This window comes from Myiozetetes cayanensis, unplaced genomic scaffold (genome assembly GCF_022539395.1).
Source record: "Myiozetetes cayanensis isolate MyiCay16 unplaced genomic scaffold, myiCay2020 scf9, whole genome shotgun sequence".
Classification (NCBI taxonomy): Eukaryota; Metazoa; Chordata; class Aves; order Passeriformes; family Tyrannidae; genus Myiozetetes; species Myiozetetes cayanensis.
In genome coordinates, this window is record NW_026088185.1 from 13,720,050 (window position 1) to 13,937,248 (window position 217,199).

Genomic DNA, 217,199 nt, shown 5'->3' on the forward strand with positions numbered 1-217,199 from the left:
GTTAAGCTCTTAATAACCAGTTGTTGCTGTTTGTGGAGACAAAACATTCATGGATTTATAACCAGGGCCTGGAAAGCAGGTTCTCAAATACATATGCATTGCAAGAAGTCTTTGCAGGAATTTTCTGTTTCAAAGATAATATTGGATTATATTGCAATGCCTATAATCCAGAATTTCTCGCAGTTTGCCCCTCAATGCACTTACTTTGTTTGAAATTATGTCAAAAAGTCTTATGGTTCACTCTCTGAACTTGCTCTCATTTATGTAGGTGAAACCTATCATAAGTTCTAGCTGTTTCTGCTTCAGACGGTGTTAAACTGACATAGAAGTACATAGGCTCGTCGTTGAGAGGAAATTGATTCTTTTTGTGTTTGTTTCTTGGTCTTGGCTACCAAAATAAACATTTCCATTGTGAAATATTTGGGAAAAAACCTCTATTTAGTCAACAAATACAAAACTGTACTGAAGTATAGTATACCAGAGAAATTAGTTTATAATTTTCATGTTATTACAAACTTCCAGAAACAAAACATCTGTTGAACTAATGATGAAAAACATATTTGCTGAAAGAGATTTCCTTCCTAATGACTATGTGAACAAAATAGGTTCATGGATGGTAGCTTGGTTTCTAATTTTCAGTTTTCAGAATTTAAATGAGACTGCATATAGAAGGACTGGCTTTTTGTTGCAACATTTGTTTCTCTGTGCATATTCAGTGACTTGGAGTCTTTCACATGGGGTGGGGATACTGTCTTGCAAGTGTTAAGAGTTCATTTAGCACATGATGATACATAAAGTCTCTCAGGGGTATTAAGAAAAGAATTCATATTAACATATGAAATGTGTCAGTCTGAAGTTAGTTTAGTGTAACTAACTGCCAAGGGTGTCTTCCTTTTTCTCTGTGTTTCACTCAGAGGAATATAAATAACTGGTAGGTAAATGAAATCAGTTCTCTGAACTCGCAGCAGTGAACCATATGTTGTGAAATGGGTAAAAGCTCTGCTGTTTAGCTAGAGGAATACAAGAATAGGTATTTTACTCATGATTAAAACTCTAATAGTAACTTAAACTTAATTTAAATTAGTGTCATATTTTTGAAAACAGTGCATGCCTGAATATATTCACTCAAATATTTGCTTTAATTCCTAGTGGTAGTGAATTCCATGAGTCATTCTGCTGTTCTTTTTGTCAGTGGCTTTGAATGCCTAATTTGAGCATTAAAAGAGATGGTGAGCAGATACTTTTGTTTAGTCTTAAGGATTCTGATAATTTTAACAGCTCCCTATCCTAGTTTTATCCTATTACTGCATTTTTTTTCAAGTTGATATTCTGATAATAATCAATAAAATGTTCAATACAATGCTTCATTTTTTTGTTGTTCATTTGTTGTTGTGGGGTTTTTGGCAACTGCTATTTTTTCTCAAATTACATGTGTGCATGTCTAGATGGGAAAAAAAGGGTTACCTGTCTTTGTACACTGTACTGGTTGTATATGAAAAATTGTGCTGTGACAGAGCTGCATTTCACCAATTAAGGAATATCTATGAGTGTTTTGGTTTTCTTCCCTGCTCATTGATGTGGGCTTGTGTCGGGTCAGGAGAAGCAGGTGAGAGGCTTCAAAGGTTTGTGAAATTCTGAGCTGCAAAGTGCTGAACAAGAGCCTAGAAAGAACCAGAAAAAGCTGCTATAGTTTAAAATGTCAACGTGCCCTAAAACTGGAGCCTTTAGTTTACGTGGAGGATGAAATGACTCGTGTCCCTAATGACTTCAAAGGACTCACGAGTCACTTAATTCGCACCTCACTCTGCGATAGCCATTTGTCAGCTGCTTACGTAAGGATTGTATTGAAGTGCCACTGAGCAGGGCCATTTGTGCACACAATACATTACCTTTTGTCGCCAATCTGAACTATTAGCCCCGAGAACTGAATGAGGTTCTTTCTAATCTAAGGTTGTCTTTAGTAGTCACACAGTTAAACAAGGCCCTGGCTCAGTGATTATTTTGTTGTTTTGTCTGTTTCTTCCTTCTACTATATTTGTTTTGAATTAGCTTTAGAAAAGTTATGCCAGGAGTTTAAAATAATGGTGAAACCCTTCCTTTTGCTGGAATTACCACATGAAATTTGTACTTGATAAAGATTTTATGGAAACGTTTTGCACTACGCTCAGCCTCTTCTTTTAATCCCTTTTTTTCTTCCAGCTGTGTGATTGTGGCTCTGTAGAACTACGTAACTTGATTTTATTTTCCCCTCGGGAACTTGGAGTCAGCATACCTTTTCCTAGTCATCTTTCTTTTATGAAGTGCTTTCTAAGCAATTTTGTTAAACCTTCTTCATCATTATCTCAAATCTTTCACACTCATCACTAGTTGTGTCTTACGACTACATGTCTTACTATCATAGTAGCATCCATACCTGTATCTTGTTTGGAGTTGGTTTTAAGGTTTTCATAAAATAATTTCACCTTATTTTTCATGTTTTGCTATCTGGTTGTTTTTGTTTGCTTGTTTGTTTGGTTGGTTTGTTTTTTTTTTTTTTTTTTTTTTTTTTTGTGAAGGGAATGAAAAGGGAAAATCTAAAACACTGGCTTTTAAATTAGGACTATTTAAAAGAAGAAAGAACCCAGTAGAATTATGAAAAAACATTAGTATTATCATGAAGAAGAAATAGGAAAGAAGTGGACAATTAGATTTTTCACATGTATTAGAAGCTAGGTTAGTAAGTTAGTATTGGATATGAATATATTAATTATCTAGTTAATACAGTGCACACATAAAATTAGTTTATAATTTAAATTTAGAAAGCCAATAGGAAAGAATGTCATCAAATACCATTTTACAGAATATATAAAATGCTTAATTAAGCAGTAAAGCTATGTAAACCATCTGCTTCTGTTTAAATAGTCAAGATGTTAGAGAGCCATTTCTTGTAATTTAAAACATCTATGCATTTTTGATTGCTTTAAAATTAGCATTCAGCTTTCCCAAGGACTTGCTTATTTTTCTCCTGCAGTGAAATATGCAATGATTGTTAATGAAGAGGGCTTTGAACGGAAATTCTGTTCATTTGAGCACATTTTGAACTTTAACATATCGATTTTTGTCCTTTAAGTTTTTATTCTTGCTAGCAGTTTAAAGAAGATCAAAAGCTTAAGTAGACCTGCTGCAGTTTGAAGCTTTCTGTACGATGGTGGGTAATTTAGGAGGAATTGGGTCTTATTTTATTCCATTTGTCAGTGGGGCCTTTTTCTGCAAACTATTTCATTGATGCTTAGTAGCTGAAAGTGTCATGGGATACAGCTTTTTCAGGCCATGGTGTCTGCAAACTAATCGCTGCTGCAGGCTGCTGGAGAATCCACGTGAACTCGTGAGAATCACATAACTCCTGGTATGTGGAGCTGGCAGGAGAAGGCGTGTGAGCAGAAGGAATATGTCTCTTCAGTCATTCCCAGTGGCAGAATTCCTGGGGAACCCTTGCACAAATGAAAGCCACCTGCCAAATCCAAATTAAACCCTAAGCATTCAGAGGAGCTCACCAGGAATTCCATAGCCTTATTAGCAGACTTTCAAAATCTCCTGTAAGTGGAGTGTGGTGTGTTGAACAGGCAGACCTGTATTTGTCTGGAACTTCCAGGTTTATTTGGAGATTCTCTGATGCAATTGAGGAGCTGTTTGCAAGGTGCTTGGCACACGGGCAGTTTCTGATGGTTTCAAAAAGATGAGGAGATATAAATGAGGTACAACTGTGGGGGCAGAAGTTTCCTGTAATGTATACTTCCCAGTCTAGGCATTTCTTTACAGATCTTGAACACAAAAATGTGCTTTCTATCTGACTTGGTCTTCTACTGGGTAATCTTTTGAATTTCCTGATTATGTTTTTATAAAGTGTTTTCTCCCTTGTACGTTGCAGGGACTTGTGCCTCTCAGAAATCTTTATAACTGTTTTGAGGTACAGTTTAATATCTACAGGCATTGTAATAAGAACTTTAATGTGTTAACACCGATGTGTTTGTAAGTCTGAATAGGATAAACTGTTTTGTACAAATAAGCTTTGAGATCCAATATTTTGTAGGATTTGCAGATATTTTACGTGAAGTTCAGAGATGGCTTTCCTATAGTCCACTAAAAGGTTAAAAATTTGGGCAGATTTGATTCCAAATCTCCTGTCTTCCTTTACTCTTTCATGGTTTAACAGTTTTTCCTAATTCAGTAATAATTTAAGGATGGATGTGACTAATTTGTATACAAGGCATCTGTAAACTGGACTGGGTCTTAAAAAGCTCCACATCTCCTGCAGTGAAACTTCACATAGGGGGCATGCAAACCACAGCAGGGTACCAGCTGATGGAGGTGTCTGAGTGTCCTTGAAGGAGTTTTTATTAAAGAAAACAGAAAAATAGCAGAAGTGCAGCTCTTCAGAAAGTCTAAAACCAAAGTACAAATTTGAAAAATGATGATGAATGTGTCACTTTGGAGAGAATAGCAGTGGAAGTCTTCTATCAATGTACCAAAAAAGAAAGGCAAATAAATGGAGGCTGTTCTTAACATTCACCATATTTAGTCAATATGATGTAAGGTGAGCTTGCTTCTTCTCACTTATCATTTAAAATTTCTTTTGGGCGTTTCAGATTTTTAGCAGCCTGCTCTAGTTCTGCTGACTTCCTACCACTTTGCATGCTGCACTGTTCCCTTCTCAGCAATTGTGAGCTGTCTAGCCCTGTTTGCAAGCAAAACAAAGCATTCTTAGTGCACTTCTGAGATTTCCCATATTCACAAATGACGTGCTATGGCCTGTAAACAGCAAATTCAACGAATTCCTTCAATGAATCTCTACATATTCTGATGCACAGTAGGAGCAAACTGTGTGACAGCTGGTTTGCAAGCTAGAAACACAACTGCTCTGTTGTCACTGAGAATTAAAATCATCCTCCCTTTGGACACATAGGTCATTTGTTTGGTTTTATTTAGTATTTTACTATTGAAGAATAATGAAATAGATGTTTGATAGATATTTGATAGTTGATACTACCCCTTGCACTTGGTGAGTAAATATTTATTCATTATGGACATGTTCTAGAACAAATGAATATAAAATTGCATGCACTTATGTTCTGTATTAACATGACTTCTACCTATATTGTAGCTATATTAAAGTACGGTGGGGTTTTTTTGTTAGGCATCATGTGTAATTTGGTTTCTGAAGGCAGCTTTGTGAGAAAAAACATTAATTTCCACTGGTATGTCATATATCATTGTTTATATATCTAACTGTACAGGATGCTGCAGTTTAAGCCTATGAGATAGTACAGAGAATTTAAAACTTATTTATTTGCATTGTTCATTTATTTACATTGTGTTTATAACTTCTGAGGAAAAGGAAATGTTTAAAACCCCCAATGGATAAACCAAATATATTATTTTAAATTTCTTGTGATTCACATTTAGATATCTTTAATGAGCCTGAGGAGTGATCGCCAGCTAAACTGAGCTCATTAAATTAAAACTGATGTTAATGACATTATTTTTATCTGTATTCCTTTTTTCCTTTTAAAATTGTTCCCTGTGCTCCTGTTAAATTCATGATCCATAAATAGATTCTAATTCATGCTCTGAATCATCATACAGTTATAACTTCAATGGTGAGATTGTAATGAAGATTTCTAATAAACACTGGCTTTTTAAAGCATCTATCAATTCAGTCAGCACTTGAGACTCTTGCATAAATGTATATGCTAAAGTCAAAAAACCAGAGTGTTCTAAATGTCCGGTTTGCTTGCTTTCCTTGTGGTGTGAACTGGTGTAGTTTTACTGAACTCCTGGGAACTGTCATAACTTCTTTACTAGTGTTACTTGAATTAAGGGAAAAAAATGCTTGTGTTTGATTTTTAACTCTGTCCTCAATTTATGTTTAATGTGAAAGGTTGTAATAAAATATGTGGTTTCATATAAGCAAATTATAAGGATATTAGTGGTGCTATTATGAAAGAAATACTATTGAAAGTAAGAGGAAACTGTTCAGCACACATGGTCTCAGTTTTGTAGGCACTTTGCATTCGTGTGTATTTATTTTAAAAAACCCCAAACCTATGATTGCACTGAATGGCTTTATACTTAAAAAAAAAGTTTGTGTGTGTGAATGTTTGCAGAACTTAAGTCTGTACAATCAAGGTCATAGATTTAACAGCTACAGAAATGCCATAAAGCATTTGCTTGATCCAAGAATTTATCAGAATATTGTGGAAGCCAGTTACTGTGATTCATTTTTGTTATGTAAACTATCATTCATGCATTGCAAATCAACATGCTTCAATCCTGACTGCCTTTGATATTTATTGTAAATATGTAAGCAATTTTTAGCTGCTTGGCATTTGTTCAAAAGTGCCATATTTACTAAGAGCTTTGTAGTTGCCTTTAGAGTAAATAACTTTACAATCAGTGTTCAACCACTGCTGTAGTTTAAGCTGGCTATGCTGGGGCATAGCAGGTGTGGGCTTACACTCAGCAGCAATGGCCTGCCCTGAAACAAGAGCAGAGGTGAGATGTGTGCGGATCCCAGTTTTGTTGGAGAAGGGCACTGCCAGTGTATGTGGCTTTCCAGGGAAAGCTGGGCCCACTGGTGTGTGGCCTGAGTCTCACCATAGGCTCAGGTCCCACCTGGACCTGCTTCCCTACTCCAGTTGGGGCTGCCACTGTGGCAGGGATGTGAGATTGCAGACCTTGTCTGAGATGGATTGCAGCCCAGAGAAGCTACAATTCACTACTCAATGATGGAAGGGGGAAGTGGTAGTAGAGTTATGAGGAGTGATGGATCAGAAGGTATCAGGTTCAGTTGAAAAGGATGTTGCTTCCTAAGGAGGGAGGAAATGTGGTGCTCATCTCAGACAGGATGCAGAAATTTAATGCTCAGATCCCTCTACTTTGACTCTATCCCATCTACCTTATAAATCAGAGCTCCCAGAAGTGTGCTGCCTCGGTTTGGGTTAGGAATATTAGCTGTGGCTCAGCCCCACGCCAAACAGTCAGCTGGACTAGCTGCAATAAGAGCTTGGAGCTGCAAAGTTACCCTGCTGGAAGTAGGGTAGAGAGATGCCTGCTGATTTCCTAAGGAACTCAGTAGACAAGTGGTTTAGAATCATAGAATTGGTTAGTTTGGAAAAGACCGCTAAGATCATTAAGTCCAACTGCAAATTTTTCCTAATATCCAACTATAAATCTCCTGTGGTGCAACTTAAGGCCATTTCTTCTTGTCCTCTCACTTGTTACTTGGGGGAAGAGACTGACCCCTGCCTCTCTGCCACCTCCTTTCAGGTAGTAGTGTAGAGTGATGAGGTAGGTGTCCCCTGAGCCTCCTTTTCACCAGGCTGAACTATTCCAGTTCCATCAGTCACTCCTCAGAAGACTCATGCTTTAGACTCTTCACCAGCTTCATTGCCCTTCTCTGCACACATGCTTTAGAGTAACTACCTAATTTATTCATGTTTGAACTTATTTTTTAAAGGATGTTTTTATAAAATTATTTTAGTCACAGGACTAAATTTTACTGTGCTTTCTGCTGGTGTCTTGTGGGGTACAGTGTTTTCAGATTTGGTGATGAACATTGACTGAACACCTTTTACATAAGATACTGAGCTACCAAAACTTGATAGTGATTCATTCCTTTGGTTATTTTTCAAAACTTTACCTTCCAAGCATTCTAAAAAAAAAACCCCAAAAAACCCATAAAAAAACCCAAACAAACAAAAAACCACAAAACAAACAACAAAACAACAAAAAAAAAACCCCAAACCCAAATCCCATCTTTTACCCAGCTTGTGGGAAGCTGTAGGACCTGTGAAAGACATAAGGAAGGAAATATGAATTCAAAGCAAAGTGAGTTTTGGAGAATGTCTTGAATTAATTTTGTGTTTAAAAACTTAGGTGATGTTGTATTTGACAATCCTTTCCAACCCATAATAATGGATACTAGCTTGTTTTACTAATAGCTAAAACTAAAAGGAAGTCTTAACTGCATTAGTAATGGAAATCTGTGTGATGTAATTACACATGTAATTTTGTGCTGAAGAATCAAGAAAGGAAAATATGATGAAATGCATTTATTTCCATTTGTCTTGGTTCTTACTCACTAATACAAGGTAATCTAAAAAAATGAGAAACTTCATTAGAATACAGTTGCTCTCTAAGCCGGGAGTCCTGTTAGCTCACTGAGCTCTGGAATATACATACCAAAAGCCCAAGGGGACTGCATGATGCCATTCAACATACTCTTCTTTTAAGCAGTGCTCCTGTTTAAGAGACTGTACAGATAGTTTTCTGTGCTCAGACGGTGAATTTAAGGAAGACTGAGATAGTTAAGGCATCAGACTCTACTCGTTGTACCTTTTCCCTGTATGGGCCATTCATTTAAGAGTTGGACTTGGTGATCCTTGTGGGTCCCTTCCAACTCAAAATACTCTGTGATTATGTGTGATTCTGTGACTTTGCAGAGGATGACTATGGTACCAGCCCTAGAGATGCAACGCACTTAGCACATTGCAAAGGAAAGACGTAAGTTAACTGATAATCTGCAGCGGGGAAGAAAAAAAAAAATTCTTAACTGTTTTGAAGAAAACTGAATAGCCCTCTTAATCAGGAAGTGTGCTAGATGATTTGTTTTGTATTAGTTTAGTTTTTTTTTAAAGTACAGTGTGAGACTTTCATCGAGAACTGTAGAGCAAAACAAGGGTGTGAATCCTAGCATTAGGAAGTGAGGGAAGCATTTATGATTTTTTCTGTCTTTGTCAATGGGAGATTCTAATCTGCGTGTTTATTTTGGTTATAATATATCTGCAGCTCTGTTAGTTGTGTACATGTAATGGTCAGGTTTATGAAGAGGTAATGTTCTCTTTGTTCTAGAAGAGGCAGTCACATTTACAATGTAATATATTTTTTCTGCAGGCAAAGTCTTGTGTTTTCTTTCCCAATGAGTGGGAAACAAAAGAATATAAAAACACAAGGCTGGGAAGGTACTAGATTTACAGTGAGATTTTATAAATTTAAAATTTTTGGTGTTTGTTTGTTTTTCCCCCAGTTTGTTTCTTTTGTTTTAGCAGTTTATAGAAAATGTGATGAAGCAGTTAGCTTATTGTTGTAAAATTCTTGTGTGCCTTGTCTCTAGGATTTAACACTGCTGCTTGTATGAGGTGGAAGAAGAGGTACTAAATATTTGCATGGAGCTGCTCATGACACTGTGTCAGGGATTGATTGTATCCTGAGGTTCTCAATATGGTTTCCTTTTGCTTAGGGAAGAAAAACAAACAATGCAATTCTTTTTCTTACTTCAGCCTACTCCCTCCTGTCTGCTGCTTCAGCTCTGCTTCTCTGCTGTATTTGGTAGGAGAAAGAAGACAGCTCAGTCTTCCGGGTGGAAGATGAGACTGTGTCTTCCATTAGTATGAGCTGTCCATCCACAATTTTGATGCCCTGCTCTAGTTACTGTGGAGTTAATAATCTGCTTGCATGTTTTCATACTTGTATCAGTGGGAAAGCATCCACTGACCTGAATCAAACAAGGTCAAACTCCAGGTTGCTGTGAGTTCTACTTGAATTACTGAAGCAATTTAAAGAGGTGTTCAAGGGGAAAGGGATATTTTTATGTATACATAAGGCATTTGTTTGAAGATTTATTGGTTTTTATGCAGATAGAGGATTCTGTTTCTAAGCTTAGCTTCAGGGTTTTGAAACATCTCAAAATGAAGATGATGTCTCTTTTTCTTTATGTTTCAGTGCAAAATTACATATGTAATTACATATTTGGAACTTGTGATAGTTATATGGAACAGCAAAATTTACTACACTTATTAAGAATTTAATTGACCTGTACAAATACATAAACCTATTTAACTGGGAATGTGGGATTTTGGACTTTTTTTTTTTTTTTGAAAGTAACTAAGAAGTTGACACATATAAATGTATAAATGACCTATGTAATCTTACAATTCCAGGTTTGTGTCAGAGGTAAGACTCTAGAGGGAGCCCATATCACAGTTTTCTGTATTGAGAGAAATGGCTCCACAAAGATAATAGAAGTATTTCTACTAATCAGTAATTTAAAGTCAAATTTCTTCTGGCTTTGCTACAAAAGAAAATATCACAGGACTGTGGGACACTTATTTGCAAACATTTTTAGAAATTTCTCAATTCGTATAGTCAGTTCTACCTTACATTATCTGCCTTTTTTGAATACTACGGAAGGAGTACAATAGAGGAATCTTTATTCTGGTGCTTACATAATAGAAAACAATTTATTTATGACAGTTCTCTTTTAAGACCCTGTGAGTGCAGTAATGCAGAGGAAAGGTTTAAGTACATGTGTGTTGTGGTGTTCTACTTGTTCAGGAAATATGGAGACATGAGATTTTTGAGAATCTATTAGAATTTTGCATTTGTTTGTGGATGTCTGTATATTGCATATAACTTCCTGCCACGTGTCAGTGAGAACATAAAATATGGTTCATGCAGAAATAACTTTTTTAGTCATGGTTTCTAAGCAGCTGGCTGTGTGTCAGTAGACACTGGGCAAAAGACCTTGGGTAATGTTAGAGCAGCTTATGGGCTGTAGTAACTACATAATTGTTATTCTTAACCTGTTACCTTTTTTCCTCACTAAATAAAGAGGCTTTAGAATTTAGCCAGGTTTTTGTCCAAGACAGATTGCTTAAGGCTGCACCTGCAGTGCATGACGTTGTTTCCGCCCTGTGTGACTGTTCTTCCAAGTGATAGTGCCCACCCAGTCTCCTCCTCCTGTTATATAGTCAAAATGAACACTCAAGTCCACAGGATGGGAAGCATTCCCAGTTTCACTCTGGATGCAGCTGAGCTTACCTAAGGTGAGAAAGTCTGAATGAGAGTTGAAAGCAGTCTTTAATTTCAACTGCCCAACCTTATATTCACTGTGCTGAATATCTTCATTTCAAGAAACTGGCTGATGTAATGTTTCCAAAATTTGTATTAATGGAGAATACTGAAGAAAAACCCGTTGTTTTTACAAAATACTAAAATACAGTATTTATTAATTTTGAGAACAGCTTCCATATTTCATGTAGCAGTTTGCAAGGAATTCAGTATTGAAGACATTCAGTATCCCAATTGCACTTTATGTTTAGTCTCTAGGTTGATAAACTTTAGAGCTAAATCCATCAAAATCTGTTTACAAAGGCAGCATTCAGTATTAACTGCTCTTTGCTTGCATTCAGATCCCTTTGTCATGCTTCTAGCTAACAGCAAGCATTTTTTTCAACACTTCACATTAGCAAGAGATTATGTAAGTGTGTACTGCAACTTATTCACAGGGTAACTAGTATCAACATGGTATTTACAATTCAAATAGGAGCAGAGGTGTATGCAATTTATCAGGACACACTCTCTCTATCCATCTGTTACACTGTGCTCCTAAAAATGCTCTGTAACAGAAAATACTAACCCAAACATGTTTCCTCAGTGTATATACCATTTGTCACTATGCACTATACTTGTGCTTTGCTCCAGACTGTTTTTCCCAGACTATTGTGGTTTTGTCCGTATAATCACAAAGAACTTGACTGAAGTGGCTGTGCAAAGATTAGTAAGAAACTATTCCTAATAGTTAAAAATCTCAATCTCTTGTGCAGTCTTTTAAAATTAACAGCTGTTATGGATGTTTATGTTTTAATATATCAAAATATATTAATTGAAAGATTGTATACATGTAGTGCAAAGCTATTATTAATATTGTTTTCATGGTTTGAAGTGTATTCAGTTTTTTTTCTATAGCTCTCTGTCCACAGCACAGAGTGAACACAGAACTGGTTAATTTTATAGGTCTTTGTGGTGCTTGTTGTTTTGGGGGATTTGGCTCTAAAAGGCACTTGGTATGACTGTTCACATAGCTGTTTGTTAGATGTGCAGCATAACAAGCTTAAACGGGAGAAGGTCTCTCCCTAAAGGACTGGCTGGAGGCAACCTTCTATTTTTCAGACAACAGTTGACCTGGCTGGGATTGATGTATGAAATAGTCTGCAGGTGTTGGTGGAAGGCTGTACTTGGCAGATTTCAGAAATTCAAGCTCAGATGTGTCTGGAGAAGTACACAGATTTCTAAGAAGTTTCCTTGTAGCTGGAAATGAAGATTTCTAGATGAGAGTGAGAGAAAGGACCTTTGACAGAGGTAACAACTCACAAATCATGAGGGACTGTGGTTAAGTAGCTGTGAAAATCTTCTCAAAGCATAATTTGGAGGAAAAAACCTATTTACTTGTTTGAACGATTGACAAGTCAATCAGTAGCAATTTCATTTCAATTAGACTAAGCGAAGTTTATATGCTAGTCCTGCATCATAATAATGCATTTAGAAAATAACTAGTTTTCTAAAATTTCTTACATGAATAACAAGCTTGAAAGAAAATAACTGAAAATTAATTGCTGACTCTGCTACCAGTCATGTATAAAATTGTATTTCAAGATAAAAATTTTGATGTGCTGTTCAAACAAAATTGTCTTACATCTTTGAATTAAAGCTGATTGCGAACCTTCAGAAGTAAACCTAGCAGGGTTTTTCCACTTTCTACAAAGGGGTGGTGGTGTGTGTCAAGTCCCAAGCACTTGCCAGCTTGTTCCATGTACTTTCCAGTCTATTCTTATGTAAAGAAGAAAACTCATAATATGGCATTTCTTTTGTATTTACAATAACTCTGAGGAATATTTTGTTTGCATTCCCTCTCTTTGCTTTGTGAAATAGGTGGAAGTGTGGAGCTGCAGCAGAAGTAAGAGATCTCTTGGTAGGGCCTTGTATTATTTTGACTAGTTATCTTGACCTGAAGGTGTGGAAAGAGAAATAATACACTAGTTGAAATCTGTATTTGACCATAGCTATGGGAACATGTGAGCTGGAAATAGCATGTCCTGTGCTCTGTACTGCCCCATGTAATAACTGGAAACTTTTTGAGTGCTTGAATTTGTTTGGATGGACTCTGATGAAGGATTTTGAGTGGGTTCTTTTTTTTTTTTACTGCTGTGAGTAAACACATCTTCTCAAGAATTGGCTGTGTTTAAAGAAGAGCAGCAAACTGGCCAGCAGTGGCTGAGATATTGGATACACAGATGATGAGCTTTGATCCAGTGTCTGTTTTATTCTAGATGATTCATAAATTTAGATACAAGATTTGGTAAAGGATTTTGTTTAATTCAGGTGATAGGGACATATGTTTCTACAATAAAATGTCCAGGGCCTGCATTTCAGAGGCTGAGTGAATATAGACTGATATTTTCACTCTGTGTCTATAATAAAAGATTAATTCCATAATAATATACCTGTTTTAACTAATTATTTACACTACAGCAATTGTTTATTATTCTTTTGGGGGCAATATTTTTGAGAGACTCAACTGTTTTTGTTAGTGATGTCCATGTAATCGTGAAGATGTATGACAAAGTAAATATTATATTTGAGAGGTACGCAAAGTAAATTTCAATGAAATATGGCTCTATGAGGATTAATTCATATTTTATTGAGAAAAAAGAAAGCAAATAGATCTGAGTTACACATCTGAGCCATCCTAAGGAATTTACAAGGTAATTGTGCTTTCCTTTTCTTTTGATTCCTTAACCTGATGTGGTCTCTTTTACCTTTTTGTACACTGTTATGCTTCACTGAACAGTACTTAATTTCTTACTGTACAAAGACAAAATTCTATGGTCTAAGCTGAATGAAAAGGAGTACTATCATCAAAACTGAAGTTATTTTAAGCTAGAGGGTGATGGATTTGTGGAAGAGATATATGACAAGGTAGGGCTGCCTGTGAAGTTAGAAACTTGCAAAAATAACATTTTTGTGACTGTCTTGAAAATTAGACTATGTCTTGGTAACTTAAAATATTTGCTTTCCTATCTAAGAAACAGAGGCCCAATCCTGCTAAACAATGATCAGCTTCTGTTTTTTTAATAACTTTTCATGCCTCATGTTGTGAGGAATATTTGAGTGAACTCTTTTGAAAGGCAACTTCAGCTTTCTGTAAGCATGAGCTACTGCGTACTGCATAACAGTAACAGCAAGCTGAGGTAATATTATTAGCAAATACTCTGAATCTCTGAGAACATCAGTATGACTCATGAGGTCAAAAAGATTGTTAATTTTATTCCCTCATGTGGAATCTTGATTCCACTAAAGCAAGTCTCCTATTTACACAAAATTACCCCAAAATGTCAAACCTTAACATTCTGTAGTGAGTTGTGTTTTATATACTTCATCACATGTCCCCAGTGCTAGTGCTGGCAAATGGATTCTCTGTTGTCACATGTAGGAAATACCCTATCACTACTTAGGCAACCAAAATTTATAATGTTTTTTTCCAAATCTTTGTTTGCTGTGTGCATTTTATGTATTCATTTATTTTCTAGCATGTGCTTGTGGAGCACTGCAAAAATTCTAGCTGATTGTGTTAGAGTCTTAGAAAAATAGATCTCTTTGCCGAGGTTGAGCGTTAATTGATTAACTGTTCACTTTAGGAAAGGTCATGTTACGTATGTCTGATTTTTTAAAAATTCTCTCAGAATCTGTGTATCCAAAGATGAGTAAGAGCTATGCCTAGCATTACTTTTGACATAGTTTTTCCTTTATATAATTGTAATTCCATAAGCTAATTAATTATTTCTGCAAATTAAGCAGGAAACGGGTACCAATAAATTATATTCCAGTGCTGATTAACAGTGTTGTCTAAGGTTATTTGATTAAATGTGTTATGTGTTTGTTTAGAAAAGGCAGATAGATTGTGTCACTTGCAGCATGAGCTATTGCTATTCACATCATCACAGCGAAATTGCTATTCACATCATTGTTCTATTTTTCAAAAAGCAACCATTAAAGATGCAACGTATTTGAAAGGTCAGGTTTTGAGTGAGATTAATGCACATACAGAAGTGGAGAAAGCACTTTCTTTAGAGACTGCAGCATTGTCTAGCAAGTATACATTAATGGGATGTACGTAAGTTCAGCCTCAAACTACAGATAACTTGATCTCTTTGCGTTGTTGTTGTCACTCTAAAAATAGAATCTATCTATTAAAAATTCTGGATGCAAGGAATCTATATCCTTTTGTTCATCTGTGGAATATGATGGAGAATCCCAGCTGAACTGGATATAAAAAATTGGAACGTGTAGCAATACATATACATACACACATATGTGTAAATATCTATATACACATATATAGCTGTATGTATGATGGACAGCAGAATTTTGTGTCCTCTGCTTTTTGTAGAATCATTGATACTTTTCTTCCAAAGGAGTTCCTATTTTTTAGCTATAGTTTCAATTTTCATATCATTTCAAACAGATATTTCTTCCTAAATATGCTTGATGGTAATAGGCACTGCAACACCATTTACAGACCTGTGACTTGGTGGTGTGCATCAAGGTTTGTTTAATAAGAGTAACCACAGTAACATGAGTGCGTGTCTCTGTAGATACAGAAATCACATGGAAGTTAACAGTGGTGCAGCAGAGAACAGTAAGAGTGCTTAAATGAGGAGAGAGGAGTGCTGCATTAGATGTTACAGGTGAAAGGAATCAGTGCCGAATTTGCTTCTTTTAGTTAAGTGCTGCAATGATAAAGGCTTTTTTACAATTTTAGAATTTTATAATTTTTTTTTTTACCTGTGGAAAGCAGCTGTGTTTCTATCATAGATTTGTGGGCATTAACATTTCACCTTTTCATTCATAACAGGATTATATCAGTCTGTTTAATTTTCTTATAGAAGTTCAATTTTGTATACCATACATAGTTCTATAACTCAGAAGACAAAAAGGGAATAAGTATCAAAAAAACATTCCACAAAAAGTGCCCTTTTGGTTAATACACAGGTTATATGTAGTTTTGCAAAGCATTTTTAGGTGTGCCTTTTTGCCCCTGGGGTCTGAGTTGAGAGAATATAGTTACCTTTAGTATCTTGTGTGTTGTAAAGTGAGACTATTAGAAACTTGCGTTTTTTGAAGTGGGAATTTTCTACAGTTAAAAACACCTTTGTACTGGGCTAGTGAGATTAAAATTATGGGAGAAACTAAGGCCACTTTTATTATGAACCCTTGAATCAGAATGAGTGGGGCAAAGATGGGGAGAAAACCTGTGTGTAGACTGGTAGGAGAAAACAGAAAACCATGCCCTTTTTGCTTTAAAGAACAAAATGCCAATAGTGTTTTATAATCTGGAAATAATATGTAAATATAGTGCTTTAGTTGCCAATTCTTTTGTCTATTGAGTGCTGGGTGGATGCTATAATGTTGGATATACCACTTTATAAAAGGAGAAACTTCCAGTTGCACGTGATGTCATTGTCAGAGAATGGGAGGAAATAGGGATATAGCTACCCAATAGTTTCAAACACGTGCATTTCCTTAAAGGTGTTCCCTTTCATTGTGCGGGCAGTGGCATTGCAGCAGTCCTGCATGAGTCAAGGCTGTGGAGCTCAGTAATGCCTGTACACACCTTCTGTGTTATTTTTGAAGGCAGGATGTTCTATAGCCAGGCATTTAGAAGAGTGGTTCTTCAGGTTTTCTTTCATGTCTCATGCTGAATATGGAACTGAACTTCCATTCAAGTCACAGAGAGCTGAAATGTAAGAAATTCTGGGATCAAAATTCAGTGTTATGAATATCTATAATGTCAAGTATTGGAAGGATTTAATTAAATCCTTATGCATAGCTGAATACCTCCTGAATTTCATTTCAATTGCAATCAAGCATCTACAAATGGAGTTGGTGTAATCGCAGGTTTTGTGACATTTGGTGAAGGATTTTTTAGCAGTCTAAATCAGCTGCAAGATTTGAGAATACTTCTTCATTGCAGTTTTACAAGTTCAGTAGAATAAGATGGGTTCTATTTAATGAGAAGTCTATTTGATAGGATGCTTTAAGAAAGGAAGCTGTTTAGGGAAAGAAGTCATTCAAGGAATAAAGATCCTAAAGTTATCATTCAGATATAATCAAAAAGTTAAGATATAATGCTTGAGGATTTTGTGCTTTTATGCAACTGCAAGGAATCAGACTCCCCATTTCCTCGGGGAACTGTGGGCTCGGAAGTGCTTGTATCTTTTAAACAAGCCACACATCTCCAAAAAAGGCAAAAATGTCATAAGAATGACATTTTAACATAAACTGTGTTTTTCTGCATTAAAGTTTCGTGTTGGAAGGCACAAGTTCCCTCACCCGCACCCCCTTACGGTAGAAATAGACACAGTTTTGCATAACTACTTCTGCATGATAAATTATCGTGTTGGTCTTGAATACACATAAAAATGTGACTACGTAAGAAATAGAATTGAAGAAATTAGATTGTGTTTTTTGGTCAGTAATGAAATTGAAAAGCTTTGCTTGCAGATATATCCAAATGATGTGAAACTAATGCAGTTCAGATGTGGTTAGTTTCCCTGAGGAGCCCTGAGCAATGGTGATGCCTCAGAGAGATAATATGAACGAGTGGCTGTACCATGGAAATATATTGAAGAGACAATGAAATTAGGGGATCTGCAATTTGAATTGTTACTTTCTCTGCTTTATGCATTGAGGTTTTTACACTGATTAATTCACTCCCCACCTATGATTCATTTAATAGCATACCCAGCCATTGCTTTCGTGTTTTGGAGCACTGACTGCAGAGCTACTATTTTGGTCTCCAAACAGGCTCTCCGTTTTGTGAAGTGTGCACCATTTATACAAAGTTTCATCTCTAGAAAAATAAGAACAGTGTTACTTCAGTAGATTGATGTACTTAAAGAAGATCATAAGCACTTCTCTATAGTCAAAGATGTGTTACTGAACCAAATATCTCTGGTTTTAATTACTAAGGAAATGGTGATCTATTTTACAGTACATCTTAATTGAGGATAGAAGATGTACAGTCCACGGCTACACTTCCCATTCAGATTGTTTAATTTATACCATGTCTCTGAAGTCACTGTTTTTAAGCCAGGCTTGTATTAAAAAAAGAGAGCCTGCCTTCCGTTTCATTCTCTGCCATGTGTTTTGCCCTGTCCTTTGGGTTGTTGCCTAGGGAGCACACAGCATACAGGAGCAAGGAGCTATACTGTTTGAAAGTGAACCAGATTTTATGGTTTTCTTTTTGCCTCTTAGTTCCATCCAAATCAGTTTTCTGATAAGCTCACCATGCAGCTGCACGAATGCTGGTGCTAACACAAGGGAAGCAGCAGTACAAAACTACTTAAGCGAAGGAGCTTAACCCTTTAGGTATCCAGGTGGTAATAGATCAGATTCATGTGGCCCACTGAAGGACATTCTTTGTTGTCTGGCATTAAAGAACTAGACTGAAGTGGTTGCACTCATGTGATGTTATCACTTATGTCTAGGGTCCTCCAAAGTGTTGGAAGTGTCTCTCACCTTTTCTAGTCTTGCTGCCCTGCTTCTCTCAGCAGGTCCCTTATGCCAGGACTGTATGGCTGATGCACAGTTAAGCACAGCAGTTGAAAACTTCTTCCTCCCATGAAAATAAAAATCTGCTGCTGTTGCTGTGTGAGGGAAAGAGTGGTCTTGCGTGCATGAGCAAGTTTTACCTTATGCCTGCAGCAGTAGTTAGTCACTAGCATAGTGATGCTGAGGAGCTTTAAATGAGAGAAAGAAAGCAAACTGGCTTCCAGGAGAGATAAGCTCTTCTATTAATAGTGTTAATGATGTTGTAGATACTATTTTTTTGTTTATCTCAGTAGTTCAGTCATTGGTTGCTGATACACAGATATCCTGTGTTAGACATCTTTCCTGCCTGTATAGTTACTACTCCTTGCCATCCTCAGAAAGATTTTCTTCTAAAAGTATCTAGGTCTTAAAGGAACCAATTTAATACCTGTTTTCTAGATGTGCAAGTTATCTTCCATGGTCTAAGATGCACTTTCAAGCCAGGGCTCTCAGTCCAACTGCCACTAGAGATTGTTGCTGCTGCTGCTCCTGCTTCAGAAGCATTTTATCCCAGCTTTGTGATTTTCTTAGTGGGATTTTAATTTTGTGTTGACATAGCACTAGCTTTTAGGAGTGACAAAGATAGATCCAAGAAAGATGTAGAGCTGGAGCCTCCTTATTTTTAAACCAGACTTGTTCCTTAGCCATTCCCAGCACTCAAACTGATACCCTCCAACCTGCTGAACATCTCCTTATGGAGAAGTGCCACAAGCAATCTGTGGCCACATGTGTGATGGAATGGAACCAGTCTGGGAGTGAAGAACAGCTGTCTTCTGCAGCAATGAGCTGTCACTACTTTTCTGCTGGTCTATGATAGCATCTACTTGCAGATGCTTACCTGTGGCAGGTGCAATGCCAGGCAGTTGCTTACTCGTTGCTTGGGCTGCTGATTTCTTAGGTGAAGCAGAAGAAGCAGAAAGTCATTAAAGTTAATGGCTGTTTCTGTTGACATTTTTTTGTTTGTTTGTGGTTTTTTTGTGTTTTTTTCTCCTTTTTATGTGAAAAGTTAATGTTTTATTAAAGTCTTTATCACTACATGACTGAATGTGGGGTGAATTGAGTTCCAAGTTAAGAAGAGGTAGAAAAGAAGCAAATCCTACATAAAGGGAAGTGTTTACTGTCTGTGTTCTATCAAAACATGTATGTTGCAAAAATATGTGACAGGCTCTTTTTCAACCAGCAATTTATTATTGTTTGCAAATCCTCTAAGACTTCCTGGTTCTTTGCCAGATCTATAATTCATTTGATTTTTGTATTTATTCTAATTATATGAGCTTGCTTAGACATAAAATAATTTCTTTTTCTTTTTGAGGGTGAGAGACTCATAACTATGTTTTGGTAAGTAGAATAATAGAGCCTTGGTTTAACCATAGCACCAATACAAAGCAACCTAGATAGGCTTGTGTTCAGGTAGCATTTTTAATGCAGTATTCCTTGTAACTTTTGATAATTCTTTCAAGTAAGAAATCCTTAATCCCATTTATGTGATAACAGTTTTACAAGGTATATAATTTATCACCAGTCTATGTGAAATACATGTTACTCTTTAATATTGCTATTGCTAGCTGGTATTTCTATTATTCTCATTTTTCAAACATATGAAAGGTTAGACACAACCAGATGAAAAGATATGTGATGAAATGCAAATATTCCGAACTCTCTTGGCAGCAAATCTTAGATTATGTCTTACACCAGGATGCTTTTCTCCTATTTTTTCCTTTATACTCTCTCCAATCTTTAGATATTATCAGCTTTTCCAATCTTGAGATTAATGTGAGCTTTGGATGTTTTTAAGGGGATGGGGAAGAAAGACAGACATTTTAGAAGATGAATTTTTGAATTTTATCACTGGAATTGTAGAATTTCTGTAATAGGAACAACAAGCAATGAAATGAGAGTAGAACAAAAGAGAAGGTGAGCAATGTCTTGATGATTAAATCCAGGTGGTTGAGAGACAATCAGTGCCAAAGCTGATAGTTTCTTAATTGCATGAAAGGAAAGGTCATTTGCATTCCATGCTCTCACACTTTACGAACCATTCTCTGGAACACGGATTTCAAAGTGCTGCTAAAAATGGATTTTTCCTGCTTGTTCAGACTTTTGAAGAGACAAATTAAGGTACGTTGACAAAGAATGAATGCTTTTTTTTTTTTAAACTTTAGTTTTTTTAAACTTTAATTCTTTTAAGTTTCAGTGGATGGCATTTTGAAGTCAAATGACCTGAAATGCACTAATGGATTATTCTTTCTTTGGCCATTTGTTTGATCCTTGTTTATATAATCAGTGAATGTATGAACTATTAATATAATTATATTTTGAGATAGTTGAGAAATTAACTGAATAGGCAGAGGATTAACAGAAGTACATGTAATAAAGAACAAAAGAAATGAAATTAATCAAATCACCCACTCATCGCTATTTTCTAATTTTTGACATTAAAATTGTAAGTTTTTTCAGGTAAACCTGGTTTCCAGAGCTAGCATCTGGAAACATTGCAGCGATCAGTCAGTGGTGTGTGTTGTGGTTTGGTTTGTTTTTTTTTGATTTGGGGGGGGATGGAGTGTGTGTTTTGTGTTTTATTTGGGGGTTTTTGGGTGTTTTGTTTGTTCATTTATTTTGAAAACTGTTTTGACTTTTCCTGCTCACTGATTTTTGCAAAATTTCAAATGCTACCTGATTTTTTCATACTCGGTTCTATTATAAGTTTTAGAACTTTCTGGAGGATTTTTACTAAATGCTTTTTCACTTGTTACTGTTTTGCTTACTTGATTCTCTCTAAATGTGAAATTGTTGTGATTAGTCTTCAGTAGGATATGGGTATATGTTAGGATTCCCAGATGTTATGCAATAGTTTTGTTTTACATCTCCAGAATAATCCTGCCAAAAGCAGAAGCACTTCTGACCCTGGACAGAACATCTCTGTCCCATTCCTGCTTTCTGCCCTGTGTTCCTATTGCACTGAATATGGTTTGGCCAAAAACATGATTTGGAAAAAGTTTACTAAAGCCATGATTCTGATTAACACCAGTGTGGCAGAAGAGTATCCATTTAAGAGCCTCTTTGGGTCAGACTGCACATCTGTTTGGAGCAAGAAACCTTAAAGTCTGTGCCTTCAAATCAAAGCCATATGAATTACATTATTGCTGCAATAAAATTTCTTCTTATGACAGAGGATGGAGTTCTCTAAAGCACAGAACTGGTATTTCAGATATGTCCCACAGAGTCCAGCATTGTGTACAGATTAATTGGGATTCATTCTCCCATGTTTATATGCTGTAGCAATAATCCAGGAAGATTCACTGTAATTCAGAAGTGCCTTGAATCCTGAGTTGTCTGCTAACCTCAGTGCCGTCATTTTCCGCGTATTTTTTCCAGTTTAGCAGTAGATTGTAAATCAGCTATACTCTTGTATCAACAGTTTCTCTGCTGATATACATGAACCTCAGAGGAGTCATTTGCAAATTTAATTTAGAAAAAATTAAACTGCATAAAGCTCTGAGCAACCTAATCAGAGCTGTCCCTGCTTTGAGCAGGAACTGAGACTAGAGACCTCTTGAAGCTGCCCCTCTCTCCTGTCCTTTTTTTTTGGCTCTATTGTTGATCTCTTTTTTTCCCCAGAATGGGACTGCAGGAATTCAGGTTTAGGAAATCCTTTCCTTTTGGATCATTCCAGCATCAAGAATACTGCAGAATACCAGAAACTGGAGTGGTCACATAGGTGGACCCGAGAACTGATTTCTATCCCCTTTGACAATTCAAGTATTTGTTTCACTGAATAGTGCAGTTGCCTTTTCCTTTGGTCTTTCATTGTGGCTTTTGATGTGAATAATCTTATCTTCAAATCACGGTCAGAAAAGTGGATCCTGGGTTACACACTGGCATTTTCTACATTGTCCTGTTTGCAGTATGAGTGTGGGGTTTTTGTGTGTGTGTGTGTTTTTTGTTTGTTTGTTTTTAGACAAAAGCAATGCATGTGTTTTATGCTCATTAAGTAACCACCCCTTGGGACCCAAAGGCAGGTAGTGATATCTCCTGTCATTCATTTTCTGTCTTCATCTCTTCTAGGGATATATATTTTGATCAGAGGTTTGTATGTATAGGTTGCAGATGCTTCCTTTATGTCTCCAGAAACCAGCATGTCAGAACTGACCTTCACTACTTTACAATGAAGAATCAGAATTTCCCCTTTGAAACTGTGTAGGCAAAGGTCTGACAGCAAAGGCATGTGTAGTTCATCTTACTTGAAAAATACCTTTTTTTTTCTTTGGCATTACTGTAATGATCAGTTCTTAATAAGAAGAGACAGTTTTGTAAGCACTTCTGTCATGAAGCTGGTGGTCACACACTGGCACAGGTTGCCCAGGTAGGTTATAGAGATAATAGATACAGATATTCAAATCCCATCTGGAGGTGATCTTTATCAACCTGCTGTAGGTGACCCTGCTTGAGCTGGGTGATGTTGGCTGGTCCTTTCTAACCTTGACTATTCTGTGATTCTGTGGAAGTGTCCTTTGAATAAGATAACTATAGTTCCTGTTTTGCACTGTGTTTATGCTGTCAATAATACTGTCTTGAATGATCTCAAGGTTTTTCTCACCATATACATCATCCCTAAGGCATTTAATCACAACATAATATCCTGCTATTGATTCTTCATTCCAAATTCCTGCTGACTCCAAGGGGAGTAATGGCAGAATATGGCTCTAGAGAGATCAATCAATATCATACTCAAGTCTCCTAACCCCCAATTTCCTACATGACTGATGCTCTGCACTTTTAAAATTTACTGCTTAGTGATATTTTTAAAGGGCCAATTTGATTTTATAAAACATCCCTGAGCAATCAGGGACTGACTACTTGGAAACAAATTACATTGTGCAACTGGGAGCTCTTGTTGTATGTATAGTGAAATATAAAGTGTTTTAGCATCTGGGTACAATAAATTAGTCAAAAATTATAACAGAAAAAACAAGGTATCTATTAAAATTTATTCCACTTGAATGGGGAAAAGGCAGCACTTTTGCCTAAAAATGTCTTTTGATCTTTGTAATACACTGCTGAGTCAGTTCACAACTGAAATTTGACAGCAATAACTGTGGGTATTATTTTAAGTTTCTATAGTGTAGTAATTCTATAGTTGATCTTCTCCCAGTATATAAAGTAATTATAGGAAATAACTACTAGGTAAAACACCTGAGGAAAGAACAAGGTATAAAAACAGGTTACAAAATGTATAAAAATAACCTGAATTGGTCCACAGGGTGAGGAGGAAGAAATCATCAATGCAGTATCACATTCCTTGAAAAAGAGAGGATTCTCCCCTTCCTCTCTGACATCACCTCACCACCACCATACTCCTTTCAGTGAAGACTTGGGACACTGAGATCTCACTGTTATGTTCCTGTAGACTGAAATATCTGACCCTAGGACTCAAAGGGGCAGTGAAAGGCTGAGTGTAACATCTGAGAAAAATGGGTGGATAGTAGAAAGCTTGTGTGTATCAATTTTGACTCAGTAAAATTTGAGCTATAATGTTGGTAACACATTTTAACTGGACAAATAATTATTTAATTAGACTTTTAAGGCTTTAATTAAATGAATGTAAATTGTAGCTTTGCATTTAAAGAGCATTCCCTCCCCCTTTTGCGTGCCAGATGTTGAGTACAGTGTGAGTCAGCATCAGGCACATGCACACAATCTGCTCCTTCCCCACCCAGTTCCACAATGCTGTAAGTATGTTCACATCCTGCATTTTGGGGCAGAGTGGAGGGAGGAGTTGATGTGTCCATCAGATACACAGCATAGAACTGAGTAGACTGTAATAGTTTATGCTATATTTTTCCATCCTTCTTTTTTTCTTGGGTGATTTGTGTATGAACAAAATCTTCGGAGACCAAAGATTCTGCTTATGACTATGCATCTGCTATCTCAAAGGGCTCAAGTGGGAACATTTGGCTCTTTGTGATTATAGTATTTTTCTCTGATAATTTCTGTAACATGCTAACTGGCCTCCTACATCAACTTCTGAATGGCAAGTGACAGCATTTTTTCTTCATGAAAAGAAAATTTTAATGGGCTGCACCATAAATAGCTGGAACTTGCAGTCTTATGTGAAAAATACAGGATATGAGTCATTGCCAACAGCAGGAGACCTTAGATCTCTGTAACTTTACGCATCTTCTGTGACCATATCAAGGCCTGCGTTTAATCCGAGCAGCACATGTTTGTTCCAGATAGCTATAGGAGGCACCCTGGCTCCCACTGTCTGGTTTTGTAGTATCTGCTCTCTAGTAAAACATCCTCCAGGCTTTAAAGAAACTCCAGTTCATGTTAGAGTCACTCACTTTCTGGTACCTAAAAGTAAGACTGAGGAAAATACAATAATTGATGGATTGTCTTTGGTACAAGAGAGAGGAACAGACTTACTCAGCCAGACTTCAGTTTTTTCCAGAGTTTCTGATGTCCCCTGTTCTGCCAGAGGCGTCACTTTTCTGAGGTGTACATTATGTCTTTCAATGAATCTTTGAAAATTTTAACTAGGTTAGTGTTTTGAGCAAAAAGAAATTAATTGTTATTATGACAATTTTTGTAAAATCTCTAATTATTTGTAGTATTTTTAAACATTCAGTTCAAATGCAGTGTTAACTCTTTTTCCTCATATTCCATTCCCAAGAGCTACATGGATTTGAAATTCTTGAATGCAGTTTTGAATTGTTTACAGTTCAGTCTCTCAGAGATAAAGAAGCCAAAGCACAGACATTACAACAACTTACTTTAATGCAGGGCTCAGGGGGAGAGTACAAAAGCAATACCTTTCAGATCTCTTGACCCCCAGGAGTGTACTTAAATCAAACACCATACTTCTGGATAATTTAGCAGTAGTCTGCTAAGCAAACTCCAATTCAGGTGAACTTACAGCTTGAATCAAAGGTTGAATAAACAGCTTTAGTGCTTCACATCTGGCAGGCTGATTCCCAAGTCTTTTAAGGTAAAAAGTTAAATGTTTGTTTAACACAAGATGAGACTAGTCCTGACCCAATGGTAATGGCTGAACAATCACATTTCGGGTGGTCAGGAACTATCAGGGTCCTTGAAGAGGAAGCAAGGTCTGCCTGAAATCTCTTCTCCACTTCTTAATATTTCAGCATGGTTTTTTATGTTATTGCAAAACACCAGAAGCAAATATTGGAACACAGGTGACAATGCAGTTTTCTGTGTCCTAGGACACTAGCCAGCTACTTGGCAATAAAGTTAGGCTGTTCTTGTGTACATTGTGTTTCTCCTTCTTTTATGCAAAGAAGGCAACATCTTTAAGAGAAGCACTGAATGAGTGCTTGGGGCCATTGGTCCCTCTTAGCCTGGTGGTGAAATAAACTTTTGACAAATATGATCCATGAAGATCATATTTCTATGTCCCTTTGTGGGTATCAGGCCAGAAAGACTCAGAATGAGAAGCTGAAATGAGCCCAATTACTGTAAAATGAAAAATTACCCAAAATATTCTCATTAAGGTTGCAGTGTTTGAGCACCATTACTATAGATGTTTCCTCCCATTAGATATTTCATATTACATTTTTAAAATTAACCTTCACAAGGAAATGCAGAACTAATTAATTGCAATTTAAGCTTCAGATTTGCAATTGTAACTATAGTGAAATCCCACTTTTCTTTTAAAGAAGTGGACAGAGAGAACTCTAGTACTAAAGCTCTTCTTTCAGAATGAAAGTGAATAATTCAGTCAGAATTATGTTTTTCTCAATAAAATTGCTCTTCTGGATGAAAGTCTCTATTTTCCTCCCCTACACACATGATGAATAAATACATTAAAAAAAATTTAAAAATTGAACTTAACTCAATTATTTCAAATATTTTGCATGGAAACCACTGGTTTGGATTTGTTCCCATGAAAGAAAGGAAAGAGAAGGCTCAGGAGTAGGGTTGGATCTCTGATAATAATACTAATGTGTTTTTTGGACCTCAATCATTATTTATTAAATGTAAGGTAGAAGCAATACTTCAAATGTTGATACAGAGTTTTTCCCCAAGGAGAATAATGTTATAGTTGGCAGTATTTAATATCTTATTTTAAATTCTCTTACACAAATTGCCTGTTAGGTGCTGGTGATTGCAGCCTGGTACTATGAGGGGTTTGTTTTCACATATTGAAACCCATTATCTGGTAGCTGTGATATTATACCTTCAAAGGGACCAATGCATACTAACACCAGTTTTCTGCATATGTTCCTGCTGAAGAAGAGGAAAATTAATGTAACAATGCTGACATTCCTTGGGAAGTAATTTGGATTGGTCAGAATATATGCAGTGCTACTTAGTGCCATGGATCAGCAAAAACTCTAATCTGAATTTTCTTTAGGTACTGCGAAAACATCTTCCATAGCTGAATTTATGTAATGCTAATACTTTTATCAGGAATTGCATAAGGTATTTCTGCAAATATTGTGAACTTTATGGTATATTGGGTCATATTGGAATACTGATCAAACTGATTTCTGTGTCTGTGACAAGTAATAATGTGGAGAAAATCAGTATCACACTTATAGTAGGGGAACTCTACCATGACTGGTATATAGAAGGACATACCCATCTATAGAGTAACCACAGCTGAGGTTTAAATTCTGGTCTAGAGTGGCACCTACCAAACCCTGATTTCCAAATGCTTGTCATCTTCAACTTGCAGTGCAAGTATATGAATACTGTTCTGCTAAAGCTGCAGAATAACAGTGCCAGGGAAGCTGCTGCAGTCACTCAGGTGCAAATCTGGGATGTTTGGACCATAAGAGTAAAGACAAAAAACTCACAGCTGTGTCTGGCTAAGCTCCCTATGACATTAGTAAGTAAATAAGTAGGGTAGGGCTGATGGGCCCTTGACTAACCTTGAATTGTCAGATATCAGGCCAGAAAAACAATGGGCAACTATAAGCTTTGTATTTTTAGATGTCAGCTTGAAGCTGATTTATATTAGCTTTCCAGTCTCAGAGCAAACTGCTTAGGGCTTCAAGGACTGGATTGGGTGTTATGGACTTTCCAGAATGTACACAGGCAGCTCAGAGAGGCTTTCAGCATGGAAAAAGGGAGGTCAAATTAAGGAATTTGAAATTCACTGTAAATCCACACTCTGAAGTTAGTCTTTCTGCTTTTTGAGATTGACAGTTCTGAAAGATGAAGTGTGTAATCATGAAATTTGGCAAGCACCAGTGTATTCTAAACACCTTTCATTTGTGAGAGGCTAAGGGGAATAGCCAGGAGGTAAAGGTAAGTATTGCTTCTGCATCCATCACTGTGTATGCTCCCTGTTCTGTGGCAGACAGTGAAGACAGCTAAGCAGTAGTGGCTCATGGTGTTCACTAAGTGGCTGTCCCAAATTTCATATATGCTTTCCTCCCATCTGGTAAGTGGGTGAGTCATTTATGACTCAATTTTCTCCACTCGGCTTAAGAATAATTCCTAATGACTCACATAGAATGTTTTCAGGGACTCTTGCTGTTGGAGAGCACTTCACTTCTACTGCTCTCGTCTTCTCATCTCTCCCACACTGTGGACTGCGGTTTCACTTCCAGAGCAAAATACTTGGAACTCAGTATTGGTGCAACTGCTGCTTTAGTGAGCCATTTCTTATTTAAGTATGACTTTTTAGCTTTGTCTGTAGTACTGCCACTTTGTGAGGTGGAGATCAGCCTCATGGATAATATGAATTAGGCAGTGTAGGTAAAGCCCAGGTACTGGACCTCCTGGAGGTGCCTGTGGGGCACACAATGCTCCTGAAGGGCACGCCGATACAGGGGCAGGATCTGCCCTTTCTGGTGGCTGTGTCCACCAATGTCAGTGGCTGAGCATGCTCAGAGCTGTCTAATCCAGAGCCTCAGCAGCATGGGTACAGCTGGAGGACATGCACAGGAACAATTAGGGTTATAAGTTTGCAATTCCTTCCCTTGTGCACAATGAATAGGGAGAGCTGGGCTGGCCTTTTGTACGAGATCTGTTTTAATTCTGGGCACGTGTTTGTATGTTGGCTCTGTGTTTGAAGTGCAAGTTCAATTTAAATCTGTGTTGTGGGTGACTGTACTCTAACCCAAGTATGCAACAACACTCTGCACTTGTGCAGAGAGCTTATGTAACACTTTTAAAGTTGCTAGTGAAGTCCAGCAGTGATGAAGAGCAGTTAAAGGGATGGCAGAGAATTTTTGGTGGACTTATGTCTATATGCACATTCTTAACATATCGCAGCTAAAAATGTATGTAAATGTACACCTCCCATAGAGAAAAATGCAGATAGTGCATCCATGAGATGCAAATAGCAACTCATGTCTCTTACAGTTTTCCCAACCATATGGCCAGTCTTATAGATGTGCCCCTTATGTAAGAGAGGCCCAGTTCTAAACTTCAGTGCTGCGTGACAGTTCACTGGAAAGGGAATTTAAGAACCGTTAATTGAAAGAAATGTCAAGTCTCTTCCATATATGAATTTTTAATTTTCAAAGCATTCCATTAATAATCAAAGGTCGTACACTTGATACTGAATCATTGTACTATAACTCCTTTTACATATCTTTCCATTTAATTAGAACTAAATAGCTGTTTCTGCTCAGCTCATTCTTTTGCCCCAAAGCAATTTCTTATATGTCCTCACTAATTACTAAAATTACATTTCAATAGCATTCATTCCTGATGGCTCTGTGATTGTTTAAGGGTTCATACCAGAAATAACATTTGCTTCACCATTTACATCTGAAATTAAATACCTAATAAAAATGTAATTTTCTGTTTGACTTTATCCTCTGTCAGCAGATATTTTCTAATTGGAGTTTAAAGATGATGTAGATATTGCCCCCAAACTTAAAGTAATACTTGGCTTCTTCCTTTATTAAGAATGCAGAGGCAAAAAAAGGATGGTTAACAGAAATAACTGCATGAAAATGAGAATTTCTTTATCTAGAAGGAAAACCAAAACATTTTAATATAATCACCTGAAAGGGATAAAATTATTTCCTCTCCAGATACCTGATAGCTATGGAAAGTGAAAGGGTTTTTTAATTTAATTTATTTGTCCAATTGATGTTTAAAATAACTGAAGCTGAAGAAAGGGAGAGAAATAGACAGACTGCAGACCCCTTTGTTATCAAAATAATAATAAAAAAATCCTCTTAAACACATTTTTGAAGGAAAGAACAATTAAGCAATCACATTTGGAGACAAACAGTTATGGAAAAGAGAGATAAAAATGGGCCAGGGCAAAGTAAAAACAGTCAGGGTGTAGTAAGTATTACTTATTAAGTATTACTCCCAAACATCAACCTATGGGCTTTGGTCTTACTAATAACCATTGCATAAAAAATAGGAAAGTGTTTTCAGTTTATTCATGCCCCAAAGTCAGGAGGTACAAAAGAGTGAGGGTGATCATAAACATACTGCATAAAAACAATTTTATGGCCTTGTGAAACAAAATAACAACAATAGGAAATTTAATATTGGGAAAGGTCAGGTTATGCTTCTATGGATTAACATTTCTATTAGAAACTGAAGGCCCATCAGTTGGGAGTGGTGCAGAAGATCAAGACTGTTGGTTGACTAAGAGGCACAGGAAGAAATAAAATCTTGAAAAAAGCAAATGTTCCCAGAAGCATTTTGGCTAAGGTCACTGCAGCAAAGATGGGTACCCAAAAATGTATTCAAAGCTATTGAACAAGGGGTTGGTTAATCCTTACGTGCTTCAGCACACTGAAGCCCTGCTCGTCGAGAGAAAAAAAAGTATGTTTAAATCAGCAAGCTAAACAATGTATATGGTTTACATGCTTCTGTGACTGTCACTCAATACCTGTAGCGAGCGTAGAGGTGGTTTTTGCATCACTGGAGATAATGCTACTCGTTGCAGATTTTATAGCTCGGAGAAGACTGTTCTCTAAAATGCAGTTTTCAGACTAAGTACTTCATCTACCTCTAAACAGATCTACATTTCATTATAGACTTTATTGGAATCGGGAAGGAACCCAAGAATATCCATATTGGTGTCTAGCATTTCGCAGATGCCTCTGGAAAATCTGGTTTGCAGAACTGATCAAGAATAGCTACTTCCCTCATGAAGTGGTAAGAGGAAAAGGTCTCTGAACTATGTCATTTTACTGTCATTTATTGCAATTTTACTTCAATTAGAAGAAAAGGTAGGACAGAACAGTTAATATCACACATACTGCATATCATTCTATATTCTTCACTTGTATTTTCAATAGCACAAGCTGCCAAGTAAAAGTCCATCTGCAAAGTAAGTGTTTGGAGAGTATCCAGGAACAGGCTATGCCAATGGATCCTCCTGGATTAATTTTTGAACTCTAAACAAAATATAATAGATGTTTAGACTCAATGTTGGTTTGGTTTGAAATGATTTATTACATGAATTTCTTATATTTGTTTTGCTGAAATAAATGATGCAATAAAGAAATGGGGCAGAAACTCTCATCACTTTTACATTGCAGCAGGTGATAACCAACTTATCTTGTCACCAATGAAACATGTATAGATTTACATCCCACATCATAACTAGTATCACTAATGAAATATGAACATCCTGGGTTTATCAGGTGAGATACTCCTGTTAGAGAGCTCCAACTGTTCAGGCAGGGACATCTGAGCTTCACATGGATATTTTGGGTAAAAATTAATACAGGTAATGTTGCAAGAGTAACTAGCAGCACTGGAGAGCTAAAATCCTCAAGGTGTTGAGGACAGAAGGCTTCTAATATGTGAGGGTTACATCTAGTTTAGGAGGTAATTCTTAAAACTATTGTAAGTGATCTAATTTTTGCTTTGAAAACTTAAGCAGCTGCATCTGCACTTGTCTTCACTTGATACTTGTGTGCTCACCTCTGCAGGAGCATAGTGCTAGGATCCTTCAGGGTATAACCCACTCACTGTTTCTAGCTGTATTAGGCTCAAAGAAATCCCTCCATGTTTAATGAGAAGTGTCAAGACAAGTTTCTGTATGATAGTTTGACCTGATGTGTCTTGTTTAAAGTTGTTTGTATGCCTGTATGTATAATTGCGTGTAAAAAAACCAACAAAACCCCAAAACTGTCTTCATTCGTTTTAATTTAGTCTTTAGCAGGTGCATATTCAAAGTAATCTTTTTTCTCAGTCATCTTTGTGACGTTATCTGTTCTTCCTTTCCTTTGACATTTAGCATTAAACTGGATGTTGTCAGTAAGGATTTCCTTTTGCATGTACAGGATCACTTTTCCAAGGTATTTATAGCATCTCTGTCCTCCTTCCAAACCTGTAAGCGTTTACTCAACTCACTATAGAGAAGACAGATGAAACAGGAAGTTCTTTGATAATAATTCATAGTTCACTGATTATTTCTTGCTTTAGAAGTTGTGTTTGAATTTATTGCTCTGTTGCTCCAAAAAGAAAGGATGAAGGTATTTTTTCTCCACAAAGCAAGCACATGGCAGGCAGCTGCAGCAGCATTAACTTGACCACACTCTTCTTGCAAGGCACTTCACTCCTCTGCAGGAGCCATCCCCTGTGTGAGATAAAGCACTTATTTCTGTAGCTGTCTTAGCACTTGTGATAGCCAAAGTGAAGGGCAGTTCTACTGACGATTTGCACTCCTCAAACTATGTTAAGAATTTTCTGCATCAGGAAAGTTGCTAAGATTTGTTTTATATAAACCACTGCAGGCCAAATTAAAATTATTGCAGGGATATGAACCAAAAGTGTTCTAAAGTAAAAGTAATTTTCAAAATTTTTGTTTTACAAATTTTTTAAAACTTCTGCAATATGTTTTTTTAACAAATTATGTGTGTTAAGAATTACACATCCTACATTTAAAAAGCCTACTAAACCAATTTTCTATTTTAGATTGAGTTTTGAAAAGGAAAAATGTAAGCCAGTTTTCTGTTTTATTCTTTTTTTTGCTCTGTATTGTAATTTTCATTTTTTTAATCACAAAAACGGCTTGTTTCCACATCGCTTTCTGGAATGCTCTTTTTTTGGTGTACCTAAATCCAGACAACATGACCTGTACTAAACTTAAGCAACATCAGCAGCTGATGGCATTGTGTTGCCTAACAGCTTCAGAGCAGTTTCTCCACTTGTGCTGAGTTGCCATAGTGATATCTGCCCACTGGTGGTGGACTTGGTTGAGAAGTCACAATAAAAACACTGTCAGACTAACATAATGACAGATACATCAGCCTCAGCTGCAGCAAGAAACTGGAAATTATCTCTGTCACAAGCATAAATGAAGCTTAACTAGGGATGATCCTAGGTGAGGTTATGTGTCTGTTTTGGGAGGTTCCTCATTCTGCTGTTTTGTTTGATAAATGTAACTATATGAGTGTATGAGATGGGCACAGAAGAGCCTGCAGAGTTACTTTTTATCCATGACGTCACTATCTCTCTCGATTAGAGTCAACTGAATTTGCACCTTGCTTTATACTGTGGCATATTTCAATATTGGACACTTAATATGAGGATCAAATACTTGTCTCATGAACACTGCTCAGGGAGGACCAGTTTTAAATACTGTGTTTCTACAACACACTTCCTTTTCCCTCTTTTTTTACAGAACCATGCTTTATTTTGTTTCTTCAACTTGCTGCAAATGTTCTTGGTATAATCTCATTCTTCTTTTTAAGAAGTTCAAATATTTGGAGAAGATAGAGGAGAGAGAGAATGTTTGTGGATATGGTTTTAAGTTATCTTTTTTATTTTAAAATATCTTTGAGTTCTGAATACCTCTGAGTTTTCCCATTTCTTCAGAGCCTTTCAGTTACTTTAATGAATATACTCAAGTTGCAAGGTGGAGATTTTACAGCCCTGGAAAACTAATGTAGCAACTTTAGTCCAGCAGTAATTATAGGCTCATCTGTTTTGCTCCACTGGCCTATTCAGGCAGAAAAACCCCAAAATCACTATTTGCAAAAGATGCTGGAGCCTTTCTTTGGATGCATGTTTCCAGATTTGTTTTGTTTAGCTCAATAGATTGAGAACACTGTTTTCCCTCTGCTATTTGGTATATCTGTTCAGCTTTCCTGGATTAACATTCAATTTAGTCAAATACTTGGATGGAATGATGCTTTAATTTGGTCTTCCTGACACAGATTTTTCCTCCCTGAAGCAGCAACTGATTGCTGTTCTGTGTGCTCTGTAACCGTGGTATTAACTGCTAACTGGCTTAAGGTTAACTTAAGGTTTCTGTCTTGAACCTAAGTATTAAAATCTCCATTTACAAAGCATCATGGTGTCCCATCTCACTTTGCCTTAATTGTCCAAAATTAAATGTGATCGGAGTGGGACCTTGTTTAAACAGACACAGCATGGAATGTTAACTGCTTGCTGATGATGTGTTTGCTTAGCAATTTGCAGGCTATCATTCTGATTAATAAAAAAAATCACTGTATCTATGGAAACAAAGTGTGGAAAATAGCTTTTACGTCTATGAGGAATGTTCAGGGAAAATGATTAGGTGGCCTTAAAAATTATAGCAGCTGCCTTCAGAGCAAAACTCAGGGCATTGCTCATGCAAAAAGGATTGTAGTAATATGAGGCCTGTAGAATCCTAACATTTCAACTGTATTTCAATCAAACATTGTTTTAGCAAATTATCTTTATGAAAATCACTGCATCTTTTGTTTCTTGCTGCTTTTTTGAATTGCCATGTCTTAATTAAGGAGAAGTCCCATAGAATATTGAAATCATATGTATTATTAATGACTTGCTACTACATTAGCTTTAAAAGAAATTAAAATTTCTACATGAAGATAATATACAGTAGTTGTGCCAAATTTACCACTGGTTTTGCTTACTTGGAAACCTCTATGTGGAATTTCTTTCCCATTTTATTTTTCCACCTAAAAGTGCAGTCTAACAAATGACAATTTTGGGAATGGTCCTAGCATTAAAAATTCTAGTCTTTAAGATGTCTTTTTCCCTCAGTTTATCGACTCCTAGAAGTTACTCTTTGATGTGCTCAAAACGTCTGTTTTCATATGCCATTGTCCCAGAGCAAACATAGGAAACTTCTGCATTCCTTTATAATAATATAATAATAATAATGGCCAGTCTTCACGAGCGAAGATCCGGGGAAGGTCTTTACACCTTCCAGCCTGCGCATTGGATTTTTTAGGTGAGACACAGTGTGCGCGGAACTGAGCCCACCCTTTAATCCTAAGGTTCATCTGCCGGGGCCAAGCGAGCATATAATAAAATTAATATTAAGACTTTCACCTTGTTTTTCTGATTATCCTGGCTTTTCCTTAGAAGAAAGAAAGGATCTGAGGGAGCAAGTGGAGTTTACATTTCACTACCTTCACTGTTTTATTAAGAATATTCCTTAGCAAATTACTGTGAATGAAAAGTCAGAATATTCAAATTTGTTAGTAATATATTAGTATAACATACTTTATAATTCAGGTCCTTTATTGTAAACTGTTTCTAATGTGGAGTTAGGCCAAAGCACTTGCCTGTTGACTTACTTAAAGGAAAGACTTACACCAGATGAGCTTTTGTTTACTTTAGAATTTATCTTACCTTGGTCTGCATTAAGCAGGACACAGATCTGATGTGTCCAAGGTAATTTCCAAAGATTTCAGGTAAGGATAAAAGAATGGAGCTTTTTAGAATGTACACTCTATGACCCAGTGGTCACTGGCAGACTTGGGTAGCATGAAATATTACCAAGGGGGAAAGTTTATTTAGGCTGAGGTGGGAGGGAGCCCAAAGTACAGTGGGTAATACTTGGTAACAAGAGCAGAAGGGAACAGTGTTTTTCCAATTTCTTTTTTTTTTTTTCTTTTCCAGTGAAATACTGTTCCTCAGGGGCCTGTGAAAACATTTGAGAATGATGCAAGTTGAAATGAGGTGCAAGAGCAGTGTGGTATTAGAGCCCCTCGTGCTCCTTGTGAAACCAGCCCTTGCTGGTGGCAGTAGAGAGGCTGCAGGAGCTCTTCTGTGACCATGTCCCTTTTAGACCTATTGCAAAATTTGGTTTTCATTTAAAACTCATATCTCTTGCCTGTACTCTGTGCTCTAGGGGAAAAGAATCTTCTAGAAGTAAAATACTACTGGTGGGAGTCAACCTTGGGAGCTTTTATTTGCGTCCATCTTGTAAGCAGAATCTGAATTTTTATTTAGAGTTTTGTGGTCCTTAATTTGACCCAGCCTAGACCTGCTTGTAACAGCAGGTGGATCAGGTAGTGAGGAACAAAAGACAGACAGAAAACAGGAAGAAAAAGAAAATATGATGTAACACAGAAAACTAAAATAAATGAACAGGCATGCAAAAATAAACCTTTAAGATGTGTCTGAAGATACATTTAAGATATAATTAAAACATTAATTGCCAAAATATAAATACCTGAACCCTTTAATGTTTTAATACTTTTTAAAGACCCATGTAAGGCATAAAACTTCAGATGTTTTAAAACTGCTATTATTGCATTGATGGACAATGAATGTTTATTTACTTGAAAAGAAACTGAGCTTAGTAAAGAATCCCACTATATTGAAACAGTTCTAGCTGAATTTACACCTTTTCACTTATGTCGAATGAGTTGTTTACACAGATTAAAATATTTTTGCTGTTAAATGTGATTTTAGAATTTACAGGCAGTTTGGAAGACATTCATGTAGAGGCAGTACAGAGTGATATAACATCATCTGCAAAAATCTTTGTGAAGGATACACTGTGTTTTATGTAACCATAAGGAACAAAGTGGTCCTTAGTGCATGATACGGCAGAGTTTTTCTTGAGAAAGACTTTTTTTTTGTTTTGTTTCCATTCACTTCCAGATATGATGAGAGTTGGCAGGAGAGTTTCCAGATCATCCTTGTGAGCTATATCATGCATGCAGTTTGGAAAGTCAAATGTCTACAAATGCGTCTGGATGTTCCAGACAATGATAGATTAGTTTTGCAGTGCGATTCTCTTGAAAGGACACAGACTGGATTATAATGAGTAGACAGAAACTTGGAAAAACTTGGTGAACAATCCTACCACACAGAGTCTTTAGATTTCTAGCACTGCAATTTAAAAAAACCCAACGCACAACTCCCCAAAGCAACCAAGAAACAAACCACACACTCATGCCCCAAAAAATCCCCACCACCCAAGAAACTGAAAAACTTCAACAACCCCCCCTCCAAATGTAATACCTGATAGGATCATAGAATCAGCTGGGTTGTAAAGGACGTCTGAGATCATCAAGTCCAACCCTTGATCCACTACCACCGTGGTTACTAGACTATAGCACTAAGTGCCACATCCAGTTTCATCTTAAAAACCTCCAGGGATGGAGATAGCTGTAAAAATGCCTTTTTTTGTTGTTGTTGTTTTAGCATCCTGCTTTCCCCTTTCCCTCTTAAAGAAACATGCCAAGAACTGGATGAAGAAGATATATATATATAACACCAGCAAACCTACGTCAGGGGATACATCCTTCATCTTCACTTACCAAAGGGAAGTCTGAGGTATGGGGAGATTAAGCAAGGTCACGTCACGTAAGGTAGTGCGGGACAAAAATGGATCCTCCTCCACATTCTCAGGTTGGTGTGCTTACACAACACTTTATTCCATTGCGTCCATATTAAAAAACTTATTTGAGAAGATAGTATCACTGGTAAAGTGCAAAAATTAAAATGATGAGTATTTGAGAAGACTTTTAAAAACCCTCCTAGTAAGCTGATGGTGTTTCTATAACAAATTTTGGTCAGAGGTGAGAGTATTACTTGGGTTCCAGGAAAAGTTACATCATTGTTATATAAACAAAAGCAACTGCAAATGAAATAGTACTTTATTTTAAATCCAGCAGATATGACCAATTTGCTGCAGTATAAGGCAGTATAATATTATAATAATTATATAATATATTCCTTTCAGAAAAATGAATCACAGTAATTCCAAGTTCAGGTCTCTGTATAAAAAAAAATAGTCAGAACATACTCTTAGGATATCACATCTATTCAACAAATTGTTTCAAAATCTCTTAACTGTGTGTATGAATCTATATCTGATTTAGAATAGTTTATAATAGTACAGTTAGTGTGATACTGGTAAATGGTACTGAATCTTCACCTGCCAAAGCCATACTTCAATGAAGACACATTGTTTTTTTCAGTGTTGCTCTAAGGGTAAAACTCTCTTCATTTGAACCTTATTTCCTTTTGTATTCATGTAATGCAGAACAAAATATATTATGTGATGTGTTTTATTTAAATGTTAGTTATAAATCTGTGAAGTTAATAAATCTTAGTTGTAATTTGGAAAGGAGAACACTGAAATTCTTTCAAAAAACATTCTTTTTATCAAGGGAAGATAGATACAGGAATATAAGAAGAGTTAGACTTCGAATTTTATTTGAACAGCAAGTGTCTATAGAGACACAAACAGTAAGGTTACAAAATCAGTTTTCTTACAAAATCATGTGACTTAAATATTACAAAAAGTTATTAAAAATGAAGTTGAATACTCTTTCATGTTCTCTCAAATATGAGTAGATACAGAAATTGTTTTACATTTTCCTTACAGGCTTAACATCTACATAGTTATCCTTACACCCAATTTCTCTGGGCCAGAATGAATTCTTAGTGAAGTATAAGAGCAGTTCAACCTATGTACTGTACATCACAATAAAAAATGTACTTTAAAAAAAAAAGGACTCAAGTAGAACATGCCTTAGTGTACAGTACAACAAAACCCAGGAAAATCACATTTTTGCTAATTACAAGTAGTCGTTGGAGTGATGGAGTCCAGGCAACTTGTAACAAGTTTGTATTTGCAGGAGCCAGGAGATAGACTTGATGATCCTTGAGTCCCTTCCAACTCAGGATATTCTATGATTCTAAGGCTGCATCTTGCACCAATTTAAATAGGTGATCATATAGAAAACAATGCATAAGCAAACCTCAAAACACTAGTGTCCTGTTATGTGAATGTCCTTTAAAATACTACATTAGCCATTTTGATCTCTGTTATACAGAGAGTTTTCTGCAAATAAGAGAGAATATGAAATATACAAATTACTTTAATCTAGGACATATTTTATTATTTGTGCTACCTTGCTGGTGAAGTTTTGCTGTGTGCAGCTGTTTATGATTTTAGAAATTATTTCATCTGTCAGACTGCCTTTCTTGCAAACTACTAAAATATTGCCAAATACTGTTGCTAGTAGAAGAAATATTTAATGGTTTGTTTGGAAGAGAGGTTCATCTTACAGAATCACAGAGTATGCTGAGTTGGAAGGGATCCACAAGAGTCGGTTGAGTTCAACTCCTGGCCCTGAACAGGACCATCACCAAGATTCACACCATTTGCCTCAGAGCATTTTCCAAATGCTTCCTGAACTCAGACAGGTTTGGTGCTGTGACAAGTTCTCTGGGGAGCCTGTTCCAGTGCCCAGCCACCATCTGGGTGAAGAACCTCTTTCTAATATCCAACCTAAACCTCCCCTGACACAACTCAGCTTTGCCTTGCAGTTGTAGCAGGGAGAGGGTAAGTGTTAGTTTAAGTTACATTTCCATATACTATGTATAAAAAAATAGCACATGGATGATTTTCTGTCCCTGTATATGCATCAGTTTGTTTGCTTTTCAATTGTCAAATGAGTACTAAATTTCTACTCTCGTTAAATCTCAAAACTGTGTTAACTAGTCAGAAGAACATTAGAACTTCAGTGTTCTCATTGTGATGAGTACATATATATTTAGTTGCAACTGCTGTGAAGTCTTTTAGGATTTTGGCCTGCACATTCATTAAACTTCCATGCTGTGTTTAAAGGAAAAAGAAGCTTCTTTGAGTTTTATCCAATGGAAATTACTTCTTTTAAGAGCTACTTATTTTAAGGCAAAATGAACAGTGTTCCAACACGTTGATTATTAAATAGCCTGCTCTGCAATAAAGTGTGAGCAAATGTTATTCCCATCTGTGGTCTTCACTGAAGACTAAATAAGGGAGAACTTACATCTAAGAACATTTTGAATATAATGCATTTGCTGTTGAAAAGGCCAAGTTTATGGAACTTTTGTATTGCAGTATTACTACTTTGAAAACATGGAGATTGTATTCAATCATGTAAATCAGACTGCAGATAAGGAAAGACTGACAACTCTACAGTTAAAATAAACTTGGATATCAGTATCCCATTGCTAGAATGTATTTAATTTAATAGCTTTGAATCCTAAAGGTTGTCTTTAGGATAAAGGTACATTGAATATATTTAATGCTTTACTGTAATTTCATTTTGAGGATTCTTCTCATCTGTATTCCTTCCCAGTTTAAAATTCTATGTGACAAAAAGATGATCTATTTCATATATATATATATATAAAAGCAGTAGTATAGGGCCCAATTTTAAAGGTTTTCAGAAGCATAAAGCATCTTCAGTGATACCTAAAATCAGTGAGAGTTAATCACACAATCAAAGGAATCAAAAGTAATTCCCACAGTCACAGGTTTTGCTAAGGACCCAGATTGTTATGGCTCATACTAAGATTTACATGTCAATTATCTTTTTCATAGGAATTTGAAAAAACAGAGTGTAGATGCTGCGCATTCCATGGAACAAAATTATAAAAAATATTTTTGTGTTCTATACTAGCTGAAGAAATTCAGGTCAGCTTCAGGTTCACTCCCTTGTACAATGTCTGTCAGAGAGCACCAAGCTTCAAATGAGTGCACTATGTAAATATGCACCCGTATTTCTGTGAAATCCTTGCAGCTGTCATTAGGTGCTTAATGATCAAGGAGAAACAGGTTCGTAAACGGGCACAAGAAGGACCTGACTTGTCCTATTGAAAATATAGCTCCTTCAGATTTAAAGACAACTCCAAAACCAGCAACTCTGAAGAATTTCTACTTTCTAGTTTTACAGCATAATAATTAGATGGTTAATAATAACACCAGTAATATTGTTACAATGATATTACAAAGAACAATCAGTAAAATCTGTTCACTAAGATCTAAAGAAATAAAAAGTTCTTTTAGTTCTTTTTTTTTTCCTTCTGTAGGAGTCAGCAGCTACACCTGACAACAAATGGCTCTGATTGCATTGTAGGTTGAGGCAGAAAGTAAAGATAACTCAGAGCTTCAGAAAATCCATCCGAAGTGCTGGCTGCCTTCAGCACGAAACATCAGCATGATGTGTCCAAGCCCACTTAGCAGTCACTGTGCATGTCCAGGCACCGGTAGATAATGGCCACTGGTGCCACAGCACCTGCTTGTAGCTCAATTAACAACTATCCTGAAACGTCCACTGCGGGCAAGGCTGTCTTGCTGGGTTAGCAGGTCTGCAGTTCAAACAATAAGCAGATGCTTCTCTGCGTGGGCATCTTCAAATGGACAGTAATGGATTTCAAAGCCTGCTCTGTCTTAAATGCTTTGAAGTAGGACCAAAAATGACACTTCTTATTATTTGCTTTTCTAAAATTGAGTGTGTAATTCATGCAAATTTCCAGGATGTTTTATTAGTGAATTAAAGATATATGAAAATATACTTTTTTCTAAATCCTTGGCTTAGGACCAAATAACTGTTTTCTGTATCATTAATTCCTAAATGTACTTATATGAGAAGGATAAAAATGAAATGAGTTGGAGGATAAAATGCAAAGATTTAATTTCTTTGAAGTGTCGGTTGTATAAATTCATTATTATTCTTGATGTTCTTGCTTTTTAAAAAGAGTGTCCCGTATGATTAGAAAGTCATTACTTAGAGAGCACAAATCCTTCATTGAAGAGCTCTTTTTAGATTTAAACCCCATGGTTTTCTGGGGATTTTAAAGAGAGGTTGATTTGTTGTTTTTGTTTTTTTTTTAAAGACAGTTTTTTGGCTAAAAAAATTTTTGTCAATTTGAGTAGAGTGATGAGTGTTTTGGTTTTGTCTCCTGTTGTTTGTTTTCTTTGCCATTGTCAGTTTATTTTCACTTTGTTTGTTTTCAATTGGAGCTTTCCAGCGTGTCTTTAAATATTTTGCAGCATCCTTTGGGGTGGCATGGGTTTACATGGATTTTGGATTAGGTCTACTTTTACCTAGACTGAATTTGCAGCAAGAATGTTGAACATAAACCTTGCAGAGTTTTTTCCCTATTGTTTTTAGTGCATTACAGAAGATCTTTCTAAGCTGCTCTCTTCACACAATTGGCTGAAACCTTGTACACAAAATGGAACAAAAAGCTGCTTTGGGAAATACACAGAGATTATGAGAAACTTGAGATACTGCATACCTTTTAATTTTTTAGCAAAAACATTTTGTTTAATCCACCAGATACTTGCTATTAAAAGTATGCAGAGAATAGGAAGACTTAAATTCTAGACTGAAAGGATTTTGCAGAACAAAATATTTGTTTCTTATAAAAGGCCTCATTTGTTTGAAATTTAGACCAGTGCCAAGCATAATTTTGTTTGTGCAGTCCTTGGTGCCTCGGCCTGGTGTTAGGTTACTCTGTAGGCCATACAGCTGCCCATCATCTCTTCTGCATTATTATATGCCAGAAGCAGCCCTTTTATCACATGCTGTAATCTGTTATGTTTTCCTGAGCTTTATGTAAACTGTGGGAGAACAAGTATTTCACATCATAAAGATTCAGATTAGAATAATAAGCCTTCACCTACAATAGATGTTATGAAAAAGTGTTAGAAAAGGGTTTAAAAGGATGTACTTATACTAACTCCTTGTCCTGAACTGTGTCTTATAGATGCACAAACAAGCAGTAAATTACAGATTGGGTGTTTATCTGTAATGCCCTTGGCTAACTTCTCCATTTATGGCCTACCATTGTGTCCCTGGGCAACTTTCCTGCCTTTTCTCATGTAAAAAACTGCTGTTCCATGTCTCCAGCTGCTGAGAAATCGATGTTTGGTAAACTTTTAAAAGGTGGGTGCTATAATCATTTAAAATCCTTACAACTCTAAATCCAGAACTTTTAAAGGAAATTGGTTGTTTCGTGCCTGACACGCCTGGGCTTTGATGTCTCGAAAAATAACTTGGAAGATGACTTTCTGGGGTTCATTTGCATTCAGTAAAGACTATAACCCACTTTAAAACAGTTCTGATCAAGTAGATCAGGCTTGCTTTCCAAACTTAATCTCAGCTATCATCTTCCTAACTTTCATTATTTCCCGAGGAAATCTAAAGCCATGTGTTTATCTTCTTTTTCTTCCTCTTTTAAAAATCCAATCCCTCTCCCTCCAAAAAAAACACCACCAAACAAGCAAAAACAAAACTTCCAACAAAAAGCAGCCAACAAACTCACAGAGAACCAGGCAAACAAAAAAACCCCACTTGCATTATTACTTTTGTTGTTAAGGTAACACAGAATAAAAAATTTATCAAAATAGAAGCCCCAGAGTCTTTAGGAATTTCTTGTAATGTGGGAAGAACTGCTTTTATCTGGTACTAATTGTGTGGGGCAATGCTGAGGGATTACTGCATTAGCTCAGTTGGTTAGAACATGGTGTTTATAACACTCTCTATGGGGCATTCATTTAAGAGCAGGATTCCATAATCCTTGTGGGTCCCTTCCAGCTCAGAATATTCTATGATTCTACACTGAATCTGTTAAAACAAATAAGAACTGTGTTTGCCTTCTCAGTACTAATTTTAATATATTCAACAACTTTGTTAACACAAGGCATATTCATAGTCCACGAAGGGAATGTATCTATTGTTGTTTCTTTCAAATATTTTTTTTCTAAAATACCATTTTGTAGTATATAGTCAATTCTTACAAACAGAAGTTTAATGTGGAGGTATTTATGGATCAGCAATGTAAAAGTAAGAAAACATGTAAATAGATTTTTCACTGTTGAGCACCTTATTTCAGTGATCAGCTCGAAGGCCACAAATGTGTTTGATGACCTGATGCTCTGAGTGAGGCAGCAAAGTTCTTTGGTTTTTTTTCCCCCATGTTCTCTAACCTTCTAGTCTAAGGAGTAGGAAACCATTTCCGAAAAAGTTCCTGGACATGGATTTTATCTTTAAAGTTTTATTTGGAGTGTATTTATTTCTTTAGCACTTGCTCCTATGAGAGGAAGGAGTTGAGGAACTGAAAACGATATGGAGAAGGATTTTAACATTATGTGCTTGGCATCTTTATGGGTGAGTTTTTAAATGCTGTAATTTTTAAAAAAAGAACATAATAGAGCATGTGTATGTTTCATTGGAACTGAAAAGTATTTACCCTCTCGGATTCTTACAAATAGATATCATAGGAACTATATAAATGCACACTAATGAGGATTAATGAGCTGTTATGTAAGTTGGTATTTAATTGATTTGGCTAAATATCAGTGTGTAGGAAGAAATGCAATTTTTTAATGCAAGTCATGGTTTTTGCATATGCAAATGTATATGATTGGAGCTCTGTCAATCCCCAACAAATTTCAATGTGGTCTTTTGTGAGATTATAGAAGCCTCTGCCAAGTGTACTTTCAAGTAATTTCTCTGAGTGAATTTGGAATCTAAGATTTCCCAAGAAAGCTTCAACTCATGCAATTTCCTGCCAATTTTGTGAAGTCAGTAACAGGGACAAACTAAGTACACTTTGATATCCACCATAAAAAGCAGTAGAATACTTTTTATATAGTAATACTTTTTTTGAAGACAGTTTTTTGTGTAAGAAGTCTCTATGCTAGAGTGATCAGAGTGATGAATCTACCTTTTACAATTGTCACAAATTTAAAATCTTGCTAAATGTCATGGAGGTAAGCCTATGTCAGAGATTTTCCCCAGCTTGGGTTTTCTTTCTCTGTACTTTGCTTATCATGTCATACATCTTCAGTAGTAAGTACATGTTCACCTTACCAATATATGAACAGTCATCAAATTGTGATGTGAAGCATGTGTCTTTGTAAACAAAAAAATGCATTCAAAAGAACTCTAAAGTCTATGCTGATATTTATTTTGAAGGATATAAACCATGCTAGTAGTAAGCAACATCCAATAGAATGTTGTCCCAAGCCAATTTAACCTGTATTTTGTCTATCCTTAATTTTAAGAACTATTTACAGAAACCATATTTGGTTAAGTTAGTTTTTATTGTCTTCAGTGAATAACTTCAGTCAGATGGGTCTGAATCTGCAGAAGGCATTACTTTTACTAAAGCTTCAACCGAAATTAAATCTGGAATTTGAATCAGTGCCCGGGAGTGATGTCAGCTATAGCAGATTAAATTTGCTAACATCTCTTCATTTTAAATGTGTTTTTAAAACAAAGCAGGTAATTCTTCCAGGCTTTTGCCTTTTAATGTTTTTAGCCTTTGTTTTGGCTGAATGAACCATTATATTTTGGGTTATTACATATTAGCTTTTAAATCTATTTTGTAGTACCTCTACATACAAAAACATGGATTTAGTAGACACATCTCAACAATTATTTGTAAGTAGTAAAATGTTCAATATTTTATCAGTATTTTGTATACCATCATAATTGTTCTTTTATATTTTGAAGGAATGGGTAAAGGGAAAGGCAGAGAAATAATTACTCATGTGCAGTATAGTTTGTTACTTATCCTGAAAAATCAAACAGACAAAATAATTCTTCAAGTCAAGTTGTTTAATATTAAAATCAGTATATAACATGCAGGAAATTGTTAAATAATTCAATTTTCCATCTCTGATAGTACTTTGTATTAGATATATCTGGACAGGATTTTGTACTATTACAAGGTAATTTTGCTTTTGTTCCATCTGGTGATATGCTTATGGTCTGACTAAAGCCTGAAATTTGCTAGCCTTTTTATTTGTGCCCTCTGTCACATTAATAATGGTTGTAATTATTTTTATACTTAATCTGCTAAAAATCTTAGTAACATAATTAAATCAAGTGCATCCTGCAGCAATGAATTCTGCAGGTAAATTGTATTGTCTATATCCTGCTTCTGGAAAAAACGTGAAGTGTTCAAATTTCAAGTACTTCTTTAAAAGAACTTTCAAGTAATTGGAAGTGATAAGTCCCAATTTACTGGAGTGCAAAGCACAGCTTTGCTCATACAGCTTTATCCATGGTGGCAGTACTTGATGTATGTTGGAATCCTGGAGCCCCAGTTTTAGCTGGAAGCAAACTCTGGAGGTCTTGTAGTCAAACATGACCAAGGTACTTGGGGACTTGTCCAGCTGAGCCTTGAACGCACCCTGGGATGGCAATTCCACAGTCCCTCTGTGCAACCTCTCTCATTACTTACCTACTCTCATGATAGAAATTCTCAAAATATTGCAACTTCTTGTGGTAATTTTCCCCCCATATGCCAGAATTTCTCATGTTTCTATTTGCCTATAATCTCCTATAAACGTGCACCTTCGAGAAGCATCTACCTCCATCTCCTCTCTATCCTTTGACTACGTAGTTGTAGCAGGGGAGCAATAAGGACTCCCATGAGCCATCTCTATTGTGAGCTCCCCAATTCCCTTGATATTTCATGGATGATAGAAAGCAGCCTCACAGGGACCCTGCCCAGCTCCTTCAGCACCTCTGGATGCCTCCGATCTGGTCTCATGGATTTGCTTATGTCCAAGTTGGTTAAATGATTCTTCCCTTAATCTCTCTCCGGTGCACACTGCTTCAGTCCCGCAGTGTCTTCTAGAAGGCTTAGGGACTTGGAAAACCTCAGGACAAGCCATTCCACAGAAAAATAAAATGCTCTTTTCTATTATTTTTACGTGCCTTCCGAGGAAGATACTTGGGAATCTTTACCATCCATTTTTTTCCTCTTTTCCATATTGTATCTTGACCTATGTGTGTGTGCACCTCTCTTTCACCAGAGCTAGTAACTGTCTCAGTACTGTGAGAATTTCTTGGCTGAGACCAGTCAGATAAGGCAGGGGGAACAGGTTTGCCATTCTTGCAGAAAAACTAATTGGCTACATTGCACCTATGTAGCTTTAGTATCTGTTGTTCTGTGGGATATTGATGCCTGAGGTGCACAATGCTGAAATAAGGAGGTACAAAGGTAGTCTTTACCCTCTTTCCAGACTTTCGCTTATACAAAAGTATTTTGCTGTCTCAGAAACGCAGAAACAATGTTGGTCTGACTTCTGAAGGCAAGTGTAAGGTGATATCTTTATGTCATGGTCAGTTGTTATTCTTGTGCTCCCACTTTTTTGTCTTGTATACTCATCATAGCACTTGGATAACTTACATTTCTGCTTGTTTGTCTATTTGCCTTCTGTTTGTCTCATAGTTTAGTATAACTTCCCACACCAGCACAAGTTATTTATGAAATTCAGAACGTCAGGTACAAAGTTCTTGTATAACTGCTGGCTGCCTTTTTGTACAAGGTGAGTATATGTTAAGACTGTATTAGAAATTATGTTATCCACTACTACTTAATTTCTCTGGCCTTTTTATCTAGTTTTTCAAAAGACAGAGAAAGATATATTAAAAAGAGCACACATCTTGTGACACATAAGAATTGTGCAAACCTGTGCTAATTTTAGCAATGCTCTTGAGCAATCAGCCTCTCTAGCCCGAAAAGCAATTTACTCTTTAGAATCATTAGTCACATAATTTGGTCAAATTTTAACTGATTTCCAAATATGCCATAGCACAGCTAAGTTAGGAAATTTTACTCTGACTACACTGTTTGCACAACACTTGAGAAGAGTTATATTACCACGTTTTTCAGCAGAAGCCCAAAACAGAACACCTAAGTTTACAGATTTATTAAAATCAGTATGGACTCACCAAAGATTTGCTTTATACAACAGGTAAATTAACTGCTTTTTGGTTGCTTTCAATTTTTGAGGAGATCTTGTTAATCCTCTCATGGTCTGCATTGAGAGATTTTGTAGCCTGAAATAAAAATGTATAATTTAAGATCTTATACCAGGTAAACAAATGCTATGTGTGAACTTCAAAAATTTTTTGCAAGTCTGTTGGAACCTACAATGGATCTTGATGTGTTAAAATATGACTTACTAAATGTACATGATGATTTTAACCTGGACTAGATGCCAGGTTCCCACCAAAGCCTCTCTATCTCTCCACTCCTCAGCTGGACAGGGAAGAGAAAATTTATTGAAAGGCTCATGGGTTGAGATAAGGGCAGAGAGATCGATCACTCAGTAATCACCATCATGGGCAAAACAGACTCAACCAAATCTTAAAAAAACTTCCTCCTATTCCTCCCTTCTTCCTAGGTTTAACTTTATTCCCAATTCTCTACATCCTCCCCCATACCCCTGCCCCCCAGTGGCACAGGGGAGTGGGAATGGAGGTTATGGTCAGTTCATCACAATTTTTTTCTGTCACTGCTTTCTCCCTGGGGAGCAGAGTCCATCTCCTGCTCCAGCATATGGTCCCTCTTATTGGAGGCAATCCACCATGAACTTCTCCAGCTTAAGTCATTCCCACGGGCTGCAGTTCTTCACTGACTGCTCCAGCATGGGACCCTTCCATGGGATACAGTCCTTTAGGAACCGGCTGCTCCAATGTGGGTCCCCCACAGGGTCGCAAGTCCTGCCAGCCAACCTGCTCCAGCGTGGGCTTCTCTCTCCATGGGTCCAGAGGTCCTGGCTGGACCCTGCTTCAGCACAGGCTTCCCACGGGGTCACAGTCTCCTCTGAGCATCCACCTGCTCTGTCGTGGGGTCCTTCAGGGGCTGCAGGTGGATATCTGCTCCACCATGGACCTCCATGAGCTGCAGGAGGACAGCCTGAGCCCACCATCATCTTTACCATGGGCTGCAGGGGAATCTCTGCTCAGAGGCTGGATCACCTCCTCCTGCTGCTTCTTCCCTGACCCTGGTGTCTGCAAGTTTTTTTCTCTCACATGTTCTCAGTCCTCTCTTCTCTGGCTGCAATTTTCTTCTGCTCAATAACTTTTTCCTCTTCTTAAACCTGTTGTTCCAGAGGCACCATCAGTGTTGCTTGGATTGGCCAGCGGCAGGTCTACCTTGGAGCCATCTGGCATTGACACTGTTGAACACAGAGAAAGCTTCTAGAAGCTTCTCAGAGAAGCCACGGCTGGAGCTCCCCTATTAACAAAAACTTGCTATGCAGACCCAATATGTCATATCTTTCTCCTGTCATTTTCCGTCACGATATAGTAAATATTTTTCATATCCTCATGTGCAGTCATCTTTTAAACGCAACAACAAAACCAGGTCACATTGCCAAGTGATGTTTGATAATACTAATTGTTAGATTACAATATAAACACTGCACCTCTTTTTTTGTATCTATATTGGTAATTATGTGTTTGACTTGAAAGATTCCCTGAATTTAGGATTTTTGAAATTTCAGAGATTATGCTGTTATTCCTTTATCACAGAAAAAAAAAAAAAAAAGAAAGCTAAGTTTGAGTTACAATTTCAGTTTTTCCTTTTCTACAATAGTAGTCAGATAACTGCCCTAATGGTCATCATTTTGGCATCAAATGTTGCCCTGAAATTGTTTAACAGTGTAAAGGTGCTTAAAATAGTTCTGAACTAACAATCAAACAGTAGTTCTCTGTTTTTTTTCTTACATGTTCACCCAGGCCATTTTGTAGCCTAAAATAAGAAGAACCTCTTTGTCTATCCTTTGCTCATCATTTATTAAAAGTCACATAAGTAATCTGATTGATGAACCCATCAATGTTGGAAGGTATCAAACAGACGATACATTTGCAGACCACTGGTTATTTAAAAAAAAATAATTGCATGAACTTAATCTTTCTGACTAAAAATTTAGTAACTTCACAGGAAACAGCTGTGGCAGCACAGAAAATAGAACTATTTGAGAGCTCAGCTGGGATACTCAGGCTAATTTCACAAAGGAGATTAGAACATGATCTGTAGAATGGACAAGAGGAAGCAATGTGTTGCAGAGAGGGTTTATAAGGCAAGAGATGAAAATGGAAAAAGATCCTATTACTGGAAGTTGGAGCTAAGCCAGTTGGAAATGAGGCACAAGTTGTTAGTAAAAAGAATAATTAAACACTAGAATGATTTAGAAACAGGTTTGGTTCTCTCCTGTTATCATCTATAACCTGTAAAATAAAAAGAAATAGTGTTTTGTAAAGATATACTTCAGTGATACCATTGCTTTTGAAAGCCATTTGGAATTGGTGAAACTAGTGGGCTAATCTGTGTTCAGCAATGCATGTGACTGCATGAAACAATGTACTTGTTAGCTCACAGAACATGCACATGCTGCTTTCCACAGCTACTTTCTGGAGAGTCAGAAATACTTTTATTTTGAGTGAAGTACCAGATACAACTTACTGTTTTGTACTATTAGCAATTAGTACATTAGGACTGCTCCATCACTAATGCATTTGGCATTAAGAAGTCAATTAAGAATTCAATTGCTCCTCTGGTCTCAGGTTTGAAACTGCAAATGTGGGTTTTTTTGCTGGCCTCCACTAACAGTCAGCCTTTCAGCATATGTTTAATGTTCAATTGCTCAAAGGTCAATAAAGTAAAAGTTAATAAGCTAGGTAATTAAATGATGCTTTTAGAATTTGTCATTCTAAGCAATATATTGTTTAAGAAAGAAGCAAACATGGTTTTTTAAAACTCGACATTTTGGGTTCTTCTATATTGGAATTCACATATTTCTCTTCTAATTTTTGTTTGAAAAATGACTGCATGGACATTGAGACCAAATCGTTTGAAAAATGATTTGAAAAACTTGACAGAGATATATTTTGCCAGCACAATTTAAACACTTAAACTTTACCTTTATACTTTGTTTGAACTTGCATGTTCCAGTAATATCAAACATGCTTAAGTGATACTAAACATCTGACTGTCAGCAGAGTTTTGTTCTTGTCATTAATCTTTTTCCATTCTAGACTGCTGAACTAATTTTAAAATGTGCTGCCAGTTTTTACCATCAGTTTAACACTCCACTCTACTGTTAAGATATTTAAAAGCCAAAAGCTGGAATACATCTTGCTGAAATTAAGATTAAAATGCAGAATATGTTAAGAAAAGGCCTTTTCAAGTGCACTTAGATTTTGAGTTCTGTAGCAGTTCCCCAAAGTTTGGAGGTTCTGAATAGAATAATTCTGAATCAGGTATTATTGTGCATATTGTAACAGGTACAGGAGAGCGACACCAAATGTGCAGTAGATACTCGGGGTTATGATCAGAAGGTCTCATGTCTCAAAGAGAGTGTCTTTGCCCTTCTCTCCTGAAAGCTCAGATTTGCAATTCAGGTTTGGAAGGAATCCTACAGGGGGTGTGATGATTTGATTCCACCTGTTTGGGTTCAGCTACTTGTTGAAAGCTTCTGTACAGTAAAACTAGCTATGGTCAGGGTAGGTTCCCGAGTTTACCTCTTTAATTTGAGATGAAGAGACTTTTTTTCTCTTCTGGTATCTGTTCTGTTATAGTCTTTCATAAATATCAAGAAACATTTTCTTGTTGCTGTGGTCCTTGTGTAAGTAACATTTATGAAAAGGGAATGATTTTCTTGTTTTCTTTGTGGAGTTGCTCAAAACGAATGCTCAAAACAACCTCTTTTAGACAATAATTAGCTGAAACAACTTTGCTCCATATTACTTTTGTCTATACATCTTGCCACCATGGACTAGTAATTTTCTTTACACGATGCAAGTCAGTAGAATACACTGGTAAATGCTTTGCCAAATCTAGATTTCCTATTTCCTATTGTTTCATATTCCTTGTTCTCACTTTCTTTCTCTAGTTATATGCAAATACCAATAAATTAGCAGTTACAATTTTTCACAGTTAACCACAGCTTTTGTGTTCAAATGACTTTTTACCACTACCTCTTCTGTGCATGATTATCAAAAGTATAATACCTCCTAAAAAAGGGATGAATACATCTGAAATGTGATAAAATAGGCAGTGGGCTCTGACAAAAGGAGCACAACTAGCCTGGAACATTTGTATTTATTCTACAACTGTTTATTCTTCACTGTGGGGGCAGTCTTGCCCTTTTTGACATTGTAAAGTAGCAATCTCATGTTGTTACAAAGTACACCATTATCCTTGTGATTTTCTGTGGCAATTTCAATTTATTATTTATTATTTCAATGCTGCTGCCAATTCTAGAACGGTTTCCGCTCATAGCAAAAAGTACCGTATTAGTTTCATTGCCAAACTGTTTCCTAAGAAGTCCCTAAAAGTTAGTGTTTGTTTCATGAATGTTCCCCCTCAGCTTCAACTGATGCTTTTCAAAACCAGTGCCAATGCATTCTAAATAAAGAAGTTAAAAGTCACCAAACCTTAAAAATCTGTAATCTCTATTTTCTTAGGTTGTGCTGGTTGCCCTGTGACCCTGTATGAGCTACGTGCAATTACTGTTTTCAGAAAATTGAATCCAATTTTTAGTTGTTTTCTATAGTCTCCTCCCTTTTTTTTTTCTTAAGTACTACAATGAAAAACTGAAAAGTTATGAAAGAGTCACTTTTAAGGGGAAGTATGACTGAAGAAACTCTGAGAACTATTTTGTATTTCCCATTCTTTTCTTCATTTACATCTGCTTTGTTCCCTGTGCCCTATGCATGAAAGTTACTGTTTAGCTTAAATTACCAGTGAATTTCTGCTGACCAATATAAACATACCTGGAGAAAGATGTAGCATGCAACTGCCAGCTGAGCATCTACCTTCCAAAGCATGGCAAGATGTTCCTTTAATGACCATACCTTTAACCATTCTTTTGCTTCATGTCATTTGCTGACAAGCAACACACTTTCTACTGAACATTTGATTTCTTTGTGATTGACTGCTCTCTGTTTTCAACATTTTTCAGACTTTGATTCTAAGGTTTCTTTCCAGGTCCAGCTGCTCCAAAACCACTCCCTTTATCTTCTCCTGTTTTTCTACTTATGATGCAGTAGCGAGTCTTCCTCTGCAGTTCTCTTTGTTTGGATTATTCATAGTGCACTTCTCATGCATTACACATCTCTACATTTATTCATTTTTTTCCTCTCTCTCCATCTCCTAGACTTTTTCAGGTTGTTTGGTTCATTGAATTAAGTGAACGATTCAATGATTCTAAATCGAGTGAAAGATCATATTCAAACTAAACTTGAAAATAGATGTGTCTAACAAGGCATCTGGACATCTAAACTGTGTGGACTGCAGTGAGGTCCTAGATAACATGAGTGCAGATTTGAGATGTCTGCTTTAATGAATCGAACTTGGCACAGAATTGGTCTGTGAACACTCACAGTCATGACAGATTTTTGGTGTTGGTGACCTCTAGTAAGCGGCAGTACTGAACAATCAAATGTGACAAGGTCTTAATATGTCATAACTAGGTGTGCAAATATATATATCTATTTGTACCCCGAGGTTTATCAGCTAATTTGTATGCAAGCTTTCATGAGTATTTTTTTTCACTTTTAGTTGCCTAAAAGCTTTGATAAACCTGACACCATGTTCATTACCAATATGATATGCTGTGCACATAGCAAAAATAGAAGGCATTTTTTTCCTCCCTGCTATACTTTAAGTTGGTACTTGCAGGACACATAAAGGAATATAAATTCCTTAGTGATTATTTGAACAAACCTCAAATGAAATAAAGCATATGTAGCAAAAAATACTAAAGTAAAAAAAAAAAAAAAAGAAAATGTTCCCTGTTGGGTCTCCTTATTTAGGTCATCTAAGCACTGTTACTGTATCAATCAACTCTTTTACCTACTTAATTGAGTCAATGCCAATGCACTGTGTAGACCATATGCATAGCTCTTTAAAGTTGCTATTCCTCAATTATGTAACTGTACTAATTTTATTAATATATTCTGAGGAGAATCTGAAAATGCAAAATTACTGTAACATCAGTATTTTGCCATCTGCAGATTGCTGGAGATCTATATATTTAAATAAAGTCCGTGAACTTCAGTAAGACCAGGTATTTTTTCTTCCTCTGCTGCACTTCTTATTGATTATTAATTCAGACATTTGGGCATTGCAAGCAAGCTGGAAACTCTGCTTCTGCAAAAGGAGATTGCATGTCACTTCCCAAATGCCAATTTAATAGACAATGAGGAGGGCAGAAGGAGGCAAGAGGACAACAAACCATTCCTTTTCTGCAACGGCAGAATTTGAGCGATGTCCTATCTCAGGTTCACAAAGCACAATGTAACTAACACTCGAGTGCACTGGCAGGTAGTTCTTCAGTGATTTACCTCTGTTATTTACAATGCTGTTGAACTCTGTCTTACCCAGCAAATAAATGCAATGCTGTACCTGCTAAAATTAAATGTGTGTTAGTGGTTGGTAGAGCAGGGCCAGGATATACAGTATACAAACCTAATACTTGCTGTCGCTATTTACAATAAATTTATCTTATCTTTTTTTAGGGTTTATTTTACTTTGGTTTTTTACTTATGTTTTCAAATTTTTTAATTGGTTCATGGACCTCCTGCAGCTTCACTGCAGGGAATTTGTGTTGTCAGGTTTGGAAGGATGAGTATTGGTTTGACAAGTCACTCTGCAGGTCTCCTGATACTTCCTTATTTTCCATGTGTCATGAGTTAGATGTTTTAGAGATTAATTTTAAACAAAGCAGCGTATTTAATTTCCCTTCAGGAGCAGAGAATTTATTTTTAAAAACCCTCCAGTTCTCCTCATCAAAACCTGCATGATCCCTTTCCTGTTTCTATAGCTAATTAACTGATCTAGCTGCAGGATTTTCCCAATTTCAAGGTAAGGTTTTTCATTGCAACTGTGTGATACAGTGTAACTGTAAAGGTCTCTCAATATTGAAAAGCCAACCTGCTTTCTTTACTGGTGTGTGTATTGTAAAATTATTCTTTTGCATTGCTATTACTACTGAAGGGAATTATTTTTAGATGAAAGAAATGGAGTGTAGTGTAAGTTTTCCTGTCTGAGGATTAAGTGGCACTGGGATAATTTTATGATTTCCATAACTAAGGGTGAATTTAATTATTTCTATTTTAATATATCTCCATATTGACTAATAGAGGCTTTCCTTTAGTGTTGACTTTAGCATGGAAATTTTAAGCTGAAATCTAAAAAATAGAAAAATCTGTGGTCAAAGGGCAAAAAAGATTACTGGGTTTTTTTAGGAGGAAGGTGGACTGTAACAATACCTTGCTGGGACTGCACAAACAATGGGTTAGGTAAGGCAAGAACAGAAAAGTGAAACAGGAACAGGAACTGCAAAGATGAAAACTATTAAGGAGAATTTATCATTTCAGGTTCTGTCTCTCTGGTTGGCTTGGCTTCCTAAAGTAGCTGCTCACTGTTCAGTATTCTGGATCTTCTTTAGATGTTGCTTGTAATGAACAGGCACAGATCTGTATTTCTGAGCAAGTCATGCTGTCTGTAATTCCTCCCCTGATCCCCTCATGGCTATGATCAGACTGTATGTCTGGTTGTTCTGTATTCCAGTGGCACAGGCCTGTGCTTTCTGCTCTGGATCCCCACTTGCAGCCAGGGGTGTGTAGGCATTGCTTTGGGTCCGTCATTCCCAGCCGCTGTGCCTGCCTCCTGCTGAGCTGGAGGAACGAGGTACGCTCAGCTGCTTCATTCTCCGAGTGTTATTCACAGAAACGAAGGGAAGGAAAGGTCCCTCCTTTCCCAGTGTCTCCATCAGGATTTTTTGTTTGTGTTTTCAAGATAACAGTATATCTAAAAGTTCTTGTTTTATTTGTTTTAGATGGTTTGTTTCTCTCTCCTTAAGGACATACAGGACAATTTCTCTGGCAACTTTCTTGACTTGCAAATGCCTTATCTATCTGTTTTTAAGTGTTTCCTGCTCTTTCTTTCATTTTCAGAGATAAGCTTTCATCCTTCAGTGTCATCTCTGATGGCTTGCTTTATTCATTCTCAGGATAAACCTTTGGGATGGAGGCTGCTTTCTTTGTCCTTTGCTTAGGCCATGCCAGGTGCTTTTGCTGTAGAAATTTTTATTATTGCAGTGGCAGGGTCCTTCAGGGAGTTTTTACAATTTTTTTTAGTGAAGTTCTGGTGACGTTAACAGGTGTGTCTTCATTTACAATGATGTTGTTTGGGCAATTTGCACTTTCCTTCCTTCCTGAAGGATATTACCTTCTCGTTATACTTTTCTCCACTAAATCAAAGCAATATGTTTTCAACACTGATTTCCTTGTGAGGGAGAGAGAACAGGTTGCAAATACCACTTGGTTGTGTTTTTTTTTTTTTTTTCAGTGTAGAATTGGACAACGAGAGCTGGAAATACTTTATGAGAAAAAAAGAGGTTCTCAGAATTTCCCTCTGTCCCTGGAGGTTTATGTGGTTTCTATAAATACTTAATTTCTTCATGTTGCTTCAAATATTCAGCACTTCAAAGTCAGGGAGAGGCCAGATTAGTGTGAGATGTTCTCATTAATTATTCCATGGAAGGATATTTATACTTTTTCTTACAAACTTTGTTTGGACTTCATGCATAACAGGATTGAAAAGTTTGGAAGCTTTTAAGTGGTTCAAAGATACTACTACTGCCTTTGACAAAATAACTGCTTTACAGTTTTAAAAAAAACCAAACTGTTTGTGTTTCTTCATTGTTGCCTTATGATGCTGTTTAAAAATTGTGATTTTGCTCTTCCAGTGACTGTTTTTCAGATATTGTTAGTGAATTTTACGGGACGGACTCTTGTGTGTCAGTGTCAGGAATAATGCAGTGAAAGTCCATTAATTAATAGCAATTTAAAAATATGTATGTGTTAAATCCACAGAAGTAGTGGGCATGTTTAATTATCCACCTGAAATCATGGTGCAAAAGATGCATCTCAAACTGGTTTGTAAATTTCATAGGGTGTATTTTATCTCTATAATGTATGTAAAAGATGTCCTAGAGAAAGACAATTGATTCGTAAATTCTGGAGTGTTAGGATTATTTCAAAGCAGTGATATTCTTTTTTATTTTATCTGTAAAAGCTTGAATACTTAGTAGTATTATCCATTTCTGCCAATTGCATCATATGGGAACCTCTCATCATCTCACATTGTTTGTAAAATTTAACACAGATAAAGCAGTTTAAATAAAGCCATACTGAGATATGCATCCCTTACCTTTAGGCTCATTCCAGTCCCACTCTGAGGATGCTCATCCTTACTTTTCCATCGTGGACCTAAAGCTCCTTTTCCCAACTGGCAGTGGCACCAGTAGCTGACAAAGCTCAGACATATTTACTCCCACTTGGCACACTCCTCTTTGCCTGGCTTCTTGTACAGCTCTTAGTCTGATTGAAACAAACATGATCACTGAGATAAGTCTGGATATATTTGATTATTTGGCTGCTGCTTCAGAAATGAAGATTGTTACTGACTCACCGAGCAAGACAGGTGCTATTTACAGAGTGGAGAAGCTGCTCTGCAAACCCAAGTCTGTGACTGAGAAAGCAGCAAGGAAATCCTCTCCTTTGCCCTCTCCAAACCCTGACTTTGGCTGTACAGCTAGGTTCTTAGGTTTGCATTTGAAAGGCAGAGAAAGCAATCTGCTGCAGATTGATGTACTGATTAGCCCTCAACCCTTTTGCTGTTTGCATGCACTGAATTGTTTTCCTGCTGGCAGACACACAGAGTTCAGCATCAGATTTTGACACACATGCTACTGTCCCAGAAGATTCACAGAGCGGGCTATGTTGCAGCTGCTGCATTTTCCACCAGTTAAATTGACAGTTACCTACTGTGTGGAGTTGCTAGGAGAAGGTGAACAGTCATCATTACAGCATATTCCTTCAATAACCTGTAGCGCTCTCTGATTTCTCTTCTGCAGGGATTTATATGTCTTTGCTGCAGACTGAGCATTTGTATAGTCATATTTTTTTTGAGAGGCTGGTAGATATTTATTCACTAAGAAACAATTCAGCATCAACTAAAGAGAGGAAAGCTCTGGCATTCGAACATATACTCTTTTTGTAGGGTGATGTGGCTGATACTGGCTTCTACCATCTGCTTTCCTATTGCAGCCTGTTTCTCCAACCTGCAGAGCACAAACCAGCCTTTCTTTTCTTCTGGATTGTTAAAGCCATTCACATTTATCCTGCATGGCAATGAATTATAGTCCGTTTTAAGGAATCTTTTGTGCTTCTGTGTGTATTCCTACAGCAGAAAAAGTGCATGAGAAAGGAGCTTGAGCAGCCAGTAGTATAGTAGCTGGCTCACCCGTATGGATTAGACTCGTGAGGTCAGAGGAGCTGTGTGTACTTGCTCTGTGCTTGGGGGGGAAGAGTGGATTTGTCTGTCAAAGTGAATAGCGATTCAGGCAGGATCGTCCCTCCGCTGTTGTAATTCTGATGTGTTTTGATATGACAGCAGCTACTGTCTAACATGCGTGGATCTTCTGAAATTTGTAGTGGACTAAAGACTGCTTTTACTTGCTGCTGAGCCTGACTGTAACTGTATCGCTGTAGGACAATAACGATGGGGGCTCGAGCGACTGAAACAACTCGGGAACTGGAAAGCGCCTCTGCAAAGTATCAAATAGGAGGACATGCAGAGAAAATGTGGCAACGGCTCAAAGGAATGTGAGTAGCTTCTCTCCCTGGCTTTTGTTCTATTCCTTGGGAAAGATAGTTTTCTTCTGTTTGTTAAAATGACTAATTAGCAAATGAGAGACCTTTTTTAAAGCTGTGAATACTATTTGCTCTCGTAATACAGTACATCACTCTCATTTATGATGGTACTTAGAATTAATGTCAGATTGTATAAGGTTCAGCCACTTCATTCAAAAGATGTATAACTAGTTATTGTCATTATCCAAATTAAAATGCAGGTAAGTCCTTTTCACTTCCATAGCTCTGATATGATTTTGTAAATGTTATCTTCAGAATCAGCATTTCTGGAGCTGTTTCATCATTTCTGTCGGTGTATACAGGTAAGTAAATTACTGCAATTCTATAGGAAGTATTGGTACTTTGCCTTTTGAATGTGCTAGTAAAGAAATCTCATATTAAAAGGTGGTTAGCTTAGTAGGTTGCTGTGTCTCTGTTTTTTTGTCAATTACTTTGATGTGCAATAATGCTAGAAACTGATTGAAGGACTATTTGAAGGGACCACTTATGCACCTGCTGCGTCTAATCCACTCCTCTCAAATGCAATTTTCACTGTAAACTTTTGGATCGGTAAATAAACATCTGCAGCCTGTTGGAGAGAAACTCTATCAAACTAGTGTGTCCTAAATCCCTCAAACTTCAACACCTTCTCTTAAGTATTTGCCTGGTTTTTGCTCTGAAAGCTGATGTTAGGATGTTACAAATAAATGCATGTTACATTTGTTGCTTTGGAAGCAAGGAAATGGCACTCTTGTTTTTGCTGGAGAGACTTGAAATACTGGGTTTCTAAAGGTATTCCACAGATGCTATATATGCCTCAGCTGCTGAAGGTAAACAGGTTATTTACAGTGCTGAGGATTATGATGCATTGGCTATGGCACTGCCCATTTCCCCTGTGCATTGGGTAGAAACTCAAACTGGCTGTGGGGAAGGGGGTTTCCACCATCTCCTTTCTTTCAAGAGAAATTGGTTTGCTTCATTGGAAAGTCACTTTTCAGCTATGGCCAGGGGTTTATCAGATCTTCTCTGTGATATGCTTTTGAATATTTTCTTACACTTTGGTAACAGTTTTTCTTCTAGAAACCCCAAAATGCACAGAACAGAGCAAATATTTTGCTCATTTGCTGATGCCACACATTTTGCCTCTGAGTTTCCCCTGCTGGAGACCTCCATCAGTTTGTGCAGATTTCCAGAGGGTCTGAGCTACTGCGTTTTTTGGTTCTACAAGTTCTCTGTTACCTTGGGTTGAAACATTTCGTTTCAGCTGCCTCTGAGATGGTACCGTTAAACTAATGTAATAACTAAACTATAATGTAAATAACTAAACGTTGATGACACTCAGCACAAGAGCTTCAGGTAATAAGGTTCATGCGTTAGGAGTAGTTAAAACAGTATTCGGAGTTTGTGGTGTATCAAAATCAAATGGAGCTTAAATGTTTGAAAACCATGCATCTTTCAGAGGTTAGTGCCAACCTTATGACTGTTGTGACAAGATAGTGCTAAAATACTTGTATTCTGAAAAAAAACCCAGGTTATATTAGGTATATTAGATACATACTCAGCTGATTGTTTTTATTCTCTAGTCAATTGGAAATCACTGTCTAGTCAATATTACAAATTTTATATGGGGAAATTTCAAGAGTTTAATTTTTTAGAGCTCACTTTGTAGTGTAAGCATCAATCATTAAGGAAAAGGATGCATTTTGCTGAGGCACAGATATCAAAGTAGAAGCATGTTTATATGTGGTAAAAGAGAGGGACAGATAAGTGGGACTGCCACAGTTAATCAGGCTTGGGAAGAATTCTTTTATAAATTGTCAGTCAGGAGAATTGTTTCGTCTTAGGGATAGGAACTGTTAGTGAAACTGAGTATGTATGATGGCAAAGTATGGGGTCTTTAAAGTAGTGTGCAGCAGTATATCTACACTGAAGTCAAGACTTTATGGTTTGAATTACGAAACTGAATCTGTTCTTGCTGATAGAGTACAGAGATCTACATAATTTTCATGTGATTTCAACACAGTTCTACTATATTTTGCCAGTCAAGAGTACTGATTACCTTTTTGCAAGTGGGTCATTATTTCTGAAAGAACATTGGATTTCATGGAGGTAGCTATCTGGATAGAAGCTGTATAGCCCTGACTTAAAATCAGCTTTTATTTTCTCTTAGCATTTCAGCTTTTCACATAATAGACTTTTAATTATGGACTTGGCAGCAGAATTCCATATACATTTAGCCTCAAATGTCTTGAGGTTATTGTTATTGGTTCATTTTTTTTTCATTCATTTTTGCGAAATAGAGACTGTTCTATAAGATACATGAGTTGAATACACTTAAAGCTAAATGAAAATCCTTATTTGAATGCCTTATAAAAAAATCTGGGTATTGTGGATGCTTGAATGAAAGGGATTTTTTTATAGATTTTCTACTCCATAGGCTTGCACAGACTTTGCTCACCTAAGTGCTGCAATATAGGCTAGGATGTTTTGAATAAAATTAAAATGATACCTAACTTTTATTGTATGCAGCCCTACAGCCAAAGTCTGTCTTCTGTATGGCAAGTAAAAATCCAACTCTATTTTCTTTATATTGCAATTGCAGCAGTGCTGCAACCAAGGACATTATCTGTCAGAGAAGATATTAATTTGAATTTCATAACTTGATCCCTAGCACTGGTGCTGATTTTATTGATACCTGAGTGGGTAAAACACAAGCTCACTGAAACAAGACTTAGTTGTGGAAATGGGTCGTGTATGTTTCTGTCTTGACTGTAGCTTCTGGTCTTTGAATTAAATATTGTCAGTATACAGACCGCAAGCTTCTAGTGTTTTGTACTTCATGGAGAAAGAAAAAACAAATAAAGAGGGACTGTTAAATAACTTACATAATACTGTGGCTTTTATAGTTCTTTGTTATGCAGAGGAGTAAGAACAAAAGCCATTCAAGCTACTGCAGGAATTCCAGCTGCCTGACTGAAAGGGGGTGTTGAACACCATCCACTTCAGAAGACATCTTGTCACTGCCCAGCCAACGGGCTCCTTCTCAGGCCATTTAACGCCACTGGTTACACCTTTTCTCCCTCAACCTTTCATTCTCTATTGGATGGAATCTTACTATGGACAGTAACTAAATCTCCAGCTTAAATGTATTTTGGTGTCAAGAGGACCAAAAGATTTGCTGCCTAGGAGAGTTTGTCTTCACGTGCTGATAGAGCTTGGTAGGGAGCTCAGAAAGAGAAGCAGTTCTTTAAAGAATTTTGGTTCAGAATGCCGAGAACCAGACGTGAAGCAGAGCTCTTTATGCTTACTGACCTTTCAGGGTTTGGTATTCTCCTTCATCTGCAGGTAGACTTGACTTAACTCTGTGTTCTTCCTTGCGTGAAAGTGTCTGTGTGTGATATATGTTGTCTATCTGCCACTTCACTCAGTATTAACACAGAACTGTCAGATATCCCCCTGCCATCCTACTTTATTTTGCAAGTTGACATTCTCTTTACAAGTAGCTTCTTGTACCCCTCTCATTGTCAAACACAATACTAGGGGTGGGTCACATTTCTGAAGTTTGAGGTCATTAGTGAGAAACTGGTTTTCATAAATAAGCATAAGTGCTAGAATTGTCTCTAAGAAGCCAGAAAATCTCTGAAAGGGAAAATTCAAAATCCAAAGTCCCAAGAGTCTGGGAAATTGGAGTTCACATGTGGTTAGTATAGGCTAGTTTATGAATTTTTTACTGATTTAAAGAGAATATGTGTTATTGCTATCACTGATTAAAACTAATTTGTGCTAATTTGGATGGCAAAAGGGATTTGAAGAAAAGCATAAGCTTCTTTCCTTACATTCTTCCCTTTCTTTGCTGCCACATCCAACATAATAACCCCCAACTGCTGCAGAAAGGAGAGTCTAAACTTTTAGACACTAAAAGGGATGTATTTGCAGACGCAGTTTGTTGATCCTGCAATGCTGCAGTGACAAATTGCGTGCATACACATTTATAGAGACAAAAGGGGCATTAGTCATTGATTTGAGGAAATTTGGCTTGATGTCAAGGAGAGTAGAGAAATGGCTTCCTCCTCACTGCTGAATTATCAGAAGACAGAATTCTTTTAAAGGCATCAAATAGAATCCAGATTAGCAGCCTGTTGGGTCAAAAGGGACCAGAACACCCAGTTATTTTTTCTCTAGGTCTGTGGATACTGGTGGAAGAGCTATAGAACAGTGTCCAGAACCAGACATGGCAAGGAGGACTTTCCTTTGTTTTTCTAGGTTTCTTGTTCACATTTTATTTTATATGATATTCGATGTTTGTGTTTGCTTATTGCCCTTTTTTCTATGCTCTATTTGCCTAAACTGATAGTTTATTAAAGCTTAACTAAAGAGATTATCATTAGCAAAACTTAACATGTTATGATATAAAGATTTATAAATTTGTGAGTTCTGAACAAATGAAAAGAGAAGAGGTAGAATTACAGGTAGATAACTATGATAAAAAATAGCAAGACAGATTGTCACTTACTGATAGGTACATCGGGAACAAGTGGGTTCAAGTAGTTCTTGTAATTTTGCCTATTTTTACTTTTTTTAAATGTAAAAACTTTTCTTTAAAGAAAAATCATAAACTCTTAAAAGTAATCCAAATGACAAATATTTCTAAGGGGACTTTTAGTAAAACTAAAGTTGATTTCAGAAATGCTCTGAACAGAAAATTGAAGAAATTATATAATGATGTACCTGTTGATTGATATGTATCTTATTGGTGCTATGATTACAGTAAGAATAGTTTAATTATGAATTGTGAACAGCTTTTTTTGATTCTGAAACCAAAGTCTGTTTCTGCACCTGAGTAGTCAGGTAAACAATTTATAATCATAACTTTGTAGCTTATAAATATGTATTTAATTAAATGTATGATACGATAAATTTAGAAATTTCCAGAAATCTAGATATTTTAGCTACTTAGCAATTTAGAGAACTCTTTAACGAGTCATATTAGAAATTATACTGACATATTTGGCTAGTTAGAAAGGTATTATCCTGTGCTGGAGGTATAGAATTAATTTTCATGTTCATACTAATTCCTTTTCTGCAATTTCTGGCATGTTCCAGTGCTGTTTATGGATTAGAGTAAATCCTAATTCTACAATTTACTTTTTTACAATTTTTACTTTTTAATTCACCAAATAGGTGAATTACTGTACTCATAGAAAGCTCTACTAGAAATGATTGTAAATTTAAGAAAAATTGTAAACCATAATTTGCCTGTGATATCAGTAAGAACAGTAGCAGCATGTCTTTACAGGTCTGATAGTCCCCAAATAATACAATAAAATACTGAAATTCCCTACTAGATCTTTAAATGAACATGTACATACACCCCTGATATATGTGTCCAATTGAGTTAAGTATTGTATCTGAGTGCAATGCAAAAGAGATTAAAGATAACATTTTATGAATCTGACTACTAAACTGCAATTAATTAAATGATGTCTCAAACTTCTGTATTTTTGTTTATCTTAGACTTCTGACTCTACTTATGCTACATCCAACACTTTTCAGATGTCCTAAAAGATGCTTACTGTGACTATTTACTTTATAAATGTTCTATTCAGATCTCTGCCTAGAAAGAGATTGTATATAATTGACTACACAAATAATTATTTTCCTCCTATTTTGAACTCCTGCCAGGTCCTTGTACAGGGGCCCTTGTTTGCCCTGCAGACTGGCAAGTTATTATAAACGTTTCTTTCAAAAACTTCATTCTCCAATTTAGCTGTTGCATGTCGAAGCCTGCCACAATTCCTGAGAGCTACTGGTCAAAAACTCAGAATTCATACTGCCCTCCCCCATATAGCTCCCAGATTCTACTCCACCTCCACAATAGAGTGAAGTCAAAATACCTGGATAGGAGAAAAAAAGCCTTTTCTCTTGTTAATTATATAGAGTTAGAAAAATGCAAATGCCTAAATACTGAAATTACGTAGTTACCAGTGGAAGTTGGAATAAAAATAGGCATTCATTTCATGGTTCTGAAAGGGAAACATAACCTCAAGTTTATCAAAATTGTATCTGACAGTTTTCCTGTAAGATGTCAAAATAATCGTTTAGGAGTGAACCCATTTAGTGCTGTTCCATTTTGTTTGTGTTTGCCATCAGATCTGGTTTACTCTTGGTATCATCTCTGGAGAAGGGCTAGAACAAAACCATTGCAATTATTTCTGCTGCCATTTACTGGAGAATATTTCACCCCTAGGACTGCAAAAAAGGTTTGAGATCTACTATGGAAGTGAGTCCTACACTCCTTCTCTATTGTTGTATCTAATCTGTAAGTTTTGTTTTTGTCAATGCCCCTGCCTCCCAAGGCATCCAGAGCCTTCCAAAAGTAAGGAAAATTAACCAACCCATCAACCCACCAAGGACCAAATGGGCTAGGCTTGACGCACAAACTGCTGAGTGATGGAGTACTTTACTCACTCTCTGGTGACAGCAGGTATTTGGTAGCATTTTTGTTTTTCCTTTACTGCCTTTCCGTACAATTTCATGATGTACTTGAAGTCATCAATGAAATTTATGGAACTTCTTAAACAAGGCCTTGTAAAGAGGAGCTATAGAGGCAATCAGAACTTACTACAAAGTCTATCCTTTAATTTTGTCAGGGAGGTGGGAAAAACTGAGCAGTTGTGACTAAAAGGAGAGAAAACTACACTCTGCTGTGGTTAAGGGAAGCTAAACAGAAATTGAGTACATCAGTTATAAAGTTATAGCTGACAATGAGATGACTCAGTTTTCACAGTCCATAAAGCTTTGCAATTAGTCAGGCAGTGTTGCAGACTGAAGAAGCCAACCTTCTCCCAGACCTCTCTTTTAGAAAACTGCTTAGGCTTGTAAAGAACTACATTCAGTTTCTGTTAAAGGCTGCTGCTGGTTACAGCATAGCCTGTGGCTCAGGCCATAGACACACATTTCCTGAACATATATATGCAAGGAGTAGTGATCTTAGAGAAGTATGTGACTTGCTCCTCTGTGGGATTCTGACTGTTTGCCAGCATACGTAATTTCATGAGTGAAGGCAAATACTGTTAAAATGATGTTGCGTTTATTCCTGTGGATTCTGCTAGAAAAGTGATTTCCAAAGTGGTTTTCTGTGAGCGGAGGGAGTTTGTTGGATGCAGGGTCCTTAAAAGATGACCTTTTCGTAGCCATCATGGATTAAGTTGTTCCCCATGACTCATTCGTGCCTCCAAATTCTCATTGCTGTCTCCATGCTCGCTCTTAGCTGTTTTAGTATGACTGGTTTTGATGCCATCCAGGGATTTCTTCTGTGGAAAAAACCAGCAATAAGTTTTTTTCTCACCCCTACTATAAATTTAAACTTCATTGATTCCTAGGTTGGATTCTTTCTGTGTTTTCATACCTAGTTACATCCTTAAAATGCAGGAAGTTGTCTGAGGATGGGACTACCTGAAGTGAAAGGAGATGCTCCTGCTTCAGCAGCTCCCTAATAAAACAACCGTAGTCTTGAATCTGTCGTGTTTTAAGTCCGTGATCGTGTAAATCCAACATTAGGGCACCTAGCATTGTATCAAAACATGACAGAAAATGTTGATCCAGTAAGAACTTTGGAGTGTTCAATTTTGTTCCAGTATTTCTGAAGTGTTAACTTTGAAATAGCAGGTTTTATGAAGATCAAGTACTGCCCATGCCACTCCAGCTTTACGGTGCTTCTGTAGCCTGCAGAAAGCTGGCCTGAAAGAAGGCCAGTCTAAACATCTGTGTGGTGTACTTTGGCTAATTCAAGACCATTGTAATCATGTATTTGCACCTCAGCAGGATCAGTGAAGCGCTGCTAGGTAATCTATAACTAGCAGTTACTGAACTGTAATCTAATCCCCCAGGCCTATTGTTTGCCTGAGCTCTATAAAGCTCTTTGCCACCACTGGCAATACTTTGGGTGTCTGCAAAACAGAAAAATGGTGAAAAGTGCTTTATTAAAATAGTTATTCTTCTTGATGTGAATGCCCTGAGAATGAGTACTCATGAGCTGCCATTGTGTTGTTGTGGTCTGTAAACGAAGCTGGACTGTAATGAGATTTTCTATGGGATCTTTTGAATGAATATTGGAAGTAATGTTCATCTGAGTCAGCGTCATAAAATGAAAAAATAGTATTCCTAAATTGCTTGTCTGATTGATAATTTAGGCAAACAGATTTGATTTTAGACCTTACAGAGAAACTACTATACCTTGCTGGAGAACACTAAAATGAGATGTATGTTAAAGCTTTGCTTTTTCCAGAATTAGTAGTTCTACAAATATCCCTCCAATGTTTAAAAAGATGAAGAAAGAAAAGAAAAAAAAGAAATGTGCTTTTTCTTGTCTTCCTCACTGATCTCGTGGCTGCTGCACGATGGCATAAGTAAATGTTTGTAATGATTATAATTTAGCATTTTTGTCTGACTTTGTTGCTATTTATTTAGTGGGTTTTTCTGAATTAGAGACTGTTGAATTCCAGCAGTTCAACCTTCCGAGCATAATGTAGATATTATTTGAAGCAGTGTTATTTAACAGGGAGCGATCTAAAGGAAGATGTTTGTCTATGCAAGTGCTTATACTCCATTATCTATTGTTTGACATTGGCTGCAGTTTGTTTGACCCAACCATTCTCCAGACTTTTGGCGTCCCCAGGAAAACAAGTACCCTCCATAAATATTATACAGACATTTAATTGTTGTGAATTTCTCTGATAAATAGTGTTCGGAGGCAGTTACATTTGAATCATTCACTCTTAGTGTAATTTATGCCAGAAAGACACTTAGAAACACACTACTGGGTAGAACTTACTTCTTTCTTTAGTTCTACAATACTGAACTATTCTTCTGCCTGGAAAATTTGAAATTGAACAAATTTGTTTTTCTTTTTCTTCTGTGTTGTCTGCAGAATTTATTGAAGAATTAAAGGCTAACATTATGCTTACCTGCAGTTATATGTTTCATATTTTTATTTACTGTTTGTTTTAAATAGTTTATTTTCTTCTTTTGTTTTGTTTTTATTTTGTAATAAAATAAAAATGTCGAACACCACTTAGTCTAATTCAGTAGCTTTCTTTTCCCTTTTCACTAAAGGCTTGATGAAGGTTTGATTTTCTTTTCCCCTCGGTGGAAGATTTTTATTAATATCACTGTATTTCCTAACCTCAAATATATTCACTTGAGATAACTGAAATACATGTCTGGCAGAGACAACAAACATACCAGGTTCAGCTGGAGCTGCAAATTGTTGTCTCTTTTGGACAGTCCCTTTTTATCATCAATGTATTATTTTCTGATGCACAGGCAACTGCACTGCGAAAAGCATTACGTCATTGGCACTAATTTCCATTAGGGTGGGCTGGAATACAGAATTCCTCCTCTGAAGAAAATTAAATACATTAAAAAAAAACCTTGAAAAAGGCCCCCAAGATTAAATACTCAGAAAAATGAGTATTCTGAAATGTCTTTTAAAATTTTTGAATAAATACCTCTTTCTGAATTTTTCTGCTTCCAGTACCTTAAAGTGAGGTGCCAGCCACCTGGTTATTTGAGAACCAGTTGTCCTAGTCCCTGGACTACCAAAGATGACCTGGGAGCACAGCTTTGAGCAACCCAGAGAATTAATTGCCTATAGTCAGGAAATCTCCAAAATCAATATAATTTCATAAGCAAAGTAAGCTGTGCATGAAATCTGAAATTTTCTCTCAAAAAATTTCATTGGAGAAGTTCAATTCAGAAATGACTGACCAACTCTGATTAACTTATTTTCAACTTAACTAGAAAGACATTGGATTTCATAGGTAATTGAAAATTAGATGTTTCTCTCTCACAAGAAACTGCTAAAGTATCAGAGAAGGTTTTATGTTTCAGTGGCTACCAAGACGCCTTCACCAGCTGTAATGTCAGTTAGTTTACAAAACAGATTTATGAGATAATCCTATAACAGTCATGGCAGTAAGATGGAGGTAGCCTTCTCCCTGCCATATACTGCTGTGACAGAGAAACCCTCTTTTAGTGTTGCAGTATGCTTTTGGTATGTAAAAGGATGCAGAAGTTTTAATGTTGTTTAAAGTGAACATGCTTCCAAAATGGCTTCGTAACTCTTTGTGTAAACCTTTCTTCTTCCCAAGGTTCCTTTAGTCTTACCTATACCTTTGGAATGTCTGAGAGATAACTGAGAGCTCATCTATTGGTTGTTAACCCCTTATTGTCGTTGACTGTTTGTAAGACCTCCTGAACCCCCACTGGTTGTCTTGTAATCCCCCCAAGAGCTATTTAAGTCGTTACCCAGAACAATAAGCTCTCTCTGCTCTCCCTGTCTGCTGCTGCCGTGTCCTGTGGTCTCTGCAGGGGCCATGGGATGCCTCAGGGTGGGGGGAGGAGGGGGGAGCACCTTCCCTCTCCAGGACTAGAGGTAAAAGGAAAGCCTCTAGACTGGAGTTCCCCTCCCTACCCACCCTCAGCGTTTGTCATTTTAGTACGACATCTCTCTTGAACAGACATTATAGGTCTTCATTCTAAATAATTAGGACAAATGAGACTTCAAATTAATTTACCTTGAGTATTTTAAATTTATGTCTCCTTCTCTTAATGTGATGCATATATTTTATGCTTTTAACAGTGGCCAATTATTATATTGTACTGGAAGTGCAATATAATAATGTTTTTTCTTGATGTTTCCATTATGAAGACTCTTCAAAACTGTCTGTCTTGATTTATTGAGTGAAACAGTACACTTACTTATGGAAGGAAAACTGCAATCATTAGATGATAGAAAGTATTGGAGTGGTGGGAGTATATGTTAAAGAAGTGAAAAGAATTTATGCTCTTCAAAATAAATCTCTACTGGATGTTTTCTGGTTGATGTGAACTTTGTTCTGAATTTAAAATGTGGTAAAGAGAAAATTTGGCTTATTTGGGCCTTTTGACTTTGAAGTTCCTTTCTAAGCAGATTGATTTAATATTGCTTGTTTCTCTAGAAATATTAAAAAATATTTGTCAAAGACATGTCAAAATGAAGAATGGTAATAACATACACATGTAAATAGTTTAGTGATAACTGTAAGGAAGCTTTGTTTCCAAGAGAGAAATATTTAATTTTATTTTTAGTTATTATCTTGAGTAGTTCCATTAGTCATTTTCTGCTTTTTGTGAACCACACATCAAAAAGGGATTCTCTCTCTACTTGATCACTAGAAAATGCTACTGTTCCGGAAATGTTTAAATATGTAATGTGTAGAAGTAACTAGGCATGAAAGAGTTAAAACATTTTGATTCAATACACTTATGAACCTATATAATTATTCATTTTCCTGGCTTTGTAATTAAAAAAAGTATGACGCATACTTAGAAACTTTTTGATAAGAAATAAGAGATTGTTACTATATTTCTATCCTGTGAAAGAGAAATTGCATTTCCAGGAATGCCAAATGAACAGCTCATGAACGCTTATGGCCTAGGCTGTATGATTCTTAATTCTGGTTTAATATATCAAAACTTTTCCTTTTCCTTCACCACTAATGTACTGAATATGGTTCCTATGCTGTAGGAAACTGAACATTAGCTAGGAGAAAAATGGTTTGCCTGCATAGCAGACAGGGACAAAAAGTCTTAAATGTGAATGTAAACCAGCTGCAAGTCTGTTTTAGAGCTAGATGCAAGGTAAACACAGGATATTGAGCATCCCAGAAGATTATAAGGGCTTACGAGAGTTTATAGCTCAATCCAAACTTTCTGAGTTGCTCCTATCATTGTTAGTGCCAAAACCAAAGTTTTCATTCAAACACTTAAAGCCTTTTAGAAAACTAAATTGTGATAGATTTAATACAACTATGTCAATGTGTGCACTCAAATAACATAAAAGGAGATATAAACATGGGATTAGAATTCTTATAGAAAATCTTACTTTGATTTGATCCTTTAGTTGTAACAAACTGATGTAAGATTTTAATATTACCAATTCCTGGAAAAAATAGTTGGTTCAGGTGGACATAAGCCATATGGAGCCACCATTGTCATCTATTTTTCTCTCTTGACTTACAGTCAGCTTTGACCAGATAAATTCTGAATACTAGGAAGAGTAACCTTGTTTTATTATGAGGGTATGTTTAGCCTTCTAGTACTTTGTTCATCCTCTTTTCTGTAAGACAAAGGGCTGTATCCAAAATGCCATTGTGTGTAATTTTAAAATGTCCTTATGTTCGCCTAGAAGTATGGAAGCAAAATGTAGAGTTATTAATGAGTTAATGCAAGTACATAAGTTCCTATGAGTTTTACCCAAGACTTTTCAGTTTGAAAGTTCAGAACATTTTCATCATCAGTTCAGTGCTAAAATCATCTTGGTTTGGGAGAGGAGGACACAGAAGTTGCAGAATCCTTGAATCATATTACTACTTAGAGAAACATGGTTATTAATAGAATTTGATTTTTGAATACTTTCCAACCTTTATATGTCAAATGTAATCTCAAATGCATTCTTAATTTCAGTGACCAAGGGAATAGAATGAAACTTTATCCTATAAGACATCAGCTTCAGTAGAGGAAGATTTCAAGGGGAAGAATCTTGAGGAAAAGGTAGAATTCATAGAAGTTTTAGAGGTTAACTGTATTCTTTTTATTCCCAGTAATGAAAAACAGGATTGCAGTTTTACATATGGTGACTCTGAATTGAAATAGACTCAAAAAATACCCTGTAAAGCTCTATAACAGCAATGTAAAGTGACAACAGATGTGATTTCTCACACTAAAATGCATTCTTATCATTTGACAATGATTCTCATTACGATGATCCTCTTGGCACGGAACTGAAATTTTTCTACATTGTACAAGTTATTTTAAATCTGTCTTTAGCTGGCACCCATGCCTTACTGAAGTTGGCAGAGTACCACATGCATGGGATCAATTCCAGCTTTCTACATGGGCACGAGTACAAAAATCTCCATATGATGCTTCACTTCTGAAAATTAGTTGATGATTTTCACAAAAGGGCTGCCGCATAATGCAGTTCTGTATCTCAGCAAGAAGTACTTCACAGCCCAGCTATGGATTTTACTTGCTCAGTCATTTGCTTTTATTCAGTCCATTAGGATCTAATAATGTTAAAAGGCACTCCATTTCCTGGCTGTACTGGGGCTTTGTGGTTCAGCCTGAAAAATCAGAGAGTATTGCAGCTTTACAAGACTGCAGTTCAGAGATGTAAGAAAACTTTAAGATCCAAGAATCAGTTCGTTCCTTCAGGTACAAGGCGTATTTTTCTACAGACTTTTCTGAAAATGAACAATGTGAAAGAGGTTTGGGGTTTTTGAATGAAGAAAATATAAGATATGTATAGTTTTTGAGGATAAATTAAGATAATACAGTTGATGTTGTGCCTATAGAGCATAAAACATGGAATTTCAGCCTGTGACTTCTCAATCAAGTCCATAATCTAATAAAATTAGCTTGGTTCTGGTCTCAGTTATACCAGTATAATTGGACGCTATTGAATTACAACACAATAAATGAGACCTCAGAACAGATTTACTTTATTGTGACAAAAGAGCAAAGTATTTCATGGAAGCAGTGGAATTTGGCTAAGGTTTATTGGTCATTCCTTTTTATGAACCCTGGGCTATGTCAAGTATGTTATAATTCTGAGTTAGTTGTTACTGGATATGATTCTTATGTTCTTAATTGCTGAGTGAACAAATCACCTTATAGGACAAGAATGATTCCCTGAAGCTTCTCTTCCCCCTCCCCCCTCCTTTTTTTTTCCTTTTCCCAAAGGAAAGACACATGTTTACCTCCCTTTGTCTATCACTTGGCTGCCACTATAGTAGTAACACAGAAACAGATTGCACCAAATTTGCTATTTATTGCTCTGATTTTGGATTTTTGCCACTCTCACTAATGAGCTATGTTTTTGCAGATAGACAAATTAAGGATGGGCTCCTCAGCTTACATGCATTCAATTGTATCCCAGTTTGTCATTAAATTTATTTTTAACAATAAAATCAGCAGATTGTAAGTTGTATTATGATTATCTCAAACAGATCTCACCATGTTTACTGCAACTGTGAAGCTTTGACTGCAGATGAGGGAAGTTAGCACTTGAAAGAAACAGTTGCACAGCATCATCTAAAATGTTATTTTGGCAGGTTTTTTGTAGGATTTTGGGGAATGGGAACAGGGAAAAGGGAGAGATAGATAGGACGTGGCAATTTTATCTAATACCACCCCCACTCAAAACAAATAATTACATTGCATTCCTTTCTAGTGCAGCATTCAGTTAGCATGACAGGCACAAGATTGGTATAGTACTTGGTATAATAGTAGAAATATCCACCAAATTAAGTGATGAAGTCTTAAACGTTATACTTGCGTTTTTATGGGTAGCTGAGGCTTCTCAGTATACATTCAGCAGTTCTAAAAGCATTCAGAAAAAGTCAGAAGTTTTGTTTTTTCTGTTGAGTTGCCTCAGAGGAAAGTGTTAGAAGCACAAAAGCCTTTGTTGCTTCCCTTCATGATTAAATCCAGCCTTCTCCATTGAAAGAACTCTCTTATTATCCTGTTACAAAATGTCTCTTCCCATCACAAATATTTCAATTTCCCTATGCTTCTCTTCATAATTAACACTGAAAGCCTAACATCGAGAGTCTAGAAGCTGCCATTTCTTCATGTGTAAAGGATTAAGCTCAGCATTTACACATGTAAAAGAGATGTTTTACTTAGTAAACTATCACTTTACCAAAAGTAGACTGCTAAGAAGCAAATGTGGGCCACCATTTTTAATTTTTAATTTAATTAAAAATTTAAAAAAAATTTAATGCCTATGTAGGTGATTGCAGCTACCCAGATTACCTTATCCTTGTAAATGAATTGTGGAAGTGAAAATGAGCAAAGGCGTTATCTGAGAAACAATATATTACCAATTGTAGTGATGCAATTATACAATTATAACACTTCTATTCAGGCCTTTGTACTTCAATGGAAGGTAGCTTTTTTCCTGTTCATTTTAACTCTTTCCTAACAGATTTAGTAAGCTTAAAAAGGTCACATTTATACTGTGGGAAAAATTATCACTAGAAGTTATCCCACTTATCTGTGTCAACTGCAGTTCACAGCTTTGGATTTAGTGACACCTGCTTGCTTCAGTAGTCAAGCTACTTTCTTCTCACTTCCCCAGTCTTTTTTGGAAACAAGAGTTACCTTTAATCCGGGTTGTTTGTAGGAATCCAGATAATTTCAAGGATCTGGCTTCTTGGCCAGTTAAATGGATAACGGATGTGGCACGGAGTGGGAATGAACTGTCACAGCTGGGGTGCAAGTATTAATTCACTGCTGAAACTGGTGTATTGAGAAACAAAATCCCTAAATTGTATCAAAAAGATTTTCCCTCAGTGAAGCTGAAAACCACAAGCAAATGTTACCCCAGTGCTGTTCACAGCAACTCCAGTGCTGAAGCACCGTTAAAACCACGAGATTTCTGCCCTCCCCCAGCGCAATCGGAACAATAGAAAACACAGAATCAAAGATGCAGTGTTTTACATTTGCTTTGGCACCATGCTAACTTCATCAAGAATGAACTTGCTTAAGGATTTTTTCCATAGAAATAGGACAACAAGCCGTTCTGGTACCACTCCCAGAGCATGACTCACAAAGAGAAAGCAGCAGAGAAAGAGAGTGTTTTTTTTCCTTTCATGAAACCATTCACTTACTTACAAGGTTATGCACTTGTTTGTCTTTCTAAGTGTGTCATTTTATTCTCTTCCTATTAATGTTTGAAAAATTAGTCTTAAACGTAGATGACGTCAATTTTTTTAAAGGTAGATTGTGTCAATATTGATGAAACGGGTTATTATCCCCATCTATTTTTGCTTAAAGATGCATGCTACATTCTTTCTGTGTTTAGTAACTTTAATACAATGTGAAATCCTGACATGATTACAAGTTCTTTTGACTCCTTGCAAAATGGGTTTGTTCTAGCAAAACAGACCTAATGATACCAATAATTTTTCTCTCAACATTCACTCATTAGCATTAAGAAGTGTTGTGATACACAAGACTTCTCTTGATGCTTCTTACTCAAGTTAAACCCAAAGGCAAGCTTTTCACTTAACGATTTTTAATAGTCACCTTCTAAAAAATATACTGAAATATATGCCCAGGCTGCCCTCCACTACAAAACTGATCATTTTTTGTCCTACTTGTTACAGAATGATAAGGTTGCAAAATCCTGAACTCATGTTTAGTTGCAGTTACCTGGTAAAATTATTCTACATTCATCGTTCCACTTTCTTGTTAATGTTGTGGGGTTTTATCTGCTGCAGTTTGTTTTCACAGTGTGGGAGAGACTGGAAGGGACCACAGAGGGTTATAGCTGAGGGCTGTACACTCTAGATAATTCCTGTATTTGCAATGTCAGGGTTGATTTCTGTGCTGGTTTTTTAATTGCTTTTATTTTTTCATCTCAAGTGTAGCAAACCAAATTACTTGATGAGAAAATTATGTTGAATTCTCTTCATCTCTACTCCTGCTCATCTCTGCAGTTTTGGATTATTCAGTGTTTCCCTGATATATGCCTGCATGACAACTCATTTTTCTGGACTAAATTCTGAGGCCTCTCAAATCCAGAGTCAACTGATTAAAAGCTAAAATCTCCAGCCCATAAGAAATGTTTATTTCTGTAGATTTCTTACCAGATTGTAAACTGTTTCAAGGTGGGGAAGTTCATGCATCTTTTTCATATGTGTTATGCAATCAGTTAAACTGAGAACTCAGTAAAAACCCCAGACAAATGATTATTGGTTTGTTCAGGTGATTTATTGTAATGGGACCTGCCCAGGTCCACCCTGCAAGGGAGTGTTATCTTGTTAAAGATGATGATCTGCAGGGAGAGTAAGTTCTGAAACCTCCCCTCAGGCTCTTCCTTCCAGCCTACAAAGAAAGATTCTGGATAGTGGCCAGACTTGGAAAGTAGCTCTACAGGGTTCACAAAAATACTGTTTTAGTCTGAGATTTCCTGATCTGCTTATAAAGACAGTCTTGCAATAGGGAGTTTTTGTCGTGTGTATATGTGGGTGCACCACAACCTTCCACCCTCTGCATTCTCACGTAGACTTACATCTCATTATTGTCTAGCTATTAATTGTATGTGTCTGTGAACAATGATGGCTTCAAGTACTAAGCTGTCAATATGACTTTCCCAGATGAACATCTGAGTAGGCGTAAATGTCATGATAAGCATGCTGCCTTCATGTATCACAGAAAGTTATGATCTCCTTTTTGCTGATTCTTATGTAACTATACTTTTGGCTGCTAAAATGGAATAAATACTTAATATTTTTTATAGACAGCTGTGTTGAACATATATATGTATCTTTGAAAAGTCCTCTTACTAATAGTGATATTTTTTCCTTCAAAATACTTGTCCAATCTGACTGATAGTCTTTCACATATTCTTACTTAGGTGATCTGGAATGCTTTAGAGAATTTAGGTATGCAAGGGTTGGATACACCAATATCAATTCAAGTCACCAACACCAAATGGCCCTCAGAAACCATGGATAAAGAAATTATTGGATGCTTTCTTTTACCTAACAAAATGTAAGGGTAATCTTTAGTGGTACCATCACTGCATGCCATTGTTAAACATGTACTGAGGGGCTGGACTCATCCAAAGTTTTGGAAAGCTATAATTAATTTAAAATGCACTATTTATATTTGCTGGGGATTTTTTTCTGTGAGTTTTCCCAATTGAAATAATGTTAGATCTATAATAAGTAGCAGGAAAATAATAAAAATTTATGGCATGAAATTGATACTTTAGACAAAAATTGGAAACTTAAAAGGCATCAAAAGCAGGGCAGTGCAGTCTACACATTTAAGATAGGTGTTGTTCATGCAGAATAGCACAGAAAGAAATTTTTTAGGGGAAAAAAAAGTACAATCATTAAGCTGCTGTAAAAGAGCATATTATTATTATTTACAGTACAGCATGTAAAAAGATTTTAGAGTTTCCTGGGCAGCATTGTCTGGGCTGTTTAGGTTCCAGGCTGCTTGTGTGGCTCTTAGGCTGCACTGTTAGTAGTGCTTCTTCCTGGGAATCAAAGTCTGATAAATGTGATGAAACGCAGAACACTGATAAACAGAAAAGGAAACCAAACCCAGAACTTAAATGCAAGATGTTTGGGCAATTCATATGTGAATGTACAGGCTGCCAGTACTCATTTTGTTTAACATTTACTGCTACTGCAAGCAGACACTTTTAAAAGAAGTTCTTTATTGTAGTTTTGGGGGTGTTTTGTGCCAGGGTCAGGAGCAGATTCTTGAACTTTCTAGTCTCTTGTTAGGCTAGTGCATGGAAAAATCAAGCAATGCCACCTGCTACTTTCAAGCCTTTCAGAGTCCTTCTTTTCAGTGGCAATTGCTGAACATGGGCGTGAAAATGTTTAAACCAAATGTTCACCAGACATCTCTCAGTGTTCATGTGATCTTCAGTGCTCAAAGGCTATCAGGAAAAGCATGGAGAGGAAAGTATTTCTTATATCTTATTCTTCTTTAAAAGATACTGCTGATTTTACTTGTAAATTAATACAATAATCGTATAAAATAGAAAATGCTTCTTTTCTTCAGTTTAACTATTCTAAATCAAAGATTATAAACACTGTTTCCTTGGTCTACCTCAGTGAAGAGCATAGCTCCATGCAGGACATGAGAAACTATGCTTAGGAATGACTGATGGTTGTTAATTAAATCCCAGATAAAATGGAGAAATGAAGGTTGAACTTTTAGAAAGTATTTAGGGTGTTTCAGTGCCTAGCCCTGAACTTTTGATGGAGACTAAGGAGAGAACTTTAACGGAACTTTTAGTAAGACTTTCGTTAGTCTTTCCTCAATCTGTGATGCTAATAAATTCCACCATTACAAGATTCTGCTTGAATAATGGACACAATACTAATTATTTCACTGAAGTATCCATTTATTGCAAAACCAAATGTGACTCTTTGTCTTCTTGCCCCATCTCCTCTTCTTAGGTCCATTTACGTGCAACTGGGTTGCTGCAGATCTGTCATCATATCCCACAGCTTAACATTCTGCACAGTTCTTGTTCAGCACTTTTTTTCTTGTGCTTTGTTCCAAGTTTCTTCCCCATACCAGTGCGGAAAGCTTAATATTCTGGCAGTTAAAGCAAAGTCTCATTTTTCTGTGAGTCTGTTTTAACCCTTGGTCTGGAAAAAAGTGCTGTAACTTTTTGGCCATATGCCAAAGTAAAAAAAAAAAGGATAAGTGCCAAGTTCTTAGTTTTAAAATAAGACCAGCATAAGAGTATGAAATGATTCATCACTTCCTGGCAAGTGTAATTATCACTGCAATCACCATTCCCTATCTATTTGCACCCTTTAAAAGGTGCTAAATATTACGGTAAGTTCTGAAAGTTATCATTTCAACTGAATCAACTGAAAAAAAATTAGAACATCACAGGTGTGTACTTTAAACAGGAAATGATACTGATCTCCAGGACTCTAAGAGCTGCCTTCCTTACAATGACCTACAAGAAATGTGTTGCATCTGTGTAAAAATGATATATGCTCAGGTGAGGGTAGTGGCTATACAAAGAAAAATATTTCAAAGGGTTTAGTTATTGTATTTGTCATTGTTGGAATCTGACTGCTCAAATTTGAAACCAGTGTCACCTTTTATCACAGAATTACAGGATCATGGAATATGCTGCGTTGGAAGGGACCCACAAGAATCATTGAGTCCAACCCTTAGCACCACGCAGGACCATCCCTGAGAGTCACACCATGTGCCTGAGAGTATCATCCAAACCCTTCTTGAACTCTGGCAGGCTTGGTGCTGTGACCACTGCCCTGGGGAGCCTGTTCCAGTGCCCAACTACCTCTTGGTAAAGAATCTCTTTCTAATGTCCAACCTAAATCTCCTCGGGTCCTGTCACTGGTCCCCACAGAGAAGAGATCAGTGCCTGCCCCTCCTCTTTCCCTCATGAGGAAGTTGTAACTGCAGTGAGGTCTCCCATTCGTCTCCTCTTCTCTAGGCTGAACAGACCAAGTGACCTCAGCCATTCCTCATCCGGCTTCCCCTCAAGGCCCTTCCCCATCTCCGTTGCCCTCCTTTGGACACTCTCTAAAAGCTTAATATCTTTCTTGTATTGCAGTGCCCAAAACTGCCACAATATTCATGGTGAGGCCGCCCCAGGTCAGAGCGGAGCAGGACAATCCTCCCCCTCGACTGACTGGTGATGCTTTGCCTGATGCCCCCCCAGGACATGGCTGGCCCTCCTGCCTACCAGGGCACTGCTGACTCATATTCCACTTGCCATCATTCCACTCCCAGCATTCATTCCTTGTCTAGACCGGGACACTGGAGATACAATGTATAATGTATATATTATACAATGTAGTTATGTTTAATATTCCATTTGCGTATTTTTTAATCCATTTTTAAGCAAATCACTTGTAGCTTCACTCCTTTAGATGCTCTCTGGCAATTGCTTATAACCAAAGAATCTTATTTTTATGAGATATAGCTCTAATTTCTCTGTATTTTGAACCTTATAAAAATGACTCAAAGCATAACTGATTCTGCCTATAAGTAAACTACTGTGGGATGCATTCCCACCAGTCATTGCTGTAAGTTTAAAACAAAATTCAGACTTGGTAACATATCAATGTACTCATTTCTCACATAACATATGTTGTGAGATCTTTGGGGTAGCAATGAGCTTTTTGTTCTGTTTGTATAGCAACTAAACACTGCTGTCTTTATCTACCACTGCAAAATTCGGGTAGTATCGCAGCAAACAAATGTTTAAAATAAATTGTTAAAAAATTTCACAGTACATGAAAATTTTTCCAAGTTGTCATGAATGATTGCTGTGTTAGTGAAAAGTCTTTACCTAACAACTAAACGCTATTATTTAGTAGTTCAGCACTTATTTCTGCATGTCAGCTGAGCTCTGTTCATACCCAGGGAGGTTAGGAACAAAGAGCTGCTTTTATTTCCCTTATTTTCAGGCACTCAACTCTAGCTGAAGGTGACCCTGTATTGTTGTGTGTTAGGATCAAAGCCTTCCCAAAGCATATATCATCCTGGAATACCACTAAAAGTGAGGAATCAAATATTATGTAACAAAAGAAGTTTTAGGAGTGGCAGAAGGAGAGGAGGAAATTAATTCCATGGAAGTAGTAAGGAAAAGACCTATAACTCCATAGAACTGATAGCTGTGGGAATGGCCCCAACTCACATTATCCTCTAGATTTCTACTGATTAATTATGTTAGGACAAAACAATATTTCAAAGTAGGTTTCAGCCTTAGAATGAGTGAATATATTCAATCTGTCTGGGAGGACTTTTCCTGCTTTTACACCAGAAAAATAAATGGATATTTTGTGTATTGTGATATTCATTTTAAAATCTTGGATTTGCCTTCTAAAATTTCATAGTATCAGAAAGTTCTGGAGATTGAAGTAGATTTAATTTCATTCTCCATTAGTGTGAGTAGGCAGCTGGGAAGGGTGCTAAACACCTCCTATGTTTCAACATACTTAGAGTTCAGAATAGTTGTCTTTGACTTCTTTTTCAGGAAACCTGTATGAGGCTGACCTGTGAAATTTCAATACTGTTTCTCCTTACTCTTCCCTGAGTCAAAAGTGTCAGTGAAGAGCCCTTTGAGAAGCTGAAACAGGATAACCTGCCTTGGTTTAGTATCTGTAACTTAAGGGGAGCTGTTCACAGATGCTGTTCTTGCTTTATAATATTGCTTAACTTGAAAGATTGCATTGTGCTGACAGGAGAGGGTAGGTATGTTTGCTGAACTTCAGACTGGAATACAAATGTTTTTAGTAAAAACTAAGATTACATATATGTAACAAATTATGTGTGACCCTGTGATTTAGTGAGTCAGTGTGGTCAAGTGCAGTGGCCTTCTTCAAGGTTCTTTAGTATTTCCCACTGTGATTTGAAGGTTTATTTGCATTACTGACTGAGCAAACGTCTGATATCCTAGACTGAGTTTGTCAGCAAGCTGGCAGAACTTAAGTTTTCTTTCCTGGCACAGATAACATTAAGAAGTTTATCAGGGAATATTATGCAAACTCGAAATCTGTCAAAAATACGAATGACAGTGCGACACAAACCACCTGCATAGCTCATGATGTTCTTGGATCAAAGTACCAGCAGAAAATTACTGCAATATTCCAAATAGTAAGTATGGTTTTGTAACAAAGCAGAAACCTTGAGGACAAGTGAGTATTTGCTTTTTGTCACTTTAAAGCAATTTTTTAAAGCTTATTCCAAAGGACATAGTGAATTTGGGGCAAGTGCTGGTAAGAAATATTAACAAGAAATTAACATATTAACAAAAAATTAACAAGATCTATATGAGACTAGGGCACCTGATACATAAGAGGAACAAAAAAGATACTGTTAGATATGACTGTATAGGAAAGGGCTTTCTGAAGAAGATGTTGCTGTCAAATCACTGAAATGAAAATTCACTTGATACTGGAAAAGAAAAAGGGGTAGAAAGAGTACCTAGTTCTTGCAAAGATTTTTAGTCCACAAATATGAAAACACCTTTTGAAGGGAAGAAATTTCAGCAGCTCTCAATGTTGAACTTAGGCAGTCTGAGTTAAAAGTGGCCTGTCCAAGACAAGTCAATGGACTCATGAAAAGTTCAGGGCTCTGAAGTCCAAGCTCAGAGTCATCAAGTAGTCCACACTGTTTACATTTGTACGAGAAGGAAAAATAACTAAGTTGTTTTCACCATTAATCTATTCTAAATGGCCATCACTTCACTTAACTAAGGACGTTCTGTGATCAGCTTCTGCCATCAATATGGCATAAGCGTCCAAGACTTTGCACAGTATTAGCAATAACAAGCTAAATCTCTGTAAGTTAAATCAAAGCTGTCTCCTATGCATTCAGATGTCACTTCAATGTCATAACTTTAGATTAAGGTAAGATAAACCATGAGGATGATGTACTTACAACTCATGATGCATGTAGTTACCAAGGTGGTTTTGTAGTGGGTTAAATTGGTTTTCATCCAATTTATATTTAATTTGTAGTTGTCAACATCACTTTAGATGGAGTCCAAGGAAGGGTCATTCCTTAGAACAATTACCAATAGAAGTGTGTTTTCCTGCAAGTTTGAAGGTATGTTTTTGATACTACTTGGTTGAAATTAGAGTGCACGTGTGATCTGTTTGCTGTGTGGTGGCTTTGTCTTTTAGATATAGTTTTTCCACTGCTGTGGTCACTGAATGAATAGTGAATTGCTTCATCACTTCTTTTGTTCCTTGAGAAACACCTACATATACTTGTTTTTAGGGCTTGGAGACACTTTTTAAGAATCATATGGTGGCTGAAAAGTATATTTTTCAAGGAGTTATCAAAGGTCTTTTCTCAGAATAGAAAGGTGTTTCCACTGGCTCTGAAGAGATGCCATATACCTCTGACACACATACATTTTTGTTCTTTAATTTGTAGTATTATTACTTTACAGCAGGATCTGCAAATACAGTGAGAGCAAAATTAGAATTCAATGTGATACTTGTCCAAAAATGCAGTAAAATTGCCAGACTTTTGCCACATTTAGGTGACAGTAATCAGCTGTACAAACACAGGATGGGGAAAAACCAGCTGCATTGCAATACAACAGAAAAGGATCCAGAAGGTAATCACAAAGTTGAAGAAAAGTCAACAGTATCCTGCTATTATGAAAACAGGTAAAGTATCCTGCTGGGAGATATAATTCTCTGCTAGCACTTGTGAACACTGTTATGGGGATCTGACTTCTGCAGTTCATGCATCTCTTTCCAAACAGTGGTCATTGTCTTGGCTTGTATTGTTACTGTTGGTTGCAAAATACTACTTATGTAGTTGATTTTGAGATTCACATGCCCATGACAGTATTATTCTTGAGAGATTTTGTACCCTTTTTATTGTTCACAATGTCAACCAGAAGAGCAAAATGTTCTTTATTTACAGGTCCAACTTTTCAAGAGCAAATACAGTCTTTCAGCCACATAATTCTGAGATATTTGTCCCACATCATCATCATAATTTGTTTTTGTTTTCGGAGAATCAGACTGCCTGTTTATGTTAACGAGTGATTAGGTCTCCCACTTTTTTACCTTTTTCAAGAATATGTCTTTGCAGTTTTAAAATTTTCAGTTTTAGATAGAATGCAATTTTTTTAAAGAATCTGTAAATACAGTTTCATAGTTAGTGTCATTGCCTGATCTAACAGAAAAATACTGGGATGTGAAGTGCATCAGAACCAGTTATTCTAAGAAATAAAGCTACCTTCTGTCTCATTTTGTCATGGTTGGAAGCCATGAAGAGACCAATGAAGCATTATTCTAATCTGCAATTATTCCTGATGTTAAATCCTGCAATTATTCCAAAAAGCCTCAGCTCTGGGAGTTTTCAATGGCTCCCTTCTTGCAGTCATGTTTCTTGCTTTTGATACCCTGAGCTACTTGGAAGTCTAATTCATAATTATTGCAGATCATTATTTCTCCATGGATATGTAACATGAGCTTCTGCACGCCACAGTCACTGTTTGAATTCCTGCTGAACCCCTCCCTGAAGATACAGCTCCCCAAACAGGAGAAATCCAAACCCAATGATTTCCACAAGGATAGGAAAGACAGACACCATCAGAAACAGAAAACAACTTGGTTTTTATACATATATTCCTGGCATTTCTATGGTCTTCCCCGCGTTTCTTTTGTAAAAATGATCACACCAAAACAGTCTTAGCAGAGTTGACCTCAGTAGCCCATCACATTTTCTTTAGGCTATATGCTTTTGTGAAATGTTTTTCTTAGTCATGGTTTTTAAAGATTTAAAAGAAGCATTTCCTGAAGGTCAAAGAGTATAATGGAAGAATTCATATAACTGGTCTGTATAAATGATAATTAAATAGCATTTCACTGATCCAAGTGAGAAAAATTCATAGTCGTAATTGACATTTTACTGACATAACATGGGGCACAGATGCTTGGTTGTATAGAGTCAGGGTCAAAGCCAGGTTCATAAATGCCTCAAACACTCTTTAAGAAAGGCTGTTAAATGTATAATTATATCTTAGCACCTGTCATACAGTCATTAATTATAACAAGCTCATTTCATTTTACATGTGACTTAAATGCTCTTGATTATATGTATCTTTAGGGTGAAGTCATTTCACTGAACCAAACCAGAATCATTCGATTTCACTGAATTTAAAGTCTTTAATGTACTGTAGTGGCCTCACAATAAATACTGTGAGTTATTTCAAATAAAACTGAAGAATAGGAACAGTTGCCTCAAGTTGAACACAAGACAACACAAGAAGTTCAAGCAATGCGCCTCAAGAAACTGGACAGCAGTATCAGAGTAAAGGGTGCAAGCTCAGTCTGTGCAGTTTGCAGTGAGGCACGGGGCACTGTCAGGTGAGCATCAGCTACTGAAGGGTTGATTTGACCCATGCCTGGTTATCTCAGACTAAGGCTTGGAGAATATACCATGCTAAGTGCCCTGCTAAGGGCTGTGTGATAGTACAAGAGGCTGTTCTTTAACATTTGGGTTTCTGAGCTGTTCTACGTGGAGGGATGTTTAGTGTCTCCATGGCTAATATTGCTGTTACTTAAAGGGGTGTAATTCATCATTTGAAAAACTGCAGTGAGCTTTGCTAATATATCTGGAAGAACATCTGACAGGTCACATCCAAGTTCAGGGCTCTTGGGAGTGAAAAATGTAAAAATTCAGTGAAGAGTGTGTTTTCCCACAGGTTTGCTTCAAGAGCCCCCAAACCCATTTATTAAAGGAATAGTAGTTCCTTCCTAAGACTATTTCAAATTGCATTTTTTATTTTCTACTACAGATGTCCTGATTAGTTAAGACCTACCATAACTTGATAGGTCTGTTTGCTGCTAGTATGATTTACCACATACAACATATTTAATGACTATTTCTCCATCTGCTCTTTGAGGACCATGCTGAGGGTGAGTTAGTCATGTACTGAATGCCACTGATATCAGTGGGACTGATGTTATAACAACCTCTCTCCAATGTGAAGGAAATGTGATCTGTTTTTCAAACGTACAAGATGAGACTTCTACAACTCATGGTGGGGAATACTGAATTAATCGAATTTTGTTTAGCTGTCTGATTAGTTTTAACGAATTACAATTACAACTCCATGCAGCACTGCAGGCTGGGGCAGAGTGACTGGAAAGCTATCCAGTGGAAAAGGACCTAGGGGTGCTGGTTAACAGCCAGCTGAACATGAGCCAGCAATGTGCCCAGGTGACTGAGAAGACCAGTGGCATCCTGGCCTGTATCAGCAATAGTGTGGCCAGCAGGACTAAGGAAAGTGATTGTTCCCCTGTACTCAGCACTGGTGAGGCTCCACCTCAAATCCTGTGTTCAGTTTTGGGTCCCTCACTACAAGAAAGAGATTGAGGCGTGTCCAGAGAAGGGTAATAAAGACGGTGAAGGGTCTAGAAAATGAGTCTGATGAAAAAGGGCTGAGGGAGCTGCAGTTTTTTAGCCTGGAGAAAAGGAGGCTCAGGGGAGACCTTGTTGCTTTGTACACCTGCCTGAAAGGAGGTTGTGATGGGGTGGGGTGGGTGTCGGTCTCTTCTCCCAGGTAAAAAGCCTATTACTTGATGAGGTGGAATGGCCTCAAGCTGTGTCAGGAGTGGTTTAGATTGAATATTAGGAAAAGTTTCTTCACTGGAAAGGTGGTCAAGCATTGGAACAGGCTGCCCAGGGATGTGGTGGAATCACCATCTCTGGAGGGATTTAAAAGACACGAAGATTTAGGAACATGGTTTGTGTATTTAGGGACTTGGCAGTGTTTACAGTTGGACTAAACGATCTTAGAGGTCTTTGCCAACCTAAACAGTTCTATGATTATTCTATGAATTGATGGTGTTAAGTGTGCTGAATTGCAGCCATTGTGACTGGTTGGGGCTGCTTACATCACCAGTATGTCTTATATTTCTTTTTTTCTATATGCATAGGTTTAATTCTTGTACCAAGTATCTGGTCTGAATATTCAAAAGCACAGATTAGTAGACAAAATGAAAGTCTGATAATAACAGAGCCACTAAATACTTAGCATTCCCCATGGCAACTTACTGGGCTTCAGTGAAAACATCAGTTTGTGATACACGTGGTAGTATCTGTTACTCATTGTTTGACTGGATTGGATGTTGTTATCTTGGACATACTAATTCCAGTTCTAGTTTGTCTTGTCAGGATAGTACCAGTTTGTTTCAATGAATGTATGGATCTTTCTGCTTAGTAATAAATTCTGCAACAAGATAATTAAAAATTTGCTACTTTGCTATTTAATTAGTTTAAATTCAGTCTCGTTATGTTTGACTGCTTGACAATAATCTGTATAACAAAAGAGACTGTGCTCATGGCAGTGGTATTCAAAAGGTGTTGAGAATATGTACTTTATATTAAAGGGAAAATACTGAATACTGGGGTAGATCTGATTTTATTGCTCATAAAAATGAGATTAGAAGTTACTAGTATCAAACGTTTAATAGGTAGGAGAAAGAAAACAAATGGTGTGAAATGTACTGGTCAAAGAAAAAATTAAAATTAAAATCAAAATGATCACTGTATTGCACAATCAATGACAACTTTTGCTTTTGTCACGAGAATTTGTAAAAAATAAATGAGGAAAGTGCACAATATTTCAGTGTGCTGACTAATGGGAACCATGAAGCTCCTCAGACACAACAGAAGAATCTCACATCTTTGCATAAATGATTCTCACCTGAATTGTGTTTCAGTTGTGTAATTGAAATGGCCAGTTGATGGTACATGATTGTAGTCAGAAGGTACCCACATAACATAATTTAGAATCATAACAAATAACGCAGTTTAGCTTTATTTTTTGACAGCTTTGAAAGAAAAAGGAGAGATAGAATGTGAAGCAAAACTGTTTATCCTTCCATTAGGGAGTGAGTGGAACTGAGTGGTGAAATTCTAATAAGAGCTACAAAATTGACACCTTTTGGAAAGAGAAAGAATACACCCAGTCTTCAATTTAGATAACATAAAATATTACAAAGTGGTCAGTTTTAATCTACATGTTATTAAAATTATTTTCCAGCTGTTGTTAAGGTACTGGAAAACCTTTTTCTTACTGAATATTGTGTTTTAACTTACATTCAGGAGAATCTCATGAGAACTTTAACAGTTTCATGGAAGACATAAGTACACAGACTTGGCAAATTTAAAAGAGTTTTAAAAATTCTGTTCTTTGTTGCTTTTAGTTCAATTTTAAGATTTGGTATAAAAAATAACAGCTCATTCTTTGGTGGGGCTAAGGAGTTTAAAAATGCCCTGATGAGTGCTTTGTCTTTTTAGTGGATAAGCAACTCTGGAGCTGGGAGCACATCCCATTACATGTATGCTAAATTCATATATAAAATAACTGTATGAATAATGAAGCCAACTACATTGTACCCACATTCGAACATGTTGGAGAATTTAACTAGCAAAATTAGTCTGCCTCAGCCTGGAGCTCAGACAGATAGTGGTATAAAATCAATGCATATTCCATTTTTTTTAGCTTGTGTTTCTAGTGAAGTTTTTAAATTATTTTTTTCTGAAATGAGATTCTAAATGTATGAATGAAGAAAGATGTATTTCCATGAAGAAAGACAAGTGGAAAAAATCTAGGCAGACACCCTGAAGGAAACCAGGATTCCTTCCTTTTTTATAAACTAATGTTTGGTGTGTTTCACATTCTCTCATCGAGTTCTTTTTATTTCATATTGCTGGAATACTTTTGACCCTTGATAAAAAGTGTAGGCACTGGATGACTTTTGAGCACCATTTTTATTTTTGAAATTTGTTGACTTGATAAGTGATGTGCTGATAAGGTCACCATAGATTAACTGACTGTCAAAATTTATCCAAAGGAGTCCTGAATGTGAACACACTAGTGAACCCTTCTTCATTATCATTAGGATCATTACCAGTGTTTTTAGTGGGAAATATACTGTATTTCCCACACTTGTATAATTGTACCTACTTTCTCTAGCAAGAAGCTGAAGGATTCTTTTATGGTGTTGCACACTTTTAAAATCAAATGAGCTGATACATTTGAAATAGTTCTGGACTTCTCTCATATCTAGACTACAGTTTGCAGGAGAGCATTGTTTTCTGTAGTTTAGTAATACTAAGAACTAGCTTTATGTGTTTGGGAGGGATAGAAATATTTGATACACAAAACATTTACATTTCTCCTTTACTTGTTGCTTTACCTCTCTGGAAATGCTCTCACCAAAAAACAGGGTGAGTTTTCTTCTGAGTCTGTAAAGTTTTGCTAGAAGAGATAAACTTCCTGCTAGTCTTCTGTCATGAGTACACATATGCTTGGCACACTCGGAAGAATGTCGAGTAAATAGAGACTGGGGAAGAAGTGTGGGGAAGAGTCTTGTTATCTTTGAAAGACAGTCCTGTGTATTGCAAAGGCCATGGTAGAATCTAGATAGAAAGAAAAAAAAATCAGATCATTGCTGTATGCATTACATTTTATGAATATCTTTGTAATAGAAAGAAGAGAATCATCAAAATGTTATTGTGTTAGAACAAAAGATTTCTGACTCATGCACAAGACTTTTTGTCTGTGGCCATGTTACGTGTCTGAGGATAGAGCTGAACTCAGAATTTAATTTATCACTATTTGTAAGACTTTAAAATCATGAATGTCAGATTTCAAGACATCATGGGGAAACTGTTATTTAAAAGCAGTATTTCACAATCAGAAAGCCAAGATTGGGTGTTATTAGTGTTGCTATTTCAGATAAATAGTTTTGTAAGATGATATAAAATCACCTGTAGAGTTTTTGTTGCAGCTTTTTTTGTACCTACCCAAGGGATAATGGATAAACAGTTGATGGAAAAGACATGTCAACAAGTCCCAGATACTGCTAATTGCTTAGGGAAATGCATGTTTATACTTCCAGAAAGTTTCGTGTCAGTCAAACTGGATGTCAGAAATCTAATTATGAAAACCAGAAAATCTCAATAACTGTGCATAGACCAGGGTATTTTAACCAATGAAAATGAAGTAAGTATCAGAAAACAATGAAATATCTGTTCTTGAAGACCATGATAAAAGACAGTGCAAAATATTTTCAAAATCTAAAATGAAAAAACTTTTTTTTCCAAAAAAGTAAAGTTTTAAAACTCTGCCACCTACACAGAAATTTAAAACCAGATATGAAGGTGAGTTAAAAGTAAAAATCTGTGTAGTGAAGAGGTAGTTATGATAGATTCTTGCCTCTTAATTCCAGACTTACAGATGAGAACTATTGTATACAGAGAAAATTAATGCAGCCTGCCATATCTCTTTTTAGTCCTTATAACATTGCCTCTGTCCTATTAAGTGCCCATATATTTTCCATGAGGAACTGCAGTTTAGCAGAACAATTCCTTTTGTTTTGCCATTGTCCATTAACTTTGCTTAGCATATGACATAGTTACTCATGTTTTCCTTTCTAGATAATTTTGAATTTATAAACTTTTTCTTTTTATCTGTAAGTATTGTACTGAACAGATACACTAAGATACATTTTAATCATTATCTTTAAAGTGTTTAACCATTATTTTTTGTTTGATTTTCTGTAGCCCATCTGTACTAAGTCCTGGGGATTTTATTACCCTTTTCCACCTTAAAGAACATGTATGCTTAGTCAGTACTTTCTCCATTGTCCAGTACATAGTTGCCATTATATATATATATATTTAGAAAACACATGGCACATCAATTACAGTGTTTTCCAATACAGACTGAAATTCCATCAACTGTGGCCAATAATAATATTGCACTGGCTCAAAACCAAAGAATTCCATGTTTTGACTTTTGTATCTCAGTGCTAGTTTAGCATCAGATATCCCAAAGGAATTTCTTTCTTCTTCTTTCCCCTCCCTTCCTTTCCTTCTCACCCCCCCTCTTCTCCTTCACTGAAGATGCAGGATATGAAATCCTAGTAATATTGTATAGAATCCCCTGACATACAACTGTGATACTGGTCATTTTCTTCAGAGGAGTTTCATTAATCAGGAAAATTAATGTTCCCATGAGACGTTGGTATTTTTTTTTTTTTATTTCCAAAATTTCCAATTTTGTTGTTTATTTTTCTTATTTGCTTGAGTTTTACAAGGACTTTTAAGATGGAGTAAAATATAAGAGCCCAAGTAAAGGACTGGGAAGCTTCTTAAGCCAAGTTCCTGTGTTCCAGTCTGAGCAGGAAAGTCTTAGCAGGGAAATTAATCTCCTGCAAGACGGTGTTGACGTTAAGTCTCCTCTCAGTTTGTGTGTGCATGTAAACAGGGAAAGTAAGAGAGAATAAAACCATTTTATAAATATTCTTACTTAGGAGAGGAAAAACGGAAACCCAGGACTTGAAGGCCTGCACAACTGTTTTCACAGAGCTTTACCACATATACTACAATAATCTAGTGACATTTGCCAACTTGTCTCTCTGCATTCTGAATGAGTCACAATTCTCTTCAGTATTGTCTCGTTTTTCAAGCTTGGAGAAGTCAGTAGGTTAAGTTTTAGAGTGGGTTTTGCTGACGTCAACACGAAGAACTGAAGTGAGACTGTCCTGCACTGCTCAGAGTGCAGTAAGCTTAATGCAAACCTGGCGTAGCAGTGGGATAAAAAAAACATTCAGCCTGATCCTTGACAGTGTCTATATGAAGAATGTGGGGAACTGTAATTTAACTCTTAAACCATTACAAAAACATGGGTCTAATAGGTAGTATTATATATTAAGCATGACATGCTTGTGATAAAGACTACCTTTTGTGTAGCAAGCAATCACATCCCATAGCATTTAATCTGTTTCTGGGGACATCAGACACCTAGATAATTTTATTAAATTGATATAAACAGTTAGATTTGGAGAGCCTGCACGGAGATTGGAAGCCGGTAAAAGGCATACTGAGACTTATCCCTCTCATTATAATGAAAAGGCTATGGAAGGTATTTTGTCTCGCAGAGATCCTTGGAGGACCCTACTGCTGAAGTGACAGTGATGGTATAGATAGATTTCACATAATCCCCTCCAGTTTCTCATGCATCAAGTTTGAACTCTTGCACTGTATACAGCCTTTATGGAGTAAATTTAATCCAGCATCCAGCAATTTTATAAATACTTCAATAAAAATCTTGTTAGGAGTTGGACAAAATACACTGACTTCCTACTATAAAAGGTTTCCTCTTCATGCTTTAGTTAATGATTTAATTAATTTACAAATTTCCAAAACAGTGAACTGGTACAAGGTATTGTATTGAAAAGTAAAATAACATTCTTGTCATAAGTCCTACCTTAGATTTTTATATTTCAAACCTGTAAAAAGAGGAGGATGTAGAAGTATGAATTCTTTTTTTTTTTTTTAATATCTACTTCATTATTGCATAAAATAGATGGATGCATGAAATTTAGCTCTCCACTTGTTCTTGTATTGCTCATGGACAATAGGGGAAAGCCTCTGCCCCTTGCTTTATTATGGAAGCAAGACAGAGATTTCGGCATTTAATGGATGAAGGCTTTAAGTTTCACACTTTGTTGCCAGAATTAAGGACCAAAGTTCAAAGTTTGAATGAGTGGCAAATAGGTGAAAAATTGAAAAACCTAAATGATACAGTTGATTGGTAAATGGTTTCATGCACACAAAAATCTCAAACTAAATGAGAGGTTCAGTTAGAAGCTGGTAATACCAGTTGGCTACCAGAGGATTTTAGAATAATGGGGTTGGATGCTCTATTTAGAGATTATTTGCTCTATTTTCTCCTCCAAGGCAAGGCTAATAATTTCTGAATAGTCCTTTAAAAAATCTACCCTTAGAAACCTACTCATTGTGATTCCAAGAACAGATTCCCTCAGCAATTAATGTGTTTATTACTTTCCATTGATAAGTATTCTTTTCACTGTTCAATCTTTATTACCCCAACCTGCAGCCCTATGAGCTACTTTGTGGTTTGTTATTTCTTGCTCACAGGAGTAAGGAAAATAATCTGCCTCCACAAATATACACAGCTATATTTATAATCTGTAATATTTTTAATTGGGTTTCCTTTCCTTTAGTCACCTTAAGGGTGACTTTCTGCCTTTACACATATGAGATGTCTTCTAGATTTCTGTTTCATCAAGGTTTAGTCCTGTGTGTGTCAGCTGAATCATGTTGCCTCAAAGCAAGAAGCAGAGCCTCAGGTGAGCCTTAGGAATACAGAGAATGAGAGGTTGCTGTTCTGGACAATACTTATTTTTATATTTCCCAGAATCATGCTTGATTTTTGTAAGACTAATAGTTTGTTTAGTGTATGATTCACTGCTACTTCCCATGCGTTTTCTGAAGAAATGCTGCCCAGCCAATGGCCCCTTGTCCAGCAGATTATTCCCATGCGTGTGTAGAGCTTGGTATTTTTTACATACTTTTTTTTCCCTGAACATTTCTGCAGTTTGTCAAGGACATTCAGAAAAGCTTACTAACTTAATACTTTTCTGGAATAAGAATATCACCTATCTATCCAAACCATTGAAGAAAACATCGAATAGTGCTGGCCTTGAGACAGCAAGATGCTTAGAGAAATCATCTGTATACTTTGACAGAACTACTACTTTTACAGTATGGTTTACCAGTTATTTACCTCACTGGTATTTCAGCAATTTCATAAAGGTAATATCTTTTTCCCATATGTGGTTGATCATGCATTTGTAATTTCTTTATCTTCCCTTTCTTTTAGTCCTCCCACCTATCTATCCTTCTACAGAGGTAGAAGAGCTCTTAACCCCAACCAGCAATGCCTACTCACATCTTCATAGCCAGTAGATATTTTAGCTAGAAAGTAGAAAATATCAACTGTCTGACATATACAGACTACTGGTTCTTAAATTTACCTCTTAATTGCCCACAGCTTTAAAATTAAAGTAGGAAAAATAATTACATTTCTAGGCTTCTGGCAAAAAGCTACAGATCAATAAGAAATATGTGGCATTAAAACAAGCAGAATAAAATGTTTTGAGTTCTACCTCATATGTAGTCTTTTGTCTTGAGACGTAGTATTAAATATCAAATTACTTAACTATCTTACTTAACTATTAGCTATAGACCTTGAAGTTTGGGAAACTCAGGTTCTGAGTGATGAAGCTTATCTATGGAGAACTTTTAAAAATTACTATAACACTTTCAAGCAAAAGACTTCTCCATTATAATTAAAATGCACCTCTTTAGTGCATTCTGTGTATAAGGTACAGGTATAGCCTACAATTGACTAATGGGCTCTAATACTGCAATCTGCAAAAAGTTACATGCTGGTGAATTTTATTCATGTGATTTTTCCACTGAACAATGCAGGAATAATATCAGTGGAACTCAGGCTTCAGATCTGAGTCGAGTTGATCTGTCATATCTTTCTGTAATGCCCTCTGTTGAAGGGTTTGTGTGAATACTTAGTTAACATATGAACTTGATTTCTGAATATTATAAAGAAGTCAGTGGGTAGTTGCTGTGTCAAATAGAAAAAATTGTCATAAATGGCTCTTTGCAAGATGAAAACCAATGCAATTTTAAGTAAAGTTCTGTTGCCATTTCCTATTGATATTTTCTTTCCTTGCCTTTTTTTTTTTTTTTTAACTGCTCAAAAATTCCTTGTAGTCAAAGTAGTTGCACTGCAGGAATTTCAGCTCCCCCAAACGGTACTTGTAACTTTTTTTTTTATTGCCATGCTTGAATGGAAGTCCCATGAACAATAATATGCATTGGACTAGACTGATAAACCTGCTAGATAAAAGGTTGGGGAGTTCAGTGGAAATACATATTTGGTATAACTTTCACTCAGAATTTGGAGATTTTCTTTTCTTTCTTGTAACTTTCCAGAATTTTACCCTGAGCTACACATAATCCCTCTAAATAAGAGCAGTATAGCAATATATGCCCATAATGTGAAACAGAAAGGAAAAGGGAAGTTTCTTTGTGATTTTCAGCTTTCTGTATTGTCAGTGAGCGAGCACACTTCAAAAAGCAGCAAATTATTTTGAAATGCTGAAACCCAGAGCAAGAAAACTACATGAAGGAAATTGTAAATCTTGGCAGACAAGAACAAGTAGGATCATGACTACAGGAAGATCTTTAAAAATATGACAACACTCTGCATATTGTTGAAGAAAGATCTTCAGGTCCTTTAAGGTCTTGGATAAAACTGGTTGTAATCTGATAAAGATAATTTTCTTGATGAAGATGTATTTCTCTCTGCTTTTCAAAGACATAGAAATGAAGAGGGGGGGAATATGAAACTGAACTGGCACAAAATAACTGGTGATGACAGTCATAATTTTTCCTTTAGATAGTTACTCCATTGCTGTGTCAAGGAAATAGTTTTATAAAGTGTGGGGATCACTTGTGGGATCCTTTCAGACTAACCAAACTTGACATCATCACTTTGTTTATAACCAATATATATTAGCTCTAGGAAGAGATTTTGCTTGTTCCAATAGAAACCACTGAACTGCTGGGTTTTCCTTTGTGAAAATACATATTAATGGGATATTTAGTGTCCCTCTGTTTATTATATAGCATTGTTTTGTGAAAATATTATTAATTTGATAATAATTTGTGCATTAAATTATGGGAACTCACATGGTCATATACAACCTGACACATTCCAGCGTTCCTTATCTGGCCTTTTCCGCACTGTCACATTGTCCTTCAAACTTAATTTGATGATGCCAGTGTTCTGCACTTAACTGTGAATATCTACCCCTTTTCTCCTCTCCCTCCAACCACTAATGGAATTGGAGAGGAATGCTAACCACCCTGATCCTACTTGTCCCAAATCAGGAACTTCACACACGCAGTGCTTTGCAAGAACTGAGCTGTCAAGGAGCTTCAGTGCTGGGACATAGGGAAGAAACTTGGCAGGACCTTTCCACCCTCAGCAGGAAGGGGGCACACGGTTCCAGGGTGTGCAGCTGCACACACAGTGATGGCTTGTTGCTAGTTCGCTGCTCCTCTGGCTGAGTTCCACCTTTCCCGTCAAGACCTGTACCAGCACAGCTTTGTTATGGGCCCTTTGGCATGCCCAGGAAACTGTGTCTCACCTGAACCCCTCATGACTCCCAGCTCACTGAGAACCATGGTCAGCCGCTTCTGCTTTATAGCTTTGTTTACAGGCTGTGTTCGCTGCGGTTGAATTCTTCCTGATTTATGTCAGTGTGATGTCAGAGCAAGCTTTTCAGTTTGGATCTCTGTTGAAATCTTATCTTGCAAACAGTAACTGTTTGCTACCGTCACTATCTGAACTTGGTCATTTTTGTTTTCCTCACTGACGTAGCATCAGTTTGTTTCATGTAGTTGTGGTCCTACAAGCTGAAAACACCATATTATGCTCCAGCCAATTCTAGGTTATTAGGTTATGTATGCTAAAAATTATAAGCAGTGCTTTAATTTGCATAGTTATATCCACACATCATCCAGAGTGAATAAAAGCCAGATTGTAAAATAATTACAATCTCTTGAAGTAGAGCCAGCCTCACAGACCAGATCCATCCGTCCTCATTAATTTGTATACAGTTTTTTTTACCAGAACAAATTTTCTGAAGGTACTCGCATGGGAATGCTGAAACAGCTGCACAACTTTTATTTTGAAGAAAAAAAAGTTGAGCCTCGGAACAGTGTGTTTTAGAGAGAGAGGGAGAGAGAGAGAGAGAGAGAGAGTGACTCTGCATTTAAGACTTTGACCAGTATGTGTAAGAAGTACTGTCATGGCTGGAATAATCTAACATATTTTTACCTGGGTAGCACTTGGCAAAGCTCCCCCTTTTTCTTGCACAGTTGAAAGGAATCCAGTACAATTCTGTGCTTCAATCAACTTGTCTCCAGTTTTGCACAGCCTGCTTGGTTTGGTAGTGCACGGCTGTGCCTTGCTTATGTGGCCTCTATGGCCCTTTTCTGCTCCACTGTCAGAAAGAGGGAGGGAGGCTTCCCCCAGGACCAAAATACCATTCTGTGTGCTCTCTGCAGCACAGTAGCTAAGAACAAGTTTCCTGATCACTCACTGGGTTTTTTTGGAGTTATTTGCTGGAAGAAGTCTTTTTCCCCACTTTAAATGGATGATTGTGTTACAATCAAGAAAAAGCATCTCCAAAGACCAATCTTTAGGTAAGTGATGCTATTATTACTTTGAACTGAAAATGTTACGAACTTTATTCCCTACGTCCTATTTATTAACTTTAAGTTCATATGCAAATGCAGAAAAAATTGTTGAAGATAAAGAGTTTACTATTGCATAGTCTAGTAACATATTAGGTGATTTTGATCCCCAGAATATAATTTTTTCCACTTGTACTCTGACTTTGTAGAAGTTTTTTTCTTCTCCTCTTTGTCATCTGCATTCTCTAAAGTTTTGTGTGGGATTGTCTTTATTATGAAAGAGAAGCAGAGTAGCTTTTGTAAACTTTTGTGTGTGTGTTCTGACTTCTCTACAGTCTCTCAGTGTATTCTGGAATTGTAAAACATTAAAAGTGGAACATGGTTCTTGGTTGGTTTATGTCTGAATGGTAGAGTTTTAATACTTGAAACACTACATCTTTCAGACTGAAGTAGCTTGCTTGCTGGGACGTGCAGACAAGTGCTTAAAGTATAACTAATCTGTAAGTCACTTCTGATAGGAGGGTTCAAGTTTAAAGAGTAATAAGTTGTAATTTTAGCGAGGTAGTTCTTCACAACATCCTACATATATCAATTTGATGTATCAAACATATTTCTGATTATTTTATATTTTGAAGTAAATGATAAAATTCATTTACAGATCAGAATTAGATCAAATTTGCTCATGCTTTCTACCTTGAGAGACCCCTTTCTTTCCTTTGTCAAGTCCTAGATTCAGAGCAAGCCACCTTGAGTGGGAAGTAATATTTGTCAAACTATTATGAATAAGGACGCAGTGACTGTAAGATTAAATAAACCCGCAGTAGTTCACACTTCCATTTATGGCTGGTGACATCTTTTACAAAACCCCAACTCTTACTGGGTGAGATCAGTAGGATACTGTAACCACAGTGTTGATATGACAAATAAATGTAAGATTATAGATGGTCCCAGAGCAAATGCAAGATTGTTATTTATTGGATCACCACTACTGATGTCATATATTATGGGAGTGCAGTAAGAGTTGGTATTGCAGCTCCAGACTAGGTTCAGTCAGGTAGTCATGCCAGGGTTGTGTCCTTCTAATGTTACGTGTGGAGAAATCTTTCAGTAGTGTTACAGTTACAGTGCAGAAAGCTAATCTGGTCATTAAAAGGTTACTATGTAAGAGAAATGACTTAACTGTTAACCTTAAAGTTGAATGTCCTGTGTGTATTTGCTATGTAATTTATATAGTAAATTAAATTAAAATTTTTTACTTTTATAAAGAGGCATGAAAAACTTCTTTCACAGAAAGCTTATGACTAGCAATTAAGAGATGTTGGATATTTTCCTCAAGGGATATATATATATATATTTTAAATTTAATAGTTTAATTAAATATATTTCTGTTTAAACATCAATAACTATTTTCAGGGATCTGTGATGATTATCCCATAAGCTGTAATTTAAAAAAAAAAATCTTTGAAATATGCATTCTTCACAGCCTTTTGGGGCTATTAGAATTGCAGGTGAATAAATGTATATTTCCTGACATGTTTGGTAATCTGCTTCAGAAATCTGCTGTAGCTGGTGTAGTACTGGATAGTCTGCAAGAGCTTTCTTAACAGATGTTTCCCTAAATTGTCTTATGGGAGTAAACTCAATGAAATACAAGAAGTTTCAACATTTCTTACCAAATCCATTCCTGCAAATCAGTTCTAAATACAGAACAGCAACTAAATACTGTTGGCACGCTTAATCCAGAGCAAGAAAACCCCTAATATGGAAAGCCCCCAAAGAGTCCATGGCTCTGCAGTGACTCTTCTGGCAAAAGATCTCTGTAATACTACAGTAAATGCTTAAGAAACATTTCCAAGGTCGAGACCAGCATAATATTTTAGGCAGCGCAAACAGAAAGACAACCCCTGTATGTCATAAAGATTGTATCGTACAGTAAATACAGATGCTATCCTACTGAATTAAAGAGCTGTTTTTTTTAATGTGTGTTCATTTTCCTTATGACTTTGGAAAATATTTCTCTAGTGAAAAAGTGTTCTTATGCAAGAATTATGAAGACTTAGCCTCAGTCCTTTTAATCCTGTTGTTTTCTGTCTATGTAGGTGAAATGGTTTTACTGGGCACAAATCTTACGTCGAGGTAACTGAGTCAGCAGCCTATCAAATATTTTCCTTAACAAGAAAAAAAGAAAATATAAAATTACCGAAGTTTTTTATATATTTATATATAAGGTTTTGACTATAGCCACTAACCCATGTTTTGACTATAGCCAACACTAATTATAGTTACTCTTAAAAACCAGGTCTTTATTGGGAACTATGTTAGGACTTAGTACCAATGAGTATCTTTCTACTTAGCAAAGTTACATTTACAGCAGATCTATACTTTTACTTGAGTTGCCTTACCAGTAATGTAAAAATTAGGTTAAGTATCTCTCCTAAATAATTCTTTCAATATTACCAATACTCTATAGAAGAGCAGGATAAGTATTATGCTTCAAGAAGATATTTCTGACTTATTTACAAATTTTTTTTAAGTTCTGAAGTCATGAAGAAACAAAAACTGAAAAAAAACAGGTGGAAACTAAGTGTAACTTTTGATACTTGCAACCCAGTAGTGCTTGGAAATAACTAAAAAATTAATTCAGAAATATAACTGTGTAAAAAAAAAAAAGCCAAGCTTATGATTCACATTTTACTGATTACTAAAGCACATCAATTTGGATAAATTTTTTTAATTGCATCAGAAATGACTGCCAAGTGCTTCAAGGTTCCTTCATTCATTAATATCGGAAGAAGAGTCTGCTATATGGAAAGATGTATTTCAATAGAACTTGTAGCTTGGATATTCAAAGCTATTTCAAAGCTAACATAAATTACTGAGGACATTCCATATTTTTATTAAGAACAGCATCTTGAGCATATTTGCTATGACTGGAAATGGTGAAATTAATTCAAACAATAAATAAATCAGCTTTCTCAAAGAAATCAGTGGGAGCTTCATGGTTCCTACATTTAAAATTGAACTTAATAAAACCCTGTAAAATATGCTTTAGAGAGCAAATCCTTCTCTGCCAACTGCTTAGATTAGATGACATGTTAGATGTTTTATGACATTAGATGTTTTAGTTCTCAAATTTCTATGAATTCTGTTAACATAAGAATCTACACAGTCATTAATCAAAGGTTATACTGAAGCTAACATTTTTCTGCACTCTGCTTTTGTGTTTAGTGGATGGGTTAGGTTGTATGATTTTGGTCTTCCTGGTCTTGTCTGTGAATGGAGGCAAAAGGATCAAAGTGTCAGAAGACAAGTTGTTCTCTGAGTGTCTCTGCTTTGGAAGGATCCAAGAAAGCCTGGAATTAGTTCAAGAAACCCATGGGCTTAGAGATTTCCAAATCAATAACAGCTGGATAATAACAAAGAATTTGTCCTTGCTGCGTAGTGTCTTTGATTTAAGGGTCTCAGTGTGTCTAAAAATTATTTAATGAATTACCTTCAAAATACTTCTCCTTTGTTCTGCCCATATTCTGTGATTTCATGCAATTTTGGATCAAGGGTTTTCCCTTAGAGCAGTAGGAACAGGAAAATAAGGGCTCATGGTGCTGAAAGCCAGAGAAAGAATAAGGGTGAAAACCATTAGTTTTCCTGCTCCTCCGGGAGCTCTGTTGTTATCTTCTCTATGGTGCCTGAATAAGAGAAGAGGTTATTGTGTTGTTGCTCTTGTTCCAGTATCTTTGTTAAGAAATGTATATTAATGCATGTGTATGAATATTGTATTGACAATTGACTAGACTGGATAACTTTGAATTCTCCTTCACTAAGAAAATGACCCACTTCAGTCCTTCATTCTTTTAAAGATCTATTTCTTTAAAATATATATAGCTGATTAATTATTTTATTTGATACTAAGATGAGCTCTAAATGCTATTGCTTACTGTAATCCACTGGCATGGCCCACTATTCCAGCATGATATTTTCACCACCAAAGAGCAATTATACACTGTACAGTATATTACAAAAGTTTACAAAGACACAATTTCCAGAAAATGTTTATACTGCTGTAATTTATGGAAAAAAATAATCCATATCAATAACTTTTGAATTTTAATAATAAATAGAGTAAATAATAATAAAATATAGAAATAGCATATTCTGTGACTTCTAGATCTTATAAATTTTTGGCAGAGACTCTTTTCCTCTTGAAAAAATACACTAACAAGTATTTTCTAGCAAAAAATAATCATCAGTGTAATGTGCTTACGTGGCTTCTCCTTTCTTTTATTTTTTTTTCCTCTCCTGAATGCTCAATATATTCAGGAGTTTTACCAAGTACAAGAGATACATCCTCATACTATGCTAAAGCATAATTTTTTTTTTCCTATTTGTGAGTTCTATCTTACCCTCTTTATCCTCTGGCTTCAATACTACATGTACTGAACAGGCATATTTATGTTTTGCATGAGTATAGATGCTGTTGGCACCTTTACAATTTGTGTCTGTAGAAAAGGTACCAAATCATAATAACATATGAAGAGAAACCAACTCACTCAGTAAACAAGAAAAAAATTATATGCCTTGTGGGCAGCCTGGAAAGTAGTATATTTTAGCTGCTTAGAAGCTGTTTTCAAAAAAAGGATGTTTCTCCCTTTATTTGTAGAGGGCCTCAAGTGGCTCCAAATTATTGTTATCTTTATAAATTATGTAGCAAATAAGCAGATGTATATGGAATTTTGAGAGGTTTATGTTGAATTGAGCACTGCAATTGCGGTGCATATACATTATATTTAATTATTGCTAGTGATAGCTTAATTGTAAATTAATGTAGCATATTAATTTAATGAATGACAATTTATTCCTGTGGTGTAGGAGGAAGGTGGGCAGGGAAGAGAAGATATAGTCGTCCTTTGCTTCTTGGTCTATGAAGAGGCTGGAATGTAAAAACACAGTGCCACAAGAAGACCTTGAAATCATAGCCTATTTCTTGATTGCCCCTTGCCCCAAAGTTTTCTGCAGCTTCTGCAAAGCTACACATAGTTCATAGCCATGGCCATCCTGTTAGTGGGGTCGCTAAAGGAATTTTCTGCCTATGTGCTTCCTTCTCCTGCTTCCACTGTGGTTTTAATGGCTTACACTGATGTGTAAATGCCCCAAAATATTACATAGTTGTGCTGATTTAAACCATCAATATTTTTTTTCAAAGGTACCTTAGAAGAGATGACTTATAAACTCCATTGAGAAAGAGATTGCTGTCAAAAAGCAGTAATAAAAGAATTGGACTGTGGGAAGGACTGAGAGGACAGGAGCATGTGCTCCTACCTGGATGAGAAGCTATGAAAAAGGAATTTGTTAAAAGCAATGAGGGGAGACATTTTTGAGTAGTATCCAGAACATTATGAACATTGTGAAAAGTTCTTAGAAATTCAGGCTAATAAAATACAGTGATTTTTGACAGTTATGACACTTCCAGAAGATAGTGGAAAGAAAGATAAAATGTAAAGCAATACGTTAAAAAAATGGACAGCAGTTGGTATTTTGTTAATTAAGAAGGCATGAGAGCCAGTAGGGGGAAAACAGGGAGAATCCAGTTTATTCAATAAGTAGATTGGGAGGAGGCAGAACTAAGCATGTTAGAAATGAAAAAGAAAAGGAACAAGTGTCTTACAGTTGCTTTTGTAGCCTAAAACTGTTCAGGCATGTTTGAACAACCTTCCATATGTTAGTATTCAATGCCTTAATCATACCAGAAGAAGGTGAATAAGTACATTTTAGGAATTTTAGCAAGAACAACCTGATTGAAATTAAATGAATTGGTACTACGTTATAGCATAGCATGGTCTGTAACAGAGGTAGCTTGGCCTTAGCCAGATTGAGATAGGAAATTAGAAGAATGTTTATAGCCATGCTAGTAGTGCTAGATTGCTAGACCTGCCCCCAGTGATGGGGGAAATCCTTACTGGTTTTAAGAACAGACTTGTGAAAAGGAACATTTGTCCTGGGGCTTTCAATAGCTGAAAACAAAAGGTTGTGATGGACAAGAATGATTTTCTTTTTTTTTTTCATAGATTTTGGTCTACTAAACTTCCTGACTTAAGACAGTTCATTAATGAGGGCATGTTTATTTATTTAGGTGAAACGTATTTTGTTTTATATGGGAATAGACCATAAGAAAAACAAGATTGTCTATGTTAGGCTATGCCGTAAGCCTTTTCTAACAACTTTACTTTGTTCCTACTTAATGAAGAACTTCTTTAACACCAACTTATTTAACACTAACTTTGATTGTAGCCTTCTGAAGAGGAAACGTTAAAGTGAGAATTGATGTGCATTCAGAGATCAACAGTATCATCCATAAGGATTATTTTAGTTTAATTCCGCAAGGAATAAAAGTGTCATTTGCATGGCTTAGGAGGACAGTCTCAGGAAAGTCAGGTTATGCCTCAATGGGAGCACAAGGAGGCTGTTTTTCAGACAGTAGCAGATGAGCAGCAGCAGATCAGGTGTAGCTGGTTGCTTTTCAGAGGAGTTAAGGAGGAAAGAGTGTAACTTCTGTTGTCCCTGAAGAAGCAGGAGTGATGAGCAGTAACTGCACAGCTGTTACCTGTCTCTGTGGTGGTACTCCTTCAAAAGGAGAGAGCAATGAAGAAGGTACCAGAGAAATTTCAAAAGCAAACAGTGGTTCTTTTGGACATCCTGGAAAACAAGAAGGTCAACAGACAGCAAAGAAACTGAATTCTTTTGAGACCTGAGGCTGAACGAATTTTTTCCCTGGTGAGGAATTTTTTTTTTTTTTTCTTCTAACTTTCTCTGAAAAATCAAGAATGAAAGTATAGTTTATTCTGGGGTGTAGTTAACTTATTCTGGAGGTGAATTGAAGTAGTAAATGGGAGAATAAGAACAGAGTATGTCAGGAAGACATGACATTTAAAAGATGCTTTCTTTTTTTTTCCTGTCATAGACTTAGTATTTTAGTACATTCTGTGTTTATAGTATTTTGGCTCACCCTTAAGGATCTATTGGATAATGTAATTTAAAATAGTTTTCCAAACTAAGGGAGAACAGTAAAAAACAATCCAAACAAATATTCTGTTTATTACTGGATAATATGGGAATCTCAAGTTCTGAAATGTTTAATTTTCCATTAAACAAGCTTACACTTACATGCATTCATTTTAATTCTTCGAAATTTCTCCTTTTATGTACATTAAAATGCACATAATAGAAAAAAGTGATAGAAACTGTCTACCCACCTAATAATAATAATTATATGATTTACTTTTCAAATTAATCCGAAGGTAAAAACAGGAATTGGCAAGACATTAAAAAGAATTTATATTTTAAATATTTCCAACTTTCTGTCATGACTGTGCTTCCTTATGAAGCTATAATGACAAAATCATGAAGAAACAGCAAAATCAAAATGGGGACTGAGAAAACTTTATATAAAACTTTGAAACTATTATATCAAATTATTTTCTGAGTTATCCCCTCAAGATTGATTTTGTTTCAAAACTGTGAATTTGGATCACCTTTATAGACAACTGCGTAGGCTGCATTGGCATAAACCTGTGATTTTCTGAACTCAGCTACTAATGTGCAAAAATGAATTTATTGTTATGTTCTCTGATATGAACTTAGTTGGCCAATGCAACATTACATTTAAATTGGTACCACTTGACTGTATGTTCTTTTTTGGTAATCTGTTTTTATTCAGACAGTGGAAACCTGAAATTCAACAGGAAAGAGGGGTAAATACAAAGGACTTCATGAATAATATGGGATAATCTAGAAATAATTACTTGACTAATACAAGCACCTCCGTTCTGTTAGCCTTAATTAACATCTTAGAATCATAGAATCATAGAATTAACTGGGTTGGAAGAGATCTCCGAGATCAAGTCCAGCCCTTGACCCACCCCCACTGTGATTACTAGATCGTGGCACTCAGTGCCACATCCAGCCTCATCTTAAAAACCTCCAGGGACAGTGAATCCACCACCTCTCTGGGCAGGCCATTCCAATGCCTGAGCACTCCCTCTGTAAAGAACTTCTCTCTAATATCCAACCTAAACCTCCTCTGAAAGAGCTTTAGCCCGTGCCCTCTTGTCCTATTGCTGATTGCCTGGGAGAAGAGACCGACCCCCACCTGGCTACAACCTCCTCTCAGGTAGTTGTAGAGAGTGATGAGGTCACCCCTGAGCCTCCTCTTCTCCAGACTGAACAACCCCAGCTCCCTCAGCCTCTCCTCATAGGACTTGTGCTCAAGTCCCTTCACCAGCCTGGTTGCTCTTCCCTGGACCTGCTCCAGCACCTCAATATCCTTCCTGAACTGAGGGGCCCAGAGCTGAACACAATACTCAAGGTGTGGCCTCACCAGCTCTGAGTACAGGGGAAGGATCACTTCCCTGCTCCTGCTGGCCACACTGTTCTTGATGCAGGCCAGGATGCCATTGGCCTTCTTGGCCACCTGGGCACACTGCTGGCTCATGTTCAGCTTCCTGTCAATCAGCACCCCCAGGTCCCTTTCCACCTGGCTGCTCTCCAGCCACTCTGCGCCCAGCCTGTAGCGCTGCAGGGGTTGTTGTGGCCAAAGTGCAGGACCCGGCACTTGGCCTTGTTGAACTTCATCCTGTAATTAGTATACGTAAATTTGGACTTACATGTTAATAAAATTCTGGCTTTTCATTTGTGTATTGTGGTCTCAGGGTAAAATTAGCCTCTCCAATGTAAAACTAATCAGACAAAGGTAGATTTTCTTCTTGTATCGAACATAACTAACTTTCATCTTCATCTTGCCCATACAGGGCAATGTTGTGTTGCTGAGACTTGAGAAAATTTTAATAAGTCATGCATGGAAACTTAGAAAAAAATATTTTCCATTACTTCATCTTTAAGCTTTGAAATTTTGACTATAATACTAGGAGACATAAGTCAAGAATGTTGGTTGAGTAAGCAAAGAAATTGAAAATCATCAAAATATGATTTATTGATGAAATATTTGTAAAAATTTTATCCATGGTAAATTATTATAAGAGGTGCATTCTGAGCATGGATATTTCTAAATCATTATGCTATTATAAAAAAGCATGCCCTCAATTTATTAATCTTGAATATTATGCTTTACCATAATAAGAGTAAATCCAGCATTGTCTATTACTAGTTTTTGTACTGTTATAATTTAGTAGGGTCAGTCCACACTGAGACCCTTTTATGCTAAGGGTGTACTGATAGAGACTATTCATGCACTTTGATAATAGATTCATAAACAGGTAAAAATATTAGTAATGTCGTAAGAAGGTGAAGGTAACTGAGGGGGATGGCTATGGATGGATGTTTGGTGAGTTAAGGAGAGGGAAAGTCAGGCATGTAGTTGATGCTGAGAGTGAAGATCAGTTCATACTCACAAACTGAGGAGAAGCCAAGCCTTGCTGGCTTTAAATGGAGGTGATAACTAACTGCATATTGGCAGCGTGAGGGGAAGAGACCTGGGTTTTGGGAAAGGCTGAAGAAATAGCTGGTGATTTTGAGTCGGAAAGGGCATAGAAAAGGGGACAAGTCAGAGGATGGGGAATGGAGTAAGCAAGTTAGGGTATGTCTACATTGTGAATTAAGTCTGAAGAATTTCATCCCGTTATCTCCACAAACTTTGCCATGGAGACATGGGTTCTCCAGTGCTGTGTGTGCCCACTGCTGCCTCAGGAGCCACTGAGGTGCCCCACAAGCCTGCACCAGTGCAGGGCTTGGGATGACTGGATGGTAACTTCTGTGTGTCAAAAAGGTTTTGATCGTTGCTGCTTCCATTCCAAGGTCTCTCCCTGCTACCTTAAATTTCTGTACTTCATGTATACTTTTTTTTCAACTCAGAAATCTCTTCATCATGTTTAATGTGGCTGGTGGTTATTTTCCTCTTTAATGTAAACAGTTTTTTGAAAGCACCCTTTCAGAGAGCTTTGTGTATCCCATCCTCACACACTATTTACACTCATGCTTCTATTCTAACAGCTGCCATTATCTGACCCTTTTGCTCTATATGGATGCTGTAGGCACCCCAGAGCTGCAGATGAAGAGACAGAACTTTAAATAAAGGATATCAGCACCAGAATTGAACTTGTTGTTGATGGTGGTGAATATGTAAATGTATAAACCCATACAAAAGTGAGTGGCTTTAGTGGCAGAGGAACACTGAGAAGCAGGATAGGGGTTTTTGGAATTGAGAAAGGGAGGATGATGAGAAACTTTACAGAAATTATGTGAAGCAAAAAAAAAAAAAAGAAAAAAGACAAAAAAGGAAAAGAGGAAAATAAAGAAATTAAAGCAAAATTAAAATAGGAAGAGAAGGAGTAACAGACTATAATGAGTAATGTTGAAATGTAAAGATAAGCAGAATATGGTCATTTGCAGTTTTACATGCTTACTCATCCCTTAAAACATAAATTGTGGTAATTACTCCATGTTGTCTGTAGGTAGACTAGGTAGTGACACTGGTGAAATATATTAAATATTTAATGTTGGCCTGATGGTCTTTTTGGGACACTGTTGGTGTGCTGTTTTGTACTATTTCCAAGCAAACTTTTTGAAAGTTAATGATGCAATAGACATCACAAGATCAGTTGTTGAGTCATTTTCCAATTGGCATGAGTGAGCTTTGTCATATTTCTCATTGTTAGAAATACCTGACTATCCAAGGTACTTTAGGGGATCTGAAAAATCCACTCAGGAAATAGACTGTGGTGGGGTTGTGGGTTTTTTCAGTTTAAAAATTTAGGTAAAGCAATTTTCTGATCATCAGAAATACAGTTTTCATCCAGACCTTCATCTGGTATTTGTAATGTTGCCCAACACAGAGAAATTAGGTCTGGTTCTGAAATTGTGTGGCAATTAGGGACATGGTTTAGTGGGACTTGACAGTGTTAGGTTTACAGTTAGACTCAATGATATTAAAAGTCTTTTCCAACCTAAATGATTATTTCTTTCTATGATTCTATGCTTGTGTATGACCATTCTGCATGTTGGAGCTCAAAGGTTTCTAGTCCATGTTCAGACCTTAAAGAGTGTTGTTCTTGCTATGTCATGGTAATTGTTATAGGCTTTATAGGTAAATGTTTGTATTTTTTCAGAAAATTAGTTTGATTTCCTGGTGGCATCAACTGAGAAGCAGTTTGTGCTGAGCTGATCTTCCTTAAATTATTAATCCCTTAACTCTAGAAAATCTAACTTTCACCACCAGAATTACAGGTCCTGTTAACGTCTCATCTGCAAACTAATCATGTTTTCTTGCAACTTTGGATAGACACAGACTAGAACTTTTGCTTTATGTAAAATGGGTAAAATGCATTGGTGTAAAACTAATGTATTGCCATAACCTTCTCTATTGATAATGGACAATTACAAGTAATCATTTAAACATTGTTGTGAACTGAATTAATAGCTTTCTTAATGCTAGAGAAAGGATTTCAGTACTATAACACGTTTCATAGAAATTAAAATTAAATTATTATTGTAACTGAATAACCATGATGTTGTTTCTAAACAATTAACAGTATTTTGCTGTTGTTTTGAATAGAAACAAATTACTGAGTTCCCATAAGAGTGCATGTAGATCTTAAACAATTTTCAGCAAGACTGATCTAGCCAGAATGATTGCCCCTTCAGGGCCTAAATTAAAATGTACTGTTGTGTTACCAGGTCTCCCTTTTTACATTCCATCCTCTTGGAATGTGAAAAACAGCTTTAATGATTCTATTACCTGATGTAAAACCAGACTACGTAAAGGTTTTCTTAGGAATCCTGAATACTGTGTCTTGGCACAGCCTAAACTCCATTCTGCTCTCAATTGCTTCAAGATCCTGACTCAGCCTCTCTGCATATTCTCCCAATATCCGTGCACTACCTTGAGACATGCTGTAAAAACATGCCCAGTTTGAAAAGTTCATTTTCTCGTGGTGTGGAGGAATAGCTCCTCATCAACTTCTCAGTAAGAACTTTTTCAAAGTACACCTCTCTGGTTCTCAATCATCTCTTTGCCAGAGAATACTAATCTAGTTCTTCAATAATCTGCGCTGGGGACAGGGCAGCCCTGGATGTACATACAGACTGGGGGATGAGAGGCTGGAGAGCAGCCCTATGAAAAGGGACCTGGGGGTCCTGGGCAGTGGCAAGTTGAACACTAATCAGCAGTGCCCTGGCAGCCAGGAGGGCCAACCGTGTCCTGGGGGGCATCAGACAAAGCATCACCAACCTGTCAAGGGAGGGGATTTTCCTGCTCTGCTCTGCACTGGGGTGACCTCACCTTGAATGTTGTGGCAGCTTTGGGCACCACGATATAAGAAAGATATAAAGCTGTTAGAGAGTGTCCAAAGGAGGGCAACGAAGGTGGTGAAGGGCCTGGAGAGGAAGTCGGATGAGGAGTGGCTGAGGTCATTTGATCTGTTCAGCCTGGAGGAGACTGATGAAGACCTCATTGCAGTTACAACTTCCTCAGGAGGGAAGAGGAGGAGTAGGCACTGATCTCTTCTTTGTGGTGACCAGTGACAGGACCCGAGGAAATGGTCTACAATTGCATCAGGAGAGGTTTAGGTTGGATATTAGAAAGAGGTTCTTCACTCAGAGGGTAGCTGGGCACTGGAACAGGCTCCCCAGGGCAGTGGTCACAGCAACAAGCCTTTCTGAGTTCAAGAAGTGTTTGGACAATGCTTTCAGGCATATGGAGTGATTTTCGGAGTTGTCCTGTGCAAAGTCAGGAGTTGGACTCAGTGATCCTTGTGGTCCTTTCCAACTTTGTTTATTCTATGATTCCATTCTGTGAAGTTTGTCCTCCAGGTGATGTTTCTTAAATTTCTAGTGTTTATTATTATTTTCCTTTCCATTCTGTGGTATATCCACATCTTTGTTCAAACTGTGATTCCTCCAAATAGATGGATTATTCCAACCACAAATTATTTAGGGCCTAATTGTTGGAAAAATGTCTTATTGTATACAGAAATCTCTTTAAAATGACCTTACCAAGACTTGCATGTTTGTGTTATTATCCATCCTTACTCATGTTATCATTTTCAATATTGTTTTCTGCATTGTTGCTACTTCATCAATTGTCTCCATCTTCTTTCTGTAACATTTTTCAGTTGTAAATATTAGATGTCTAGTGAGGTGCATTACTCCAAATGAAATATTTACCTAACCTCCTAGGTGCTTGCAACTTTTCCATTCTGTGACTTCCACAGTCTCTTACAACTGAGCTTTATCTCTTTATCTAAGAGAATATGTGAGCTGGTGTCTTACGGTACACAGTTTGAAATGTACTCATTCGTTAGCAGTGAAACATTGCTGATTATTTATTCAACCAGACTTATCCTCATCTTAGGTAATTCCATCAAAGTTGTATTTCCTTTCCTTCTTTATGAGAGTGTCTCATTAGGACAACAGGAAAGACTTTATTAAAGTCAATATATTACATAAGCACTTCCTCCTTACACATTAGACCATTTAGTCAAGCAAAGAAGAAAATAAAAACATTTAGACATGATTTACTTAGGACAAATTAATTTTGGCTGTATTTGATTACTTTTTAAACATGTATGCTCTTATGAATGGATTTATTAATTATGATATTTGTTTCTTTCAGTGAATCTCAGTTAAATGGACAGATACATTTCCCAGCTTCTTCTTTACCTCCCCAAAGATAGGTACTATGTGCTTTGCCCCAGCCCTCTAACAAACCCTCCCTATTAGTTTGTGAAGCTCTAACTAATGACTGAGAGCAAGATTCAGCTAGTTCCTTAAGTATATAACAGTGCATTCATCAGGCTTTGCCTGCGTGAGTCCATGGTGGTTTCATTCATTTCATGCCTCAGCCTTTCTGCTTTAATTCCCATTCACACTGTGTTTCTTCTTCTCCTTCCTTTTTCCTTCCTTTTCCTGTAACTGCAACCTCCAAAGATTCCAATATTTTAAGCAGAATTTGTTTGCACTTTCCTATCATATTTTTATTATTGTGCATAAAACTGAAATAATAGCCAGTTATCCCTCTCCTTCTGTAAATATCTCTACTTCTTGAAACAACTGTCCTTCCTTTATACTTTATGTACTCTGCCTTATTATTTCACCCAAAAAACCCTCAGAGCTCTTGTCTCATTATCTTTCTTTGCTTTTGGCATTTTCTTTACTTCCTCATCTTGGTAATATTCTGTTAATTTGCTTCATTATTTGGTCTCTGTGGTAGTCATTTAATAAAGCTACATCTTCCCAAAAGCTCTGTATATTTCCAGTCTTTTTGCCTGGATTTCTGCATATTTATTTATCTCTTTTGGGACTTTAGTAGGACTTAGAACTCTTGCTGTGCTACTGATTGCTTCATGGCTCTGAGGACTGTGTCTGGCAGTGCCATCAGTGACCAAGGGTGAACAGCAGCGAGTGAGAATTGATCACATGCCTCGGGCGGAAGAACATTTTTTGACATCTTGCACTGACTCCTCCTAGCAGAAGAATGAGGTGTGAATTTTCTCACCAGCAGGAATCACCTCTCTTAATAGAAGATCTGGGATCTTGGTGGATAGAGGACTTGCAGTGAAGCCAGAACACTGTCTGAGATGTGAGTAGGCAGTGGCTGGTTTTACATGGCTGCTGGTCTAAGTGCAGTCTTCACTAGTAAGCTAATTTCCTCAGTCCATGCATTATATTAATCTTATTGATGAAGTCCATTGTTCCAGGAAATTTCACATTCTAAACATACCCTCTTGCTGCTCTCCTGAACTATGGAGGGACTTCCTTGTCAGACATTTCCCAGACTGAGGGGTACATCTGCACAGCTTTCTTTGGCAGGAATACAGAGTCTGGTTATCAACATCAGGGTGGATGTTCCCTGTGTCAAGATGATTTTATGGGCCAAGACTCACCAGATGCAGACTGAAGAGGAGATAGTGGCATTGTCCTCATTTTACTTTCCACTCACTTTTTCTCCTCTGTAGCATCTGAAATAGCAATGGAAAGACCTGCCTCTGTTATTATTATCAATAGATGAATTTAGCAAGCCAATTCAGTTTAGCTCCCACCTTTGTTAGATTACTACTGCACAGCCATATTTGTACAACCTGAAGACTGTAGCAGTGCCTACCCATACCTTATAGCACACATTGCAAACTAGTATGTATTAAAGCTCTCCTACTGGGTGGAGAAAGTAGATGAGGGCTGCAGTGCTGAGTATAAGCAAAAGGGTAGAGCCAGGTCTCTAGTCAAAAGACTGGGAAGCCTACACAGGGGTTACTGCATCTTTGCTGTTAAGAATCATTTCCCAGAGGAAGCCCAGCAGCAGTAACTTCTCCTTCATTATAGTGTAGTTAAATAAATTAGTTTAAATAATTGTCAAAGGTTGAAATTAGTGTTTGGCTTGGCACTGGAAGAACTGCTCACATGGGCAATAAAGCCATGAGTTACCACCTCTCTTTTAATGATGGAATGTGACTCCAGCTCAGCTTAGTATGGGCTAACACACCAAATGCAAATTTATATCTATTGTGCTAGCAAAGAAGCTGTGCATAAATTCAAAAATGAAAGCAAAATTAATTAACCATGCTGAAGACTCTCTAGAAAAGTGTCTTATGAAATTAAGTGAAATACAAACTAGTAGACAGACAGCATGGATTACATACATTAAAAGTTCTTCATGTTTATATGAACACCTGCTGTTCTGCAAGTGTTCGTTTAAAACAAGAAGGGGGGAGGTGTTCATATATAAAACTCTCCTTATTTTATATAGTGAATATTCATAGAGAATGTAGAGTGACTGCATTTATTGGCTTGCTATCATCACTGTCCCAAGATGTTGTGTGGGTCCTGAACAGATCCATTAATGTGGTATTTTGTAGGCTGCAGCACAGATGTTTGAAACTTCCAAGTGAAGTCGCCTTCTGAGATTGCCAAGTATGCACTTATAGAAACTTGCAAACTGGTTTGGTAAAAGGGATTGATTTCATTATAGCCTTATTTTTTCCTGATTATCCTTTGATGGTGTTTCTTTAGTTAAGTAAACATGTGGTCCTGCAAATAATTGTGCCCATTCGTAGTCATTGTAAGTCTAAGGAAATCAAGGAATCTGCAGATAAGAAAGCACTGTACTTGACACTTTGAGTTTCACAGTATCAGTTAATACAAGGTAAATAACCATTTTATCCAACACTGATTTGGTTTCAACACAGAGTTATTTTTACTTCAATTCTCCTACTAATGGAAAGGAAAACATTAAGATGTCGGCAGTACATGGAGTGATGATCACATAACATCTACATAAAACAGGATCATATTTGTGAGAAGTTAGAATGTAAAGAAAATATCAGCAACCTGAACGTATTCATAAATTTTTCTCTTCAAAAGGGCACATGGTCAAAAGTTTGAGTAAGCATGGTATATACAATGGTTGTTGATTCAGTTTGCAAGATAACATTCTTTTAATGCTAATAGTTTAATTTTAAAGCTCTATCACATTGCTCTATAGAAGCTCTAGTTCAACTGCTGAGGCAGATGCTACGTCTCTTAATACTGATGTTGCTCTTTGTGAAGACCAACTGAGAAATTGTACACTATTTATTGTTAATGTTACCTTTATCATATACATGGTGCAGTGCTTCAATATCAGATGATATACTGCAGAAGGAATGTGAGTATTACAGTTTCACAGTGTGCAGTAATTTAAAAAAATTACAAAAGGCTTTAGGGATTTTTCACTGCTCCAAAAGCAAAAATCAATTCTTTCAGATCCTCTTTTATGTAGAAAGTGAACTGCTTTGCTCAGGCAAATGACAGTTAGAAATGGTTAAATTATTGTATATTAATTTATTTATAAATAAATACTTGTTTGGTTTAATTTATGCATTAATGGGTTTTACAAATAAAAAGGGATAACTCTATCGCCTGTCTTAACATCATGCTAATAGAGTATGTGTAGTTACTCAGAATAAATCTCTGCTTGGAATTCAGTAACGTTTATTAGATAATTTTTTTTAGGGAGAAAAAAATGTAAAATGATCAGTGATAAAGATTCTACTATACTTTTTGTAACTTATTTTGATCTGTGAATTATTTTAATGTGTAATTATTTTCATTGTGTTGACAGCTCTGGTATTCTTTTCTCTGATTTAAGTTTGATTTATCCACTTCTGTAACCTTGCTAGATTGAAATACAAGTCCTTTTAAGTTTTTGCTCCTTACTTAGATATTGTAGTCTCTGTGCTGGGAACTCTTTAAACAGGCTCTATTTATATATGTTTATACATATATAACTTCAGAAATTTTACTGTAAGACCTTCATTCCCTTGCGTTTGTGGTTTTTATCTCCAATAATGTAGCCAGTTTTCAAAATCTTCCTTGAATTATGAACACCTGGTTGGACTGTGGTGCTCTAATGCTAATCTCACCAGGACCAAACACAGAGGTGTATGACTTCTACATCTTTTTAAGATTCTCTTGTTATATGTCCAAAACTGTACTTTACTCCTTTTAAGTACAATATTCAGATGGCTCATGTTTGTCTGGCAACCCCCACGATACTTCTGCAAGATTACATGAGTATATGTATCTTTATCTCTTTATTTGAAAGCTTAAAAAAAAAAAAAAAAAAAAAAAGTTCATTTATTCACTCAAACAAAATTACTTAGTTCATTTTGTTTGAGTGAATAAATGTAACTCTTTTTTTTTAAATTACCTTATTTAAATTACCTAATCACTGGGTCAGATCAGAAGGTATTCTGGGTTTGGCCTAATAGTATCTTCTTTTTGTGTTTTACCACTTAAATTCAGTATCTACTAGGGTAGAAACAAATTCCAGCTTATGGCTCCCATGCTAATGTCTCAGTCACTGGGTTAAATAACTATTTTAAGACTTAACTCAGTGATTGTTTCACTACTCAGCAAATGAGTGACTGAAGTGATTATATTAAGGTATGACAATTAGGACACTTTCATGAGGTATGAGAGACCCCTTCCATAAATCAGACAGAGGAAAGATTTTGACTTCAATGATTTAAACTATATTGATGGTTCTAAGTACTTTATGAAATCTTCTGTAATTTCAATTATGTGAATTTTAATCAAATTTTAGTAATTAAAATTACAATTAAAAATAATTTATTAATTAAAAGAAGATACTTATCAACCAATAATTACAATTGGGCATGGTTCTAATAACACCAAGGTAGTGGGTTTGATTCTTGATGATCCTTGTGGGGTCCTTTCCAACTCAGAATATTCTGTGATTCTGTGACTTTATTATCAAACCTCCTAACACCACGTGACAATCAACACAAATTTGTAAAACACAGTGATGTTGGACTCCCTTATGTAGTTGCTTGGTGCCTACTTTGGTACCCTCCAAAGGATCTATGTTTTTGAAAATACTCATCAGATTTGCGAGGCAACAGAGACTTTACACTTCAAGCCACAAGGATCCTGTCTCTCTGAAGTTCTTTGCAACAGACGTTCTTGGTTTCCTGCTTACAGGGCTCCTTCTGTCTGGGCCTCAGCTCTTGAAGTGGGATACCTCAAAACTCCATAAGGTTTCACCACAAAGACCATGAAAGATATATTTATTCCTCCTATTGCTCAGTCTGTTACTGATCTGGTTCCCTCGGTGAAGAATTTTCAGGAGGAGGTATAAGCAGATGCCAGTATATTCGTCAGCACCAGCTGAGCCAGCCATCTTTTATCCCAGATGATTCAAAATCCTTCCAAAATCTTATGAGAAAAGTTGCTTGACATTTATGTGGAAGCTCTCCAAGAAAATCCTTACAGTGTTGGATGTACTGCACACAGCTGTGCCTGGATGTATAGCTTTACCCATCAGTGAAGAACTCTTGGACATGGTAAAACCCTGTTCACAAGCAAACAGATTCTATACCGCCAATCTCCAAGAGAGCAGTATGGGCCTTCATGTGAGCAACTCTTTATTTGTCCTCTGCTGGACTTTCTGGTAGAAGAAGCAGTGAGCAAAAAGTCTAAACAAGAAGTATTTTTAATCTCTTCCATATGTAAAAGTCCAAATGTAATTGTTCTGTAAACTTCAATACAAAATTCCCAGACAGCCTTCGTAGACTAATTTCATGAGGGGCTGAAGGAGTTTCAAGTCCTTTAATAATGATGCTCAGCTTATGAACAGAACATCACTGAAGACACTTTGTGCAAATTCAGTAGATTCTCACATCCATTGCAACACGTGTCAGGCATTCTTCAGCATTTAAGAGAGTTATTTGAGGACTGCAGTTTTACTGCAGAAAAAATATGAACCTTTACAATTTGCTTTAAAGATTCCAGTGTAATTGTAAGGATATTGAAAGTCAGATCTTCTACCAATTTCATAACAATTTTATGAAAATCCAGAATGTTCCGGTATTACTGAACCTGAAATCTGACCAAACAGACCCAAATTGCATCAAGAAATACCACGTGTGCAACATCATGTACAAACAGCAACATGTTTTGTTTGGCATACTTCTTAAAAAAATTATTCAAACAATGTTTTGTGGTAAACAAAACTGTCTTTGACCCCAAACTTCTGTCTGACATAATGAAGTAGATTATTTCAGCTTTAAAAATATAGATTTAATTTTTTTCACTCTAGCTAAATAAACCTGCTGTCAACTGTAGGAAGAGGGATCTGTGGTTTTGTTTGTTTATTTATTTTTAATTTGTTCAATGTCCAAGATGTAAATTAAGGCTAGGTAAAATTGTGACAGTCTTTCTGTTCTCTAAAATGGTCATTAAACGTGACTACTGACTTGCAGTTTTAGCAATAAGAGATTTACCTCCGTGAAGTCTTAGACGTCCATTTTGTGTCATTTAAAATTTGCCAACTAAGTTTTGATATTTAAGACTTTAATTTAAAGTGTTCCTAATTTGAGCAGAAACCAACAAAATTATAGATGCTGGAAAGTAAAGTTGCCTTTTAGGATTAATAAAAGTTATAAATCTGCAAGATAACAGTTAAAAGCTATTGTTAGGTATTCATAAATCAGGCTTAGAAATGTACACTTCATTTTGTGAAAAACAGACCTACTAATTTTTAGGAGTTCTTTTCATTTTCTGCTTCGAGTATATTTGTCTTATTTCAGACACTTTAGTACTAATGTTTCTGCTGAGCTGTGTGAATACGGGATTTTCGAAGATGCAAAGGAAAAGTGTTACTTAAGGATTTTGAAACTATTTCTTTAAAATTGTTTGTAGAAAAATGAATTTCAGGAAAAATTGAAAAATGTTTCGGGATCTGATACTAACATCAGATAAAAGATGTGAGGAGGAAGATATGAGACAGCCAATAAGCTTTTGGAATGAAAACCTGGAAGACACAGGAACTCTGAAGTTTTAAAACTTTTTCTTGGTTTTGACAGATCTCCTGGAGGCAAGTGAAGAAACGTTCCTAGGCATACCACTATTTGTGGATATTTGATTATAAACATGTGCATAGCCATAAGGTAGAACATTATGAAGGTATAGGTGTGGTAGCCTGTTGACCAGGGGTGGAAAGAATGAACCTACAGAAAATTAAACATAGATCAGTAACGATGTTCATACAAAGGAGTTACTTGTTGAACCCTCATCTGATTCCAGAGACCTCTAGGATTATCTCTGTTAGAGTCATGTACTCGTGGAATAGCAGAGGAAGCTGACAGGTGATTTCTGTGAAAACCTTCTGGCTATTGAATATATTTCACATTTCCTTCCAAAATAAATCTCTACTGCCTACCCCTCAGTAACTGCTACAAAAATTTGTGTCCCTGGCAGTAAAAAAAGGGGGGAAAGTAGCTTTACATGTTCAGAATTTGAAATTTATATACATATATGTATTATGGAGAATCATAGATTATTTTTATCACTGCATTTTCATTTTAAACGTGTCAAGTCATAATTAAAATAAGTAATATCTCTCTGGAGCTACATATAGAATTGGCTAGGTATGTCTGTAGTTTTTCTTTTCAGAGCTTTTTTTCTTTTTAATACCTCTCAACACATATAAATAACCTCCCTTTTTATTGCCCTTTTGGAGATGGACATCTTTAGTTATTTAAGCTGGAGTCCCAATAGGGAAATCTTTGACAGCATCTGACCTTAGGTCAAGTGATTTTTTTGATGGGGTAAGTGAAAATGTAAATGTATAAAAAATAGTTTCTTATATGCAAAGTAGTATAGGTTTATCTTTTCCTGGAAATTTTTTAATCCATGAGTTTTAAATGCTGCATAGATATAAGTAAGTTGCTTCCTTTTCAATGTTTATGAAACATTATGCAAAGTACAGTAATTTCCAGTGCGATAAACTGATTGGAGAGGAAAACTTAGTCACATTTAAAGGGTTTACAGTCTATCGTTTCTATTCTTTAAAATAGAAAGATTCTATTCTTACTGTGCTTTAGAGATGAGATGCTCTATCTCCTAATCATAATATTCCACAATAAAAATTTAACGAGCTGGAGCCCATTTACATAAACAAGTTGCTAATGTGAATATGAGCTGGAATAGCACAGGAAAACAAGTTGTTAGAAAATAGCGTTTCACTGGAAATGAAAAATAACTTCAAACAAATTTATATCCTTTGAATGCCATTTCTTGAATGGGAAGTCATAATCTGCTAACACAATGGTGCCCCATCTGCAGGCTTAATAGGAGCCAAATACTGTGGCAGTGCCGTGTTCAGTGCTAATGCAGATCGCTGCTGGGGGTGGGGAGTGAGCATTTCAGAGGACAATAAACTTTTACATGCAGACAGGCCTCTGGGCAATAATACAAATCAACTGGGAAATAAAGACAATAAAGATATAAATGTAGTAGAAGTAATAGAAATTGCAAAATGCAGCTGGGTGAAAGTTTCCTAAAACTTTGCATTTTGATTATGAAGACCTGTTTCCTTCATTTATAACCTGGTCAAACCTACAATGAAATTTTCCATGCTAGATGGTTTTCCCAGGCTAATTTTTTTTAATTATTATTATTTTCACTTATTTTAGGCAGAAAAGTAGAATATTTTTTTAGCTAGGCAAAAATATTGTTTTCCATGTGAACCAAATCCTGATGATTTTACTTTAAAGTGGTTCTTGGGTTCCCCGGTGCTTGAAATGTGACAGAGAGATCATTTTGTCATCTGCATTATATCTTTTGCTGGCTTCATGAAGTTTTATCTCAAATTTATCTCAAATTTTTGTTTAAATAGACTGGGTTTTTAGCTTGCTAATGTTGTTAAGCACAGTCCCCAGGGGATTCTGTCCAGCACAGAGAGGGACTCTGTCTTCACAGCTCCTCTGTGCCAACTGGGTTGGGTTCGAAATTCCAAAGCAGCTATGCTAGGGGACTTTCCAAGATAGTCATATTGTTCTCCAGAGTGCTTTTGTTAGCGATTTGTGTGTGAGATTCCTGGATCTTGCAGACCTGAAGCTCAGGGTAAAAATTCAAGGTTGTCAAAAGAATTAGAACTACAACTGTTATAAAAAGCTGAGTAAGAATCTGCGTGGTAAAGCAAATCAAAAGCCCTCATATATTCTGGGCTTTATTTACATTTATGTGAAAAAAAAAATAAAGATAAAAACATCTTAATTTTGATGCCAGCACAATTTCAGCATGTATGCAGGTTGCTTTCTTCCTGACAGCTCTGCAGTTAATCCAGAAAGCAGAAAGTTGAAATGCTGGCCCATTTTTTGAGCCAGGTTTTTCTTTTTTGATGCTTTACAACTGAAACCCTGCTGTGCACAGCTTTCATAAAACAGTAGTTACCTGTTTACTTTTGCTGCAGAAGCAAACGTTCCTCCCTTTATTTTTTTTTTCTCCCTAAAACCTCTGTAGAAATAGAACAAAGTGAAACATAAACCAGTGCTATTAAATATTTCCACAATCTGTTCTGGTCATGCCAAAAAGGTATTAATAGTTTGCTGTTAAAGAGAAGCAAAAAAAGAACATAAAATATACCCAGGGACTTCTGCTAAACAATGAAAATATCATGCATTCTCAGGGAGTGTATGAATCAGAAAAATGCAGAGAAATACTTGATTCTGCTTTTAGTATTAGTTTTAGTTATGCTTCTTTCTGTACGAGTTTATAAAGTTCTTTCTTCTTTCTCAATAGTTGCTGCAAAGAAAACCTCTAAAATCTGTTTTACTATGAGAAAGCAGCACTGTCATCAAGGGAACAAGAGTGCATAAACAGTGTCTTTGCTTGGCAAAGTCACTATCCTACCCCCACTTCACTTGGTAATTTTTGGTATGATGTGACCATCTGAGTTTTCTCAGATGAGAAGGTTTATAGCATGTAGGGAGCAAAAAGCTCATGGGAAAATTCCTTTTGTAACCTTTTCTCTGTTATTTGTCTTGACTATTAGTCTTCCATTCTCATCTCTGTAAAATGTGTCTGCCATAGTATAACTCTTACTTATTTAGTTACTGTGAAAGTAGAGTAGAATTATTCATAAAATTGATCCAGTACAGTTTCTGTTTGATGAAAAAAGGGAACTTAGATTTCTTAAAAAAAGTCTAATAGAAAAGGGATATGTTCTTATAACATTTTAGCCTTGTAACCTGGGAATTAATTTCTGTCTCACACAGAACTCATAATCAGCCTGCAGTTTGTTTAGATCATATTACTTTTTGTTATATATATAACATATTTAATTTTCCTTCCTCCCAATGAAGTATTCTTAAACCACATTCTATAAAAAGGGTTTGATTGACTGATGTATATAATTCTGTGAAACTGCATATTTTAAAGACAAATCACAAAGCTTTTGAAGCCTCGGCTGTTCCTCACCATCTTTGTATTGTGTTTATTATTCAGATTTGAGTGTGCCCAGGGTCTTTTGGGATTCTAATATATTCTGAAAAAGGAGAGAAAAGGATTCATTTTTGTGGTTTCAAAATAATACTTCAGTAGAATGATAGTTTCATTTAAAGCTACTGATTGCTCAGGTCCCCTTCAAGAAGTACTTGAAAAATAGTGAATGAACATTGTGGAATGTGGGCTCTCTGCTATCTCTAGGTTTTACCATGTCTGGACTGAGGTTGTGACTTAAAAATTAATTATCCTGAAAACATGCCTGCAACTCTCTTCTTTGCTTCTTATTCTGCATTAAGCACGGGTATTCATGTTCAGTTGTCAGGTTTTTTGAGGTTTTCAAGTGTTGATTGTGTCTTTAGATATGATTTTAGAAATCATATCATTCACAGCATTGTGAGCAACATTATGATAAACAACATAAACAGTAGATACTTTTTGACTTAAAATGTTTTCTGAAAATTATAATTCTACTACCTTTTTCCTTTTTATGTTTAAGCAAATATTTGCTCATGAAGGGTGAAAGATTGCAAAGAGTTCACATAACATTACCAAGTTGCCTCTAGTACTATGCAGCCCTCTTCAAAGAAGTGTGGGCAAGAACTCTGTTTGATCATTGGTGCATGCACAGGTAAGGAAACAGCTGCATGGGAAACTGTACTAAGTAACGATTTTCCATGCTGGGCCTGTCAGCAGTTTTGAAATTTTCCCAGAATAGATGAGAAAGGTACAAAATGGATAAAGAAGCAGATTTACTTGTAGATTTACCCGTCCTTCAAAACACCCTCTCCTCCTGCTGCTGATGGTCCTTATACTAAAAAAGACTTCTTACAGGAAAATTTGTACTACAACCTGCTTCTGCTGTTTCTTACATAATTTGTATAAACTTTGCTGCAAGTGTCCCTTTGATCACATTGATTTTAATCAGCTTTCTGTCCATATTTCTGTCCTTATTGCTCTGCTTAAAGTTTTCTACATTCTGTTAATACTGGGGTTTTTTTTCCTTACAATTTATCTATTTATCAGTTTATGTTTTGCCACAACTTTGTCAATCTACTATATTTCTCAGGGTTACTACTTTCTTTTTTTTACCTGGCAGAAATGGCTTAGTAGCTAGTCTAAGCTACAGTGTACACAGAGACTGACCTGCATGTGAGAACATCTCAGGACTCTAATGTTTAGTTGAATAATCTTTCTACAAATATAGGTACAGAAAAGAAATATGTCAAGACTAGCATTGAAAACATTCACTGGCAAGTTTTCCTCTACTGAGATCACAAAGATTACTCAGCTAATGCACTGTTTTCTCATTCTGACGTTAGGTGTGACCTTGTGCAAAGGCCTTTTCAAAGCGTTGTGTTTCCTTTCAAGATACAGTTTCTGACTGCATCTAAACTTACTGGCATCTCCTCTCTGAGTCCTTGTGTAAAGAAGAACTGAAAGAAAACCAAACAACAGTAATTTGGACCTGTTGCTGGAAGTAAGCAGACTTCTGAGGCTGTATAGAAGCTTGCAGTAATGGGTAAAGGTGAAAATGATGAGGCATCAAACTGGGTGGCCCATAAGCCAGAAACACCTCCAAGTTTCTTACTGTTATTGGTTTGTTATATGAATTTGGAAGGTAGATAATTCCCCAGAAGAAAACAACTATTTGGTCTCAACGTTCATGGGACCTTCGCTGTACACACACACAAACACAAAGGATGCCAAGTGAGCTTCTTACCTGTGATGTAATAAGGGGTCATGCTGTGCTTAACACAGCCTATCTGTGTGCTGTTATAGGCATAACTTTGGTAATAAACAGCCTATTTTATGTGCCACTGAGACTGGAATAACACCCTGCAGTGCTGTTAAGAGTAAAGTCTCAGGCTACACCTACACTACACTGAGGTCTTCTTGGCTCTGTGTCTCCTTCCCCTCTCAGTCACAGCAGGATGCAGCAGTAGCCAAGAGGTGAGTCAGTCTGGGCAGGTGAGCTGGGGAAAACCCCGTTCCATTTTTTGTTTACCTGGATTGCGAAGAGTGCTTTCATTTCCCTCAGGTTGCTGAAGTGACTCACCTTGTGTCCACCCTACCAGGTCCCTTCTGAAGAAACTGAAAGGAGCATGTGGATGACAAGAGAATATAATATGGTCACTGCACTGGATATCACTCATTTTACCCTCATTTGGTGAAATCTGAAGTTAGGTCTGTCAGAAAGGATAGAGAGCAGTTCTGTGTAAAACAATTGTGCAAAGGTTTGCCCTGATATACCAGATTAATCATTTTAGTCAATAATTTACATATATGCACTGTATTTATAATAGTAAAGGCTAGGAAATGATCTCAAGGATGGGTCCCTGTAGATATGCGTTATCATTTCTGCATCACTAATTTAACTCCCCTTGCGTATTTAATTATGCTGAGAATTCTGAAATGCCAATTTGCAGTGAAATTAGGGTCAGTAGTAGGCCTATTACCATTTAAATTCTACTTTCCCCTCTAAATGACAGGCTAAGTTTATGTTGTCCTGGGCAGAAAGGTGTACAGTAAAAGAAATCTGGAAGGTGACTGGACATTTCTTGGCCATTCAGGGGACATGACCCTGTAGTGGCTGCACCACAGAACTGTTGTTCACAGTATAGCCTGTTCCCCCCTGGTTTCACTCCTGCATGGTTTTTTAGCTGAAGCAAGTTTGCATAGTGTATTGGAAATATAAACAGCTCTAAAAGCCACAAGGCATTCTTAACTACAGAGCCATCAAACCTTCTGCTTCACAAATAAGTATCATGTTTTCCTTGGATTTGTTAACACTTTCTCACTATTACTTTTTCCACCAGTAATACTATTTTAATATGTCAGAGTTAATTACAACAGTTTTAAAAGGTAGAAAATCACTGTATTGCAACAACATTTTAGCTCCTAATTGTCCTCAAAATGTAAAACTCTTTCTTATTAAACAACTTTTTTTCTTTTATGGAATATATGTTCCTGTTCTGTGATTTGTTTTTTCTGTAATTGTGTTTCATGATAGTTGCTGAACACTGCTTTAAATATTTTGCCAGCTCAGATTTGTTTCTCAAACAAACAGGAGGTTTTTATAACTCACCCTGAATCAACCACCTAATTTTGGAAAGCAAAACGTTTCCATGTTACAAAGATTAGCCAGTAAATGAATATTAACTTTTGTTTCTTTGTGACATAAATAACAGGCAGAATGACTTTGCTCCAGGCACTTTTTTTTTTTTTCCCCTCATTTAGGGCATACAAGATAAGCTTGTTTCTTGAAAGTAAACTCAAAGACTGGAATTGGGAAAGTAAGTATCTGCAAAGACACATCAATAAATTGTGCAGCTTGTTAAAACATTCTGAATTTGGATAATCATGATATTTAATGGCATATTAGTACGCAGCATACCCCAACTCAACCCAGCTAACTTTGAGTTGCTGCTCTGAGCACAGTTACACCTGTGCATTCTCCCTGACGTCAGTCAGGTTTATATGGAAGTTATGCAAGATCAGCAATTGGCATTAAACATAAAATGTTCTGTTTGTAAAGAAAACAATGTGTGCAGAAAGGAATGAGTATCAAGAGGGTTTTAAAGGTTTTGGCATATTATTAGGAGGAAATATTTAACAGGAGGGTTAAACTTTAAACTAAAAACATTTTCCCATTGGCTTTATTAAAAATATCTCTTTAGATTTTAAATGGGAAAAAGACACCTATAGACCAACTATAGTCACCACGACAACTTAAATTCTCAAAACAGATATCTTGGCAGCATAGTTAGCTTACAAGGTAATACATCAAATCAGCAGAACATAGGCTGTCCCACTTCACCTAAAGTAATTTTTTTCCTATCTTAATACAGGAACACATCATAGAGCACAACAAACATGGTCTCAGTCTCTGCCCTGTGTATTGAATGACTTTTGTAAATTTCATTTGAATAACTAAAACCTTTTCTTTTGAAGATAGGTCTTTTCTTTTTTTGGATTTGTGATTGTCTGCGGGGGAGGGGGGGTTGTTATGTATTTCTTCATAGAATTATGGAAAACAGAGATGGCAGTGACCTACCAGTGTCAAGTCACGCAGCCCTATCTTTTGCCAATACGAAAATATTCCCCTACACTGATTGTTATTGTCTAGTCTAGTTTTAGGAGTTTAAAGCTATGTAGATTCCATTGTTTCCCCTGGGAGCCCAGTTTGTTTCACTGCCAGGAAGCTTTTCTGATACTCAGCCTCAATTTTTCCATGTTTAATTTCAGGCTATTAATATGAGAGTCTCATACTGAATAGCCATTCTACTTTTTGTTTATGATCTTAAAATATTTGCAGATGCTGTCAGTCTAGTCATATGTGAAACAATCTATATTTAATTATTTTTAACTTTCCTCTTTAATTATGTACTTAAAGCTCCCGGTTAATACTCTCTTTGAGCAATTTCTACTTTCCATGGATTTGCTTTCTTATAGGAAAACTTTATTCCATTTTTTCTTACATCAAAATAACATGAGAAGTAATGCTTCTCTTTTATTTCCAAGATGTAGTTATATATCTTCAAATTATAAGATTCTTTTTAATGACATGCTAGCATGAATATTTGGTGTCCTGAAGTCTGTCTTAGTAGTGCTCATTTTCATCTCTCTCTCTCCCCTTGAAATACATATTGAAATATATTATCTCACATTTTTCCTAGCCTCCAGTGTTACGAAATTATTTTCATAATAGTGTTTTCTGTGCATTTGCACTACCTTTTAAATCCTCTTTGTTCTCACCTGACTTGAAATCTGAAAATTCTGTTAATGTTATTCCATTATTAAACAATAAGTTAAAAAAAAAGTTCTAGTCCTGAATATTAGCAAAGATGCAACATCTCATCCTGATGTTTCTCTGTTTATGGCTTTCGTGCCAATTTTCAATTCCCAAAACTACCTTCCTTTGAGAGCCAATTTGAATTAAATTTCCAGGAATTCCAGTGTCTAAATCTTTCTGGAAATCTGGTGATGTAATTTCTACTCTACTTCATTAATCTACTTGTTTTACTGTTCCTTTCAAGAAGGCACTTGAGATTACTTGGTTCAGTCCTTATAAAAAGCAAAAAGCTAAATTGTTCGTGTTTCCGTAATTCCCCAGCTAATCAGTATATTATTCTCTTCATGCACTTCCTGATTTACTAGGGATATACAAGTTCAAATGACTTGTTGATAGCCACCAGCATTACAATTTACTTCCTTCAGCTATGACATTTACTTTTCACAGGTCTCCAGCTGCTATTATAGATATATATTGTCAGTATACTGGCAAGCTTTTGGAGTTTTTGGTTTCGGGTTTCTCTTTTTAATATTTCCTACATAGGCATATTTGGAGCCCTCATTGGTACCTATGAAACTCTTTCCTATGTCAATCTCTTCATGATGATTATTGTGTTAAACAAGAGTGAAAATCTAAACACCTTGCTTTCAGGAAGTGCTTATAGGGGAGTGACTTCAATCATCAGCCCAGCTTAAAAGTGGTGGTGGACTTAAGGGAATGTTTGGATACATCTGTTTGTATCCTGGCATTTATAGTAATCAGCTGATTTAAGATCATGCCTTTCCCAGCTACATTTGAACCACCTCAATGCCTAGAAATCCTTTGTAAATCTTACCTTCAGAGCACACACAGAAGTTAATTATCTCAGTACTAGAGTAATTCAAGCAGCTGGGCAGTGGGATTTGTTGTTTACATAGTTCTTGAACCTAATGAGCTTTCACAAATGGGCTTAGGGTTTATGCAAATCTTTATCTGATGTATTTGATCACTTCTGATTAGGCATAGATACCTCAGGCAATGCTTCCTTGGATGCAAAAGGGATACACTCTGACTAGATTCTTAATTCTTAACCTGATGAAAGTGTGTAACACTGAGGGATTCCCTCAGCAGGGCTATAGCAGTCACTGGAGTGCCCGTATGGACAACAAAGTAGTTTCTTCAAGGAGATGGCATCTGAAAAAAGTATCAGGGAACTACTTTGGGACTAAAGGAAGTAGGCAAATGAAAGGCAGACTTAAAAGATCTTTATGGAAGAGATATTCCTGACACACACAAGAGAGATGAAGATAAAACCTTCATTTTTTAAGAGTATCCTAACTAATTTCCTCTAATAGAAAGGAGCATACAATTTTCAGTTAGGATAGTATAGTGAGGTTTATGCCCTTCCCTGAAAGCTAAGTGTTAAAAGAACAAAAACCAACCCTCTTAAATGTACTGCACACAGTTCTGTGTTCTGTAGACAAAACCTTTTGGTAACTTGCATAGGTGACTGTGGGTTAAAAAGGACAAGTATTTTGCTGCTGTGTATAGTACCAAGAGAATTTCAAAAGGTGAATTATAAATATGCTCAGAATAACTAGGAGCGAGAAAGAAAAAAGAGACCACCATGATATTTTATAAATAAATGATAAATGTTTCTTTACACAACATCACAATGTACTGAGGGATAGCTTGCCAAAGGACACTGTGGATGCCAGAAGTTTACAGACGTGTAGAAGGAGAAAAACTGCGTAGAAGAGTTATGCATTTCTAGACATATAGAAACCATCTCTGTGTCAGGGAGTCCTTGATCCCCACATGGCCAGGAGAGTATCCAGTACCACTGCATACTATTTATCCTTTTTTTCTCTTCCTTGGTCATCTACTTTTGGCCATTTTCAAAACTGCATAATGTGCTAGATGGACTTTTATTGTGACCCAGTGTAGATGTGCTTATGTTATCAGAAACAGAAATAAAACCATATGATGTCAGGTTTTGCTGCTAAGCTCATAAATGAATAGTATTTCATTAGAAAGGAAAAGGGAAGGGACCACCAGGAAAGTATGTTTTGATACAAAATCTAAAACTCATGAAGACCCAAGGTATCTACCCAGCAGGATAATCAGGCGAGCAAAATTCATATGTATTTCTTTAAAGTCTTCAGAAGGCAGTAAGAACCATTGTAAGTGATTGATATCTAAAAATTAACCCATACTCTCAGTTATCAGAAGCTAAAACATCTTTAACTTCATTCAATTAAGTGGATAAATAGGTGTTTCATGTTTTCTTTCTCAAGATTCCAAGCTTGTTCTAGTTATTGTAGCTTATTATGACTTTCACTCAGTACAGGTAACTGCAGTGTGAGAAAGGAAAATTTAGCAACTGATCTGATGTCATGAAGGAAAAGTTTTTTAATGGCCTTTATTGGCTTGCAGATCATAGAAGTGTAGAATAATTCAGGCTGGAAAGAACCTCTGGAGCTTGGCTATTTCTTCTGTAATAACGAAAAAAACATAGTTGGGCAAAAGCCATTGCACCATAAAGTGTAAATCAATGAAGTTCAAATACTGTACTTTTTGAAATAAAACCTCCAAAAGTTCAAGCTGTAAAAAAGAAATCCTGGAAGAATTAAAAATATTCCACAGTCTGCATATAGTTCTCCTATCATATTCTGAATAATCCATTCCAACACTGTGCAGTTACAGCACGGTATTTTTAAAGTTCAGAATGGGGTGTAAAATAACAATCACTACTGATTTTTATTGGGTAACTCTCAAAATCAAGACATTTGTGTCATGCTACTTGATTCTGTAAACCCTTTTATGTGGGGATCTAGTGAGAGGGCACTGAGATACAGCTCTTAAATGCAAGCGGGAAGCAGACAAGTTTTCCATCCACCAGGTCCCTTTGTGTGCCAGCATGCATGTTGCAGCCTGTGGGCAGTAGCTGACAGGGTTCTGTGCTCTGCCTCCCAGGGCTCTGCAGAACGTCACCAAGAAAATCCACATCATTTCACTGCTTGAAAAAAATGAGCGGGGAAGGAAACAGGCTGGAAAGAGTAGGTGATTATTATTGTTTAGTTTCGACAAGAGCAGCTGCAAAATTTTATGCAAGTCATCAGAGTAGGTAAGCTCAGCTTTCTGTTCTAACACTCAGATCTGTGAAGTTTGAACATGGAAGTAGGCTGTTGTCTTAAAGGGACTGGTCATGACCTTACATGCTTAAATAGCCTGCTGATGGAAGGACTAATTCTGTCTTCTGCTTTCTGATAGTGGCTCTGATTTACACGTCAGAGAAAAGTTATGAATTAAGTTGAACATCTGGTAATGTTGAACTTCTCTGTCAAGCAATATGCACCTCTGACATAGCAGGAAAAATGTGTTTAGCATCTGGGCAGATGGAATTCAGAAAAGAAGGCAAAAAGCATCTGCTTATATTTTGAGTGTTCATCCCTAGGCATGTTGGAGACTTTTGATAGTTTCAGGAAACTACTTCTTCACTGGTGGCTTCATATGCCTTTACCATTTCTTGTGGGTGGAGTTTCCCCATCTGTACAGCAGACGAGGATTTTGAACAAGCAGTTCTTAACTGAGTAGTTCACAGTTCTTAACTGAGCTGAAAAATATCTATTTTAGGTACAAAAACTTTTCAAGATCATAGTGAAATAGGATAGATATTTCAGTTTGGTTTTGTGGAGTTTATTTATAGATGGGGACAAGATTTGAGAGAAATAAATTGTGGATACTTTGCAAAAGAAAAATGTAGCTAAAGAATCTGAGTTTCTTCATGAGTACTTTTCAGTGGAGTTCCTATCATTGGCATGTAAATACTACAAAGAAAGTATATATTTTTAAAAGTATGTCTTGAGAATGCTCTTGAGGTTAGTCGAAAATAATTTTAAATACTGTAAATATTGAACATAGGAAACACCATCCATCCATTCTGTTCTGTAAAACTGTCCAGTGAACTGGCTCACTCTTTCTCAGAAGTTTTGTAATATTACATGTGGTCTCTCTCCCAGTGGCTTCCAAAGCAATTCTACATAACAAAATTGCTTTTTATGTTATGAAATCTTTGCGTCAATACATCTCTGAACATGAACTCCAAAGTATGGCAACCAGTTTAAGCACTTAATAAATCACGGGCAGCAATGGTCCCCTAGTGTTGCTGTTTGCTTAGAAGCAGTAGATCTGGCGATGGGAATTCAATCATTGTATAACAGAGACAAATTTAGAAAAGAAGATGAAACAAAATTAGGATATGTGTCATTTAGTGATACTGAAGTATGTATCTCATCCTGGGGAAGAACTTTCAAAACATTAGAAAATTATTCTCATATAGTTAGAGCAGAGTGAAGTTAAGTATTATTGTGTTTTTGAGCATAATACTTACAAAATGATTTGTAGATGAAAAAAAAATCCTGTTATCCTTGCTTATTTTGCTAGTAAGAAAAGTCAGTTTGGTAACAAATAGCAGTGCTGAGTTACACAGCTAAATGTCCCATGGATACAAGGATGTTTTCCAAATGGTCTTCAAATGACCCCAGTTTTCATGAATGTGGTTTGAATTTTACAATATTGGAGAACTATCATTAGTTACATGAATCTGTCGAGAACTGTAGCACAACCTCATGATCATTTTGAATATGATGCATCTGAAAATCAGTATTTTTTTCATCAGACTGATTATGTATTTTGACACTCTAGTATAATCTCTGTAATTTAAGAATTAGGAAAGATGGTGAAGGTATTTTTCTTATAGTGAAAGACTGACTTAATAGATTTATGACAGATTTTTCAATATTATGAATATATTGAATGAAAATATACCATAGTTTCCAATAGGATTATTGCCATATACATTTGATATCCTTCAAATCTCTTTGTATTGAGTAACAAATTTTTTTACTTGGGCTAGTTGTACTACTGCATTTTAAAGAAAAGCAAAAAAATATTAATGAGCAAAGTCAAGGCAAAAATGGCAAATTTTTTTTTGCGACCTGGTGCACTTTGTATGTTCATTGATCCTTGATTTCATTGGAAGAAATCTGCATTAAGCAATACGCTTTTGGGATGAAATGATTGCTACAATCAAGTGCCTAACTCAAAATTTCAACCTTTTTTCCAATGTTTCATGACTAATATTAGTATGGTGTTTCTTATTTCTTCTTTCAGCAAATAAATTAGTTACCTGCAAATATTGATCCATTATATTGTAACAGTTACAAAATGAATTATTTTTGTCATTTGGCTGAGCTATTCAGAAAGGAAAGAAAAGATGTAAATTATGTAACTTCCCAAAATAATTAAATGTTTGCATTTTGCAATGTCTTGTGGCATTTTAAATTAGCTCTTTATTCTCATTTAACCATCTCATAGATTTGGAGCAATCAACTCATCTGAAATTGTTATTTATGTCTAAGTTAGAGAGTAGTATGACCATGTTAAACAAAATAGAGGCTACTGCAGAACAATGATTTAAAGGTTAGAATGTAAACAGCAGGACTGGAGTTTATACGAAATATTTTGAGCTTTGTTTAAAAGTTAGGTTTGGCCAGGCAGGTGGTTTTCAGTGGTCAGTCACTGTGGTGTCTTGAGGCTGTAGTTTAGGGTGATGTAATACCTGCTGCTTTTTCAGCAGACAGGAGAAACACAAGGCACAGAGTGGCAAAAATAAGCCTGTGAGCCAAGGAAGTTGTGTGCTATTTCCCATGACCCCTGGTACCTATCTTCTCATGTTCCTCAGTATCCCTATTTGTAGAACAGAGATAAAATTTGTTGAGAAAGTCTCAGCTTGTTTATAAAATGTCACAATATCCTTGGATAGAAAGTGTTATGAAAATATAATCTCTTCTACTAAATACAACCCCACATTACCAAACTCTTCTGTGTTGTGTCTTAACATTAAAGCACAGCTAATTTTTATACCTGTAATCCATGTTTACAAAAATGAAGAAGTCAACTCACAAGAACTTATCATAAATTGTCATAAGAGTGGAAATTCATACATCTCTAACAAACAGGCTTATACTTAAGTTTACTCCTTGCTTTGACTGGATGCCTTGGATTCAAACACTTATGGTGGATAAATTTTTATTTTTAAATTTCCAGCAATTAAAAGGAAAACAGGTTAGGAAAGCTTAGAGAACCCACTGCTTATATTTATTTAACAAAGAAACTCTTAATCATGTATTTGTTATAAATTGTGACATGCATATAAATACTACGTTTATATGCATTGATGCCTTTCATCCAGACTGAATATATAAGGTAGGTAGGTATAGAAACTTTTAATTGACTGAAATTAGCTCAGTTGGTTTAAACTTGGATCTCATAAAACCAAGGTCATGGTAAGGGCCATTCACTTCAGAGTCGGACTCGATGGTCCTTGTGGGTCCTTTCCAAGTCAGAATATTCTGTGATTCTGTGAAACTGCAGGAAGTTAAAAACTCCTCTTTCTTTACCCAGGGATATGAAATTGGTAGGATTCTGTACATTTTTTAAGAGATTTTCAGTTGAGTCAGCTTTTTATATTATATTGATAATAAAGTAACACTTTCCAAGGTGTCATTTTTAGGGTGATGACAGAGCAGAATATGCAGGTTATAAAAGGAGATCAAATAGCTTGTTGCTGATTCTGTTGAGCTTCTTACTTGTAACTCTAAATGATGAAATGTGAGAAATTACAGATTTCTTCTAAATGTATTTCTTTCAAGCCATTTGATAGATTTCTATTTTTATGTAAGTTTTTAACAAAATGGTTTCTTTCATATAGCATATGTTTCCTATGTGAGCATGTGCTTGCTGGTTTTTTTAAGCCATCTTTTAAATCAAAACTTACTTTTGATTTTAGAAAATTCAGAAATCAGATTTGACATTCTCTGTAAAATTATAGACTATTTCTAAAAGTGCTCTGTAGCCTAAAATCACCATATTTTTATCTCTGTTTTTCACATTCACATAAATACTTTCTAAATTGAAACCAAACACAAACCAGGTTTATGTCTTTCTAGTTGAAAATCATCAGGTTGGATTCATGGTTTTAATGTCACAACCTCTCCTTGTTCAAATTGATAAATATTGCATGATGTGAAGACCAAAAGGATGAAAATTTCCCTTGCACTGAATGCCCTTGATTAGCAACTACAAGATATGGGCATTAGTGTTTTTTTTGCTTGTTCCCAACATAATTTTTTTTATCTTACCTTCCTGTTATGAAATTCTTTTGGTTGGAGAATGTGCAGGGTATGATTATTCCTGACCTTGAAGGGAATTCCTCTGTGAGGACTCATGAGACTTCAGCACTCTAAGGCTTTTGCAGCTGCCCTGTCCCAGCTGAATTGAACAGTTTTCTAGACAATCCAACAGTCTCAGTCATAGTAAATAAATAAATGCATGTCTCAGCAGAAAGGATGTAGAAAGTGGCAGAACAGTTAACTATTAATTAAGCAGTGGCAATTACTCCTGTCTCAGGAAAAATCAGGATGAGGCTTTGATCTTTCCAGGTTTTTCTTAGAAAATAGGAAAAGTGATAGGAACTTTCATACGTTTTTACTACTATTATGCTCCTCTGCTGATGCACCTGTTTTTCCCCCCTATCTTTTATTTCTATTTCTTTTGGTGCCTGTTATGAAAAAAATTCACTAATGCCAGTAGTAAAGTACAGAATCAAGTACATAAGCAAAACTATAATAAAATGAATATACCAGACTGGTGGATGAGCCCTGAATGAACCCTTTGATCTTATCTAACTGGCAACTGGCTTTTTAACCTCTAGAAACACATTCAGAGACATATTGTTTTGGAGAATCTTTTTCAGAGATCACTGATGGATAAGAAGGCTTTGTATACTTATTGAGATCTTTGTGCCAGTGCAGAATCACAGGAGAAGAAAATAATATCCTTTTAACCTTTAGCTCTCACTTTTAGCTGACATACACTGAGATACAGCTCATGTGATGCACAGAGAAAACAAATTATTCCATGTTGTTTCTCATGTTTACCCCAGACATACAGTCTTTTTCAAATTCAGTTTGACTATAGGGGTTAATAGCCAAATTTAGATAAAACCATTTGCTTGGAATAACTTTGGAATCTCTTAAAATTAGTATTATGGGGCACTTGGGTTTCTGGGAAGGTTTTATTTTAGGCTTCAGTGACGTGATATGGTATGCTGTGCAATTCTACAGCAAAATAGCTGGCATTATTTGAAAAGTACAGTTTAGTAGTCTTTTCCATTGTTCACAAATGAGGCTTTCTGATTTAACAGCTAGGACTTCTTTCCTTTGGAAAACTGTAAATATTACAATTATGGATTTGCACCAGAGCCAATTCAAGTGTTCTCAGATGTGCAGGCTGAACAATTTTGTCTGGGACAGCCACGTTCTGGTCTTTTCTGTGCAGCTACCCCAGAAGCTGTGCTTTGTGGGGCCAGCGGTACTTCTGTGGTATTTCAGTGGGTAAGACTTATCAGAGGGCCACTGGGATTTTAAAAGAGTTGAAACAAGTGTATCAGCTGTTGCCAGGCCATTTTTTTGCTCTGTCTTACTGGCTTTTTATATGTTTTGATGGTTTCATAAAAAATAAAGCGAGTAGTCTAATTTTAGTGGAATAAGTTGTATAAAGATAGAAGGATTGTTTATTTATATTCATTTTATAATGACCTTTTAGGAGAAAATGTCTATATGGCAATAGTCATGCCATAGGCCAGAACCAAGTCAAAGAACTGGTAGTAGCTGGATGCTCTCTAAGGCAGCATAAAATGGTTTTATCTCGTGTTTTACAATGTTGAATGAAAAGAGGCAAAAGAACAGAACTGCCATCTTCTTTCATGAGAATCTCAAAAGCAGAATAATGGCTCTATGTGAACACATAGAACTACTACATTAACTACTTGCATAGATATGACAGATGTTTTCCACAGTCTGAACAGATTAGTTTTCTAGTTTGTAGCAGATGAAGTGAAATTGTGTTAACGAATGATGTTTTCTTTAAAAAAGAAAAAGATACTAGAACTTTATATATAAGGATGTTGTGTGCAATGGCCCTGAGTCCATTCATACCTGCATAATGGTATTTATACATTTCTAATGATTTTCAGAACCTCTTTAAATGGAAAGGTCATAATTATTACTGATCATCCCTTTAAGGGCAGTATTTGTAGCATGATCATGGCAAATAGCAACTAAGTCCAGTCAGAATTCTACTATTTAGCCATTTAAATGATAATTCAGTTGTTTCTTGTCAAGTGCTTATTCTTTTTCTCCAACCATAAGTGTTATCCTGACATAAAAATATATGTCCCAAATGTCCAGTATCCATCTTACTTGTACACTTTGAACTCTCTAACAAGATTCTTGTTTTGTAAGTTAAATGCTTTAGAGCTCACATAGAATTGTAGAGCCTAAAAATCGTGATTGATCATGATAAACTATTTTTTTTCATTATTGTGTTTGGGTTTTTTTTATATAGGATATGTTGATAAACTATCTTTTAAGATACTATAATTTTATCTAGCTTTTTATTATTAGCCAATTTCTGAAAATTGTCTATAAGATAGTCATCAGATTTAAACATGTTTGTCCTTTAGTTCCTTTTCTGTCCTCACATAAAAATATTTGGATGTAATTTGAAGGGACTTTAAGGTCAAATGAGCTGATGCCATGAGAAAGAGAGGTGAGAGACTGAATTCCAGCTTCATTTGTGATAAGCAGCAATGTCAGTCCTGTTTGCTGGGGGCAGGTACCATCTCACACAGCTGAATGAGAAAAAACCACAACATTTCAGCCAGCCTCTCCCCAGGGAACCACAGTGTGTGTCCTCCGTTTGGAAGGGCAAGGGAAGTGACTAGGAGGATTTAGTGCTGGGAGACAGGAAGGGGGAGGAGGGAGATTCTTACACTGGAGCACTCACATGTTCCCTGGGTAACCTGGTAGTCAGATCTGGTAACTAATAAATTGGATTAGGAGTATAGAGTTCCAAGCTAGGACTGCGGGACATAGTTGATCTCAAAGGAGAACAACAAAAGCATTACCATACATTGTACCTGAGCGGTTTGGTTCCTGTTTATGTTACGGCCAGTGCATTATTTGCCCAGCAGTGAAGGTGGATTTAATCCGTGCTCCTTTAAGACCCTTCTGGTGGTGTAAAAAACTGTGGTGCTAAGAATGCCTGTTGCTTTCCTATGCATGTTACTTAGGCATCGTGTTTGACTGAGAAGCAAAATCTGGGCACAGTAGTAAATGATGAGGCCTCCTTTGCTAAACTAGGTTATAATCAGTCACAAAAGGTGAAAAATCTTACAAGGTAGAGGTTAGCTGTGCTCCTGATGTCTCAGAAGACTGCAGTATATGTGTGCTTTCTCTGTCTCTCTGGCTTTCTCTCTTTTTTCTGTTCTCCTCACAACACATGTACGAGACCAGGCTTTTTATGTCATACTGCAGCAGTAGCACCATCCCACACACTCTCTGTCTCTGAAGAAATATAACCCTTCTCCCGTTTATCTTCAAGTAGATTTCAGAGATTTCTGAACTGAATATCTTCTGCCTGAAGGAGAGTGTGTCTGCTTTACCTGTAAAGAATTGACAGCCTAGGCTTGCATCAATTGCTCAAACACAAGTATCTAGTGCCATTTGAGACACCTAAGGGTGCCTGAGACATCCACCCAGGGCTGGTAGACATGACACAGGACCATCAGGACACCTGTGCCCTCCTGGAGCAGCAGCTGGCGATCAGGTGAGACACTCCAGGGCATCTCCAGTGGCGCAGGATGCCTGTCTTAGTTCTGATTTGAGCCTTCTGTTTCTGGGCGTAATGTATGTTTAATATATACAATGACTGATCAGAAACGAAGCTCCTGGTTTTGTTTTTGTTTTGTTCTGAGGCCAAGCTGTACAAATCTGTAATTACATCGTCTTCCTCTAGATGCTAATGGAACTGCTTGTACACTTAATTGCTTACTGTTGTGGGTAAAATGTACATAACCGAGCTCTCCAGTCTCCGGTTCTGGTTATGCAGCTGCTGTTCTTGACAGGGACTTTATTAATAAATGGCAAGCCATTCAGAATTTGTCTTGTTCACAGTACTAAAGAAGCAAAGCCACACAACTTTTAAAGCTGATAAGTAGAATTGAGGATGTATATTTTTACACAGAAGGCGTTGCATTTTGGGGCTTGTAAAATCTTCTGTCAATTCTGGCAGCATATAATTTGTGAAATAAGCAAAGGACTAGAATATGTAGCATTTTTTTCTGAGACCAGATTTATGCTTTTTGTGCCAGAACCACATTAAGCAAATCCTCTTCTTCCTTCTAAAGGAGGTAGCCAGTTTGTAGCTAACAAGAATTTTCTTTTTTCAGGGATAAACATTACTTTGAAAACTTTTCCATGCACCTGGGTAGTGACCAAAGACAACAAATAATGGAACAGGAAACCATAATTCATTTCTTTACTATATAGAAAGCTTGACAGATGACCTAAGCAGCTTTTTTAAGAGGTTGATTCGGTTTTTTGGCTGTTGGAAATGGAAAATCTGTCTCTTCTATTGTATTCTGTGTACATTTAATCAGCTTGTAATCCTCACCATAGTTCTTTGCCTATATTGCTTTTCCTTCTATTTCAGAGAACAAGAGAGGAAAACAGGCATAAAGCATTTCCAATGAGATGACTTTCAAAGATACAAATGTTGCAATTTGAACTGTTTGCATGGCTTTAAACACTGAGGGTTTAGAGCAAAATCAATATGAGGGACCTTTCTACTATTACTTAAGCATTTCTGTGCTTCAGATGGGCATTGGTAGCAATTGTGGTACATGATAGCTTTATTATGAAAGCTGTTCTTTTTTCCCCCCATCTATAGTTGATTAGCCATTTTGGTAATACTTTTTCAAGTCCTGTTTAAGGTTTTCTTTTAACGTAATATCAGAGCTGAAACCTCCAACCTGAAGCTAGACTGGATTGCTCTGTAGGTTGGCTCCTTTCCCTTGACCTCATTTTAGAAAGCACGCAGGCAGCAAAGTGACTTCTGGCGCTGTTTGTTCGGTCAGTGGCAGGAAGCCAATTACTCCAGTACACCAGGTATATGCAATTCCTTGGAAGTGTGTCCTGCACAGTACTGTGTAGAAATACATCTCAAATAAAAGGCATGAAAAGAAAATTATTCATTTACTGTGGCAGTAGTTTTCTTCTTGTTTTTCTTTTTTGATTGAACAGGCGCCAGACATTTTCAGCTTTGTGAGCTCTTCAGCTGGAACCAGTGGCCACTTGTATTGATAGACAGGTTAAAGTTCAAGGGACCTTTTGAGGTGTGATCCTTCAAGCAGTTTAATACAGTGCTTCTTTCTGACATTTATAGATATTTTCAGTTGATATGTGCCTCCTGAAAGACAAAGAATTGAAGCTGAAAGTTTCTATCATTCTGTCAGAAAATGACTGAACAAAACAATAACAAAAATCTACATTCTGCCTTCAGGAACCTTTGCATCTTCTATCTAGTAGATGCAATATGCTCCAGTTCTCCAGAAGCCTTATCTTTTTTTAATCCATCCAGTAATCTAATCTAGAAAATTTGACTTCTAAACCTACGTTGTTAGTATGGAAACAATACTTGCTAAATATAATATTTAATATTTATTGTAGGAAAGAGGTATAAAATACAGAAATCCAAATCTATTGCAGTGAGTAAATCTTTAGATCAGGTACTTTTGTATGAGACAAAAGTCTCCTGCACAAGACATCTCTCCTGTTCTGAGATGGCAATTTTCTGTCTGGTCAGCTGGCTCCATAGAGTCAACTGGACCACTAGATTAATCTTGAATCTATTGATATAAGTGGGTAATTATTCTTTTCTCTTGAAAGTGGAGCTAGCATAGGTATTATAGTTAAAATATACATATTTATGTGCAAATAGCTCTTACTAGATGATCTGAGCTTAAAAAATACAGAATTTGTCACCCTTTGTTGGAGCTGAGACATGTTCAGAGTGATTTAAAATAATATTGATAATAATTTATTGATTAGAACATAACTGGGAACTTCATAGGTTCATTTTGAAAGAGAATTTTTACATATATGATTTTTGTTCCTCCTTCTCTGTCAGTGCTTTACTACCTGCTCCTTTCTGAAAAAATGGGTTAATTGCCTTAATTATGCACACAAAGAAACCGCATAATCATGAATTAAAATGCTTATTTTCATAGCTGTGTATCCTACTTCTTATTCCATTCTGGTGTCCTACTCTGAGAGTCAATGAGTGAAGCAGATTCAAAAATCATTAAGATGGGAATTAGGACCAGAGTGTGGTTTGTTGTCGGGCTGCTGAGAGTTCCCCTGATAAAACAGACATTCAGGAATTGGCTGATCTATAGTTACGTCAACTAAGCAGAGGTCTAGTGTACTTGCTGATGTAGAGCAACAGAAAAATTCTTATCAGATGATCCTTATCAGATGATGCATGTGAGAATCAACTGCTGAAAACATAAAGCTGTTCTGTCATGTACCACTATGAGCACTCAGAAAAAAGTAATGTGACTGCATAATGCTTCCACTGTTCTGTGCTCTACTGATGAGAATTTTTTGGCAAAATACAGGCTTTCTTTTCATAAGAAAATGTCCATTATTCAAACCCAAAAGTTTTTCTGATACTGTACAATTTCCAGTGAAATTTTGCTTGATAGATCATTCATACTCATAGCCTACTTAATAAAATCTACATTATTTGGAAATAGCTTTTTTGTTTTATTTCTGGGATATACTGAAAGGTTTGCAAAGTTTTTGTGGTTCTGTTTTCTGTATGAAGTTTTATGAGTGCCTTAGGCATTAATTGTAAACATAAATGTAAAATATTGAGATTATGTCAAATCTGAATATGGAATAGAACATGTGACTTTAGGAAACCTCTGCAATGTAACTACAAAACTAGACGTTCTTTTTTTAAATTTTAGAATGATAGCTAAATCTAAAAGCTAAATAAAACAGTCCAGTTCTATAGGAGGATGCTGTAAATGAGCTTACAGATCACATAATTATACTGTCTAATCAAACAGTAGAGGAACTGTTGGGACTTTTTTTTATCAGTAGACAGAATGCAATACCATTAATCCATTTTACAGCAGGGTTTATCTCCTTAATTACTGTGTGCAGCTAGTTAAATGCAATGACAGGTCTAATAAATAGAGAATCTGTAAGCATCAAGAACAGGATTATCATGACATATTTATCTTAGTTTCTTTTTAAAGTTTAAAATCTCTAAAAGGTCTGAAAAGCTTTCTAACTGACTTTTATGGACTTTCTATAATACTATTTATATAAGAAAAGTTTCTATGTTCATGCACTGATGTAGGTCTGCAAAATACTGTTTAAAGATTTTTCTGTTTAATAAGATTTATGAGACAATATGTTTTGGAAAAGTGCCACACTTCTACAAATGTGGGATTGGGAAGTGCTGACAAGATTCAGGAAGGCAACTCAAAACCAACCTTATTTATCACAAGAAAATATTGGAGAAAATCTGAAGAAAAAGTAATTATGATTTCAAAAGCACATCTAGGCCTAGCATGTGTTAAATTTACAATGACAGTAAATTACTGCTAGTAGAAATCTGTTGCAGTTAAATTAAGCATTCATAAAAAGATTGCAAAACCAAATAATTATTTTGTTAGAAGTTATGTGTTTTCTACTTAGAATACTTCATGTCATTTCAAAATCATTTTAGCATGTACCAAATTTATAATTTGAAGCTTGGAAGAGGCTACCAAACATTTCAACAGAAAACAACTATCCTCATCAAGCTGATTCTTGGTATGTAACAAGATGAAAGGATGAGGGAAGGAAAGGTTCTTCCCAATGAAGTTTAGGGTGAAGTCACAGGTTCCAGGATATGTAGCTATGGATATAGTAAGAGACAGCTTGGTAGTTGGGTTGTTCGAGAAATGCTTGTATAATGAATCCTTCTTCCATGCGTGGGAGAGCTGTTGTGTCTTGCAAGTCCCAGAGTCCTACCTTGCTGATACCAGTTGCTTGGCTCAGCTGCCTTAGAATTTTTCAGGACTAAAATATTTCTGAAGAGCATGGCAAATGAATAAAGTGCACTTAAAGCGTGAATTGTGCATCATCGGTGATAGCAGTAAAATATCCTTCATGAACTGTTAATCCATGCCTTTTTATTATATGAATGAGGTATTCATGTATTTCTAAATTACTCTGTCTTCATAACTGAAGTTGTTCAATGGCTTTGTAAAAAAACTTTAAATATATAGTGAACTAAAAAAAAAAACCAAACATCAAGGCAGATACTCTTCACTTAGAAAACACTGATTTTGTTTTTTCATGACATTATACCAAAGACTGGAAAACACTTGTGCTCTTTGAGCTAATGTAACTCCTCTGTGAGATTCGTGCCACCTAAAATTCTAACCTGTGATGACTAACACTTACTGACATCAGCATTATATTGTAGAGTGTTTGGGATTAGGAAACAGTTGCCTTCAGCCTTTCAGTACAATGGGAGATTCATCTTTACTTCTTTTGTATCAATTAAATATTAAAAATGAATACCTGCATCATCGTTAGAGTAGGACTCACAAGACAAATCTGCAGGAAGCTGCCTAGCCTTGTGACTTGATTGCTATATACTTACAATTGTGTTTCTTTCCTAGCATTGTAGGTAAACATTTAAAAAAGTTTGATCAAATGGTGCATCTAAACTTAAACTGCAGCTGTGAATTAAAGAAGAATAAAATCCTTCACTGTGGGAGCTGTACAGCTATGGGTGGTATATTCTGTAAATGAAAGACAAGGTGAGGGAGAGTACAGCCTCTTAATGATGGTACTCCTCAGTTCACCTTTTTGGCATGCCTGTTTGAGTGCAGAGAGGACAAACAACCCTCAACCAAACATCAAGAAGTAAAACTAGGGAGGATCAGGCTCAGTTTAGAGCAAAAGTGTCAAGGGACCTAAGCGAAGGAAGCCTGTAGGGGCGAAGTTTGTATTTCATATGCCTGGCCCTAAGATTAGAGGGAATGCTAAAGAGGTTAAGGAGCACAACTGTCCAACATGACAGCGGACAGTGAGCATCCAAGAGCCATTACAGGAACAGGTGGAGAGAGCAGAGAAGTGCCTATGTCTGGTCAGAGCTGGAGGCAGCTGGGAATGAATGGAAAGATGAATGGTAAAGCAGATGAAAAGGCATAGGTTTTGTTGCTGTAATCTTTGCACTTGTATTTATGTATCCTTGAGATAAATGAAACACTGAGTACTGGGGTTTAAAAAACTTTGCATCTGTTAACTCAGCAGCTTTCATAGGCTTCTGAAGAAAAGAAAAGGGCCTGTAGGAGCACAATGCAGCTATAATTGTGAGGTTAATGTAATTAATGGAAAAGAACCACAGCCTGGATTTTCAGCCTTAAAATGTTAGGACAGTCTGGTTTGTAATAAGAGGAGGTAAGTCCCTGGGGTAAGAGTCAGAAATCCTCCTCTCAAAGGAATTATTCCCATGATTAAATTGAATGTTGTCAGATTTTGGGGGCTCACATCAAGTATAATCAAATATGTATCTGCATGTCAAGCTATTCTGCCTCTGAATGGAATTAATTAATTCCTCCTACTGCAAAAATAATTTCAATCCATGTCAAACAACTAGATAGTATAAATGAAGTTGTGAAAGTTTAGAAAATTTTAATGTCATTTCTGTAATCATGTTTGTGATGGAGGTGCCAAGATCTCTGTTTCAATAGATCAGAATCTAGCAGAATACCTGTGGTTGAGTAAGCAACTCCAACTCTATTAACACAAAAGAATTAGATCTTATTTTGATTAATCCTCTCTGAAAATTATTGTTGTCATTTTGTGAAATCATTTTGGTAAAGTTTATTTCTTTGTTCTGTAAGAATATCTTACTCTGCTGTTTTGTGTTCATTTAATGGTCCTCCCATTTGAACTTTAGTAAGAGTATTCCAGAAAAGAGTCTGAAATTAACTGTTCTGGATTAAAATTTAAACTGAATACAGCTGATGTGACCTCACAATAATAATCATAGTGAATAAAAAGCCTAAACAAGTATTTAAATAGTAATGCATTTTGGAAACAAGGGTAGAAAACAGGTATTTTTTGGCAAAGCATACTTTAAAATACTCCCTACTCAGCTACCTTTCATTTGAGTGTTTTGCAATTGTTTTTATTTTCTGGGGGTTTTTTTGTTTGTTTTTTGTTTGGTTGGGTTTTTTTAAGGTGTATCCTCTCAATGGTAAGAAATGTGCATTGGGTTTTTTTTCCTCTTTCTTTGTATTACTTCACAAAATGGAAATCTCTGGACAATGTTGATGCTGAAATCTCTCAAACATCTTTTTGAATTATGTCCTTGAATCTTTAAATAAATTAAAAAATCATATAGAGTCCACAAGTGCCTTGAACATTGCTTACAATTGAACTTTTAGTCATCAATAAACATGAAATATGGCATAAAGAAAACCTCAAAACCCACAGAAATAATGAGCTGGGATATATATAAAATGGCTTAGAAGTCTTACTTCCTAGTATGGTCAAATGGAGTGTTATTGAACACTGCAGAGCAGATAGCCAGCCAGGTCCTGATGCTGCTGTTCGAGCCATATAAGCACATAGACAGTTTTCAGCAGTTGCTGTCATTTGCTGACCTAGGAAAGGGTGTTGGCTGCTCAAAAAGGTGATATCCATCTGATTCATTGTCATTCGCACGTTATCTTTGCAGGGTGAAATTGTGCTCCAACGTGACTATTCTCAGTCTATAATGGCAATAAAATCTTAAGAGACCTTTTATGCCAATGATCACAATCAAAAAGGCTGTAAACACACTCATTTAACCCTGAGTGCTTATTTTTGAGGTTTGCTTGATTAAGGAATACGTGCAAAACCACATTCACCAGAACCAAACTGTTAATTAGCATTGCACTTAGTTTTCCTTTCTCCATTATCCATTCAAGGATATCCTGCATTGCATATTCAAGACATCATGTTGATATCTGCAGGTGAAAGCAATATATTGGTAGGAGACTACTGAACAAGGCACTTTCTCATTTGCATTAATTTTAGGAAATTTAACTGCTGCCCACTTTGCTGTAGTGTTTCTCTGTGGTCTTTATGCAGGTAAGCACTCCCTTGTGATCACTGCCAGGACTGTTTGCTGCTGTAGAAGAGCTGGCTTGTTTTCTGTGGGCAAACTGCCGGCTTCCTTCTCTGAGGAATGTTACTTCAGATTAAAGTGAATAACTTGATTCCAAAACTGAGAATTCCAATAAAAATTATGCTGCAGTAAAGATATGAAAAGCAATGGAAAACAAAACAATGTGTTGTTTGAGAATATGACAAGCAAATCATAGTATGTAGTTACACTTACTAACAAACAGGTTTACTGCCTGTTCTGGGTTTTTATACACACAGGGTTCTTCCTTAGTAAGTGTGTCAACAAACATTATCTTGTGATGTTGAATCAGGAACTTACTAGTTTTCTATTTTGAAATGAAAATGTAGCCAGGTTCTTGAAAGGAATGTCAAGGCTTTGCAGAGAAACTGAAGACTAGTGATTCATTCAGTAAAGCTATGAAGAACAAAGAAAAACTTGGCGGTTATGTTAATCGTGACCCTAAGAGAGCTGAACTTTTCAGATTGTATTTCACATCCCTGCAGGATCACATTTGTTGTACTGTCATGACTTTGAAGTCAGATTTTAATTTCTGAGTCCTAGAAAGGGACAGACATTAAGGACAGAATTTTATGTTATTGAAACTGGGTTTGAAGTTTTCTTATAAACAAATGCTTTCTAGAAGCCCAGTAATCTTCCAGCTAAAAGCTCTTTCTTCTATTGTGTATGTAACAAAGAGAATATTTCAAAGTGTTCTCACAAGTAATTAAAAAATAACCCAATGAATTTAGTTATGTGATTAATTTTGAGATCAGTGTGGGCCTTTTATAGAAAGTGATGGGGCAGCGTATCATTTAGCAACTAAAAAAGATGGTCATTGTGTTGGACAGAGATTCTGAGAATTATTTTTAGTGGTTTTAGTGTGTTTTTTTTTTTCCCTAAAAGTGTATGAGAGGTGCTTTATAAGGCCCAATTCATGTACTTTGCCTTAGGATAGGATGCTGGATTTGATGCTCTTGCTAGCAGCACCACTTGTACAGTGGTCTTTGTCCTTAGTACTGAGTGATAACCAGCTAAAGAACATTCTTTCTAAAAGAAAATTTGCAGCCTTTTAGGTGAAACTCTTATGTTTAGGGTGAGTTATGACAAAGAAAACTGCAGCAACTAAGGAATGACCTCTAATCCAGTTTACCTTCCCAGGCACTTTGCAGGCTGAGGAAAGTGGAAGTTGCATACCAGCATTGACTACAAATGATTTTTATGTCTGGTTTGCTACAATTCCTGTCAACAGTGTTTCCAGAACACCAATATGCATATACACCATATATACTAGATAATGGATTTAACATAATATTGTTCAAGAATTACTTTTTTGCAAATATTCTTCCTGAAGAGCTCTGGGAACCTTTTTCCTGTTTAGTTCTACTAATCCTGAAGTATTCAAAGATGGAGCTATTCAAGAAGAGTGAATTTCAGTTTCTTATCTCACCTTAACTCAAATTTAGTTTCCCATGTAGACGAATCCTAAGTCAAGGTCTCACGCGTCAATAAGAGTAGCCATGTTACATTTCATCCTATTTATGACCATTTTTAAAGAATATAAGGAAAAAGTTCACTGGCTTTATTCTTTCTTCTTTTAAACGTTTCTACAGCTCTCAAGTGTGTTTAAGCTATTCTAATGTTCTACTTATTACCAAGACCTACTTTGAAGTACTTTATTTGGCAATTCTTCAGCAGAACATTTATTTTTAACAATTCCAAATGTCAGAAGTTAGTTTCACACATAGAGTGCTGAATTCTAGCATCTCCTAATTTATTTTTTTTTTACATTTTAATTGCAGTATTGCAGTTTTAAATAAAAACCCTATTCATACTTTTACAATGTCATATACATTACATGTACTATATCCTTCAGAACTACTGAGATGGTAATGATTTTACAGCAAAATTGTACTTTACAGCAAAATTACTACAGCTGTTGTGCTAAAGCATTTATGTCTTGCTCTACCTTTTGAATGAAAACTTCTTTTAGTGAAAATAGATTTGTAGAAGATGTTAATTATTCAGTAAAAGTACATCTGAGTTAAGGTGATGGTATTTTTTCTACAACGTTTTAGGCAGACTAATATAACTTAATTATTTTAATATTTTATGCAATAGTCTGTCATAGTTCATTATGCAAATATTTGTGGTCTTTACATTTCATGGTTTTATTCCAAAAATAAAAATCTGTACTTTTTTCCTCAGAAACCAGGATACACATTGGAAACAAAATTTAAGATAAATTGGCTCTGTCATCCCATCTGGAAGGTGTGATTATATATTAAAAGCAAAATTTTAAAGCTCTAGTACTTCAAGAATTTAAGTTTAATTATAAGTAGAAAAAGTACAACTTCTGAATCAAATGATGAGTTACAGTTTGGATCCAAGGATGGTTTATCTTGGTTGTTATATTGACCCATTAGTCCAGCTGAACCAACTACCCTGATTCATCTGATGACCCCTAATCTAACTGTGTGTGAAGAGCCCAGCAGAACTAATGTAAAGTCTCTTGAAGGTAAATAGGATTGTTTTGACTGTAGAGGTTGAAGACATATTGTTACCCATGCACATGTGCTATCAGATATGAGACAGGGGGGGCAATAATTTCTTGAAAAAAGAAAAAAATAATCTGTAAATAAGTACAGAGGATCCAAATTACTTACCAGGATACAGATTCTACATCTTAATGTGTAAAAAAAATCTGTAACTATTAATTAACAGTTACCAGAAGTGTTAATTGTTAAAGCTTGACCACATTTATATATGTTGAACTGTGGTATGCAGCAAAGAAATTCTGTCCCAGACCTAATTTCTACTTTGGAAAAACAAAAATGTTAGTTATATACAGATTATATAGTATTTACTGTAGTTTGATTCCAAAGAGAAATCATGGAGCAAACTGGTGTTATTTTAATATTCCTGGTTTTTTTTTTGCTCATATGTGACTTTTTCAAGTAGAGGAAAGGACACTCATGTTGTCATAGTTGATTCTTTGATCACTGAACAATGCTATTATTTTTGGTGTTGAACACTTACCAATCTTCTGTCCTTTACAGCTGCAGAAATTGAACCAAAGAGGCTTTCAAAAGCAATGACAGCAACATGTTTTCTTAGTATTAGTTGAGAAAATATTTTCAGTACAAAGTTATCAGTTCTGATTTATGCCGTTTTAAATCAAAGAACATCCGTTAACTTTTTTATGATAGCGTGTTCTTGATGTTTCTAAAAGGACTTTGTACCTCTTTACATGCTCTTTTCAAAGGATGAGTATCAACATTTGTCAACCCATATTTTCTAGTCCCAAGGAGTGAAGGGAATAATCTGCCTTTTAACAGCTTCTTTGGTCACAGTGCTCAAAGCTGCTGTTTGCTGGAAAAATAAAGCTTTTTAAGGAACTATGGGAAATAAGATCTTATGTGCCTTTTCTGTCTGCTTATCACATTAGCTCCAACAAGTTAAACATACTGAAGGTCTGCCATCTTCTTCAAGCATGGTTTTTGGTAACATGATTTATGAGTTTGCATTTGATTTCCCAGCTTGTTGTTGATAGTGGATTCAGCTAGATTATGATGAAGACTGTGAGACATCTTGAAGTATTTGGCAAATTCAAGATGAAATAGCTTTAGCTAGAACTCTAAATAATGTATATAGAAGTCATGGGAACCTTTCAGATTAAATGTCAATCTTCAGACAAAAATAAATATTCAGCAAAAGCCATTAGGAGAATAATTTTCAATTTACAAATCAGCCCTATAGATTTTTATTATTTTTCTCTTCTTTCATGGATTGATTGTGAAATGGGAATGTCAGATAATGGAAAAGGACATTGAGGCAATAGTAACTGTCATAGAGTTTAGGATAAGAGAAGACTAGCTGATTACTTGTTAGATCTAAAAGAAAACAGATAAAACATCTCAATGTATGTACATAGTAAGTAATTTTGAAGTTTGAAGACTTTTTCAATAAGCTTCAACCTGGAAAGAAATTGAACAGGGGACCCAAATTAGTATTGAGGGTCATTCTTTAGCAGAAATGAGGGAGCACTTTGAAAGCCTTGGCTGAGATGGGTTTCATTCTGTAGCTGCGTGTGAAGAAAGGAAGGTGAGAGAAATTCCCATGTAAGAAGTCATGATGATGGCATATATTAAATCTAATAGTGAAAGTTACTTTCAGGGAAGGATGAGTAACTTAGGGAGGCAAAAGGAACAACAGGGAAGGGCAGAAGCAACAGGATCCCAGATGAGCCTCCTTCTCTGGGGTGCCTCCCCAGAGCAACAGGTGGAGATGATGCAGGATGGTGAAATAGAGGCCTGCAAATAGAAGATCTTTATTATTAATAAGGTTAAGGTTTCTCAGGCACTTGCAATTTGTTTGATTAGGTTAGTTGAGAATTATGCAAAAATTCAAAACTGCTCTGGAGAGCTTGGATGGATTAATGTTTTCACATTGAAACTGTGTAAAACTCCATGGCCTTTTGTGATTTCAGCTAAGTGCTAAAGAAAACTTAGGAATTTTGACTAATTTTTTTAAACACAATGTTATTAAATGAGACATGAAGGATAATATTTATATAGTATTAGAGTGGTAAATAGTAAATTTATAGGATGAGTAAGGTAAAATGAATTGAAACCTTTTAGAGAATGCCTCCCTGAAGGAAAACCACTTCATCTTGCATAAAAATGATCAATATTTCAACAACCAAGGCAATTCTATTTGAAAATGCAGAGTTTTATCATTAAGAAAATGTAACTTCCAGTGTTGTTATATAGCTGCACAACTTGTATTTTAATTGTTCAATATGAGAGTGAAGTTTTGGTATATCAAAATGTTGGCTGAATTACCATCACATTCAATATTTATTTTCTAATGACTAAATCATAATTGCAGATCAGCGTGTACCACTCATATACTTAAAATAATCATGAAATACATGTGATTCATGGAACCCTTAGCAGCCATAAGGCTTCCTGTGCATATGCTCAGACACAGCAATGACTGAGAAGTAATTCTATAAAACACATTTGTAGCACTGAAAATGTGGTATATCTTGCACTTCTCAGTATCAGAATTTATTGAGAGCACCTCTAACTAGAAGTATTAGGTAACTGCATTTTTTATGATTTCAGAGAAGTAAAACACACAGTCCAGAGCTGTCAGTTCTAACCCTTACTCCCCACTGATATGCTGGCCTCGTCTTTCCTGGCAAAATGTCCCTCAATGAGCTTGGTTTTCCCTACCATAATGTAAAAAACCTTGGAGTAAAAGGTTAGCCATTTTGAAGCCATGACAGTTGGCCACTTTGTAACTGCAGGTAGGAGCAGAGAAACAGGAGTGGCAACCTAAAAAGAACACTCCTGAATCTTTACTACCATACTGTGCATATTTTTCAAGTATCTCTCATCCATTTATATGATCAGGTGTTTTATAGCCATGTATGACAAACATTGCAACTGTATCTGGAATTTTTCATAGTCAATATTTTTCTTCCATCTTGCAGAAAAACAAAAATGATAAAAGATTTTTTGTAATCTGTACATTTAATTTTATACTTGAAAAAGTGAGAGCATGGACTTTTTGCATGGTTGATTTTTATTACAAAATTTTTTTATTTCTGATCTACATGGTTTTAAAGTATTTTTTGGAGGGAATGGTGTATTTAGGTAAATTTTTATTTTATACATGCACGTTCTTGATAGAAAAGTGTAAAATACGAATGATAGCAATTCACATTAAAAAAATAAATGGATTTTGGGCAATTCATGTAGGGAATTTTAGAATTCAAGTGAAATAATGGTATGTTTTATTTTGCTGGGACATTTCCAAGGTGAGGTTTTGCTGTTCCCATTGTGGATTTCTCCATGTTCAAATCACAGAAAGAATAAATCACAGAATATTCTGAATTGTAAGGGACCCACAGGAACCACTGAGTCTGACTCTTAAGCGAATGGCCCATAGAGGGATTGAACCCACAACCTTGATGTTATTGGCACCAGGCTCCAACCAACTGAGCTAATACTTTCCTAAATCTCAAATATGTAGGAATGTAAACAATTGGTGGAATTGTCATTTCTTTTTATGTGTTCGTGTTTAAATGAGGATGTAACGTCTGCCTTTAAAAGCTGAGGAACTGCTGGGTGAGCAATGCTTTCTACAGGTGAAAATTATTCAACTGATTATTAAAAAAATCACTACAGATAGCAAAACTGGTTTCTAGTTTTAATTCTAAATAGTTTTAGAGGAAAATTCCCCTCTTTCCCAAAATTTTGAAAAACTATTGGTACATAAATTAATTAATCATATTGTCAGGGATAATTACTCTCCTTCTCTTTAATTTAAATTTCACGTTACACATCATCCCATTTCTACCTTGTAATGTTCATTTAGAGGGTCAAATCACTTTTATAATGACATTTACAATTATCCACTTAATTTTATTATTCAATATTAAATAGTCCAAACAGAACATGAAACATTTGTACAGTAATATTTTTAAAGTAATATTTTTTTTCTGCTCTTAAAATTTTTCACACATTGTCACGATTGTCACAGCTAGGCTTTTCTCAACTAGTTAATGGGAACATAATGATTAATGTTTTACAAGCTGGAGTTGATTTAATCAACACAGATAATTTTTTTAACTGGCATCATGATTGCTGAATATTCATATTAATAACCATTTCTTTTCACATTAACATGTGTTTATTACTTTCAAAGAATTACCTGTGTGTTCCTTACCCATCTTCACAGTGACTTTGACTAATTTTGAAGTATAGTAGGAAACAGGGTTAGTTTACACTTTACTTTTTACAGTTTATGTCACTTCCCCTTTAACAGGATCTGTGGCAAAAGCCAGCTTTTTTTTTGTGCAAAGTTTCCAAAACAGTTTTAAGTGAAGTCCAGATGTGTAAGTGACAAAGCTGTATCTTGGCAGTGCTTGATGGTTAGGAGACTTACGTGGCAAATAAAGACAGTTTTGGGAAAACAGACAAATGTTCTTTTTCTCAGATTCAGAAGTTAACTTCAGGCTGAATTTTCCTGTGCTTGTTCTTGAAGACTCTTAAACTGAACCTTTGACTCTCATTTATAGCAGTGATAGCTAGTAATTTATTTTCCCTTGGAAACAGAGGAGATAGTCTTTAAATTTAATCTGAAAGTGAAATTGTCCAACTACTCTGCCTCTCTGCTTGAGGATCTCCCTTCTTAAGTAATCCCCTACCCTGCACTTTTTTTTGCTGTCATTTTAGCCTGTGTTTAGGACAATTATTTAGTATTTCCAAACATTTCTCTCTTTTGCTTGATTCCATAGAAAAAACGTTTTCTCATGAGGACATTTTTGATCCCTGATTCCTTTTTTTTTTTTTTTTTTTTTTTTCATAGTTACAGAAACTGTGGGTGGGCCTCAAAGCCTATTGCCCACAACTGGACATTGGCATCAGCTGCATAGACAAGTGAGGATGAGGGAAACACAGGCCTGGTAACCTCAGGTGGCACTGTTAAGGAGAGGCAGGAGCAGAGGCATTTGGATTGTCTGTAAAAGCACAGACACCACAGCACCATAAGTGCTGTTTACCCAAGATAACAGAAGATGGGTTTCCACCCACTCCTTTCGTTAATTGCAGATGTCTCTTTCTCCCTTGAAAACTGGGGCTGCTACTTGTAAGATGCTGTTTTCAGATGTCCCGAGAGAAATAATCTTCCTTTTTACTGTACAAATTTCTCTTTTCCATGTTATATCACATTACTTCTGCATACAATTTTCTTTGCATCTTAAAGCAGTTCAAATAGTCCATTTTTCTCTTTCACAAAATAACCCCTCCAGTTTTTTCTTATTGCTATTATTTCTTAGTTGTTGTTCTTTTCTTTTTGTCTATTATTTCTTAGCAGCACAGTTCACAGGCAGGGTAATACAATTAATTCCAATTTTAAGTAGTATTTCAGGTTTTCTGATTGTATTTCTAATGTTTCTTTTCAATTTATCACACTTAATTTAAAGAAAACAAACAAACAAATTAAGTCCTGCCCAATACAACTGGAGCAATAATTCTTTTTTGTTATTTTTCCTTGTTCTTTTTACAAGTTTCTCTGTCCCGTGGAATGCTGGGGTATGAGTATTTTAACACGTGTTGCTTTGTCTTATAAATTGACATATCTATTCTTTCCTAAAATTTCTAGTTTCATTACTGAACTGTCAGCTCCTAAACTCTGTGGCTATTTCACTTTAATATGTAAGATCTTACGTATATTCAGATCATTTTATACTGTTATAATCTGCTTAAGTTTGCTGTGTTGAAAGTCCATTTTTCTAACTTCTGTTGTAGACCTCATTATTATCAATTGACAAATGTCTCATCAGTGACACCCTGGAGAGATTTTGTTGCTCTGTCCAGCTTCTCAGTGGGAAATTGTACTGTAGATAGACACAGTTTTTTCTTGTAAGCACACAGAAAAGTTTGGTGGCACAAGTTGCCATAAAGGACATTCCAGCCAGATATTGGGAAAATACCTGATGTGGCTGATTCACCACTGAAACTGGTTGTCCAAAGCATTTTTGAAATCTCCATGCCTTCAGAGCTTGAGCAGAAATGCCTCTGAGTAATTTTATGTAACTTTGAAGTTATAGCTGTCTTTGAGGTTAGTCCTGCTTTGATCAAGAGCTTTTATCAGTTGGGGGTCCCTTCTAAGCAAAATTATCCCTTGGTTCTATGGTAGATCTGCAGTGGGTCAGCTCAGGACTCTTGAGGACATCTCTACAAAGAGTGGATCCATGAGGTGATAAGGTCACTGGTGACACAGACTGCATCCTTTTGTGATTCTGTAGCATCTTCGGAATCACTTTAACTTTGCTTGAGCAGCTTTTCCAGATCACCTGGTCTGTTGTTGTGCTCTGCACTTCTAGAATATGAGCTATACCTACAGGGCACGTTACATCTGTTGGCTGTCACCTATGCAGCGAGCTATTGCAAGGTCAGAGCAGCTTAAAGGCTCCCACGGGACTCCTTCCCTCCTGCAAGTATAAGAGGAATTTCAAATACTTGCCATCTGGTCACTGCTCTGAGAAAACGTGGAACCACTGGAAATCATAGAATTTGAAGCTGTTTTGAGCTAATGTTGTTCTACCAGAGCCTGGCCCCCTGCTGTGAAGTGTTACAAATTTATTTTTGTATATTTGAAAACACATTTTCAAATACGTTTGTACTTCCACTTTGGAAAGTTCGATTTGGAGTCGTGCTCATCCAAACATGGAGGGAACAGTGCAAGTGATAGAAACACGCCATGGCTCTTTGCAAGAAGTGGCAATGATGCTGTCAGACTCACATGAGCATTTTGTCACTGGGGCTCAGGAGGGGCTGTGTGTTTGTGTGCATGACTGAGGAGCAGACACCCCAGGAGAGTAACAGTGTGTGTGTTGGGAACTGGGGGGGTGAGTGTCTATGAATAAACTTCTTCGGTCTATAGGTACCTCTGAAGTAGAACAAGTTATGTGCTGGAACTGTCTCCCATGCATGTGGTTATTTCTGTGTAAGAGATGCGTTCCCAGAGTATTTCATCCACCCACTTGCTTTCTCTGATAAAATTTTTTAACACTGCGTTTTCCATTCGGTGCACTGTGTAAAATACTGAGTAAATAAGGTTGCTAAGAGCCTTGTTCTATGCTAATTTGAATTGAATTAAGGCTTTAGAGAACTGAGGAGGCTTGTCTTAAAACTCCATTTACTAAAATTATCCTTACAGGCTTGAATGTAATTGTACTTAGGTCAACAAAATATGAAGAAAAACATGAAAGTGGTTTTATGACGGAACAGTACTTTCTAAATTTATATTTGATTTGAATACCACTGCATTTTTGTAATTTATACATTTTAATTAGGTCCAATCAAATATTGGAACAAATAAAAATAATATATGGTATATATATAATATAATAATATAATAATAATGGCCAGTCTTCGCGAGCGAAGATCCGGGGAAGGTCTTTACACCTTCCAGCCTGCGCATTGGATTTTTTTTAGGTGAGACACAGTGTGCGCGGAACTGAGCCCACCCTTTAATCCTAAGGTTCATCTGCCGGGGCCAAGCGAGCTTGGACAGTGGCAGTGAGGTCCTTAGGACGTAGGTGGGTTGCCTTTAAGGGCTAACGAGCCCCACCTGCCCGGGAGTGGCCCTGACCGGGAATCGAACCCGGGTCTCCGCGGTGATAGCGCGGCGCCTTTACCACTAGACCACCAGGGGCTCTGGTATATATATATAAAAAAAAAAAAAAAAAAAAAAACCATATTATGTAGCATATTGCAAATTTTTTATATGCTCGTTCATAAATCATGAAGATGATCTTTTCTCAAAGTAGTCAGCCTAAAGCTGACTCAATTTCAATAAACTTTTTAACTAAGTGCTTGTTTCACAATTTTTTTCATACACATAGAAAAGGTTATTTAATGAAAGTTATGTTAAAATAATGATGTATCCCTAATTACAGAAATCTTTATCTTACATGATACAAAACTGTAGATTGTTTCTACTGAGAGATATAGCACAGAAAGAAAGAAAATGCCCATTTAGTCACAGCTCTGCACAGTTGCTGATGAGGTTTTCATTTCACTCCAGTGCTTTGACCACTCTGTATGGTTAAATTGAGAAGTGGCACAGGAGGCTTCTTGTAATCAGAGAATTTAGGAAAAATCTGGTATTCAAGGAGTTTTTCTGTATAAGTCTATTGCTACGGGGTCATGAGTTGATGCATTACAAAATACCATTTGGGTGTATCTGTGTTTGTACTGTAAAACAAAGTTCTCAAAACTAAAAGTAATAGCACACTTGGGAAAATCTGAATTTTTCTAATGACATAGGCACTGCCTTTCCTCTGGTATAACGATGAGTTTTTTGTAAACACAGAAACAATAGAACTCCACATTAGCTCATGCTAATTGGAATACAAATTCTGCAGGAAAAAAGATACTGGAGGCCTAAAAAAATTAAAGACATATAAATGAAGTGAAATCAGTATACAGTGAATATGGAAAAAATATAATTAACCACTTTAGCATGGAAAAATTATAGTAAGACAATATGTGAAGTTTTATTTTTTGTTTAAAAAAAAAGAGATTCAGGTACAGTAGTAACATCAAAAATGAATAGTAAATTGCTCTGATGGCGGTATTTAGTCCTCTCTGACTTTCTGGAATGTGTATGCCTTTTCTTAATAGCTCTTACAAATTTAGCAAGTTACAAAAGCATACAACCAGTCATTGTTGTGTCCATTCTAAAGCTAGATTTTCTTAAGGGATGGAGTGATGGTCTCTTGCCTCTGCATTGGCTGTGGTGTTGGTTCCAATATTTCAAATGGAAAATGGAGTCAATCAAATTTGATAAAAGTATCTCACTGATTTTATTTTTCTTTTCACAGATTAAGATGCTTGGTAAAGCAGTTGGAGAAGGGTGACATTAATGTGGTGGACTTAAAAAAGAATATTGAATATGCAGCATCTGTCCTGGAGGCCGTTTATATTGATGAAACCAGGTAAGTCAAAGGGAAAAGATGTTGTCAACTGCATTATAGAAATTTGGTTTTTGCATGCAGTTGTAACCTACATGAGCTGAAGGTCTGTGCACATTAGAAGAAGCTCATGTTGCTCTTTGATCTTTTAGTGACAAGGTTAAATCAAGTAAGTTTCAAAGGTCAGATGTAATTGTTGTCTGGAGAGAAATGCTCAAAGAAATGAATCAGGATGCTATAATCTGGTCAGCAAATACATAAATTAATGAAAACTGTGATTTATTTTGTATTGTTTGATGCTTTGTTTATGGTTATTTTTACTGTCAGTATTACTGGCAATCATCTATACCGTGGGTTGACTCCAATTAAATTAGAAATCCCAAGTATTTGGCTTCTTGGAAGATTTTTAATATATGTACTATATTGAAGTTAAATAGCTAACTTACAGCTTTTCTTTCTGCATGCTGACCTCTTTAAGTTTTTTTTTCTAAGCAGAAAGGTCTTATAAAGATGTCTGCCAAAACTTCAATACTGCTGGACTGTGCAGTGTATTGTCTCAGTTCTATACTACATTTAAGACTAATTTCATGGACCTAACACTGTCTCTCTTTGTTGTGTCCCCAGCACCCCCTCCTCTTTCAAATCTACGTAGTTGATATGGTGCTTGGAGTATTGCTTCGATGTTTTTCTGATTCTTGTGATTTACACATCTGCTATTGTGGCACTAGAAAGCCTACCCATTTGAAAACAGAAGAATGGAAACAATAGCAAATGAAGCTGGTACTAGTGATCCATTTTCAATGATCATATGACAGACTAGGTTGGCACGATTATTTATACTGGTGTCCTGCTCTTAGAGTGCATGCGTGTCCTATTCTGTAAAAAGCTGACTTAACAGGGTAAGGTAACAGGGAAAACTTTTCTGATCATGCTCCCAGCTTCAATATTGTTCTAGGGGACACTTTCAACTTGATCCCAAGTTAAATATACAACTTGAAAAGGAATAGGGACCTAAGTGACTTCCAGAAGCCTCACATGTGTTATGAAGATGAATTGAATTAATTTAAGGTAAATATTTTAAAATATTGGTAATTAAAATGCCACCATCAGTATACTTATGTCAGTTTTGCTGACTAAGTTAAGTTAATCCAGTTTCTTTTATATAAAATCAAGGGTTAATTTGTGGATTTACATTAGTTTGCTGTCATATTTGTAGTTCAATTGGTACAGGTCCTTAGGGTGCCAGATTTTTTCTTATCTATATCTATCTATCTATCTATCTATCTAACTATCTAATGTATATTGAAATTATCGACAAACTTCTATTTTGGTTTACAATACCATAATAGAGGCCATAAAGGAACAAAAGCAGCGTATCATTGAGTCAAATGCCAGTGGAGGCTGAATTAGCTTGTGTGGTTGCATTTGTCCTTGTTCCCACCAAAGAATACAAGTTCTTTGTCCTGCACAGAGCTGTGGTAGTCTGGAACTGAGTTAACTGAACTCACTAGTAGATTAGAAATAATAGTTTAGATCATAAGAAAAACAGCCTATTCCTGCTCAATCTGAACATGCACTTTTATACATCACAAAGTTCAAATTACTTCAGTAGGTTTCTTTCATATGATTTGCTGTTCAGTCAGTGTCTGCAACTCACATGAAAATACCCATGCTTTCTATTTTAAGCCCATTCTTGAACCCTGGATTTTGTCCTGATGAATTTACTGACCCACTGCTTAGGTATCCAAGCAGAGGAAGATCACAGCTTCGACCAGCGATCTAAAAATGAATCCTATCTGTGGTAGTCTCTTCTTTCCCACCTTTCTGGGAAACAGACTTAAGAGAGCTGAGGGAAAGCTCTCTTAAATACCTCTACAGACAGAATAGGAATAGCAACAAACTGAGAGTTCATTATAAGCATCCTTCTAACTCATCTTTCTGTTATGACGCATATCCTGTTACATAGGATAATAAAATGCTTCCGCCAACGGTTGCTCACCTATTGCAAAAGGACCTTCTACAATTCTTCACAACAGAGATGAATAAAGCAAAAATACAGGTCAAAACTAAGGTCAATAAAGAGACCTAAGTATCACATATCTCACAGAGGATGTTCAGTAATGTAGCCAAGGATCAAGGAAGAGCCCAGTCTGTTCCCCAGTTCTGGGAAACCATTTGTGCTACTTAAAAATGAAATCTAGTTTTGGAAAAAAACACTTTTCTCTTTATAAACCTGAGTCTTTTCCATTGAGCAGTTCTAATTTCTTGCAGTAGAAGATACCCATTTTCCCCCCTGTATACTGTTACTTCGAATTTCTTGAAAAGCCTGTATCATACTATTAAGTTGTGTATGCACATAGAAGTACATGCAAAAGTGGAAGGTTATGGGCTATTGAATTTTTATTTATAGTGTAACAATCAGCTGGAAATAGCTGTAGAATTCACCCCTTTAGCAGAGGATGAAATATTTTTTTCAGGTCCTCTGACCCCTTTCTCTGCTGCCATGTTTTCCTATGCTATAGTCATTTATCTGAGCATTTTTTATAACTGTGTACACATACTTGTTTCCATACTTGAGCTTTCTAAAACTGTGTGCAGCTGGATTGGGGAAAAGGCAGAGAAACAACACAACAGATTATTCTATTTATGAAGTTCTGAGAGTAGTGTTCTTAGAAAAAGGGATAGGCAGTAGGGATAACCTTCCAAAATGAGGAAAAATTGGTTTGGACCAATGACTGTCAATATCCCATATAAAAACTGATGGAAAGCTAGAAAGCACACGCATCAGGCACCTCATAAGTCCTGCTTTCCCATGAACTTCATTATCTATGGCCCCATGTCACTTAATAAGCTTGTTTAACAGGTCCTTTTTAGGACTGCTGCATCTCTCAATACTGAATAATTGTAGGCTGCACTAAACTCTTCCATGAAAGAGTTCTAACACTTTGGTAGCTGAAGCAGAGGTTTATTGTCAGCTGAAAACAACCAGTGAAACTCTCACAGTTCCAGCCCCTCAGCAGATCTGCTCTGTGGAAGAAGTTCAAAAGTACTCAATAGGTGTTATAAATAATTCTGACAAATCTTGAAGAATTTTCTCCGTTAGTACCTTCCACTTGGCTCAAGGCAATGGAAGAAGGATATTTAGATTCAAACAGGAAATAAATACAGCTTGATAATTCAGTCATGACAGCTGTTCCGTTCCTTGTAAACACAGCTCTTCATTCATACTAAGTAAGAAGAAAATAAATCTAATAAAACCTAAATGCAAATTACAAGATTTTAAAAAGGTATGTATTCTGAAGATAAATAAAAAACCCAGTAACTTCTTGTGGAGAATACTTTTTGGTTGTTACGAGAAAAATCAGAATATTTTATTCCAATTATGTCTTATTTTTCAATACTTTAATGTTTTAGAAGATACACTTGATTTCAGGAGGAATTTTATCTGTGCAGTTTAAGTTCCATATGGGGCTCTTAGTTTGTTGCAGGCTGTATAATGCTCTTTTAAAAAAACTTTAACCCCTTGGGAACTTTTGACGTAGGAGAGACTGTTTCAATAATGTATGAAGTAGCTCTGTTGTATGTAGCTGGCAATTGCTTTGAGCATCTGTGATTCAGCAAGACAAAATAACAAATACAGGTTCATGAAATGAAAGGAAGTGTCATTAAGGTTAAGTGGCATTATAACAATATATGTTTGCATGAGAGCTCTGAAAATAGTGCAGGTATTTCGATGATATTATCATGGCAAACACAGTTCTTCTGATAAAAAGTTCTTTAGGAAAAAAAAAGTAAACACTGTGGTATGTATAATGCTAACTAAAAAGGAGGTCACTAAATCCAGACTTGGCTGTTGTAATGAACACCTTGGACTATACTGAATTTCCAGTGTACTACTCCAGTAATGTTCAAAATATTTCTACAGTTTTGGGAGTTAAATAGAGACAAACATCCTCAAACATCCAAAAAGGAAATAGTTTAAATTGCAAGACAAAGGGCTTTGTCACTTCATGTCACCAAATGGCTGTGTGAGCTTTCAAGTGCACCACAGAAATATTTGTGACAAGATCATGCACATGTGTGTCTTTGTTGTGTGGAGTCCAAGGAAGAAGAAAGGAGCAAATACTTGACTGGATACTGGCGCTGACAGAGCTCTGTGTTGTGGAGGTGTGAATGGAGCTTAGCAAAAGGCCAACAGCTTAATGAAATTCTACTGTTTCCAGGAGCTGTTGAGGTGAGGAACAGTCAGTATAGCCTGCTACTGGGCAGCTCTCAGTTTTGGTTACGTCTGTAAGCTGGAGAAGGCTGTTCCCCAGTATTTTCAAGTTTTTCAATACTGGAACAGAACCTGAGTCCATGGCAGCTACTCCATTTTAGGCTAGGAATTGATATCTCAAAAAATAATAAACTAGGATACTTATTTGATAACCCTGTGCTTTCTTTCACTCTCTTCTAGGCATACGTTTACTTTTGGCATAGTATATGTTTAGCATGTAAATGAGAGCAAAAGTCAGTAAAGGCTCTGCCTTTCATGTTTCTTTTAATTTTCATAAGCTGTATCTTATCATCAGTGTTGCAGGGCTCTAAGCTAGCACTACAGAAATTGCTGCTGAGCATCTCACAGCAGGAATCTGTTACTTGACTTTGCAGGGCCATTTACGTTCTGTTCTCACCTGCAGCATAGCAGAGGTAGCGGGTTTTGTGAGGCACAAAGTTTCACTGACTGTAAGGCTCTGGTTATGGAAGAAATTGTGCCAATGCAAACACTGTCATCTATTGAGATTAACCAGCAGAGGTTGTCACACCAGCAAATCTCTTAGACGGTGCAAGGATTGAGAAAGTTAAATTCTCTTACATCAAAGAGATGTAGATATTTTTTAAAACTTTTAAAAGATACATTTTTAGTCTTTCTACCTGAACAGTGGGGCATTCAGTTAATGACGCAATTTTTTTTTGAAGGATCTAGAAAACATTTCTCCTCGAAATTACCATTTTTGGCACATCTGTGAATATTTTATAAAAATATTCTGCCTAATGATGCAAGGATAAAAAAGCGGAATGGGATGCCCTATTTGGAAGTTATTTGCCAGATGTAAAATACAGTCTGTATGATTCCTTTCTGAGGTGACTTAGCTGAGGAGAGATTTGAAGTGGCAATTATTTAAGCATGAAGTTAAATTATAATCTTGAATATTCAGTCAAGTTTGCTGGTGAGTGTGTATTGCCAGTCTGGGGTTAAATGTACTTTGCCTGAAGCTGTCAGTAACAAATGTACCATTTGAAGTAAATCATTCAGTTTATCCATTAGGGGAAACTACAACTGATACTTTTGTCAAAGCTCCTATTGAGAAAAAACTTACTGTGTTGAGATTAGTACAGTATATTCCCCCCTTATAAAAGCTTAAAATAAACCTTTGAAATCTTTTGTATTAAGCTAAAGGTTTGGGGTTTTTTTCTGAGGAAAGCTTACAACAGTGTTAAAGTTATATAAAAAATACACTATCTATTAAAATTACTGAATTAATCTATTAAATTCTGACTAAAACTCCTGAGTTCAGTTAGGCTATTTAATAAATGGCTGGCATCCCTTTCCCAAAATTATTGAATTTTTCTGTCTCATAGTTTTTGCTGTTATTTTAATTCTAAGTCATGCCCTGAGTAAGTCCCAGCCCTATAGATCTCCAAGAGTACCACATTAAAACAGCTGAATAAAAAAAAAAAAAGAAAAGAAGAGAAAAGTAAAAGTAAATACATTGACTCATAGCTGTACTCCTGAAAAATTATATTTTTTTAGTCATGAGTATCCTGGCCTAAGTGTAAAGATTGTTGTTGGCCTTTGGTATATACCTCTTTATTTTCAAATAGGCAGTACATGTCAACAAGTGAATATTTCCAGTAGCAGTGGTCTTTCCTACATTACTTATTTATTTAATTAATTGGTAATTCATCATATGAGAACAATTTTTCTAAGAATGTGCTAATTTTAAGGGTACAACATGTTGGTAAATTCATAATTTCCTTTAGAAAGACATTTATGTACTAAAAATGCACCTCATTCATTTCTGAAACTTGCTTATCCTTGGATGAGGTCAAGAGAGTCTTTTAGTGGATGTTAGTAGAAACTGTAATGGACTATAGAGGACGTAAATATTGATTAAGTGTATTGATTCATGCTCATTCAGGAAGATAGTGCGATAATAGAACTAAACAACTTATAAAAATGTGGACTGACTATTTAGACTATAAATTCTTCTGCATTCTAGACCTAGAAAAGGACTTTCTTCAGTTTACTCTTAAGGGCTTGATTAATTCACTAATCAGCAAAGAGCTAATACCTCCTTCTCAATCTCTCCTCTGGAAATCTTTCACCACCTCTGTTAGGCAGCATGACTGATCAGCACTGATGGATTTTTTTCCCCCATAGCCATTATCTAATTTTATTTTTTTAATTTTCTTTTCTTTCTTTTTCTTGATAGTACATCTGATAGATTCCTAAGGGAAAAGAAATACACTTCTGACTAGTCCATTACTATATTTAAAATTCTGATTAAATGAAAAGAGAGCAAGAAATTATCACCACTTGAATTCTGAAAAATTATTCTTGGCAAAAAACACCGTACTGTGACAAGAAGATCAGGTTATTAGTTACTATGACTGCAATATTAATTGATTGCTAAGCTGAAATGCCATGGGCCATGTCTTACTTATTCCCACAACTGTCAATGGAAGTTCTACTCATGGAATGAATAGAATTAAATAACCCAAGCCTCCCCCTCTCCTTCCCACGCATATCTCTTCCTCATATTGCATCTACTTAACAGGCTAATGATATATGAGCAAAATAAGTGTATGTAACCCTGAAATTCTAACTTCATGTTGAAAAAACGTACTTTCTGTGGCACATTTTGTTACAACCTCTTCTGTTTTGTTTCTTAGCATTTTTGGGTGTTCCTTAGCTTTATGGAAGAAAAATTAACGTGTGTGCCTTGGTATATATTAGTATATATATTTATTTAATTCAACTGGTATATTTGAATTCATGCCTCCCAGTTAAATGGAGTTTATCTCAGTGGAGTTTTACTTGAAGACTGATTTTGTGGAACAACTATGTAGCTTCAAAATGCCCACAGTCTCTGATCTTCAGGGTGGTTGATTTGGAGGATGAGGCTTTGGGTCTTGTAGTCACTCCATTCCAAATATTTTCTAAGCTAGAAATTCTAGCCTTGTGTTTGACAGCTATGGTCACTTGTCCACTAATCTACAGAGTGACATTTTTGAACCTATGTAGGATTTTACGTATTGCAGAATGTCACAAAATTATATTGCAATTTACAAATTACATTTTGCAATATAAACTATTAATTATATTGCAAAATCTAGAAAAAAATCCCTGTAATATTTGATAGGAAGTTCAGTGGTTTATCTGTGTGTCTTTGCTTTGATCCTGTCTTCTGCTTTCCTGATTTTATCTCCATCCTTTATTTTTTTTTTTAAAGACATAGAATCATAGACTGGGTTGGGTTGGATTGTAAGGGACCTTAAATATCATCTGCTTCCAACCTTCCTCCCATTTGCAGGGGCACCTTCCATCAGACCAGGTTGCTCAGAGCTCCATCCAGACTGACCTTGGACACATCTAGGGTGGGGTATCCACACCTTCTCTGAGTAATCTGTTCCAGTGCCACATCACCCTTACTATAAAGAATTTCTTCCTGATATCTAATCTAAATCTCTCCTCTTTTAGTTTTAAAATGTTCCCCCTTGTTCTAGCACTATCTGGCTGTAAAAAGATGCTCTCTCTTTTTTTTTTATAAGCTCCCTTTAGGTACTGAAAGGCTGCAATGAGATAACCCCAGGTTATTTTAAAGAAATGTTTCGACAATCAGTGCATAAAAGGTGAACAATTAGATGTATTTCACAGTACTTATATATCTAGACCCATGGAAATATAATGGAAAGACTGTTTTTTATAATCAAAGTAAAAATAGATGAATAAAAGCTGACAAAAGCTGGAAGCTGTGAAATTAGTTGAAAATGTATTATAAGAATTTTTTTATAATTAAGCACAGTTTGTATGAAGCAATATATAGTCTAATTTATTTTCCTTCCTACATAAAATTTCCAACAAATTGTGGAATTTGATGGAACCATCCATTTATTCAGATGTGTAGATGCATACAGGAGCCCTGTCCCTGTAATAACAGAAGAATGGCAGTCATTAGTGAAATTGTTCAAAGGCCATTTCTAGCAATGCAGATGCCACAAGTAATTTTCCCCAATATAATTCTTATTCTTCGAAAGGTCAGGAAAGTCTCGGATAGACAGTTGTGAGATGAATGACTAGCCCTTGTTTCCTCTCCTTGAGTATAGTTCCAGTTAGTCTTCTCAAAGAAACTAATTCTTTTTGAGAAGTTGTTAAGCTTGAGTGTTGAGGGAGCTGCAAGATTTTATACTTGCAACATAATTCTATATTGCAGTTGCTTTCCTACTTATTATAGATTGGAAGCAAAGACACTGAAACTCTCTTTCCCCCTTGGCTTATTGTTCAGTCATCGCTCGTCAGAGAGCAGTTGTCTCATGGAAATTACTGATTAAATAAACACATTTTACAAATACTGTTTTCTCAGATCTGCCTTCCTGAAGTAACTTCTGTTACTGTCATTTACAGACTGAACAATCCTCCTGCTTTGCAGGTGAATGGTTAAAAGGATTAGAGAAACTTCGGTGTGTCTTACTGGCCCTAATTTGTACTCCAGTGGCTCACATCTGCAGAGCTCAGGACATGGTCCCAAATTCAGATCTTCATCAGACTATAGCAAACTGATGTAGAGCTCTGCTTTGTGCTGCACAGGTCATGTGGAGTGGCCCTGCTGCATGCTGTGAGGCAGCCTAATGCCCACGGTCCTTTTATTGCTGGTGTGTTTTCATCTCATTTGAGCAATGGAATAGTTACAAAAACATGTTTTAGAGATTATAATGTTTATCCCTTTTTGTACTAGAAATACATCAAATGTCAAATATTCCTCAGAAATATAAATGTACTGATTTTTCCAGGGATATATAATAACAGTCTTAGACTAGTATGGATTTAAGTGGACTATAGCATAGTTTTTTATGTAGGGAATAAAGCCAATGTATAGCCTTTGACTTATGCCCAATCTCAGCCTTGGTTTGGTTTTTGCAGGCTAATTTGCCCCAATCCTTTTCTCTACACAAGTCCTGCTCCTCCAGTTTAAGTTACTGATTTTTGACCTGTGTCCCACTTTCAGAAAATTTCATAATTCTTGTCCATTCTGCTCTTCTTGCACTCCATGTTAAAGAACTTTCCTAAGCTGATAATTCTATATCTCTGAAAAATAGGAATGTTTCTGCTATTCTTTCAGTAAACTGAGGGAGGATGAGGGGTGCATTTTATGGAATTTTTTTTTTTTAATCTGGTTTTAAAACCTTACAAAATATGCTGCTGGCCAAATGAGCTGCTGAATCTGAGAACAGCAGATGAACACAACTACACTATGCTCACTGTTCACCAATAATTTATATGACTCTTCTCTGACATCGTGCTTCCTACTAGTCATCTTCCTATAATTCCTCAGATAGCATTAGATTTATGTGGGGATTCCTTTGAACTATACCATATTCAGGCTTTTCTTAATCATCTGTGTTGCTGCTCAATTCCTCTATGTGCCAGAGAAGACCTGGATTTGGCCAGGTTTTGAAAACCTTCAAGAGAGACAGAGAAAGTGAAAGGTGTGAAAGAGACATCAAATAAACATGAGGAGAGAGTGCACAAATAGGGAAAGGAGTTAACAGTTTTGCTAAGGGTAGAAAGAAAATGGCAGAGGTGTAACCATGAAAATGGATAGGAAAGTGATAACTTTCCTCTCCTAAATACCCATCTGCTAATATGTTAACTGAATTCCCACCAAAATTTTTTCCCAGTAATCCTGTTTACTCAGGAGAAGAGGCCCATGTTTTAACTCGATAAACAGATTGTTTGATAAGAAAATCAAACTCAACCATACTTTGTTCATCATTGCTTTATGTCCAAATCACACAAACTTGAGGAGTGTCAGAATGGCAGCACTGCAGAAATAGATCTATGTAATCAAATAATATCTGCTATTCAATTGGCACCACCTTCAGTAAAACATTTCAAAAGAGTTGCATGCTTTGCATGTGTTCAGGTCATCCTAACTCTGGGATTTCTTGCATAATTATGTGAAAGAAAACTAGATATCTGACTAAATAAGGGATTAGGTTCTTGGAAAATCTTAGCAGTCTGAGTGATACGGGCAAATAACAGCTAGAAAAAGGCTTATAGAAGTGTGGATTGGAAGTGTTGAGTCCAAAGAGAATGTTTAGTTACATGTTTCTTCTAAATAAACTGATGATTTTCAAGTCAGTTTTGTTTAAGTGAAATTTCTTTTTAATACTTTTTCTATTTTGCAAAACTTACATAAGTTTTTCTAGCTTTTTGAACTGTTTAGAACTGTGAAAGCTGACTTGCAATCCAATCTTGTATAATATCTTTATTGATTTTGTTACCATGCTTTTTATAGGAATACAGATCTCCACACAGAAGGAATTAATTCTCTTTATTAAAGGAATTAATTATCTTTAATTCTTTTATTCCACTGGAATAACATGACAAGCATGTATACAGGGTGTTCATTGACATGCATTCACCATAGCATTGCTATGTAATATCATTTACTTTACATCTAAGTATCCAAAAAGTTTTTGCACCATTTTGAATGGACCACTGGTGTTCTTAGTTATAGCAGCAATCCCTCTTTCTATAGGCGTTCCTGTCAGTCTATCTTTTAGATTCTATAGCTCACTGATTGCACTTCAATCCACCACAACTTTGACAAATTTGTAGAAAAATCTTCTTTTGCCTTCAGTTGAATGTGTTGCATTTTAATTATCTTTTACCCTCTAGAACATGAGCAATGGGAAAGAAAAGAGATCTGCTGTGCGCAGCTGGCCTTTGGCCTCACCAGCAAAGGCATTTACTGATGTACTAAGTCGATTTACACGGCCTCGGCTCCTCTGAAATCAAGTTCTGTTGGCTGTTCACCTCTCTGTACTCCTCTTTGCTTCACTCTGCCATCTTGTTGGTTAACCTGCGTTAATCTTTTTGTAGGAAGCTTTTGGACACTGAGGATGAACTCTCTGACATCCAGTCGGATTCGGTCCCGCTGGAAGTGCGGGACTGGTTAGCTTCTACATTCACGAGAGAGATGGGAATAGCGAAGAGGAGATCTGAAGAAAAGCCCAAATTCCGAAGCATTGTGCATGCTGTACAGGCTGGGATTTTTGTAGAAAGGTGAGAACTCGGTTTCCTTATCACAGCAAGTGCAGCATTTAACCACAGTGTCTGCCATTGAAGATCCTTTAAGTGGTGGGAGGAACCTGCAGCAAATCTTTGAGCCAGTTATATGCTTCACTTTCTGCAATCACTTTATTTTTCCATAAAGAAATCCAGGTAAAACCTCTAAATTTGTAAAATCTCTTGAATGGTGGAAAATTCTGGGGATAAACTCAAAGACTTTGCAACTTCTATAGTAAATTGTACCAAAGACTGCTCTAACATAAAAGAGAGATTTTTCTCAAAAGTTCATAAAAAGATTTATGTAATCTTTGTGATCAGAACTTTTAATAGCTTAGTGTTATTTCAAAAACTGTGAAAAGTTAATTACAGAAGATAAATCTCTCCAGTACTTTTATAGGAGTGTTATTTCTTGATTTTTTTTTTTTTCTTTAGGATGTACCGAAGAACTTCAAGCATGGTTGGTTTGGCTTACCCATCAGAAGTGATAGTCACATTTAAGGTGAAATAAGTTTAATCATTGTGGAATTTAAATGTATTTGTACTTATGTTTAGTGACTTTTAATTCAAATGAAGTTATTTCTCTACTGAACATACCTTAGCCATAGTTAGTACTACAGAACTGAGCACACAGAATGCAGAAATTAGTAGTTAAAAATTCAAAAATAACATATGGTTCCATTTAATTGTGATTTAATTTAGACGTTATTAGAGTAACAGGATTAAATTTGTACAGAAATTTTTATAGAAATGTGAGATGTAGTTCTATCAGCTCCCAGTGGTATGGTAATCAGTGTCGCAGACAGGAGTATTTGTTTCCTTTTTAGGAAAGAAAAAGGAGATAGTATTCGGATAGAGCTAACAAAAGAATCCAAAGCTTATGGAACAAGTACAGTATTTGCTGTGATTTTAAGGTATTACTTTAGTTCATATAAAAGACAATCTTTTATGGAGAGCAGAGTTTGTATGTCTATGTAAACAATTAAAAACTAGTATTTCTTGAGAATTAAGTACCTCAGCTTTTCCCCTAGAAGTCAAACACTGTTATTCTCAGATTTCTTTATGGTTAATGACATCAGTGTTAATGACCTATTTAAAGGATGGTATTGCTTTGTTTCATAAGGTTCTTTATACAATTTGTATGCAGAAAGTAAAATTTGAAAGATTAAGACCTTTGACTCAAAGCATACAAAGTTGCCTAGGTCATGTTACAAGTATTTTATTTATAGATGGTATAACTGTTTTCATCATTAATATTGAAATAGTCATTAATGTGTTAACTACAGTAGGAGTTTGATAGAATTGGACAATCAAAAAACCACCAAACTCTCCCATTTCCCTCAAAAAACCCTCCAAAATATCTTTTCTAGTGATCAACTGGAACCTACTCAAGCAGATGGAAATTTTACAGTTTTTGGTTTTCTGTTCTTTGTTTTTTCTTTTTCTCCTCATCTGCAGGATGTTGATAAATGGTCTTTTGACGTATTTGCCCTAAATGAAGCAAGTGGAGAGCACAGTCTGAAATTTATGATGTATGAGCTGTTTACCCGATATGACCTTTTGAACCGTTTCAAGGTCAGAAACTAGCCACAAATAAAAATATGTATGCAAAAATATATACGTCAAATTTAAAATGCAAGAACAACAGCATAAGTTGGACTTTTTTTTTATTTTATTGTACAATGCAGTACAAAGGTATATGGCAAATCAAATATTGTAATATTCCAATTGTTCTACCAAATGAAACTTCTGCAACCCAAAAAATGGAAAGCCATGTAGACCCATGTCGTACCATTTGTGAGCATTACGTAAATAGATTATGTATACAACCTGTTTACTCAGCAGGACTGAATCAGTGACCCAGCTTCCTGGAACAAAGATTACTAATAAGGCAGGAAACTGTAGCTAGTCTTAAGCACTTTTTTTCACAGTCTAAATCACAGTATGTTGCTCATTCCTGTGGAGGGGCTTCAGATGAACCTTCCTCTCCTAACCAGCTTGGAAGGATATATAAAGAGAAAGCTGGTTTTCCATGGTGTTTGGAGGGTTTTGCAATACAATATGGAGTACTTATAGCCAACTTTGAAAGGCTGAGATAAAAATATGGATCAAAATGCCAAATTTATCATTACAATAGTACCAAATGAAAGTTTTCTTGTACTTTCAAAATCTCTCCACTGAAAAACTCCATGTTCCTTTTGAAGAGGCTGCCTCATCCTGAAGTTGTTCTGAATATTTTAATCGTGATTAGTAGCCCAGCTTTTCCCAACAAGCTTTGTGTGCTTGAAGTCAGAACCACACCAGGGCTACCATTAACAACACGGACATGAAATATGCAATGTTACTGGCAGAGTAGGTTTAAGCCCATTCTCAGTTCCATTGTAGACTTTGCAGGGCTTTTAAATAAAGAAAAAATTCTTAAGGAAAATGTAATTTCATTGTATGGGTGACATCTTTTAACCCTGGCCCACCAAATAAGCTCACTTCTCTCTCCAGCAAGATGAGGAGAAGAGAATTGGAGGCGTAAAAGTGAGAAAATTTGTGGGTTGTGATAAGTACAGTGTAATAATAATAATGTGAGAATAATGTTCTTAATAATAATACAGAAAATTAATGAAAATAACAGAGAGAGATATAAAGCCCAAGAAGAAATTATGCAAATTAAAACAATTGCTCACCACATGTTGGCTCACTGATGTCCAGCCAACAGGTAACAGCACCCCAGGCGGCTTCCCCCCAGCTTTGTGCTGCTGACTCTGACACCATATCCTTGGTGTATCCTGTGGGTCAGCTGGGCCAGCTGTCCTGGCTGTGTCCTTTTCCAGCTTCTTGTGCACCCTCAGCCTACCCAGTGGTGGGGTGGGTTGAGGAGCAGAGAGAGCCTTGACTCTGAGTAACCTCTGCTTAGCTGTAACTAAAACATCCCTGTGTTATCAAGACTCTTTCCAATACTAATCCAAAACATACCCCCATAGTATCTATTATGAAGAAAATTAACTCTATCCCTGCCAAAATCAGCACAATGGGAGAAATAAGTGGGACTAGAAAGTACCTGTACTTCACACATTGCCTGGAGGAAGGAAAGTCATACTATGAGATTAAAGGAAACCTTGTCTCAAGCAAGTAAAATTGGTGAAGAAAAGGAGATAATCCTATTGTTAGACTCCTATCTGTCATGCCTGTATTATATGAGCAATCTGTCCTGATACAGTCAGACAGGCATGTCTTGAAAACCATTTGGTTGATAGCTCTGCAGTCTCTTGTGCATGGTGTATGTAGAGGGATATAACATCTACAAAAATAGGGTGGAGACTCACTGATGTATGTATGATATTAGACCTTTACATTTTAATTTTTTCTTTTGTTGTTTGCTAACTATGTTCTATAGTATATTATTTGTGGTTTATTTGTTGTATGATTGATTTTGCAGCTGTTGCAGGAAAAAACCCAGTTATTTTAATGTTTTCTTCTCCCTAGATCCCTGTTCCCAATCTTATTTCATTTGCTGAAGCTCTTGAAGTTGGCTACAGTAAATACAAAAATCCATATCACAATTTGATCCATGCAGCTGATGTTACTCAAACTGTGCATTACATAATGATTCACACTGGTATCATGGTAAGGAATATGGTGAAGTTCAATTTACTTTTTTTCTCAGACTCTGCTGTTTCGAATAAATGTGTTCATATGACTTTTCTTAAGGAAAAAGCTCCCTTGAAAATTGTGCAGACAGAGATTCCAAACTACCATTCAGGCTGTGAACTTTGTCATTTTAACAGTTCTTCTGAGCTGAAGCTCTCCCTATGCGGAGGGAAAAAGGAGGAAAAAAATCCTTCTTACATCTTGTTGCTTTTCATCGTCTGGACTTGGGTATTATATATCATATTAGAATAGATAGATTTGCAGGAGTGGGCAGGTGAGAAATTTTTACTTTCACATCACAGCATGGGAGGTGTGATCAGGCAAGGAAGCTTTAGTATCTACTGAGGTCCTGGCTGTTGAAAGATGTATGGAATCAATGCAGGCTTAGAATTATAGTGGCATAAAATGTTTTGGGTTGGAAGGGACCTTAAAGACAATCTAGTTCCAACTACCCTGCCATGGGCAGGGACAACTAGACCAAACTGCTCAGAGCCCCATCCAGCCCAGTTTTGGACTCTGCAACTACTTTTTCTTTTAGTTTATTACCTTTTTTAGGACTGCTCTTGGATATTGTATGTGCCTATAGTAGGCAGGATTTTGCATTTGTCTTGCAATGTCACTGTATTTTTTATTGTTCGTTTGGGAACTGAAATGAGTCTGTGCAGAAATTTTTATTTCTAAACACTTGTATTTAATACCAGCAGTGGTTGTCTCCTCCCTCTCAGCTTGCTAGGCAAAAGTAAATACTGTCTGAAAGAGAAGGAACATTGCTGTCAATGGCCTTTTGATGATTTGTCTTCACTGTGAATACACTTGTTTAAAAAAAAAAAAAAAAAAGAAGAAAAAGAAGACAAACCCAAACCAACAAACAAAACTACCTGGAAGAGATAGCATCTGATTTCTGTTTGCAGGGCTATGAAACAATTCCGTAAGACTTTGGAAAGGAAAAATTTAGAGCTGACTTTAGATGTTTGTGTTCATATATACACAAAATAAATGTCAGTAAGTCGCTTATGTTAAGCCTTTTCTAGCTTAAAACTTTTTGCCTTTGGCTTCAGTGGGGGCAAGGAAAAGTCCCTAGGCATTGCAGGTTTTTATTCTGCTGTTTAAAGGAAGTAATTTGCTTCTAAGTATCAAGTTTTTAAAGCTACATTTTAACTCCAATTCTACTTCCTGAATGAAGCCCGGAGTATTCACCAGCCAAGATTCCTTTTCACATTGAGAGGTTTTCTTGAAAAATGATTGCCATATCAGACTGAAGCAGTGCCTAGACAGCTCTTGCCAAGATGAGTCAAACCCAAAGTTGTTGTATATAATACTGACCTATCAAAATAATATTTTAATAAAAGAAAAATATTGAAGAGATTAGATTATGGTTCCTAATTTACCCTTGTCTTCTACTGTAAAGTAAACTGCAAAAGTTAAGTTTTGTGAGACATGTCTTTGTTGCAGGTATACACCTGAATCAGCAATTTAGCAGGGAGGAAAATCCCTGTGTTTTATTAAATATTATAAACATCCCTTTGGCCTGTTGTATCTCTGCCCTTCAAAAAGCATGATAGCATTAGGTTTTCTTTGTGATGGCAGGACAAGGTTCCAACTTCCAGAGCTGTCCTAGCCAATTTGGGATGTTTTGCCATTCATTAAACAACTCTGCAACACACTCTGTGTATCTCTGAACACTGAATGAAGGAATCTGTTTCATATTTGAATATCTGCTATTTCACTGAGTGCACACAAGTGAGAAAGGCATCACCAACACTAATTTTACAATATTAGCATCTTAACCTTCTAACTGCACTTTAATGGGATTTGGACAATTATTTTCAAAAACGTTTAGACTTTGCTGCTGCAAAACCTCATTAATGTTGCAAAACTACTACAAAATATTTCTATAAAATTAGTCCACCTTTATTTCACATTTTAATTGCCAAATTATGGTACTGAATTACAATATTTCACTGCCCATGGCAGGGGGGATTGGAACTGTATGATCTTTAAGGTCTTTTCCAACTCTAACTATTCTATGACTCTATGATTCTATGATGGAACTAGGACAACACTTAGTCAAGAGTGCCTTCAAACAGATGTAGCTTGGCAGGCAGAAGGAACATTTATGGAAATTGGTGTTTGAAAGAAGGCCTAGTGATTCTGCAACTTGCAAAGTATTTCTGTGCCAAATATTCCTTGCAATTTGAGAATGCATCAGTATCATGAGAATGTTCTATTTAACTTGTGGATTTTGTTTTGATTTGGTTTGTGTTTGTTTTTTTCTATTTTCTATTTTGCCCAGTTAACTCTCCAGGACCCCACTCACTAACAATTTGAAATTTGCTTCTCAAGCTGATAATTTTCAGAGCATGTCCATTGTGCACCTCTTTTAACTCTGCTGTATTTCTGGCAAATACCTGGATTGGAGTCAATTTGATGCAATTCTATATCAAATTCCAGTGGATTTTTGGCTTTTTTTTTTTTTTTTTTTTTTTTGCAGGTTGGTGTGCAATTTGAAGTTATTTGGCTCATATTGACTCTAAAACTTTCAGATTTGCTATCTTCTTTATTCATTTCTGTAAGAAATACTGAAGCAAATGTTTAAAAAACTGGGTAGAAAATCCATTTCACAATTCATGTTCAGGTGTTTTGTATCTTTTATAGGCAACTGGAAAACAACCATACTTCAGCAATTGCAAAAAAATTTTGCTGGTCAAAGTTTATGCTTCTCCACAAGCCCTTAGAAAGATTCCAGTGTAGAATATCACATATTCAGAGTCACAGTTAAAGAAATAAAATTATCATTATACTTTTCAAAAGTTACTGTCTATCTTAAGAAACAAGATCCAACCACCTCAGATCGAAGTGTTAGAAAGTAAGGTATCACAGATGGCACACAATTTATTAACCTTCCCAGGAGATTAAATCCCAGATGATATGACTGAAATGTATAACTCAAGCTTACATTTATGAAGTTTTAATCTTTATAAAGATTTAAGAATCCAAGTCCCAGGGAATACATCTCGTAAAGAACTTTTGAGTCATCGATCATCTTCCCACCATCCCTTTTCTCCTCCCACGTACCTGTATTGCTCAAAGTAAAGGAAAAAATGTCTTTACTGTCAATATGTGAATTTTGAGACTCCATTTCTTACTCAGAATTTCTTACTCCTTTTAATCCATTGTTGTAAAAAACTGGTTTCAAACAGAGCTCCTGGTAAGTTGAAATGTATCTATTTACTTATAAGCAATTTATAACACTGGAAAACAGCTCTCAATAGAAGAGATGTTTTACCTTAGGCATTACACCTTCAAGGAATAGTTTCTTTCAGGAGGGAACAGGTTTCAGCTCTTTACAGTCTTGCAGACCTCTAGATACCTGTCTAGATATCTTTCCCTCTCTATTTGAGAAAACACTTGTTAACTGTCTCTCTAAGAGTTTTTTCCTGCTTCCTTAGAAATCCTTTAGCTAAACCCCTCTGATTCTCTGATTTGAATACTGATCTCGTTTTTGACTGTACAGCTTGTGTCTCTAGTGTATTTGCTCTCATATAGTACTATATGAAGTCTCTGTGTTGCCCATAGATATTGTTTGTAGGGAATGTTCTTCTACTTATAAATGCATTGTGTAGCAACTATTTTGTTTGCTAGAAAAGCTGACCTTTAAAAAGACATCTCAAAGAAAAAGTTTATGTTTAGTTACTAATAATTTCTGTGTTTCTATTCTATTTGGTATGTTGAAAATATTGTGAAAGCCAGGACTGGTCATGGCCTGGTTTCTTCTGACACACAATACTATGAAGGTCATCGTTTCCATTTTTAGAACTGCTTACAGTACATTCTCTTTACTGTGTTGTGACCTTTTAAAATCTGTACTGTTTCACCAACAGGCTGTGGTTGTTCTTCAGCAGTCTTATTTTGTTGCTGAATGATCTATTTTATTATTCTCAAATTACTTATGAATCTTGACTGTTCCCTTTCTTCTTCTTTGAAAGAAGTACTACTATTGGCAACTTTTATTACATCTGGCAGCTTATACATCTCATATCCATTCATACACATGTATGTGCATATTTGGGTGCATACAATTGAGATCATCCTTTGATCCTTTGGAACAGAAGCTTACTTTTATGCCAAAGCCATCTGAAATATGTGTGGAAATGCTTGACTGGCATTTGACTTAATCAGTCCTGTGACTGTGGGGGTTAATAATCATATGATTTTTCTGCCCCCATCTTTAGATGGAATAAATTTTCTCCTCGAGGATGATTTATCATTCAAGAAATAGAAATCGAAAGAAGATAATAGAGGTTATTTTACAAACTGAATGATACAGAGCAGCCTCAGTTAGCAAGAGTTATAAAAGGAAACAAAACTCCAGGGTCTGAATTATTTTGTATACATGATCTGTATTACCTTTTGTTCTGTACAACTGCATACTAGCCTTATTCACCTTTTTTTTTTTTTTTTAAATCACTACAAACTATGATAAAATTTAGAACAGAAAAGTCTCCCATGGGCCTAATTTTAGTGCTATGTACACTGGAAAAATGTAGTTAATACTGATGTTGTACGTTGAATTTTTATGAACTGTGTATATAGTTTACTAAAAGATAAATTATAACCTTAACTTCATATCAAGCTTTTAGATTAATATGGCATAAATTGGCAAGTTTCATGTGTGGGATAACAGATTAGATACTCATTGCAGTTGCAAAATATACCATGTAACTCTCTTGACAACTTCTTATATTTTCAGCTGCCAATATTTACTTTGTTAGTGACCAAATGGATGTTAACTTGGTCTCAGACAAATCATAACAAGTACAAGGACTTATTTTACTGTATGATACTGAAGTGTTATGGATATATAGTTGCCTAGAATAAGACAAGTGGAAAGTTTATTTAAGTTAAAGGTAGTGCAAAACATTTTCAGTACTGTACTGTTTAATCAGAGTTAGGCTATTACAGCAAATGTGACTAGGATTTGTTTTTCACTTGCCAGCACTGGCTCACAGAACTGGAAATTTTAGCAATGATCTTTGCAGCTGCCGTCCATGATTATGAACATACTGGGACCACAAACAATTTTCATATTCAGACAAGGTAAGCAAAGTGGTCTCCTTAGAGTTATATCTGGAGTTCACTGTTCATTGGTCTGAACTGTTTCATATCTCTTACTAATAAAGCCAGGAAGTAGCCAGGTCATGCCTGATTTTACAAATTGCTTCCTTGACCTCTGTACAGTTAATGGGACCATTCACATGGACAGGGAGTGTGGAAAAGTAAGGAGGTAACTCCAAAACATTTGAAATCATTCTATTTTGGAGCACATATGTCAAGACAAATTTCAAAAATGTTCAGAACGTGGACTTGAAAACCCCTCAACCCTCTATTTATTCACTTTAATTCTGATACTTCTGAGTCAAAAGCTTCTTCTACTGTGTCCCCATAAAAATACCACCTTGCTTCCAGCGATGTGCCTGGGCATACTTCAGGGGCTACATTTTGTTTCATTTTGTGTATTAAACTTACAAAGTCCTGGTGCAGAGGGAGAAAGCGTTAGAAATACCTACCATGAGCCCTCTCCTAGTATATTTTGACAGCATCTGCAGTAGGCATGAAGAAGAAATCTGAAGAGGAATCCAGTTTAAAAGTGAGGCTAGCTGTATTTTCATGCAGATGCAGCATGTCATCCTAGCTGCTGGTCCTGTACAACAGCATATATCTCTTCCCCTTAAAATGTTTTCAGCTTACTGAGGGAAAATCCCAGACCAATACATTACTAAGTGATAAATGGTACACCTGATACTTAACCTAATTCAAAACATCTTATTGTTCTCTTACACTAGGCTATACTTTGATTTTAGTATCCTCAGTTGAGGAGTTTGCTTTAGCTGGTCTTGAAAAAAAAAATTCAGCATCACACTGGTATATTCTAACAAAACAGCTCTGTGCTAGAAGTATGAATACCTTGAATGGAAGCATCCTCACACTCACCTATGTGGATAAAGTGCCCAAAGGTAACATTTAAATTAAATTTGTAACGTGCTCCAAGATGTTCCCTTCAATAATGAATGAATTCTAGATTTGCAGCTGAAATAAGAACACAATTCTTTTCTCCCTCAGCACAGTCTGGCTAAAAATAAACCAGTTTGTAGTTCCAAGTTTATATTACTCTTCTATTTTTGTCCTTAATATTTTGCTCTGAAGTATTGCAAGAGTGGAAAATTAATTAAGCTGTTAGCTTTTGAATTTTACTTGCAAATAGGTATTTTTTTTGTAATGTAGCTTATTCTTCTCTCTTAGGGTAAGTTGGCCCTGATGTGGTATCCCAGGGCTGTGATTCCAAGCTTCTTTTGCCTGAGAAAAGCTGATGGAATTGCTGCCATAATCATAGCAAATCTTAGCACCACTTAAACCTATCCATAAGTAGCTATGTCTATCAAAGTGTGCTTCTTAAACATATGTGATTGGCATAACACAGATTTTCCCACAATTTCAGTTGGATTATGGAAGTAAACATATCGAGTTTTAGCAGGTTATGGTTTGTTCCCTCTAAATAAAGTTTCCAATCCTATTTTAATTCTTCAGATACCTTGGCACCATACATGACAATATATATTTCTCAACAGAACAAGAGGTTCAATATAACATATTTGTGTCAGAGGGAGCTGCACTGATAAATCATCACACCTTTCTTCTAGTACAGATTTTTCAGTTGGCCAAGTTAAAATATTCAGTAATGGTTTTATCAGAATGGAAGTGTAGCAAAGAGGAGAGACCTGAGGTTGCTTAGTAGGTCAGGTAAGGTCTTGGGGAAATAAATTTTCTAAGAATTAATAATGTTTGAGGCTAAGTGTGATAAATCCACACCACATCAAAATTTGTGAAAATTTTAATGTAATTCTGGAATTGTACATTAGTCTTTAATTAAGAGGGAAAGGTTACTGTCAAGTGTGCTATCATTATGGTATGGATCTTTCTTTAGGAAGCACTTGAATGCAATCAAATTTCATGTCAAGGTTTAGCTGTGTTTCTGACAAAAGATGGTATCTGTTTAAAACCTATGAAATTGAAACTTGTTAATATTTTATTATTTACAGCTCCTTCTGATAATGAACAGCAAGGGCCAAAGCACATCTCTCAGAACAGGGGTAGTAGCTTCTTAACACCCATGCTGTTCATGAAGACGCTGCATTTTAAATGGTTGTATTGCTAAAGTGTACTCTTGGGTAGCCTAACTGGAGCATTTCTGTTATTCTGTGGTCCTATCTACAGTCAAGAAGCTCAAAGATCTCACAAATTTTCATCACACTTAGATCATATAAATAAAACGTCACACATTTGAATAGTATGACTTTTCCACAAACAGCATATACAATGGTATAATCACAATTTTTTATGCATCTAAGATGTAAAATGTATCAGTATTCTATACAGCAGGAAAACATACACGTAGTTTGATATATATGTGTGTATATATATATAGTCAATAGTTTTCATAGAGAATACATAGGTCTACCTTTTGCAGTGCCATCATTAGGACACTGTTACAAAATCTTCCTCTTTTTTTCAACACTAGGTCAGATGTCGCTATATTGTACAATGATCGTTCTGTTCTTGAAAATCATCATGTAAGTGCTGCTTATAGACTCATGCAAGAAGAAGAGATGAACATCCTGGGTAATTTAAACAAAGATGACTGGAGGTAAGACTTGCTGTGACATTCAAACGTAATTCCAGTATTTATAAATAATAAAAACCACCAGGCCTTCCCTCTGGAGCCTATTTTAAGAGTTCAAATTACAGGAAGTGACATTGTCACTGAAAAGAGTAATGGATATTTAGAGCCTATGGAAGGCTCTGCAGCTCTCAGCAGTGCTGAGAAATATTGTTTGGGAGACTCCAAACAAAATCAATTTTTCCAAGTGAGACTGTGCATTTATGAGGCACAGTGCTGGACTGTGTGGACAGTGTCTCAGGTAAGATAGATCTTCAGGAAAACCACAATGCTGCTCTTTAGCTGGGTTCCCTTTGCCTAACAGTGGGTTAAAACCATGGTGCAGAGTCATGCTACTGCCAGCCTGAGCACCACTGCCCCTGGGATGTCACCGTAGTCACGTCTTGCTTAAGCATTAAAAAATTAATTACGTGGGGAGTCCAGAAATAATAATGTAAAGGCCCAGAAGTGCTACAGAAAGCTTTTCTTTTTCTTCTTAATTTTAGTGTAATTCCTGAAGAAAATTTGGCCAGTTGAAAGAGTAAGGATCATAACTGATATATCACAAATATGAAGACCTGTAGAGCTAAAATGAACAAGTGTTAGACTAAGTTTTCCCATTATTAAAAAGGACATGTTTTCTTTGTATATCTTTGTTTGATACATTTAAAATATGAGTCTTCTGTGTGTTTCTATAAACACAGCTATTATTCAGGGATCCCAAAAAACCCCTTTCAAACAGGTGGACTGTGAAGCCAGAGAGATGTTCTGTCTCCAGGAAAGTCTCCCAGTGCAAATGATGCTACCATGAATAACAAAGCTATACTCTGCTTAATTTATATTTTCATGAAACTGTACATCTATGAAGGGATGTCAGAACAGTTTTTTCATATTGTGTCCTACCAGAGAATGCTTTAGGTAGAAAGGAGCAGGTCTTCTTCAGATGGATTTCAGTTCAGGATTGTGCCAAGGATGGCTTGGAAACACTTATGTGCATTCCCAGTCCTGACTTCTTAGTCACTGGAGGCCACCATAAACTAGAATAGTTTCGGAAATCCCTGAAGCAGCATACACTGACTCCAGCTGAAATCTGTCTGCCAGCTAGTAGAGTTTATCTCAGTCATTCCCATTTGTTATGTCACTGAGAAAAAGAGTAATGGGTTGGAAACAAAATATTTGCCAGTGGAAAGAGGAGCCTGCATTTTCCAGGTGTGTGATGTTTATACATACTGCTCAGGTGGACTGCAGACAGAATAAAGGGGAAAGTGTGATAGGCTCTTCTCACTTTCTGAAGCACACTCTTCTCTGCACAGTTTGTTTGGTCTGGGTTTCCCATAGTTCTTTTCCCAGTTTGGTAATGGACCATTCTGTCTAACTTCTGTTGCATTTCATTTCTCTGTAGTTTTTGAACCTGTGAAAAACTACCACCTTCTTTTGGATGTTGCTTGATCCCACACTGACTCTGTTTACACTTGCTTTTCTCCCACAGTCTTTTCCCACTGTAACCCAATCGTGTTTTTCTAGAGGATCTTATTTTAATTTTGCCAATTGGCTACACAGATCCTATTATATGCAGAAAGTTTGAAGTTGGTGAGATCTGGCAACCAGAGAAACTAGAATTTACCTTCTCTTTTTGGCCTATTCAGTATAACTTAGAAGAGATCTATGAATTGACTAATAAGGTCAAACAACTAAACCAGAACACTCAGTTCTGTGTTTTGTCACTTAGCTAAGCAATTACAGTCTGTACTTTCAAGCTAACAGTAAATGCCAAAGTGCCAATCTGTGCCAACCTGCACAACCTGTTCATGTCTGAGACTTCAATTTAGAGGGGCAGTCATGGAAATTACAGTTTCCTGGTATTCATTTCTAATATCCAGAAATTCCTGTAACCCTTTCATGAGGTACAGTTGTTCATTAGTGCAGTGATGGATCTGTTAGCCACTTAACAGAAGCTCTTCAATTTTGTAATTACTACTATAGTGAGCTTTTTCAATCTATACTGAAGTTCATGCTGTTAAACTAACAGTTTTGAAGTTTGCACTGCATCAAATTGTCAGTAAATTGAAATGATAATTTGTTCAACTTTTTAATATACTTCCTGGCACTTATTAATTTCTTTTCTACTGTCATATCTATTTTCTTAGGTGCAGCGATTTAATTTTTAAAAAATGTAACACTGCTGACTATTTAAACTGAGGTTCTGCTAATTATTTCAGCAAGATGAAGCAAAATGACAGAGAATGAGTTTATAGTATTACATTTCTTTCTGCATGTTAGTGTTAAGAAGATAAATGTACTAATAAACTGACAACTTCAATTAAGTTTAAAGCATAGGGTTTGGGTCTAAGCAGGGAAAACTGCCAGCATTCTGAGGATGATGTCCTTCGTGGATAATGCATGTGACATTCATAGCAATTTCTCAGTCTTTTCTCAACTCTGAAAATATGCTCTAGTCATTGATATTGTCTTGTTTCTCTCACTTTGTGCCCTTAACTAACTAAAGAGGGATACTTGTTTGTCCCCCTTTCTCCTTTGATTTACCAGGCTTCTAGTGTCTTAAAACCACATGTGTTAGGCCAACAGTTATAGGTGGTGAGGTAGTATTAATGTTTGAAACCATTCCAGTCAGAAGGCATACAATGACAAAAAAAAAGACTAATAAAACAATATAAATTATATGTAATGCCCAAACAATAGCATTTCTTTCACAAATTCCCTTGGGATTCTTCTGTGTAAGGATTCCTATAACTTGAAGATGAACCTTATGTCTTCAGTTCCCAACTTGCTTTTGCTCATCTTAGTCTGTTCCTGCATTTTTTTAAATAGTTTCCAACTGACTAAATGTCTTTGTCATGGACATTTGTCCAGGTAAAGCTGGTTTCTGTTTGCAGGTTAATTACTTTTCCAAGAAATTCATGTGCCATTCCTAGTCTCTTTATTACAGCATTGTTCATGTAATTTTTTCACATAGTCTTATATCTATGTCTTTTTACAGAATCCTATCCATAGGACTTATGGCTAGAGGAGGGTTAAGAAAGTGTGACAGCACAGGACATGGCAGTTTGCTTAAGTAAAGTGGAGATGGTATACTCAAAATCAGTAACCTTTGGATTTGGGGCCCGAAAAACCTTTCTGTGTTATTTGTGAATACTGTTACCACTTCCCTTCATAGTAAGACAACATCTGCATATCTTTTTACCAAGATAGCCAGAGCAATGCTGACTGTATTACCCTGATGTTTGTAGCTCTGGACTGCCTGATGATCGTGGCCAGAGAATTCTGTCAGAGTTACCTGTAAGACCAGCTGAGGTCTCCTTAAATATGGAAGTTGAGACAGTCTTTTTTCCCTGGGAAGCAATTTGGTAATGGTATCAGTCCAAGAGTAATCTTCTGTGCAGCACCAGTAGACAAAGCATTTTTAGTTCTAGTAGAGCTTTATTTAACATTTCCCAGTCAGATCTCAATTTTCTATCTCTCTAATTATGATGGATGTGGATGCAGGCAGGAAGCAACTGCAGGTGGAGAGTCTCTCCTTTGCTATTAAGCAGCTTTCTAGCGGCCTAAAATCTTCACAAGTGTGTGAGAGGGCAGTGCTACATTGTTTGATCCTTGTTCAGGTGATGGAGGTAAGAATCAGGGGGTTTCTGCTGCCATGACAATATGAGTAAACTGAAAACAGTGTTTTACTTCTCTGTGTGTCTTGTGTAGTAGGAGTGAGGTATTTTGTGAATAGAGGTGAACTTATTTCTGATCACTCTTAAAAGTTCAGACATTTAAAGTTCCTAGGCAAATCTCCCATAAAAAGGGGAAGTGGTAATTATTTCAGTCTTATAAACAACAGGGTTTAATAATGCAGAGCCCTCAGTTTTCATGTAGTGTTAACTAGTTTTTATTTGTTTGGTTTGGGTTTTTTGTTTGGTTTTTTTTGGTTGGTTTGGTTTTATGAGGGTCTTTTGTTATGTGTTTTAGTTGGGTTTTTTTAAATGGGTTTGACTGTGTTTGAAAGGTACAGTTTCAAAGCAACATGAAGGAGGAGCAGTTGGGATGCAAAATAATAAGTGTCTTATTATGAGGTCAGATAAGGTAGGGCATTTTCTAAACACAAGTTACTGTGGCTGCATATTGTCGAATAGAAGCGAGAGGATTGAGTCTTTATCCAGTTACACCAAAGCAAATCAGAGATAAATACATAATGAGGAATATCTGCTTAAATATGTAATTAATTTGGTTTGAAAGCAGTCTGGATAGTCTTTGTAACAAAGTACTCTAACAGCCCTAAAGAAAACTGCAAATTACCTCTTTAAAACATAGTCCTTTGAAAAAAACTGCATGTTAGGTATATCAAAGATATGAATACAATATAAAAGATCAGTGAAAATTACTAAATTGTTGTAGTTGACACTTGGACATCCTTAAGATTGGAGGTGTATTCATGAAGATATATGCTACATAATCAAAGTTTTAATGTGTTGAGTTATTCCCCACATATGTACAAGCAGCACTTGCACATAAGGCCATCTAGGTCATAAAAAAGTATGCAAATAAAGACCCAGTGTAGTCCTACATGGTCTATGCACGATCCTTCTACATCAAGGAAACTGAATTTTCAAAGTCAGTAATTATTATTGACAAAATTAATTTCATTTAATTTCATATGCAATCAGAATTAATACACTTTCTTACATTATTCATGATTCATGTTTACTGGTTTCACAGTCATTTAATAGAAAGCTGATGGACAAGAAAATTCTGACCATAATACCAAGACAGAGAAGCTGAACTTCTTGGAACCATTAAATAGACATTACAGCATTTTTAAGAGGAAAGGTAGTTTGTCATAGTGATCTTACAGTGATATCATGTTGATAGTGTTTCAGATAGAACACCTTTTGATCTTCTGAGTGTTTCCACAGCTTTATTCCTAGGTTTAGTGTTATGCACACTCTTCCTTAATATGAGGGCAGTAATAAAATACACAAATATATCATCTTGTGTGGTGGTAAGCCCAGAGACCAACTGGTTTTTTAGACTACTGCTGGACAAAATAAGGAAAGACTCATAATGGGTGAGAGAACTGCATGTAATATTACTTTATGCACTAGAAAATAGGATTTACAAAACAGTGTGACTGAAATAATGATTGCAGAGCACATTTTCTGAGGTACATTGCTTTCACAGAATCCCTTTAGGATACAATGTTCAAGTTGTTAATAATTTATTTAAATGCTTTTAAAACGTAATAAAACCCATGATGTTGTTTTGAAAGTTATAAATTAACAAGTGCTGCTTAAACAAATGTACCATACATAGAATAAATGAATTTTAATCAGTCATTTTGCTTTTAATTATTCTTAGGGAGTTGCGTAGCTTGGTCATTGAGATGGTCTTGTCTACAGATATGTCGGGTCACTTTCAACAAATTAAAACGATGCGACACACTCTACAGCAGACACAGGGGTAGGTTATCTTCCATTCTCTTCATTATCTGTAGTCTTTCAATGAGCTCATATACAAGAAAAGAATTTAAATAGTTGCTTTTGTTTTGAGATAATTGGAGCATGTCCTTGAATTGACAGGGTAGACAAAGCCAAAGCCATGTCTTTGATTCTACATGCAGCAGACATAAGCCATCCAGCAAAATCCTGGGAACTGCACTACCGGTGGACCATGGCCCTGATGGAAGAATTTTTTCGACAGGTTCCATTTTTAAAATCCTTTAATAAATCTAGTTCAAGAACCAATGGTTATGCAACTAAATATTTCCATAAGTCTACCAGCAAATTGCTGTTGGTTGTGATTGACAAGCATAGTCAGTAGCATATATTCTTTACTTTTCATACATACCAATGACATTAATTCAACTTTTGTGTGTGTGAATAAGATGAAATGCTTATAGCTTTATATCTATTTCAGCTGATACCAGAATTCTGAGTGTTGTAGTGGGTTTTTTTTCTTCCAAGTATAATATAACTTGTCAAGCTGTTTTCATTCTGTAACAGATTTATATATTCTTTGTGTTAAAAAAAAGCACCAGCAGGGTAGAATAAGGGAAAATAGGAAGAATTCATGTTCAGAGAAGGCAAAAAGTTGTCTCCATTTCACATTTCTTTTCCTTGCTAGTATCTTTTTTCTTGCTAGTGTTTGACGTGCATATGCCACATAGATGTGAAGGTGTTGCTTTCATAACAGCCTGGTCCAAAGCCAGAGGTTAAACAGAAACCATCCTGTTAACACTGTGGCCATATATCCTAAAACAGAAATGGAAACACACCTTTGTGAAAGTCTTCTCATTTCTGTGAGGCACTGGATTCAGAGAGAAAACCCAGCATATGTTGGTGTCATGCTGTCATTTTTTAACTCACTTCAGCAGGTAAAAACAAACATATCTCCCTGTAATCAATATTTGTGACCATGCACATTGTCAACATAACAGTTACTGAAATATAATTGATAATCAAAATCCAATTTAGGTATTACACAGTTTCTGTAGTTATGCACAAGTTTTTAAAGTGGTTAATACGGATAAGGGACCAACGTGTGTCTTGCTCAGCTTGATTGTCTTAATTGTGCTATACAATGACATTTTCAAATCAGATGGATCACAATGGAAAAAAGAATTAGAGAATAAAAAAGACAATATTCTAAACCGTGAGTTTATTGGGCCCATCTGCTCTGTAAGGTTCTTGCTCAGTTCATGGAGATTCTTCACACAAGTTCTCAGTAGGGAGGATCAGGGCATCCTTGACTCCGGGCTTTGCTCTGGGGAGGCAGAATGGAGAGCTGGTGCCTTAATCTAAATAATAAATAATTTCCACAAAAGTGAGTTTTGTGGAAATAATGAGTAGAGTCATGAGTTTTTGTTTGCTTTTGTAAATGGAAATTATGAGGATTTTGAACTTGAGAGCAAAAAGGAGGAGCAGATTGCCCCAGAAGAAAAGGTCATAAAATGACCAACTGTAAAAACATTTTATACAAGGAGGGACAGACTAGACAGAGCCCATGGGACAGTGAGGCAATGTGTGCAGTCAAGTGGAGGTAGCACCAGTAGTAAACTACCACACTGGTCATTGAACACATAGGATCAGTTAATATTTTATCCATTCATTGAAAGTAACTGGATCCCAAATAAGCTGCTAAAAGACTTGAGAAGGCATTTAACAACAACCATATCAGCAGTAAAATATGAAAGTCTTCTAGTCTGCAGAGGAGCACACAAGAAACTGAATCACTCTTTATATGTTCTGCTAAGAACAGTGTGTGAGGAGAAGTTCCAACACTTTTAAAGTGTCATGAAGCAACTGTACATATATAAATGCACTGAGCAGTGCAGAAGCAGTAGGTCCGCATTGTTAGATGCACTGGCTTATTGTGCATCCTCTGGTCTGTTGATCTGAGCCTCTGTGATAGAAACCTGTGGGATTTCCAAACGTGTGTCAGCCAAGGTGAAATAGTCCAAATGTATATAAACCCCACTGATTCCTTCTCTTCTCTTCTTTAAGGCTAGTATTCAACTACTTCTACTGCCTCACAGGAGAAACAGCAGAGTCTGAAACAGCGGATACAAATCCAGTGCTTTCATAGGCAGCTTTCAAAGCAGTGACCATCAGCCAAAAATGAACATTCACCTTGACAAAAACTTTGTTAAATACAGCTAATGGTTAAAATATGTACCAGTGTTAACTTCAGGAAAAAAAGCCTAACCACACTCTAAGTTTAAGCAACAACTACAGAAAGTGTGTTCTAATGCCAAGGAAAATCTGAGTTCCTGTTTAAAATAGAAATACAGCCACCCATTTCAGACACTTAAAAGTAAAGAAATATATAGTTCAAGTCAAAAAATATCACAGCTCCTACAGCATTCTGCTCTCAGTCTAATTAGATCCAAAAACACTAAAAGAGAGTTAAAAGAGTTCAGCACCTGGACAATAATTTTTTTTACTGTTTTAATCTGTATCTTGATTTTAAATCTCATTAAATTTTAACAATCAATTTAAATGTCAGTGCTGTGTCTATGATTACAATTTACAATAAACTTGGATTTAAATGACATTTAAGTATTAATTACTATTGTCATAACTGCAAAGTAAGTCATAATTGGGGTAAAGAGCTCTTTGAAAACAAAAAAAATCAAACTCATTCATTACTAGTGTGGAAATTTCTCTTTTTTAATACCTAGTGAAGGGAAGATTACAAAATTAATATTACTTTAGAAATTCTGTATCCAACAATGGCTGAAATTGTTAGACCTACCCCAGTTTATATTACATTACAATCTTCCTCCTTTATTTACATAGCCATGCCACTAGCACTTCTCCTAGTAGCAAGGGTTCATGTGTTCTTCCACACTCTGATATCAGATTATTTACTTGTATGTAAAATTTCATAGCCATAGTAATAAAACTCTCCACTTTCACATGAAATGCAATCTGCAAGCTACATCTGTTCCTGTAGCTGAATTGATTTTATTGGTATCATGGTTCTAAAACCTTCCTCAGATATAGTTCAATGATATATGATAAAAAAACGAAGGAAGGCTAATAGTGCCCCCTTCATCCATCAGTTTCTGATGAGATCTTTGGGAAAATGACCTGTTCATATACTGCTCCCCACTGAATGATCATGAAACAACACTCTCCCTAACAAATGTAAAGTGTAAGTTCATTTTACTTGTAAGACCAAGTTTTCCTATACCTCTAATGGCAGTGTTTCTGGAGGCCAGGTTTGTCCAGAAACACAAATTACAACCTCCTTTGGAAGATGTCTCTTCAGGGAGTTTTTCTGTGCCACTAGACTTTTTTAATGAGCTTTTGTAAAACAGTTGGTCTATTGTGCTGAAAATGGAGATACACTCTCCTGTCTGTTAAAACTATTGCAACAAAAAATACTCTTCTAGTGCATTAAATGTTGAAATGTTTTCAGAACTAGGTTGTACAAATCATCTTTGTAGTGAAACTGGGCTTATACTTCTTTTGTGGCTTCAGCAGCAGAGAGGCATGCCTGGTAGTGAGAATAAGTTCAAGTCAGTTCATACCCTTGACCTGAGTAAATCCATTAAAGGAATTTTACATGTTGAATGAAGCAATGTAATAGAAGGAAACATTTGGCATTTGGTATACTATTACAAACATGTCAAAGTATCTCCAGGCCCATTACATCTGAGACAGCAGAATTAAACTGTGAACATTGAAGGACTTCATATCTGTTAAATTTCACTGGCAGATGCCTTGCTATTGAGGAGAACTTGATTGCAGTAAGTTCCTTTATATGAGAATTGTCAGAAGCAAGTTAGAATTTAGACTATTACTTTTAAGGAAATTTGAAGGTTTATCTGTGATTTGTTCTTACTTAGGAATAAAAGTTAACAAATTAACTGAATAAATAATAAGAATATTCAGATTCCTTTGACTCTCTGTCCCCCTATCAAATACATGTTTATAATATTAAACACTGTTGTTTGCAGGGAGACAAAGAAGCTGCTTTAGGTCTTCAGTTTTCCCCACTCTGTGACCGCAAGTCCACTTTGGTCGCTCAGTCCCAAATAGGTAATGACAAGTTCTGTTTTTCTTTTTCTTGTATGTATAGGAGCATCCAAATTCACATGAAAGTTTCATATACTCTTTTATCTCTTTTTGAATTTTAATTGTTCAAAATTCCATTATATAGAACGTATTTTTTTGCACCTATCTCTTCACCATCTCTTCATATGCTCTCACAGCAGAAATCTCCTGATCTCAAAAGAACGTGATGTAATTTCATTATATGTGATGCCAAGGAGGGATAAGAGAGGGATTAACCAAAGTACTGCACATGAGCCCAGCTTCTACCATACACACTTTAGAGTCTGGTAGATCATGACCTCAGACTGATTATCAGGAACTTGCAGGTCTGTCTCTACTATAACCTGAAAGCCTGGTACCAGTTTATAGATGCATCTCAAATAAAAGCTAATTCATATATCAGATCTCTGGACTACAATTATGCCTGTCAGTGTGTCAGGGTCAAACTACACGGGGTCAAGCCTCTGTGGGTTGACAAGGACCACTGCATTCTGTCACTTAAGATGTCCTTTATTCCATTTCCCTGGGATTTTAAAGGCAGTGTGCTTGAGCATCATACCTACTGCAGGAGAGAAGCTGAATTCTAGACTGAATCACTGTTGCTCACCTTTGTGCTGTGTTGCATGATTAAAGTATGAAGACATCTGGAAATCTGTTGCTAGCTCATGTTTTAACATTTTTTTCTATTAAGTGCTCAGGAGAGAATAATGCTTCATTCTCTCACTGTGTCATTCCATACTGTGATGAGCACTTTAAAATGTAAAAGACATTGTTCAGAGCTGACATCTCAGAACTGTGGGATAAATGCTGTCTCCTAAGGATATTACTTGTTCTCTTCACTGATTTGACAGAACCCTCCTACACACTGTGAAATAACACTTTACCTCCACAGAATAATAAACAGCAATTTGAAATATTAACTCCTTGGCAAGAAGCTCCGAATGGTAAAAGAGACAGCGTGACTTCTAGTGCTCTGGCTCAACAGTAGCTTCCCTTCTATTCAATAATTAATATTCATTTCAAATGGTAGGTGTGTTCTGCAGTGCATAAAATTTACAAGTAAAAGAATGAAAAGCTGTAATTATTAATATCTAGTTGTATCTGTATAGCTTTAGGTGTTTTTTGTTTCAGTTGTGCTTTTTTTTGTTCAAGATTATACTAGTGGTATCTAGTATATTGAATTGGGACTACAGTTAGAAAATCAGCCCCATAGCAAGCATTTATTTTTAGATTTGAGACTTGTGGAAACGTAAAATCTGATTTTCTCTCTTTTTTGTTCTTCAGGTTTCATTGATTTCATTGTAGAACCAACATTTTCTCTTCTTACGGACTCAATGGAGAAAATTGTTATGCCTCTTATAGAGGAAGCGTCAAAATCTGAAAGTCCTGCATTTGGGACCCCCAGGTATGAAGACACTGCTTAATTATTGAACTAACTAACATAAGCTCACATAATAATGTTATTCTCAGAGTTGTCTCAATTATTTTAAATTGGGAAAGTAACATAAATAGCTGTACCGTATTGCCACCCTGTGGTGCTACGATGTATTTGCAATGTGCTATTACTCCATTGAACGACTGTGTGCGTAAAAAGGCAGAACCACAATAGAGATCAGAATAAACACATGTAAAACAAGAAATCGATTTTCTAATTTTTAAATACAACCTTTGCAATAGATTATTGAAATTACTAGGTCTCTTATCTTAAACTATTTTCAGCATCATTTTAATTGACAGCACCAAAAGTCATTCTTGTGTTTGGGAGAGACTATTGGGAGTGGAGGCGATGATGAAGGTGGTTGCAGGTTTTTTCTGTTCTTTATTATGAGGCAGGTCACTTTCCCACTTCACCTCTCCATGTTAGTATTATTTCAGATGTACAGTTGAGACAGAATTGGTGGCACTTATATTCCACTTGAAAGAACTAAATGAGATGGGGACAGGGGTATGTTGCACATCAAGCTCATTATTTTTTATCATGGTAGAAGTTGTATATAAAGCAAACCAGCTATGACAGCGTAATCTGAGTGACTCTGTGCTGAAAGCATTGTTGGATAATCAGATACTACCTTTACAAATACTTGCTCTGTCACCACTTTTTTTTCACTTTAAACTGTAATTTGAGATTTCAGTGAGGCTATTCATATGATGAATCTGCAGGGCAATTTTTCATTTGCTGGGCATTAGTTAGCTTTTAGTAACAAAATGGTGAACCTATCTCTTTATTTTGACTACTAGAAGTAAGCAGAAATTACTAGAAGTAGGTGTCTATGACCATGTGTTTTGGGAAGCAGTGTCAAACAAAGGTATTATTGATAACAAATTTGCTTACATAGTCACTTCTTTACAAATGAGGGATTAGCAGCTGCCAATGATTAGCAGCTCCATGCTTTGCTTTTGGTTCATGTATATGACTGAGTCATAGATGAACAAAGGCTTATCATCCAGCAAAACTTCCTCATGTGAAGTGGAGGATAAAGGGATTTTTTCTTAGTATAGAAACAAGAACCACACTTGTGAAGAGAATGGAGAGTCTATAACATGATACAGAAAAGTTTGAGCCAGGAGAGTTGCACAAACACTACTGAGTGGATGCCATGAGTGTGACATTCACAATGGTGCCTGGGAAACATTAGGATTATAATCTATTCTTTCCATTCTATCCCATTCACCATCTCTGGAGCACATGGAAATTACAGTTAACTCTTCTTGTAAAATTCTCACTGCAACTATTTCCTGCTTAATGTAAAACTATTTGTATACTTATTACTATTTGTCTGTGGGACTAATGAGATAAATTATGCAGCATAGTCGAGTAAACAAAACCTATTACGACATGATCACCTGTACAAGGCTGGAAATAAGTCTGATTTTTTTAATCCCAAGGAAAAAAAGAGCGTTCATTATTTTTTCCTACCTTTACATATATATGCATATACATGTATGAATAATCAATTTGACTTCTACCTTACCTTACTGTAAGTAGTAAACTAGCTGCAGTTGCTGTTTAGTGAATTTTAAAGCCACTGTACTAAGTCCTGCTTTGACTACACTTGAAGGCATGTAGCTTGAAGGGGATTTTCAACTCAAGTGAAACTTACCTGTCATTTAGTTTCATCTCTTCCTTTTTTTAACTGGGTCAAAAAATAACAATCAGATATCTCTCCTATGAGCCCCAAAGATACAATTCACTATTCACACAGCTAAGAAGCTGCTCCAAAGTGGCTGCATAAACATTCTTTCAAGAATCAGCTTACAAGTAACATATTTTCAGCTGCAACATTTTTTTCCAAGAATTTTCTGGAAAAATGTTGGTAAGACATCTTGCATCTTAGGCACTCTCTGGTAAAAACTATTATTTCAAGTTAGTTCCTAAGCAACTTGATTCAGATTATCGGTTTGTATATTATTAAAATTGCCTGACTGTGTTCATAATTTGGGGTTTTTTCCCTTGTGCAGCCAAAATAGTTTGGGAGCAGTAAGCAATGCTGAAGCACAAAGACGACCTGGTTTTAAAAGCACAGGTGATGGAGGGACTCATGCAGAAAATTCTCTAGCAACTGTAGACCTAAGGAGCTTTAAGGACAACTTGATGAAGATCATTCAAGCAAACAAAGAAAGATGGAAAGAATTAGCAGCAGAAGGTATGATACATTAAGGTGAAATCTTTTTATAGGTTACTCCGTAATATCTCACCTACTTTCATTTTTTAATTTCATTTAACCTGTAGAAATACATAGTTGTCTTGTATTCATATATTTTTTGTCCTAATGTTTGTTTAGGTGGTCTTGTTTTGCTCTCCCAGCAGGTATAAAGAGATGTAGGTGGTTAGGGTATAAGAGTAAATCCTATAGCCTGTACAATAAGGCTTTGTGCTGCTCAGCTTATCTTTAGAGATTTGGTTTATAAATGTGCATCCTTGCACATTTAATTTGTAACTGATACTGACATCTGCTTTAAATGCCAAAATCAACAATTCAAAGTACTGTGTGCTGCCACATTTCTTTAGAAACGTGAAAGTTGTACTTTGCTATTAGAAATGCTATTTGTTCCCCGTTGAATGAAACAAAATTCAGTATTGCAGGCTGCTTTGGACTATGCTGTAGGCAATTATTTAAATGACCCAGTGAATCTAAAGATTTGAGCAATCACTGCACATATTAGGCCCAAACAAGGCAAAAAGGGACTCTTCATTTGCCAGTAGACAGTTAATAAAGCCAAACCTGCTTCAAGCATCTTAGTTCATAAGCCATACCTGAAAATTGTCTGGAGTTACGGTTATCTGAGGCAAATGTTTTGTGATAATTGTTGAACTGAACTTATAGCTTTGATCTGGGTTAAGTGAATGCCATTTGGGAATTTGTTGTCCACAGTCTATGTTGTTTCTGAGTAAGTACCTGGAATATTTCAGCATAGCATTTCACTGCTATCACTGGTCTTGCTGTACATGACCTGATACTGACAGCTGGGAATGATATCCTGGAACCAGTGCCAGCCTTGTTTTTCATCCCATCATCCAAATCAACATCTTTTTTTCTCAAAGAGGTGTCAGACAAGACAGAGAAACAGTGCTGAACAGTGATAAAATCTGATTTAGTGCTAAATTGCAAATGAATATTCTCATTAGGAGGATATTAAGAACAAGCTTCCATATATCTTTTGTGACAAAGACCTGAGAGTTAGGTAGAAGAGGCAGCTCAGGAGAAGATTTGACCAATATTACCCCTTCTTCATGAGTAGCTTCATAAAATCAATTGTCTCCTTTAGCCTTGCCCAACTAATACTAACTGGTCAAAAGAAAGCTGCTAATTTGCAGTGATCAGTAATAACAGCAGACCATCAGAGTGTCCAAGGCCACTTAGGTATAGCCTGTAGAAATCAATCAGCCCTGAGCTAGGGACAAGCAAGGTCCTTCAATATGGAAGAATGGAGAACTTGTTATCTGGAAGTTTACCATTTCCAGTTACAGGTAACTAACTGGATTGATTCTGGTACATCAGCTTGTTGGTATATTGTTTTGGAGGTGTACAGTGCTTTCAAAGAGCACTGTTGTTTCTCCTTCATTCCCAGTGCTTTGTAGTCCTCTATAAATTACTGATATATTTAGCCCAATTTTACTGGGCTTGTGACAGCCATTGCAAACACAAAGCTTCTCACAGCAAGAGACTTAGGCATTCTTCTGGGTAAGATTGTTTCTCTATGCAGTCAATATAAATGTGGGGCTGAGCAAAATCCTGAAACTCTGGGCATGCTTTCTTCTGTGAAAAACAAGGATGTTAATGTTTAGACTCCATGGACTTTATTGAGATTGTGGTTGTCCTAAACTTCTTTCCTTCCATCAAATTGACTAATGAAGTATGCCTAAGTATTTCCTGAAAAGAATTATGGAATTATAGTAAAATGTACATTAGGAAAGCTAATGGGTAGATGAAAATAGCTGGTATTGAGGTCAGAGCATGATGAACAGTATTGTCTCTGTGTGATTGTGTCTGAATCTGGTCTTTTAAACCTCTGTGTGAGGAAGAGATTTATAAAAATCTGCTCTCATAAAGATGTTGTTGCAGCAACATCTGCAGTTGACTGAAGCGTAGCATAGAGACCTTCAGGGTGCTTGGTTAGACTCTAAGAGGAACCTTGCAAATAGTGCAAATGCTTTTGGGTACACATTTATATCTTGTTAGTAAACAGATAGTAAGTGCTTTTTTTAATAAAAGTGTGGTGGTGGTGGATTATATAGGTTTTGTGAAAGCTATTCTATTTTCCGTTCATTTGGAATGGAATATGTGAGTCCATAGTCCATATGTGGGCCTAAAGGACTGCTGGCAAGGAGTTTTCCTCTAAGTGAATGCAGCTGTGTATAGAGCACTATCTGAGGTAGCACACAAGTTCCTTGTCACATAATGGGAGAGGGAATCTTCCCTAGCTGGTCCAGTATGTCTGTTCTGAAGCTGCACCCTGCAAAGGCAGATTAAATCCTTAATCAGACTGTGGAAAATGAACATCTAATAAAGAATAAAAAATATGGCAATACATCACCTTGCCACTTGAAATTCTTTTCAGATTACAGTCAAATTTGACTAAGCCTGTAAGTGAATAACCTGAGACCTTGAACTTCAGATAATTAGAACCATCCTGTCTGGATATCATGTTACCTTCTCTGACTCTATTGCCTGATGAAAAGTCTTTAGGTTGCTCTGGACATATGTATGGAGTTTTGTTTTATTCATAGGTTTGTAGGAGCACATACCAAGACAAGAGATGCCAGGGATTAATCACTGCCAGGTGAAAAGAGTATTGTTACTGCTATCGTTGTAGATAATCTATGACAAGTCACAAATTGCTGAGCACACTGAGGAGGTCACATGTGTGAGAACAGCATGTTGTGGTAGTAAGCAGGCTGACTGTTAGTGTAGATCGTCAAATACACTTCCTGAACTGACTGTGACAAACAGAACGTGTGCATTAGAAGAACCATCTGCATTCTTGTCAGTGGACTCGGCAAACACTAGATATTGTTCCCAGATTAGCTCAGAGGCTCAGGAGAAGCTGGCTATGTAAAATGTAGTACTACAGATGCACAAGGAATGTAGGAAGGAAACTAGCAAAAATCTATATAATTTCCTGAGGATGACCTGAACTCATTCCAGCTTCTCACCTTTTTGGGATAAGGTTACTCATGTAGCACTGGTTGGGAGGCGGTTCAACTGGAGCACAGGCTCCCTTAGCAAGGGCTGGAGAAGGTGATCTGACTGCTATGCCCAGACAGTCCGGACCAGAAGACCAGTCCCCACTGACAGTGTTGCTGACAGGGCAGCTGCTGGTGCTACCTGGAGATGCTGGTGCTACCTCTCCCTGAAAAGATAGTTGCTGTTGAGTCTTGATTCAGAGTAAGCAGCTTGTGCAAGGAATAGCGTGCTTTGTTTTTGGGAAGTCTTGTGTTAGTAAGAAAGGCGTTTATCTACCTAGGCAGCTGTTTGAAAGCTTCCTTAACAGAAGGCTCAATAAATAGGTTGACTCCACTTTGCTAAAAAGGCCATGTCTTGTATAATTGATGCAGAGGAGCTCAGTGCTCTATAGCCTAAGGGTCTTCAACCTTTCACCACTGGAGAATTAGAGGAATGTTTCTCAGGCCTTTCAGGGAATGCTGTTAACAGGGAATTACCATAATGATCAAACATTTGGGATTCTAATTTGAAAGCCTTGATGTTTAATTAATATTCCAAGCCCCAATCACCAGATAATCTGTCTTTGTTCAACTCAGCACAGTGATAAAGATACTGTTCCATCCTGCGTTTTTTTCATCACATACTGTTGATGGCTGCTGCTGTTTGCAATTATGGTAGTTGTAGCAAATAGACAGAAAATATGCTCAGATGAGTCTAAGAAGTTCTTTCATTAGAGAAGATGTTTACTAAGTAGATTTTAAGGTCTGAAAGTTATAGACCTACTGAGAAAGCTATAAGAACCACAAAACTCATGGAGAAAGGTTTAACTATCATATAAGATCCTTTATGGTGCAGTTCTTAGAACACAGAGAGATAATAACACAATTATTCAATATTTTTAAAGTACAATGTTTATTCCCTGTGCTTACAATTTTTATTTCTTCATGCTTAGATTGTTCTATAAAAGCGTTCCCAAGGTTGGCTAATAAAGTTGGTATGTGATTGAAAAACTCAGGTACTCTTAACAGAGTGTAAGGGTATGGACTAGTAATCATGCCTACCACCTCTTCAATAGGTATCATTGTAAATAAAGTTACAGGGATTAAATAATTATTTTCACTTTACAGTCAACAGAAAGAGGCACAGGCATCTTAGGCACTCACCTGAGATTATATAATAACACAAGGGAATGCAGCATGCACACCAGGAGTTCAGCTGCCAGTCAAACAGGCCCATCGTTGAAGTGTGCTAACGTTCATCTTCAGGATAGTACAACAGCAGTTACTTGTTCTCATTTTATGCTTACGTAACTCTTCTAAAGGATTAAGTACCACAGGACCTGAACAAAGGTTACACTATTCATAATCAGTGACAAACGTCCTCAACACCCCTTGGCAGTGCACTGGGCTGCATGGCTTGAAAATATGTGCCTGGGATGACTGACCTCATCCAGGTGGGATGAAAAATATGAGGATGAACGAGTCTCTCACACTGTCCTCTGCCTCATTTTGATAGTAAAAATATGAAAAAATGACAACTATTGCATCTTTGGAGTAGAGATCAGCTTTTTCCCCCCTATGGGTAGCAGTTTTGAATAACAAATGTCTCTTCTGAAAGCCCTCTGCACAGAACCTGCAGGCTCCCCTCGGGCACTTTCAGTCCTGCATACTTCCAGTCACAATAACCACGGGGTTCAGTTCCATTTTGTCTGAAAGATTTTCTCTGCAGACTCACTAATAAGAAGAGAGTAGCAGCTGCTGAAATGTGAAAATCCGAGAGTGATAATCTGATAGCATGTTAATGTGATTTAGCAGTCTCTAGGAAGGGTGGGCAGTGGGAGGATGTGTGTGACAGTCACAGAATCTGACTGACAGTTTGGCACATGAAATCTACCCTAATGGACTGTTTTAATCTGTTGGAGAAAAATCAATTCAGGAGGCTAAAGGAGTTCCATCTACTATCAGTGACAGTGATTTTAATTGCAGTGCTAAAATGCTTAGGTCACAGGCAGTTTTTCAGCTAATTCAGAAACGTGTTAAGATCAGTGAGAAAAGGAGCATTGTCTGAGTATGTGCAATGAATGGGTTGAGTGAAGAGTAGGAAGAAACATTCAGTGTTGGCAATATTTGGTAAACTGCAGATTAAAGAATGATAACTGACCTAATAATGGAACCTGTTTCGTATCTCTCTGGAGCACACAAAGGAGAACTGGCCCACCTCTGCACATGACAATCTACATGATTTAAAGCACCTTTTCCCTCTAGTGTGCTTAGAGCAGAGCTGCATGTCTCTTCCATTCCTTGTACCAAAAGTTCCAGCATTCAAGCCTCTGTGCTTACAGCTAAAACTGCAAAAGAGAAGTAAAAGGAAGAGGTAGCAACCCTAGGAAACCATAAACTCCCAAATTATTTTTAATCAAATCCTTTAGTGAAAAGTTTTGGTAGCTAATTAAGTCTTTGCTACTTTTTCTATGTGACATAATGCTGTAACATCAAGTGCCACTGGGTTACATGGTTTGCAGTGGTTTTATATACTTCTATATCTGTGATGAAGTTTGTGGAGGGAGTTGAAAGAGGAAGGAATCAGTGTTTAAATAAAGCTGTAGGCTACTGCAATATTTTATTTAGTTTGAAAATGGCAGATTGGTTGGGAAAAATCACAGTTGTTTGGGAACTTTTGGACATTTCTTTAAACTTACTTGGGAATTCCAGAGGCACTAGGATAAGTCCTCACATTTTCTGAAAAATTTTTATGCTTTGTGATGGTCTCTTCCCCTTCTCTTTAAAACAGCTGATGTGCAAACATGTCCTTTAAAATGTTGCAGTTCCTTCCCATGTTGTCCTGGTTTTGGTCATTTGTCACTGCTTCTTGGAATTTTGGTTTACAGTAAAAAAGAACAAAACTAGAAATCAAAGTTTGGGGTAATATACACAGAGAGTCCATAATATCCAGCAACATTCTTCTTTACAGAGTCCTCAAATAATTTAATTCTTAGTGAAGATGAACAGCTTTCCTCATTAATTCAGTAGTTTTTTAATTGTTAAAACTTTCATGTCATTATGTCTTTCTCTAAGGGAAAGTTATGGTAGCTTATTTTTAAACACAACCAATGAAAATAGCAATGTAATTCAGCAGATACTTGTTTTACTGAAGTTTAGTGCTGTGGCAGTCACTGCTGGTTTGAGATACCCTAATTACACATGGCTTTTGTTCTTCCTCTCCACTCTTTTTAAGTCAGTACATGCTCAAGTGATGCAGTTGCTGTAAACAGTAAGATGTTTTATAAGCCCTGGACTGTACAGATGATGGTAGTTGGATGCTCTGTTTCCTCACAGAAAGGCGAGGAAAAGAAAGTTGATGGCCAGAAGAGAAAGTTCAAAAATGTAGAAAAATTTCCTCCCCCGTTAGACCATGTTCTGGAAGTGTTGCTGCAGACACAGGCAATAACAGCAGAGCTGGCAGCAAGTAATGTTGTAGTTGATAACGCAGACTCTCTAGAGCTTCTGCAGCAGAGCACTCATACTTTGGAGATAACAGAGCCCTACAGCACAGTGCTAGAATACCAGCATTTTTCAGCTATTCTGAAATTTGGCTGTTGCCTTAAGAGTCCTGCCAGTTTTCCAAACAAAGCAACGCATAACAAGTATTTTGCCAACAGCCCAGCCTAAACACAAGGGAAGAACCACACAACTTCTATCTTGTTTATGTGTCAAATGCCACTGTTCCTTCTCATAAAAGGACTGTGATTTAAGACTGAAGTTCAGAAATGGCACAGAAATATAGAAGAGTGGAATAAGATGGCGTCACCCCTAACAGATCAGTTAGGAGAAGCCATTTATTTTATAGATGAATTCACACAAATTTTTCTGAATTTGCTTGGATTCTTGTAAAGAAAACATTACCAAACAGTTGAATATATGTAAACAGGCCTGGCTTCTGGCACTTTTACCAAGTTAAAACTGAGAAAACCAACAGTAGAACATACCTGAGTTCACTGCACTTAACAATACACTTCTCCCTGCCTTTATCTGAATGGATATGATAAAGCCTAAGCTGTTTTCAGTGCCTTACTGACCCAGTCCCAAAACCCCATCCCCCCATAAAAAAAGAGGAATTTTTCTGAGGAATGGATGGTTGTTTAATCTTATGTACCATATTCACCTATTTACTCTCACTGAGTATTGGCAATGCTGTAAATGCCAGGTTACCTTGTTTATTTAATATACCCCCCTTCTTTTTCTGGCTGGTCATGGCAACATGTGCCTATAGGGAAGGGAGAGTTTTGCTCTTCCCAGCAGCCCAGTGCCTGGTGAGGGGCAGCAGCCTTGCCACTTCCCTTGGAGGATCCTGGCTGTTAGTGGCTGGTTGGAAGTAGAGACCACCACAGTATTTATTGCAAATAAAAAATATTTATTCTTACTGTGCAACATCATGCCAACTCCGTTCTCTCTTACACTCTTACACTATGTGAGTAGTATAACTTATCAGTGCCTTGCTTGAATTTTAGTTATTTGGTCCTTGTCCCTGTCTCAGCCTCATTTAAAGACTGCTGGCTAATTCTGTTCCATCAGATTGATAGGACAGCAGAAATTAAAGAAAATGCCAATGATGATACGCAGTATAGAAGTCCTATGGAGTATACAATTATTAGCTGTTACAGAAAACAGAAATCTGTATTTTGCCAGCACATAGAACATATTTCACAGGTGGTTGACATAGCACAAGAACCCAGTATTTTTCCTCTTTTTGGCAGTGGATTTAATAGATTTTGAAGCTGAGTGGAGCAAAGTAAGGCAGAATATAGAGTCGGATATCCAGCAGGTGAGAGACTTAATATCAAGAAAAAGGACTGGGGTTCTTAATCACAGTTGTGATATCATCATAGAGGATTTTGTACTTGAGGTTTCTGAGTCTCAGTTACTCTTACCAACTACTCCTGGTAGTTGAGCTACTAGGATTGTTCTGAACAAACTCTTCCCAAGTGGACAAGTTACTTTTTTTTCAAGCTTATTTAACTGAGAATGACTTTGAAATTTAGTCACCATGGAATCATAATCACAGATATTACTATCATCATATAAAAACTATTGTTTAGCAGTGGTTTTAACTCCACAGATTTTAGAATTCCATGGTATTTTTCACGCTTTTAGAAAAGATAATATTTTTCTCACCTATTCTTTGCTACGGACTTTTTGAATAGTCTCCCAGCAGTTTAAATGCAATAGGCATGACATTTAACTATTATGTTATCAAGTGTATCTTGGTGCAGAGAAACTCTATGTCAAAGCTCTCTCCATCAGATATGATAGTCCTGAGTCAGAGTTTGACTCGGTTTTAGGTATCCTTAAACAGGCATGTTTGAGATCATCTCAAGGACAGTGATAGAAATTAGAGAGCAAGCCATCAACATTGTTATATTAAACTGTCAATCTTCATTTGCCAGTTTAAGTTTGGTAGGGAGTGAATGAGAACAATTTTAAGTTTAGATATTCAGCTTCATGAACCAAAAATATAATAATGGGTTTTGCTTGAATGAATATTCTGAACCTTCTAATATGAGAATAGAATGATCAGCCATACAGTTACACCAAGACAAACCTGAATTCTGTTTAGAATCATCCTAAAAAAACATTCAGTGAGAAAACTACTGTCTCTTCTCACTAGCTTTCTGGTTAAAAAAGCTCACCAAGGTAAACTACAATAATATTACAGTTTTATGTGTGTTTATAATTCTGCTTTGCTTTCTTTAACTTACTGATGTATCTGAATAGCATTTAAAATGTTTTGTATTTTAATTTCCTTGTGTTTTTTTATGAAGTTAAGGAAAAATGCTTGTTGCTCCGCCATTTGGAGGCAAATATAGTATGTAAATCACTTTCTTGGGAAAAAAATGCTTGGGTAGGTAGATTATATAATGAGTGGCAAATGCTTTAATTAACATATCTAGATTTAACATAATTTGCATCAAATTCCATATACATATTTCTTAGTGGTTTTAACCCAACCTCTTGTTTGTAAGAACTGCATTGTAATCTGTAGAAAAAAAGAGTAACTGTCTAAGTTTCAGAATATTTGGAATCCAAAACCAGCAGGTCTCTAAAGTTGGGTAAATAATGGCTTAACAATTTAGAAATTGCTCAAATTTTGAAGTTCTCAATTTTTAAAAAAATATACTAGAAAGTATAACTGACAAAAGAAGGAAATTATTTAGCTATTCTGTGCTTCTGCATATCAGTTCAGGTTTGGAGGTGTTCCTTTCAGTCCTATTTCATGGACCTTTTCTCTGGGTTCAGAAAAGTGAGGTGGTGCCAAATGATGATGTGGTGAAAATACGCTTACAGTCTGGGCTATCTTTGAGTTGTCATGTGCAATCAGTTCTGGTCTGAATTTGGACTGGTCACTCAAAATCAGAGTTTCTGGGAGCTATCAGTTGAACTCAATAAGTATCCCAATGTTTGGCTTCCATAATATAGTGTGCACATCCAAGTTAGAAATTTTATGCAATATCATACAGCTGCTTTGTGCAAGTGTCGTTCAAACTGCAATTGCTTTCATTTTTTTAATTGATAGTGTTTGGTATATTCTATAGGAGTATACAGATTTTACTATCTAAATTTATGAGATACAGATTATTATAGCATGAGAAATAGGCGCTCCATGAAGATGGTACTTTTTGTTGTTGTTGTGGTACTATTCACCTGCCATCACAAGTTTTCCATTCTCTGGGGGGTTTTTTCATCTTCTAGTTACTCCTTGTACTATCTCTCTGTGCTGCTCTGTTCTGTCTCCTTTTACTCTGGGCCATTTAATTTTTTGTTGTTCTCCAAATCTCTGCAATACAGCAAGTAGAGCCTTCCAAAACCACTATTTTTGGGGAGTTTCTGCTGTCCCCTGAAGTTGAAGTGCAATTTCTCCCATTCTGTATTTGCCATTAGCCATAATGGTAGCAGTACTGGATAGCATATGTGTAACCCCCTATAACTTGATCCAGCTGAACCTCTGTATGAGCTGATGCTTTGGACTTTTCCAGACTGCCAGGCCAATTTCCTTCAGGGCTTCCCTTCAGTTCTGGTGCTTGCCTCATCCTGAGCAAGGTGCTCCCCTCCATGCCCTCTCTCTTGCAGAAGTGATGAGCTCTGTGCTTCCTAGTCCTGTAGTGGTAAGCACTACTGCAGGGGGACATGCCTGCAGCATGGGGTCCTCCTGCTCCCATCCTTCAGGTTACCATGTGTCTGGTGATGCTCCTTGCTCTGTATTATGGCCACAAAAAGAGGTACACCAAACCAGAAAGAGGACCACTTTGGTTCAGTTGCAGTAGTGCAAGCAGAAGCAGAACCTGAACCATATTAAACATAGCAGTGGGCATGCCCTCATGTTCACAGTGTTCCCATGTGCAACTCTATCTGTCACTACTCTGAAATCAAAAAACTGTGACATATCCTTCTTATCTAATTCACCTATTTTGTTCCCTCTTTGTAGAACTTGTGAAAAATGTTGGTGAACAGGAAAAAGACCAAAGCAGAAATTCCACAGATGCACAGTTACAGGAAGAGACAACAAAGATACAAAATGAGAGTAGTCAGGGAAGTGATGGTACAACCTGTCCTCCCAGATCCATCGTCCTACAAGTAGTCTCTTTCGACACTCCTCTGAGTGATGAACCCAGCTCAGAAAAGTGCACTAACTCTGATCCGAACCAGAAAGATCTCACCGATGCCCAGCAAGAAACACAGAATACAGACCCACTGAATGGTAATGCTTCATCTCACAACACCAGCCAGTCTAATGAAGCTGCCCAGGGCGAAGCTGCAGCAATGTCTGGTATCTCCCTGTCAAACATCAACAGTAATGTAAAATATTGAAATAAGCTGTTGTACAGACCACCAGCATAAGACAGTTTCTTCGGCATGTGTAAAAGTACTAGCATTCTAAAACCATCAAGAAGCTGTTTGATATAAAAAAAAAATCAACTTTTTGATATCAGCTATTGGTATCCACTAGAAAAGTTTTTATATAATATACTTTAGTTGAACTGGAAGAATGATTTTGGAGTAATTTAAAGACACATATTTGCAATTAAATAGCCTTTGCTACTGGAGAATAAGGTAAACTTTCAAAATAGAGCTATCCAAACATTTTCTCTTTGAATAGGTAATTATAATATTAAAATATACTCCCCTTAGTTTAGGCACCTAATATGATTGTTATGTTGTAAACCACATCCTTTATACTAAATGTAGTGTGAATCTTAGAGTTAAGGTAGATGGAATTTGCTGACTGTAGTCATGGGACTGTGTCATTCTCTTCATCAGGAGAATCAGTCTCCTGACTGTAGGGGCAGGACACTCGGAGCATCCAGAAAATCCCTAAAATGTCAGGATATGTTTTAAGTGTGCAAGTATATTATCATAAGATGAACATGTTTGGTATCTGGTGATTGCAGCACAGTATCAAGAAAAAGATGCCCAAGCAATAGGAATAGATGTTATCAAAGGAAGAGAAAGACACTGTGCATTTTCATTTTATTTTATGAGTTTGCTTATAGTTAGAATAAGCTTTGAGATATTAGGTTTATAAGAATAATCAAGAGACATAATGACACTTCTATTCCTGACTTTTCATTAAAATTCAAATCTCATTAATGCTTTTATGACAGTAAGCCTTGCAATATTGTGCCAGGAGTATGGCATTGTCTGAGCAGCAACACTGAAGTGCTTGTAAGGCTTAGCTTAGACATGAGTGTATGACTTGGCATGCTTCTCCTAAGTGCTTTTTATGGAGAACACCCACTTATTCTAGAGTTCTGTGTTTCAGGGCTCCATGCTTTTATTGTTGACAGTTTTTTTCCATCAGAAATAACAGATGGTTAATTTAGGGTCCTACATCAAAATATTTACACTAAAATTATTTTCACACCATTTGAAGCTGTCTAATAACTGACATTTTTATCTTTTGACATGTAACACTGGTTTTTGTATTAAAGCCCAAATTGAAATTAAAGTGCCTTAGGAAAGTTCTCCATCTCCTGGATAAGGAACACAGTGGGAAAAACTTCAGACTCTGCAGAAGACAGTGGTGGTGTAGCTGTCCTTGTAGGTCTTTAGATGGCTGACCAACAAAAATGGTGTTTGAGAGATCAGATACAATTCAGCATGCAATCAGTTCACTCTGTTGCCTTGTCAATCTTTACATTTCACCTCTCCAATGATAACAGAGATTTCTTATCTTAGAGCTTGCTAATCTCATTTGTTTTCTAACGCAGGGAATTTTCTGATGTTCGTTCACTAGAGATAGCAATATTCAAAAAGAGTTCAGATTAACAATGAAACAGAAATAAGAGTTTAATTTAATATTCTGTGATATTAAGCTAAATAGTATTGGTAAGGTCCTGAACTAAAAACCAGGGCTTTCACAAAGAGGACATTGCTCAGCAATAAATGTGAACATATAGCAGGAGACATAACTGCATTAAGTGACTAATCACATCATAAGAGAAGCATTCTTTATTATTCTTTAGGCAACTGCAGAGGCTGAGCAATGAGCCAGTGCTCCCTTACTGGGATCCCCCAACTTACATCTCCACATCTTGTAGGTTTTGCAGCACACATCTCAGTTGCTGCTGATTCCACAGAAAGTTTTGGTATAGAAATACAGGCTTCTTCACTGAAACTACTCATCTATGTCAACTCCTTTACAAGCTGTGCCTTTTCCTGCTGGTGAAAATGTGTAGAAAGGCTACTGCTCATACCATTGATTGAACACATGTCCAGCAGCTGTAAATCCTTTTCTGAACAGGTCTTCAAATTAGTTTGAAAATTGTTCATCTGATACAGTCTGTGAACAGATGTAATCATTAATTCTTGGTGTTATCATGAGAGATTATATTGGTAAAATGCTGTTGTCATGGTAAATTCAGAGAATTCCAAATTATTTGGATCACAAGTTCTAGAATAGAGACTTTCCCCCTATTTAGACCTGTGAATCCTTAAAATTTTTCTAGTTGAAATGTGCATCCCTGGTCAGACAGCTTAAGCCTACAGAAAGCAAGTTTGCATTTCTTTTAGTCTCATGAACCCTTCATGTATCCCCTCATAAGTAATTCATAGTCCCTCAAGTCAGAAAACCATTAGATGAAACTGGATTTCTGATTTACATTATGACAAATTTTTACTAGAGTGCTACTATACATAGAATAAGGGTATTGATTAGGTGTTGTTTTTAAAGGCATCTGATATTTGAAGGCATTTTTAGTTGTCATTTTATGCAAAACATCTGGTTATTGTGGCATGCTGAATTTGCTCTCATCCATCTCCTTCAATGATTGTGTTCCTTTTCCAGCATAGATAAATATCCAGGTAAGGGGAGATCTTGATGAATGTTTTCCCTTGTTCCTGTAGCATATTAGTGTCAGAATCCAATACTCTCTGACCTTTTAGATATTCCACGCATGAAGTGTGTAATATTTAATATCAAATTTACCTGTTTGAAGGTAGTTGATGCTACATGGGATTTCTGTTTTATCAGTGATGCAAAATGCACTGAAAGAACACTACAAACAGAAGTTACACAGCAAAATAGAGCAGTCATAATACATCACAGTGCTCATGTGAATCCCTTTACTGGCACTGGCCCGAAGCAGCCAGACTTTCTACAAACCCACGTCCTGGCTCTTTGAAATAGTATTAAATTATTGGGTTTCAGCAGCTGCAGAAACAGTGCCATCATGTAAGAGATAACAGAAAAGAAAGGCTATGCAGGCATTTAGTATTGGAATAGTTGGCAATATTCCATACCAAAGGGAAAGTCAGGCTAAAATGTTTCAGTTTCTTTTTTACAGTGGTAAAATGCTTTACTATCATTCTAAGTGGAAGGAAGCCATTAAGCCGTCACTGTGGTTGTCTAAGTGTAGGTACTTAGTGTTATTGAAGAGTTTTTGTTGCTGCATTGTATGGAGAAGCCTCATAGCCTCAAACAGCACAGCAGTCTGTTTTCTCATCCCCCCCCCCTTTTTCTCAGTGTAAGCTGTGTTTGAGATGGTCAAGGTGAGTGTGTTGTGCATGATGCAGTAGCACTCAGCATAGCACTCAGCACAGAAGGGAGATATAGCATGGGTAGCATCCCCACTTTTCACTCTTGTTGGTGGCCAGTGCATCTAGACAGGACTCTTTTAACCAAGGTCAGACATTTTCAATGGAATGTCACTTCAAACAAGCAGAAGGCAGCATACATATGACCTTACATTTTTAATCTGTTTCACAAATTAGAGTTATTTGAGTGTTCTAAGAGACACTATACATCTATCAAAACATTACTGGCACTCTCCATGCTAGACTCTTCTACTTGTGTTCTTTCTGTACTGTGGATGGGGGGGGGGTACAAGGCTAAAGTGATGTACAGAACACTTCCATCTCCCAGGGTGGAAAAGTGAGCACCTGTGTGTGCTGGGACTGGGAGAATGAGATGGGAAGGAAGAAGAAAAGAAACATGGTTATTCATGTTAAAATTTCGTATTTTACCTGTCATTGCTCTGCCTTTTATAATTCAGTTAAGTTTTTTTTGAGTAAGTGATTCAATTATAACAGAGATGGAGAACATGGGAAAATGATGTGTCTGCATTCTTGGGCACTGTCAATGAATGTTTGGATGTGTATAATGAGGGCATTCCCCATTAAAAAGGGACTGTTTTCCTCTCCTTGTATCACATCTCTTTTTAGATGTAGTCTTGTAGATTAGTAGTAATTAGTAACAGGAATAGCTCTGCCCTGGGTCCTGGTCAATGCAAAGGGAGAACCAGAGGGTCGCTGTAAGAAGAACTGCAGTCATCACATTTTCACTTAATTGAATGGTACAAGATGAAGTGAAACTATTATAAGGTCGGGGTTGGGGGGAGTGGTATTTAAGTGATAATTTTCCTTTTCTCCTGAGTGATTTATTAATTAGAACATTAATTTTAAAAACTGCTTATATTTAATTAAATGACTCCACCTTTCAATGATTTATAAATGTTAATTGGCACACTTTTAACTTCTCACTTGTAGTGATAGCCATGCTAATCCTTAATATCAAAATGCAAGGGAGATAATAAATCTATGAGAAAACAGATTACCAGTAATTTCACTCTATATGACAGCAGAGGACTACCCAGTCACACTGGGTATGCGAAACATTCAACAACATCAGCAGGCAGTAACTGAGAGCCTCTGGAGAGTAAACAGCGTAAATAGCAGTGGACTATCCACCCAACAACACGCTAGTTTGATTTATGGGAATGCAGGTGGCATCAGATCATCACCGGTGCCATGCAAATGCCTGCTGACCGTTCAGTGCCGCGGTGGCTCCGTGGTGCTCAGCTGAGTGAGGGACCCTTTGCAGCTGCACAGAGCAGGCACGGATTGCTGTGCTGCCTTGATTCCTGAGCATTCCCTGGGCACAGTGCATGGCTCAACAGGGCAACAGGATCCTGATGGTGAGGGAAGGCATTCGTGTTCATGCATAGGATAAGGATGGAGGGAAGGATAGATTAAAACAGGAAATGTGTTTATAGAAAGGATGGGGTTTATAAAATAACAGCCATTAGTAACCATTCAAGGGGCAGATTTTATCACATAAGAAACCTGATGCACGAAATGGGAAGAAAGCTATATGTCTCAAAACTTAATGCTTAGTTTTATGAAATTTAAATGCACAAAGATTTTGTTTTAAGGTCTCCCTAAAGCACTTCTATCCCACTCCTAAAGCTACTCTATGTCAAGTATAAAATTTATATATTTAGATCAATAGATTTTACTTTCATACTTCTTCCCTCCCCCCCCCCCCCTTTTTTTTTTAAATGGATAATGCTAATAAAGTTTTGGTAAATCCCTCCAAAAACAGCCACAGGCTGAAAAATCTGGTTCTAATTCATGTTAGTCTAATTCTGAGTCTTTAAAAGCCTTTGGAATATTGGTGGTCTGTTTCCCACCTACATTAAATTTATATAAAATAAGGGGGATGGCGTAGGATGCTGCCTGGGGAGGATATGGCCCATCTGCTGATGGCTGCACTACAGTGTGGACAGCACCAACTCTGCCACCATTCAAGACAATGAAACAAGGGTGAAATCAGTAGCAATTCTGACTTGTTTACAGTGAAGCCATGGTAGACTGATAGGTATTAATTTTCTTCTTTCCTCATTCTTGTTCTCTGGAGTTCTGTTTCCTCTGTTCTCATTCTCTTTTCTAAACTATCAGCCTCTTCTTCAACTTCAGCTTGCATCTTTCAATTTCCCTTTCAGATCATACATCATCTGCTTTTCCTTTGGCTACTCATACCTTTGTTTTCTGGCTTTCAAAAATATTCCCCTCTCTATTTTTATTTTTATAAATTTTATGCTTTTCCCAGTTCATCTTTTCAACTTTTGAGACTTCTATACTCTTCCTTTTTCACATTTTCAGTTCAGTGTTCCTACTCTCTTGTGGGATCATTTGGATCAACTGGATAAAGTTGAGAAGTTACTATATATAGTTAGTAAATAACACTGTAAGTTTGCTACACTGTCCCCATGCCTACCTATCTCAGTGTGTAATTTCCTCAGCTGTGTTCGTTCAAAGTTACTAAAGGAATAGTTTGAGCAACAGCTTAATATTATGATTGTTGGTTTGAAATTCATGTTGTATCACAGTTTGAAAGCTGCTTGTGTCACTCTGTGTCATTCCTCCAATTTGATTGAATTAATTGAATTCTTAGAACTTGACTGACTCTGGCATCTTTCATTATCTTAGCTTACTCTGCTTTGAAAGCCTAAGTTAAAAGAGGATTTAAACAGCACTTGCCTGTAGAGGGTGAATTTTGACTTTCAGTAAGGCAGAAGAGAAAAATAGACCAAACTTTATTAACATTCATGTAAATGTGTTCATAGTTTTGTTTCATGCTGTGATCTATTGATTTCATTCTGTATCTTTTGCCTCACAGATAAACCATAATGATTAGTTAATTCAATCTGATGCTTAATCTGGTGAGAAAGCAATTAAAGAAAGCAGTGACTGAAGCCTCATTTTAACCCTAAAAGAGTCTAAAGAACAATATTCTGTCTGTCTATGACTGTGCAGATTCTCTCGGTTAAGCAGGTTACCAGTCTCATTTGTTTATCTTCCAGGTGAGCCTAAACACTGTAAGAAGCCAGAAGATATGGTAAAAGCCACGGAGCAGAAAGAAGCACTGATACAAAACTAGATTTTCTATTTCCTAAAAGCTTCTGACATTTCAGGCAGGACAGGTAATTTGGTAATTTCTTTTTTATAATGGGGAGAGTTTTATACCATAAAGGCTTGATTAGTGCTATTATTAACCTCTTTGTTCTACTGCAGTTGTGGTTTTATCAGAAAATTTTGAAATGGGGACACAGTATACCCCCCTTACCATTCAATATAAAGAGGGGAAAAACAGTATTTTACGTCTCTCAATCCTTAATTAGACTGCATGATAATGCAATAAACTATGAAATACTGAAAGTTGTAGTGTCCAAAATTTATTGTTTATGAATTTTCATTAGACCTCTCTTGCAGGAGAAAAGAAGAACTCTAGCTGTTCCTACCTCGTGCTCTCAGAGGCTGTTATCTGTCAACTTGTTCTTGGATCATCCTGTTTCTGTGGAAAGTGAATGGACAAATTGTTCAAAAGTGTAAAATGTAAAACTCTGAGCTGGTAACTCAAGGCACTTAACAACTTGCAAGATTTCAATTGTATTTGTTGTTGCTATTTCCTCTTCTATTCTGCTTTCTTAAATTAGCCAAAATAATATTTTCAGCCAAAGTTGGACCTTGCTTTGTTGCATCACTGACATCAAACATTTCCAGTTAACCACAAGATATGTGAAAACACAACGTTATCATCTGCCTGGGATTGCTGTTACATGTCACTGCTGCTGGCATCCAATAAAAATGGAAAGTCAAAATGAAATGTGTTTCTAAATACTTGTTCATGCAATCATACTGCATGCAACATAAAAGTCCTACTTGTTAGTTTCCTTAAAATATCTGGAAATAAATATATGTAGACTGTACAGAGAAGTTGTAGAATTACACTGACCAGCCTGCATAGATGATGATTCTTCCCCACTGTGGTGGCTGCCATATGGACAGAACTGGTGTCAAACAAAGTATTTGAAATATCTGAGCATTTTGGAAGACATCAGCAATAGTGTCAGCCCTACCATGAAGCTGGTGCTTATTGTTTTGTAGGGTGGAAGAGACAGCGACAGGAATACATGAAAATTGCTTCACTTCAGCAATGTGTTGCCTCTCAGAATTGAAAGGTGACACTGACGCCTTATATTGTGGTTTATCTCAAATGCAAAGTCAACAACATGCAACCTGCAAAATCTTCGCTAGCTTTTGTTTCTTTCTGAGGGGTGGCAAAACCAGAGCACATGGACAGTTACCTTTGCAAGAAGCCTCAGAAGGAGCCCAGAAAGAAACTCCATTTTCATCTCCACTTCCCTGAAGCTGCATGTGACCCCTCTAGACTTGCCTGGGTGTCCTGTGTGGCTGCAGCCAACCTCATTTCCCTCTGCTGGAACCTGCCAGGAAACTTCCAGGCTCCCCTTCAAGATGCAGGCTCTCAGGTGGCTCAGGTTGCTGCTCTTCCAGCTCTCTTTTTCGGACCCTGTGGTTATTATCTCACTGACCAAAAAGTGTTTATAATCAGCCATGTTCTGCTCAGAAGAGGACTCATGGGGCAGTGCCACTCCCCTCTGTGCAGAGGGTGATTGAGCCCTACGTGTCATTCATCTACTGTTTCAGGGATCTGAGTAGAGCTCAACAGGCATCAGGCTCAACCTCAAAAAGGACACACTTTGCCCTAACTGAAGAAGGAATCGTAAAACTATCACCTTGGACTGAGGGACCCTTACATGTTCATACCTGTTGACTGTCTCTTTTCTGACAGTAGAGCAATCAAAACTGAGCTGGGAACAGTGTAAGCTCTGAGCCGTGGGATAAGAGCATGCCAAAAGGTGGAATTCCTGTCATTGAATATGTAAGCCATATGCGTGCTATGCATAAGTAGTATGCATAGTTTTAACTTAAGAAATGTTTGTGCATATAGGATGTAAAAAATGCATTTAAATTGTTTTGTGTATCTGGTCCAGGGCTTGTATTTAGCATGGACAAATTTCTGTACAGTGAAGTTAATGAATGAAATGTTAACAAATGAAATTGTATCATATATGTTATAATGCAATCAATATTTTTTGCTAAGAGTTAAGAATTTATATATTCTCTGCTAGTGTTTGAGCAAATTATTAGTAGCCTGGACCACTCCGTGCACCTTTGCATCCTTTTTGGGAATGTTGGACTCCTTTATTTTCCTTTGTAATAAAATGTAAACCATCTTATGGCTTCTTATTGTCCTTATGACAAGAGAAGGAACATAATGGTCATATCAGACTTTTTTAAACTGCAAGTTGCCATGTGCTGTGGCAGTGGAAAATCTTTTTCATTAAGATTGGAGAACTTGGGACCTTATTTCAGATAAGCTGAGCATCTACAGTTCCCATCAAATTTGAAAAGAACAAGAGATGACTTTTAAAACTAGGCCAGTTAGGTATTTGTTTGTTACTGACTGTTTTTCAACATTGTAATTTATGATTCACTTAGACTGAAAGTCTGGAACAATCAGAATTTGATCTTTATATTGTGTTTTCAATTCCAGACTTTTACCATAGTTGAACTTGACTTTTTTTTCCTATGTCTCTATCCCATTATGATTTATTACTCTGCAAAAATTTTCACCGGGAACTACAAGCAGAAAATAGAAAAGATTCTGCAGAGAACTTGAAACATCCTGTGGGGCTCTCAGTGGCCCCAAGATCTCCCACTGTAGAAGCTAGAAGGAGCCCCTGGTCTCACAGGAGGTAGACATTGCCTGCAGAATTCATTCATTATTTGGAAGTGTGATTTTTGTATAAATAATCCTATTTACTCATTTGTATTCAGTTTTAATCACTGTGGTAGATGTTATTGAAATACAAAAAGAGTGCTTAATTTTTTGTTAATACCAGATGATTCTCCTTCTTTCTTTCTTCCTTCTTTCCTTTATTCTTAGCAAGATTTTACATGGACATGACCCAAAGCTTGGTGTGTTGTTTGGATGAGGAGAAATTTTCTTTGGTGGAGAAGACTGATAGAGCCAACATGTGTTAGTTAAGGCTTTGACGTGGGGTGAAGTTTGTGTTTGGATGGCAGAAAGGCTCCTTGAGAGAGCCTCTCCCTGAGCAGTAGTTTATCTCTGAAACCTGCTAATGCTGCTCCACCAAAACACTGCATGGGGCCATAAGGAATGGTGTTTGTATATGCATCTCTCCCACAGCATTATGGGCATGTACCCTGCATTGAGCACACTGAGGAGCTGTAGCTATAGATGAGTCCTCAAGAGTTTTATTTTGTAATTTTATCTCTTGAGATATCTGACAGATCTATTATGTAATATTGTTATAGGTTATGATCTAGCCAGTATTTTTTTAATTTGATTTTCAACACGGCAATCTACAACTGTGTGTTTTTATTCTGCTGTATATGTCCATATTTCCTATGATTATCTTCCCAAATAAATTTGATTTGAGGGCAAGGATTGTGAAGCTCCTGAGTGTTAGTTAAAAATTTGCTTTCCTGAAGCATGTTTGCTCATTTGTGAATGGCTGTCTTTGAGAAGTGACAGAGCATATATGGTTGGTTCCAACCCTTTCACCCACTTGGGACTCCAGGCTTTTTCCATAACTGTATCAGTTTGCCATACAAACTCACTCACATCCTCATACCACACTTAAAACAAATTCCTTTAATTCTTAGCCTTTATGGCTAAAACAGCCCTCACATGAAGAAAAACATAACCAATAGAACACTTTTTACGCCAAAAAAATCTTGCCGTGGGTCAAAATTGAAGGAACCACTGAGGCTGTTCTTGTTAGCAACAGCTCATCAGGAACAGTACGACTTTCAGTGGTACCACCACGAACTGGTGTAAATTTTATAATCCAAGTTCAGTGTTGTGAGTATAGAATACCCTTTCTTTCTCCAGAACATTTTGTTACAAGGAGTCAGACAGAGTGTTTGCTTAGGAAGGCTTTCTACCTTAAAGGTAGCTCTGTCTCCAAGGCAGTTTCAATGTTTTCTCCCCACCCTTCATACCAAGAGAAGTTCTCAGCATCTTTCTCTGATACGTGAGAGGAGAGAGATAACATTTACAGAAATGCTATGGGGCCGCTGTGTCGAGGGGCCCAGCAATGATAAAGCCCGGGAGCGAACAGGAGGTTTGCCTTTCCCTGTGAGGCCTGGTGCTGTCTTGCAGCGCCAAGAAGTTTGTAAGTTTTAATGTCTTTGCCTCCGAAATAAATCCTTTCTTCAAATCCTTTCCACTGCCTTGGCATTTCTGGGGAAGATAGCTGCATATATTTTACCTTACAAGTGTAACTGGGATTAAACATGGTCCCTTCCTACTCCGATTGGAAACAAATGGGAAGAATCCCATTGGCTCAAACATGTATCAAATCCTGACTAGGTACATGATGGGAATAAATCAAGACAACTACTTTATACCTCATTCTTTACAGTTCTTTTTTTCCAGCACGTGCACAAAGGACTTTCTTCTGTTGTAGAGATGCCAGAAATCAAACAAGCCACTACTGTGACCCAAAATAATTTCAAATTATCCAATGAAGATCACAAGTGGTAAATGCCTAAAATGTGTATTTTTAATAGACTCTACAGTTATTACATGAGAAGGAGGAAAATGTAAGTATGATTACCATTCTCCAACAGCAGCTTAAAGAGATTTGTGTGTACAGTAGTTTAGCAAACAAAGATTTGTTTGAGAGGGGAGTGCATCCCTGTTAAATCATGTTTCAAAAAATCCTTGAAAAATGGTAAGGAAAAATTAGTGGAAATGGCATTTAATACTGTGAGTAAAAGAGAGTGTCCTCTGTCAAACACTATGCAAACATTAGGCTACTTCCCTGGAATAATTTTCCTTTCCTGGTCATTTAAGTATTTAATGGGTCTCCAGAGACCCCTTTTCTGTGTCCCAGGGCAAACATTCAGAAGTTTTATCAAACTGTGAATGTCTAAGTATTCCCAGGAGAACAAAGAAGCAAGTCATAACCATGGAGTTACAGATGGGAAAAATTGCTTATTAAAAAAAAATGGATTTTAACTATTTTGGTTTTAACTTTCCTGCAAAATACTTCCTTTGTACTTAGGCAAGTCCTTTGCTTATAGCCTTTTTGGGGAGAATTGTTAGAGAACTTTATATTAGCTGAGCTTGGACAGATAATATCTTAATCAAATAAAATTTTCCTACACATTACATAGTATATGATCTTTAAGCAGATGAGTTTTATGCATTTGCAGCATCTTGTATAGGTCATTATTACAAACCTGAAGTTATACCTAAATAGGTGGTCAAAATCAAAATCGTAGGTACAATCTTGGCTTTAAGATGGACCACTTAAGCAGAACAGATGTTTTTTCGTTTTTATTTGGACTGTAGCTATAAAGCTGTCTCATCACCATACAGGACCTACAATCAACGCTCCTAAACCTGCAAGAAGGACTTTGGAACTTGTGTAATAATACCATGGACAAACATCAAGTAACATGAAAGTATTTGCTAATTATTTGTGCAAAGTCTGATATGATTATCTCAATCCAAATTCAGTGAGTCAAAGGGTCAAATTCACCTGTGGTGCATTTCCATGAAAACCAGGAGAGATAGTGTCATTATACCAGAAATTGTTTGGTAGTTGGATAGTATTTGGTTGTCTCTTGCTTTCTCTGTATTCAGCTGGTTTACTGATTGTTTTCTGTAGTGGTGGGTACTCTGAGAGTCCAATATCTCTGTACAATACTCAACTTTAGGCCATCTTAAATTCATTTATTGAAATTGTGTTTCCTGTTTTGTTGAAACTGCTCAATTTTGAGAGACAGCTGTATTTTTCTTACCAGTCAGAAATGAACACTCACCTGTATCGCTTGGGGTACTTCAGTAGTTCACAACTGAAATTAATGGCAGCATATTTGTGTCAAGTATTTAATATGATGCACAATGCATCTTTGTTTTAGCATTCCCATCTGGGAAAGACCCCTATTTTGCTAAGCACAAGGTGATTTGGGGTAGACAGAATTGTGACTGCAGCCAGAATAGTTCTGGAGGACATGTGTGTTTTCGAGTAAAGAGTAGGTAGAGGAGCATGGCTATAGAGTTGATATTTCCACTTAAATTAGAGAATAAAAATGTCATGAGCAATTTAAATATTATTTATAATTGACCTTCATGTCTGTTTTTAATATTCAATCTGCTGAGTGTTTAAAAAAGCAATTAAAAGCCCCATATAATGTTAAAACCCTTGATAAATGTAATAAACAAATGACATATTCAAAAGAGAGAATCTACGTCCCATTAGGAGAGAAAAAGAAAGATGAGAGCAACATATGGCAGTATAATTAGCATGATTAGGGAAGCACATCAACAGAATTTATGCTGCAGGGAAAATGTAATAAGAAACCAACACACTTTCCTCACTGCCTTGAAAACTGCAAATATCACTCTCTGAAAAGAAGAAGATGCAGAAAGGCTCGCTGGCATTTAAAGCTGTAACTTGTGTTCTTCTGTCATTATTAAAGATGCACACAGCCATCTGCAAACCATTTATTTTTTGCAGAGTTCTCATTGTCCCATTGCTTTGATTAATAAGGAGCAATATTACACCTCAGCTGCTTTTCAGAAAGATGCTATTTTGGAAACCTAATTAATACTCATTCCACAGTTAGCTTGAGGTGTTCGTTAGTGCCAGATACTGAGTTCTTATTTGTTTCTCATTATGTGGAGAGTATTGCTTCTCAATGCCAACGTTTTTGTTTTGCATTTTGGAATAACCTTTCGACACTCCTGCTTCCCACAGCCCTCCCTTCAGAAGAGCTGATAACACCTGTCATTATTTTCACATGCCTGTTAATGTCTGATGAAGACATTGTGGGCTATTTACATAGATAGACTATCCTGATGCACAGCAAATATTCCTGCCATTTTCTGAACAGTTGGGCCAAAGGGAGAAGCAAAATTTAGGAACTTGGCAATGCAATTAAAATCACGGCTTACCACTAAGGGTCAGTATATACTAGGCAAATGAATCATTACAAAATTGAAAGAGTATGTTTGTCTTAACACTATTAAAAAATAATCTTTTTGCCCTAACCCCCCCAGATTATTTAATAAATAAAACAATAACAAAATCTGTAGCAGAACTTCTATAAACTGAACTTGTATAAATTCCATCAGCCCACCTTGATATAACTGGAGATTAGTAATATCTTACCATTGGCCTGAGGTTTAGTAGAGGGTGCAAAGTATCTTGCTGGAGAAAGTGCTTCTATCCTCACTGAAGGAGAAAGGAGAGAATAAGGCAAAGCATAGGAAGCATTTAGCATCCACTTTGTTACCAAGTATAATGCTGTGCATGAAAAGGTTAGATGTAATTGCACATGTCAGGAATCAACAGAACAACTGAGGCTCTTTCTGGAGCTTGAAGACTTCAACAGAATTTACAGTAATATATAAAAAAAAGAAAGGAAGAAATTCACTAATTAAATTGATAGCAGTGCAATAGAAGCTTTCCTGTACACTACACATTGTATTTCCTCAAAGGAAGGTATGGTGTTGGCCAAAACCTAGGGTCTTTCTCAAGCAAAATTCCTTTGAGTTCAGTGGAAGTTATACTTTAGAAAAGAGTTTTAAATCTTGAATCCTAATACTTATTTAGGTATTATCTGGTTTTGCACCTGGAGAATAAACAACATATACCCTCCTGAAAGTCAAATCATATAATTTTTCTGAATAATTTATTAGCACGATGTCTCAGTAAATTCATCTGGAGGGAAGAACCTGTCATGGAATAACATAAGAAACAAGGCTGTAAAATGCAATAATGAAACGCCTCTAAACCACTGTGCATTAGTGATAGCAGGATAAGGATTAAGGGATATCAGGAACAGACTGAAATCAGTCTGAGGTGGTAGCTTTCTTTCAATTCTGCAAGTAACATGTCCTGCAATACCTTGGAAGCCAGGACAACAGCAAACATACCACACCATAGAAAGGCAGCAGATTTAAGAACATGGACAGGGGAAGGGGAAAAAGATACAAATTAGAATTGTTTTCAAGGAAACAACTACGTTTATTACTTGCCTGGGAAGCCTTTTTCTGCTTTCTTTTTCCATCAGCCTGTTTGTGGGAAACAAACTAATACAACATCAGTAAAAATCTTGCTTCCGCCAAACCTGTAGGACTCCTCAGAAGAAGCATTTGTTGTGAGAGGAGACAGCTCAGACAGAGAACATATCATCACAGTTTTTCTTTAGATGTTTTCATATTGGCATTTTCTTTGAGACACCTGGTGTTCACTAACTTTTTGTGTAGTTTCTCAAGCCTTTGTTGATTTGTTTACACTAAAAAAACAGATGACAATAATGGATTTTTGTGTTTGTTTTAGTCTGTGCTTTTGGTGACAATAAACACATTGGACAGTGATTGACCATGGACTCCCACAGAGAAATCTATTTTGTCAAGTGCACCCATGTGGAGCTCACCATGTTGTGAGACAACCAGAGCTTTCAGTTACACACCAAAGCCTACGGGAGGCTCTCTACCTAAGGCTGCTGTTCTTAAATGTCAGCAGCTGCATCAAAATCTAGAGAAGACCTGGTTTAGTAAACAGACTGCTTTTCCTGACCTTCCTCTCTGATATCCACACACCTAAACATTTCTGTCACAGGTCTCACTGTCAATACACTGCAATATTTCAGCTCTACTCCATGACAAGCACTTTTTTTCTGGGCTCTGCTATTTTACAGATTCTTTCCCTATAAATCCATTTGCTGTATGCCTCACATGTGGAAGACTAGAAAAACAGAATTTCTGTTTAAAGCTAAAAATTAAGGACGTATAAAAAATATGAGCATCTTGACTTTGTTGTTCAGATGAGGTCCCACCAGCAAATGATGTCAAGGTGGATCCATAATAAAATCTCTGCCACAAGTCCCGTCCTTTTGCCAGAAATGAGTTCCTGTACTCAGAAAAGTGTCTTGCATAAACTTGTGTAAATAAAGAGAAAAAGAAATGGGCTTTTAACATGATTAAACAAAGGTGGAATTATTAGAGCTGGGGAGATGGTAAGATATGGATTCAGAGATGCGTCCAAACACTGGCATGGCTATCTGACGTTCTTAGTGGACTATGATGCTTCGTCAAGATCACAAATTCTGCAAAACAGAATTGTTGTCCTCTCATTGCTGCAGTTATAATCCTGGAAACACTCAGATCCTGTTCAAACTAAAACTATCTGTGGGGTTTTTTCCCTATTATTTATAAAGTGTAATCATACTCAGGTCCAATAGTCATCCTGAAAGAGGGTGTTCAGTGATGAATTCTCCAAGCTCTTATCAGGTGTTTTGTGTGTTGCCTTTGAAATGCTGAGATTCCAAAGTATTCAATACCTTCTCCTGGTATGAACTATTATAAATCATGTACATGTTTTCATTTGCCCACAGGTCCCAAAGAGTTCTCATCTGGAGCCTGTGGCTACTAATAACCAGCAAAAAGCCATTAATATCCAAAGTGCTTTATTAGCTAGCAACACAGAGAGAGGGTGTGAGGTTAAACACCGATGACTGATTCACAACTTGGGAGTATTGTGGCAATGAGCAATTACGTGAAGAGTCTGGTGCTGTGCAAAAGCAAAGCCATGGCAAAGCTGGGACTGGAGCCCAGCTCTTCTTGGTGCCATTACAGTCCTAACTTGGGGCCATTCAAACGGTTTCTGAAGGGTCATTTCCATCTTTGTGTTGTTTGTGTTATAAAAAGTTCCCAGTCCTCTAAGTCCCACAGCTGCTTCTATATAACTGAAGACTCCTTCTTCTAGTCCTTCTTGCATACCCTTGCTGAGCTGGAGTCATGGATGCTGCTTGTAATGTTGCTACTGAAAATGGAACCAAAGAGGACCGATATAGAGATACAGATGGAGGGAAAAAGATGGCTCTCAAATATAAAGAAACACTTGTTGACAGATCCTGTTCTCAGCAGGTCTTTCTGGAAGACCTTGGATTGAGAGTGAAATCACCATGCAAGACAAAGACAAAAGGCTTTGTGTTTCCATATGTCCTTTGTCTTTTTTTTTTTGTCTTTTTTTTCTTTAAAAGAGACAAAGTAGGGGAAAGTTAAACTGAGGGTAAAACTTTGTATCAAAGGTAAACAGTTAATACAAAATGACAGTGAGTTCATTAAAAAAATGTACCATTGATGAAAAATGGAAATAATCTCTTAAGTGTCACTTTGAAAAAACGTGGCTTTCCTTCTCCACCTTATTTCATTTTATGTCATAGAGTTTGTACAGTCTAACAAATGAGAAGGTTAGTATGAACCATGGCAGACTTCAACCAAAAACCTAGGGCTCAGACCAAAGTTAAATTTCTGCAGCTTGATATGCTGTCACTTACTGACTGAAACTGCGACAAACACAGGGCAGAGAAAGCTGTAACTGTACTTGCTGCAGGTGATGAAGGTGGGTATCAGCATTTCCCATGGCTCAGTTGGTGCATGGAACCCTGCTCATAGGTCCCACATGCCTGTGTTACCTCTGACTCTCAAACTGAAACCTTTTCTAATGCCTCCAGATAACAATGATCTCTTGTAAAGAGAAATAATTTTTGCTGCTGTGACTAGGTAGCCTCAGACCAAAAGCCAGACAAGTACTTTTAGCGTTAGGAGCCCCTAGTGGTCCAGTGGTAAAGGCGCCGCGCTGTCACCGTGGAGACCCGGGTTCGATTCCCGGTCAGGGCCACTCCCGGGCAGGTGGGGCTCGTTAGCCCTTAAAAAAAAGGCAACCCACCTACGTCCTAAGGACCTCCCTGCCACCGTCCAAGCTCGCTTGGCC

At 36.6% G+C, this 217,199-nt stretch overlaps 1 protein-coding gene and 1 long non-coding RNA gene across 10 annotated transcripts; one reads left to right on the plus strand and one right to left on the minus strand.

The window, feature by feature from the left end:
• Positions 1–36,898: 36,898 nt before the first annotated feature.
• On the minus strand, positions 36,899–56,892 carry LOC126652607 (uncharacterized). 2 transcript variants are annotated; one of them, XR_007632016.1, is made up of 4 exons: positions 56,692–56,892; positions 56,431–56,600; positions 47,154–47,261; positions 36,899–37,097 (listed from the first exon to the last, which is right to left on the minus strand). It is a non-coding gene; the product is annotated as an uncharacterized LOC126652607 (long non-coding RNA). The 2 variants fall into 2 exon arrangements; XR_007632015.1 differs by lacking the exon at positions 56,692–56,892 and having other exon boundaries at positions 56,431–56,679.
• Positions 56,893–56,969: 77 nt separating this feature from the next.
• PDE1A (phosphodiesterase 1A) lies at positions 56,970–209,845 on the plus strand. Of its 8 annotated transcripts, none has more exons than XM_050339535.1 (17): positions 56,970–57,069; positions 57,774–57,887; positions 153,236–153,349; positions 164,475–164,657; positions 165,096–165,162; positions 166,119–166,235; positions 168,138–168,278; positions 173,299–173,399; positions 175,879–176,004; positions 181,375–181,476; positions 181,596–181,716; positions 185,480–185,561; positions 186,861–186,981; positions 189,036–189,220; positions 199,721–200,062; positions 206,376–206,495; positions 206,785–209,845. In XM_050339535.1, exons 2-16 carry the CDS (start codon positions 57,784–57,786, stop codon positions 206,450–206,452), a joined length of 1,983 nt encoding a protein of 660 aa, XP_050195492.1. In that variant the 5' UTR covers positions 56,970–57,069; positions 57,774–57,783; the 3' UTR covers positions 206,453–206,495; positions 206,785–209,845. The 8 variants fall into 8 exon arrangements, with proteins under 8 accessions (XP_050195492.1, XP_050195491.1, XP_050195490.1 ...); XM_050339534.1 differs by lacking the exon at positions 56,970–57,069 and adding an exon at positions 57,242–57,547; XM_050339533.1 differs by lacking the exon at positions 56,970–57,069 and having other exon boundaries at positions 57,560–57,887.
• Positions 209,846–217,199: the final 7,354 nt, after the last annotated feature.

Bases quoted from the DNA above. Each gene is read 5' to 3' on its own strand.
- PDE1A (XM_050339535.1), top strand. From the start codon at position 57,784: ATGGGGGCTCGAGCGACTGAAACAACTCGGGAACTGGAAAGCGCCTCT. The intron at 164,658-165,095 runs GTGAGAACTCGG...TTTTTTCTTTAG, and splicing joins GCTGGGATTTTTGTAGAAAG to GATGTACCGAAGAACTTCAA. The intron at 173,400-175,878 runs GTAAGCAAAGTG...TTTCAACACTAG, and splicing joins AATTTTCATATTCAGACAAG to GTCAGATGTCGCTATATTGT.